The 288,358-nt window shown below is 36.8% G+C and overlaps 1 protein-coding gene across 1 annotated transcript; it reads right to left on the reverse strand.

Annotated features, from left to right (window-relative positions):
- Positions 1-7,180: 7,180 nt before the first annotated feature.
- On the reverse strand, positions 7,181-238,749 carry LOC115413427 (leucine-rich repeat and fibronectin type-III domain-containing protein 2). The gene is made up of 7 exons (XM_030126256.1): positions 238,118-238,749; positions 152,196-152,326; positions 107,800-107,912; positions 85,359-85,446; positions 14,781-16,177; positions 9,083-12,029; positions 7,181-7,698 (listed from the first exon to the last, which is right to left on the reverse strand). Exons 5-6 carry the CDS (start codon positions 16,154-16,156, stop codon positions 11,045-11,047), a joined length of 2,361 nt encoding a protein of 786 aa, XP_029982116.1. The 5' UTR covers positions 16,157-16,177; positions 85,359-85,446; positions 107,800-107,912; positions 152,196-152,326; positions 238,118-238,749; the 3' UTR covers positions 7,181-7,698; positions 9,083-11,044.
- Positions 238,750-288,358: the final 49,609 nt, after the last annotated feature.

Consider the following 288,358-nt stretch of genomic DNA (forward strand, 5'->3'; position numbering starts at 1 on the left):
TTTTTCTGCTTTTTTTTTAGCATTAAATCATTGTGAAAACAGCATGATGCAACATTTCAGATGCACTGTTTAGCATTTATTTTTATGGAATGTTCTTTGCAGTGAAACAACATCTCTTTAAAAAAAATCTTTCAAAAAAAACTTAGAAAAAAATCTTTGAAACTCTTGTCCACAACAGAAGGGGCATTGCTGGGTCTTAGGAGGATAAGGTACACTACCAGGCAAAAGTTTGAACTCACCTTCTTATTTAAATGACATGAGATGGACCACAGATGGCCAACAAGTGCTCAGCATCATTTGGAATTCCTTCCAGACTTTTGGAAAACATTTCAGGTGATTACCTCATGAAGCTCATCAAGAGAACGCCTAAAATGCACAAAGCAGTAGTAAAAGCAAAATGTGGCTATTTTGAAGAATCTAAAATATAAAACATGCTTTGATTTTTGTCCCACCTTTTTAAACTACATAATTCCATATGTGTTCATTCATAGTTCTGATGCCTTCAGTAAGAATCTATAATGGAAATAGTCATAAAAATAAAGAAAAACCAGGTGAGTCCAAACTTTTGCCTGGTAGTGTACATGAGCCTATATATAAGCATTTAATATTTATATCTAAATATTGAGTGAATAAGCTTAGGTTGTTCTTCTTTCACAGTAAACGCAAAACCAGATTGACTTTAAAGGTGCCCTACCACACATTTGTGTGTATGGTTGTTGTTTTTAAGTGGCAGATATTTTCCTTTAATTATTTTTGTGAATTGGGAGCTGCTTCTGACCTCCCACTGAAGTTTTCTGTTCTCATGAGTACACCATTCATAAGTATTACACTGGGTTACAAAAAAAATGTTTTTTGCAAGTTGTCTAGGTTTTTTCAACTGAATTAGGACCATTTTGCACCACTAAATCAAAAAATGACATCTGTTTTTCTCAATCAGATCAGGTTTTTTTTTGCTAATTTGATTTTGAAAAATTTGATGTTCTCACAAAATATAATAATTAATACCAAAATAAGATTGGTAAGCACACTTTATGAAACTTGTGACTTGATTCCTGTTAGGTACAATGGTATATTCACCGCAGATGTAGCAGAATATGTCAGGCTTATTTTTGCAAGATCCTCTAGTCGAAGCCATTTCATTTACCTGTAATATTAAAAAAAACATTAATCATAAATTGGCAAAAGTAAAATCTTCAGAACTTGTTTATTGCAAGAAATATGAAAGAATTTTGTATCATATGATGTGAAAATGCCCATAAATGTAAGCAAAAATGTTAAAAAAGCCAATATGTAGCATAGTTCAGAAAGTTAACCTGATTGAGCAAAATTAACGTGATTTTTGGATTCAGCACACCAAAATTATCCTAAATCAGCTCAAAAAACTTAAACAATAAATTTGTTGTTGACCAGTGTTATTGAATATTTTTTCAAAGAATGTTCTTTGACACTTAGGATCACTGCCACTCAGAATGTTTTTCATTTACCCATCAGTGATAAGTTATTTTTGTTCTTAGTAAACCACTGGAAGAAGTTTGAGTGTTAGCACATAAACAATACATTTATATGGAGGCATATTCTATGGTGTGGTCTCAGTTTTTACTTCTTTAATCTTACTGTTGTCTTCCTGTTACAAAAGCACTCCTTGCCTTTGACATTAAATAATTAATTCTGTGGTATAGTTAGAGAAGTTGTAGACATTTCTATTTGTAGTAGACAAATGAGGGTCCTTTGTTTCCAAATGAGAGAGCCCTGCCATGAACGCTCTGCAAGTACAACCATCCCCAGTCTCCCCTATTTCATTCCTTTTGTGGTAATGTTTGAAGTTCTACCATGGACTCTGTAACATGTGTAGTGGAAAAAATGCCTTGATTACTAGGTTTAAAGCCATTCTAACGTGGTATAGAAAGCCTGCTGGAAGACTCAGCTGGATTTGTACCAGTTCTCATGAATATTCAACATGCTAATCTGCTTGACTCTGATTGGCTAACAGCTAGCCAATGAGAGCCTGGTTTTTCAGTAGACTGCCACGATGGTACTGCTCCAGGCTTCAACAGCAACCTTATAGTGAAGGCTCTGCTGAACTCGCCAAAGGTGATGAAGTCACTCTCTTCAAAATGTGCGGAACAGAGAGTTAATTTCAAATTCTAGTGTTGTGTTATTGTTCCATAAATAAACTGAAGCCATTTGATCCTCAACTCTGGGTTCTTGGGCAACATGTGTATTGCTGAAGTTCTGTTGACATTCAGCCATTTTTGCTGTATACGAAAACTGTCACTGAGTTAAACATATTCTGTGGGTGTGGTCTCACCTGGGTGGGCTCATGGATAGAGATGAGCTCAGGCATGAACATGTCACACTGACCTGCTTTTCTAATTGACCTGATTTCTCTGCTTATTTCTTGTCACTGGCAGACAGAGGAGGCAGCGGTTCATTTTCACATTCACTAAATAACACAAACACCTATGGACCGAACATATTTTTAAAAAATACAAGTAAAAACCATTTTGTGTGGCAGATGATGTTAGCTAAAATGTGTAATTCATTAACCCTTCTGTGCATAGTGGTCACTACAGTGGACAGCTATTCTACAGCTGTTCTCTTGTATATTCATGGATTTTGTTGTTCTTTTCGCTGTTTTTTTGTTTTTGTTTTTTCTTTACACATATCTTTATTAAAGTTTTAAGACACTACATGTCTTCTCTGACATGAATTGGTAACATTATGTAGATCTCTCCTCAGGATAAACCCCCAGAATCACAAGCCTTCCCCACAGTTTTCACACAATTTATCAGTAAATACATGTTTCTGTGTCAAAAATTAAACATTTGGTGTCCAGCTGAGTGAATATTTTTGCAACTTCATGAAAAATAGATTCATAAGAATTTTTTTGTCATTATTACTTTTTTTAAAATGCATTTTTATTTTTTTTTATTTTTAATTTTTAAAAAAAAATTATTTATGTATTTTTTTAAATTTATTTTTCAGAAGAAAATTTTCTATCACATTGTTTTTTTCATGCCTAAAGAGGAATAAAAACACTCAGGAAAAAATTTTGATTAAGGTTCTCATAATTCGTGCATGAAAGGGTTAATGTTAACAACACAACGCTGGACTCAGAGATGAAAATCTATCTAATAATTTGATATATTATGATAGTGCACAGGTAAGAGAGGTCAGGCTTATCTTGGTTGTTGGTTAGTGGTATTATGGGATGTTGTAGCTTCCGACTTGTTGTTTATTATCTGACGGTGATGCTGTGGGAGGCAGAAAAACACCTCCTGTCTTTTTGTTGGAGGTAGTACAGATCATGTTTACATCATAGACTGTATATAACAGTGGACCTTGGGAGAGTCCCTGAATTATGAAGCTGAAGTCTGTCAGTCTTCTGCTGCTGACTGGGTTCTGTGTCAAGAAATGCTGATCTGAAATCCTTCCTCTTCTAGTGTTCCTCGAGGGATAAAAAGGGAAAAATGTGAATGGAGGGCAAACATGTTATGTTTGTCAATGTACAAGAACATTTTGAGTCAGCACTGTAAGATAGTAAACATAGTAAGATAACATTTAATTTTGTGTAACACTAAAATGGATGGTATGAATGGAATAATTCACCATGTTCTTTGAGGTTTTGGTGAAAGAAAAAAAAAAAAAAAAAAAAAAAAAAGGTAAATGTCAGTAAAAGTCTGACAGTGTTTCTTGACTTGTAAAATTATCTAACCATCTGGACGGGGCAGAACTTTACCTCTGTCTCACTCATGAATCTGCTTTTTTGGTAGATTTCATTTTCTATTTTCAGCCTAAAAAGTTCTTTGATGTGACTGAGTCATAAGGAACAGTGACAGTCCAGAATTTTGGCGACAATTTATACAGTGGGAGAAAACAGTGCTGACTCCTATTGGAGTCCATAGTTAAACTATAGTAGTGGGAGATCCAGAACAAATGGGGGGGGGGTCCAGGATTGGAGCCCTGGTGGGGGTTTCAAGGGAGCGAAGTGCAGCACAATGAACATTATAAATGTTTCAAATCACTTAAAACTGTTTTTTTTTTAATTATCATACACATAAAATAACTACTATTGAACCTCATGAATGTGGCCACGTTTGGAACCAAAGCAAAGACTTGGCTTTATACGGTTGTCCTCAGTTATGACATTGAAATCCATTGTGTTAAAACAACAGGATACAGTAGCTGTATAGTATAGGCCTATTTCTGACGATTTTGTGTGATTCACTCAATCACTGGCTGTGTTCAAACATACTTAATATTAAGTCCATGCAGTTCTATAGTTCCCACTGTATAATAATACAGTACATACTTCCTGTGGCTGCCTGTTTGTTTTTCATGCAGACCCGAATGCTGCTTGAACAGACCATTGTCTTTTCATGATTAGACTTTAGTCTAGTTTAGATTTTTATGATTTTTTAAAAAATAATCTTTTTATTAGGACACATTTTCAGCATACATATCCTCTCAGCACAGGTAGAAGCATGTCCAATTTTCCAGTTTTAGTCTAGCTTAGATTTAAGTCCCTTTACAATATAGACTCTCGTCATAAATAGCACATGCACTGCCCCCCCCCACACCACTGGGATGCATAAATGTGAGTCCAGACATACATGTGGACTCCTAGCTCAGTAAGTGATGCTACTAAAATGTAAGAGACCAGGGTTCAAATCCCTCCAACAGCAGTTATGTTATTTTCAACATTTTATATGTTCAAACAGGGAGGAGCAGCATCAAGGGCGCCGGTGGGTAAATCCACCATTGATATAAACAAACTCATGTTGGCTGTGCTACAGTTCCTAGTGCCTGAAGGTTAGTGCTTATAACTCTAGTTCTATGAGTATATGCATTTCCTGTTATGGACCTCATGATCTGAAACACTAGATAATACAAGTAAATTCCTCAAATACTGTTAAGGAAAACTCTGTCTTTACAAAATATTGTCAGTGGCATGCCCTCGTTTTATATTATATTATTACATTTGACCGGTTATTCAACTATTTACTGTTTATCTCTTTAGAACATGCCCTCGACACATTGTGCAGTTGTTATGGTTAACAGACAGAAACCAATATTAACACTGTGACTTCCTGCTTCACTGGAAACAAGGTAAGGTTTCAGTTGTGAAACTGAAATAACAGGCTGTAAAATGTCAGGTTAGATTTTTGATGCTTACCTGATGGATAATTTTATACATTTTTTTTTTTATGTTGGAGTATGCCTTACACCTGGGATTCACACTCTAATACACCTTCTTCACCACCTAATTCTACCGCAATATGAAGTAGTCACAATCACAGATATATATGTATCAGATTTTAATTATATTATCTGTTAAAATAAGTGGCACCCTTATGAGGAAATACCACAAATGGCAGTTAATGCAATAATGTGGTGATGTGATTGCATTTTCTAGCCATCCAGAGCAGCATTTTATTGCATTCTGACACATTATTACACTACCCAGCAGGTATCACTTAATGGCTTGTTACAGGGAGAGAAGAGTGACAGCGGATGAGATACTTATTAAGGCTGAGTGAGAGGATTCCAACTCTGAGACAAGAAAAGAAATCACCTTTGGCAGGCTCAAATTACACCCCTGAATTCTGCAGTAAAAGTTTTCTCCATCTAGACAACTTTGTCTATGAAATAAACAAACCCCACACTCAGCTGGCCTTTCCCACAGGCGTTATTAATAATGAGGTTATTTATATCTGTATCTGGGAATAAAAAATCCCATTGAAAGTAGTGATGAGACTGCAGAATCAGACGATAAGGTTTGCTTTCAGATCGCTGTCTGTAATGGACACCCACTTTTATTGAGAATATGAGACTCCCTTTATGCAAACCTTTTGCTGTGACCTCCAATATAGTTGGTTTGCAATCTACAAAAGAAAAAAAAAAAAAAAAACACCAAACACAGTGCTGCAGGCCCTGTTTAAGCATTAAAGATGATGAATAGATGCACTGCGGGGTTGCTAGTGTGCACAAGAAGCGTAAAAGTAAAGGCAGGAAAAAAAAAAAAAAATTCACAAATCCTAAAAGGGGTTAGTGACCTGCAAAAACAAAAACTTTGTTGTAGTTTTTAGAATAAAATACTATCAGCGAAGGTCAGAGATAAGAGAAGAATGAGATAATTGTTGAGAACGCTCCCAGTAGGCAGCTCAATCAAATTAACAATGATAGTCAACAAACCTGCACCTCTTTTTCTGAGAGCATCAAACACCTATTGTTCACAAAGCGGTATTTATTGTTGATTTGTCTATCAAACTTATAATTTCACTCAGAGGTCTGACGTGTAAGTTGCTTCTTGTCAAAAAAAAAAAAGAAAAAAAAAAAAAAAGAGAGGAAGCTCAGGGAATGTTTGTATGTCCACACTGTGTTTAACTTTGATTTGAAAATGGTAGCAGATACGCTGGCTTGCTTTTAAAGCAGAACCTGCAGTAAAAAGCAGATATTATGAGGAAATGCAATTTAGAATGTAATTTTACCACCCTGAAAAGGCTCTCCACATCACCTGCTGACACAAATAACACACTACTGTCATAGTTACCCATGCTGAACACAGTTTACAAACATTTTTTTTTTTTGTTTTTTTTTTTGTGAGAAACAGGTTTTGCCGTTGCTATAATTTTTCCTGGACACCTTTCATTTATTTGTGCTTTCAACACATACTTGCTTTAATGTGAAACATCTGCACAAACCCTGATAATTGTACCCAACCTGTATTCAGCATCCACCGGTCATGTTCCTCTTGAACCTGCAGCAGGTGTGGATATCGCTATCTTATCATGCAACGCTTGGCCCTTGTGGAGATTATATTTACTCTGTGCTGCCGTAAGCACCTTTCCTGACAGATTATATGAATTAAGGCCTTATTATGGGCTCTGGCCAGGAGCTGCATGTACTGGCGATTTGTAATAAGGGCATCGCTGAGGTGAGTCAGCAGTGACTGGCCTTATTACAGGAGCTGGATCTCAGGAGGAAAACCCTTGGCTCATCCATGGTAAACAAAGACCGAGGGAAGAGGGAAGAACACTCCATCATCGACTTGTACTTTTTGGGCAGTCACTCTAAGGTAAACATTGTTTGGAAGGGCGATTAGCAACGCAATCCCTCGCTCTCAACAGTGGATTTATGACAAATTATAAGAAGTAAAAACACACAAGACTCAGTTTGGTTCATAGGAATTAATCAATATTTTATATTCTTTTGTAGCAAAACGTTTTCACACAGAAACTGTATTTTATTTTATTTTTTTCATCATTTTTGTCCTAGAACTTCAGGTGAGAATCATGACTATGTCAATTCAAGTACACACTTATTGTATTCTTAGTTAGCAGAGTGAAACGAGATAATACATGATGTCACAAGTAGATAAAACAAGTTCCATGTTTGTTTCGCCCAAAGTTTCAAAAACACATTTTCCCAGCCTTTATGTATTGATAGTCTTGTAGTTTGTCACCCATGACTTTAAGCTATCCACTTCAACATTTTTCTCAGACACGTTAATGATGCTTTCTTTGTTTTGTTTTTGAGTCTGCACATTCTAATACAAGTCAGAAAAATATGCTGTTATTCTAGTTTCAAAAGTCACACATAAAAGCCTGATGTGTGCACATGATATATGCATGCATCTTATGAAACTAGAACAATGACAAACAAAAGTCAGTCTTTCCTTGGAAACCTACTGACATACTACAGGGTTCCTACACATTTGAAATTTCAAAATTCCATACTTTTTCCAGACCCTAATTTCCAGATGTCTTGCTAAAAAAATTCCAACCAGTCTTTATATTTGGGATTTATGAGAGAATTTACATCTACGCATTACGAGTTCTGCCAACAATCATACAAGGCATGTTGAATAGCTCGCTCACAAACAGTGGGCCAGATCAACTAAGGTCCCAATTCGCATGTACTAATTTGTGCAATCTACAAAGTTAGACTGACTGTCAGGCACGCATAATTTTGTGTGTGTATTTTTAATCACAATGTCAAATCAAGTGGAAAAGAGTCCTGTAAAGTGTGTGTGTGGGTGGGGCATACGTCTCTATAATTTTTTCTTCTGTCACTCCAAAAATGTTCACACAAGGGTGAAAAATGCGTTCTCTGCATCTTGTTTTATCGTTTCAAACCTTTCGTAGATCCGGCCCACTGTGTGGACATCACCTGTCCGTCAAAGCAGCAGTGAAACTTGACAACGCTTGGGCGGGCCTTAAAATGGGTTGGAGGGGGATAAGAGCAGAAGACTGGACATTCAACTTGTCAATCTGCACAAATGTTTTCTGGGACGCGTAGCCTACTGTATGTGCTCTCATACAAACATTTTAGCTGCACTAGCAAGCGCCTTAAAAAAAACAGATCGATCCATTTCTTTATTTACTGGGTGGGGAAGCAAAATTTACAATGAACATTTAGTTGTTTTTTCTCAGCAGGCACTACGTCAATTGTTTTGAAACCAAACATATATTGATGTCATAATCATACCTAACACTATTATCCATACCTTTTCAGAAACTTTTGCCCATATGAGTAATCAGGAAAGCAAACGTCAAAGAGTGTGTGATTTGCTGAATGCACTCGTCACACCAAAGGAGATTTCAAAAATAGTTGGAGTGTCCATAAAGACTGTTTATAATGGAAAGAAGGGAATGACTATGAGCAAAACTATTACCAGAAAGTCTGGAAGATACTATTAAAGAAGAATGGGAGAAGTTGTCACCCCAATATTTGAGGAACACTTGCGCAAGTTTCAGGAAGCGTGTGAAGACAGTTATTGAGAAAGAAGGAGGACACATAGAATAAAAACATTTTCTATGTTGTACATTTTCTTGTGGCAAATAAATTCTCATGACTTTCAATAAACTAATTGGTCATACACTTTCTTTCAATCCCTGCCTCAAAATATTGTAAATTTTGCTTCCCCACCCTGTAGATATTCATAATTGTATGTGGTAACAGTCTTAGAAACATAAATGTTTTTCTATAAATTTGTTTCCGTTTTCCATACTTTTCCAGACTTGGAAATTTCTAAAATCAAATTCCATACTTTTCCAGACTTGCGTAGGAACCCTGATACTAGCTGCATTTGGGAGGGGAACTTTGGGATTTGTGAAATAATGCATTCGAGAGATTGTGATTGATTATTATTCGTGGTGTTTTATACAGACACCTCAGTAAGCGTAGTGGTATGATATAAACCAACCCTGACAGACGGGCTTCAACTTCCTTTTCTCTATTTGTAACACCATGTAAAATCCCATTTCAGTGAGCCGACTAACAACGACCAAGTTGGTACACCACAGTAAAGCACCTTCTCACTGTTTGCTTCACATGAAAATAAAAGTACTACTGCACAATTTTTTACCCCCCTTTACATTCTCACCCAGTTATTGTACAAAAATGTCAATATACAGAACGGTACATCTAGGGGAAAAAAAGAAAAAAAATACGAAAGAAAGAAAAAAAAAAAAAAAAAAAAAAAAAAAGATGAACACCCCCACATCTTGAAATGCAGCAGAAACTCACAGGATATTAAGAAAGGCATCAAAATGTGCTGGGATGTCTCGGTTGATTGGAGGCAGTCATCTGGATAGCAACTAATTCAAAGTGTTTCGCTGCAATGTACAGCTCTGTATGAAGGAGGACCAAAGATAAACGGTTGCTCTGATCAGTCAATTCAAATAATGAATCCACCAACGAATGCTGTGTATCATACAATCTGGTGATTCAGGGTTTTCAGCTGTTTGCCTGTAATATGTTCTCTCTCTCTCTCTTTCCTTGTTTTCTCTTAACCTCCTCTCCTAAGCAACATAATGGTCTTTATCGGGCTGATTAATGTCTGCCCGGACTCATTTCGGCGTTTAACCTGTTTGAACGACTAACTGCCATACACTTGTGTTTGTGTTGCCTAAAGAGAATTACACATCCAGCTGTGGCTTAAGCAAATGGGCCTGATGGATTTCAAAGACTTTTCATGTCTGGATACTGTAATGTGTGGTGATAGAATTTGAACCTGTAGCCTGTGGCAAACACTCTGTTTACATCAATGGCCTTTTAGCCTTCAGGGACCGATGTCACCGACGGAGGGAGTGAAACAAAGCATTCGGAAATACATTTTGTCACAGCAGGATTTCAACCTATGCAGAAAACACGCTGAATTTAATGAGTTGGAGATTAAATAATTCTTTATAGCACTTGCAAACAAGTAAAGAACGCTGCTTTTAGTGATTTGTCATTCTTGGGCCGTTTGGCTTGTATTTTCCATCACTGTTCATGTACAAATAACCTCATATGATCAATAACCTGAGGTAGAAATACAAGCCTGGATTGTTGTGGTTCACTGTCAGAATAGATGTGATATGGTTCATGCTGTTATTTCAATGAGTCCTGCTGTCAATTTGTCACTGATGTTTGAAACACCACTGAATTATTTAAGTGACTGTGAGTGGGGATAGCTATGCCAGTGCCTGCTGATGAATGACCCCAAATAATAAATAGTAAAAATAATAGAAAACCCAAATGAAAATAAAAATGACTGTTTTAATTTCCTGTTCACTTGTCAAGTCCTCTTCTCTACTATAGTAGTAGTCCAATTTCAGGCTGAGGGTCCAAGACACTGTGATGCACATCCACTTCACCACAGTCGAGGCAAATCCTCTTAGCATTCAGTTTCTTTGATAAAGATGTAGTAAATCCACTTTGAATTTCTAATCTTTTTTCTCTGAGATACTCTCATGTGCCTGTGGACTGGGAATAATTCCACACAGGCCATATCAATATGATTCCATGTTGTCTCAAAATACAAACATTTTTTTCAGATATGGTTCGATACTGTCAGAAATATGAGATCATGGCCAGGAAATCTATAAATGTGAATGTCATCTCTCACATAGTTACTCGAACAGTATTCACACGGAGAACTTCATGCAATACCCAAGGCAGATTCCATCAGGAATATTCCTCCTTCTGCACTTAAGTACTTTTAGGTCCTGATATAGATTTGTTGTTTGGCCATGGACCACAGTTAGACTGACTGTGCTCAAACTGTGCTTTCCATCACCCACTCAGAGCTCTCAAAAGTGGGTTTTTCTTCCTCATTGTCATCATACTGCAGCAGCATGCCGTTAACAGACAGACTGCGTTTAGTCCAGATGTTACTGATCCTACGGGGGTAGTTGCTGCGACACTGTGTGGCCCCCACATGACCCATGTCAAACGAGTGGCTCCTTTTGGGCTTGCCCTCCTGGGGAAGCCCTAGGAGACGTCCCAGCATGGTGGTGGATTCAGCTCGTCCAAGCAGAGGTTCTTTATCAGATGGGGGAGCCACAGCTACCGTCATCATAGCATTGGCATTGGTGGAGGGACCAGAGGTCCCTTGTTGGTCCCTGGATACCCCTCGTAGTTCCAGTGAGGTGAAGGCCCCTATAAGGTGGTCCAGGTTTGGCCGTGCTTTGGCGCCGTGCCTCCTGAACTTGCTGCTTGGCAGGGTGCTGCATTCGCTTCCCTGCATACTGTAGCGGTCACCAGCCCCTCTCCCTGTTTGGCTGTCTAATGAGTTAGAGGAGGAAGAAGAAGAAGAGAGGCTGCTCTGGAGCGATCCACACTTGAATTCAACCATTTCCTCTCGCATGACAACCACAGTGGATTTGACCTGTGGCGGCGCACCGTTAAATCTATTTAACCCCCCATTTGTCTGTGAGTATGTGTTACTCATAACGGGTAGCTTGTTGGTCTGGATGCCACTGGTCACCTTGTAGCGCACCATGAGGATGATGATGAACACCAGCAGAGTAGCCACGATGATGCCACCAATGACCAGAATCATAGTACCCCCCAGGAAACCACTGTGAAGCGACTGGCACTGCGGATAGTCGTCCCTGGTCATGAATTGCACACATCCAACAATGTTGGTGGCCGTGAGGGTGGTGGCAGAGTCATCCCAGATGGCGAGAACACACAGGTCATATTGCATCCCTGGGACAAGATTTGTAACTGAGAATGCTCTGTTAGTCATGGGAATCATCCTACAAAGACAGAGAAAGAAACAGCGTTCAGAACCAGAGTTAAGGGAGTTCAATACAAGGGGAGAAAACTTTTGTGTCGGAAAGTGCATTGCATTGTGCGTCAGGCGGGGGCAGATCAAAGAAACGGCCAAAATGAAGCATGCTAAGTAGCTATTTATATGCATAGAGTAATTCAGACAAATTACTTCATTGGTCCCAGTGTATCCAATTGGATATGCATGAAGCAATAGTAATGAGATAAGTGTTCAATGGCCATTTTTGAATATTGTTTTGAGTAAATGTAATATGTTGTACATTTCATTTAACATGCATTAAGCTGTTTCAGCTCCATCTGTTACTATTCTAAATGTTTAAATATGACTGATTAAGTCAGCCTCACTGCTTATGACTGATATTTTATGTTAATGCAGTGGAAAACACTCAAAACTGAACCTCAACCTCCAAAAAATGTAGGTGTGTAAAGACAGTCTGTTACTGTGTCAGCATAGAGATGCTGTACTAAGGCTGACTATTTACAAGCATACTCAACCTCTTTTAAATGATTCTTTTTTTTATTTCTGTAGGTTGGTAGGCATTTTAGACAACCTTCAGACTGCCAAGTGATGTGTTATTGCTTAAGCCATAAAAACTGAAGCTATAAAACCTCAAGTAACAATCAAAGGCTATTACTGTACATAAACTATATAGATAGAAAAGAGCCCTTGAAGACTCGTAACCATATTGGTGTGGCTGTCTATAAATAGATTCCTCAGTTATCCATCCATTGTTGGCCTGCTGTTCTCCGACAGCACAAGCATCCATAGCTTTGATCCCTATGAAGCACCACTACCACAGAGTCCAGACACCAGTGGGGCTGCAGTTCATTATTCATCCTTAATTGCCTTTTTCCATAACCAGGAAGAAGCTGCTTTGCCTCACGTGTTCCAGAGAACTCATGCAATCTCTCTCCTCCCCCACGTGGCTTTGATTGATTTTTAATCATGCCATTGCTTGAGTGTGGGCAGTGCCCTAGGAAACTATGTCGGCCAACTAAAGGAGCACAGTAGGTGTGCATGTGCAAGCAATGAAGTCATATCAATATTCATTCAAAAACAGTAGTTGGCCTCTCTCTTTTCTTTCAGCCTCTAATTTGTTTCCTGACATGCAAAGACACTGCACAGGCTGTGTTATATAACAGAACATATACATCAATGGATTTTTTTCCCAATTAAATATAAATGTCAAATGAACAGACTGTGAAGTGGAAACAATTTAAAGCATCACATTATGTAAAAAGCATAAAGCGAAAGCAGTTGAAAAGGATGATGAGATTGAACAATTCAAGTTCATTATTCTATATTGCTAAATTAAGGGTATTAACCACATGCATAAAAGAGTGTATATCACAAAGTACTATTCAAAGCAAATACAGCATTAGTAAAAAACAAAGCAATAGGAAACGAATATTCAAATGAATGAATATAGCAGTAGTTTATAAAGAACATTAGTATTTTTTTTTTTGCAGTTATAAGAACTAAGGACGAGTCATCCAATGTTTTGAAAAAGTACTGAAAATTCATATTGTTCCCTTTTTTTCTGGCATGACAAACTGGCACCGAGTGTGCAAGGAAGGATATCAGATAAACACCTTATTATTGAATTCACAGGGACAGTGAGCTACATTCACAGTATTGGAACAAAGTAATGTTTATCTGCAATAATGTGTACAATTTTAATCTCATATTCTCCGCTAATAAGCAGCTTTTTGCGTTCACACATTCTGTCAGTTATATTTCATTAAAAGGCTCTTTGAATGTGCAGTGCAGGCTAATTGTGTAGGACTATGAGAAATAATACATTGCAGGGTGCTACTCAAGAGACCGTTCCTTATGAGAATACATGCAGCTGACCCAGATTATTAGGCCGCTTTATCTGTTTCCACACTACTCTGGTGCAGTAAATACCATCTTTAGTATACTAAGAGTGGTCAGTCTCTGAAGGGATTTGCAATTGTGTCTATATTCATTAAGTCACTGGAGCCCAAGGGGATACCGCAATGTTAGATATTTTCTGCTACCGAGCCCCAAACAAAATAATGCATATAGCAAATGACAACACTATCTCAGCGCTGTCGCCTTTGCATTTACGTACAGATCACATAAAAATGATCAGTTTGTTTGTTCTCATAGCACACTCCATATTGAGCTCCTTTGAATGTCCTCCCCAAATTGATTTAATGTTTAAATGGCCAGTCTGTTTTCTGTATTTCCAGCTCAATTATCTTGGCTGAATGTCATGGCTTTCAATGTCTCATTTGACATAAGAAATTGATTTCACAGAGCCAAGGATCTCCGGCTGCAGTCTCCAAGCTTATGCTTTATGGACTTGAGCAGCTTAAGAAGGATACATTAAAATGAAGGTCTATAATCCTTTTTCTTGTTGGATTTTTAATTAATGGTTCAGGGCAAGGATTTCACTTTGGGTTTTACTTTTTTTTATGAATGTGTGCTCACTCTTCATCCTTATTCTTTTGGTGAAAAGCAGCATCCCCGCTGATTGTCAATTTAGGAAAAAAAAATCTCTTGAAGGATTAAGAAAAATGAATGGTTGATGTCTGAGGAACACTTCAAAAGGAACTGCCTGTTTCTGAAGTAGGCACCGAGCAAACAATTAACTCCTGACTTGAAAAGCTGAACAGTTAAGGTCAAAGATTTTATCTGTGGCTAGATGTCTAATTTGACCACAAGAGACTCTCCCAAGAGGCATCCTTACCTGTAAATGAGGACTTCATCATCAGAACAATTGTACTGAAGCTGATACATTTTGACCTTTGGAGTTGATTTGCTAACAGTCCACTGGACTAAAGCAGAGACAGCCGTCACATCTGATATGGACACCACCTTCTCCGGCAGAGGTTTAGGCTCCCCTTTACTGACCTTGGTAGAACTAGTTATGTCAGAAAGCCCTGACTTGGCCTGTGTAGTGCGGTTTGTCCCATTGCTTCGGTGGGGAATTTGGATGATTGACAGCTCTATGGATGCAGTAGACTCTCCGGCTGCATTGGCAGCAATGCAAGTGAAGGTACCATAATCCTTGGATGTGGTGATTGTGATGTCCAGAGTGCCATTTTCATAAACTGTTGCTCGGGAGGAGTTGCTGATCAAACGATCATCGGGAGCAACCCAGTGCACAGTTGGCATTGGGTCACCAACAGCTTTACAGCGAAGGCTAGCTGTTTGGCCCTCCAGCACCAGCAGCCGGTGGGTATGCTGTGTGATTAGAGGAGGCTCGCAAACAAACTCCTCCTCGCGAACAGACCAGAAGTAACGTCCTTTGAGACTGGCAGGAGAAGCGCAGGTTTCCATATCATCCTCACGTTCAAGCCTACGAAGCCAAAGCACTTCACAGTTGCAGTGCAGCGGGTTTCCACCAAAGCTCAGAGAGAGCGGAGGTGCATAGGGAGTACTCATCACAACATTGCTCTGGGAGCGAGCAAAGATGGGGTCAGGGGGAAGCTTCTGCAGGCGGTTAGAAGTCAGGTCCAGACGAGCCAGTTTATCCAGATCTGTAAAAGTTCCCTCTGAAATGAAGGAGATGAGGTTATGATCCAGACTCATTTGATGAAGATTGACCATCTTGCGGATGGCTTCCCAAGGCACACTGCGCAAATTATTATATGACAAATCCAGGTCCTCCAGTGTCAGTAACAGGTCGTCAAAGGATGCTTTGGAGATCCGACTAAGTTGATTGTTGTTGAGAATCAGATGTTGGAGGTTGATCAATCCACGAAGGTCGTCAGGTCCCAGCTCGGTCAACCGGTTACTGTCAAGGTGCAGGGATCTCAGGGTCTCCAGATCAATGAATGAGAAAGGCTGGATGGCGCTGATTGTGTTGCGGGACAAGGTGAGATCCACCAGACCTGTCATGTTGGCAAAGTCTTGTGTGGTGACCTTGAGGATGAAGTTGCCACCAAGCCGGAGCTCTACAGTTCGCCGGTCGATGTCTGGGGGAACGAAGAGCAGGCCTTTGGAGGGGCATAGAGTCCCAAGTGATTCTGACAGGTTCTGGCAGACACAATACTTGGGACATGCATGGACCATTGTAACTGCGGTTCCCAGAAGCAGGAGACTGATGACCACTTTGTCCATGTTAGTTCACAGAAAGGGGACCTGCAGAAACAAAAAAAACAAAACACAAATCCATTTAAAAACTGCAAAAGCAATGCAAGTGATATAGTGTACCACAAAACAACAATTAATAACAACACACAGGAGAGCAGCACTCATTTTTCTGTGAAATCATACACATATTCCATGATTTATAGCATTATTTTTAAGAGTTAGACATTAATCAAACACGTTTCAAGCTTGCCTGAATTACATTAAGTGCTGGTTCCTGTTTTGATGGAAATTTCTGTATTTTTTTTTATCGACTCAAAATACAACAGAAGCATGAAAGTTGGTAGCAGTTTTCATAATGGACTAATCTATGTGCTGAAATGCAAAAAACACACAAAACACTAGAAAGTCTGTCACATAACATGGGCAAATTGCACTCAGGTGCCCTCATTAGCACAAAATTGTTTGTGAATAGGTCCTTAAAGCAGAGCAGATTGCAGAACCACATGTTGCACAGTTCACTACACTGTAGGCACTACCCATTCTTTGTGGATTTGGCCCCATGTTTATTGTTTGATATTTTATGATGAGTTTCAGATATAAACATTCCAGCCAGAGCAAGTTGTGTGGCTTTCTCCTTCCAACAAAACAGTTGCGTTGCCCCCATTATCGCAGGTCAGATGAAATTGCACTAGTGTTGTCAGACTGTGTGAGCAATAACTGCTGTGTTGGTAAACTGGTCTGGTCATCCTTGAAGATTTTGCACATTAATATTCAACACTGTAATATTCTTCTGAATACATTTTGAAGCGCAAAAAAAGGATGCATGAGAAATCACGTGAGGATTGTCTGCATGAGGCCCAGGATTAAACAGCACTAAGAAGCTATTTTTAATGACGCACATACTTATAATCTGTCATTACAAATATACAGACATGCATGCAGCGGAAAGTAGGTGAAGTGTAAGGTGCATGCATGTACATCTGATGTGAGCTTCTCAGGGGTTTACTACTTTAAGGGGATACTTTAACAGTTTAAAAGAGACCTGTTGTTGTCCACTTATTAACACTGGCTTCTATTTCTATATCACTGTGTGCATCTTTAGTCTTTTATTTAATTTTGTGCCTTTCCTCTGCCGTGTCAACACTGTTTTGGCAAAAGACAATGCAATATGGAAAAATATTCCACAAGCCGCAGGTGTTGGGATTGGCAGACTTGGCTGACGAAGGCAGCACGCTCCTGTGAATGTCTTAACAGGCCTCACACCTGGCTGCCTCTGTCGAATGGATGGCCACACTTGGCTTCATCCAACGAGCTTTTAATTCCCCCAGACATTTGTATCATTAATTCCTAATACACTGAAAACCTGAAAATCAATTTTAATCTTCTTTTTTTTTCTGTTTTTTTTTTTTTTTTTTTAAGACCAGCAGTGGTTATTAAAGCAAAGTGCCTCCTTCCCTGCATGGTTTTCTCCAGAACCACAGGGAGGGATAGTTGTAATGCTTTAATGTTAACTATGTAAGTGCTATTTTCATTCATTACTATTCATGAGTGTGCGATGCTGGTCGCAGCAGGATTGCTTATCTCAGGCTACCTTGGAACGCTCCATCATGTGTAAATTCTGCCACTCTATGACTGAAAACTACAAGGTGCAGTATGTTCAAATGAATCCTTTTCTCACACTTCTAATTATAACATGATGTGCTGTCATATCTGGAGAGTGTGTTATACCCAGATAATTAGAAAGCAATGTAGGTAAGAAAAAATGGGATTGAGGGTGGCTGTAGAGGAATTATTAAAGATGATTAAAATAATAAGAGGTTGTGGAAAAAATGTACACATTTAATCCTATGTTGATAAAATGAAATAAATCTGGCGGTATGGATAAAATTCGAATGGAAAAATATAGAAAATAACCAAACATAACTCTAAGCTATCATTAAAAGGAAAAGGTATCCATTAAAGTATCTAAGGAAATCACTGATTATTCTTATGAATCACCTAGAGGAGTGTTGCTAAACAGTAAGTACCACACATTTACATAACAACTTACAATTTACAAAAAGATAATGGTAAATAATGAAAATATTACATGGTAATGGTTTACAGTAGATGCATAAATTACTGAACATAACATTAAACAATAACACCTTAAACAACACACACCATAATTGGTCATACAAGGGCGGAGCATTAAAAAAATGTACAAATTAGGTAAAGTGAGTTGATTCAAAACTGAAATTATAGACAGACTCATATTATGTGTAACAAGATATAGAACTACACTTCCATCATTTACTGGTAGAAGTTAATGTTAAAATAAAAGCTTTAAACTTGTCATAACACCCAGGCACAAGTAGTAATTGATAAAAAATTAAAAATAAAAACTTACTAATAAAAATATATGAGAGACAGTCAGATTCCATAAAAGACACGACAAACTGTGAAGCTGAAACTAAAGCACTGTGGTTCTGTTTATCTTTCAAATGTTCATTGTGGTCGGTTTCAGATGCTGCAGCTCTTTCATAATTCATAATTTGAGTTCTTGTTTGTTCAGTATTAATTGTCAGCCTTGTAAATCCAAGCTGGACTGACTGTACATATCCTGACCAAGGAAAATCAAATTCCCACTTTGTGCAGTAATCTACACCTGGCTTTTCTGCCTTCGTCCATAATAATATACATTATATAGAACAAATGTCATCTAAATTAATATTTATTTGCCACATAGTATAGCAAACTATTACAAGATGAAAAGCAAATTAATTTTAGCAAAAAAAAAAAAAGTCTCAGTTTGGAATGTCTGGGGTCGCCGCAAATTTGTGACGTTAAAATGGGGTCACAAGCCAAAAAACGTTGGGAACCACTGCTTTAAGGTAATGGTCAAATGATAGTACAGATAAAGTTGGTACCAAGAATTCACACCCTTTAGAGATAATACTAATGGAGAGGATGCAGGTACCGACACTGCACAAACATCAATTTGTAAACACAACATTTTTACTGAAAATATTTTAACTTAATGAAAGGCCTTTTCCTCTCAACTATGACATATTTGCGAACTACCTATTTGAAATCAATCACCACTGCATGGAAAAAGGTGTTTGTTTTTTTTTTGCTAAATAAACTTAATGCATATAGCCTATACCCTGTCAGCACCCTGGAGCTAATCCCAACAAGACCTCATGGTGAGAGCTGTCAGTGATGATACAGTTTCCCTCATGGATTCACTTCAGTGGATGACTAATAAAATAAAATAAAATAAAATAAATAAATAAATAAATGAGCAAAAAAACAACTAGAATGCCACCTCATCCCATCGACACTGCCTGTTTTTCTTTTCAGGTTCCATTTTGCTGAAAAGGAACAAATGTGTTGACAAAGCATTTTCCAAAACTGTGTAAAATCCACATATTTGCAGGAATGCAGTGGTGGTTGGCTGCAGCTGAAAAGTTCAGTACAATTCCCCTCCTCACAACAGCTTCCCATTAATGCGTATGTCATTTGCAGAGGGTACTGTGGTAGCGAACCAGACTGAGGGGAGTGACCTTTCAAGGAAAGACGGAGGTTCAGTTACAAAGACATGAGAAGCATGGACGATGTCTGAGGCCCACATCCATTTAGACATGGCCTTTACTAAACCTGCACTCCAATCTCCAATTCAACATGAGGGACAACGACACTGCTGAAATACCACCAGGCAAACATGCACAGATCCACTATATTAATGGTGCTGACATATGGTATAGAGCAGTGGAATTCATTATCGTTTAAATGAATATGACCCTCTGGTTTCATTAGTGAACTCCTCTGTGCAAAACAGCAAGGTTACTTAATTTTACATTTCATTTACAGCATTTTATGTTGCCCATGTAACTTAATTGTGTAATGTAATGCATGCATATTTAAATAAGGTCACGCTATTTACTTTGAAATCCTTTATTTAATTCATTAATCTATAATTTATTACTAATGCATGACAGTAGTTAAGGGGTAATATCTGTATTAATTTGCATATAAACCCGTTATCTTTGTGTGCACGTTCATATTTCAGTTTATTTCCTCTGTACTCTTTTGTACTGAAAGAAAATCAAATCATTCATCAACAGTCTTGATTTTGTTGAATTTTAGTTAAACATATGATTCCTATACTATGTCTAATAAAGAAACTTGAGAAAAATATCTCATTTAGCAATTAGGGAGATTTGTTATACTACATGTTTATGCACTCAGGAAGTGCCCACAATGCAAACACTGTATTAAATCCATCAAGAATGACACACAATTCATTATGAATCACTTCATGGATTAAGGGTCAAGTGCTTTTTTCTTTTCCAGTTTTGTAATTAGGCTCATAATTGCATTCATGTCTCATCCATATAATCTATACTTAATGTAATAACCTCTATGCATACATTAAAAGATGCCTGTAGTCATTTTACATATTTCACACATAATTACTGAATATTAGTCATGGGTGCTAAGTGGAAAAAATAAAAATCAAAAGTAAAAAATAATTAGGTATTTCAAAGCTTCATCATGTGACTGATATCAGCTCATTAAAAAAAAAAGAAGAAAAAAACCTTTGATATTAAACTTTATTTAAACACCGATTTGACACATTTCATCCCTGTATGTTAAGTTAACATTACATGCTACGATAGAGGACACCATAGACAAAAAGGATCAATGCGTAACTGTTCATTTCCTGACAAGTGTATTTATAGAACTGATTTCCTGTCAAATGGAGAAAAAGAAACATCTGATTGGTTACTGATGGTCATTAGCTGTTGGGAGTCGACAGGAGCTTTTATTTATTTATTTGTTTATTTATTTTTATTGAGTTTGCCTGTACATTAAATTAGAACCAGTGAGTGGAACTGAATCAAAATTAAAAATATAATAATTAACCCATAAAGACCCAAACATCCACCATCGACCAAAAGCATCTACTGATCTAAACTGTTGATCCACTAATGCTATCAATACATGCAAATAATTACTGTAAAATGCAGTTTGTTGTCTTTTCATGGTCATCAGATATGACCCATTTGGACATTCAGAGGCTCCGTAGTTACCATGTGAGCACTGGAATCTTCTACATTATTGATTCACCAGTAAAACCCACGGAGTTGGATCAATCACAGTGGATGGAGACACTAGATTTATGTACAGTTAATGATATTTTACTGAAAACGTCACCTTTTCTGAATTTGTTTCTGTTTTGATACAATAACCTTTGACTTTAGTCTGAGCTTTAATGAACATCTACATCACAGGTGTCAAACATGCGGCCCGGGGGCCAAAGGTTCCAATCCGGCCCACAGGATTAATTTGCAAAGTGCAAGTTAGGATATCGAACTCGAAAATAATATCATAATAACCTATAAATAATGACAACACCAATTTTTTCTCTTTGATTTAGTGCAAAAAACATTTAATTATGAAAATGTTTACAGGAACGAACTATCCTTTAACAATAAAATGTGAATAACCTGAACAAATATGAACAACCTGAAATGTCCAAAGAAACTTAAGTGGAATTTTAACAATATTCTGCCTGACATTAAATGTTTTGTGCCTTTGTAGATTTGATCTGTAATGCATATGTATAAATGATAAGTTGAAGCATAATATTGATGAAATTTTACTTATATTTCTTAACAAAATCCATTTTTTTCAGGTTATTCACATCCTTTTTGTTTGGATAGTTTGTAAATGTAAATATTGGCATAACTGAATGTTATTTTTTGCACTAAAACAATTTGGAGTTGTCGTTATTTATTGGCTATCATGCTATTATTGTTCTGGTCCGGCCCATCTCAGATTAAATTGGGCTGAATGTGGCCCCTGGAAGAAAATGAGTTTGACACCCCTGATCTACATGATCAGTCAGTTACACATAGGAAAATAGATGATTTTCAATGGGAAAAAATGCAAAATTCAGAGGATAAAATGATAATAAATGGTGATAAATCCCATAGGAAAGATTAAATAGAGAGAAAAATTCAGATGGGAACTGCCACAAAAGTTGCACTGGGTTAAACCTGAAAATAACTTTCTTTGAAGGTTTACCCAAGCTGTATTTCTACAGTAAACCATTCTTTTCTGAACGTGTTCATTGTCATATGTTCTTTTAGACAGACGTCTGCATAAAGACAACAGCAGGTACTGTAGAAAGAACATGTGGGTTGTGTTTTTTTCATTTCTATTTTTTTCACCTGGGTATGCGAGAACACTAAAACTTTCTTTCTGCTCATTTAATTAGTAATCTTGGTAATTCAACAAATTCTATAAAATAACTCGCATATGTGCTTTAGGGAGACATCTGTTCTTACATCATTCATAAACAACACATACAGTATAGAGGGTATTGAGTGTTTACTGTACATATTTAACCTTGGGATGAACATGAATGCACAGCTGTATTGCCATCTGTTACATACAAAAACAAAGTGCACTATGGGTATCCTGTGATGTCTCTTGAGGGACAACAGGACGCTATGTGATGTCTTCTTCCCAGTGTTACCATTAAAGTGCACATGCACCTTTGTGTATCATTAGGTCTGACTCTGTATTTTCCAGATATCCTTTCACTTCTGTCAGTGTTCAGAATCATGAAGCGTCACAAACTGACTGTCATCCTGTTCGTCTCAGTTATACTTGCAGTTGTCACCAACGGTCATCATGTTATCACATCACTTTGTGACTAGGAAAAAGACTAGAGTGAAGTACGCAACTGCAGTCTCCTTCAAATCAAGTTGTAAGTTAAACCTGAGCATAGGAAGACCCCCTCGACCTGAAAAAATGTGGAAATTACAGTGCAGATCCTTTCTCTGACCGTTATAGTTTTACAGTACCTTTTGTTGACATACAAGCATTAATGGTGGGAATTTCAGCTTTCAGAGTCAGGTCTTTTTTTTTTTTTTAACACTTTATTTTTCCATTTTCAAATAATATCTACATCAGCATAGGACATATGAACTAGTCCTAGGCAGAACAACACACTAACATCCAACCACTTCTACCCACCCACTCAAAGGCTCAGAGAGAGGGAAAAATAAATAAATTAATTAAAATAAAATAAAATAAAAAAAAGAGAAAAGGGGGCATGCAGTTAGACTGTCTTTTATCATTAAAAATAAATAAATAAATAAAGATTAGAGCCGGTTCCTTTGGCTCAGACACACAAACGTCACTACACATCTTGACTAACCACATGCTGCTTCAACAGAAAAAAAAGCTGGCTCCCGTCATTTGCTCTTGGAGCCAGATTATTCATGAGCGACCCATCACTAAAAACCAGACTCCTCCTTCTCTGCTTTTCCTGTGGTTTCAGGTGAAGAGTCCCAAACCCACTTACTGACAGGGTCTTGTCTTGTCTCAGTCCGATTTGCTAGGACTATGGCTACGGGGCAGCCGTGGCTTAGCCTTATGACATAAGGGTCGCCAGTTCGATTCCATGGACGGGCAAAAAAAGTTGTTATGTGATGTGCCCTTGAGCAAGGCACTTAACCCTCCCATTTACTCCCCTGCTATGGCAAGCCCTCTGCTCCTAGTTTGCAGTGTGTGGTGTGTTCCTGCATGTTCTAGAGATGGGTTAAAAGCAGAGGTTGAATTTCAGTGTGTGGTAAAAATGCACTGTATACTGACAGGAAAGGATCTGAATCTGAATCTTAAAACTATGTGAATGCCAGGAGACAAGATTCTTTTATTTCTGTTTTGAATTTGGCCCATGCCTCCAGTTCATCTCATTAAACAATAGAACCATAGGGAACGAAGGGAGAGAAGGAACCCCAGCTGAGAGGCACGTCCCTCCCCTCCATGACAGGTGGAAACACCAACGACTAGCATTGTAACATAAGAAAGTCAAGAAAGTAAAGTATTACTCTCACTCACCACCACGTTAAGACACAAGTTAACCCTTACAGACCCAGTGCTACTTTTGTGTCAGTTCCCAAATGAAGTTTTGTCTTTATTTAACTTTTTTTTAAGTGATTTCTCACCATTTTGTATAATATTGTCCTCTGTATTTTGCATTTTTCAGTGTAAATCATAAATTTTCATATATTCACTGATATTCATTAAAGCTCAGAGTAAATTCAAAGTTTATTATATCAGAAACAGAAAAAACTAAAGAAACTGGAAAAGCACTCGGAGAGCACAGACCTCTGCAAAGGCAGATCAGTGCCCACCCCCCCTCCACCAATCACCACCAAAATGTAATCATTTGTTCCTTGTGCCCGTATCAACATTTCCTGAAATTTTTATCCAAACCCGTCCATAACTTTTTCAGTTATCTTGCACAAAGACAGACAGACAGACAGACAGACAGACAAACCAACGCTGGCAAAAACATAACCTCCTCAGCGGAGGTAAAAAGTGACTTTTTCTGCAAAATATATCATTAACTGAACATAAAGCCAGTGTGTCCATCCACTGTCATTGATCCAACTCCATGGGTTTTACTGGTGAATCAATATTATAGATGATGGTGTTTCCACAGTGACTACAGAGCCTCTGAACATCCAAATAGGTCATATCTGATGACCATGAAAAGGTGAAAAACTGCATTTTACAACAATTATTTACATGTATTGATACGATTAGTGGATCAAACAGGTATTCAATGTTTTACATCAGTAGATGGTTTCGGCTGATGGTGGATGTTTGGGTCTTTATGGGTTAAAATGGATGAAGACATGTTAAATCCACACCTAACCACTGGATATACTACTGGGTCACACACAGTGGAGCGCCCCCTTTTGTACAAATGCACAAGGTTCCTTCTGTAGAGGATTAGAGCAGGAGTTATAGTGTTTTCAGACCTTGGAAAAGTATATCACAAAATAGGTCAAGGTCACCCATGTCAGAACGTGTCCAAGTGACGTGTCTCTACACATTACACTGGGTTACAAAAAATGTTTTTTGCAAGTTGTCTAGGGTTTTTTCAACTGAATTAGGACCATTTTGCACCGCTAAATCCAAAAATGACATCTGTTTTTGTCAATCAGGTCAGGTTTTTTTTGCTAATTTGATTTTGAAAAATTTGATCTTCTCACAAAATTGATTACATTTAATTACATTAATACCAAAATAAGATTGGTAAGCACACTTTATGAAACTTGTGACTTGATTCCTGTTAGGTACAATGGTGTATTCACCGCAGATGTATCAGAATACGTCAGGCTTATTTTTGCAAGATCTTCTAGTCGAAGCCATTTCATTCACCTGTAATATTAAAAAAACCATGAATCATAAATTGGCAAAAGTAAAATCTTCAGAACTCATTTATTGCAAGAAATATGAAAGAATTTTGTATCATATGATGTGAAAATGCCCATAAATGTTAGCAAAAATGTTAAAAAGTCAATATGTAGCATAGTTCAGAAAGTTGACCTGATTGAGAAAAATTAATGTGATTTTTGGATTCAGCACACCAAAATTATCCTAAATCAGCTCAAAAAACTTAAACAATAAATTTGTTGTTGACCAGTGTTATGTATGTATGGTACAAATGATAAAATTCCAACTGTTTTTTTTTTCAGAGTTAGACTGTTTACAAGATGGACAGACATACTGATGACAATACCCCCTTCGGTAAAAAATCTCCCTACATTACACTGTTTTCCTCTGTTTTCTTTCCTCTCTCTTTCTCCTGCTTTTCTTTGATTAAACATATCATGGGATGCCAGTTTGGTCTACACTGCTGAAATCATTTTGCATCATTTGTTGGTACTGAAGCTCAATGTTGTGTGAATTGTGGATTTAACTTTTTATTTATATATGTACAGGGTAGGGAAGCAAAATTTACAATATTTTGAGGCAGGGATTGAAAGAAAGTGTATGACCAATTAGTTTATTGAAAGTCATGAGAATTTATTTGCCACAAGAAAATGTACATCATAGAAAATGTTTTTATTCTATGTGTCCTCCTTCTTTCTCAATAACTGCCTTCACACGCTTCCTGAAACTTGCGCAAGTGTTCCTCAAATATTCAGGTGACAACTTCTCCCATTCTTCTTTAATAGTATCTTCCAGACTTTCTCGTAATAGTTTTGCTCATAGTCATTCTCTTCTTTACATTATAAACAGTCTTTATGGACACTCCAACTATTTGTGAAATCTCCTTTAGTGTGACGAGTGCATTCAGCAAATCACACACTCTTTGACGTTTGCTTTCCTGATTACTCATATGGGCAAAAGTTTCTGAAAAGGTATGGATAATAGTGTTAGGTATGATTATGACATCAATATATATTTGGTTTCAAAACAACTGACGTAGTGCCTGCTGAGAAAAAACAACTAAATGTTCATTGTAAATTTTGCTTCCCCACCCTGTATACCCTCAGTAATATGATTGTGCCACACTCTGGCAACTTGCACCTTTAGGAAATCATGACTGAAAATGAACACAAATGGAAAAAAAAAAAAAAGGCTCAGGATTTAACAGCTAAACCTTGCAAACATGGAAAATCATGACAAAGGATGGAGACGAGCAGACTGGAAAATGGAAGCAGCACATTGTAGCTAAAACCTGACACTTTTCTGGATGATCGCCAAAGTAATATCTGTGTTCAATCAAATACACCCCCACACACATTGTACAAAACTACCTCTGTCTGCTGGATAAGAACCCACTACATGAATGGATCTACCTTCAGAGAACAGCGGATGCCAACTATTGAAAGTTACATCAACCAGACATGAGCTCACCTTTTTCTGGTATCTTTTCTGACATTTCTTTAAAAAGGAACAAAACACTGTAGATAGGTTACTGCACATGCAATATGAGGCTTGAACTGCCATAATAAGATAGATTATATTAGTATTCTGGTAAAACTTCTATTCTCAAAGGGCTTGTTATTTTAACACTGGAGTCGCATTGTTAATAACTATATAAAACTGAATGATTTTGATTGATATGTAGATCATACTGTGTTCAGGTTTGGTTTATAATATACTGTGGATATGTGGGAGTCAATAAAGTCAAAAGAATTTCATTTTTTGACAGCCACTTAATGCTTATGCGAGGACGTTGAATTTACAGCCACTTAAAAGTGTTTGCAAGCGCCATAGTTAATCAGCATAATAATAAAAACGCCACGTTTAACACGAGTTGATTTCCGAGGAGAAAAGAGAATAAGAAAATAAAGTTGAATAGGTATGAATGCACCAGTGGCTGTGCACCCCGTAACATTAGTAAGGACCAGTGGTGGATAAAGTACTCACTTTTTTTGACCAAAAAAAAAAAAAAAAATTACCAAAACAATGGTTATGCAATCAAATACTAACTATCATGTGACTTATGCTGTGTTCCAGGCAACCCGTAACTCATATTTTTCCAACCTTCCACCGGTAAAAATGCACTGGAATGAAAGTCAAACCTGTGTCTTCCCACTCGTGAACTCGTACTAGATCCATGTACTCCCAGTTCTGAGCTCTGACATCACCCATGAAACAACAATGGCGGCCCCCATGGATGCGGTGTAAATGCAAATTGTTTATTAAAACAAGGTAATGCTCTGACATTATTTATCTGCAAATGTTCTGCATAATCCGCAGCTACTCTATCGTTAGCTAGTTTTCAGTCCATTGAGTGCAAGAATAAATTAATACCAAATACACATCCAAATATACAAATAACATAAAAGGTAGAATAGCTTCTCTTGCCTTATGCGTCATTTTTACTCCTCTGTTTCCCTCAAATAAGCAAAGAGCAAACACCTTTGGCGATAGAAATGATTGTAAATGAGAATAATGGACAGTCCACCATGCTGGTTTGTTTACATCTAAGCTACCACAATTCCTTGTGCTCAAACAGTTTGGCATGACTTGCCTGGAATGTTACAAAGTTGTGAGTCATTGTTTGAAGTCGTGACTTACAAGCTCAAAAACTGGCCTGGAACGCAGCATAAAACAAACAGAAAAGAAAACATGGAATGCCGAAAAGCATTGTTTTTGTCAGTACAATGCCACAGATACTGATGTAAGAACTGAAGTGATTTTAATTATTACCAAGAAAACCATATAAGCTCTTAAATTAAACTCTTATGAGCTATTTTTGTTGTTATTATTATATTTGTCCAAACAAATGTACCTCTAGTTGTACTAGGCATTAAAATGACCAAGAAGTTGAAGAAAACAAGGGGTAGTCTAATCCTTTTTTCCATGTCTGTATTTTGTTGAAAAATAAGTCACTTTTTGATATAATAACTTTCAAATTCACTTTGAGAGTTTAATGAGCATTTTCATCTGAGTGCATATTTTGAACCTGGAAACAGTTTTTTGACATTGGAAGGTAAAAAGCAGATCAGATGGGATAGGTTTCTGCCAGCGTACGTACCTACTGCACTGTACAATTTGTTGTATTTGTATTTCAATCAAACACAACAAAGCAAAAAAGTTAAACACTAATTTAACGTGCCTGAAGTAAATCCTTCTTGTAGTGCCAGGGATGGTCATGGATCGTCACGCATGTCAGAAACGGACATTTTTAATAGATAGTAATCTCACATTGCATCATACAATGTGTTATCAACTTAAATAAATAGGGTACAGTTTATATGAGACAAAGAAAACAGCCTGCTTTGACAACAGACTTCCTTCATCCACATTTCTCTAAAGCAAACCCATGAGATGTGGATTATATTTATATTAATACTATCTGTAACATAAGGGCTGGCACTGACAGGAAGCACATGACTGACTTTACTTTTGTTTGCACAATAGACCGTTCTCATTACGTAGCACTTTATTTAATTTAGGTTTAAAAACTATTCTGATATTGGCAATTTATTTGGTTAATATGGTACCTGTGTTCCACCTTTACTTTCTTTTTATGACTTGGCAACTTTATCACTGTAAGGGCAATATTATCTTTAGAAAAACAGGTAGAAGGTTGCCATGTGCATTGCTGAGAGGTTTATTTTATTTTAAACATTAAACATTTACATTTGTCCTTACCAATTATTAATTTAACACAGCGAAGGCTAAGAAGCATACATTTTTTATCATTTGACCTCCTAAGGAACTTTAAAAATGCAATTTAATAATTAATAATAACACATAAAATGTGATCTTTTGCATCTCATCCTAATGTTTAGACACGCTAGCCCTTCACGATGCAGTTACTGTAAATGTATCTTTCAGTTTTTAGCAGGAAAACTGATGGAGCAGAGGCTGCAGATGTAAAGTTTACAGAAGTTGTGTGATGGACCTTTCTATGAACAGAATGTGGAGAAAAATGGACCTGAGTTGGTCATTGTGGCCCTCAATATGCAAATGAAGTCATATTGTGTTTCTATCTATCTATCTATCTATCTATCTATCTATCTATCTATCTATCTATCTATCTATCTATCTATCTATCTATCTATCTATCTATCTATCTATCTATCTATCTATCTGTTTTTCATGTATTCTGACAATTTGTTTTATTTTTAAGGACTAAAGTTGGCTTACTTTTTTTTGTTGCATATTCAAAATAAACTGAAACCAAAATAAACAAGTAGTTCCAGGCACAACATATCCCGCCCCTCGCACATATTTTACCCATTATAAGTAAATGGGAAGATTTTTAAAATTCAGAAAAGATTTGAACTTTGACCAACTGTTCCCAAAATGTAATGAGATCTATTCTGGGTCACTGGCAATCCATGAAGTCAGTTTGGTATGAATTCAACCAATAGTTTTGCTGCTACAGACCTGTGAAATTTTACCCATTATAAGTAAATGAAAAAAAAAAAGATAAAAAAAAAATCATAAAAAATTGAAACTTTGACCTACTGTTCCCAAAATGTAATGACATCTATTCTGGGTCACTGGCAATGTATAGACCAAATTTGGTATGAATTGAACCAATAGTGTTGCTGCTACAGTGTTAACAATCAAACAAACAAACTGAACCAAAAACAACATCCGTTGCCTGCCCTTCGGGGGGGCGGGGTAATAATAACAGGAAATGGGACCTCAGGTTCACTATAGATCAACTAAAGAAGTTTTATAACACTTTCAGATAAACTTGTAGAATGACAGCAGATATTATCAGTTTTCAAGGCTTCCAGGTACAAAGTCACAGTGCACAAACATTGGATTTCCCATATGACAAGGCTGTGAATGCATCACCTTTGAGCAAACACACCTTTCCTGTGCTTTCATTCTGCCTGTATTTGCATTTTTGCGATGCCTGTGCAGGCTGCTAGTCCAAATATCTTTTCTAATATGATAATGTTAGCTGGGTGGCAGAATGAATAGGCTATGTAAGCATTGTGAGTGAACCAGTGATTAATGCTTTGTTTTATCATCGGTTCCAGATGTTTTCATGCATTAAATCAGACAGCTGCCTCTTTACCAAACTGGTGGGAAAGGTCACTCATATTAAGACGGTGTACTGTCTTCAGTGCTCTAGTTTACCAAGTGCTAATTACATACATGGCTTTAACAACTCGCAGCAAATACAAATCATACACACACACAGATGCTGATTAATCAAGCCCCACATCACAACCCTGCCTGGTATTTGATAAAAGCCCCCCTTCCTTTGCACTGTAATGAATGCCAGCACAGGAGGGTGGTCTAAACCACCCAAACAGGATGAAATTAATTGATGCTGCTTGAGGGCAGCAGATAAAAATGAGATTGTTCTTTTTTAATATTATTATTTTTATCACCGGTGACCTAATTAACCTTTATTGGATTAGACTGTCTATTCATATCAGCTGGGGGGGGGGGGGGGTATTTTGTCTGGTGTCATGTTTAAAAAATGCTTCTCATTGCTGTTATCTCCCTGAATGCACCTCATTTAACCCATAAAGACCAAAAGCACCTACTGATCTGAAATGTTTAATACCTGTTGACTGACTAACCCTATCAATACATGTCAATAATTGGTGTTAAGTGCAGTTTGTCATTGTTTCATTGATTAACCAGTTAAACCCATGTAGTCTGATTAATGACAGTGGATGAAGACACTTGTTTTATGTTCAGTTAACTCTTTAAAACCTGACATGCAGTTTGGATGGCTGTAACTCTTTCACTGTTTGTGAAATTGGAAAAATTCCAACAATTTGTGAAACCTGAGATGTTACGCTTTGTAGGTTTTATTGGATCACTTTGGTAAATTCACTCATGTCTGTACTAGAAGTTGGAGAAGAAGCCATTTTAGCAGTAAATTGTAAATGACTGCAAGATTTTGAAAGATCTGGAAAAAATAAGTGCTTTGGTAAAATGGGTAAATGGACTCACTCACAGCATATTTTCTACTCTTTTTATAGTCAAAAAAAGAAAAAAAAAAGTCCAGGCAAACCATTTTAGGCTTAGGGTTTAAAGGGTTAATGATACATTTTCTGAAAAAGTCACTTTTTCTTCAGTTTTCTCTGTTTCTGATACGATAACTCTCAACTTCAATCTGCACTTTTATGAACATCTACATGATCAGTCAACTAAATATAGAAAAACACTTGATTTTTACTGGAAAAACAAAATACAGAAGATAATATAACAATAAATGGTGATAAATCACTTAATAAAGGTTAAATATAGAGAAAAATTGGGACCTGACATGAAAGTAAAAAATATTGCTGATGCTTTTTATGGATGGATGGATGGATGGATATTTTTTGGGTTCAGTTTATTTTGAATATGCAACAAAACCAAATAAGCCAACTTTAGTCCTTAAAAATAAAACAAATTACAAGAAAATAGATGGATGGATGGATGGATGGATGGATGGATGGATGGATGGATGGATGGATGGATGGATGGATGGATGGATGGATGGATGGATAGATAGATAGATAGATAGATAGATAGATAGATAGATAGATAGATAGATAGATAGATAGATAGATAGATAGATAGATAGATAGATAGATAGATAGATAGATAGATAGATAGATAGATAGATAGATAGATAGATAGATAGATGGATGGATGGATGGATGGATGGATGGATGGATGGATGGATGGATGGATGGATGGATGGATGGATGGATGGATGGATGGATGGATGGATGGATGGATATTTTTTGGGTTCAGTTTATTTTGAATATGCAACAAAACCAAATAAGCCAACTTCAGTCCTTAAAAATAAAACAAATTAGAAGAAAACATGAAAAACATACAGATAGATAGATAGATAGATAGATAGATAGATAGATAGATCATTTATGAAGCAAATTCAAATACAAACACTATCTGAAGTTAATTCCAAACTAATAACAAGCCCCATCATGACAATACAACAGTGTGCACTGACAGTCTGGAGTTGTAGATATGGGCATAATTCATATTCATCAGCATGTGCCTGTGGAGGTAAGCTGAATCATCTGAGCAGAGCAGGTTGCACTGAATTGTCAGGATTATGCTGCAGTGAAGATGTGTCAGAAGTCTGATTCGACATGGATCCTGCAGATGTAGAATCCCATTTTTCCTTTCAGAAAACATAATGTTTTAAGCTGCTCTAGCCGCGTGAAGTTTATGGCACCTTGAGTCACTCCGTGTTACTTTACTTTGGTGTCATAATTAGCTGTGACTACATTTTCAGTACCTGTTTGCCACTGCCATTTTTATATATATTCACAAGTCAGCAGTACAAAAGCCAGACTGGTAGCAAGTGTTAACATCTGCTGAAATCAAATGACAACATGCTTGTCACTTTTTATAACAAACAAGGTGTCAACACTTAACTAACAGCTGACATATAAAAAGAAAGAAGGAAAAAAGAAGAGAAGAGCAAGGTACTTTGAAACATCTACAAATACTGAATTATGAATAGCTGCTTCTTTACATTGCTACTAATACGCATTAAACATTAAAAATCAGACTAAAATGCAGAAATCAAACCTAAGATTATGACGACAGTTATCATAGACAGATAACAAAGGATTTATTATTATTATTATTATTATTATTATTATTATCAATAATAATAATAATAATAATAATAATAAACCATCTTAACAGATCTAAAATCACAATTGAAGCAGTTTGTCTTTGTCTTTGCCCAGTACTGTGTGTATTACCATTGGCTAAAATACAAAGAATGCATTTCCCAACAGGAAGAATACAATGAGTTAACCTTTCACCTTAACCTTTGGCCCATGTTTTGACATAAATTCTGCTAATAGATACATGCACACACAAATATAAATGGTAACATAACCGTCTGGGCAGAGGTCATAAGACAGAATAGTGAACAATGGAGCTACTTTTAACCCATAAAGGCCCAAACATCCACCGTCGACTAAAACCATCTACTGATCTAAACTGTTTAATACCTGTTGATCCACTAATCCTATCAATACATGCAAATAATTGGTGTAAAATACAGTTTGTCGTCTTTTCATGGTCATCAGATATGACCCATTTGGACGTTCAGAGGCTCCGTAGTTACCGTGGAAACACCGTCATCTTCTATAGCATTGATTCACCAGTAAAAGCCATGGAGTTGGATCAATGACAGTGGATGGACACACTGGGTTTATGTTCGGTTAATGATATATTTGCTGAAAAGGTTACTTTTTCTTCAGTTTTCTCTGTTTTTGATATAATAAGCATCACCTTTAATCTGAGCTTTTATGAGGTTTCTGCAGGTATCAGCAAATTTAATTGAATGCTTTTTAATGCCACTTTAAACACATTTAATGCCCATGTCCAACTGCAGATACAGTTTTATTTATAGATTTACAACAGTTTACCGTCGACATGCTTTAACCAGGTTCTGAATAGTTCCTCCTCCAATCACTTCTGCTGAAACTTCCATTTTCCCATTTTTCTGACATTTGCTAATATTCCCTCCACTCTTTCGCATGAGCACGCTCACAGTATGTTGCATTCTTAGCATCTGGTGCTGTGACTTTGTGTATTGGACATAAACAATTGCTAATTAAAGGGTTCAGCCTGTCAATCATCACACTATACTGGCGATCAAAATTATTAAATGTTTATATAATCAAAATAAATCATGAATAACAATGCTTTTTTTCCATCAAGTGTATTTATTTTTTTAAAGCCTCTGGACATCGAATTTAATGCTTTTTAATGCCATTTAAGGCCTTAATTTTCATAAAATCCATTTAATGACTTTTAATGCTTTTTAATGATCTGCAAAAACCCTGATTAATGAACATCTACACGATCAGTAAATTAAATATAGGAAAATACTTGATTTTCACAGAAAAAATGCAAAATAAAGGAGATAATATTATAGTAAATAGTAATAAATCACTTCAGAAAGGTTAAAAAGAAAGAAACATTAATTTGGGAAGTGCCACAAAAGTAGGCTGGGTCTTCATGGGTTAAGGCTCAGAAGGAAACCAGAGCAGCCTGGATTTGAAGAATTTACTATTTCACTAATCGTTTATATCACTTCATCTCAAATCTTTTGTGTGTGTGTGTACGAATTCTGGAAGGATGGTTGCAGAGGTTCAAATATAGCCTGCTTGCAATATAAAACTGTGGAGAGATGAGTCAGTTGACTGTGCTGTTTCAGACAGTTCCCACACAAGTGCAGTTCAAAGCTGGACATACGGTCTACAGTTCCAGCTCCTGTATCCATCACATAACACCCCCCCCACACACACACATACACACACACACAACCCCAGGCAAGTCACAGGTTGGTCTCTGTATCAGACATAAACGGGTAATTGACAGGCCATTGCCTACACCTTGTCCTTTTCACTCCCTGTATCCAGTGAAACCATCTCTTATTCATTTAATATTTGCTTGGCTCTGAGCCCGGCACATCACATCGGTACTGACTGCTGAACTTTCCGGCCAAAGCCTCTGAACCTTTCAAGCGTGAGCTGAACAGAGGGTTAGACACTCAGGGCCAGATTGGTGTGTGGTGTGTTTGCGTGTGTTTCCACTCAGTGTATAGTTGTATGCTCTGTGATGTGTTTAATGACATGTCTAGTCAGAGAGTGAAGATTTAGAGGAGCTGTGAATATAAGGCATGGATCCTGGAAGTGTGGACGGAAAGCAATTCTTCTTCTTCTTCTTCTTTATATTATTATTACTTTTCATTACTGTTCTTATTCTTATTATTTTCATTCTTGTTCTTATTCTTCTTATTCTTAATCTCGTTCTTATTCTTATTTTTTTTTATTGTTGTTCTTGTTGTTATTATTATAATAGTGTTTTAATAGAGTGTTTTAATATGTATATTTAGAGCTAAATGCATGTATGTATGTATGTATGTATGTATGTATGTATGTATGTATGTATGTATGTATCTATCTATCTATCTATCTATCTATCTATCTATCTATCTATCTATCTATCTATCTATCTATCTATCTATCTATCTATCTATCTATCTATCTATCTATCTATCTATCTATCTATCTATCTATCTATCTATCTATCTATCTATCTATCTATCTATCTATCTATCTATCTATCTCTATTTCTATTTCTATATATGTGTGTGTGTATGTATGTATGCATGTATGTATGTATGTATGTATGCATGCATGTATGTATATGTATGTATGTATGTATGTATCTATCTATCTATCTATCTATCTATCTATCTATCTATCTATCTATCTATCTATCTATCTATCTATCTATCTATCTATCTATCTATCTATCTATCTATCTATCTATCTATCTATCTATCTATCTATCTATCTATCTATCTCTATTTCTATTTCTATATATGTGTGTGTGTATGTATGTATGCATGTATGTATGTATGTATGTATGCATGCATGTATGTATATATGTATGTATGTATATATGTATGTATATCTATGCACGTATATATGTATGTATGTATGTATGTATGTATGTATGTATGTATGTATGTATGTATATGTATGCACGTATATATGTATGTATGTATGTATGTATGTATGTATGTATGTATGTATGTATGTATATGTATGCACGTATATATGTATGTATGTATGTATGTATGTATGTATGTATGTATGTATGTATGTATATGTATGCACGTATATATGTATGTATGTATGTATGTATGCATGCATGTATATATGTATGTATGTATGTATGTATGTATGTATGTATATGTATGTATGCATGTTTATGTTTATGTTTATGTATTTGGCAGACGCTTTTTTCCAAAGCGACTTACAGGGGAAAACCAATTAAATCACTCAGTCAATCAAATTTTATTTATATAATGCCAGATCACAAAAAAAGTTATCTCATGACACTTTATATATAGAGTTGGTCAAAAACCAGACACTAAGCCAATTACAAAAACCCAACAGAATCCATGTATGTATGTATGTATGTATGTATGTATGTATGATGTATATATGTATGTTAAACCCCTCCCCCCTGGGCCTGATCTTGTGACAAAATCTTCTAAAAAATGCCAGATCGGTAGCCAATACCGATCGAGACATCCCTAGTATGATCTACATTTGATGTCTCAGGCTCATGTTCATGACCAAAAACAACAATAAACTTGCCTGAATTGGGATTTGTCACCTAGTTTTGCTAGTCTGTCTGTTTTCCCTGTCCACATGTATACAAACAACAACACAATTTACATGTGGACAGGACACCCACACACAGAGACTCATATTTATCTGGGGAAATACCCATCATTCCTCATAAATTAAAAGTGTGAAAAAGTAGCATTCAGCGGGAATAAAACATAACAGATATTTTGTATTTGCAGATTATTGCATTTCAGGACATAATCAGTTGGAGTATTGGTGTGCACAAGAACGACTGCATTTGTTTGCTTAATGTTAATGTCATGTTAGGTCTGTAGCTTTTATATTTTTGGTGGATAGTCTGGAATTGACTGAAATTAGAGAAGAAACACATCTGAACTCCCCTGCTGAAAACAAATTTGAGACGGGAATACAAGCACAGCATCTCATAGCCCTAAGCCAACATAAAGATACAGAAATAGATTTAAAGTGAGGTTTTATTGTTTTAAAATCTTCTTCTTGCAAACACAGATGAGGCAGAAAGTGACTTCAGGCATGTATAGGCAGCTCTGTGAATATTCTCACACAACTGATGGTGGTTCATGTGGTTTTAGCAGTTTTTCCCACAGTATAAGAGTCAATATAACCAAGAAAAACGGCAATAAGAGATTATCTCACAGGCTAAGCTAAAGTAATACAATGACTCTGACTGTCATGGGGAGTTTAAGGGACCTTCAGCTACACAAGATTGCTTTATTTTGTTACATTTAGCTATAATTATATTTTAAATCATTTTTTTGTCATTGCCTTTTTTTTGCAAATTGAACAAATCAGCAGAATTAAAAGCAAACTGGTTGCAGGGGTTCATGTACACAAAACTGGTGTAATTTTCCTTTAGCAAACTGGGTGTCGACATTTAACGACAACAGCTGATATGAAAAGACAATTAGAAAAGTACTTCGAGTAACTTCGAGTACTGTGAAACTTCTACAAACACTGAATAATGAGGAATAGCAGTTTAAATCAAACCTAATGTGCAACTACATTAAAATTCATCTGAGTCAATTTGCGTGAGACAAGTAGGAGTCAACTGAGACTGTAAAAGTGCAGATACAAAAACCAAAACGAAAAAGAAAAGACTTTTCGACTCTTCAAATCCAGGCTGCTCTGGTTTCCTTCTGAGCTTTACCCCATAAAGACCCAGCCTACTTTTGTGGCACTTCCCAAATTATTTTTTCTCTCTATTTAACCTTTCTTAAGTGATTTATCACCATTTACTACAATATTACCTCCTTTATTTTGCATTCTTTCAGTGAAAATCAAGTTTTTTCCTATATTTAATTTACTGATCGTGTAGATGTTCATTAATCGGGGTTTATGTGGGTCATGAAAAAGCATTAAAAGTCATTAAATAGATTTTGTGAAAATTAAGGCCTTAAATGGCATTAAAAAGCATTAAATTCAATGTCCAGAGGCTTTAAAACAATTAAATACACTTGATGGAAAAAAAAAAACATTCTTATTCATGATTTATTTTAATTATACAGGGTGGGGAAGCAAAATTTACAATGAACATTTAGTTGTTTTTTCTCAGCAGGCACTACGTCAATTGTTTTGAAACCAAACATATATTGATATCATAATCATACCTAACACTATTATCCATACCTTTTCAGAAACTTTTGCCCATATGAGTAATCAGGAAAGCAAACGTCAAAGAGTGTGTGATTTGCTGAATGCACTCGTCACACCAAAGGAGATTTCAAAAATAGTTGGAGTGTCCATAAAGACTGTTTATAATGGAAAGAAGAGAATGACTATGAGCAAAACTATTACGAGAAAGTCTGGAAGATACTATTAAAGAAGAATGGGAGAAGTTGTCACGCCAATATTTGAGGAACACTTGCGCAAGTTTCAGGAAGCGTGTGAAGGCAGTTATTGAGAAAGAAGGAGGACACATAGAATAAAAACATTTTCTATTATGTACATTTTCTTGTGGCAAATAAATTCTCATGACTTTCAATAAACTAATTGGTCATACACTGTCTTTCAATCCCTGCCTCAAAATATTGTAAATTGTGCTTCCCCACCCTGTATAAACAATTAATAATTTTGATCGGCAGTATAGTGTGATTATTGACAGGCCGAACCCTTTAATTGGCTATTGTTTATGGCCGATGCACAAAGTCACAACACCGGATGCTTGGAATGCAACATGCTGTGAGCGTGCTCATGCCATGGCGAAAGAGTGGAGGGAATATTAGCAAATGTCGGAAAAAAATGGGAAAATGCAAGTTTCAGCAGAAGTGATTGGAGGAGGAACTCTTCAGAACCTGGTTAAAGCCTGACGACGGTATAAAACTATATATAAAACTGTGGACCGGGTCTACTAAGATCCCAATTTGCGTGTTCTAATTTATGTGCGCAATCTAGAATTTTGCAAAGGGGGGTTGAACCATGGTTTGCGGGTGATTTACTAAGCAAAGTCTTGGAGACTGCCCTATTTAAATGAATGAATTACTGGAGACAATACACTGTAAAAACTGCTCTGGGATACACCAGCACTACTAGGAACAGTGATCCAGACGCACGGAAATGTAATGTTGGAGGAGTTATAGAAGGTATTGCATGACTCATTCATTTATTTTTCATTTTATACATGGGGGGGGGGGGGGTTGGGTTGACTGTCAGGAGCACATAATTTTGTCACACTGTAGCCCAGTGGTTCTCAATCTTTTTCTGTCGGGCCCCCCTTTGGAGCACGAAAAATCTCTAAGCCCCCCTCAACCCCAACAACATTGTACCTGTGGTGCAATTACAACTTTTATTGAAAGAAACATCAATATTGTTAGAATACTTTTTGCTTTTCCTTGAATAATTTGTTGTGCAAATTAAAAATAAGTTCGATTTTTGATTGAAAAATATAAATGACCTCAACAAAACTGCTCCCTGAGACATTATTTTTCCAATTAAAAATAGGAAATGTGTAATTATCTTACAACTATGACAATAAGGTAATTTTTTTTTATAGTACAACAAACAAATGTTGGTAACAAAGATGAACATTTTAACAATATCAGTGGCTGCAATGAGCCTGTTTCCGTTGCACATCTCAGAATATTAAAGTGCAATCTGTACAAACTGTGCAAAACCAGAAACATTGCACATTTTTCTTTTCCAGTCCAATCCTTGTCCATTGTCCAAACCTAAACTCTTGGTCTAGTCTAGTGACAGATCACTATGGCAGTAGATTTGTTTGTTGTATGTCCCTAAAATGAGTCCAGGGTGCTCCAATGCTAAAACATTAGCCCCACCTGATACATGTTCTAACCTGAAGAAAAAAAACAAAACACCTAGGAATGATTCTATGCCCCCCCGGAAAGTCTTTGCGCCCCCCCCCCGCACCCCACAGTTTGAGAAACACTGCTGTAGCCTAATGTCGGTGCGTATTTTTAATCACAATCGTCAGATCAAATGGAAAAGAATCATTCATAAAATTTTCACACGAGGGGGAAAAATGCGTTCTCTGCATCTCGTTTCATCCTTTCGATGTCTCCTTTTTGTGACAATAACCACTTCCGTGTGTGCGCAATTACGCATAGCCTACAAACTGTCTGCACCTCCTTTTGTGACATGTTAAATATAGATGCAGTTTCTATCAGCAAAATTGCTTTTGGGTTTGATAAATCACTTTGCGTGTGCTAAATTCATATATTTAGTTATTTTCTCCTCCCAGCACATGCACAACTGCGTGTAAACTCCCCATATTACATATTCATTGTGGCAAATGTACTAACTGGATGCAGACAAGCTATTTTGCACCTTTGAAAGACGCAACCCTTAGTGCGCACTGTTAGTACAACAGTTTGGACATTATTTTTTTGCTTGTGCAATGAGTTTGCACACATTTTAATACATGCAAACCTTCAGTAGATCTGGCCCTGTATCTGCAGTTGGACATGGGTATTAAATTTGTTGGAAGTGGCATTAAAAAGCATTAAATTAGATTTGCTGATACCTGTAGAAACCCTGAAAACAAAGCTCAAACTGTGAGGTATACTGACATTTACCATAATAAAGTTTGTGTTTCAATTTGTGGTTGGATCGTTTTTTAACTGTTCCCATTCTCCAGAGTCCATCCTTTTTATGTTAGATGATCCTTAGCAGAAGACAAAAAAATAAAATAAAAAAACACACTGACTCCAACCACAGACTCCATTAATGATAGGAAATGCTATAAGGTTTTCTGAATAGGGATTTTGGGACATATTTGTGCAGCTGATGGAGCCATGAAGTGGAAGTCACGTCGGCACCAGTCTGGCAGTCACCGCTGCAAGAAAAACCACAATCAATCTCAAGTTCCCATGTGAGGCTTAACATACAGATAATAATAGCAATTAGATATGTCTGTTTCCCCGAGAGTCACGTTTAGGATTAATTGCGGAAGGACAAATTGTGGTAGTTCCTATTTCCTGCCCCGCTACCCTCAGGTCAAACACAAAATTAAGCGGGTGACGGTAATGAAATAGGGGGTATTCCTATTAAGAATGAGCATGTGTGCTATTTAACAAAGCAGGCAGAGGAGTGAGAGTAGCATAGATGTGCATTTACCCAACGAGGTAACCGATTAATTCCAAAGCTTCCTAGAAAGAGATTTCCAGTGTGATAAACTGCAGCCCGTGGCTCAGATTATCTATTAACAATCTGGAAAAAAAAGAGGGAAAGAGACTCGGCTTTGCCTCCAGATTGTTATAGCGAGACATGGGCTGCCAGGAGCTGAGGCGCTATCGAGGTGATCTCAACTCGACTCTCCAAGGGCGCCGTCAAAACTCCAAATGGAACGTTTAGTAATGTTTCTGCACGTTTACTTCCATTTCCTGTAGATTTGAACAAACACAAAACTTGTATTTTTTCTGCTTTATTAGTGTATTGTATTTATATTATTTATTTCTTTTATTTCTTTACCTTTTTTTGCTTTCTTGCTGGTAATTATTATTAGGTAATTTCCCTTGTGGTTCATCTAAAGCACTACTCAGACTGGATTAGTTTTACATGGGCATGTGGGGTAATGTCACTTTACCTGGACAATAAACTGGACCGGTCACATAACACAGACAGCTTCTACAGGGTGGGGAAGCAAAATTTACAATGAACATTTGGTTGTTTTTTCTCAGCAGGCACTACGTCAATTGTTTTGAAACCAAACATATATTGATGTCATAATCATACCTAACACTATTATCCATATCTTTTCAGAAACTTTTGCCCATATGAGTAATCAGGAAAGCAAACGTCAAAGAGTGTGTGATTTGCTGAATGCACTCGTCACACCAAAGGAGATTTCAAAAATAGTTGGAGTGTCCATAAAGACTGTTTATAATGTAAAGAAGAGAATGACTATGAGCAAAACTATTACGAGAAAGTCTGGAAGATACTATTAAAGAAGAATGGGAGAAGTTGTCACCCGAATATTTGAGGAACACTTGCGCAAGTTTCAGGAAGCGTGTGAAGGCAGTTATTGAGAAAGAAGGAGGACACATAGAATAAAAACATTTTCTATTATGTACATTTTCTTGTGGCAAATAAATTCTCATGACTTTCAATAAACTAATTGGTCATACACTGTCTTTCAATCCCTGCCTCAAAATATTGTAAATTTTGCTTCCCCACCCTGTACAGGAAAGGACAGAGTCGTCTGTACTTCCTGAGGAGACTGGGGTCCTTCAACATCTGCAAGAAACTGCTGCTGATGTTTTACCGGTCTGTCGTGTCTGGTGTTCTCTTTTATGCTGTTGTCAGTTGGGGAGGCAGCATTAAAAAAAAGGACTGGACAGACTGGTGAGGACAGCTGGCTCAGTGGTGGGAACAGAACTGGACTCCCTGGTGTCAGCTGCAGAGAGAAGGACCCTGGAGCAGACTGTGTCCATCCTGGACAACCCCCAGCATCCTCTGCACAGGACAGTGATCAGGCAGAGGAGTGTGTTCAGCTCCAGGCTGCTGTGTCTGACCTGCTCCACTAACAGGCTCAGGAACTCTGTCATCCCCCTGGCCATCACACTGTACAACTCATCACTGAGTGGTCGGGGGGGGGAGGGGTTGGTCTCTGTCTCGGTCATGACCACATTAGGACTGATCCAATGAGACTTTAACCCTTTCATGCACGAATTATGAGAACCTTAATCAAGATTTTTTTCCTGAGTATTTTTATTCCTCTTTAGGCACGAAAAAAACAATTTGATTGAATTTTTTTAAAAAATTTTTTATGAACCTATTTTTCATGGAGTTACAAAAATGTCCACTCAGCTGGACACCATGTGTTTAATTTTTGAAGCAAAGAAACATGCATTTACTGTCATACTGTGTGAAAACTATGAAATAAATGTTTTTTTTAATGTTGCTAATCTGATGTTTTCTCACATTTTAACATACTATAATCACTCAAATAATATGCAAAAAACAACAAAACACAACAACTTAAAAAAACAAACAAACAAACAAACTGTTAATTACAGTCTAATAACAACTAACAATTGATTTACACTCAAATATGTTTCTGTGGATCAGGTTTATCAAGAACAGGAATGTTACAGTAACGGTATGAATTGCAGTGTATTATGGGATGGTGCATAAGTATCCACTGTGTTGGTTGATATGCAAGTAAAACAACAAAACCCATGAATATACAAGAGAACAGCTGTAGAATAACTGTCCACTGGAGTGACCACTGTGCATGAAAGGGTTAAAGTATCCAAGCAGCTTATGCAGTTGGACTACACCTACTTTTCAAAACACCGTAGATCACTTAAATAACTGGTACACTTAAATCACTGTTTCACTTTATATCACTGCCCTGAAATGTGTAAATACAATCATTCATTCATTTTCTGAACCTGCTTTATCCTCACTAGGGTCACGGGGGTCGCTTGGAGCCTATCCCAGCTACATAGGGGCGAAGGCGGGGTACACCCTGGACAAGTGGCCAGTTCATCGCAGGGCTGAACATATAGAGACAAACAATCACTCTCACATTCACACCTATGGGCAATTTAGATGAACCAATTAACCTATCAGTGCATGACTTTGGATGGTGGGAGGAAGCCGGAGTACCCGGAGAGAACCCACGCAGACACGGGAGAACATGCAAACTCCACACAGAAAGGTCCCACCCCATCGACTGGTGTTGGAATCGAACCCAGGACCTTCTTGCTGTGAGGCACGAGTGCTAACCACTGCACCACCGTGTCACCTGTAAATACAGTCAGAAGTCTTTATTTACAGTACGGTACAGGAAGCTCTTTTAATAATGCTGCGTTTCTACTACGTGGAACCGGCTCGACCCGGCTCGACTCCGGTACCAGGTCCTATTCCTGGAGACCGTTTCCATTACAGGATACTACCAACTTTAGAGTACCTGGACGTCATAGCGATGCGGCGCGTTACTTCCATGAATGTTTTAATTCCTCTTGAGGCATGAAAAAAACAATGCAATTGATTTATTTTTTTCATGAAGTTACAAAAATGTCCACTCAGCTGTACACCATGGGTTTAATTTTAGAAGCAAAGAAATATGTATTTACTGATATACTGTGTGAAAACTGTGAAATAAATTTTTTTTAATGCTGCTGATCTCATGTTTTCTCATATTTTAACATACTCTAATACTAGTTATTACACACTTCATGGAGATAATATGCAAAAAAACCCCAACTTTTTGTTTAGAAAAACAAACAAAAGAAACTGTTATTTACAGTCTAATAACAATTAGCAATTTTTTTAAATTTTTTTTTTTACACTCAAACATGTTACTGCAGATCAGGTTTATCTAGAACAGTAAAGTTACAGTACTGGTGTGAATTGCAGTATATAAGATGATGCATAAATGTCCACTGTGTTGGCTGATATGGAACTAAAACAACAAAATCCATGAATATACAAGAGAACAGCTTTGAACAGATGTCCACTGTAATGACCACTATGCATGAAAGGGTTAAGCTAATTTTTTTTATTAGCCACATAGCTTAGCGTACCTAAAGCAATCTGAAGTCCTGTGCCTCTAACAAGCGCTTTCGACCTTCTTTTGCTGAATCATGTTTGTCGTACACCAATTCCGACAACACAAGAGGTTTCACATGCACTTGTCCGACTGAGTGCTTCTTCAAGAGCCTCTGTGCTTGAAACAGGATATAACTGAATATCTACACACATATTAACTACTGGTCTACTCACATGGGATTAGTATTACCTAGGCTCATTTTCCTGGACCTTTTTACAGAAGGTAAAAGTTGTGGTAATCTTTACCGACATAGAACATTCAGATGGGACTAAAATCTCTGGCAATTATTACTTTACCCCACGTACCTATGTAAAACTCATCCCGTCCAAATAAGGCTTTTGTCTAAGTCTAAAGTTTTCCCATGTTTGAAAAAAAAAAAGGTGAATAATTAGCCACCTTAACCCTTTCATGCATGAATTATAAGAGCCTTAATCAAGATTTTTATTCATGAGTGTTTTTATTCCTCGAGGCATTAAAAAAAACAAGGTGACTGAAATAGTTTATATGAACCCATTTTTCATGGAGTTGCAAAAATATCCACTCAGCTGGACACCATGCATTAAATTTTTGAAGCAAAGAAATGTATTTACTGATAAACTGTGTGAAAACTATGAAATGAAAACATTTTTAATGCAACTAATCTGATGTTTTCTCAAATTTTAACATACACTAATGCTTGTCATTACTCACTTCATGGAGGTAATATGCAAAAAAACCCCACAAAAACCTGTTAATTACAGTTTAATAACAATGACAAGCAATTGATTTACTCTCAAACATGCTAGTGCACATCAGGTTTATCAAGAACAGTAAAGTTACAGTAACAGTATGAATTGCAGTGTATGGGATGGTACATGCACTGCAAAAATCTAAATCTGACCAAGTGTATTTTTCTCATTTCTAGTTAAAATATCTCATCACACTTAAAATAAGACAGAATCACCTATAGAGTAACTTTTTATTTTTTGCTTAATTCAAGCAAAAAAAAAAAAAAAAAAAAAAAATCTACCAATGGAACAAGTGAAAATTATCTTGGTAAGATTTTTTAAAATAAGAATTTGCAGATCTATTGTCTATAAATCAGTTATTATTTCTCGCTGAAAAGTTCCTCTTTAGGTGATTCTGTCTAATTTTAAGCATGATGAGATATGTGAGTGTCCACTGTGTTGGCTGATATGGAACTAAAACAACAAAATCCATGAATATACAAGAGAACAACTGTCCACTGTAGTGACCACTATGCATGAAAGGGTTAAAGCTGGAGCCATCACTCATTTATAGATTAAAACTGGGGAAATATGTGATTGTGATGACACATTTATGGAGAAGCTCCAGTTGTTTTGATTTCCTGTTTCCATCCATCTGCTGCTGTTATCAGAAAGTAACTGCTGTTGGTAATCAGCCTAGCAGGCTAGTCGAGTTACGTAACATATGTCAGCCAATCCACCTTCAGATGGAGATGGATTATCAACAAGAGATTCAGGGTCAGTTCACTATATACATCCATAACATCAGTAACACAGGCCCACTCATCCACCTGTGGCTGCTTTGGCTGACTGTTAAAATATATTCTGCTCATTCTGACTCATTGTTATTGTATTCAAGTTATCTGTAAACTGGGTATGGATTGTATATTCTGTAAATGTGTAATTTTATCTGTATTATGTGATTGTATGTTTGGTTCAACATTGACATAAGTGAGTTTTAGGTTATTTTCTTTTTCTTCTTTTTTTTGTTGGTTAATCTAATTGTTTTCTCTATCTATCTATCTATCTATCTATCTATCTATCTATCTATCTATCTATCTATCTATCTATCTATCTATCTATCTATCTATCTATCTATCTATCTATCTATCTATCTATCTATCTATCTATCTATCTGTTTTTCATGTTTTCTTGTAATTTGTTTTATTTTTAAGGACTGAAGTTGGCTTATTTGGTTTTGTTGCGTATTCAAAATAAACTGAACCCAAAAAATATCCATCCATCCATCCATCCATCCATCCATCCATCCATCCATCCATCCATCCATCCATCCATCCATCCATCCATCCATCCATCCATCCATCCATCCATCCATCCATCCATCCATCCATCCATCCATCCATCCATCCATAAAAAGCATCAGCAATATTTTTTACTTTCATGTCAGGTCCCAATTTTTCTCTATATTTAACCTTTATTAAGTGATTTATCACCATTTATTGTTATATTATCTTCTGTATTTTGTTTTTCCAGTAAAAATCAAGTGTTTTTCTATATTTGATTCACTGATCATGTAGATGTTCATAAAAGGTCAGATTGAAGTTGAGAGTTATCGTATCAGAAACAGAGAAAACTGAAGAAAAAGTGACTTTTTCAGTAAAATATATCATTAACCCTTTAAACCCTAAGCCTAAAATGGTTTGCCTGGACTTTTTTTTTTCGTTTTTTTGACTATAAAAAGAGTAGAAAATATGCTGTGAGTGAGTCCGTTTGCCCATTTCACCAAAGCACTTATTTTTTCCAGATCTTTCAAAATCTTGCAGTCATTTACAATTTACTTGTGTCCTGATTATTTTGTCTTTTTTTAAAGTAATGATCACTACATTTAGCTGACATATCTCTTGCAAAAGAATTTATAATTTCCTGGTTACATATAGATTTAAAAAAAATAAAAAATAAAAAATAGGAATAATGTACACCAAACCAAACAAGTAGAGCAAAAATAAATAAATAAATAAACAAACTAGTGATGCAGGACCCATGATGCTGATCATCCTGAAGTGGTTTATTTTGTTATAGAGTTGTTCGTTGTATGTTAATTCACTTGTTACGTAGATATGTGAAAGAAGGAGTATGTTATTAACCCTTTCATGCATAGTGGTCACTCCAGTGGACAGTTATTCTCCAGCTGTTCTTTTGTATATTCATGGGTTTTGTTGTTTTAGTTCCATATCAGCCAACACAGTGGACACTTATGCAACATGCCATACACTGACATTCATGCTGTTACTGTAACTTTGCTGTTCATGATCAGCAGTGACATGTTTTAGTGTAAATCAATTGCTAATTGTTATTAGACTGTAATTGACAGGTATTTTTTAAAACTTTTTTTTTCTTTTTTTTTTTGCATATTATCTCCATGCAGTGTATAATAAACATTTGATTAGCACCATTAAAAATGTTTTTATTGCAAAGTTTTCCACATCACTTTCTAATATTAGATTTTTAATACTTGTTTCTTTGCTTCAAAAATTAAATACATGGTGTCCAGCTGAGTGGAAATTTTTGTAACTTAAAAAAAAAAAAGATTGTATTGTTTTTTTTATGTCTAAAGATAAATAAAAACACTGCGGAAAAATATCTTGACTAAGGTTCACATAATTCATGCATGAAAGGGTTAATAATGTAATAATAATGTTGACAATGATCTTTTTGTGTGTATGATCAAAACCACTGCCAACAGTTACTCAGAAATACCACTGACCAATCAGAATCAAGTATCAATCTAAGTAGTGTAATAATCTAAGATAAACCAGTTAAATACCATTTATTTTATATGACAGTCTTACAGTGATCCTGCAAAAATCATAGACTTAGTAGACTTGACACTTTAAGATGATTTGATAATTACTGTCCACATTGTAACCCTCTACTGGACATTTACAAAATGAAAAAAGCTAAAAGTGAAGTCTATTATCACGCATAATATTTTCTTTTTTTCTTTTTTTTTTTTAGTCACGTCCCAATTGTTAAAACAGTGCAGTTCATTAATCATAAATTGAACTTTGCCCAGTATAAGAAAGTGAAAAAAGCACCAAAAAAATGTGAATTCTTCCATTAAGAGAACTTTCATTATGCCTTTGTGTGATCAAGTTCATATCTTTATCTTTAGTAAAAAGAAGAAGACATCATTGCAACATTCACGACCTTCGACTGTCACAACCTCTAAAAGACGGAGGTTATGATGAAAGAGGAGCCGAATCAAGTGGTTCATCTATCATTATATACAGTCTATCGTCAGGCATTCCTGGAACAAAAAGGAAAATAAAAGAACAAGAATTAAATGTGCTTGAAGGTTTGGAGAAGTGTCTACGGAAACATCATCATCGCACAAATCATGACATATAAGTGGTATGTTTTTGTTTTTTTACTGGAGGTCAACGTGTAAAGTTTGTACCTATTGTACAGTATTACAGTATTTTTACAAGGTCCTTCAAACCCAGTAAAAACCTTGCCCGATGGTCTCCCTGGACAACCGAAAAGAAAAAAAAAATTAAAAACATCTCAGAAGGAATAGCACCAGCTCACTCACTCTCTTATCAGAGGCTGCCAGATGCCAGCCCACAACACCATCCCACACACAGCCTGAAGGTGCACCGCAACATGAAGCCATCGCACTGGGGAGGGAGAGCTGGGAGAGAGTGAGATACAGTACTGACTGAGAGGAAAAAGGAAAAGAGACGTATAGCCTGGGAACATTCGGAAGGAAAAGTGGATCACCGTGCGGAGGAGGGTCGATCGGAGCAGAGGGAGGCAGGGGAAAAAGTGGATCGGTAGCGTCAAAGAGCAATCTCTTTTTCCCCACCATGCCTGAGAGGCTTGAGACCAAAGAAAGGAGAAACAACTTTAGATGGGTTCTGACAGAGTGTGATCTGTTACCGTGTTAAAAAAAAAAAAAAAAAAAAAAAAAAAAAAAAAGAAGAAGAGAAAAATGCAGTCTATGATGGTTCCCACGGCAGCTTTGTGGCAACAGTAAAGATGATGCAAATCACTTGTGAGTAACAAGCTCCATCCATCACCCTTGTTACAGCTCCAACATACCGCACAGGCCCAGCGGCGAAGCCACTCATGCACACATTGTATGCAAAAGCCTACAGGCTGTCTTTCACTGTGGGTGGAAGCTTTCTAAATTTTACATGTGGAAGGCAGAAAACCTTTTACCAGAGCGAGATACACCGTCTGATCAAGCCATCTGTGATTAGATTTTGACAGGCTGCTGAAAGTGCGGTGGTTGACAGCCCCAAAATTCAATTTTGTTTCACTTTCTCATGTGCCGGGCTCAAAGACAACTATCTGTGATGACATTCAGATGTACACACACTTGACAGACGCAGCCGCGTACACAGCCATGCACACACGACGGCTGGCAGATGCTCACTGCCTTAACTTCTTTTTCGGGCTGCCACTGAAAGCTGATTACCAGCACCACTCGTCCTCCAAACAAACAGCAGAGAGCTAGCAGGATATGTGATTGTGAGAAAGAGGGAACATATGAGTAGCAATCATGAAAGCACTGAACCTTGTGTGATGACTTAATTCTTATGTCGATGGTGAAAGAAAGGAGACGTATTTGTGTTTGAGGGAATGAGGACTGTGTCTCGTGTGTGTAGGTTTTGAGAGGTCAGAGCGATATCTACAAACTGATAAACTTGTCTGACCAAGAGTAAGACGATTTGTTTATCATCAACAGCTGGACATCAGGAATGAACTCCACTTCTTTATGAACCTCAGCAGAAATACCCCTAATATTCAGTATGACAAAAAAATAAAGTAAGCGCCTACCAGTCCTGTGTGATTTGTCTTAACCCATAAAAACCCAATACTACACAGAAAATGAGTAAAATGAAAAAAAAGAAATTGAAGAAAATTTGACTCTGCTCAGATAATATTTGGTCCTTCTCTAAAAAGAGTAAAAGTTACTGTTTGGGCAGAGCTCTCCAAACTCAAAATAGAGCCAACTTTACTCTTTTTGAGGAAAATACTTTTGACTTTGGAAAATATGTTCAGTAATTTTTCCTGTGTACTTTTGTGTCAGTTCCCATATGATTTTTTCCTCAGAATTTAAGGTTTTCTGAAATGATTTATAACCATTCATTACAATATTATCCTCTGTTTGGCATTATTTCAGTAAAAATCCTATTTTTCAATATTTAATCCTCTGATCATGGAAATGCTCATGAAAGCTCAGATTAAAGATGAGGGTTATATTATAGGAAAGAGTGATTTTTTCAGCAAAATAGATCAATAACTGAACATAAACCAAGTGTGTCCATCCACTGTCATTGATCCAACTTCATGGGTTTTACTGGTGAATCAATGTTGAAGAAGATGACGGTGTTTCCATGGTAACTACGGAGCCTCTGAATGTCCAAATAGGTCAAATCTGATGATCATGAAAAGATGACAAACTGCATTTTACACCAATTATTTACATGTACTGATAGGATTATTGGATGAGTAGATACTTGTCCTTTCCGGTGGATGTTTGGGTCTTTGTGGGTTAAAGTCAACTATCTGTTAATAAATCCATCACATACTGATACCTACTACTACTACCTACAGTGGAGGTCTGCTTACACTTAAAGCAAAGAACATCTTAGACTAGCAATACAAGGTCAAAGGACAGATGAGGAGGAGGTGTTAATGTGCTATAGGGATGTCAAAATGAGGTGTGAGATATGTGAGAAGATGTAGACGCATGTTCGTCTACATGTTACTCCAGTTTACGAATATACTGATCTGAAAAATGAGAGAAGGAGGAACAATAACAATACAAGGATGTTAGATTTAACACGCTCAAAGGTCGTAGGTCAGACCTGGGCATTGTACGGATAGCTGACCCTCACTGGCCCGCATGAGGTCATCGGCAAATTAAAAGTCAATGCAAATACAGGGTGGGGAAGCAAAATTTACAATGAACATTTAGTTGTTTTTTCTCAGCAGGTACTACGTCAGTTGTTTTGAAACCAAACATATATTGATGTCATAATCATACCTAACCCTATTATTCATACCTTTTCAGAAACTTTTGCCCATATGAGTAATCAGGAAAGCAAACGTCAAAGAGTGTGTGATTTGCTGAATGCACTCGTCACACCAAAGGAGATTTTGCGATAAATCTGTCATTTCTGCGGTTCAGAACAGCATCGACAGTGAAGATCTTTTCATCTGAAAAGATCGTTACAATGGAGGACTTTTTCTTGAACCATGTAATAATTTTCTTGCACCTTTCCAACCTCTTTTCCTTCATAGCTGTTGTCAAAAAGTGTTTCGGTGTTCTTGTGTAAGATTTTAACTTCAAATCATATTTTACTGCATTTCTAACGGTCTTGTTGTCTACCTCAAGCTCAATTGCCATTTTTCTCATGGATTTGGTTGGATCCTTTAGGATTTTGGATTTGAGAGCTTTAATAAAAGCTTTGGTATGTTTTTCGTCACTTCCTCCACTTCCAGACTTTCTCGTAATAGTTTTGCTCATAGTCATTCTCTTCTTTCCATTATAAACAGTCTTTATGGACACTCCAACTATTTTTGAAATCTCCTTTGGTGTGACGAGTGCATTCAGCAAATCACACACTCTTTGATGTTTGCTTTCCTGATTACTCATATGGGCAAAAGTTTCTGAAAAGGTATGGATAATAGTGTTAGGTATGATTATGACATCAATATATGTTTGGTTTCAAAACAACTGACGTAGTACCTGCTGAGAAAAAACAACTAAATGTTCACTGTAATTTTTGCTTCCCCACCCTGTATATATCATTGTAATAGATACAACCAATACAATGGCACTGCTTTTATTTTGAAGGATCTGCTAAATTAACGTTATTTCACTTTTGTACTTAGCATAAGTCTTATGTACTGATTGGTTTGTCAGTTTCAGCCCCTGAAGATGTCAGCTAATGCCAAAAAAAGAAAGAGTCATTCAGAATGCAGAGTTTCTAACAAGACATAGACTTCTAAATATTTCTTCACTGAAGTTAGAAAGAAAAGGAAGTGAGATATACAAACAAACAAACAAACAAACAAACAAACAAACAAACAAACAAAGCTGGATGCATTTATAGTTTTTCATGTAAAGTTAATGTGGAGCTGGTTTTGCTCATTTTCGAAAGTGTTTTGGTCAATATTCATTAAATAGTTGTATTCTATGCTCCACATTTTCATTTTATCATTGTATTGTTGTGTAAGGTAGTGTATATGTTACACCAATAGATGGCGCTATTACACCACGATTTCATCTTAAACTCCTGTTTCGGTTGCGCTTTTTTGGTTCTTCTGCTACCCCGTAGGTTTGGTAATTTAGGGCGCCATGTTTTCTTTAGTACGCTGTATCACCCTACAGGTAAGCTACATTATTTGCAAAGATTGTTTAAAACATAAAATTATCAAAGATTTTGGCACTGTAGTGTACATTTTGTGAGTTATTTTGTAATTTGAAGTCCAAGAGAATTTAAAATTTCATTCAGAGATATGTTTTGGTCTTAAGATGTTTTAGCTTTTACTTATGGTGCTGAACTTGTGTTTTTGTTACATAAAACACTGATTAAGTACGCTGTATCACCCTACAGATGACTATTGGGCAAAATAAATGGTCCCGCCACGATTCTGAACGCCTCTCCGTCTCGTTTCCTACGGGCTGCACCCATAAACCAGTGTTTTTCAACCTTGGGGTCGAGACCCTACGTGGGGTCACCTGGAATTCAAATGGGGTCACCTGAAATTTCTAGTAATTGATAAAAAATTAAAACTTACTAATAAAAATTTACATTATATAGCCTAGATGTTGCCTAAAATGAACGTTTATTTGCAACATATTATAGCAAACTATTACGCGATCAAAAACAAATTAATTTTAGCAAATAAAATGTCTCCATTTTGAATATCTGGGGTTGCCTGAAATTTCTAATAATTTATAAAAAAAAAAAAAAAATTAAATTAAAACTTACCAATAAAATTTTACATCATATAGTCTAAATGTTGTCTAAAATTTATATTTTTTGCAACATAGTATAGCAAACTATTGCATGATCAAAAACAAATTAATTTTAACCAAAAAAAAAGTTTCTGTTTTGAATGTCTGGGGTCGCCAGAAATTTGTGATGTTAAAATGGGGTCACGAGCCAAAAAAGGTTGGGAACCACTGCCAAAAACATACACATAATGCAGAGCTACATAGCTGAGGCGGTGTATGAAACCGAGGCTGTGGGACAGGGAGAGAAATAGGGCTACAGTTGCATTTACTGCTTTTATATTATTGTAAATTATATATAGAGAGATATATATTGAGCAGAGCTGTATTGATTCAGCCTTTAACATGTGTCAGAATTTCTCATGTTGCCCCTTAGGAAAATTAATTGCCCACCCCTGTCGTAGGTGAACAGACTGACACTCCACTATTACTGTGGAGTTATACATTAGTTATATTTGACATTTAGAAAAACTGGAGAGGTCAAATACTTCAAAAACTAGTCAACTGTGTTTTTACAGCCAGGACAATATTACGTGATTTGAGCTAAATCAAGCATACTGGTTCTAAATCTGCATCTGAGTTATACACAAGTACATATAAAGCCATTATCAGTATATGATGCCATGGTTTTAGGTCTATAAATACTAAGTTAATAAGGTTGATATGCTTTCAATACCTGAAAAAAGGGAAAATTCATTGCAGAACAACGTCATACAAAGCTGAAAGCTGTAATTTTTACAGGATCCCAGACTGGAGAACTGACTGGTGATCCTGTAATCCCCTTAAAGGTCAGTTCTGTAGAATTAACAGCCGCAAAGTGGTGCAAACTGTTCCTGCTGCCCATAGAGCTCATTATCAATAATAATTAGATGAGGACGTGCTAAAAGCTAATGAACACATAGATCGGAGAATGTCGCTCCAAATTAATTACCGCCACTTAATTTCCTTGATCTTTCTTCCACTCAGTTTGGGTGATGGAAATGATGAGTATAGGGAATTATTTCATTTATATATTTCTGAAATGGAAACCACATACCAGAGGTGCTTTAACCCAAAAGAACAGGAGACAATTTTGGATAAATGTAGCACTCAAAATCCTGACTTGGTGAATAAATTCTGGTTTCAGATGAGGAATCAGCATGTATGATTTAAGAAAAGTCAGATGTTTTCCTCCAGTAAAATCATTTCCTTTCTCTCTTCTTTTTTTTTTTTTTTTTTTTTTACCCAGTGATATTCACACATAACATGAGGTAAAAACGGCTTTGCATTTAATCCTAAGGTGCTATTCTCACCTGTCCAACAGCGCAATTGGGATTCTCATGTGGCAACAGAACACTGTACATGCAAAAGCAAATAGCAGAAATACCTAAAGCTTTATGTAAATGTACCGTGTGACATAAAAAATAAACAGAAATCTTCTTTAAAACCTGTACGGCATTGCAATGTGATCCTTAAAACGAACAGTAACCTGAAATTATTTGCATGTAAAAGTTGCAGTTAGGTTAGCATCGCCATATAAACAAAATAAATCTGAAATGTCTGGATGGTTGCACTGAAATGTTTGCATGTGGAATTAAACACAGCCATCTGTAGAGCAAAAAAAAACTCTGAAGTGGGAAACCACACCCATCTGCCGCTTCAGGAGGACTAAAACAAACACCAAGAACTGTTAGCAAATAGAAACTAAACCAAGGTCTGTCCACAGACTGAGGAAAAGCTAACAGATTTGGTGTCAGATATGATACCTAGTGATTAGTGTCATTTACACAGCGTACGCTCGTGTGTGTGTTTGTCCAGAAGACTGTCCATGTGGGAGACGGTTAGGAAAGTCATACGGTGGCTGATACAGAGATTAAGCTTCCTGAATGAGTTAACATTGGGGTCTTCATAAACTACATGCCTCCATGCCTGTTCAGAAAACAGTGTTGAGAGTAACATTTTACAAAAGTAATGTATTACAGTAACTGATTACTTTTTACTGTAACGCAGTAGTGTAAGGCATTACTAATTACTTTTCAGTAATATTTTACTCAGTACATGTTAAATAGTGCTTGCGTTACAACACACTTTTCGCCCATAATTTAATTGCCCAAAAAAAAACCAAACAAAAAAAATTAAAAATGAATAAATAAATAAACTAGAAGCACTCGGAGAGCGCAGACCTCCGCCAAGGCTGATCAGTGGCCCCCCCCGTGGGCCCCCCCACCCCCGATCACCACCAAAATTTAATCATTTCTTCCTTATCCCATTTCCAACAAACCCTGAAAATTTCATCCAAATCTGTCCATAACTTTTTGAGTTATGTTGCAAACTAACGGACAGACAAACAAACAAACAAACAAACAAACAAACAGACAAACAAACAAACAAACAAACCCTGGCAAAAACATAACCTCCTTGGCGGAGGTAATAAACAAAAAGCAAGACCTTGAGACCTTTAGAAATTAAAAAGTACCACAAGAGGCTGAGCCTTCAGCCGCTCTGCTCCCCAGCTCTGGAACTCCCTCCCACCATTCATCCATAACGATAGTCGCTTTTCCATTGGACATCTTTGCAACATTTTACTAATATTTACTAAATGTTGAAAAAACAGAAGTGTGTAATGTCGGTTTTTCCATTAAATCTCAAATGCAATGATTTGTTTAGTTATTATTGTGAGATGACACAAGAAGTCATGCCATAAACATGGCGACGAATGTAAATATGGTGTTGATTCACAGATATATTCATTATTATTATATATTACCCCTCTATCTCGTACTAAATTTAAAAAAAATGATTGGGTTTCCTGGTGTGTCCACACATACCGTGACATGTTTCTTCTTCTTCTTTGCTTGTTGTAACGAACATCAACATCCATTTTTAATTCACCTGACTCTAGTTGCTAAAAAAGGTCTTTCCATTGCAGTTTTGTGTGATATATCATTTGCGCAACGCCCGAAAAACCACCTCTTGCCAGCGTAAAAACTTTTAATCGAAAAATGAGACTTTTGGTGAAATTGTCATTTTTCCATTTGGTAAATTTTTATGCGCAAGTTATATTTGTACAATTTAAGGGTCAATGGAAAAACAACTAATGACTCTCTCCCCATATTCAAATCCAGATTCAAAACTCACCTCTTCAGAATAGCTAACCCACCATAAGTTTTATTCTCCATTTTACATTTTCATTTTTATGTATTGTAATTACTCTTTTATCTATTTGTTTACTTCTTTGTATTTTATGCATTGTCTGTTTTATCCTCTGCTGTACAGTGTCCTTGGGTGTCCTGAAAGGCACTTATGAATAAAATATATTATCATTAATAAAAAAGCAGCAGGAAAGTTCTATTTCCAGTTGGTGTTCAGCCAATGGGTGAAGACGGCAGAAGACAGTCCATTGTCCACATGGACGTATGCTCATTATTAACCCTAACCCTGCTTTACAGAAGCTAGTTAGCATGATCCCTGTGATCAGCAATGACAAGGTAAGCTAACGTTTCTATGACTAGTTAGAATCCTTTATCGACTGTGGATTTATCTACTGGGGTCCCCTGTTCGAACATGTAAAATGTTGAAAACCATGCAAGCCTTCCTGCTGGAATGCGAACATTGTAGACCAGGGGTGTCAAACTCATTTTAGTTCAAGGGCCACATACAGCCTAATATGACATAAAGTGGGCCGGACCAGTAAAATAATATAATAATAGGATAAGAACTGATAAATAATGTCAACTCCAAAGTTTTTTCTCTGTTTTTGAGTGAAAAAAGTCAAATTCCATAATGAAAATGTTTACATCTACGAACCGTACTTGAACATAACATGAACAAATATGAACCTGAAAATTCTTAAGAAAAATCAGTGCAATTTTAACAATATTACACCTTAATTTATCATTTATGCATGTGCATCACAACTTAAAGATTTAGTAACAGGCAGACTATTGTGAAAATTCCACATACTTCTCTTAAGACATTTCAGATTGTTCATATTTGGTCAGGTTATTTATATATTTTTTTTTTTATAAAAGGATAGTCTGTAAGTGTAAGTTTTTTTTCTAATTTTACTTTTTCGTACTAAAAGGGGAACATTTGCAGTTTTCATTATTTATAGGTTATTATGATAATATTTTACTAGTCTGATCCACTTTAGATTGAATTGACCTAGTTTTTTTTCTTTGTTTTTGAGTGAAAAAAGTCAAATTCCATAATGAAAATGTTTACATCTACGAACCGTACTTGAACATAACATGAACAAATATGAACCTGAAAATTCTTAACAAAAATAAGTGCAATTTGAAGAATATTACGCCTTAGTTTGTTATTTATACATATGCATCGCAACTTACAGATCACAGTGGATCTACAAATACACACAACATTTAGTAACAGGCAGAATATTGGCATAATTCCACATATTTTTCTTAAGAAATTTCAGGTTGCTCACATTTTTTGTAAAAGGCTAGTCTGTAAATGTAAACATTTTTGTGTAATTTTACTTTTTTTTTTACACTATAACAAAGAGAAAAATTTGTAGTTTTCATCATTTATCAGTTATTATGATAATATTTTACTAGTTTGATCCACTTTAGATTGAATTGACCTAAAATGATTCTAACATCCTTGATTGTTAATATCGTCAGTGTAATTTCTGCATTTCACAGATTCATCCTAGGGGCCAAATTGAACCCTCTGGCGGGCCGGATTTGGACTCCGGGCCGCATGTTTGACACCTGTGCTGTAGACCATAGCGCTACTTCCTGAGCTATCCATCCACATATACTCCGGGCCGCAAATGTACGTCCCAAGACTCTCCTAGACTCTCCAAGATTTGAAATGTACTACAGTTCGGAATTAACTTGCACAACACTGTCAGGAAATGAAAATATGTGTGTGTGCAAGACAGGGACACACAAAGAGGAAAGAACATGAACATGAAGGGCACAAAAGCAGTCAGCAGTCAGGTTGTCAGATGGCTTTTTGTCAAACAGGATCATGTCTGATTCGAAGCTTCCCTCGTGGACAGAATGCACGATGGTTCCAATTTGTTTTGAGTGAAGAACCAAATCAGATCAGAAATAATCTGCATGTGGTTCAGTCAGCAATATCACAGCAACAATAATAGGATTAACTTTTGTTTCCTTGTCAATACACGATTTGCTTTCAAAGCCTGATAAGGGTCTCTTTTAATTAGTTTCAGAAATTTGGTTAATAAAGGAACTCAGAGTGATGGTTGATGAAAGCAGGCAGTGACTGGGAGATACTGAGTGTTCCCTTTGATGTGAGATGCACTTCGCTGTATTTTGCGCGCCGTAAACATTCCTGTCACAGACCAGATGCTTAAGTAGCTCTGCTGCCTTTGCGGCTGCCTGTGTTTTTGTCAAACAACTGGCCCAAAGACAAGAAAAGATTTCCCATCAGCAGTGGCTTGTACAACAAAGGCGGATAGTAATTTATAGTGCTTAGTGAACCTTTGGTGCATGTTAGTGCAACAGAAGCCCTACACTCCACTTCCACGTAGAGTCATGTCTGCCTCTGATCTCTGTGGGTTTCGATCGCCCACTGGTGAACACAGAAAACATGAGCAGGAAGCTTCTTTTAAACAATACATGAAAAAGTCTGTGGTTTTCTATTCTTCCTGTGCGGTTGTTATCCTTCAAAACCTTCATACAGAGATGAATATTAGTAAAGAACCACTAGAAAATTAGAAGGTGGTGTAAAATGTAAAGTGGAAACACTTTTCTAAATAATATATGTATTCTGGAAGAAAAAGCGCATAAATAACATGAGGATAAAAACACAGGAAGGAAACCTGTAGGAAATTGAAACTGTTTCCTATATGGTACTTTCAAGTTCTCAATTAAAAGTAATAGTGTCTTGAAGAACATTGGCTTTAGCCCTTTCATGCATGAATTATGATATTCTTACCCAATATATTTTTCCTGAGTGTTTTTATTCCTTTTTAGGCATGAAAAAACAATGCAATTGAGTTTTTTTTTTGTTTTTTTTTGTTTTTTTTTTGTTTTGTTAAGAAGTTAGAAAAATGGCCACTCCATGTATTTAATTTTTGAAGCAAAGAAACATGTATTTGAAACCTAATATCAGAAAGTGATACGGAAAACTATGCAATAAAAACATTTTTAATGCTGCTAATCAGATGTTTTCTCACAATTTAACACACTCTAATACTAGTTATTATTCATTTCATGGAGATAATACGCCAAAAAAACAAACAAACAAACAACTGTCACAATCTAATAACAATTAGCAATTGATTTACAGTAAAAAAAAACAAAACAAAAAAAAAACGTCACTGCAGATCAGATTTATCAAGAACAGCAAAGTTACAGTAATGGTATGAATGTCAGTGTATGAGATGATGCGTAATTGTCCACTGTGTTGGCTGAGATGCAAATAAACCAACAAAACTCATGAATATACAAGAGAACAGCTGTAGAATAACTGTCCACTGTAGTGACCACTGTGCATGAAAGGGTTAATATCCTAAAATTAGACATGTAACAACAACAAAAACAAAGCACTTTACACCTACTTCCACTTCAAGTTGAATACAAGTTTAAAATATATATATATATATATTTAGCTGCTTCAACAAATACAGATACTGTTGCCACCACATGTCCATATGGTTTATAGACATAGGGTGATAGTTAGAGATGCTTTATATTTGTCTTTTAATAAACAGTACAATGTCTTCATACACACTACGGGGCATTAGAAACGCAACAAAGTACAATACAGAGTAAAATTGCATGCAACTACTTTGTACACAAAACATAATTTGTTGGCAATCACTGGTGAGTATTGAAACAATGGAACCACATTTTTCAGCTCAGGCACTAAAATCACGTGGTGGACGGTGCCAATCCCTGATTTTTCAGGAGTGGTTCGATCTGACATTGTTTGAAAACTTTTAATGAGTTCTTTTGATGAATATTGCACAACTGGCCAAGGCTATAAAAACCCAGAGGAAAAATGCAAGCTGTCACAGACGGTCACCATGCCACACTTAGCAGCAAACATGAGGGAGCAAGCCATTGGTATGCTGAGATCCGGAATGTCCGAAGCAAGGGTAGCAAGGCATTTTGGTGTTCACAGATCCACCATCTCACGCCTGCAGACGCTCTATGCACAGACAGGTGCAACGGCGGACAGACCACAACCCGCCCAACCACGTGTTACTACCCGTGCACAGGATGGGCACCTACGAGTCATGCACCTGCGTGACCGTTTTCTGCCAGCGACTCGTAGTGCTGCAGAGACAATAGGACGTCACCAAAGGCCTATCAGCTCCAGGACAGTGCGACGTTGGCTACAAGAGGATGGCATCCGGTCATACCGTGCCAATGTGGGTTTGGTGCTGACGGACGTCCATAGGGAAAATAGGCGCACATGGGGTTGGCGTTATTCCAACAGAAATTGGCCAAATAATTGGCTCAATAAATTATGAAAAATTCAAATTAATATCACACAAACACAATATTGCATTTCTATTGCCTCTTAGTGTAGATAAGTATATGCACCAAACTACAGGGTGACCCAAAAAAACGGGAATTTTTGAAGTGCATATTGGCAGACATGAGCAAGTGGCAGCACTGCGAGACAGTGACCTTGAGCAAGTAAACACACCCCCATTTTAGTAACCAATGGTGGCTGTGCGAGAATTGTTCGGTAACCGTGTGATCTCAAGATTCGGTAACGTTCCCTGGCCCCCTACAGGGTGAGTCAGAAAAAACGCTCTTATCATTTAAAGAAATTGTACCACTGAAATGGAAATGCTTATTTTTATTTTGATTATACAGTCATATTGATGTGGTTATTGAGCATGTCTGGCGATTGAATCATTGATTTATGGCATAGCATAACAGAGGGAATGTCCATTGTTTATTGTGCACCGAAATATCTGCCAACACAGTTTATGCCACCGTGAATGAAATTGAAATTGTCAACCATTACAGCATGTTTACTCACCATCAAAATGTTTTGTCTCAACGAAGTCGTCCGGCACGACCTTCAACCTGGCTACCATTCAGATTGATGCAAATCTGTGCTCGTTGTCGCATCTCTAACACAGCTCTTCTCGCCATTCGTGTTTGTCGTAGGGCTTGGATTTCAGCCGTGATGCGATTTCGGAGTTCCTGAAGAGTTTGTGGAACAGTCTGATACACACGGTTTTTAAGATACCCCCACAAGAAAAAGGGAAGCGGTCTTGAAACTGCCAGATGGTTTCTTGGACGCTACCAGTTTCGCAGAATTTTGTCACCATGAAAGCTCTCTGCACATCCGTAAACTGTGGTCTTGCCATGATGAAAACTCCCTGGGAACTGTCATGTAGGCCTATGTCCTGAGTGTGAAAGCAAAGCCCCGACTCCTGTAATTGTTGTCAATTTCAAGTTTGTTCACTGTGGCATACATTGTGTTGGCAGGTATTTCAGTGCCCAATAAACAATGGACCTTCTCTCTCTTATGCAATGCAATAAATCTATGACTACATCACCAGACATGCTCAATAACCACATCAGTATGACTGTATGGTCAAAAGAAAAATCAGTGTTTCCGTTTTAGCAGTACAATTTCTTTAAATGGAAAGAGCGTTTTTTCTGACTCACCCTGTAGATCGCCAGATTTGTCCGTTTGTGATTTTTTCTTGTAGGGCTATCTCAAGAGTAACGTGTACACGACTCGACCAAGAACTCTGGATGAGTTAAAACAGAGAATTCAGGATGAAATTCACAGTATCCCAGCTGAGATGTTGCAGCGGTCAATGAGGAATCTCAACAGCAGATTTCAAGAATGCATTCGTACAGGAGGACGCCATCTACAGGAAGTAATTTTTAAAAAGTGAAAATTCCATCACTGTTTCTTAAATGGCATGTTTTAAGGTTTCAATCACTCTGACTACAATATTTTTCTTCCATCACTCTTGGTTTTATTGGATTGTTAAAAAGTTCCCGTTTTTTTGTGTCACCCTGTATAAGGTCTATAGATGTTACAGTATCAGATCTGTTAAAACAGCAGTAGTGACGCTACATGGTGCAGCACAACACCCAAAAAACATATAGAACATCTAGCTATAGACAACCTGAGTAATAAAACTCTCTGTGCACAATATAAATGCAAACACACTGAACTAATATGAAAATGGAATGTAATAAACGTATATAAATAAATTCACGTGGGATAAGTATGGGATGAGGTCTGCATTATTTCCCCTTAGATCACTAGAGCTAAAACAGTTTCTGTTTGAGGTTCGTCGGTGCAGACTGTGTCGCGCTGACAGCAACTTGATAGGCTCTGTGGTCATCGGGACAGCTGTACTGACCAGAGATATGCAGTCATTGGAGTACATTGATTGAAACATTACAGTCAAGAGCAGTGTGAGAGAGGCGTGTATGTACTGTCAAACTGAGCCCAGTGGGGCTGCAAGCTCCTGCGATCCATTTATCGATCCTCGTTGGCTACTCGCTGCTTCCTTTGACAAGGTAAGAGCCTCAGAAGGACATTTCTGATGCACCAGACTTCAAACATCCTATACCTTCACACACAGTGCATTGGATGAAAATAAATCAGTGCAAGCTCTAGTGTTGTTTCCTTTTTTCCCATCTTTGAAAGAGACCCAGAGGTGTTGTAATGTATTAAGAGCAAATGTCATCTTCAACCACAGATTAATTTTTGAGGTGGTTTCAGTTCTATGTCACTCTGTAGTCAAGCAGGATTTTTAACCATCTTCTGTTATTCCATGGAACTGTTGTCCCACTATGTTTCCAAATGCATCACATGTCCAAAAGTGATAAATCTCTTTTGTTTATTTCCCATTTGTTTAGGCTCTTTGCCCCCTAAACTACATACAACCCTGGTAGATTTTACTTGAAGGACCCAGTGTGACTTTTGTGCCAGTTACCAAATGAATTTTTCTCTATATTTAACCTTTCCTAAGTGATTTATCACCATTTATTATACTATCCTCTGAATTTTGCATTTTTTCCCAGTGGAAATCATGTATTTTTCTATATTTAATTGACTGATCATGTAAATGTTCATAAAAGCTCAGAGTAAAGTCAAAGGTTATTATATCAAAAGAGAAAAATTGAAGTAGTGACTTTTTCAGTAAAACATATCATTAACTGAACATAAACCAAGTGTCTGCTTCCACTGTCATTGATCCAACTCCATGGGTTTTACTGGTGAATCAATGTTGTAGAAGATGACAGTGTTTCCACATTCACTACGGAGCCTCTGAACGTCCAAATGGGTCATATCTGATGACCGTGAAAAGATGACAAACTGTATTTTACACCAATTATTTACATGCATTGATAGGATAAGTGGATCAACAGTTTAGAGCAATAGATGTTTTTGGGCGACAGTGGATGTTTGGGTCTTTATGGGTTAAGATAATTATGCAGCATCTACTAGTACCAAAAAGCAGTTGCTATAACATACCACAGTAGTAAAAGTATAGCGATGACTCAAGAAGTATTTTCCCCACTGTTACACAAACTGTTGCTCCCAGTGTTTAAAATGGAGGCGTGGTGGAGCATATAGCAAGAGCTACACAGAGCACAGCAGCAATAAAATGCAGGAGGTGGCAAGAAAAATATGGATCTGGTTAAAGGTTTTTGTTTTTAGCCAACATACCTACTGTGAGCTGATAAACCCTGAGAAAGAGAAAGTGTGAGTTTTCGGTTTCAGAGCAGCTGATCAGAATTAGTTGAGTTGACTTTGAGTGAAGCACATGCCTGATGAATGAAAAGAGAGCTATGAATGGAGCTGAGAGATAACAATTCACCATGGAAACGGTTCATCAAAAGGCAGAGCTGCCATGTGAATTCATCAGAGATAAAAAGGAACATGCATATGCATGCGTTTTCAGCCTATAGCTATTTGCATTTGTCTATAACTATCACCACCATAGAGAATAAAGACAGAGTACTGTTAAAATATCCATATAGGCCTCCTGATATTAGTAACTTATTGAGCGCTCATCATTTACTGTTTACTTCTTTGATGGATTATATTTACTTAGCTCTGAGGAAACCTGACAGGAAAAAACACAGGACGCATCAAAAGGTTAAGTGATAGGTATTTAACCTGGAATTCACTGAAAGTTTTCATGCAGGCAATAAGATGTAGGTCCTTAACTGTGTCGTCTGCCTCAGTGTGTATAGTTTCAATTCATTAACCGACAAAAAATCTATTTACATAAAAAGAAAGAAAATGCACACATTCCATTCTGAGCCGAGAGGGAATCACAGATGTGTAATTTACAAAAGTAAGGGCAGAGATCGCAGTTTATATTAATCGCTGCCGTATCAGAATGATAACACTTGCACTAACTTGGATAAAAATTTGAAAAAAAAAAAAAAAAAAAAGCAAATCTGATCTCTCTCACTTAATCTATAATGAATGTGTGGATCACGGATGTATCTGTGGATCAGATGTGCTGTCATAGCGACTGTATGAATGAGGAAGTTAAACGGCCAATCACAAAGCTCCAGATACAGTCAAGACATAGTTGGATGTGAGTCACTTCCTCAGAACTGAGAACCCCAGAGTTTCAGTCATGGTTCATGGTTAACAGACTCAGAGTTTACACTAAACCTACTTTCTGGAACAGGACCCTGCAGAGACATGTACAACAGCAGCCATTGTCAAGTGGACGCCTAAGAATCTGTCCATTTTATTTGGCCACATGTTACATGGATAAGCAAAACACAATTGTACTTTGTGTAAATACCATCTTTCTCACAATATGTTGCCTGAGTGCTGTGTTTTATTTTATTATGAATATAACTGAGCTATTTAGCCAGGAAAGTCCCATGGAGACAGGGGATTCTTTCCTTCAGGGCATCCTGGACAAAATGGCTGCAATGAACATTAACCCATAAAGACCCAAACATCCACTGGTAAAAAAAAATAATTCACTTGTATAAAATGTTTAATACCTGCTGATCCACTAATCCTATCAATACATGTAAGTAATTGGTGTAAAATACAGTTTGTCATCTTTTCTTGGTCATCAGATATGACCCATTTGGACATTCAGAGGCTTCGTAGTTACCATGGAAACGCCGTCATCTTCTACAACATTGATTCACCAGTAAAACCCAGGGGCGCCGCTACCAATTATGGGCCCCATGAAAGGTAAATTCAGTATCTTGTCGATCTGTCGGAGTGGGGTGGGGGTCCATACATAATGTCACGTATGCTAGTGTGAAAACAACACTGAAACTTAATATGCTTTCAACGTCCGATTCCTGGCTTCTATTCCTCTCTTATACAACGGATCTTTCACAAAATTTTCACAACTTCTAATCTGTATCCACTGGACCCCCTCCACTGCTCCATGGGCCCCCTACAAATGCTGGGCCGCACGAATTTGTCATGTTCACCCCCCCCTTATCGGCGCCCCAGGTGAAACTCATGGAGTTTGATAACTGATAGTGAATGGACACACTTGTTTTATGTTCAGTTAACAATATATTTTGCAGATAAAATAATCTTTTTCTCCAGTTTTCTCTGTTTTGGATATAATAACCTTCAACTTCAATGTGAGTATTTTTTTATTTATTTATTTGTTTGTTTGTTTGTTTATTTTCACATAATAAAAACAGCAATAGAAAAAAACAACAACATTCAAACAAGTAACAAAATTGTGCAGGAGAGGTTAGAAGCCAAAAAAAAGGCTTATATGTATATTATAGTTTTAATGGACACCTACATAATCAGTACATTAAATATAGGAAAATACCAGATTTTCACTTATAAATGCAAAATACAGAGCATAATTTTAGAGTAAATAGAGATAAATCACTTAAGAAAGGTTAAAAATAAGGGAAAATTCATTTGGGAACTGCCACAAAAACAGCACTGGGTCTTTATGGGTTAAAACACATTGAATACATACACACATAAGCTAAAATAAGAAGTAAAAAGGTAGAAAGTAAAACTAAGCAAATAGTATGTGGTCTTCTTTGCTAGCGTATATGAATAACTTAAATGTGCAAATGCCTTGAACTGGACAAGGACTGCTGAAATCACCTTTATGACCTCAAAATAGCTTATTATTAGTTCCATGGCTGCAGTATTAGTATTGTGAAATAGAAATAGAAATAGAAATAGAAATAGAAATGAAGAGGATGACCGACTTATGATGCATTAGATATATGTGTCTGTATGCATATTAATGTTCACTGAAATGTGGTATGATCAATATGTAATGCACATACTGATATTATTATCAATATTTTATTTTATTCACTGGTGATCTTATTGAGGGCGGGAGGAGGGGGGGTTAGAGGGGTTTTTGTTTGATTGGAGTGTGATATTGTTGTGTTTATGATCATATGTTCATTATAATGTAAAATCAATAAAATATATATATTAAAAAAAAAAAAAAAAAAAAAAAAAGCAAGTAGAACCAATACTCGTAACTCTCTCTTCTGTGGTTTATGTAAAGCAGCATCATGTTTCTTCCATGTTAGTATGTAAAATACTTCTAAACATATTTAAAGATGGGGGTGCTTTAAGTGAAATAATGTTTTGCAATTCATTCCACGGCCATGATGTATAAATAGAAAAAGCAATTTTACCAAGCTCTAAGCTAATCCCAGGAACATTTAGAGGAATGTGAGCAGTCGATTTAGTACTATAGTTAAAAGTGCAATGGGATAAGCGGGTGCAGATAGGAGTGGGTAGGTTCCCTAAGAATAGCTGAGCAGTGAAAATCAACATGTGCATTTTTCTCCTGATTTAGTGACCATCATTGTGTGTGTGTGAACTAGCATTACTGTTTAAAACTGTTCAAAAAGACAAGAATGAAGTAAACGTCTGTGCAGAATGTCCCTTACGTGTGTGTGTGTGTTCAGGTACATCATACACACCTACGCTGGACAAACACACACAGCTGTAAAGCACTGTTTTACTGCAGCTGACGGATCTGGACTGAACTCACCATTATGTTCCTTAGTCCAGTCTAAGATACAGGGTGGGGAAGCAAAATTTACAATGAACATTTAGTTGTTTTTTCTCAGCAGGCACTACGTCAGTTGTTTTGAAACCAAACATATATTGATGTCATAATCATACCTAACACTATTATCCATACCTTTTCAGAAACTTTTGCCCATATGAGTAATCAGGAAAGCAAACGTCAAAGAGTGTGTGATTTGCTGAATGCACTCGTCACACCAAAGGAGATTTCAAAAATAGTTGGAGTGTCCATAAAGACTGTTTATAATGTAAAGAAGAGAATGACTATGAGCAAAACTATTACGAGAACGTCTGGAAGATACTATTAAAGAAGAATGGGAGAAGTTGTCACCTGAATATTTGAGGAACACTTGCGCAAGTTTCAGGAAGCGTGTGAAGGCAATTATTGAGAAAGAAGGAGGACACATAGAATAAAAACATTTTCTATTATGTCAATTTTCTTGTGGCAAATAAATTCTCATGACTTTCAATAAACTAGTTGATCATACACTGTCTTTCAATCCCTGCCTCAAAATATTGTACATTTTGCTTCCCCACCTTGAATGTATTATATATATGAGACTAACATCCCAGACAAAACAAAACAAGTCAGGGTTACAGATCTGACACACATATTTGGAGTAGCATTCTGTCACTAACACACACATACATGTTAATTCAATAAAAATAAAACCCTTGCGGTTTACATAGATAGATAGATAGATAGATAGATAGATAGATAGATAGATAGATAGATAGATAGATAGATAGATAGATAGATAGATAGATAGATAGATAGATAGATAGATAGATAGATAGATAGATAGATAGATAGATAGATAGATAGATAGAAATCCAATGTTTGTGCACTGTGACTTTGTACCTGGAAGCCTTGAAAACTGATAATATCTGCTGTCTACAACTCTATTCTACAACTTTATCTGAAAGTGTTATAAAACTTCCTTAGTTGATCTATAGTGAACCAGAGGTCCCATTTCCTGTTATTATTACCCCACCCCTCCAAAAGGGAGGCAAGGGGTATTGTTTTTTTAGGCTCGGTTTGTTTGTTCGTCTTTTAACACTCTAGCAGCAAAACTATTGGTCCAATTCACACCAAATTGGGTTATAGATTGCCAGTACAGAATTTATGTCATTACATTTTGGGAACAGTAGGTCAAAGTTTCAATATTTTATGATTTTTTTTTTTTTTTAATCTTTTTTTTTTTCCATTTACTTAATAATGGGCAAAATTTCACAGGTCTGTAGCAGCAAAACTATTGGTTGAATTCATACCAAATTGACTTTATGGATTGCCAGTGACCCAGAATAGATCTTACATTTTGGGAACAGTTGGTCAAAGTTCAAATCTTTTCTGAATTTTAAAAATCTTCCCATTTACTTATAATGGGTGAAATATGAGCAAGGGGCGGGATATGTTGTGCCTGGAACTACTTGTTTATTTTGGTTTCAGTTTATTTTGAATACGCAACAAAACTAAGTAAGCCAACTTTAGTCCTCAAAAATAAAACAAATCGCAAGAAAACATGAAAACAGATAGATAGATAGATAGATAGATAGATAGATAGATAGATAGATAGATAGATAGATAGATAGATAGATAGATAGATAGATAGATAGATAGATAGATAGATAGATAGATAGATAGATAGATAGATAGATAGATAGATAGATAGATAGATAGATAGATAGATACTTTATTCATCCCATAGGGAAATTTACAGGTTCCAGCAGTATCCACAAACTAAAAAAAACAAAACAAACAGTAGTGAAAACACAATCGTAAAAAACACTTTAACTTTCTACAGGGAGTCAGTGCAAAGGAGACTGTTGTGCTTAGAGTCAGTGCAATGAATGAGTCTGTGCAGAGGATAAAGTGCAATGTGAACAAGGTAAGGCAAGGCAGGTTTGTTTATACAGCACATTTCACGTACAAGACAATTCAAAGTGCTTTACATTAAAAGCATTACAGCAGAAGCAATAAAAAGTATAGGCAAACAAAAAATCAGATAAATAGATAACCAGATAAAACAGATAAAAACTTTTAGCTTCAAAGGAACAGTGCAGATCTGAACTGATGAATACAAACGCTATTCAAATGCAGCTGAGAACAGGTGGGTCTTTAACCTGGATTTAAATAAACTGAGTGTTTCAGCTGATCTGAGGTTATCTGGGAGTTTGTTCCACACATGTGGAGCATAGAAGCTGAACGCAGCTTCTCCACAGCGTGTGAGTCCTACAGTCCAGGAGCATATCGAACCATTACTGCTCCCTTAATGTTAGCTTTAAAACAACATGTGACCCCCAAAATAATGATGGAGGTCAAGGACATATGGACAAATGGACAGAGAAGAACTTGAGACAGGTCAGAGGTCAGATTTCCTCCCACAGTTTGTACCATACTGAGGACAGCATCTGTCTGTAACCTTCCAAGAGTTAATCAATAAGTATTAAAAGTGTTTCTGTCTTTTCCAGTCGATCCCCTCATTCACAGGATCTCAAAGTGTGTGGTTGACACCCAACATGCTATGTGTTTTTATATTTTTGAATTTTCAAACCCTGTAATTTACTGAGTGTTTTTGAACGCCTCGCAGTATTCCCTGAGGTGCTGTGAACGTGACTTCACAGTAACACCGCAGCAGAAGGAGAAGAGGAGCAGGTTCACTTGATTTTGCCAACTTGAGTTAAAATATAAAATCCTTTTTTGCTATAAAGGAACCCATGGACTCTTTTGTGCCACAAAGCTGCAACAAACCAAAAACTGAAAGTGAAACTGAACATGCTTCAAATGTCCAACCCACAGGTGTCAAACATGTGGCCCGGGGGCCAAATCTGGCCCGCCAAAGGTTCCATTCTGGCCCGCAGGATGAATTTCTAAAAATGCAAAAATTACACTGAAGATATTAACAATCAATGGTGCAATAATCATTTTAATTGAGGTTTTACATACAGACCAATTCGATTTCAAGTGGGTCAGACCAGTAAAATATTATCATAATAACCTATAAATAATGACACCCCCAAATTCTTTGTGTTTTTTTGGTGTAAAAAAGTAAAATTACATGAAAATGTTTACATTACCAAACTATACTTTAACAAAAAACATGAATAACATGAACAAATATGAACAAACGTAAATATCTTAAGAAAAGCAACTGCAATTTTACCAATATTCTGCCTGTTACTAAATGTTTTGTGCGATTGTAACGCACATGTGTAAATGATAAACTGATAAACCGAGGCAGAATATTGTTAAACTTGCACTTGTTTTTCTTAAGACAATTCAAGCTGTTCATGTTATTCAGATTTTTAAGGAAACTTTGTAGATGTAAACCTGATCATAATCTAACTTTACTTTTTTCGCTGTTATTATTTTACTGGTCCAGCCCACTTGAGATCAAATTGGGCTGAATGTGGCCCCTGAACCAAAATGAGTTCGACACTCCTGGTCCAACCCAACGTCTGTGCCTCTGTTATACTCTTTCTTGTCATGTTTTGGGTTTTTTTTGTTTTTTTTTTGCAGCCGTGCTGAGAATTCGCTGAATCTATATAGAGGAAACCCTGCACATAGGTTCTGCTTGCATCCACCCTGCTTCTATTGTGTTTGCGTTCTTCACATAGGCTACATGTATTTGTTCAGTACACCTCTGTATTGAATCGAACGCCCCAAACTGACATGGTTCAGTACAAACGAGTGCACCTTTACATCCCTAATATAGATATATAAAATAGCTCAATATATGTACATTGTGTGGAGTGTTATTACATTTAATGCATATTCTAAGAAAACTGGAAATAAATGTCATGCAAATGTATCATGACATGACAGAAGTTGAGGGGCACAAATCCAATAAGACATGTCAGTTCTGTAAAAGCAAACTGACAGACAAACTTCAGGCCCCTTTCATGCCTTTGTATCTGTTATAAAAGTGTTGTTCTTCCACTAAATTTCATTAAAATCAGTGCAGTAGGTTTTACTTAGGCTTGCTGACGGATGAACAAATAAGCAAACAAATGAAAACATAACCTCCTCAGCAGAGGTGGTTCTGAGATGAAAAGGAACATCATTGAATAAAAGTATCCTATCTTCTTGCATGGCCACAAAAGCTTCTGTATTCATGCAGTGATAAAAATGAAACAGCTCACGTTGTAAGGTGAAAAACACGAGGAAAAGAAGCAAGAGTTCACAGCTCGAAACCACAAATAGACTTCCTCCAACAGGTTAGGTTTTAAAAATGGAATCATGAAAGATACAGACAGGCTCTTTTTTCTGCTTCTTGACTCAGCTCTGCAACTTCCTCTTCTCTCCACAGTGGAATTCAGCAGGTAAAAAAATAAATAAATACAAATGTCAAACAAAAGCACGTGGCAGCTGGCGCAGCATCTTAACAGCATTAGTTCGACTCCAGTGGTTTTGTCACACCGAATTGGGTGGGGATGGAAAACTCTCACAGATTTAGAGTAGATCAATGCACTCATTTCTCAGGAATTGTGCATCGTGTGCAACACAGCAAAGCGTCAGAAGTGGCCGAGTTTACAACGCTGCGTATAATCTTGTTTAGCTGATGTGCTCTGTTGGGGAGGAAGACTCTTTTGGGCTTGCATTAAACTGATTAATTATCATTTAAACAAAAACACAAAGTAATCCCAAGTCAATACACAATTAGATGAGACAAATAAAAAACACATTTTGTTGTTTGTTCATGATGAGTCCTACACTGCAGTGGCTCCTCTGAGCTGACTGAAACATCCTTTCTCTACTAAGCAGACTGTACACCCCACTGTGGGTTTGTGATTTTATGTACAGTGGGCTGAATGATTCCTGCTGGACTCAAAGAAAAATAAATCACAGTGGGAGTTTTTTTTTTTTTTTTTTATTCACACTAATAAAATGCATTGTGTTGCTTTGTTCATATAGTGATGTCAGCTTAAATCACAAAATGTCAAAGAACCATGGTGTGGGTGTATTTACTAAACACGTTCTTAGCACCTCCACAGACTTAATGATTTTGAAATGTGTGGGCATGACTGCAGCCGCAACTATGTTACACGTCTATAGTTTTGCTATACCTACTAACTACCATGAAGTTCTCAGGTTATTAGACAAAATTTTGCCAAATAATAGCCAAATAAATCAAATAACTGCATGCATTGGTACATGTAATAGAGATAAACCATTGCAAATAGAGGAATCTCTCACCCTCGAAGACGAAGACCACTATCTGTAATTAGTATTCCAAAGTTGTTGTTTTTTTCAAGGTTATTTTTTTAATTGCCTGCGATGAACTGGCGAAATGTCCAGGGTGTACCCCACCTTCTCCCGTAAGTAGCTGGGATAGGCTCCAAGCGACCCCCGTGACCCTAGTGAGGATAAAGTGGGTTCAGAAAATGAATGAATGAAAAATGATTTTTTTTTAAATTGAATTTTTTACAGCGATAGTGCAAAAAAAATGTCTAAATAGGAATTGTTTTTTATACTATTCCAGTGTTTTAAAGGGAGTTCAAATGGAGTTCCTCAGATTCAAGTGGAACCACATCTGTCTTGGGTTGCATTCACTGTCCAGGTCTGAATTCTCAATTCACATTATTTACAGAAAACCATTTTTTTCCCCCCATAGTCATCAGATATGACCCATTTGGACGTTCAGAGGCTCCGTAGTGAACATAGAAACACTGTCATCTTCTACAACAGTGATTCACCATTAAAACCCATGGAGTTGGATCAATGACAGTGGATGGAGACAGTTATTTATATCTTTGCTGAAAAAAAATAACTTTTTCATCAGTTTTCTCTGTTTTTGATATAATAAACCTCAACTTTAAACTGAACTCTTATGAACTTACATGATCAGTAGCTTAGGAAAATACCTGATTTTCACTGAAAAAGCACAAAGTACAGAGGATAATACTACAATAAATGATGAGAAATCATTTAAGAAAGGTTACATATGGAGAAAAATTCGTGTGGGAAGTGCCACAAAAGTAACTCTGGATCTTTATGGGTTAATTAGTACAGATCATATGCGACCAAACAGTTCTATAGGTACCATATCTCCAACTAAGTGTTGCCATGTATGCACAGATGTTGCTTTTGATTCTGCTGGTGACACATGACAAAATTTCAGCAACAAAAATAATATTGATACAGATATAGATCAAGGTTATAATGGTTAACGAAAAGTAATGAAAAGGCAAAAACTAGAATTCCTCACCCTCATCTGACTGGATGGACCCCCTCATGTGCCCCCACCCTACTGCATCTTTACAAATGGACATCCATCAGTGCTGGCGCATCTGTAGCCTGTCTGTTCATGGGAGTGGATCTCTCCTTCACTGTGGTTCTCCCTGAGGTTTCTCTTTTCCCACTGGGTTTTTGGAGTTTTTACTTGCCGAGAAGGAGGGTCTAAGGATGGGGGATGCCCGAAACATTAACCCATTTCCTTCATCCACTGTTTATTTGACTGTTGTTTAGTTTCATATTCAACTAACTCTGTAAAGCCCTGTGAGGCAAATTTGTTGTGATATAGGGCTCTACAAATAAAATGGAATTGAATTGAAAAAACGTTTTTGTTAACTGAAGGAAATAAAAACTACAATTAAAAGAAAAAAACATAACTAACCGAAACTGTATTACAAAACTAACTAAAACATATAAAAATTATGGATAAAATTCCCTTTGTTTTCGTCTTTGTCAATGTCGTATTGATATGAAATTGATTTATTTTGCTCCAGCAATTTTAGCTAGCGGCACCATACGACACTTCATTCCGTCACTTCTCATCACTTATCATTTAGAGTTGTCTTCTCATTCCAACTCTACCTGGAAACATGGAGACTACAGGTTGGGGAAGCAAAATTCACAATGAACATTTAGTTGTTTTTTCTCAGCAGGCACTACGTCAATTGTTTTGAAACCAAACATATATTGATGTCATAATCATACCTAACACTATTATCCATACCTTTTCAGAAACTTTTGCCCATATGAGTAATCAGGAAAGCAAATGTCAAAGAGTGTGTGATTTGTTGAATGCACTCGTCACACCGAAGGAGATTTCAAAAATAGTTGGAGTGTCCATAAAGACTGTTTATAATGTAAAGAAGAGATTGACTATGAACAAAACTATTACGAGAAAGTCTGGAAGATACTATTAAAGAAGAATGGGAGAAGTTGTCACCTGAATATTTGAGGAACACTTGCGCAAGTTTCAGGAAGCGTGTGAAGGCAGTTATTGAGAAAGAAGGAGGACACATAGAATAAAAACATTTTCTATTATGTCAATTTTCTTGTGGCAAATAAATTTTCATGACTTTCAATAAACTAATTAGTCATACACTGTCTTTCAATCCCTGCCTCAAAATATTGTACATTTTGCTTCCCCACCCTGTAAAGTTGGCAGAAAGCAGCAGAGTCCTGTATGGGATTTATTTGAATACAACGGCGGGGAAGATAAAAGATATGAAAAAACTAAAACTAAGCATTTGGTAAAAAAAAATAAAAAATAAAAACTATCAAACCTGCTCTAAAAACTAATCAAAACTAACTGAATTAGAGAAAATAAAAGTCCAAACTAAACAAAACTAATAATGAAAAATCCAAAACTATTATAACCTTGATACAGATCCACATGTACTTTATTGATTCCCATTGTGAAATTCAGTCATTGGTGGTAACATATAAGAATATTGACCAAAACCTTCTTCCATTCTTCTTACTTTTTCACAGCCTCAGAGACGTTTGCTTTGCAGCAGAGGCGTATTAATGTCTACTGTATAGAGAGGCTCAAAATAACAAACTGAGTGAGAAGAAAAAAACAAGTGTTACACCCACCCAGTCCTCACCAATTTAGTTTGTATTCATCTTCATAAAGCGACGACAAGTGCTGTGTGGGTTTTCTGAGTGGTGTATGTTGATAATTAGATCTACAATTTAACGTGCACTAAAAAGGAAAAAAACAACAACATCCCAGTAAGTCATTTAATCTAGTAATGAGAATTATATGTTACTTGTTTGTATCGGTTTTGGCACTTTTTATTTTTATTTTTTTTCATTTTCGTTCTCAATGCAAATCATCTTTTCTTGTTTAAAGATAATCATACTCACCCACTAGCAGATTCCATAAAGCAGATATACAGCTCAATACTCAAAATGAAATTGTCTGTTGGAGAGGATATTTTTAGTGAATGTGGTGGAAGTCTCCATAACTCAGCAGCTTGTGTTGAAATCATAACCCAGAACACGGTACAGATCAGAACATTTTCCATGGTGCCAGTGAAGTAGAAAGAGCTTCTAAGCCTGATATAGATACTATAATTGGCTGATCTTTGGTGTGTAACAAGGCACTGGAAATTCTCAGACCTTATATCAGAAAAACGGCGAGGTTGGAGAGAGGCCGTGTTGATGCAGCCAATCAATGAAAGCCTGAGAGAACGAAGGAATAAATCAAACAGTAATTGAAGAGGGAAACTCTGACCTGTTCTATATATTAATATGGATGATGCTTTGTCTTTAAAGTACTGATATATTTTGTTTGAGCTGAGGGTATACACAGTGAAGGGAGAATAAACTGAGGAAAGTGAAGAAGCCTCACGCTGTAATGGATCTGAGACTAGATATGATTGTTTTTAAAGAGTGCTTTTATGGGAAGTCGAAAAAAAAAAAATGTGGTAAAACAATTGAAACACACTAGGGAGGCATAAAAACTCTGATGCCTGTCTATTAACATTCAGAGCCAACTCCATAATATGTTTATGGCTCTGAAAGCTTCTAGTGAAATCTCAAAAGCATCTATGGCTTAATGACCAATATAAAAACAACAACTGACACAACAAATACTATCTAAGAGGTGGTTGGATCAGTGATGGAGAGCATTTACATGGATGATGGAGCACAAGTGAGGTAGAAAATGCTTCTTTTGGAAAGTCTGTCTTTGTTTTAATCGCTAGCCATTTTTCCATCAGTATTAGAAGTAACTTTTCGGAAAACAGAACAGAAAATAATTACAAGAAGTCTGTTTCAGCATTATCTTCTGATGCTTATTTCAAAAAAATGACAGCTCTTTTAACCCATCGACCAAAAACCATCTACTGATCTAAACTGTTGAATACCTGTTGATCCACTAATCCTATCAATACATGTATGAGATATTATTTTAATTTGGATGGTTGAATTCTTGGGTTTAACCCTTTCATGCATAAATTGTGAGAACCTTAGTCAAGATTTTTGTCTTCAGTGTTTTTATTCCTCCTTAGGCATGAGAAAAACAATGCGATCGAGTTTTTTTTTCTTTGTCTTTGGAGTTACAAAAATATCCATGCATTTAATTTTTAAAGTAAAGAATTGTGTTTAAAACCCAATATCAGAAAATAATATGAAAACAATGAAAAAAACAACAACATTTTAATGCTGCTAATCTGATGTCTTCTCACATTTGAACATGTTCTAATGCTAGTAATTACTCACTTCATGGAGATAATATGCAAAAAAAAAAAAAACCCTTCTTGTCCAACAAATAACAACTGATTTACACTTAAACATGTTACTGCAGATCAGGTTTATCAAGAACAGCAAAGTTACAGTAATGGTCTGAATGTCAGTGTATGGGATGGTGCATAAGTGTCCACTGTGTTGGCTGATATGGAACTAAAACATCAAAACCCATGAATATACAAGAGAACAGCTGGAGAAGAACTGTCCACTGGAGTGACCTATGCATGAAAGGGTTAATCACGTTAGTCAGTATTGGTCAGGATTCTTTTGTGTCACTAGATTTTCTTTGTTTCACTGGTCAGTCATAAATTTCTTAGGATAGGTCACATCTTGGTCACATATTAAACTGACCGATATATGATCACAGGACTTTACCTTAGGCACACTTTTACATACACATGCCCACAGATGATCGTAAACAACAAGAGATAAGAGGTAAACACGGTCATTATGGGGTTTTGCATTGAGTTGAGGAATTTCATCTGCTGGACTTTAGAGGAAGATGACACCGGTCCATTTTCTGTGATCCAACCCACAAGGGGTTCAGCCCATAGTTTGAAGAGCAGTTTACAAGGATTATAAAAGTAATGTGCATTGCAACGTTCAGGGTTCATTTCCCTGTTTGGGGTGTGGATCCTCAGCTGAGTTACATTTTGCTTGTGATCAGATCAAGTAAATAATAAATTTATAAAAATGTGACCAAAAAGAATCCGGACTTATTCTTGGAGCTTCCAAGAAAAGAACATGCTAACATGTAAATAATTGGTGTAAAATGCAGTTTGTCATCTTTTCATGGTCATCAGATGACCCATTTGGATGTTCAGGGGCTCCGTAGTGAATGTAGAAACACCATCATCTTCTACAACATTGATTCATCAGTAAAATGATGATGCCATGGCTCAGGAGGTAGAGCTAGTCATCCAGTAACCAAAGGGTTGGCGGTTCAAATTCCGCTCTTTCCTAGTCTTGTGTCGTTGTGTCCATGGGCAAGACACTTCACCCGCCTTGCTTCCAGTGTCATTTGCACTGGTTTGGCGCGAATTGGCAGCCACGCTTCTGTCAGCCTGCCCAAAGGCAGCTGTGGATACAAACACAGTTTACCACCACCAGAGTGTGAATGAATAATGGATCAATAATGTAAAGCACTTTGGGTGCCTTGAAAAGCACTATAGAAATATAATCCATTATTATTATTAAAACCCATGGAGTTGGATCAATGACAGTGGATGGAGATGCTTGGTTTATGTTCAGTTAATAATAGATTTTGTTGAAAAAGTCATTCTTTCTTCATATCTGATATCATGACAATCAACCTTAATGTACATCTACATGATCAGTAAATTTCATTTGGGAAAATACTTGATTTTCATTGAAAATATACAATAAGATACAGAGGATAATATTATAATAAATGGTGATAAATCACTTAAGAAAGGTTAAATAGAGAGAAAAATTAATTTGGGAACTGCCAAAAAAGTCTATATGGGTTAAATAGAACTATGACTTCAATCTAATATGGATGTTATGTCTATGTCTCTGAATAACAATTTAGACAATGTGTCCCAAAGTGTACGATGTTTTCTAAGACAATAAATGTGCAATCAAGTAACATCATAGGCTTCATTAAAATAGAAAAAAAACACAAACTATTGTCAAATAGTTCGTAACTTATGTGAAGACATTTTTGCAATATTTTACAGTTTATGTGTAGCACCTGCACAAAAAGCATGTTTTCATTCATCACATTAGATCATGAGTCAGGATATTTATCCAAGTAAATGAACCCTTGAAAACTATATCATAAATCTGGAGTAAGAGTTGGAATTTTTCATCCAATGCAGTGAGTACCTTCTCATTTCTCAGACAACCATCAGTTTGATGGCGCATAAAGACGGAACTGTGTTTCAGTGGACAAAGGTCACGTGGTCTGATGAGTCCAGATCAACCCTGTTCCAGAGTGATGGACACATCAGCGTGAGAAAAGAAAAATGATTCAAGTGATTACCCATCATGCCTAGTGCCTACAGTACAAGCCTTTTCAAAATTCCATACTTTTTAAGACTTTCAAAACCTGCACAAGTAGGGATGGGAATCGAGAACCAGTTCTTTTTGAGAACCGGGTCCCAGTAGCTTGATTCCTTGGAATCGCTTGCCTGCCTACTTAACGATTCTGCTCATTGATTCCGCCTTCATTGCACATGCGCGATGACGTTATGCGTACGCTGCATTGTTTTGGTCAGAACGTAGCCAACATGGTGTTGAGGCAGATACGGTCTAAAAAGGCGACACCAGGTCCACTGGAACACTGTCAAAGCTTCCATTTCTTCAAAGGGGTGGAATCCCTCCAATATGCTCAAGCATTTGTCCACAGCATGTGGCTGATTTACAGGAATGTCACGTATTTGATACGCTACTTAGCGATGCTTGTGAATGTAGCGGCAAAGTGAACGCTGGGCCCAGTTCTAGTTCCGGTGTGGGCAACAAACGTCGTACCCCCTCAAATACAAGTTCCCAAAGGTAGGGGAAAGGAAATGAGGTGCACAACAATGGGAGCCGAGCCAAGCCAAGCCGAGTCGAATGGGTTCCACATAGTGGACATGTGGCAACAGAGGAATTAGTAAAGTGTCTTAAGTTTCACTTTCACTGCTGCACCCCCCCACCCTGCATCATCTGTTATTATTATTTGTACATACTGTATATGTTATATTTTCTGTGCAGAGATGGAAATATAAAAGACAGTTAATGCAAACACACCCGTTTGTACTCTTTTATTCCCTCACCCAATGAGAATCGATAAGGAATCAGATCAATAAGCAAAATCGATTATGGAATCGGAATCGTTAAATTCTTATTGATTCCCATCCCTATGCGCAAGCACCCTACTTCTATTGTGACATCACATAAGCTTATCGTAACAATGCCACTGCAAATGATTCCCAATAATCCCAGCTAAGTGTGGAACTTTTTATCCAGGCAGAGTATTGCTTGTTTCTACAACTGAAAATTTTATGGTAATTTTTGTGGAAAATTGTATTTATTAATCAAGCCGATGAAGTTTACTGAACAGAAAATTGTTTTGCTCAAAACAGTTATTAGAAGAGAAAGAAAACTGTCTCTGAAAATGTGTAAAGTATGAAGTGGAGTAGATTTACTACTATCTACTGCATTTTATTCTACTGCACCTTAATGTGGAATAAAGCTTTAATGACTTTGGGGGTTTTAATCACTTTATGGCATTTTCCTGCAAATCATCAGTAAGTCAGCTTGTCAACTGTGAGCGTGTAGTCTTGACAAAAGGAGAAAAATACAATAAGGCTTAGACTAGATCATTCATCTTGTGTCAGATGTTTGAAATGAGCTGTCCTACACAGAAAACCACCAGTGACAGTATACTCAATGACTGTTTCAACACAGTTTATATTGTTCTCAGTGGAAGTGGCTCCTGTACCGACTCCACCAGCTGACTTCACTCTCTGTATCTTTGATCACTATTCTTTTATCTTTTGTGAGCCTCAGTCTGGCACAAAATTGCTGCATAGCATGATATATGACATTCCATCTCGGCAGCGTATGAAAAATAAATTAGATTTCCCTACACTATTTCCTGATCAGCCCTCCTTCCTCTCATAACACCTGCCTCTCTCATTCTCCATGTGGAAGTGACAGCCGAGCTGCAAAATACGCTGAGGGTGTGTTCACACCAAGCATTGTAGAAAGTTTATTTTATTTCCGGACTACATTTATGCACATTTTTTTTCTCTTTTCTTTTCTTTGCATGCTTGAAATGTTTTCAATGGGATTTTACAAAATGTACCATAACAATGTGGTGATGGTACATATTGACCTGCACATATTTTTATAGAGTAGATAGAACCAGCTTCTGTGTTATATCTGAGTTGATCCCCATATGTCAGTGGTTCTCAATCTTTTTCTGTTGGGCCCCCCTTTGGAGGAGGCAAAATCTCCCTCTCAACCCCAACAACACTGCAACAGTGGTGCAATTATAACTTTTATTGAAAGAAACATCAATATCGTAACAATACTTTTTGATTTTCCTTGAATAATTTGTTATGCAAATTACACATAACTTCGATGTTTGCTTGAACAATACAAATAAACTCAACTAGACTTCTTCCTGAGACAATATTTTCCAAATAAAAATAGGAAATGCGCAATTATCTTAAACTATGACAATATCATTACTTTTTTTTTTTTTTTTTTTTTTTTTTTTAGAACAACAAACCAATTTTGGTAACAAAGATGAAGATTTTAACAATATTCGTGGCTGCATTGAGCACATCTCAGAACATTAAAGTGCAAACTGTACAAACTGTGCAAAAACAGAAACATTGCACATTTATCTTTCCCAGTCCAATCCTTGTCTATTCTCCAAACCTAAACTCTTTGTCTTGTCTAGTGACAGATCATCATGGCAGTAGATTGGTTTAAATGAGTCCAGGGTGCTCCAATGCTAAAACATTAGTTCCACCTGCTACGTGTTTTAACCTGGAAAAAAAACAAAAAACAACCACCCAGGAGAGATCCCATGCCCCCCCTGCAAGCCTTCCCGCCCCACAGTTTGAGAAACACTGCCATAGGCGAACATATAGTCCTGAATGTTCACTATATGGCCACTTTATTAGGCATACTTTGGTAGTACCAGGTACACCTAATAAAGTGGCCGGTCAGTGTATACGCTGAACCCCATCACCTTCACCGTTCAATGTGTCGTGCAGTCAGAGATGCTCTTGTAACTGGTTATTTGTTGCTGCTGCCTTTCTATCAGCTCCAACCAGTTTGGCCATTCTCCTCTGACCTCTGGCATCGACAAGGTTTTTTTCACCCTCACTGGATATTTCTTCTTTTTCGGAGCATTTTCTATAAACTCTAGAAACCGTTGTGTGTGGAAATCATCTTTATTCCCCATTCTGATGCTCATTTTTAAGTCCAGCCAACTGTCTTGACCATGTCTATAAGCCTAAATGCAGTAGACTGCTGCCATGTGATTGGCCTATTGGGCATATCTATTAATGTACAATAGAACTTAAGTACCTAATAAAGTGGCCAGTAAGTGTCCATCAATATTTATCTTCCATGAGTAAAAAATCATGAAAGTGTTCAGCCTGTATTAATTGGCCTCTTGCTGTAGAATTAAGCTGTAGACAACACAGATATTATCACTTTCATCACTTACAGAGTAGCTTTTTTTTTTTTTTTTACAGTTCTTTAGGTATCATTATGAGTAATTCCTTTTATATTCACACAGTCATCATATCTCTGGTAGGTATTAAACTCCTTGTTACAGAAGCTTTAAGGCTAATATTTAAGTATCACAGTGACAATTAAAGAGCAGGATCTGCAAAAGGATTATGCAGCCTTTTATAGCCACACAACTGGTGCAAATGGAACAAAAATACGCAGTATAATTCTGGGCAAAGGATGAAATTCACCATGAACAAAGCCATTTACCACCTGCACATATGTAAGAGAATATATCAGAGAATATTCATACAGATGGATCAAAATTAACCCCTTTCATGCAAATAAACCTTGTTACAAAACCGTCTTATTCACTAAAGGCATTTTAGGGTGGTGCAATTAACGTCTACAGTCTCACTCTGTATTCTCTGTGAGTTTGTGAGGCTTAAATAACATTGCATTAATATTTAATGATATCAAGGGTGAAATCTTCTGGGTTTTAGCTACTTAAGAAAATAATTAGCAGATGAAATCCAGCCTTTGTGCATTTAGTCCAGATCAATAAAGGTTAAATAGTCATAATATGCTATTTTTTTATATTGAAAATTCAACATGTAACTTGTGTATATTTTACATTTGTTTATGTTGTTAATAATATTAATTGTGATCGTGTGCTTCAAACATAAAACGGTAACATAATAATAAAATAAAGGGAAAAATGTAAATGATATGTTCCTTAGAGAGTACATTGTCACATAATGGCATAATCTAAAAGTTAACATCTATGGTAAAGTGTTTTCATTAAGATATCAGACTTGCAGAACCATGAGTTGAAGGGGAGAACTAATTGAAATAATGCATGATGGATTTCCCAAGACATTCCTAGGAGGAAACTAACTTTTTTTTTTTTTTATTAAGTCTGAGCTTGTCCGCTTTTCAAGTATAGGTCAAAAATGATTTATCAAGCTTTCACTCACAGTGGTCTGAAACTATGTCTTTATCTAACTCACCCTGAAGTTTAGCCTTTCATGAATATGTTAATCTAGAAACAGAATCTGACACATTATAATGTTGTTAGGGCTATAAATGATAGAATATGAAGCAATCCCATAGTAAAGAGTGTTAAATGAATCCAAAGGTTGGTTCAGGACATAGATACGCTGTAAAAAAATAACATGTTGTTTCAACTTCAAAATATGACTGAAAGTGCTGCCTTCAATTTTTATATCAAATAAACAAACACAGCTGGTTCTCTTAACATACATCATGTTGTCTCTTGGGGTAGCTGTTTGAACTTAAAAATTAAAGTCAGCTGACTTAAAAAGTTTAAATGTATTGACTGTACTGGTCTGGTTGATGCTGGACTCAATTCTGGGATCTTCTTAATATGGATTAACTATACTTACTATTGCACTTACCACTACACCACCATGTTTGGACTGCAATACAGAATCTTCTCCCTTTACGTCTAGCTGTGTGATTTTTTCACAAATCACTATCTCTAGCTAAACCAAGATATTGCTGAAAATGTAGTAATAATTATAATAAGTGGTTCCAGGCACCACAAACCCCGCCCCTTGCACGTACTGTAGCTTATTTTGGCATCGATCCAGCTGATGTCATCATGTCTATGCATGTGGTGATATATATGTGCCAAGTTTGAAGTAAATTGAAACAAAATTGATGTTTTTATAGACATTTAAATTTTCGCCCCCATTATAAGTAAATGGGAGAAAGAAAAAATATTTTAAAAATCCATTAAAAAATTTGAACTTTGACCTACTTTTCCCAAAATGTAACCACATCTATTTTGCATCACTGGCAATCTATAAACCCAATTTGGTATGAATTCAACCAACAGATTTGCTAATACAGACATATGAAATTTCACCCATTATAAGTAAATGGGGGAGAAAAAAAAAAGATTAAAAACTTCATTAAAAAATATTTTGAAATTATCATTATTATTATTACTACAATTATTATTATTATTATTATTATTATTATTATTATTATTATTATTATTATTATTATTATTTCAAAAAATGCTAACTTCCAAATCTTTTTTGCTTCCATAATTTCAAACATTGGAAGTTCAAACAGTTGAGACACTTTCTTAGAAAATAAATGCGTAATGTGCGTTATAAAATATATTCCTAGTTTCAAAACGAGGTGTAAAAGAGCGATGACAAGTTCTGGAAGACTGGAAAAGACACCTGCCAATTGTTCGTGATGCATTTGGATACATACGGTCACCAAAACGAGATGATGCAGGGCTTAACTCCGCCCACTTTCCTAAACTGTCACTGCAGTTAAGTCAACAGAATTTATTAAGTTAAACAAGGAGTCTCAAGTTAAGACTTGAGACACTTTTGACTTGAATTTTTTTAAGTCAAGTAATAATATGTTAACACAACAATTCTATTTTACAGTGTAGTAGTACGGAGAAAGTACGAAGAGTCCCGTCAGGTTAAAGGAAAATGAATGGGTTGTAATAATAACCAAAAGAGATGAAACAACACATTTAGTCTCCACGTACTTGATATTTTCACAAGTTTCTGTGTATTTGACCCTCACAGACCATCTGAGTGAAATTGCAGAAAGCTGTGAAAGTGCTTTGATCACCTTGCAAATCTCTCCGATGCTGGAGTGTCACAGCGTGCGTCAACACCACTGACGGCGAGAGCCTCATTCTGAGACAGTTAACAGCTCAGCGTTGTACTTTGAAGACCATTTCAAACTCCACGCTACATCATCATCATCATCATCATCATCATCATCAGTGCTGTCATCCTCACAAAATGCGGCACTTTCCACCTCCTCAGATGATCACAGTGTTTATATTGTTTTTATCATTACATCCGTACTGAATAAGTTTAACGTCATAAAAATGTACTAAGAAATAACCGCGTCCCTGTCGGAGAACGACGTCTGTGCTGAGTTCAACGCCATCACCTCCATCTGCTGAAGTGAGAAGTCTTATTCCTGTGAGTGGTATCGAATATTTTGCAGCCAATCATAATCTTACACCACTTTCACAAGCATGATGGAACTTTTATATCTTTCCAGAACTACTAATTCATGATAAGAGTACACAGTGCATCAATTTTCAATACTACCTATCATTCTGGGTTGAAGATTGGGAGAGTGTGAGAGGCAGCTCCACAAATCTGGTCTTAAAGGTCCCGTTTATCACCTTCCCCTGAGGTTTTTGTCACTTATATCTTGTTCAGTGCCTGCTGTAGGTGAGTATCCTAGCACGGCCTGAAGGTTAGTTTTTAAGGAAGAGAAAGATTAAAGATTCTTATTGGTAACATAAGCGCTGGAATAGGGAAATCTTACCTATATCTCGTGGTACTGTGCCATATGGTCCCTTGGAAACACCTCAAGGCCACACATTCACACTCAAAGAGCGGGATGAGCAAAGAGCCTAGAGAAAGTAAACAGAAGAAAACGCTATGTTAGAAAAGACCGCATTCAGTATGAGTAAAACATACGTAAGGTCACATTATTTTCTTAGCATTACCACGGGGTATGAATGAAACACCTACGAGAAGAATAACAACAGAATGCATAGATTCGTCCTCCGTAACAACATGAATGACATGTTAACCTTTACCTTTAACGTCACTACATCTGCTGTGGGTCAACTGTGCTTCTGAGGTAGGAAACCTTTTGTGATTCAGGCAGCTTTTTTATTACTTCTACAGAATTATGTGCTTCTCAAACAAAAGCCTATAAAAAAATCTCCTTAAAGCACAGTGTAGGAGGAGAAGGGGAGATTAGACTGCTTTATAGAAAATTATTGAAATAGAGCACAGCAGGGTGTTTCTGCATGGCCCCAGCTCCCAAATGACAGTATAATCTTAGTGATGACTGACTGAAGGTACAATATTTGTCTTCTTTCTCTTATTTTTGTGGCCGGTAGTCCCTTCAAGCTGTTTACATTTATTAACAGCAATTCAGAGCTGTAGTGTTTGTTTTCTTTCTGCAAATAATTGCAGCAGTTCCTCTTAGGACCTGCATTCGTGAATGACCGTGAATATGGTATGCTGTGTGATGCTGTATGCCACGCTTCATCTGTTCACAAAAGGAATAGAAACATATGTATACAATTTGTAAGGCTGAACGTGGGAGACAAGTTCCCCTCCCAGCAAAGGAGAGTGAAAAGTTCACCCTCAGAGGGAAGACGCTCACACCTGTCTAAATTTAACAAGCGTTTGGATTTGGAAATGTTTGTGCAGACCGGCTGTACTGCGTCGTAAATATGCATGCAGAAACAGAGCTCCGCTGATGTATGTATAGCAGAGGGCATTTTGTGACCTTTGAGATTTGCACAAGGTATGAGAACTCTCCGAATTGAACAAGTTCGACAATGTATGCTGTCACTCCTGATGTACTTGTACTGCTTCCTGGGCTGTGAGTGCAGGATGCATTCAGACAGTTCTTAAATCTTTCAACACTGAAGATTTATAGGTTTTACAAAATATGTCCTTGGTATTTAATAGGGGTGCAATGGTACACGTTGTACTGTTTTGTACGCCCCTAGTGGTTCGATACGAGCATGTATTTCGGTACAGCTCATTTGTCAAATGACATTTCCGGACAACTCACATTTACATTAGAGCTTTGCAAGACTAATGACGGACTGAATTCTACTGTCATTGGTTGGAGCCGCATGTGAAGACTTAAGCAGAACTTAGATCCGGTTCTGAGTAGGGGCTCATTTCTACTCTACGTTAAAGATGCAGACAGATATGGACGGAGCCTTCTGTCTGTCCCCTGCGTACATTACATTATGTACGTAAGTCTGTCCATTTCCTAGGAGCTTGTGGACCAGTCAGTGATTACGGAGCAGTATCACCGGGAACCATGGAGGTGGTGTTGAGATTTGAACAGAATAATTTCAGAAAAAAGCCGAACTTTTCAAAGACCGACTGTGTGAGTCAGTGAAAAACTACTGACATATTTATGACAACTACTCTTCTGAATATTAACATTAATATCCACATTAGTAAATCCCCCTCTGTCGTCGCCATGTTTGTCATTACCTCCGCCAAGGAACAGTGGAGGTTATGTTTTCATCCGGGTTTGTCTGTCTGTCTGTTTGTTTGTTTGTTTGTCTGTTAGCAAGATAACTCTAAAAGTTATGGACAGATTTGGAAGAATTTTCGGGAAATGTTGATACTGGCACAAGGAACAAATGATTACTTTATGGTGGTGATTGGGGGGGAGGGGGTGCTGATCTGCCTTGGTGGAGGTCTGCGCTCTCCGAGTGCTTTTGTAGTTATTGACTATCTTCTTCTTCTCAAAAAAGTTTAGTCTTCTTTGTGGTATTTGGCCAGTATGGTTATTGAGCAAAACAATCCTCTGGTGGATTGATTGAGAAATGCTCATTCCAACGCATTGGAGGCATTTAAGTATGAAGGCAGTGACGCATGAAAACACAGGGTAAACAGGCATACTGACAGAGTATCGGCATCTGAATACCAGTTGCATATGGCGGCAGGTGTTTTTTATGGTTTCTTCAGAGTTGTTACACGTATATGTTACATAAGTTGCAGCTAAGTCCATGGTTTGGTTGGCAACACTGTATCCCAAAAGGGCTTCGACCCAATTTACTTGCTACAGGGTGTTATGTAGATTAGCTTGTATGCAGAGCTCACAGCTTGTATGAACTTTATACAGAGTATGAGTGTGTCCAAAGCAAGGTTATTATCGTGAACGAAAACTAACGAAATGACGAAAACTAGAATTGTAAAAACATTTTCGTTAACTCAAATAAATAAAAACTATAATTAGAGAAAAAAAACGATAACTAACTGAAACTGTATTGTGTGCTTATAAAACTAACTAAAACATAAAAAAATTATGGATAAAATTCCCTTCGTTTTCGTCTTTGTCAATGTCGGACTGATATGAAAATCGATTTGTTTCGCTCTAGCAATTTTAGCTAGCGGCACCATACGGCACTTCACCGTCCGTCACCTGTGTTCACTTGTGGTTTCCAGTCGTCTTCTGGTCCCCACTCTACCTGGAAACATGGAGACTAAAGTTGGGAGAACGCAACAGAGTCCTGCCTAGGATTTATATGAATACAACAGCAAGGAAGATAAAAGATATGACAAAACTAAAATTAATACTAAAACTTAGCATTTAGAAAAAAATCAAAACTAATAAAAACTATGTTCTCCCCGTGTCTGCGTGGGTTCTCTTCGGGTACTCCGGCTTCCTCCCACCATCCAAAGACATGCACTAGTAGGTTAATTGGTTAATCTAAATTGCCCATAGGTGTTAATGTGAGAGTGATTGTTTGTCTCTACATGTTCAGCCCTGCGATGAACTGGCGACTTGTCCAGGGTGTACCCCGCCTTCGCCCTATGTAGCTGGGATAGGCTCCAAGCGACCCCCGTGACCCTAGTGAGGATAAAGCGGGTTCAGAAAATGAATAATAAAAACTAGCAAACCTGCTCTAAAAACTAATTAAAACTAACTGAATTAGAGAAAAAAAAGTCAAAACTAAATAAAACTAAACTATAATGAAAAATCCAAAACTATTAAAACCTTGGTCCAAAAAAGGTCACATGTAGTATAATATAACTAATAATGACATAATAAAAGTATAGCTCCACAGAACCGCGATATGTACCAAACCGTGGATAACCTGTACCGTTGCATCCTTAGTATTTACAGTGTTAAGGGAATGAATAAAATCAAAGTCCTCTTTTCTTCCTCCATTGATGGTAAGCATCTTTATCTTCCACTCAGTGATCTCATTTGTTGTGTTTATTTGCTGCTTTTCATGCATTGCAGCCTCCCACGCCAGAATGACATGATCTGGCCTTTCTAGTCAACAGTGCTGTAAACCCACACCCTTATACACACATTTACACACTCTCCATGCATCCTCCTCTCTTTCTCTGTCGCTGGGGACTGATGACACACCTCATTCTCTCGGTTCAGATTCACTGCCATGTCTCTCTACCCACCCTGCTTCCCCCGTGTCCTCGTAATGTTGCAGAGGATGTCAATGTAATGAGTAGAAGACTCCGGGAGCGCACCCCACCCCGGTGGTGGTGCTTTGATTTCTGGGGCAGATCTTGCCCATCAACAGTTTTTCTGTCAACCAGGGGATCCTACAAAAAACACAATCTATGCTTTCATTTTCATCACCCCTCCCCACCTCTACCTCCACACGCACCAGCTGGGCTTAGCCTGTCAATCGCAGAGTTAACAATGCTAACACTGAATGCACTGTGTTCCCACCTAAGGGACCTCAAAACTACTCCAGCCTTTCCTGACCAGAATATTTAAATGTTGAACTGATTTGATAAGGTGGATGGTGAGTTGTGTTTTAGATCGCTTGAGATTTCCTCCTTAATTAAGTCATGATTTGCTTTAAAATTGTGGCGGGCAGAGAATCCAAATAAATGATTACCTAAAAGTGTCCACAAGGTTTGTTTGGTAACATTTAACCCATAAACACCCAAAAAAAAAAACACCGGCAACCAAAACCATCTACCAATATTACATGTTTTATAACTTCTGATCCATTAATCCTATCAATCCATTTAAATAATTAGTGTAAAATGCAGTTTGTCATCATTTCATGGTCATCGGATATAACACATTTGGATGTTCAGAGGCTACATAGTTACCGTGGGAACACCATCACCTTCTACAACATTAACCCTTCGAGGTCTGAGCCTATTTTGGCCATTTTTGAGTACTTTTGATTTTGCCTTTATATACTATTTAAAGAAATGTTTACTATACCCATGTTTGGTATGTTTTTTTTTTTTCAGCACAACTTCATATGTATCATCTGTCTATTATTATTTCACTTTAACCTACAATATCAACACAAAAGGACAAAAAACATACAAAAAATATAAAATCTGATTCGAAAAATTTATATAATTTATTGCCTAAATAACACGAAGATGCTTAACAAACCTTTTCAAAGACTTTAAAAGTGAATAATGGTTCCAAAAATTAGGTATATAAAATGAAAATTGCAATAAATTAAAACAATATCTATCTAATATCTATAGCATATCTTTACGTAGGTGTTTTGTCACGCCGCCCCCCCCCCCCGGTCCTCCTGGTTTCCACATCCAGTTCAGTTGGGGGTCATGCTCACCCTTACCTGTAATGCTAATGCACTACAGAATCCACAGATTCAGCCAATTTTTTCCATTTTGAAAAATGACAAAAAACGCTTGCTATAAGCGCTATAATAACGCCATATCACTTGTTTGCTCCAGTTTCAATCGTCATATCTCCGGTTGTATTTACTCTGTCAACATCAAATACAAAGTGTGAGAGTGTTTCAAGTCCGCACTTTCAAATCCAGTTGTCCCCAGTGGTCTACGTGATCGACTTCCGATGTTACGACGTGTTGAAAATGTCATGTGGTTCAGTCACAGAGTCATGACCGTGGACCCCTAAGAGTTAATTCACCAGTAAAACCCATGGAGTTGGATCAATGACAGTGGATGGAAACGCTTGTTTTATGTTCAGTTAATGATATATTTTGTTGAAAAAGGCACATTTTCTTAATTTTCCTCTGTTTCTTATATTATGACAATTAACTTTATTCTGAGCTTTTATGAGCATCTACATGATCAGTAAATTAAATATCGGAAAATGCCAGATTTGTACTGAAGAAATGCAAAATACAGCAGATAATATTACAAAAAAAAAAAAAAAAAATGGTGATGAATTGCTTAAGAAAGGTTAAATAGAGAGAAAAATTCATTTGGGAATTGCTGGAAAAGTAACACTGGGTCTTTATGGGTTAAAGAGCCTTGTTCCTGAAATAACCTACTAATCCAAAAGAACTGAATACAGAGACTCAACTGAATTATATTCTGTTGGCCATCTTTTAAATACCATAATAATTAATATTATCCATACTGCATTTCACATCTACTTGTTCCCATTTCTTGTGGCAAACAGCCTCAGTGCAGCCAAAAGGGTGATTTAGAATATGAATACAGAAATGCCAGTGAAATGGTAAATTTATATCACTGCATTACAACAAATGCTTCCATTGCATATATAGAATGAGCAGGAAACAGGAGGGTATGATCATTCCTTTTCAGCAGATCAAATGAAATCCAGTAAGCTCAGGGGCTTAAAGGTAGTCTGTACAAACAAGGACACAACATTAAGGTCACAGATGCTCGTGAAGTTAATGTCCTGCCATTAAAACAAACAAATGGACAGTTTACAAGGGATGTGTGCACGTTTATTAGAGGTAAAGCACTTGCCATCACCACAGGGTCAACATACCATGCCTTAACGACGGTATACCCAATAACCTACATGCATACTACAATATACCACTGCTAGAATTAGAAAATACTGTGTTTTGTTGTACTTTATAATGCATAAGTAACCATTACTTTTTATTGGTCAGGATGAGCTGGGGTGGGGCAGGGTTTGGGGTAGGGGGGTGCAATTAATTTATTTTATTATACATTTAGTTTTATTTAATTTCTTTGTTTTGTTTTGTTTTTTTGGCTACACTCTAATAAGAGTGCTGTTTTATTTGTTGTTTTGTATGCATGCGTATATATATAAATGTGACTGTGTCTCTATATGTATATATGTTTATACTTGAAAAAAAAGGGAAGGTAAATTGTAATTCTGTGACTGAAAGTGTTCTTCGATAAAAAATATATATATGTCGAGGCCCAAAACGGAATCTGGCCCGATTCAGAATCGGGCCGGCCCAGAATGGAATTCTATTCTAGGCCGGCCTAGAATGGAATCCTGCTGCTATAATGTTATTTTTATACCATGTTTAATGCAAATTATGTAAATTATTACAAAAATCAATACATGGAATTTGCAAATATGTGAAAAAAAAATGAAACAAACAACATTTTAATTGTAAACTATAATACATTTTATTTACAAATAGAACCTAGTGGTACTCCCCACCAATATATGGTACAGTGAAATCGACTGAAATTGACAATAGTTACTCAAGGTATGTAAGACTGAAAATGTAAAATTATGACAAATTATGGAATTATGGATAATGTGCATTAAACATGGTATAAAAATAACATTATAGCAGCAGGATTCCATTCTAGGCCGGCCTAGAATGGAATTCCATTCTGGGCTGGCCCGATTCTGAATCGGGCCAGATTCCGTTTTGGGCCTCGACATATATACATATATATATATATATATATATATATATATATATATATATATATAAACAACAACAAGAAAATACTGCATAACTATTGAATTTAGGTTTAGTCAAATTTCGGCACAAAAATACTTGGTTCAGGTTAGGAAAAGAAAATGGTAAGAACTAAAACGACACATTTTAAATGATGAATATAAAGAAATGAAGAACTTCTTTAATGTGTGCATTTATAAGACCATCAGAAACCACCAATCAACCACAAAAGGAATATACACAAGTTTTAATCAACTGTTCACGTAGTAAGCACATCGTCGATTAAATTGTCAAATGGGAATAGGAAATTATAGTTGTTTGAGGTGATGTAACAACATGAATTTACTCTGGGTGGACTTCAGGAAGGGAGACCAGGTTTTATGGAAGCAGTTGAGATTTTCTTTTATGCTAAATGCTACATACTCTTTGTGCAGAACATCTTTCCATGCTTACACACCTAAATCATTTCCCTCAGGGAGAACAGCGTCGAAGATGACTCCATCACAAACAGTCTGTTTGTTGACATAACCAACCGTTATGTCACTCGGGCCTTTTCGGAATTTTATCACAGGTGCATTGTGGGAATGGGAGTTCCATGTAGCCGCAGTGTCCCCTACCGGGTCTGAAGATGTGGAAGGAATCACTGTCATTGTCACAGGGTGTGTGATGGTGAAAAACAATAATTAGATGTCAGTTTCATGGCTTTTTGGGAATATGTCATTGTGTGGGTTTATCATTCACGCCTCATACAGGGTAAGGCTGGGCCCTCACCGCTCATTCGCTCCTTACAGTACATGTATGATAAGCCTACACAATGACATATTCTGAAAATGCTATGAAACTGATGTCTAAGTATTGTTTTTCACTATCACACACCCCATATTATAAGATGACGACTAACTTACAGTGATTCCTTCCATTTCTTCTGACCCAGTAGCGGACACGGTTTCATTGCTTGTTGTCTCCAATGTTTGTTGCTGCTGCAGCTGTGTAGAACTCCCATTCCCACAATGCACTTCATGACAAAATATCCGAAAAAGGCCTGAGCGATGTTTCGGTTTGGTATGTGAACAAACGGACTGCTTGTGATGGAGTCATCTTCAAAGTTGTTCACCGTGAAAGAAAGACTAATGGATTAGTGATCATTAGGCTATCACTGGGGTTTTACAAATTTGAAGAAAAATTAGTGATGAAAGTTACACACGGATGTAATAAACAAATGAGAAATACAGTAAATAAGTGGTTGCAGTGAGCTCCTCTATGTTTGTGGGGTCTGTTCACATATATTTTTAATATTAGTTTTATTATTTTCTTGGCTACACTTAATGCTATTCAGGTGAAGACTTGGAGATGGCAAGTGGAGAGAGGTCACCTAAAATAGTTATGTATTGGGAGAAAGGGATGGTGAGGATGAAGACTCTGGACACATCTACCATGAACTCTGACCAGGACCATCTGATTGGTGTGCAGAACCAGAACATATGTGTGTGCAGGGGTCGCAGGTGTGTGTTCTGTGCAGGAAATGCATTGAATTAGGTGAATTTTTGTATATTGTTTGTTATATGACATAAAAAAAAACATGTTATTGAATATAATCTGCCAAATAATGCCTGATCTGATGTGTATTTATGTATTGGTAGCGAAACAGCTTTGTCATGATAGGTTTGTGAATCTGTGAGAGACATTTTCCGGGTTGAAGTTAATTCAGCTTTATTAGCAAGGGAGAAATGGAAATGTCAAAATGTTTGGGTTTTGGTGCCAGTTTCACAGTGGAATGATAGTTCTTTCAGAATAATTGGCAATAATTTGACATCGTATGTTACTAACGATGCCACTGTTACCTTCCTGAAAACATCTTGACTTTCTAAGTTGGCATTAGACGCCTGAGACATGCATGCAGTTTGGATAGGCTTCTAACTCACAGCATGCACGGATGTAGATCTTATTATTTCCTCAAGGACGACTGGTCAAGACACACTTTGGATGCAGCATTTTAATGACGACTTCCTAAACAACAACTATTCTCCATGCAACAAATAATCTATGATAGACCTGACCAGCCGCAATCCCAATGTGAATAATAATAATCATGGAGATGGAAAGTGTTTTCAATTCAACTCACTTAAAAATGAATTACAGGTAATGATATAAATGCATATGGGAATCGTGTGTTGACATTGAGAGGTTCCACTGCAGGGCTCTGTGTGGGTTTATTTTTAGGGGCACTCATGCACAGTCATTAATCATTAAATTTGGAAAGATACATGGTACATGTATTCTGGCTTTATTTAAGGGCAGTGACCCAGTACCTCATTATGAATTACATTTCATGTTGCACAGGTGCTGCAGTCCAAGGAAATACTTCCTCCTGGGATGCTGCAGCTGAGAGGCAGACACCTTACACACTGCTCTATCGGGGCAGCTGCTGACCGTGGCTTTTTCTTTTTCCATTAGGCCTTCGTTGTAAATGAAACAAAGGTCCGTGAGAGTTAATGTAGTGGAACTGCTCAGTAAAATGAGAAGCTCTGAAGTAAAGCACACATGATGGTCAGTTCCTGGGGCATCATAAAGGGGGGGGTAAACATGACAAATTCATGGGGCCCAGCATTTGTGGGGGGCCCATAGAGCAGTGGAGGGGGTCCAGTGGATACAGGTTAAAAGTTGTGAAAATTTGGTGTAAAATCCGCTGTATAACAGAGGCACAGAAGTCAGGAGTCGGATGCTGAATGCATGTTAAGTTTCAGTTTTGTTTCACGCCAGTGCAATTTACATTAGTTATGGAATGGACCGCACCCCCACGTATCTAACCCCCCCCTCGCCCCTATTCATGATATTGAATTTTATGAAGGGTCCACAATGTTTACCTTTCATGGGGCCCACAATTGCTAGTGACACCCTTGGTCAGTTCACAGAAAACAGGATAACCTTATTTTCTTGCCTCAAAAGTTCCCAAAAAATGTGAAATTATGTGAGGCAGAAAGAAAGAATTTTCTTGGCCAAGTAGTTGGACTTTGGAAAAAGAAACTTTCAGTACGGTTGGAGTCGTGTCATTAAATCAGGGAACTTTGGCATTTATAGGGCATTTAATATGATTAATATGCATTTCATATATTCTGCACTGAATAAAAATGACTAAAATCTGAGAAATTTGGTCTTCAGACTTAAGCCTTCAATGAAAAAAAAAAAAAAAAGTAAAATATCAGCGTGGTTTACAGAGAAGGGGAACAATGAATGAAAGAAAAGCCTGACTCATCTAGTCTGTGTTAGCAAAGTGGCAATACTACAACCTCTGAAATCTGTTTGAGAATCCTAGAAAAAAACATTGCATTATTTGAGTCATTAGCACTAAAAGGGCCAGAACTCTGAGATCTGTGTTGTTGTTTTTTTTTTCTTTTTTTTTTCTATTCAGTTTCAAAGATCACTTGTAATACCAGCTTAAAAATTGTGCACATTGTATCTGAGAAATCCAACTTTTTTTTTTTTTTTCCTGTAGTAATTCACGATGTAAAACAGCCTCAGGCAACTGGCAAGCATTTTGCATTCTGGCTCAAACTGAAAAACCATCTCCTCTGCGTCGTGTTTTACTCAGACTGTGTTTCAGTTCCTTCAACCCAACAGTGAGTTTTACACCAACGTCGCTACAACACATGTTGTCATCCACATTACACATCGTTGACTCATTAGTAACTGGCTCACACTCTGCTTCAAAGCAGACACACAAACGCACACAAACGCCTCTTCCACAGCCCAGCGTGGACATCACATGCATGTCTAAAATGTCAGTGGGTTTAAAACGACAGAAAAAGACAGGGGTCTCAATGACAAGCCAAGCCCCCCCCCCATGCACCTCCTGTGGAAAAGTGTAATCACATTTTCCGCAAGGGTGGTTCTAGTGCCCGTGAGAAAAGGGTTTATTGAATTCACACACATTGTCATTACGCAGATGGTGTGGTTTCCCTTCATATCTGCAGCCACTTATCCAACCCATGGAGTTTAAACAGCATCCAAGTCTCAGAAACACAAACATACTTGTCATTCACGCAGGGCTGTGGATTAAAGGACATTTTCAAGTCAGTAGGGAATTGATGTATAGCATTCACTTGTGCATTTATAATCTACCGGTTTCATTTGTCATACGGATTAATATCCACTTTTGTGTTGTGTGATTCTTATGGTCTAAATCAAAAGAACATAGAACAGACTCATATGTATAAGCCCCAGGTATATGTAAAGATAAAAAAAAATAAAAATAAAAACAGAGCACTTTCCAACTTTGAAGACTCTTTATTCCTGATTCCAAATCATTTAACTGCTAAGTACCAGCCTCACTGGTTTATACCATAACCAGTGGGGGCTGGTACTAAAGACTGACACAGCAGTTGAATGAATTTGCCAAGTTTTAATGTTTCTATCAGCTTATAATGCTCAACTTGAATATTTCAGTCTTTTGGTTTAATGTTTGACTGCAGTGGCTCAAACTCACAAACAATAAACAATGTAAATATGCATGTAATATTTAAATTTAAATCTGAATTTATATAAATACTTATACAGTCACGGAAAAAAATATTAGATCATAAAAAACAATGGTTATGCAATCAAGTACTAACTCCTGTGTGCATCATGTGACTAAAACAGACAGAAAAGAAAACATGGAATGCCTAAAAGCACTGTTTTTGTCAGTACAATGCCATAGATATTGATGTAAGAACTGAAGTGATTTTGGTTATTATCAAGAAAACATGGAAAATTTCTACAGGGTGGGGAAGCAAAATTTACAATGAACATTTAGTTGTTTTTTCTCAGCAGGCACTACGTCAATTGTTTTGAAACCAAACATATATTGATGTCATAATCATACCTAACACTATTATCCATACCTTTTCAGAAACTTTTGCCCATATGAGTAATCAGGAAAGCAAACGTCAAAGAGTGTGTGATTTGTTGAATGCACTCGTCACACCAAAGGAGATTTCAAAAATAGTTGGAGTGTCCATAAAGACTGTTAATAATGGAAAGAAGAGAATGACTATGAGCAAAACTATTACGAGAAAGTCTGGAAGATACTATTAAAGAAGAATGGGAGAAGTTGTCACCCCGAATATTTGAGGAACACTTGCGCAAGTTTCAGGAAGCGTGTGAAGGCAGTTATTGAGAAAGAAGGAGGACACATAGAATAAAAACACTTTCTATTATGTCAATTTTCTTGTGGCAAATAAATTCTCATGACTTTCAATAAACTAACTGGTCATACACTGTCTTTCAATCCCTGCCTCAAAATATTGTAAATTTTGCTTCCCCACCCTGCAGATATCAGCCCTGAAATTAAACTCTTACAGGCTATTTTTGTTGTTATCATTATATTTGTCCAAACAAATTTACCTTTAGTTGTACCAGGCATTAAAATGAACAAGAAATTGAAGAAAACAAGGGTGATCTAATATTTTTTCCACAACTGTACAGGCTAAAAAGCAGATTTTTGTCTTTCTTCTCTTTATATTTTATGTTTCACATGTGCATATATGTTTCTGTTGTTCTATCTTCCATGCACTTTATTTGTATTTGCTGCTGTCAACTGTGCAAAATCTTATCTGATCTTATCTTCATTTATGCACTTGACCACCAGTCGTCTTCTGTGCTTAGGTCCTACGTTATCTGTAGCTGAATAGTCAAGTGGCGTTCGGTCTCATACTCAGTTAAATTGAGGTCCCTGTGTAAAACCCAGAGGTGGAGGAGACTAAATGGAGGTGTAATGGACTGAACAGGACTAAACCTGTGACATCTGGAGCAGGTTAATCATCTGCTTCTCATTCATTGTGGAATCCTACAAGTGTCTGTATCTCACTTGAAGCGACTTGATAACCCAGTGAAAGTCATCCCATCACATATGGACAAGGAAATTAAACCCATTCTGAACAGACACAGGCACCAGAAGATGTGACCCTGGAGTGAATCTTTAATCCTATATTGAGAGTACAGCCTTATGTCATCTACTCTGCAAAGGTTTTCAGAGCCACATACACTCCTTTTACCCATACTCTAAAAACAGGAAGTTAATATAGTCATTAAGAAATTAACTTAATACAAATAAAAAAAATATCTTCAATAAATGTTGACATGAACCCCATGACACCGGATGAGTATTATATCATAATATACTGTCGCCCATAAAGTTGGAGTAAAATATCTTTACCTTTTGTGATAAAATGATTGTGACACTGTGATTTATTATTGATAAAGTTTAACTGGGACTCAACATGTAATCATTACATCCGTTCAAAGATGATGCCCCTTGCACATATTGCAGCTTATTTTGGCATCGATACAGCTTATGTCATCATGTCTATATGTGTGGTGATGTCAGCATATCAATTGCCTCTATATATGTGCCGAGTTTGAAGGAAATTGAAACAAAATTGATGTTTTTATAGACATTTGAAATTTCACTCATTGTAAGTAAATGGGGGAAAAATAGATTTTAAAAAATTCATTAAAAATTTCACCTTTGACCTACTTTTCCCAAAATGTCACCACATCTATTCTGGGTCACTGGCAATCTATAAACCTAATTTTGTATGAATTCAACCAATCGTTTTGCTGCTATAGACATTTGAAATTTCGCCCATTATAAGTGAATGGGAAAAAAAAAAGATTTTAAAAATTCATAAAAAATTTAAACTTTAACCTACTCTTCCCAAAATGTAATGAGATCTATTCTGGGTCACTGGCAATTCATAAACCAAATTTGGTATGAATTCAACCAATACTGCTAGAGTGTTAGCAAACAAACAAACAAACTGAACCAAAAACAGGGAAGCAAAGGGTAAAAATATCTTCAGTAAATGTTGACATAAACCCCATGACACTGGACAAGTATTATATCATAATATACTGTTGCCCATAAAGTTGGAGTAAAATATCTTTACCTCTTCTAATAAAATGATTGTAACAATGTGATTCATTATCGATAAAGTGTAACTGGGACTCAACATGTAATCATTACATCTGTTCAAAGATGATTACCGATGCGTACAGATTAAAAGAAAAAGAAAAATGTGTCAACTTTATGGGCAACAGTGTAATTAAAACATTATTTATTTATTTATTTATTTTTATAATTATTTTGAGAGACAGTTTTACTTAAATTCATGTGTTGAAACAACTCTTCTACAGTAATTTTAAGTGGGTCTTCCAATATTCAACAGAACACAGATATTCCATAAAAATGTGTACTAACTTGATCTCTAGTTGAACAACAAATGTAGATGAACAGATTTTAGTGATGTATCTCCAACCTCCATAACTCCTCCATCACAGTTCTAGTAGAAGTGGGTTAAGATGTTCTTTGGCCTGTTTAGAGCATAAACTATGTCATCCATGACGTTAAGGTGTGGAGGAGTATAACTACATTTACTCCTCTTTGAATGAGACAGGCGGATCGGCCATCTGGAGTCTGTCTTCACTGGGAGGTTGGTAGATGTGTGGGCCAGCACTGAAGTTTCAAAAATGTCCCACGGTGGTTTTGGCGAAGCACTGAAATGAGTACTGTATCCCTGATTTCATCTTTCTACCCCGAGGTAAAGTTAACTCTGTGAACAGTGTGTTTTATACACTGAGCACACACAATAATAATGTCTAAATGTAAAATGAAATGTAGTGTAAAATTGAAAAAAATAAGGGGGGCTAGGGTTGAGAATTTCAGGGAAAAAGTCCCAGAGGTAAAACTGGCCTGGTTCCATGGATTGATTCATCCATTTGGCAGGACACATGCTACTGTACTATCAGTGCAACGCTTTTTCTTACATCCATGTGCAGCTGGGTATTGTCCAAGTCCAAATGGTCTGTTCATTTACTTTCAAGTGCCTCCAGATTGATATCCTCTTGATGAAAACGAAGCTGACAACGATTAGAACTTTACCCTTCTAGCCTACAGGCATTTTGGATAATCAGACATCACTTTATTACAGTCAAGGTCACTGACTGTAAATGTAGCTTGAATAAAAGGCTCCTGTTAGCTTTACTCTGCAGTGACCTGATATATTTTAATGTGCTCAGTGCTGTAGCGATGGGCGATTTACGAATGCATCAGTCAAAATAATCGATTCATTAAACTGAACGAGTTGAATCGATTCACAAATGCAACTGTATCAATTCAGCATCACTTTGCAAACATTTTGTTTATTATCACATAAAGTAGTCGCAATAACTCATTAAGTCAGAGGTGGAAGTGCTGTGTGATGCACTGTGCGGCAGCCGGTAGTCTCCATGGTAAGATCTCTGATTGTATCGCGAGACTAGTTGCTGGCGATGAACGGACCGAGCCAAGGTAGTGAACCGCTGGTCGAGAGTGGCCAAGCAGGGCTGAGTCAGTGAATCGATTACACTGGGTTACGAAAAAATATTTTTTGCAAGTTGTCTAGGTTTTTTCAACTGAATTAGGACCATTTTGCACCGCTAAATCCAAAAATGACATCTGTTTTCTCAATCAGGTCAGGTTTTTTTGCTAATTTGATTTTGAAAAAATTGATCTTCTCACAAAATTGATTACATTTTTGTAAAATTTATCTTGGTCACCAAGTTTAATACAAAATAAGACTGGTAAGCACACTTTATGAAACTTGTGACTTGATTCCTGTTAGGTACAATGGTGTATTCACCGCAGATGTAGCAGAATACGTCAGGCTTATTTTTGCAAGATCTTCTAGTCGAAGCCATTTCATTCACCTGTAATATTAAAAAAATCATTAATCATAAATTGGCAAAAGTAAAATCTCCAGAACTCATTTATTGCAAGAAATATGAAAGAATTTTATATCATATGATGTGAAAATACCCATAAATGTAAGCAAAAATGTTAAAAAGCCAATATGTAGCATAGTTCAGAAAGTTGACCTGATTGAGCAAAATTAATGTGATTTTTGGATTCAGCACACCAAAATTATCCTAAATCAGCTCAAAAAACTTAAACAATAAATTTGTTGTTGATCAGTGTTATGAATCATTCACAAATCGCTGACTCACTGAATCATTCAAGAAAAGATGGACAGGAAAGAGATATTAAGATAAGAAAAGATAAGACATGCCTTTATTAGTCCCACAAGGGGAAATTCCAGGTTTACAGCAGCAAAGTACAAAAGCACACAAGACCGAAAAAAGTGCAAAATCCAAAATAAAGACAAATCAAAAAAGCTGTATATACAATTTACAGCTGTGCACATGCTGATCATGCCACAAGTTGAATTAAGGATACAGTTTATTGCACAGAATTATTTGGAGCAGTTTCTATTGTGGAGCCTGACAGCTGCAGGAAGGAAAGACCTGCGCTACCTCTCCTTCACACACTTTGGGTGTTTCATCCTGGGTTAGATTTATTACCACCTCTGCTTGTCAAGTGGGATAGTGGATTAAGCATATGATGGCAATTTGGCATCGCCGGTTTGCGACCAACGCCCAATAGATTGTTTTATTTAATTTTTTTAACCCTTTCATGCATAGTTGTTACTACAGCAGACAGTTATTCTACAGCTGTTCTCTTGTATATGCATGGATTTTGTTGTTTTAGTTTCATATCAGCCAACACATTGGACACTTTTGCATCATCCCATACACTGCAACTGATAACATTACTGTAACTTTGCTGTTCTTGATAAACTTGATCTAACATGTTTGAGTGCAAATCAATTCCTTGTTACTGTTAGGGTTAGGGTTAGGTTTTGCATATTATCTCCATGAAATGAGGAATGACTAGTATTAGAGTATGTTAAAATGTAAGAAAACATCAAATTAGCAGTAAAATGTTTTTACTTCATAGTTTTCTCACAGTATACAGGGTGGGGAAGCAAAATTTACAATGAACATTTAGTTGTTTTTTCTCAGCAGGCACTACGTCAATTGTTTTGAAACCAAACATATATTGATGTCATAATCATACCTAACACTATATCCATACCTTTTCAGAAACTTTTGCTCATATGAGTAATCAGGAAAGCAAACGTCAAAGAGTGTGTGATTTGCTGAATGCACTCGTCACACCAAAGGAGATTTCAAAAATAGTTGGAGTGTCCATAAAGACTGTTTATAATGGAAAGAAGAGAATGACTATGAGCAAAACTATTACGAGAAAGTCTGGAAGATATTATTAAAGAAGAATGGGAGAAGTTGTCACCTGAATATTTGAGGAACACTTGCGCAAGTTTCAGGAAGCGTGTGAAGGCAGTTATTGAGAAAGAAGGAGGACACATAGAATAAAAACACTTTCTATTATGTACATTTTCTTGTGGCAAATAAATTCTCATGACTTTCAATAAACTAATTGGTCATACACTGTCTTTCAATCCCTGCCTCAAAATATTGTAAATTTTGCTTCCCCACCCTCTACCTGTAAATGCATGTTTCTTTGCTTCCTCAAAAATTAAACACACGGTGTCTGGCTTAGTGGACATTTTCTCAACTCCATGAAAAATAGCTTCATAAAAAATGTATTTGCATTGTTTTTTTAATGCCTAAAGAGGAATAAAATCACTTAAGAAAAAAATCTTGATTGGTTCTCATAATTCATCCATGAAAGGGTTAAATTGATGAATCAAATGAATCGATTCGGAATCAATTCACAACAGATGAATGAACCGAAAGAATCGAGTTAGTAAAAAGAATCGGACTTCCTATCACTACAGTGCTAGTGTTACAAGTTTTTGGTTTTTTTTTTTCCAAAGTTTGCAACTCAGTATCAACTTGTTTTGAGTTAATGTTGAGTTGAAAGCCTTGTTTCTTTACTTTCTTACCTACTCAAAGTCATTTTCATTGCCCATTCCATTTTCTGTCCTGGATGTATAGAAAGTGGCACTCCTTTCAAGTTGCTTCTCAATGGAAAATCCTTTCACTTGTACCATATTTTTGACAGAATTTCAAAGCTCTTCAACTTCATGTATTCAGCATCACAATGGATGATTTAAATCCTTCAAAGCCATCTCATGCTGCCTGTCAGCGCCAGTTTTGCACCATTGTCAGAGGAAGTTATATGACTGAAGCGTGCTGCCACTGCTTTTGCTGACATCGCTTTCCAAGTAGTTTCAGTTGTTTCCAAGATGAATCAGAAGGCTTTTAATAAGGACATCTGTGTGGCCCATGGCTGTAACAGGAACTTTAAAGGGAGGTTAATATGGATCCCCTAAGCATTTGATGCCTTGCCACAACATTTACACAAGCTGAAGAGGCAAACGAATTTCTCTGACAGGAAGCTTACTTTTTCAGGCTGCAGAGAATTTGTTTTCTTTCAGAACCTCGGGTATGTTTGGTATGAGAGTAAAAAAACAAAGAATAACAACAATAAATGCAGGAAATCTGCTGCCCTGAGGCTTGACCTGCAGTATTAGACACTGCATGCACATATCACAACTATTCCCACAAGTCGTACTGATCCTAAAAAGTATGAAAGAAGCACTCCTACCCCAGAGTAGATGAACACACCTTTATGCCAGCTGAAGGTTTTAGCTCTACTGTCAAAGGTAACGGCATAAATAGAGGGTCTGTGAACATCTATCACAAGCAGCGTGAGTGCAATCCATGTAATTTTCCGTCTCATGATGGAGAGGGAACATCTCTCACTTCATGCTTTCTGGTACCACAGCTAACAGAGACATCAAAATCCTGACACACATACTATATTGCACATGGCAAATTCATGACATCTGCACATGCTGCCAAAGATGAAAGCCATGAGTTTGGTACAAGGCATGAGGGAATAGATGTACGGTAATGAGAGCCTTGGGGCCCAACTTAATGAGGGAGGATTAGTGAACCATGTTAGGGCTCTCAGGCACAACTGAAAGAGGATGGCGAGCTTCGTACTCTAGCTGTGACGACTGGATAAGAGAGGGTACGACGCTTTGTCAGGTAGAGGACGGGCTCACCTCAGCTCCCAAGAAACTCATAAATGAGACAGAGGAGTGCAGAGCAATAGATGAGGCCAGATTGTAAAAGCAGACAAGTGCAATCAATATATCTCACTGTGGTATTAACTTCTTATCATCTTTTTCGATATCCTGCTGAGCCGGGATGAGGAGGGAAGGTAATTCCCCAAGTTCAACAAATGCGATGCCTTCTCACTACAAATGTTTCAAATTAATTTTTCTGCACAAATGCTTTGTGACCTTAAAGCACTTTATGAATCTATCTTCAAGTTAATTGCTCAAACTGGCAATAATATTATGAAGCGGCATAATGCTACTTGACTGTTCCCATAATAGCAGCTGGGACAGATGGGAACGGGCACTCTGCTGTATTAAAAATCACCAATGATATTTTTATGTGTGCACTGCTTTCGAATGCTGTTTGTCACTTGAAGAATGTTTTCTCCTATCCAGTGGAGGTGATGATTTTTACTGCCACCTTTACAGACTCAAATTAAATTTGAGGCCGACCATGATCCTGACAAGTGTCCTCAACTCTGAAATTGTCGCATTTCTGCCAATATATCTTATGTGTGAATCCTGTGTGAAAGTACTTCTGTGTCGTTTGTGGATCAATGTATGAGAAAGATGAATTCAATGTACATTTCTGAATTAATTGTCAGACAGTATGACTTAATTTGCTTTGATTTGCACATTCATTTTTGTTTTTTTTTTTGAGAAATGAACTGAATTCTGTTGTAGTGACCAAGCCTCACGACCAGCCTTACCCCAGGTATTGTTGTCCAAGACTCTAATAACTGATATTATTCACTTTAAGAAAGGATTTTTAAATGACAAAAACAGCTGTTATACTCTAGTTCAGCTATATCAGTAAGTAAAAACAAACATTTTGGAATGGGCAGACTTTAAAAACTAACTTGGCAGACATATTTGGATTGACTTTCCTTCCCCCTCATCTAATTCTACTTTCTGTATGAATTCTGTGGATGTAATTAAGGAGGCTTACTCTAGGTTTACAGTGCAGCATATGATTTGTACGAGCTATAATTAGCACCCTGAAAGAGCTTTATCTTCAGTAAGACAGTGAGCCTCTACAGATAAAACTTTCACTTTTTACTCAAAGAGTTGGCCAGAACATTTGATCTGCAAATGAACAGAACTCCTTCCAGAAGGTTTTTGCAAATTAACTTCGTATAGGCTCATATATTGTTATAGGCACGTCCTAACATCTCTAATGAAATCGGCCCAATTTGCCAAACAGTGTGCATTTTATCTTTTTTGTTATTTCACTAGAAGTATTGCCCTTCCTTGCCATCACTTACCTGAACTCCTTATATTTTTTCCCCCTGAGCAAAATTGAAACAAGCAGGGATTAACTCAATGTCATGGGAGCTTTGTCCCCGGGATAATAGGGGACAATGAGCTCTGCAGTGACAGCAGTAAATGATGCCAATTTCCTGAGAAAGACAACTGATAGAGAGTGAGGAGATAGCTCAAGACCCTAATCCAACTTTGTAAACCGGTGTACTTGAGATTTTGCAGAATGTTTGTGCTGCTGAAGTCATTTATGTCATCCAATCAGGAGCCGGCAGAACAGAAACTGTATGGCTGAGTGGTTTGACTAGGATCGAATGTTGCCTTACTATGAAAATCATTGCAACGTTGAAGCACTTACTTACATTCACTGAATTCTACATAAGATTTAACACTGTGAGAAAGGTGGTGTTGGTAAGTCAAATGTCAAAGCTGCTTGGAAAGCTGGTTTGTGCCTATTGAATGCGCCCTAATATACAGGGTGTCCCATAAGTCTCCATACATAGGAGACATAATACATTCCATACATATATGGTTCTAACATGTATTTCTTTATATTTCAGATAACCCAAAGAATGCATTTGAATAAAGAGCAACGAATTGAAATCATCCTGATGGCCGGTTCAGCAAGCAGTCGTATGGTTGCAAGCGCATTTAACAGAAAACATGGGACGAGTATCACACACGACACTGTGGCAAAACTTATTGTCAAGTTAAAAAAAACAGGAAATGTTTTGGATCAATTTGTTCCCGACAAAATGGCAGTCATACAGGGTGGGGAAGCAAAATTTACAATGAACATTTAGTTGTTTTTTCTCAACGTCAAAGAGTGTGTGATTTGCTGAATGCACTCGTCACACCAAAGGAGATTTCAAAAATAGTTGGAGTGTCCATAAAGACTGTTTACAATGGAAAGAAGAGAATGACTATGAGCAAAACTATTACGAGAAAGTCTGGAAGTGGAGGAAGCAACAAAAAACATATCAAAGCTTTTATTAAAGCTCTCAAATCCAAAATCCTAAAGGATCCAACCAAATCCATGAGAAAAATGGCAATTGAGCTTGAGGTAGACAACAAGACCGTTAGAAAGGCAGTAAAATATGATTTGAAGATTTAAATTCTCATGACTTTCAATAAACTAATTGGTCATACAGTCTTTCAATCCCTGCCTCAAAATATTGTAAATTTTGCTTCCCCACCCTGTAAAGAGCATATTATAGAAATAAAAATGGTTTATGTCAAGAAACGTTTATTTTTCCTATGTATGGAGACTTATGGGACACCCTGTATAAGTAAGTAAATTTTTGTTATATAGCACTTTTCACAGATAAAAATCACAAAGTGCTTTACAGGTTAGAATAAAAGTTTAGAATAAAATAACTACAATGTCATACATACACCAGGATAAAAACAAAACAGTTGTATAGAGAAACAGACAATAACACGAGCCCAAAAAACATCAACCCGGGCTAAACGCCTGCCTAAAAAGATACGTTTTGAGCTCCTTCTTAAAGGACTATATATTAGGGGTGTAACGGTACACTTGGCACAGAAGCCGGATCGGATGTTCTAAGCATGTTAAGTTTCACTTTCAGTTTTCAGTAGTTGCAGAGCACACACCCCTATGGTCTCCTTCACTGTACTGAGAACATATAGAAAATGTATTGAACCAAAGAGCCCTGTACTGAAAATGTACCGAACTGAAATTTTTCTGTACCATTACACCCTTACTATATATACAGGTTGGCTATAAATAAATAAATAAATAAATAAATAAATAAATAAATAAATCCCACACCCTCAATATTTTGCTGAACCAGCTTTAGCTTTAATTTCAGCAAACATTTACTGTGGCAATGCAATGCCATACCATTTATTTACATATATTTTTGGACACACAACATTGCTGAACCTAGACCTAAGCACTATATAAATCTAATCCATTATTATTATTATTATTATTATTATTTTTTTTTTTTTTATTATTATTATACACAAGCTGCCTTGTGTCACGTTGACACTGTATATAACAGGTAATATTCCTTTCATTAACGTTACAATTATGCATTCCTTTTTATTTTATGTTTATCTTTATTTGACTTCAAATGAATATTGTAGAAAGTATGTCTTTAAAACTGTACATTTGGCATAAAATCTAATATATTCACACCTTGCAGGACTGTGTAAAAAGGCATGAAATGCAGTAACAGTTGTAGAAGGTTGTATCAGTAGGAGTATTTGATGCCAATGACATCAGACTATGAAATGTGAAACTTCTAAATGCACTGTGGTAGGCGCATGTTGTGGTAATATTCCGTGTGTGAGTGTGAGTGTGTGTGTACGGTGGTTTGGTACTCACAATAATAAGATCTGTTGTTCAGTCAGGTCTCCAAACATTGATTCATGTCAGTTTCATACAGCCTTCTTGATAGTCACATTGATCTCCGTTTGGGTTTTTCAGGTCACCTAAAACTGACATGAGGACAAGAAGACAGAAGGATGTTGGTGATTAATTCAGGATTATAGAGCTCTGAATGTGTCTTGTTGTGGTGAACTGAACTGGGTGTCTATTTGCATTTTGACTCTTCATTTATAAAACTTAACACGTGCAAAAACATGTACCTGATGTTATAAGTGCATGGTTGTTCCTGAGCACAGATGAATTACAATTAAAAATATTCAGTCCCCAGTTTAGAGCCAGAGGAGCAGAAAAACAATATTTTGGATTTATGTTTAGTAATTACATCCTTGTGGGACTGGATTTAACTTTAACCTGTAAAACATGAGACAAAGATAAAGATCCCAGTTAGACTGAGACAGCATCAAGCCCATGAGGATTTTAGTAGTGTTATAGTCAAGACCGGCTAGACAGGAACCAAGACACTGCCGAGACCAGAAAGTATCAAGACCAAGACACTGCCGAGACCAGAAAGTATCAAGACCGAGACAAGACTGAGACTGAAGGGTATCAAGACCAAGACAAGACCAAGGGATATCGAGACCCAGACAAGACCAAGGGGTATCGAGACCCAGACAAGACCAAGGGGTATCGAGACCCAGATAAGACCAAGGGGTATCGAGACTCAGACACTGCTGAGACTGGAGGGTATCAAGACCAAGACAAGACTGAGGGGTATCGAGACCTAGACACTGCTGAGACCAGAGGGTATCAAGACCAAGACACTGCCAAGACCAGAAAGTATCAAGACCGAGACAAGACTGAGACTGAAGGGTGTCAAGACCAAGACAAGACCGAGACCAAAGGGTATCGAGACCAAGACACTGCCGAGACCGGAGGGTATCAAGACCAAGACAAGACCAAGGGGTATCGAGACTTAGATACTGCTGAGACTGGAGGGTATCAAGACCAAGACAAGACCAAGGGGTATCGAGACTTAGACACTGCCGAAACCAGAAAGTATCAAGACCGAGACAAGACTGAGACTGAAGGGTGTCAAGACCAAGACAAGACCAAGGGGTATTGAGACCCAGACAAGACCAAGGGGTATCGAGACCCAGACACTGCTGAGACTGGAGGGTATCAAGACCAAGACAAGACCGAGGGGTATCGAGACCTAGACACTGCCGAGACCGGAGGGTATGGAGACCAAGATACTGCCGAGACCAAATGAGTCAGGTCCGTGATAAGACCCAGACCCCAAAAAAGACCTGTCTCGCGGACTACATCACTAGTGGACTGTGGAGGACTGGCATTGTCCGTTGAGAAAATTAGAAAATAGACACATCTGACTGGTTATATTTGAAGGGGGCATGTAATAAATAATGATACTATTCTGTGATGATAAGGTTTTTGTACAAATGCCATCAAGACCACTATGTCTGAGACCAAAAAAAGACCGAGATCAAAGACAATCAGGACCAAGACAAGACCAAGACCAAATAAGTTGAGTCCATGACAAGACTGAAACCACAAAAAATTGGTCTCGCGACAAAGACCGGTCTTGGTCTTGAGACTACATCACTAGATTTCGGAGCTGAATTCAGTCCGCGTCAGTGTTTTATAAAAAAGAGCAATAGTCAGTCCCTAATAACACACTATAAATACTTCTCAATACCTTGTCAGAGCATATGTCCTCCCTTTAGCTACTTGTCACCCTAATGAAACAAGATAAAAACACATGGAGACAAAGGTAGATGCAGCAAGGTTCCAAAATGGTTATTACAGAAACAAATAAGTAAACAAAAACTCGGGCTCTGGTTCCCAGCTGTGATGAAGTGAGTGAAGAAACAACAGCAATTTTGATGTCACATTGCAATTACAGACCTCTTCACAGAACAAAACATCTTTCTACTAAAACAAGGCACCTCTTAAGACCTACATGTGCCAGATGTCTGTTTCTGTCAAATCAGTGACAGAGAATCACATTGGCTGAAGGAAGACGCTGCAGTCACTGGACAAAACACACCAAATTAAATGGTGTCAGCGTGATATTGGATGATAAGCATTGTGTCACAGTGATCCTAATAATATAGTATAATGAAAAAGCGGAGTGATTGATCTTCAATAGTGACCATTTTCTGAACTTCCTAAAACAGTTTCTTCCACAGTCACTGTAGGGCTATAAGTATAAGTGTGCTTTGTGTTGATAAATGCCTTAGTTTTGACCTGGACCTCTAATAATAATCTATACAATATGATTCAACCTGTATCTACAGAAATTCTGTTCATAAATTTCATTTCATTTCATTTATTTCGTTCATGGATGTGCATTTCATCAGCAGACATTCAATAACACTGGTCAGCAACAAATTTATTAACTTTTTTGAGCCGATTTAGGATAATTTTGGTGTGCTGAATAAAAAAAAAATCACATTAATTTTGCTCAATCAGGTCAGCTTTCTGAACTATGCTACACATTGGCTTTTTAACATTTTTGCTTACATTTATGGGCATTTTCACATCATATGATACAAAATGCTTTCATATTTCTTGCAATAAACGAGTTCTGAAGATTTTACTTTTGCCAATTTATGATTGTTTTTTTTAATATTACAGGTGAATGAAATGGCTTCGACTAGAAGATCTTGCAAAAATAAGCCTGACGTATTCTGCTACATCTGTGGTAAAATACATAATAAATAATAAATAAATCCTGTTAGAAAATTATTTTTTTTTTCTCTCTTAAAACCTATTTTGGGTGAGAACTATATAAAAAATCAACTGATAAAGTCACAAAAATGTAATCAATTTTGTGAGAAGATCAAATTTTTCAAAATCAAATTAGCAAAAAAACCTGACCTGATTGAGGACAACAGATGTCATTTTTGGATTTAGTGGTGCAAAATGGTCCTAATTCGGTTGAAAAAACCTAGACAACTTGCAAAAAACATTTTTTTGTAACCCAGCGTAATCATCAGGTGAACAAACATGTACACACCCATGCTCAAAAAGGAGCAGGATGAAGAAAATCTTATATTTCCTGCCCCCTTCCAAATAATCATAGCCTTAATGGTTAGCAATACAACACTAGCTATAAAGTCATACTGTATAAAGTCAGACAAATTAAACAAAATACAGCCAAAGATAATACACAATGAATACAAAACCAAATGCAAAACTACATATCTAGGAAGTACAAAACAAACAAAACATAGGTAAATATATACCTGAAAAAATAATGCAAAACAATTACCATACCGAACCAAAATAAGAAAATAAATATATCACAAGATGCAAAACAAATATGAAGCAAAATGTAAAAACTTATAACTGTTAATAATCTCATATAATAGATAGCAAAGTTGTAAACTCTGTTAGTTTAGTAATACACCTGCACCTACATTAAACTGAACGAAATGTACAACTGATTCCAGCCTATTTTTTTCAGTGTTAATATTTTTGTTTTTTTATATATATATTTTCTATGTTCTATTGTGAATAAAATATGGATGTTTGAGATTTGCAATTCATTGTATTCTGTTTTTTTATATACATATATAATTTAAACAGTGTTGCTTTGTATGTCTGTTCATTATTACAGTATTTGAAGTAAAAACATCTGAGCCGCAAACACGTTGTGAAAATAGCAGGTTTTTACATAGAAACACTTGTTTTGCAGGGATTTATTCATATACCTCCTCATTTACATGTTCCATTAAACACTCACTAAGTACTCCTCTGCTAATGGGTCCGATTAAGTGGTAACACGTAGACACATTTGGAGTTCAACAGTCTGTCATGTAAGCAGAGTAACTTATACGCATGTATTATACATATTTGAGTAGGTGTTTATAAGCACTTTAACATTATGTATAACGAAATTTGGGGAGATGAAATTTGTAGGTGAAAAATGTCAAATTACTGCTCGGTAACACGTGGACTTGAAACGGACCTCAATTTTTTAAGCTTTACGTAAACATTCAAAACATGGAGTTCATGCCAGCAATTGATACAAAGTAGGACAAAACCTTTTAGATATTACGTTCAGTTATTTAGAAAATACATTTTGGTGTAAAATATTGAAAAGTCTCATTTTTATTGACATGAGAATGTGGTAACATGTGGACAGGTTGCCATAGTAACATGTGGACGACTCTGCCATTGTATGCTTATTTTTCAAAACAACAAGCCAGATATAATCACAATGCTTTATTTAATGTATTTAATACTAACAGTGTTATTTACAACTCGTGGTGGTCCATACTGATATAGGTAAATTATAAATAAAAGTAATTTCTTGTTAACAGTTCACAGATAGTCTTTTAAATGTGACCTGTGTATGAATTCACAAACTTCATCATTCAGAATTTCAACTTCTCAAAGTAATAGACAGTCATTTGCATGTCGTTTTGTTAATTTAATGCAGCCTAGCAGACGGTTTGGAACTTCTCCTATACTGTGTAAGTGGTATTTTAAAAAGGATCTTTAGCTAAAAAAAAATTAGACCGCTTGATAAATGATGTGTGCAAATTTCCTTTTTTATTGTTGATGTTCACTTTCGCTTGATCGTTTCAACATCCTGTGCTCAGCGCTGCCCAAGAACCATCCCAGCAACCCAGATAACTTTTACCACCATTTCAATGATAGAATGATAGTACTAGGGATGTCCCGATCTGATCTAGAGATTGGCATTGGCTGCTGATCTGGCATTTTTTAGAAGATCAGATCGGATTTAGTCATTTTTGATAATGGCTGATTTGGGCCCGCTTTTGGGTTGGGGGGGGGGGGGGTTAACAAACATCCTACACCCTCAAATTTAAGTTTCCGAAGGCAGGGAAAAGGAAAATTAGGTTCACAACAGTGGGTCTAAAAGCGTCTATAAGTTTCACTTTGTCTTTATGGTCCGGTAGTGATGCGCGAGTTGGGTTATTTTCAAACCAGGGAGCTTTTGTGGAATTATCTGACCCGACCCAACCCACCCCACAAATAAACCGACATTCGTTTGAGCCGACCTGTGAGTAACCTGCTGATCTGTGCATCACTAACGCATCCCCTAATAATCCCTGGACAGACCTGTCCATAGACCAGCTAAAGCAGTGGCAAACATACGGCCCACGTTCCAAAACTGGCCCACCAAAGGTTCTAATGGCCCACAGTATTAATTTGGAAAGTGCAAAAATTATACTAAAGTTATTAAGAATCAAAGGTGTCAAACTTGTTTTAGTTCAGGTTCCACATTCAGCCCAATTGGGATCTCATGTAAAATAATAACATAATAACCCATAAATAATGACTCCAAATCTAAATCAAAATTTCATTGTAAAAAGTTGGTGTCGGATCAGTTTCAGATTGGTATCAGCACAACTAATCCTGAAAAAATTGGATCGGATGCAAAAAAAATCCAGATCAGGACATCACTAGATAGTACCAGACTAATCTACAGCTCTGACACAGCGCTTACAAAGTGTAGAGACAGATCTGGCAAGACTACGGTTAATGTATTAACTAAACCCTGGTATCTGGTAAATGCTTTCAGAACCTAAACAGAACCATCAAAGTCTTAACAATGCTGACATAATATACACTTTTCTCAATGCAAAATACATTGTTGATTTACCAAATTTCAGGACATTCTGGCTTTCAGATTTATACTCAGTGCCAATGAAAACGCAACACTTGAAGATTCTTATGTTTTTTTTAAATCGATGAGGATTTTTATTCCATAAGCTCTTTGGAATTAATCATAGGCCATTTCTATACAGTAAAAATAAAAAATCACATCCAAATTTGTTGACAAAAAATAAGGATAAAGAAAGAAACTCAAGGACCCCCAAAACCAAAAGTCACAAAGCGGTCCCGGAGGTGCTGCAGCTCAATGTAGCGATCCTGCTGTGGCGTGGTCACACGTGCTCGTCCAGGGCGAGGTCCGTCTGCAGTTGAGCCAGTTTCTTCATGCCTCTGTTGCATCCTGACTATGGTGGACACATTGCATCCAAAACGGCGCGCCACCTGCCGAGCAGACATTCCGGCCTCCAGGAGCCCCATAGCATGGCATCTTTGGTCACGTGTCAGTCTAGGCATCGCTGAGTTATTGCAAATGATTTTTGTGCTTTTCAGCTTGCCTTTATATACAGAACATGACCACTCCTTAACTGACCACAGTTCCTTAAGTTAAGCAGTTCGTTGCTGAGCAATGAGAAAAACAAGTCTTATGAATGCAGACAAGTTCATTCAAGCGTGACAATAGCTCAACCCGTCTCAGGTTGTTAAGAAATTGTCTGGGATTATCTTATACAAGTGAAACTGAAACATATTGATGCAGCTCAGGAACAATAAAATACAGGGTGGGGAAGCAAAATTTACAATATTTTGAGGCAGGGATTGAAAGACAGTGTATGACCAATTAGTTTATTGAAAGTCATGAGAATTTATTTGCCACAAGAAAATTGACATAATAGAAAATGTTTTTCTTCTATGTGTCCTCCTTCTTTCTCAATAACTGCCTTCACACGCTTCCTGAAACTTGCGCAAGTGTTCCTCAAATATTGGGGTGACAACTTCTCCCATTCTTCTTTAATAGTATCTTCCAGACTTTCTCGTAATAGTTTTGCTCATAGTCATTCTCTTCTTTCCATTATAAACAGTCTTTATGGACACTCCAACTGTTTTTGAAATCTCCTTTGGTGTGACGAGTGCATTCAGCAAATCACACACTCTTTGACATTTGCTTTCCTGATTACTCATATGAGCAAAAGTTTCTGAAAAGGTATGGATAATAGTGTTAGGTATGATTATGACATCAATATATGTTTGGTTTCAAAACCATTGACATAGTGCCTGCTGAGAAAAAACAACTAAATGTTCATTGTAAATTTTGCTTCCCCACCCTGTACATTCAAGTGTTGCGTTTTCATTGGCACTGAGTATAATTATTTCTACAGAATGACAGACAGCTCGTGTTGCTTTGGAGCATCTTTACAATCATGACACAGACGGTGCTGGAAATCATAAAATTCCCCCGAGGAGATCCTGGGATCACAAGTTTAATTCAATAACCAAGTATATATGGGCAACGCACCCATACACATGAGCATTTCTTACTGATTTAGCTTAATTCAAGAGGAGGATGGGGAGGTGGAAGGGGTGATTTTCTTTTCACAGATGTGTAGACTGAAGAGTATGATGGTATTTACGGCACAGCGTAGGCAGTATGAATGAACACAGCCTCGGGTGTAAACTGCGCTAATTGGCGTGGGACACACTGAAGACATGAACAATTGGTTGACCACTTCCTGACCTCTGTTTTTCCCTGAATTGCCAAGACACACAAAGTCTGTTGAACGTAATCCGCGAAGAACTGCTTACAATATGTGTATGTTTATATAATGTACAATGTCACCTACTTTTTCTACCATTAGATGTGTCTGAAAACAAACCGCAAATACGTTTTTTAATAGGCATGTCGCTCCCTAAAGTGCATTAGAGCTTTGGGAACTGTCATTTCTGCAGAAGAATGAGCTGAAAAAAGGTGTTTTCTTTGTAAAAACCATTTCAGATGTCATGTGATCGCTACCTTTTCCACAGTGACAAGCAGCAGAATATCCTCCCAAAATCCCATTGAGACGCTCTCTCTGCAGTGTGAGGTGTTACTAAGCCACAGAGATTTCCTGACTTCCTTGGTTGTAGCGTGTAGCTGTTGCCAAGTACACCTCTGCTTTGATTCTGGCAGCACAATATACTTAATGAGATTCCACAGCCTGCTTACAGTGTTCTCCATCTCTGCATACAGCCACCTACAGGAACCCAAATGCCCACGTTGCCTTGTGGTGGGCTTAACATTGTTCTAGTGCTAAAAGGCATGAAGCTGTAAAAGTTCAACCAGAATCCAGACAGTTACAATTTCACGCTGTGTAATTGAGACACTGCTGTTGGCACACGTGTCGCGTAGGTCATCAACAGCTGTCACTTTAGATTAGAGTTGACGTAACGGAGTGAAACATGGCAAGCTGGGAAAGTGTTTTTGTAACTGTAGGTGCACAGTGTTCTGGTGTGGGTTTCCTTTTCTTTTTTATTCATTTGCTTTTTTTTTTTTTTTTTGCAGTGGTACCCAAATACTCTTTGCATGCACAATCATAGCACAAGGGCAATAATAATAATGTATGAGGCACAAATTGTGACTGTCCCCTGTGCCTGTTTTCTTGACTCTACTGTCACTGACTGTTTTCCAGAGTTAAATGATGAGTCACATTCAGAAATATTAAATGAAGTATTTAACAACACTACCGGGTGTGTGCTAGGTTGATGAGTCATGACCTAATCTCACAGATATTGCGTTTATATGCAACTACACTGCAAATCCGATGCTTTGTTTTATGTTTATGTTTTAATAAAAGTGTTCTCACTGTCCAAAACTACCTGAAGTAATGCTGCGTTCCAGGCAACCCGTAACTCATGTTTTTCCAACCTTCTACTGGTGAAAATGCTCTGGAATGTCTGTCAAACCTGTGACTTCCCATCTGTGAACTCATACTAGATCGATGTACTCCCAGTTTCGAGCTCTGATGTCACATAGCCCGTGAAACAACAATGGCAGCCCCCATGGATGCAGTGTTTATGCAGACTGTTTATTAAAACAAGGTATTGCTCTGACATTGTTTGTAAAAACTGAGGCACTCAGAGTAGGGCTGAAATTAAAAAGCCTTTATTAAAGCATGGCCAATCAAATAAAAACTGAGCCGACATGTTGCAGCCTGTGGGCCTTCATCAGGGCTGATATAAGAAGGCCGCCCATATGGATCCTCCTATATATAGGGAGAAGTCACATGACTGGGCGGACCTTAACCCATAAAGACCCAGTGTTACTTTGGTGGCAGTTTCCAAATTATTTTTTTTCTCTCTATTTAACCTTTCGTAAGTGATTTACCATCATTTATTATAAAATTCTCCTCTGTATTTAGTTTTTTTTTGTGTGTAAATTAGGTTTTTTCCTATATTTTATCTATTGATCATGCTAATGTTCATGAAAACTCATAGTAAACTCAAAGGTTATTATATCAGAAACTGAGAAAACTGACAAAAGACTGACTTTTTCAACAAATATATCAATAACTGAGCATAAAACAAATGTATCCATCCACTGTCATTGATCCAACTCCATGGGCTTTACTGGTGAATCAATGTTGTAGAAGATGACGGTGTTACCACGGTAACTACGGCGCCTCGGAATGTCCAAATGGGTCATATTTGATGAACATGTAAACCATGACAAACTGTATTTATTACATGTATTGATAGGATTAGTGGATCAATAGGTTTTAAATGTTTTAGATCAGTAGATGGTTTTGGTCACTGGTGGATGTTTGGGTCTTTATGGGTTAAAGACAGAGATTAGAGAATTAAAAATTGAAACAGACAAAAAAAAACAGAGCAATACATAGTATATAAACAAACAACATAGACATTTCAAGCACTATGAGTCTTCACATAAAGTGAGTTATCAGAAATAAACAGATAAACAATAAGGGTTTTTAGTCAGGAAGCCGAGGGACATTATTGCTCTGACATTATTTATCGGCAAATGTTCTGCATAATCAGCTGCTACTCTATCGTTAGCTAGTTTTCAGTCCATGGAGTGCAAGAATAAATTAATACCAAACACGTATCCAAATATACAAATAATGTAACATAAAAGGTAGAGCAGCTTCTCTTGCCTGATGCGCCATTTTTACTCCTCTGTTTCCCTCCCTGACCATAAGCCCCATATGGTCCGCTATGCTGGTTTGTTTAAGTCTAACTACGACAATTCCTTGCGCTCAGGCAGTTTGGCGTGACTTGCCTGGAACGTTATAAAGTCGTGAGTTGTGATTTAAAGTCGTGATTTACGGGCTCAAAATCCAGCCTGGAACACAGCATAAGATTAAATTTAATAGTGCAGTTAGCAAAACTTATATGATGGCTGAGCAATTTACTTTTACACTGAGGATTAACATTTGTGCAACTTTTTTGGGTTTTTTGGGGAGGGGGTTCTTTCTTTTTTCAATCTCCAAAAGATTGATGCACATATTTAAACACATAATGCAGCACCAGTACCTTCATTAACACTAACATTAGTGTTATTTGTTTGTTGTTGTTTTATTGTTTTATTTCAGTGTGAAGTACAAACACAGACCACAGATCCATCCAATCCATAGATCCAACAATCACTCCATGAAACAAAAATTTATAATACAAACTTTACTAATTAAATACTTAATTTATAGTCTGACTGAAAAGGAGTAGGCTGAAGCTTTCTACTTATTTTGCCTACCCTTTACACATTATCTTACAGCATGTCTTCAGTTTTAACAAACACAACATATTTACACCGACAATGAAAACAATATGAATGCTGAAATAAATATTAAATGTTGCATACAAACTTAAGACTGAACCATTTCATGCACGAATTATGAGAACCTTAATCAAATTTTTTCCTGAGTGTTTTTATTCCTCTTTAGGCAGGAAAAAAACAATGTGACTGAAAACTTTCTTCTGAAAAATAAATTTAAAAAATAATAATAAAATATATATATATATATTTTTTTAATTGAAAAATACATTGAAAAAATAATAATGAAAAAAAAAAATCTTATGAACCTATTTTTCATGAAGTTGCAAAAATGTCCACTCAACTGGACACCATGCGTTTAATTTTTGACACACAGAAACATGTATTTACCGATAAATTGTGTGAAAACTATGGGTAACGCTTGTGATTCTGGGGGTTTATGCTCAGGAGAGATGGACATAATGTTACCAATTCATGTCAGAAAAGATATGTAGTGTCTTAAAACTTTGATAAACAAATGTGTAAAAAAAAAAAAAAAAAAAAAAAACAACGAAAAGAACAACAAAATCCATGAATATACAAGAAAACAGCTGTAGAATAGCTGTCCACTGTAGTGACCAGTATGCATGAAAGGGTTAAAGTTCATATTTCTATTAAGAGTCATATTTATAAATGTTTTTTTTTTAAGGTGAGAGAGAGTTCTGTGTTCTTCAACTGTTACACTTTAGGATTGCAGGATAATATTATAGATTTCGCATTGAATGTATACATTAGGGCTGGGTGATAGAATGATAGATTCCTCGATAGAAATATGAGACATGCTCGATACAGTTTTGATAGAATTCATTCGTCCATGTTTTGACAGACATAAGAACAGCCAATCATAATTAAGTAGCGCCGCACCCAACCAATCCCGCTTGAGCTACGGAAAGTTAGGTTGACACACAGAGCACAGGTGTAAGAGCAGCCGCAGCACATACGCTAATGTTTGAGCTGCAGCGAGAGATAATGAGTGTTTCCTCTGGAGAAAATGTGACCGAGAACTGGGGCGACTGGGTTACTGAAAAGTAGGGTGCGAACCATTTCAATTCGGGGCATTCAATACAATATGGAGGTGTAATGAACGAACACATGTAGCCCATGTAAAGAACGCAAACACTCATTTTCTGTAAGTTTCATTTTCAGTTTACGTCAGTTACAGAAAACACACCCCCACGTATACACCCCCGGTATTGTTTGGTGAAGATGGTCTATTTTGTTTGTGTTCTCTTTTAAAACTTGAAAGCTTTTGCCTGCTGGTCGGACTTTTATTTTAGTTTTAAATACAGGGTGGGGAAGCAAAATTTACAATGAACATTTAGTTGTTTTTTCTCAGCAGGCACTACGTCAATTGTTTTGAAACCAAACATATATTGATGTCATAATCATACCTAACACTATTATCCATACCTTTTCAGAAACTTTTGCCCATATGAGTAATCAGGAAAGCAAACGTCAAAGAGTGTGTGATTTGCTGAATGCACTCGTCACACCAAAGGAGATTTCAAAAATAGTTGGAGTGTCCATAAAGACTGTTTATAATGGAAAGAAGAGAATGACTATGAGCAAAACTATTACCAGAAAGTCTGGAAGATACTATTAAAGAAGAATGGGAGAAGTTGTCACCTGAATATTTGAGGAACACTTGCGCAAGTTTCAGGAAGCGTGTGAAGGCAGTTATTAAGAAAGAAGGAGGACACATAGAATAAAAACATTTTCTATTATGCCAATTTTCTTGTGGCAAATAAATTCTCATGACTTTCAATAAACTAATTGGTCATACACTGTCTTTCAATCCCTGCCTCAAAATATTGTAAATTTTGCTTCCCCACCCTGTATATGTACCTGTTTTATTTACCTGAAACAGTTCTATAATGTTCTTCAGCACATCTGTCATGTTCAACCTCTGACAGAAAATATGTCATATTTAAATCAAAAATAACCCTCTGATGTCTTCACAACTAACTTATGAGTAACAGAAAATTTAAGCTTGACAAAATAGTGATTTGATTTGATAGTGATTCCTCGTACATATTGACATTGTCTAATATGAAACAAATTAGCATGATATGATTTTTTTCCACATCGCCCAGCCGCAGTATGAATATTCATTCATTTACATCCGTCTGCATGTAATGAATTCAATGATTCACACTGGTTAGATTAGTTTTTAATGAATCCCAGCCTATTTGTTTCACACTGGTTTTGCACCTGCTAAAGCTGCACTATCCTTTTAAGGCCCTAAATGTTGTCTGTATATAATTTGTGTAGGACAGGGTTGTTAGGTGTGCATTATAAGCTCTTTAAGAGGTAAATCAGGGCAGATTCTGTACACCAAATATCCATATACATGCTGAATGTTTACGCATTTCTCAATAGAGTTAATTTAGTATTTATATTAACCCTTTCATGCATTGTGGTCACTACAGTGGACAGTTATTCTCCAGCTGTTCCCTTGTATATTCATAGGTTTTGTTGTTTTAGTTCCATATGAGCCAACACAGTGGACACTTATGCAACATCCCATAATACACTGCAATTCATACCATTACTATAACTTTGCTGTTCTTGATAAACCTAATCTGCAGTAATATGTTTAAGCGTAAATCAGTTGTTTTTTGTTAGACAAAAATAGTTGTTTTTTGCATATTATATGAGGTAATAACTAGCATTGGAGTATGGTAAAATATGAGAAAACATCAAATTAGGAGTCTTAAAAATGTTTTTATTTCATTGTTTTCATTTTACTTTCTGATATTGGGTTTTAAATACATATTTCTTTACTTTAAAAAATTAAATGCATGGACATTTTTGTAACTCCATAAAAAAAAAATTCAATCGCAATTTTTTTTTTTATGCCAAAGGAGGTATAAAAACGCTCCAGAAAAAAAAATCTTGACTAAGATTCTCATAATTCATGCATGAAAGGGTTAAATTACCTCATATTGTGAATACAGTATCAGCTCTATTACGTGGCCATCTTATACTGTTCCCATCAATTTAAACAATTTAATAAATTATTACATTAATCAGGCTCAGTCATGTGATCTCACTAAACGCTGAGGATCTCAAACCTAAGCTACTACTGGACCCCCACAAGCAGAGAGAAGGCAGCTCTTTTCCTCTGGAATTAGATTTGGTTTAAATATTTGCATATTATTTACTGTGTGCAACATGCATTTATAATAATCGAGGGAACAGCTGATTAGTGGAACCCAGATCCACACGAAAACTCTGTGGTTTCAGGGGGGAAATGTCTGTTCTGAGGAAGCGCTATTTAAATCTAACAAACATGTCGCTGGTGGGAAAATCTGTACCCAGACACTGGTACAGAGACATTTGTGCCCTTTCACTTCTTGACAAAAACATAATAGCGTGTATTATGTCAAGGTGTTGGCCTGTCTTATATGAAAAAAGTCAAAGTTATCTTTCAGTTTAATCACATCTGTAAGAACACGAGAGACAACAGGCATGTTTTTCATATTCAGATGACATATCAGTGTGGCACGACCTTACTTTTCTAAATAAAACCAAATGATAAGATCAATCTCTAGCATGTGCCTTAGACAGGGGCGCCACTACCAATTGTGGGCCCCATGAAAGGGGGGTAAATCTGTTGGAGTGGGGGGTGGGTGATGGGTTTTGGTGGTGCATGTGGGGCTGGGGTCCATACATAATGTCATTTACGCTAGCATAAAATGAAACTGAAACTTAACATGCTTTCAACTACTAACTTGTGAGCGTTTCTTATACAACATTTTCACAACTTCTAGCCTGTATCCACTGGACCCCCTCCACTGCTCTATGGGCCCCCCTCAAATGCTGGGCCCCATGAATTTGTCATGTTTACCCCCCCTTATTGGTGCCCCCGACCTGGGATGCAAAAATACATTAGCACTGTCAAACAAACAGCTGATAAACGAAGTGAATATGTCAAATTCCATGGTCATTTCTTGCTTTTATTACATGAATGACCTCTACATGTAAAAGAAAGGTTTAATACTTAGTCAGAATCAATGCAGCAGTGGATTATACAGGGTGACCCAAAAAAACGGGAATTTTTGAAGTTCGTATTGACAGACATGAGCAAGTGGCAGCACTGCGAGACAGTGACCTTGAGCAAGTAAACACACCCCATTTTAGTAACCACTGGCGGCTGTGCGAGAATTGTTCGGTAACCGTGTGATCTCAAGATTCGGTAACGTTCCCTGGCCCCCTAGATCGCCAGATTTGTCCGTTTGTGATTTTTTCTTGTGGGGCTGTCTCATGAGTAAAGTGTACACGACTCAACCAAGAACTCTGGATGAGTTAAAACAGAGAATTCAGGATGAAATTCACAGTATCCCAGCTGAGATGTTGCAGCGGTCAATGAGGAATCTCAACAGCAGATTTCAAGAATGCATTCGTACAGGAGGACGCCATCTACAGGAAGTAATTTTAAAAAATGAAAATTCCATCATTGTTTCTTAAATGGCATGTTTTAAGGTTTCAATTATTATGAATAAAATATTTTTCTTCCATCACTCTTGGTTTTATTGGATTGTTAAAAAGTTCCCATTTTTTTGTGTCACCCTGTACAAGTACATCTTTGTCAGACTTGACAAATCTAAGTGGAGGTCACAGAAGATGTTACACAACCCTTCACTCTGTGTGTGTGTGTGTGTGTGTGTTTATATATGTACTTTGATGTCTGAAATCCGTGTAGTGTCTTTCTATCTTGTTGCCCATCACTGACAGAAAGTTCACACAATGACTCCTGAATCTCTCATTACTCAGAGGCATGCTCGTACAAAACATTTAGCAAGGAGTGAGAAAATCCATAAGTCCTTAGAGTTGCCATTGACTTTGTCTCGTCTTTTTCCACTGACTGTAAACTCTACATCCACACACTTTCTTCCAACAATTACCACCTGGATGAGGATCATCAAAGAGCCTCTATACTGTCCTTCCTAATCACATCCAATCTCTCTCTGCAAACACACCTGTCATAATAACATGACAGGTTGCTGAGTTTACCGTGACGCTATGTATCAGAAGGGATTTGTACATGACACCCAGGCTGCAAATGAGGTGTCTCAAAGACTCCAGGTCAGAAAGAATGCTGTGCACGTCCCTCTGCCTCACTGTTAGCAATGTTTTGATCCGAGCACTGGGCGGTACGACTGGGCCTGTCCCTTTGAATGCTAATGAATGATGTCTTCAAAGAAAAAGTGCTCCCTAAAGTCACCTTATGCTATTAGGCCTAATGTTACAGGCAACTTTGCACCAACAGTATGGTACGGGAGGACATCAAAGTACTGGACTTATGCAAGACCACCTTACACAACAACAATGTGTTTTCATATGGTGCACTGTGTCTCGGTTTGAACTAAACAACTGTCTTTGGTCCGTTGGTTCAAACATGATAAAATGTGTCTGCAAGAGGATGAGTTTGCAGGTAAGTAAAGCATTTTAAAGCAAACTTTGAAAAAGTTGCCAAAGCGCTGTGAAACAAAAGAGCTCTGTTTCCTATCCTTGTACTCAACTTTAATCATATACTCACACACCATCGCACAAGCTAACACATTTCCTCACCCACTCAAACTGCTATTTTCTCTGTGTCAATGATCCAACAGTGCCATACATTTTTAATAATATACTTCAGTTCCCCTTCTACTTCAGGATGCATATGCATTTTTTTCAAGGTTATAAGTGTAATTACATTCTCTGACACAATTGGCAGTAGAGCAAGCCACTGAATGGGCACCCCAGCATTGAACCTATTGTATTTTTGCAATGTTAACCTTGCACAAAACACCAGACAATTAATCTTTATCATGCTGTGTAATATGTGCAACTAGTCTGCCATCCCTAGACAGTAGTGGTGATGTGTAAAGAGACAGGGATGTGCTGTGAAGGGTCTAGTATGGTGTTTTTCGGGCGCTTGTGGTTCAGTTGGTAAAGCAGGTCGTCCAATAGCCGAAGGATCAATGGTTTGAATCCTGGCTCCGATTGTCTACATGTCAAAGTGTCCTTGGGCAAGACACTGTACGCTAAATTGCTCCCAGTAGGGCCTGGCAGCACTTTGGGCATCATGAAGGTGTATAAAATGCACTATATAAGTGCAGTTCATTTACCATTTTTTCAACCTTGGGGTCATGATCTCTCACGGGGTTGCCTGGAATTCAAAAGGGGTCGCCTGAAATTTCTAGCAATTGAAAAAAAAAAAAAAAAAAATACTAATAAAAAATATTTTGTATTGATTCAATATTTCATTAAAATGAAAACACCACACACTTTTCCTAATAAAAATCAAGGTCCAATAAAATATAGGATATAATATCTGAGAGCGCATATCTTGATTGACCCGATCATGTGACCACATTACTATGCTTCAACCTGCTCGGACACAGTCGCAGTCAGAAAACTGGACTGAACAGATAATGGAAAGATTTCTTCATCTGCCTGGCCCCACTAAGACATCTCCAAAAGAAAAATGTCTCTGTTTTGAATATCTGGGGTCGCCAGAAATGTGTGATGTTAAAATGGGGTCACAAGCCAAATAAGGTTGGGAACCACTCATGATTATGTTGGAATATGTTGAGATCATTTATGTGAAATATACACCAAAAATTGCTTGGCTCATATTCCTATTCATATAACGTTTATGTGCAGCTCTGTTGTTTGCAGTATATTATAACGTCCAGGTTTGCCCTTTGCTAAAATACACAGACTTTGGTTACACTTTGCGCTTCTTATAACATTAGACAGAGACACACTCAAAGAATTGCAAGACAGTGAAAGCCCTATAGAGTTTCACATCTAAGAGATGAGTGGGTGTATTTATAGGCTCATTTGCATGCAAGATATATGATGAGGCTGCATACAGTAATTGACTGAGTAAGTCAAGCCCTCCAGTACAGTACACAAGATGGAATATTTTAGCTCATGACAAGTACGCAAGGGGGTATGCATAATGTATGCAAGGGTAATAACACATTTTAAATTCCAAAATTCTTTGTTGTTGTAAAATCTGTTTTGGGATAATATTGAGATGAGGCTTACATAAAGAGCTTGGGCCTGAAGCTTGTGTTTGTCTTCTGTCAGGTTGTAACACACTCACTTGTGTATGCAGGATGTAAATGGTAAACTGGATTACATGCAAACGAGACTTTAGAAGAAGAAGAGGCTTAATATGACATCATTTTTATCACATCACAAACTCATGCAAAGCTGCTGCGCCGTATACCCTCTGTCTTGGTAAAGTAACTGAAGGAGTTGCACTACTTCAGCTCACTGCATTCAGATTTACTTGGCCTCATTTCTATTTAAGCGCATCAAGAAGTTCTCAGTAAACTTTCAATGCCTTTGTCCAAGCCGAGGGACAATTCATGTAGGTGGAGACACTGCTCTCCTGTGTGGAAGGTCAGTTCCTGACAACAAAGGATGACATTTTAAAAGGTCAGGCCATAGCGTATGAATACGTGGTAACCTGTCTTCTTCATTGCACACGTCTTTTTTTGTTCTCTTTTCTTCATGTAAATATCTACAGGGTCAAAGCTGCATGCACATTTGAAAATCATATGAAAAAGTTCGCATTATCCTTTTGCTATTTTTCAGTTTGCATATCGCGTATATGGAAATGGCATTTGGCACACTGGCAGAAGAACAAAACACAAATCTATTATAGTATCACGCAAGTTCAATGCAGGGGTTGAACTATGACACAAACACAAACTCTTTACTGCTGCACACGATTACGAAATCTATTTGAAAATACTAGACCTTGAGATATAGTTATTTTGTTGACTTTGGTCTGTGTAGTTCATGTTCTGGAACATTAGCATCAACAAAATAAAGCAACAACATCAAAGATAGAATAAACTGGATCACAGGACACAAAACTCCACCTGAATAGACTTTAGGTCATCCCAGAGTTCAAGGTGGGTGTGTATGTATGTGTACAGGGGTTGGACAAAATAATGGAAACACCTTAAAAAAATCAACAAAATATAATTTAATATGGTGTAGGTCCGCCTTTTGCAGCAATTACAGCCTCAATTCTCAGAGGTGTTGATTCATACAACTTGTGAATTGTTTCCAAAGGAATTTTAAGCCATTCTTCAGTTAGAATACCCTCCAACTCTTTTAGAGACGATGGCGGTGGAAATCGACGTCTTACTTGAATCTCTAAAACTGACCATAAATGCTCAATAATGTTGAGGTCTGGGGACTGTGCCGGCCATACGAGATGCTCAACTTCATTGGAATGTTCCTCATGCCATTCTTTAACAATTCTAGCTGTATGGATTGGGGCATTATCATCTTGAAAGATGGCGTCCCCCTCCGGAAACAGTGCTTGAGCCATACAGTATGAATCAATACCTCGGAGAATTGAGGCTGTAATTGCTGCAAAAGGCGGACCTACACCATATTAAATTATATTTTGTTGATTTTTTAAGGTGTTTCCATTATTTTGTCCAACCCCTGTATGTGAGGATAAGTGAGGTTAACTACTAATAAAAGATCCAACGGACTTGATTTTTCATACATTATGCTGATAGGATGCTAAAAGATAGATTGTTGTGTGGAGAAGGGGTGGGATTTAATAAGTTATACTTCCTCCCACTCCTTTTCAAATGTGCAAATGAAGTCATACTTTGTTTTCATGTTTATGTATACGTTTTGTTTTTTTTCCATGATTTTTTATAATCTGTTTTGTTTCTAAGGACTAAGTAGGAGTACTTTTGTTCTGTTGCATATTCGAAATAAACTAAACTAAAAAAAGGGACAAAATTTAGGCATCAAAAATAGACCCTATATTTTATCATTTTCTGTCATGTAATGGATGGATGGATGGATGGATGGATGGATGGATGGATGGATGGATGGATGGATGGATGGATGGATGGATGGATGGATGGATGGATGGATGGATGGATGGATGGATGGATGGATGGATGGATGGATGGATGGATGGATGGATGGATGGATGGATAGATAGATAGATAGATAGATAGATAGATAGATAGATAGATAGATAGATAGATAGATAGATAGATAGATAGATAGATAGATAGATAGATAGATAGATAGATAGATAGATAGATATCAAATGTACACGTTATATGAGAGGTTTTATTTATAGTTTTTGAAACCCTGTTATGAATACTCAGGATCCTGAAAAAGTATATTAAAAAAAAAAAAAAAAAAGTTAAATGAATCCTTTACCCTGAAGTAAAGAAAGTCATATTCACACTGAACAATCATTTCAGATAAGATTTTAGAGTCAAATGTTTACACAAAGTGACAGAGTTGAATTACATTTCACTTTTGATTGAATATCATGACATAAATGTGGTAAATACACACTCAGGACCACAGGACCGATACATAAACATGTCAACAAGACCAAAAACTGGATCTGATAACACTATTACTCTAATTACATTAAGTGAGTTATAGCAGAGTTGCGAGCAGCGGAATGTAATGTGACTGTTAACATCAGTGACAGGCTTAGTTATATTAATAAATAAAGAAAACTTTTAATCATTTTGTCATTTTCTGATGACAATATGATAAATATAGTTGTGTTGGCTACAGTGACACACTCCATCGAGGCTGAAAAGATTGGAAAAATATGAGAAATAGAACGGTGGTAGCATATGGCTTGATGATGTTTTTTAATCTATGTCATGTGACTCAGTGTTTTTTTTTCTTCTTTTGCTTTGCTAAATAGGTTTCACTATCGGGGTTGAAGGCATCATGACTATTATTAAAAATATACAAAAAAGTACATTTAAAACTTAACTTATTGGTTATATTTGACATGCACGTTTGTCATCAAATAGTTGGGACAAGAGAAAAGTGAATAGAATAGAATAGAATAGAATAGAATAGAATAGAATAGAATAGAATAGAATAGAATAGAATAGAACTTTATTGTCATTGTACAACGAAATTAAAAAGTGCGATCCTAAAAGGTACAATCCCTGACATAAAAAAACACATACACCATCACACTTGCATAATAAATAAAGAAAGAAAGTAAAAACACACAGACACAATCACAGTACCATAAAACAGATTACAAAAAAAAATAATTTAAATAAATAAATAAATAAATAAAAACACACAGACACAGTCACATCCTATTGCACTATCTTTTAGCAGCATTCAGTAAATTAACTGCAGTGGGGTAGAAGCTATTTTTCAGTCTGTTTGTTCTGGCTTTAATGTCATTTTAGGGAGAGCTTGAGATCTATTCGGCATTTTGAATAATATTTTGACACATATTAATAGAACTATATTTACGCTTTGTTTCAGGACAAGAGAGCATGTTAGTATTTTGTGCATGGATTATTTGAAAGTTTATGTGTGGGGCAGAAAATATCCTCCAATTCTGGAATGTCCCCTTTATTATGGTACTTTTTTGCTATTTACATGCAACTCATTGATTTGTCTGAACTTATTACAAGACAAATCAGTTTAATGCTGTGTATAGAGGGCTATTCATTATCTAATCACCAAGGTCATAAAGATGTACTTGCTTTTCAGATTCAATTAACCCCTTTTAAGACTTTGACAAATGATGTGTCTGCACAGTACTGACGCCATAACATCATTCAAATCACTGATTGTTCCGTTGCCATAAAACTAGGTACGTCACACACATTAGACTGTTTAATGCCTTTCACACAGAAGGCCAGTGCATTTGTCATCAAGACAGATTTTAATTAACATCACATTGAAAATCACAGGCTTATTAACTTGAAGTCTGTGTATTACCTTACTAAATACAGGGTATAATTAAGGTTAAAGTTACCTGTCACTTTCAAGGATTAGGTAAAAGTACAGCAATGAATGTTTTATATTTCCAACCGACTTGAGTCCAAAGGCGTTTGATTCTTAGTCACAGTGCCAACCTGTGACTAAAGTTGCCAAGTGCTTTAGTGTGACAGCCAGGCACCCGAGTCTGCTTCTTGTCAGGATTAATCATAGATGATGAGGGAAGTTGTCACATTTTGATGCTGACATCTGCGAAACATTAAAATGCCCTACAATACAGTATTGAAGAGGGAAAAAGTATTCCCACATCCATCCTCTTTATCCGAGGCGTTCTTTCTAGCACTGAAAGGAAATTGTCAAGAGTTACTCATCACCAAATGGGCATGTTGTTCTTGTTGACTGGTATGCGGGGTTTGTTGCAAGTGTAATTACGTTTGACAATGATCGAATGCTTGCAGCCAAAAAAAGATCAGGCTCTCAGGGTTGATGTAAAGGTACATTTCTTATTTTTCCTGTTTTTTGTGCAGTCATTGACTCCAGACTTGTGATAAACTGACATACAACAACACAGCAGCTGTAAATACTAGGCCTGTAACAGTACACGTACACACCTGTTCGGTTCAGTACACAGCTGTACCGAAACGGCACAATATGATGAGAAAAAGGAACGAAAGGCGTCGTTCAATGCGGAACTTTAAATCCGCACAAGTTTCACACAGACTTAATAAAGGAGCACACATTGACTTGAAATATGAAATAGCAACTGATATAAGGTTAAAAAAAAAAAACAACAAATATGATGTGAACCTGGAAGGAAGAGACTGAAGACCCTCCACCATCAGTCCAGTCCAGTTTGGATCAGTTCAGGTTCAGGTGAAAGACAACAACGAGGAAAGAGATGTTAATAAGACGGACGTTGTTTGGCCCCTAGGAACTACAGTAGTTCTAAAACACTTACACTAGCTCTGTCTGTCTGTTTGTCTGTCTGTCACACACGCTGTATAATAGAAGAATAAATAGAATGTTGAAAGTATGTAAACTTTCCCTTTCATTTCACGACAGCGTTCGTTGTGTTAGTTATGGACCGCACCCCCAGGTATATAACTGCGCGCCCACCCTACCCCCCAGCTCTGACAAAAAAAAAAAAAAAAAAAAATCCCCCGTGCACACAGGCACACACAAATACACACAGTGTCCTAAACAGTTTGTTCTCTGTCCTAAAATAAATAATTTGGTTCATTGTGTTGTCAGTGTTTCTCTTCAGTTTGTTTAAACAGAATACCAGTTTACCCTCTTGTTAATGTTGTACTTCATGTGGAATTTTTTTGTTATTTTTATGCATAATGTGAACTGACAGAACTGTGGTTAGATTTTTCTTGTTTGTTCAAAACTACCTGTCAGATAAAAGTGCAATACTAATGTTTAAAATACATTTAGTAATATTAATAATTTATTTTATTTTCTATTTGATTTGTAGCAGCAGAATTATATTATTTCTGTTTTTCTATATTCTATTGTCTCCAAAAATTGGGGGGAAAATGTTCAAAAATTCATAAATGCATTAATAGACATTTTGAGGGGTTTTCTTTCTTCCCGTACCGAACTGAAAAAAAACGAACCGTGGCTTTGAAAACCGAAAACGTACTGAACCGAAAATGTTGTGTACCGTTACAGGCCTAGTAAATACATTAAGTCTTAACCCATAAAGACCCAGTGCTTCTTCTGTGGCAGTTCCCAAATGAATTTTTCTTACTATTCAGCCTTTCTTAAAGGGGTCATATTTTGCTAAACCCATTTCTATTAGTCTTTGGTACATTTATTTGTGTATTTTTGCACTTTATGTATTCATCATATTTTAAACTGTTTTCAATGGTATTTTATTGTGCTTTATGGGTATTCTAATTGTATTTTATTTGTACTGTTTTATTCGTTTTTTGCAGTGTAAAGTTGCTTCTCTACAGTGTTACATGTACTCCATGTGTCTCCCCCTACCTCCCCCCTCTCCCCCAGTCTCCCTATGTTTCTATCGCTCTCTCTTTTCTCCTCCTTTACCCTCACTCTTTAACCCCAACTGGTCAAGGCAGACGGCCATCCTTCAGGAGTCTGGGTCTGCTCCAGGTTTCTGCTGTTAAAGGGAAGTTTTTCCTCACCACTGTCACCAATCACAAGTGTTTGCTCCTGGAGGATTCTGTTGGGTTTCTGTAAATTTGATTTGATTTTGATTTGATTTGATAAAGCACGTTGTGACTCTGTCTGTGAAAAGTGCTCTACAAATAAAATGTACTTACTTACTTACTATTTGGACCCTAATAGTTCATAAAGTTATATGTATCTTTATATTCATTGTGGCAAAAATCAAGTGGATTTCTACAACCTGTTTTAATTCCTTCTTAGTTTGTTACATTTTTTAACTAGTTACATCATGACATTTGCACTTATAAGGTCAGGACTTCTGATGTTCTGAATACAACATAATTGTTTGTCAGCGGTGGTTGTAGTCCATACACACATTAAATCCAAATTAACACTAACACCACAACCTCGCTGAACCCCTGCACATAAAAAAAAAACACATTTTCAACAACATAACCAAAACCCACAATGCAATGTGGAGATAAAAAAAAAAAAAGTGTGGTCATGACTAAAACTTAGTGATTTAAATCCATTCAACTTAAACTGTTTTTGTACTTTTGACTATGTCTATAAAGTAGTAGAATATACTTAACATTTTATAGTAACGTAATAAAACTTAAATCATTTTAGTACATTGTAATTAAAGCATTTTAGTGAATATAAAGTCTGGGCTTACAGTGTACTGAAAATATGTCTGAACTTTGAGCCGATTACCTAAAAAGTTCAGTTGTTGGTTGAATGGGACAGAGCAGCGCAGTCAACAACCTGGTGCGGGTGGAGTGTGAAGTGGCTCATTTGCATTTAAAGGGCCAGTGCTCAAAATACCTTTCTGGCATAATTACTCATTAATAGGGTTGAAGATGGACCTGTGGAGTTGAATTAATGAAGATTTCAGACCCAAGCAGAGCATTTACAGTTTATGCAGACCACAGGGAAATGTTTTAAAATGTATAATTCCATTTAAAAAAGCAAAAATCACTCCTTTAAGTGATTTATCACCATTTCTTACAACATTATACTCTGTATTTTGTGTTTTTTCAGTTAAAAGGAGCTATTTTCCTATATTTAATATACTGATCATGTAGATGCTCATAAAAGCTCAGATTAACCCATAAAGACCCAAACAGCGACTGGCCACTAAAAACATCTATTGATCTAAAAGATTTAATAACTTCTGATCCACTAACCTTATCAATCCATGTAAATAATTGGTGAAAATGGAGTTTTTCATCTTTTCATGGTCATCAGATATGACCCATTTGGACGTTCAGAGGCTCAGAAGTGAACGTGGAAACACAGTCATCTTCTACAACATTGATTCACCAGTAAAACCCACAGAGTTGGATCAATGACAGTGGATGGAGACACTGGGTTTATGTTCAGTTCATAATAGATTTTACTAAAAAAGTCATGTTTTCTTTAGTTTTCTCTGTTTTTGATATAATAACCCTCAACTTTATCTCTGAGGTTTTATGGACATCTACAGGGTGTCCCATAAGTCTCCATACATAGGAAAAATAAACGTTTCTTGATATAAACCATTTTTATTCATATAATATGCTCTATATGACTGCCATTTGGTCGGGAACACATTTCAATGCGTGTCTGCTGAAGAACTATAAAGAAGAAATATAAAGAAATACATGTTAGGACCATATACAGTACGTATGGAATGTATTATGTCTCCTATGTATGGAGACTTATGGGACACCCTGTACATGTTCAGTAAATTAAATACAGGAAAAAACCTGATTTATACTTAAAAATGCAACATACAGAAGATAATATTAGAATAAATAGAGATAAATCAGTTGAGAAAGGTTAAAAATAGAGAGAAATTAATTCGGGAACAGACACAAAAGTAACACTGGGTCTTTATGGGTTAGAGTTGAAGGTTATTTTATCAGAAATAGAGGAAACAGAAGAAAAAATGACTTTTTTCAGCAAAATGTATCATTTTCTGAACATAAAATCAAGTGTGTCCATCCACTGTCATTTATCAATGTTGTAGAAGATGACGGTGTTTCCACGGTAACTACAGAGCCTCTGATCATCCAAATGGGTCATATCTGATGACCATGAAAAGATGACAAACTGTATTTTACACCAATTATTGATAGAATTAGTGGATCAACAGGTATTAAACAGTTTAGATCAGTAGATAGTTTTGGTCACTGGGTCTTTATGGGTTAAAGTTTGTATCACATATAAAGTACATAAATTACAGAAGTACACTCCAGAGGAGAACTGATCCATGCAGAGTGCATCCAGTTACACTAATACATAGTTGAGGAGAAACAATTAAAGGTTTCAGGCTGTTAGTTATAATGGCTCTACCTCTTATTGTAATACCTGGTAATTATGTCGTCTTTGTTGAGCTCAGTGCATGACACACAGTATTTTTTTTTTTTTTTTCTTCATTTTTTGCCAGTAAACACCAGACTGTATTATGTATCCGTTGTTGCCAGCTTGCATTGTCAGACATATTGCTATACATAACCAAGCTCACAATGAAGTAGCATTAGTCCCAAAGCCTCTATTACACCTGCTGGCTCACAGAGAATGGACAAAGGCTTATTGTAACTATTCATGGAGGCATAATGTATAGTTTTTCATCTCTATACAGCATCCCATGGAATTTCAAAGCTAAACCTTTTATCTCCATTTGTATTTCTTCCCCTTCGCCTTTGTCTTTCATACCCTACACCTTTACATAACTAATGTAGCGTGCATTTGGCACATTTAACACATTTTGCAGAAAAGCAGCAGTGACAAAATGGCTAAAATCTAAATGAAAGAAATGACTGAAGAAGATTTTCTTTATTCTGAAACATTAACCCATAAAGACCCAGTGCTACTTTTATGTTGGTTTCTCTATATCTAACCTTGCTTAAGAGATTCATCACCATTTATTAGAAATATTGTCCTCTGTCTTTTGCATTTTATCACTAAAATCAAGTATTTTCCTATTTTTAATTTACTGATCATAAAAATGTTCATGAAAACTGAGATTAAAGTTGAAGGGTTTTATATCAAAAACTGAGAAAACTGCAACAAAAAGTGACTTTTTCAGTAAAACCTATCATTAATTGAACATAAACCAAGTGTGTCCATCCACTGTCATTAGTCAAACTCCATGGGTTTTACTGGTGAATCAGTGTTGTAATAGATGACAGTAGTCACTTTTCATTGGACATATGCGCAAAACTTTACCGATATTTAGTAAATATCGAAAAAAACAGAAGTGTGTAATGTCAGTTTTTCCATTAAATCACAAATGCAATGATTTGTTTATTTATTATTGTGAGATGACATGAGAAGTCATTCCATAAACATGGCAACAAACATAAATATCACATTGTTTTACAGATGTATTCATTATTATTATATATTACCTCTCTATCCCTTACTAAATTAAAAAATGATTTGGTTTTCTTGTGTGTCCAGACATATCACGCCATGTTTCTTTTAAAACGCTTCTTCGCTTGTTGTAACGTCTGTCAACATCCTGTTTTTTTATTCACGTGACTCTAGTAGCAGAAAAAGGTCTTTCCATTGCAGTTTTGTGTGATATACTAATTGCACTACGCTGGAAAAACCATCCCTTGCCAGCGCAAAAACTTTTAATTGAAAAACAAGAGTTTGGGAGAAATTGTCATTTTTTCGTTAAGTAAATTTTTATGAGCACGTTTTTGAGAGTCAATGGAAACGCGACTAGTGTTTACACGTTCACTACAGAGTCTCTGAACATCCAAATGGGTCATATCTGATGACCATGAAAAGATGACAAACTACATTTTACACCAATTATTTACATGGATTGACAGGATTAATGGATCAACAGGTATTAAACAGTTTATATCAGTCGATGGTTTTGATTGGTGATGGATGTTTGGGTCTGCATGGTTTCAAAAGGGTCATAGTATCTGCCTGCCAATTATTTTGGAGTGCTGCTGACAGTGAAAACACAGTTTGTAAATTAGAAAATCAAATTCTGTTAGTGCACAATTAAGTAAGAAATTTGATGAGCAATGTGCCATCATATGGGATCCTAACTAGAACTCAATTATTTGGAGATGTACATTCTTCAAAATGATTGAAAATTGAATTGTGTCGAGCATAGAGCCGACTGAAATAAATCCCTAATCAGCGCCTTTTAAAAATCGGTATGCATATTGCACTGTGAGGTGCTGTTCTGTCTATGTCACATCTGATTATCTTCTAGAAAACACACATACACATGTAAAAATATTCCTGGCATCCCGGAATCAATTAAACATTCACAATGCTGTCAGCTTGTGAAATATGACTGAATTGCTTCTGCTCTTTGATGAAAGTGATGTTTCTCAACACCGTTCTGTTTGCAGAATGCTGCAAACCAGCTGCTGATGGCAATAACAAGACGCTGAGCAACAGAAAAAAAAAAAAAAGAAAGAAAAGAAATACCAGAAACACCCCAGAGAGGAAAGAAAAAGCAGGGCGGGCTCTATATTTAGTAGTCGCATCATGGAGTCGGTTCCTCTGATGAAGCAAGTGAAAAGTTGCTCCACATTTGCATGATGTGGGACTTTGTTTTCTGTCAGCACAATATATGTCATCAGTTAATTAGACGGAGAGAAATACACATCTGCCCATCCATAGATACTTTGATCAATTAAACATAACTAGCTTTGTCAGCAGTCGAGCAGCCACATTTTGATATGAGATCAGTGGTTTTTATTTGATTACTGCAACAGAGACAGGATTTTATTGGGTTTTAATTTTCTACATTTCTGTATTTTGATGCAGAAATGATTAAATTACCAGATAATAAGTTCCATGAAATAAAAGTATGAATAAACACATCAATATGGAAGATATTTGAGAATTATAATGAAAGAGAAGGTCTTCCTAAACATAAGGCAGCTATAGTTTATGACAGACAGACAGACAGACAGACAGACAGATAGATCTGTAAAAATTCTGTTTAATCTGAGAAAATAACCCAGACGTTTCCATCACACACTATAGAGACAAAAATATTGGAAAACATCACACATACAGTTTGTAGGATGTCCCATTCTAGTGTGTGATGAATATTGGTATGATATAAATGTTTATGTTGCTACCACTAATTATCCTAATACATATCAAATCAGTGATTCTCTTAAGTTGAAAGGTTAGTTGAAGAAACCAGACAGTTACTAGTGTTCTGTAATGATATAATTTATTATTAATTTTTATTATAGTCATTAATTTCAGAAACCTACAGGTAGAACACCTGAAAAGTCAATGTCTGGTAAAATAATGTAAAATAAAATTCTGAATAATTTCATAAGTATTTTAGTTGACAGTGTAAATGAATTTAACCCAAAAGACAAAGTAAAATGTTTATTCCAATGATATTTGTCAGTATAAAGGACAAGGGGCTTGACAGATGAGGAGAGGGAGGGAATGAGCAAGATGCTACTTGGTGCATTATGGGAAATGTAGGGTTATTATTTTTTCAAAAATGTATTTATTTATAGACAGACAGACAGACAGACAGACAGAAATTTGCCACGTTTCAATACTTTTTGCTGTGATGGTGACTAGTGATGTGTTCATGAAGGTAAAATGGCTTCAATGTTATGAGTCAACAGCCTGGAAAATTATGAGTTCATTTGCAGACAGGCTTTTGTCATTGTTTAGTGCTATTTTTTTTTTTTTTTTTAGCTATGTCAGTAAAACCATGTCTAGTTTACAGAATTTACAAATTGTATTTATATTTATAATATCCATCATTTATGCTTCTCATTTTGCCTAAACCTATCCAAACCTGAGCTATAATGTTGTTACAGTATAAATGTTACAGCTATGTAGTATCTTCAGACGCTATCAACAGTATTTTGTATCTGCAAAGTCTGTGCCTCCATTACTTATAAAATGAATCCACCACTTTGGATGATTTCCCTTTTTATTGTTTTTTATAAGTGGAATCATTGTCAATATTATTTGACTTTTTAAAAAATAATTTACAAAATTAAACTCTTACTTAAATATGCAAGGGAAATTCCTACAAATCAATGTCAACAAATGGTGCAGGCCACAACAAACCACGCCCCTCACACATATTGTAGCTTATTTTTGGCACTGATCCAGCTGATGTCATCATGTCTATGCATGTGCTGATGTCAGCATATCAATTGCCTCTATATATGTGCCAAGTTTAAAGTAAAATGAAACAAAATTGATGTTTTTTGTAGACATTTGAAATTTTGCCCATTATAAGTAAATGGGAGAAAAAAAAAAGATTTAAAAAATTTGTTAAATATTTGAACTTTGACCTACTTTTCTCAAAATGTAATGACATGTATTCTGTGTCACTGGCAATCTATAAACCTAATTTAGTATGAATTTGCTGCTACAGACATGTGAAATTTCACCCAGTATAAGTAAATGGGGGGAAAATGAAAAAATAAATAAATAAAAAATTATAAAAAATGTGGACTTTGACCTACTATTCCCAAAATGTAATCAGATCTGTTCTGGGTCACTGGCAATCTATAAACCCAATTTAGTATGAATTCAAAGAATAGTTTTTGCTGCTACAGTGTTAACAACAAACAAACAAAAAAACCAAACCTAACCAAAAACAATACCCCTTGCCTCCCCTTTGGGGGCGGGGTAATTAATTCAGAATATATAATGTAAAATAAATGATTTCCTAAATATTCACCCCCTTAGAAATGACTGAGCCAAGTCAACAGAGTTTGTGAATCGAAGATCACATGAGTGCAGTGAATGTGTCTCAAATGTAGCATAAAAATAACCAGTGTGTGGACGGTCCAGTCACTCCGAGCAGCTCTGTGAAGAGGTTATTGAAAAATATAAGTCAGAAATGCAGAGGAAAACACTTTATATCACATTTGGGAGTGATAAGAAATTGAGCTTATTTGTCATTTGTGAGCAATTCAACACATCCTGTGGCTTTTTCCTTATTTTACCTCCATACTTTTCTGTAACTCTAACAACTCAAATGTTATCAGTGCAAGATACTATGAGAAATGTAAAAACCCTGTCAATAACAGGCTTTGTCAAAAGGAAAACACATTCGATATAAACCTCTATAAGTCGCTAAGGCCTGTATATACACATGACGTAGATAATAAATGACGCTCTATGAAAGCAGATATCAGTCTCAGCCCATCAGAAGTATTTAACGCATTAGGTAAAGCCCTGAGTCATATCAGCGCAGACAGAATAGCGGTTCAGTCAACACTGTCTCAGCTGAAAAGCGGCTGCAGAATGTATTGTCCTTGTCCTATTCCTATTGTACGCACCCCTCTGGAGTATAACGTGATTACTCATGATATTATGTTTTTTTATTTGTGCCAAAGAAAAGTGGGAAAAACTGTCCCACACTCTGGTGTAACAATCACACAATCAATAGTGTTAATCAAATTTCTATTCATGCTCTGTCGCTGTGAGTATCTCTGAGGCCTTGGGCTTCGGAATAGAGGGAGATGCGGAGACGACGGGTTATAAAACTATAGAAAGTTGAGGGTTATGGAACCCAGCTGAGTTGTTTTTCTCTGTGATTTACAGAAAATAGCCTGGCTGCCCTTCCTTTTGAATCAATACTTTTTTAATCACGGCAGGGTATTTTTTTTTATTTATTTATTTTTATTTATTTATTTGCAGACAGTTGTCTTTCTGATAACTATATACTCACAGCCTTTGTCTTTCTCTAGGGGTTAAAGCTAGGATTTTTAATGTCCAATTTCACATTCTCTTAGACATAAGGTGAAATTGCTTTTAGAATAAAAAACCAGGACATAAAAAGGAGAAAGCTGAAAGTTTTGAACACTACTGTGCGTGGTTTTGACAACTGCATTTGCATATTCTGTCTGAAATAAACCCACCTCATAACTTGGTGTCAACAATCACAAATTCTGGATTTCAGCATCATTAATTTTTCATCCAGGTATTTCTGCTTTAACAGAGAAAGTATCTTTAAATCTGCATATGACTTTCATCACCGATTTTTCATTAAATCTATAAAACCCGAGTCGCAGCCTAAGTATCACGAATCTGTAAGTCCTTCCGTGAGTATGTGCCTGAATCTCTTCCCTCACGGTGAACAATTTCAAAGTGTACTCCACCATAAACAATCCATTCCTTTGTTTGTTTGGTTATTTTTTTTTAGATTTCTTATGTTGTTTTTACCAGATTTGAATTTGTCTTTGCCTATATAGTTGTATTTTATTGTTCTGAGCCCACTTTGCATCTTATTTTATCACTGTTTTACTTATTTATTCCCTTGTTTTATGATTTGTGTACGGCACTTAGTCCAACTGTAAGGTTTTCAAAGTGCTTTATAAATGAAGTTGGTATGGTACAAGGTTATTATCGTTAACGAAAACTAAAGAAATGACAAAAACTAGAATTGAAAAAACATTTTCGTTAACTGAAATAAATAAAAACTCTAAAAAAAAAAAAAAAACGATAACTAACTGGAACTGCATTGTGTGCTTACAAAACTAACTAAAACGAATAAAAATTTTGGATAAAATTCCCTTCGGTTTCATCTTTGTCATTGTCGGATTGAAATCGATTTATTTCGCTCAAGCAATTTTAGCTAGCGGCACCATACGGCACTTCACGGTGCGTCACTTCTAGTTACTTGTCGTTTAGAGTCGGCCTCTTGTCCCCACTCTACCTGGAAACATGGAGACTGAAGTTGGGAGAAAGCAGCAAAGTCCTGTACGGGATTTCTTTGAATATATATGATGGCGAGGAAGATAAAAGATGAAAAAACTAAAACTAATCCTAAAACTAAGCATTTAGAAAAAAACGGAAACTAATAAAAACTAGCAAACCTGCTCTTAAAACTAATCAAAATTAACTGAATTAGAGAAAAAAAAGTCAAAACTAAATAAAACTAAACTTTAATGAAAAATCTAAAACTATTATAACCTTGATATGGTATGGTATGGTATGGTTTATAAATAGAGCTGGTAGGTCAGTCGGGCATTTTTGGAAATTTGTCGCAGTACGCATTGTGGGAACCAGAGCTCCACGCAGCTGTAGTAGCAAGAGGCAATGAAGCCGTTTCCATGTTTGTTGCCGCTGTGGCCATAATGCAGCTGCATGGAGCTCCACTTGCTTTAACTTAGGTTCTATAGTACTGTACATTACATTGGAAGACGAAGCACAAACATAGACTATTAGTGGATGGAGGAACCGTAGCATCACCTATTAGTCTCTAAAATTCTCTTTTGAAGCCAGCAGTTTACGATTTAACCATCACCATTTTGGGTTTTTGGAGCCAGAAGTGACCATATTTGGCCAAATGAGGCAGAGCTTCAGGAACACAAGGGGTCAGGGGTGAGCTAATGCTAAATGCTAACCTTCAGAATCGGTAAAATGATCGACTCCAGTATGTAATCTTACAGTCTTGTTAGTGGAATCTATTAACCACAAGTTCAGTGGAGCTGTCAGTCAGGAGAAAATATGTTTTATCAAGTAAATGGAAATTCTGAAAGTGCGACTCTGCAGGTGAGTAAGCTGTCATACAGACCTGTCAATCAAAGTCCAACACAGTAGACAAATGAGTTTCTATCTGACCTGAGATCTGATTAATGGAAGAAAAAATGTACAAACTAACTACCAGATCACTTAAAGGATGAGATCAGACCAACTCTTGGAAAGACATTATTATCATAGTATTTCAATGTAAGTGAGCCACTGCTTTTTGGTGCTGCCCCCAGTGGCTGTCGGTGGTATTACAACTTTGAGATACACTATATCCCAGGTGTCAAACATGCGGCCCGGGGGCCAAATCTGGCCCGCCAAATGGTCCAGTCCGGCCCTTGGGATGAATTTGTGAAATGCAAAAGTTTCACTAAAATATTAACAATCCTTTTAGTTCAGGTTCCACATTCAGACCAATTCAATTTCCAGTGGGCAGGACCAGTCAAATACTATCATAATAACATATAAATAATGACAACTTCAAATGTTTCTCTTTGTAAATGTATATATTTTTCATGTATTTACACTAAAAGCAAAGTATAATTTTGCAAAAAATGTGAATAACCTGAAATGTCTTAAGAGAAGTAAGTACAATTTTAACAATATTCTGCCTGTTACTAAATGTTTTGTGTGTATTTGTAGATCCACTGTGATCTTTAAGTTATAATGTACATGTGTAAATGATAAACTGAGGCAGAATATTGTTAAAATTACACTATTTTTTCAGTTTGTTCATGTTATTCACATCTTTTGAAAGGATAGTTTGGAGATGTAAACCTTTTCATAATGTAAATTCATTTTTTTCGCTCTAAAACATAGAGAAAAGTTCGGAGTTGGCATTATTTATATATTACTATGTTATTATTTTACTGCTTCGACCCACTTCAGGTCAAATTTGGCTGAATCTGGCCCCTGAACTAAAATGACTACAATGACTGCACTATATGGACAAAAATATTGGGACAAATTGAATTCAGGTGTTTCTTTTCTAACAAGTGTCTGGGCTCCAAAACAATAACGATAAATGTCAAAATATAGTTTTACATTGTGATAAATATTATTGCATTGCATTGGTTATTTTTGTTTAAATTGTTATCTTTGCCTCCAAAATGCCTCAGACATGGTTTTTAATTAATTTCTCTCAACATTGACAATGATTTTAAATGTTCTACCTCTAAATTAAAATATTTTTTTGTGCACTGACTGTAAATAATAAAAATCATCTACTTTCTTAACATCTCACCTATGAACAAAAACCTCCCATTCAACTTAAAGGAAATATTGATTGCTATACATATATTGTTGTGTTATTATACTTTTGTCTATATAGTGTACTTCTACATTGGCTTCATTTTATAACAGAACACACCAAAATTGTCCCTGATATGGACGACTTCTCCTGCTCTACACTGTAAGCCCAGATAAGTAGAGTTTACTAAGTGACTGCACTTAAATGATTTGAGTAATGATCGAGTAATCAATTGGTTTAAGTAGGTTCAACTTTAATGCTAAAAGTATTGAACTTAAACTATTAAGTAGAAAGCACTAAAAGACAAGTTATTTGTACTTTAAATCTGTTGTAAAATCAACCCCACTATCCAACCATTCACCTCAGCACTTTAGGTTACACTGACTAATGTTCTCAATTGCAGGCAGATTAATATATAATTGATTAAACAACTTTTTTTTAAGATAATCAAACTCAAAATCCTATTCCTGACCAAAATAGTTATGAAGTCATTCAAGGCAATATAGTGAAGCATGAATGGAAGTTAGCTCAATGTCATTTGTCAGTACAGGAAAAGCTTTTAATTTGACAAGATATTAAGATTTCTATTGTTCAATAGCAGTCGAAGATGAACAGGAAAGCCATTGTTCTTCCTATGGCTCTGACTCATGGTGCAGCTCTACAAAAATACTAAAACAAACACAAAAAGGCTAATAAACACTGCCATACACACATTAAATCCAAATTAACACTAACATCACAACCCCGCTGAACCCCTGCACATAAAAATAACACATTTTCAACAACATGCCCAATACCCCCAATGCAATGCGAAGATAAAAAGGTGCACTGTAAGCCCGGAATTTGTATTTACTAAAATGCTTTAATTACAATGCACTTAAATGATTTAAGTTTTATGATGGTCATGACTAAAACTCAGTGATTTAATTCCATTCAACTTAAACTTTTTCGTACTTTCAACTATATCTACAAATTAGTAGAATATACTTAACACTTTATGATGTTACTACATCATAAAACTTAAATCATTAAGTGCATTGTAATTAAAGCATTTTAGTAAATACAAATTCTGGGCTTACAGTGTACCTTTCCAAACACACTGTCTGTGCATATTCTGTCAGACCACTGGAAACATGTGAGCATCACATCCTGGATTTCAGTTTCAGATGACGTCTTAAATTAAAACCTGAGACTAATCAGACGAGGGAGCGCTAAACGTCTGAAATAAATGTGCCTGTCTCAAACCTTTGAAGACACATTCAAAGCAATGAAATATTAAACTGTGAACATTAAATGGGTGAAAGTGATTCACTTCACATCAGACTATCCTCTTTCAGTTTTAAAGTCTTACTTGACTTTCAACCTTTCAAATTCCTACTAATTTCTGAAACCAGTTTCACCTCAGTCTTTGATGCCCTGATGTTGTTTCAGACAGTAATGACTATATCAGTTATTATTCGAGTTATTTTTGTCTTTTCTATGCTCTGAAGTGAACATGACTGGTTTGATCCACTTTCTCCCATCGTACATGTTCAGCTGTACAGTTTGTACACAAAAATAAAAATCTCCAAATTCTAAAAAAAAAACCCAAAAAAAACCATGCAGGCTAATTATACTAATGCGATGTTAGATGTTATTGTCATACAGTGAAACTCCACACAGATTTTTTTCCATTAAACACATACAGTAGCATCCACAGCTTTTATATGGGAGCAGTTTCTTTGACTCAGAGTCTAATTATGAAACCATTGTAATATTTTCAGTACATCAGTGTGAAATGACTTGGCTGTTCATTCAAGTTTGAAATACATCGGCACTAAACATTTTGGCAGCCTGCACCCATGTCTGCTGAAGTTTTATGATGTGACAAAATGAATATTTGATGACAATTGCTGTTCATAAGTGTGATGTGTAATTATGGCAGAGTAATTGTTTGCATTTCTTTCATCATGTTGCTGCTCCTCTTCACTAATATGTTGCGTTATTTATCATCAGAATGCATGGATATGAATCGATTTTAATGGACTGACAGTAAACAAGGGCACTTTTTAATTACATGCAATGGGATTTTTCTAATCCATCCTTGTGCTGGGTCATAATACTGCAAGGACCGGCCAGTAGCCAAACTTATTAATGTGTTTTTGTTGTGGGCTTCAGTGTCCCATTATGAACCTTGACATGAATTATACAGAACCCACATCCAGCTAATTAGTTGTAGCTGGTTATCCGCTCAAAAAGAGACAAAGATGTGCATTTCATCGCACAAGTATACATCAATACTTCATTAAATTAGAGCTTACAGTATCAAAAGTAAGCATATTTCTAGGTAACAGCATATGGTAAGTCCCCAGACACTATCAAACCGCCCAACAGTTCACAATTATAATGACATAAAGAGGTGAAACAACACCCCTGATAACAGTTTTATCCACTCATGTGGTAAAACAGGTGACTAGGGCACATCATCAAGCAGCTTTAGGGGCTGAATAGCTAATGTACAGAGGTACGTAGGGACGTTTCAAGATTGCCAAGGATGATGCGATCCCGCTCTCAAGCCTTCATATCCCTGGGGCTTGTGTTACTGTTCATCAAGCAGGGTGACAGTTTTGGGACAAGTTCATAAACAGCTGCTGTAGGAGGCTGAGCTATTCAGGGATCTCACCATCCAGACATTTTCTGATCAAAGCTCAGTCAGCAAAGGAAAAAAGAAAAAAAAAAAAAAAAAACATTTTTGCGGCACAGAAGATTCTGCGCTACAGTTTCATCAGCCAGTTTTTTTATATAATCTGCACGACTGTGGGATGTAGCAGATTTTGTTTGACTGTCAAGTTTGGTTTAGTTCCTTGGACTCAATTTGTTTGGGTAAAATATAAAGCATTTCAGATTGCTCCATATTCCTGTCACAGATCTCTTAGAAATGGCTGCTGAGCATACCCACTCGAAAAGATAGCTGCAGAGGAAACAATGCATCTGTGCATCGTTCAAAAAAGTGATGGAACTTCACTCTCAATGCAGTATCACTTGGTCATGTGCCAACAGTTGTATTTTTTGTCCTGACACCAAAAAAAAAAAAAAAGCATTTTTCCTCCACACAACACAGAATTAGACTATATTCAGTTTCAGCAGAGCACGCGGTACATTTCCACTGTAGGTGTTCTATGAGATGACTCAGGTGACATTGAATTGTTCTATAATGAACGTATCATGGGACCAATGGACACAGTCACTGAGTACCATTACACTGGGAAGTCACATCCATATACTGTAACGTTATTCTAAAAACCAAAGCAAAACTCAACTAAACTCATTTAAAAGAGCAAAAACTGAATGGCTTTCCATGTCATAAAGGTAATATTATTGCTACTGCAAGTGGTTTTAGTATGGTGTTTATTGTGTCAAAGCCTGAAGTGCTTATTTGAGGGTGCAACTGACATTAAATCTGAAGATGTCCCTGATGTTAGTGGGGTTGCCTTTGAGCAACATTTAACGACCCATGCTCAGCTGTTGCAAGGGAAAGATTCAGCAATATTGAGCATAAGTTAAGCAAGTTGAATAGCCTTGTTAAAAATGTTTAAATGACATTTTCTCCTCTTGACTAAGGGAAAAGTCCAATATCTCTGCAAATACTGAACCATCTACAGCAGGGGTCACCAACCCTGGTCCTCGAGAGCTACTATCCTGCATGTTTTAGATGTATCCCTCTCCCAGTACACCTGATTCAAATGATAAGTCTATCATCAAACTCTGCAGAAGCCTGATAACAACCATCAGGTGTGCTGGAAGAACATCTAAAACATGCAGGATAGTAGCTCTCAAGGACCAGGGTTGGTGACCCCTGGAATACACTATATCAAGAGCACTAGTCAACAGGATTTTGCCACTAGGAGAAAATTACTCCATTTTATCCCAATGCTAACAAACATTGGTTCTAAATCTGAATTTCTCCAGCATGTCAGGATTTAGAGTTATACACAAGTCAGTATCATTAGTAGTTTGTTATGTCTGTGTTTTTTTTTTTTAGTTCTAAGTGAAAAATCTGGTGCAGTCCAAAGTGATGGGAAGCTGATTTTTTTAATTGAAGCCCTGGTTGGAGAATTCATTGATGATCCCACTGTGATTCCAATCAAAGCTCCGCTCTCAAGAATTAACAGCTTGGAATTAATTTGTGGAAATGGTGCAACATTTTCTGGGCAACCACAGAGCCCCAAAATCTAATCAACTAGTTGAGAACATGTAAAAGCATATGAACAGATGGGCTGCAGAATGTTGACTTGCACAATTTCTTCCTCTTGCGCCTTTATTTATTTATTTACTTTTTTTTTTTTTTTTTAACCAAGTTTAGGTAATGTAAGTGGTGAACATGGAGAGCAGTCTAATAAAGATATTTCTGAATTGGAAACTAGTTATCAAGGACAGGATTTCTGCAGGTATAAGCAAATCTCATTTCATGCTTTTAAATGCCCTTTTTAATGCCACTTCAAACACATTTAATGCCCATGTCCAACTGCAGGTACAGTTTTATTTATAGTTTTATGACCGTTTACCATCGACAGGCTTTAACCAGGTTCTGAATAGTTACTCCTCCAATCATTTTTGATGAAACTTGCATTTTCCCATTTTTCCAACATTTGCTAATATTCCCTCCACTCTTTCGCCACAACATGAGCACACTCACAGCATGTTGCATTCCAAGCATCCGGTGTTGTGACTTCATGCATCAGCCATAAACAATAGCCAATTAAAGGGTTCCACCTCTCATATTTCTGATCAAAATTATTAAATGCTTATATAATCAAAACAATTTGTGAATAACAATGTTTTTTTCCATCAAGTGAATGAAAATTTTTAATGCCTCTGCACGTTGAATTTAATGCTTTTTAATGCCATTTAACCCTTTCATGCATGAATTACAAGAACCTTAATCAAGATTTTTTTTTTTCTTGAGTGATTTTATTCCTCTTTAGGCATTAAAAAAAACAATGCGATATATTTTTTTTATTAAGCTATTTTTCATGGAGATGCAAAAATGTCCACTCACCTGGACTCCATGCATTTAATTTTTGAAGCAAAAAAACTGTTTTCTCACATTTTAACATACTCTAATACTAGTCATTACTTGCTTCATGGAGATAGCATGCAAAAAAAAAAAACCTTTTGTCGTTAATGACAATCTAATAACAATAACAAGGGATTGATTTACACTCAAATATGTTAGATCAAGTTTATCCAGAACAGCAAAGTTACAGTAATGCTATCAATTGCAGTGTACGGGATGATGCATAAGTGTCCACTGTGATGGCTGATATGACACCAAAATAACAAAGTCCATGGATATATGAGAGACCAGCTGTAGAATAGCTGTCCACTGTAGTGACCACTATGCATGAAAGGGTTAAGGCCTTAATTTTCACAAAATCTGTTTAATGACTTTTAATGCTTTTTAGTGACCCGCAGAAACCCTGAAGAAGCTTCAACTCAAACATGATGGTGTTTACTGTTGGTTCCTACAGGAGAAAACTGCCACAACCCACAAGAACATGAAACAGTGAATGAAACATGTTAGGGCCAATCTGATGAATCTGCTGCTCAGGTTTAGTCTTCATTCATATCTATAAGTACATGTGACCAAATTAGCACATGCTGTCTTCAGAAGCCGCCATTTTTTAAAAACATGATGACATCACGTAAAATCCTGACATCCTGGACAAATTCTGATTGAAGTTTGGAATCAACTTGTCTGATCAGATCAGATGCCTTTCTTCTAGTATCAGAGGAAAGCTTTTTTTGTTTGTTTGTTTGTATTCATTGCAAAGTTTGAACAGCTTCATAATATATCACAACTTGTGCAGTGCACCTCATGGGTATAATAATAATAATAATAATAATAATAATAATGATGGATTGGATTTATATTGCGCTTTTCTGGACACCCAAAGCGCTTTACATTACTGACCCATTATTCATTCGCTCTCACATTCACACTCTGGTGGTGGTAAACTACATTTGTAGCCACAGCTGCCCTGGGACAGGCTGACAGAAGCGTGGCTGCCAATTTGCGCCTACGGCCCCTCAGACCACCAACAAACATTCATACACCGGTGTGGGTGACACTGGAGGCAGGGAGGGTGAAGTGTCTTGCCCAAGGACACAAAGGACTGACTAGGACAGAGCAAGATTCGAACCGCCAACCCTTTGGTTATTGGACGACCCACTCTACCACCTGAGCCATGGCTGCCCTGTATAAGACTTAATAAATGAATATGTGTATCAGTCTGCATGTCTTTAAATGGAGGGTGGGTGTTATAATATGTCTTCAATGTAAACCAGTGTACTTGCATCAATGATACACACATTTATAGGCAGTGAAATTAATATTTTAAGCTTTATTCCCTAAATTATAGCCTGTCATTCAAGCCACGTATCATAGTGGAAACTTTAAGTGAGCTGAAAAGTCCAAACAAGCCTCTAATCAAATATCCCCATCCTATTACGCTGTAATACAATCAATCCACAGAGAGCTGCATTTCACTCACTCCAAATGTTGGGCACTGACATATTGAGATCACATCAATATTCCATTGGCTATTATTAAAATTCATATTATGGGTGATGGTGTGTGTGTGTGTGTGTGTGTGTGTGTGTGTCTGTGTGTGTGTGTGTGTGTGTCTGTGTGTGAGCGTGTGCTGTGGAAGGATCTTTATTTGGCATATCAATTAGTCTGTGTTTAATGTGACAGACAAAGGGGTTTGTCCTCTTTTAAGGATTTCTCTTCCTTAAAAGTAGTAAAAATATATCAGAATAATCCTGAATAGCTCAACTGTTTTGGTGGTTTTATTGAGAGTCAGTGACGGTTTAAAACAGGGGTGTCAAACTCATTTTCTTCCGGGGGCCACATTTCAGCCCAATTTAATCTGAAGTGGGCCGGACCAGTAAAATAATAGAACAATAGCCGATAAATAATGACAACTCCAAATTGTTTTAATACAAAAAATAACATTCAATTATGCCAATATTTACATTTACAAACTATTCAAACAAAAAGGATGTGAATAACCTGAAAAAAAGGAAATTTGTTAAGAAACGTAAGTACAATTTTATCAGTGTTATGCCTCGACTTATCATTTATATTTATATACATGTGCATTACAGATCAGATCTACAAAGGCACAAAACATTTAGTAACAGGCAGAATCTTGTTAAAATTGCATTTAATTTTCTTTAGACATTTCAGGTTGTTCATATTTGTTCAGGTTATTCGCATTTTATTGTTAAAGGATGGTTTGTTAATGTAAATATTTTCATAATTTAATGTTTTTTGTACTAAATCAAAGAGGAAAAAATTGGTGTTGTCATTATTTATAGGTTATTATGATATTATTTTGGAGGTTGAGGCCCTAACTTGCACTTTGCAAATTCATCCCGCGGCCCGGATTGGAACCTTTAGCGGGCAGGTTTTGGCCCCCGGGCCACATGTTTGACAACTGTAATTTAAAAGATGTAATAAAATGAGTATGTTTGCACACGGGGTTTCCAGTATGGATAGTGACACTGAGTTTGGGTGAGATATGAAGGCTTTTTGCATATAGTTCACATCATTTTCATATTTATCAAACTATTCACTGGGCCATAATGTCCTGTGGTGCACTGTCATCACGGAGGCGATAACTCCCATCAGGATATTCCTTTCCCTCACTTGTCTGTAAATTACAATAGCATTAGAGGTCTATGTTTATAAGTCTTTTGTTTTGCATCTTGGTGTCCTTTCAAACACGCCGGAGACTTATACTCACAAGGATTTCTATCCATAAACAAGCCTGTCAGCTCTGAATAAACCAAAAAGATCTGCAAATTACTGAGACCATTCACCGAGATGAAAACATAAAAAGGAAAAACAAATCCACTCATTTCACAGAGTGAATTAGAATGAACACAGCTACTCCCTGCCATTGAAATACAATTTACAGCTTGTCTGCGGTTTCAGCTGACCTGCCTGTCCTTCACAGTGCCCTGGGATTCTCAACCTATAAAACAGGTATTATTACTGGAGAAATATTCTGCGTCGGTCCTAAGGGGAATGTCATTGCCCTAACCTCATCTGTGGCTATATCATTGGTAGTGTGTGAGCAAGTTACAGTCACCGAGAAACAAAGTAGAATTGTCTTCAAGAGGAAATGAGAATGCCAGAGCCTGAGAAGGAGCAAGGAACCAGCCACAGATAGAAGGAAAGAAGGAAGGAAGGAAGGAAGGAAGGAAGGATGAAAGGGAAGGAAAGTACTGAAGAAAGGTCAGGAGGGACAAAAAGTACTGGAGGAAAGACTGAAAAGAGGGGAATGAAATGGAAAAATAGTTAGAAGGAAGGAAGGAAGGAAGATCAACACTAAAAGGAAAGGAAAAGCTAAGGAATGGAGAGGAATGGAAAGGATAAGGAAAGGAAAAAGAAAAGAATGGATAAGGAAAGGAAAACACAAAAAGGTAGAGATAAAGAAAGGAAAGGAAAGGAAAGAAAGGGAAAAGAAAAGATAAGGAAAGAAAGGGAAAAGAAAAGATAAGGAAAGGAAAGGAAAGGAATGGAAAGGAAAGGAAATGAAAGGAAATGAAAAGATAAGGAAAGAAAGGGAAAAGGAAAGGAAAGGAAAACAAAAGATAAGGAAAGGAAATTAAAGGTAAGGAAAGAAAGGAAAGAAAGGAAAGGCAAGATAAAGAAAGGAAAGGAAAGAAAGAAAAGGAAAGGAGAAGAGAAAGAAAGGAAGGAAAGGAAAGAAAATAAAAGAAAAGGGAAGGAAAAGAAAAGATAAGGAAAGGAAATTAAAAGGTAAGGAAAGAAAGGAAAGATAAAGAATGGAAAGGAAAGAAAGAAAAGGAAAGGAGAAGAAAAGGAAAGGAAAGAAAAGGAAAGGAAAGAAAGAAAAGGAATGGCGAAAGAAAGGAAAGAAAAGAAAAGATAGGGAAAGAAAAGGAAAAGAACAGATAAGGAAAGGAAAAGATAAGGAAAGGAAAGGAAAGGAAAAGATAAGGAAAGGAAATTAAAGGTAAGGAAAGAAAGGAAAGATAAGGAAAGGAAAGAAAGAAAAGGAAAGAAGAAGAGAAAGAAAGGAAAGGAAAGGAAAGGAAAGGAAAGGAAAGGAAAGGAAAGGAAAGGAAAGGAAAGGAAAGGAAAGGAAAGGAAAGGAAAGGGGGGTTATTGGAATGAGGACAGAAGGGAGAAATAAACAAAACAAGAACAGGAAGGGAAATAAAGAATGGTAAGGGGAGAGGTAAGAAAATGATGGAAAGAAAAGGGCAGGAAAACAGGAGGAAGGTAAGACGAGGGGGGAACAGTAGGAAGGACAGAAGGGCAGAAAGGAGTAGAAAGAAAAAAAAAAACAACAAGGAGAAAAGGAGATCAGGTCTTATAGGTCTGATTCCTGTGAGAATTGTTTGTCCTGACTCCCTCCTTTAGAATAAACATCCATCTGTCTTTAAAAATAAGAGAAAATGAAAGTGTCCACTTAAGGGGAGAAGTACTGATGGATTTTTCATCTACAAAAGTGGCTGTTTCGTTGGATTCACATTCTTCTCACCTCAAATACATGTGCAGACGTCTAATCACTCTGCGGCGCAATCACAACATCTCTGTATGTCTGATGACATGTAGGCTGAGGAATTACACAGTAAACCTGATCCTGTCAGGACGACTCTGCAGGACTGACACTTTAAAAGCTTTTTGAAACTGATGTAGACGTTCATATAAATGGGCAAACATCTGAGTTATCATCTTTTTTTATTTATTTTTTTATTTGGAATAGCATTGGATAATAATCTGCAAAGAGAAAGCTGCAGTGTACATGCTGCAGTTACTGTATTTGGCAGCGTTCAATGAAGGTCAGTAGTGGCTCAGTCTTTTTTATGCAATTAACCCAGTTTCGGAGTGAGACAGCAATCTATGGGGAAGCAATTAAAATCCGAATCCTCCCTGTGTGTGGACCTCATACTGAAAAAAAAGGAAAAAAAAAAAAAAAAAACAACCTTGAACATCTCTGCATTTGTTTTGAGACTGATTAGTGGTTTTCTTTGTGTATCATGTTTGAAATAAAAGGAGAAAGGACAAGAGGAAAGATGACGGAAGTATAGTGTAAGAGAGAACAGAAAAAGAAAGAAAGGACTGAGGATGGAAAATGCCATTTGAATATCTCTGTCTATCATCATCCAAGGTGACACGCTTTGCCTAAAATCTTATCTCACTTATTCGTTTCTTCCTTTCTTTTTTACACAAACAGAGCTGCCAGTAAAGAAGATGTCCTGCTCTGTATCTGTTTTCAAGGCTCCACTATGTGCATGTCGTGGATGAACATACTGTGTACTGACCTTGAATTCCTGCTGCGGGCAACAAACAATCCCAAGTCTTGCTCCCCCTCCCACGGATGGTCGTTGGAAGGTGATGTCTGTGTGTGTGTACTGAAGAAGAAGTCCAACACCTCATCCGTTCACTCTTCCACCTGCAGGAAAATATGGAAGAGAGTAGAACTGAATAGGACTGGTTTTAGACATTTGTGAATCTATGAATCTGTATCTGTATGTATGTATGTGTATATATGTATGTATGTATGTATATATGTATATGTATGTATGTATGTATGTATGTATGTACAGGGTGGGGAAGCAAAATTTACAATATTTTGAGGCAGGGATTGAAAGACAGTGTATGACCAGTTAGTTTATTGAAAGTCATGAGAATTTATTTGCCACAAGAAAATTGACATAATAGAAAATGTTTTTATTCTATGTGTCCTTCTTTCTCAATAACTGCCTTCACACGCTTCCTGAAACTTGCGCAAGTGTTCCTCAAATATTCGGGTGACAACTTCTCCCATTCTTCTTTAATAGTATCTTCCAGACTTTCTCGTAATAGTTTTGCTCATAGTCATTCTCTTCTTTCCATTATAAACAGTCTTTATGGACACTCCAACTATTTTTGAAATCTCATTTGGTGTGACGAGTGCATTCAGCAAATCACACACTCTTTGACGTTTGCTTTCCTGATTACTCATATGGGCAAAAGTTTCTGAAAAGGTATGGATAATAGTGTTAGGTATGATTATGACATCAATATATGTTTGGTTTCAAAACAATTGACGTAGTGCCTGCTGAGAAAAAACAACTAAATGTTCATTGTAAATTTTGCTTCCCCACCCTGTATGTGTATATATATATATATATATATATATATATATATATATATATATATACACACACACACACACACACATATATATATTTGTATGTACTGTATATGTATGTATGTGTGTACGTATGTGTTTGTATACATATTTGTATCTATATATGCTTGTATGTATGTATGTATGTATAATTACATTTACATTTATGCATTTGGCAGATACTTTTTTCCAAAGTGACTCACAGGGAAAAACCAATCAAATCACTCAATCAATCAAATTGTATTTATATAGTGCCAGATCACAACAAAAAGTTATCTCATGACACTTTATTTATAGAGTTGGTCAAAACCAGACTCTAAGCCAATTTACAGAAACCCAACAGAATCCTCTGAGAGCAAACACTTGTGACTGGTGACAGTGGCGAGGAAAAACTTCCCTTTAACAGGCAGAAACCTCGAGCAATAATGTATGTATGTATGTATGTATGTGTATATGTATGTATGTCTATATATGATGTATGTATGTATGTATGTATGTATGCATATAATGTATGTATGTATGTACGTATGTATGTCTATATATAATGTATGTGTGTGTGTATGTATGTATGTCTATATATAATGTATGTGTGTGTGTATGTATGTATGTATGCATATAATGTATGTATGTATGTATGTCTATATATAATGTGTGTGTGTGTGCGTGTATATATATATATATATATATATATATATATATATATATATATATATGTATATATATGTATATGTATATATATGTATATATATGTGTGTGTGTGTGTTTCTATGTATGCATGCATGTATGTTTGTATTATATCTATCTATCTATCTATCTATCTATCTATCTATCTATCTATCTATCTATCTATCTATCTATCTATCTGTCTACTGCAATTAAAGCTGCAGTATGTAGGATTGTGGCCAAAACTGGTACTGCAATTACATTCAAAATACTGTAGAACGTGGTATCCTCTCCTCCTCCGCCCAGGCTAGGGGTTGCCAGATCCCGCATGAGCATCCACTACTAGCGTTTCCTCTAATCCTTGCCACCACACCATAAGTTTCATACAAAAAAATCATCACCAGACTTACTCTACATAAGTCTAATATATAACAGGCCAGAACAAACGTCCTGCACAGTCAAATGAAAATTTGCGAAGATTCAGGAGCTCTAACCCCCCCCCCCCCACCACCACCACCACCGAACCACGGACGCCGAACTACTGACACCCCCACCACCGAACCACAGACACCGGACTACCCCCCCCCCCCCCCCCCGACCGAACCACGGACGCCGAACTACCGAACCCCCCCCCCCACACACACACACTTTCCGGACTACTGATCCTCCACACACACACCGAACCACAGACGCCGAACTACCAACCAAACCCCCCGGACTGAACCACGGACCGAACACCCCCCCCCCCCCCCCGTTCGGATTACACACCGCTAAATGAACAGGTCACTTCCACAGAAAACACTGAACTACAAGGAGCTACCATGGCAAGAGACAAGTCCTACACCGGTACCTGGTCTGTTCACCAGTCCCGGACCGGCAGTCTCTTCACCGGGGCCAGGAGAAGAGACTGCTGCCCGGCCCCGGAAGAAGGGACCAGGTGAAGAGTCCGCGACCCCAGCTCTGAGTGGCTCTTACCGGTGGTCAGACTAAGGCAGGGCCGGCGTCGGTCTTCAAATCCTTCTCCTCTTTCAGCCGTCTCCATGTTTCTAAATCATCTCCTATACATCTCCTTGTTTTATTTCTCACTTTGTCACGATGTATTTGGGAATAATAAGAGTCCTTTTAGGTTTAATAACGTCAGACATTTGTGATCAGAAATGTTCCAGCTGCAGCCCATGGGGATCTGGCAACCTGGATGCTGAAAGGCTTCTGACTCTGTGATTAGCAGACAGGTGATGGGCGGGGCATCAGACCAAAACACACAATGTCAACATAAACATCATTTCAGGGCTGACACTGAGCTTTTCAACTGCACATATTCTGGCTGGACTACTACTGTCAGTGAGATCAGTATTTGAAATGAACATGATTCCTTAATGTCTGGTGACAGTCAAGGCAATTTTACAATTACTTAGAACATAATTCCTACATACTGCAGCTTTAAGATACATTTTCATTGCATGGATCTGAAAAGTTAACAAAATGTCTCTCTTTCATTATAATCTCATCTTGAATCCCATTTGATAATAAAGATGTATTTCTCACTATTCTGCCTCTGGCATGTGTTACAACATTGTATCACATCATCTTGTTACGGTCGTCTAGTCAATTCAACATTTCTGAATTCAGTTATCACAGAAAGCGCCATTGCATTCAAGAGTAGTACAAAGTGCATCTTGGGATATTTGCCAGCCAAGTCTACACATGGAAACACCATCATCTTCTACAACATTGATTCATCACTTGGTTTATGTTCAGTTAATGATAGATATTTTACTGAAAAAGTCACCTTTTCTGCAGTTTTCTCTGTTTTTGTTATAATAACCCTCAACTTTAACCTGAGTTTGTATGAACATCTTCATGATCAGCAAATTAAATATAGGAAAATACCTGATTTATACTGATAAAATGCAAAATACAGAGGATAATATTATAATAAATGGTGGTTAATCACTAATGAAAGGTTAGATGTAGAGAAAATGTTATTAGGGAACTGACACAAAAGTAGCACTGGATCGTTATGGGTTAAATAATCATTTTTTAATAAAACAAACCTATAAAGTGCGTTTAAAAGTACCAGCATTGCTTTAGCCTTGGAAAGTGTTTGCACTTCATGCTTTGTTTGCTTGTTTGTTTTATAAAACCCATCATGAGTAAAAGTCCGGTGCTAAAATGATTGACATCTGTGATGAAGACATGAATGAACAAAATAAGCAGTGGATGTGAACCTTTTGGTCAAACTGTGTGAAATAACTTGTAATTGTAAAACCATCAAAGAATGGAACCAGCTGCCGGACAGTCTGAAGTTGTCTATTGATCTGAATAGTTATTCACAAATTTTTAAAAAACACATCCTCAATTCCCAACTGTGCCAACATGAGATGCATATATATATATATATATATATATATATATATATATATATATATATATATATATGTATATATATATATATTCACTGGTAAATATTTTAATGTATGTTTAAGGGTTGATGAATTCGAACACATTGATTTTTTTATGCATGATTTTAAAACTTGTGTTTTAGGAATGAAGTATGATGGAACTGCATTTTTAGGAAACATTATGACATTGAAATAAATACACAAGTTTGTAACTAGTGTAATTATGAGCTAAGATTAGTTTTGTATTGCATGTAATGTAAATGTTCCATATTGTGTGCACACCTACCCAGGGACAGCGGATGGAAAGTAGCTTGTAGTTAACTCTGGTGCAAAGCACCTCTTCTCTTTGAGATTAATGTATTTGTACACTGTCTCTGACAAATAAACAATAAACTAAACTAAACTAAATGAGTCAGTTGATGCTGAACCCCAGTTTGCAGGTTTATTCAGTGAAATCGGCCATCCTTTAAAAAAGCCTCCACAACCTTGAACCCAGTGTTCCTCCTAACGTGTTGTCCTGCAGGTCATGAAATGGGGTTGCCACACCTCACAGCCTTGGGTCAACATGATAATTGGGGGCATATCTTTGTGACTTTGCAAATCCACTTCAACGTGTTTTCAAGGCAGGTGCCTGCGGCGTACATCACTCAGCTACCAGCCAGCTTCACTTGGAGCTAAGTGCTGTGCCAATTATTGCATGACACCACCATCCATATCTGTTCTCATGGAAATTCATAATTTATGACACATCCGCGTTTCTGCCTCTGGGGACCTGAATGCTATTATCCTGCTAAAGTGAGATCTGATTGGACAGCTGCTATCTCACTTGCTTCTTTGAAGTTTTACTTCTTCAAGTGCCCTTCTATAGTCGCCATAATGTATCATCATCCAGCAGAAGAGACATTATGTGAGAAGAACAACACCAGCTCCTTCATTCAAATTGGAAACTGTAAAGCTCGGGCTGAGAATAATTTCAGATGTAGGTCTGAGATTCATACGATGATACAGTCACTGTATCTGTGGACTGCAAAACTATTCCTCTATAACCCTTCAAATTTAAAATATGCTTCAGTTTACCTTAGAATTAGCATAACTTCTGCAAACCGTCTTAATTCAACGAAAACCATCTAGTAAGTGTTAGAATGACTATATGATGTATACTGCTGATTGAAAACACATTACACTATGTGTCATCATGCTTCAGTCTTTCTTGGATAAAAAGGCTGAAACGCTAACAAGCATGGGTGGATTTTTCACTGCATCAGTGATTAACATAATTATGTGGAATGCACCATGTTGGAAAGGCTTAAAGAGTGTATGGGTTATATATAAGCAATCTGTTATCTTTGTTGAACAAAGGAGTTTAACTAGTTTCAACATTGCAGTGTCTTTGAGTTTGTGCAGTGAATGTAATACAGCATCCTTCCTGTCTTTGAATAAAGTAGCAAAAAAAAAAAAAAAAAACATTGTGTTTTGTTGACAGATAACCTTGACTGATGAATCAAGCATTGATTGTGTTGTTGACTGACACAAGACAAGGATGCAAGAATGGCACTCATAGATGTTCTTGTCTTTTGTGTTAATTCCTGTTAAAACCTGTTTTCTTTGTTTTCTTAAGTCAAATGCATTTGATAACTTTTCACAATCATCTTAATCCTGTAAAGCCTGAACCATTAAATCACTGACAGAAAATTCCAGTTCTTTAAAACTGGAGCCTTAATCGGGCTGTCTGAACAACGCAAAAAATGTTTTATCAAATATCAGTTTCCATGTATGAGTTTCAGTTTTGTATCATATTTGATACATCGGGTCACAATGCTCAAATATTATTCTTTTTGACCACACAAAAACATAATAAAACACAAACATGTCAAACAAATTGGTAATTCCTTTTCAAAACTGGCAAAGTTCTGCCTCCTTCCTCATTAATGACAATCTTGTTGTGTCATTGGAAATCCTCTGGTGAAGAGTCAAAACACGGTGAAGTCCCGTCAGAGAGCGAAATTTAATTGATTGCCATTCCAACATTTATTTCAACATAAAGTAGTTCCTTGTTTTGGATAATCCCTTATGGTCCAACTACAGTAAAAATGAATTTAAAAATAAAAATGTGGGTCATTTAGCAACACTAATCTGTCAAATTGTTTCTAAAATGTCCCTCAGAGAGATTTCGAATACTGTGTTTTGACTCTGAATGAATTCCTCCCCCTGGTGGATTATCTATATATTGCATGTATCTAATTGTATACATCAGGTTTTTCAAGAAAAACAATATCACACTGATCATGTAGAGGGCTTCAAAACTCATGTATCAAATGTGATACGTTTGCCATTATAAGGTTAACTATTAAAGCTGAGTTTTTTACATTTACCCGACACCTAATAGAAAATGAGGGTTGACAGTGGATCGTTAGTCCTCGTGGATCTAACAGCGTGACTGTTTACAGAGATGGGTATCAAATTAAATGTGACTGTCTGAGAAGTCAAACCAAAGCTTTTGTGAGCGAAGGGATCTGAACCTTCCTCTAAAGCCCTGTATAAACATCATAAACTGAGAAACACCATAGTCACAATAACTGAGGGTGTGTTTGATCTTTCAAGATTTTTATGCTAGAAGACAGGCTGTGTCTGCTTTTTTTATGCCGAGGGGACTTAAAATGCATTCGCCCACTAAGGTTTGTGCTGGGTACCCACAGCGGTGAATAAACACATCAGCTTGAGTCCAGCCCCCTCTTTCTTTCTCATATTTTCCAGTCTATTGCCTATCATTCCACTGCCTCATTTGAGCATCTGTCCCTACTTTGCAGAAAAAAAAAAAAAAGTTCTGCATGTCCATTACTAAAAATGCTGGCTGAGAAATCTTAAGGACTATGCCAGCATTAAAGAACATCCTAGTTGCTGTGAATACTAGTAAATCATCTCAAACATTAATGAAAAACTTTCCTGTCAGATACATTAATTATTTGTTCAACTAATTCTTATACAAACTCCAAATTACACAGTGTCAACAACACCAGAAATAAAATATTGTCTGAACCTGTTTGTTCGTTGTGCAGAGTGTTTTTGCATCCTCATGGAAATAACTAAACTTCGTACTATACTATAAGGCTCAGATCTAGAGCTGCAGCTATGGATTATTTTGTTATCAATTATTTTCCTTGAGTCATTTAGAAAAAAGTAGTAAAAATGCGAGAGAGAAAAAAAAACATCTGAAAATTAAAAATAACTTGTCCTTCATTCCAGAACCAGTTGAACAAACAACCACAAAAGCTTTAAAGTAAAAGGCTATATAGAAATAATAACAATATCAAGAGTATAAAAGTATAAATATATGACATCAAATCAAATTACATCAACAAACGATGTGCACTGCAGTCGTCAACAAATGTGTATTCAACTTACTAACAATTTAACATGGAACTAACATAACTTTGTCATGTGCGTAACAATGAGCGTCCATGTGAAACACAACAGCAGGATCAGTGTTTAGAAGCAGCAAAATGAAGGAAACTAAGCTTCGATTCAGGAAAACTATAATCAAATATCTATATTATATAAGCCAAATGGCCTCTGTGTGTGTGTGTCCTGGAATCCACAAAAAATCTGGAATGAGCTGACAACTGCTGTTTGGCATACTTATGTATTTTTGGTCAAGGAACAGACTAGCAAGAAAAAACAAAAAAACAGCAAGTTGATAGGACCAATATTTTGGGAGATTGTAATTTTGGAATACAATAGCCTTACAATAGCGTTGCTATGGCCAGAACTCTATGGTGGCGACTGTTGGACAAATGCGGTACAGCATGCACCAATACACAACAGCATAAACTAGGGGTCACCAATCCTGGTCCTCGAGGGCCGGTATCCTGCATGTTTTAGATGTTTCCCTCTTCCAGCACAGGTGACGGTCATTATCAGGCTTCTGCAGAGCTTGATGATAGGCTTAGCATTTGAATCAGGTGTGTTGGAAGAGGGATACATCGAAAACATGCAGGATTCCGGCCCTCGAGGACTAGGATTGGTGACCCCTGGCATAAACACTACCACATCTAGCACCTGTGGATCCCTGTGCGGACTACTACAACAAATAATGGGGTATGAGATTCCAATGTGGTGTAATGTACTGTATTTGTGTGACTTGTCTTATGGAAATATAGTGGGAAATGACATATGCTTGGTTAAGGTATTTTTACTGGCTTGCCAAAAAACTATTATAATGAAGTGGGGAAAGACAGAACCACCAACGAAGGACCAATGGATCATAATTATTGAAGGAATATACAGGGTGCATTAAAAAAAAAAAAAAATTATACATTTTGAACAATTACCCTTAGTTCTGCATTTGATAATTTTTGGAATTTTCTTTCATGGACGTTGGTAGGTAGGAGATTGGTGGATATTTGGCCAAATTTACAGACCCAGGTTTTCATGAAAGGCACTGAAAGGTCGGAACAGCTGCCATGGGTAAAGAAATTAAATTGACATGGTGGCCAAAGTGTTAATGCTGTAACCTGGCAATTTTGTGGAAAACAAGATGGATGCCCATTGTCCCCTCCCATGACCTTTGATTGGAATTAAATCCCACCACTACTTCACACAAAACCAGTTTTAACTTGGATTGTGCAGTTTGCCCCTGTTCACTCATGCATGAAAACCTGGGTATGTAAATTTGGACAAATATCCACCAGTCCCCTACCTACTGACGTCCATGAAAGAAAATTCCAAAAATTATCAAATGCGGAACTGGGGGTAATTTTTCAAAATGTATATATATATATATATATATATATATATACATATATATATATATATATATATATATATATATTTTTTTTTTTTTTTTTTTTTTTTTTTTTTAATACACCCTGTACACCATGGAAAAAATAACTCACAAACTGTGACTACAAGAAACACAAATGGACAAAAAAATAGAATAAATGGACTGATTACAGAACCCAGAATGGAAGAAGGACTGAATATTGTGAATGTAAAGTCGTGTAGTGTACCCAAGCAAGGTTTGTTTGTTTGCTTTTTGTTATTTTTGCTGATTATTTATAAAATTTCAAATAAAAACTTAAGTGAAAAAAAGAACATGTAGATCCCCATGGGTCAACTTGCTAGTTTTTTTTTTTTTTTTTTTTTTTTTTTTTTTGTTGTTTTTTAATCAATTTAAGTTCAGCCCTACTCAGATCAGCCATGATTGATCAGACTTTCCTCAAAGACCTGGTCCTGCACCGGTCAGGATTTCCCATCACATCATCATAATATCATGAAAGTGATTTTTTTTGTTTACTAAAAAGTGACCCATGTTAGCAGACAAAAGACAAGAACAGGCTCAATAAAACAAGAACAAAACATTTTCATAAAACGGTGTCAACGTTAAAACGAAGTGAAGTTTTCAATAAAAAATACATGCACTCATGTCTTTTCTCACAGCATCAACCTGGGACTCAAAGCACAGTTTGTGGTCCATCTCAGTATTTGTAGTGATCCACCAGTTCAACTGCCTGACTCTTGATCATATCCTCCTGAGACTCAGCAATACATTTTTGTCCTCTGTAGGGGACAATAGTTTGACAGTTTTACTTAAAATTGCTGTCTATTGCAAAGGACAGTCCATTAAAAAATAAAATAATGATAAATAATAATAAGAGTAAACAAAATTAAAAATGTATCTGAAAAAACTGTTACATTATGCAGTTTCCAATCAAGACAATTGTTTAATGTAAAAAGGCTAAAATGTTCACTTTCCTAGGTTCTCAGGAGGACATTAGAGTAGATGGCCAAACAAGGACATATAATATCTTCCAAACTACATGCTACAGTTGGGAACTCTTCAAGCTGAAACCAAGAGCCTGTCATCACAGCCTCTTCCTCCTTGGTCTGTCTTCAAGTTTCATCTTGGACCTGTCTTTGTCTCAATAAGGTTCACCCTCTTGAATAGTCTCCCACTTAAAGGAATTCCACACCTTCACTTGCCCACTATACTGTTAAAGTGGGTTTGATTGATTGTCTATTAGATCCTCAAATTGCCACTTCAAACCCACCCCTCCAACCTTGACACAGAAAGGGATCATCTCACCTCATCTTCAGTGTGTTTCTTAGAGAACATGTCCCCAAACGCCAACCAAATACTGTGTTCACCTAGAAGATGACAAGAAAAAACTCCAAGAGACAAGCCAGGCTTTGGTCTCTAAGCTTATTTCTTGCATGTGTTGTTGCCTCATAGTATAGAGACACAGCAACTTTTTTTTTTTGTTTTTTCTGCAAAAAAACTTTAAACAAATGGTTCCAGGAACAACAAACCCTGCCCCTCACACATATTGTAGGTGATTTTGGCATCGATCCAGCTGATGTCATCATGTCTATGCACGTGGTGATGTCAGCATATCAATTGTCTCTATATATGTGCCAAGTTTAAAGTAAATTGAAATAAAATTGATGTTTGTATAGGCATTTGAAATTCTGCCCATTATAAGTAAATGGGAGAGAAAAAAAAGATTTCAAAAATTCATAAAAAAAATTTTAACTTTGACCTATTTTTCCCAAAATGTAACCAAATCTATTCTGGGCCACTGGCAATCTACAAACCCAATTTGGTATGAATTCAACTAATAGTTTTGCTGCTACAGACATGTGAAATTTTGGCAAATATAAGTACATGGGAAACAAAACAAAACAAACAAAAAAATTAAAAAAAAAATTCATAAAAAATTGAAACATTGACCTAGGTTTCCCAAAATGCAACCAAATCTATTCTGGGTCACTGGCAATCTATAAACCCAATTTGGTATGAATTCAACCAATTGTTTTGCTGCTAGAGTATTAACAAACAAACAAAGAAACAAAGAAACAAACAAAGGGGGCGGGGTAACAAATGCCACATTTCCACTACGTGGTACCCACTCGGCTTGACTCAATTTGACTCAGCCTTTTTGCATGTCTATTACAAAAAAGGACCTGGAATTTGGTACCCGGAACTAGTTTTTTGGTATCACCTCCGCCGAGGTTCCAAGATTGGGGAACAGATACTAAAACGTGACGTGTAAACACTGCAGACCACTGATTGGTCAGACAGTTTTCTCTGTGACCCGCCGTCTTACAAAGAACAGATGTGGAAGTTAACAGTAACTAGAAGCACTTGGAGAGCGCAGACCTCCGCCAAGGCTGATCAGAGGCCCCCCCCGTGGGCCCCCCCACCCCCGATCACCACCAAAATTTAATCATTTCTTCCTTATCCCATTTCCAACAAACCCTGAAAATTTCACCCAAATCTGTCCATAACTTTTTGAGTTATGTTGCACACTAACGGACAGACAAACAAACAAACAGACAAACAAACAAACAAACAAACCCTGGCAAAAACATAACCTCCTTGGCGGAGGTAAATATAGCGGTAGGTTAATCCACATGATAACAGCCTGCAAAACATCCCCAATAAAGATGGGGTCTGAGATCTTAGAAAAATGGTTCAAGCAAGCTACATTTTGAAAATACTCAGTTCAAACGTCCAAACCCCTTTCTTCAGACGTCCCTCCGAAGCCACGCCTCCAGAGTAGTGGCATGCACAATGCTTGTTCCCGAGGGTTCACGAGCGCTACACAGCAACAATTCACCGGCTGAGGCTCTGCTCTGTTCTGTACCCGGGTTGGGCTCCGACGCCGTCTACGGTCCGGTCCAGCCCAGCTGAACCACCTCCAACACCGGCTGAGGCTCCGTTCCCTGCTTTGCTCCCATACGCCTTGGGCTCCTACCCCGACTATGGCCCCTGCTGAGCCTCCGGCTGACGTTTCCATGCATAGCTCATTCAGTTTCCTCTAACCCCCCCACTCCTCCAGAACAGCCCCAGTTCAGACCTATGTGACTAATGTTACATTTCCTAGTGGTTTATGTTAGTGACAAAACAGTTTGCAGGTGAACTTTCCATCCTAATAGAACTAAAATAGCCAAGCTCTGGCTACGCTTCCTGTACAAGCGCTCCAGCCTCTGGGAATGCGAAGAGGGGTACGCGCAGAGGGGGAAAGGGGGGAGGGGTGAATGGTAGTTGAGTTTGATAGACATATCACTGTTTAATCATTTCGAGTGGGCACTCAAAATGATTGGATGGTGTTTTTTCAGTCCTGCCCGTTCCACAGGTGACTGATTTTTCTAATTTTTGTGTTAGAGCATTTAATTAATTAGTTGTAACCGGGGTGTAAAGGGGATTTTAAAGAATATAATAAAAAATGCTCCAGAAAAACATCTCAGACCCCACCTTTAAGTCAGGAGATTCAGTCTTTGGTGGCCAATGTAAAAATTCAGCATGAGCTTGACGACACAACACACAACGGGCGAGTTTATCAGCGACTCTCTGAGCAGACGACATAGAAGCAACGCGCCGCATTGCTATGACGTCCAGGTACTCTAAAGTCGGTAGTATCCTGTAATGGAAACAGTCTCCAGGAATAATATCTGGTACCTGAGTCGAGTCGAGCTGAGTCGAGTCGGTTCCACATAGTGGAAACGTGGCAAAAGTGTCCTTTAGCAACTGATTTTGCACCAAGAATTTACTATTGTTACTATTGTTATTGTTGCATCGAAAAATCTTTACTGAGAATCCATTTCATGACAGAAATTTTTCTGTTATAAGAATTTCTTCACGCAGCATATTGTCTCTTTCTCCCCACATTGGTGTTACAACAAAAAAAAACAAAAAAAACTGTGATGTACCGACATAACACCCCTCATGTGTCAAGGAACATGTGCACACCTAGCTTCATGCTACACAGCAGGATACAGGCTGTTCCTAGAGCTTTTCCAAATAGCTACACCCACTTATGACTTATTACATCCCTGCATATTTCTAGATCACATCCTAGACATAACACCTGGAAATATACTTTAATACATGTCTCACACACCCAGCCATGTACATCTGTAAAGACACGTGCAGCCTTTAATGTGATTTCCGTGTTCTGCTTGTCAGTGTTACCTGACAAAAAGCCCACGGACTCATTTAGATCATGCATATCCAAGATCTGTGGAGAGGATGCCAAGGCAACACACAGATCACAAGGCTTTAAGCATTAAATCGTGAGTTACTGGGGGGGCTGTTCTTTTTTTTTTTTTCACCCTCCTCCTGCACAACTGTGAGCTGTACGGTTTTGGCAGGTCATGTCAAGAGTGCAAAGCTAAAGGCCATAGAGAATTAGACGCACAACTCTTGATTTATGAGGCAATAACCGAATCTTTGCTTTTAGCCATTGAAGCCTGTTGTGTATTAAGGAGGTGGTGCTAAGAAATACAGTACTTGAGGACTACTTCACGTCCTCATCTGCCATCCTGGGAAACTCTTATCACAGTCAAGGACATTTTGTCATATTTTCTGTCTGTTTCTATTCAGCTCTGTTATGTCTAAAGTATGACCATCTTGTCATGTTTGGGTTTGTTTTCCTTCTTCGTACGCGGTCACAACAATGCCACTCATCTCACACAGTGACATGACACGTCCGCCAGCAGGATGAAAACACGAGGCGACGCAAAAATATGGTGCACATTGTTTTCTAGCTGTTGCTCAGTGACTGCAATGAACTGTCAAGCCACGGGGAACTGTAACCTCTCGGTGCTGTCTCGGTGTCCCGGCTCACAGTCAGACAATGCACAGAGGGAACAGCAGGAGAATAATGAGCAGGGAAGGAGAGAAAACAGGTTTTCCCGTTTGATCAAGAGCTCAGGTCGAAGAATTCATTTAAATGGATTCACCGCAAAGACACACACATACACACACACACACCTTCCCGCTGATCACTGCCCTGACTGTTTGTGAAAAACATATTTATTCAGGCCTGTTTTTGTTTAAAACTGTCATTCACACCAGTGATATAACCACGCTTCGCCTTTTTACGGAATCAAGAAACTTCCTGCCAGAGCGCTTCCTGTACACGAACAATAAACAATATGCAAACAACACTATGTGTGATTAGGAAGCCTACTCTAATTGCACCGTGCCATCCTGCATTCATGCGACAGAGAAAGACAGTCAAATCTGAACAACACACTTTTCTCTGCACATCAGCGTGACACTGTGTCTCTACTAATAAAAACCTCGGCTACTATGAATTTACCGCCTCTTCGTTTCATTTTATTGAATACAGACATGAGTGAAAACAGGAAACACGCTGTCGTCTTTACATAAATCACTTTATGATTGTCAACTCTGTAGGATGGAGGGCGAACAAGCTGCTTTATATACAATTTTGTGAGTCACACACAAACGGGTGACTAAATATTCTAGAATTTACATCGTTCAAGTACAGGAGGTCATTTTAGCACAGACGATGGCCTTTAAATCAATAATAATCAATGTCTTTTAGCAAGAAGACAGCCTTGGATTTTCTGCCTAATAGTTATTTACCTTGAAGTCAAAATAAAGTTATGAACTGAATATTTACAAATGGAAAACTTTTGGGTGTAATTTAACTTGAAGAAACACAAATCCCTTTCAGAGGAGAAAACAGAAACACTATCAAAGAGTCGGCAATGGTAAAACAAAAAATCTGTTTCCCTTTCAAGTGTTTGAATAGAGAAGTTTGGAAACATGCATATTTGTGTAGAGAAGCCTATTTATGGATGAAAGTATAATATAGAGCTGCACGATATATTGTCTGAGTATTGTCATTGCAATGTACATGTGCGCAATAGTCACATCGAAGGTCCTGCAATGTAGGAGGCAACATGTTCTGATATAATTTCACACACTGCACGCAGCGATCCACCAATCACAACTATTCTTAATCACTTTGCCAAAGCAGACCACGCCCCTGCAAATGGAGTGAGTCGCTGGTAACAACATTGAAAAAAAGCAACAAACAATAGAAAATCACCAAAAAGGAAGAAATTGGTGTGAAAAAGAAAAGCAACATCAGTTATCTGGAATTATTTTGGTTACAAGAAGGATGATATTAAAGTACGTGTTCTGTCGACACAGCGAGAGGAAACACAACTAATTTGTTTGACCATTTACGTCATTGAGTAGTTTTTCATATCGCAATATATATCGCAGGGTTAAAAAAATTTCAGTGTCAGTTCCTCCCAATATCATGCAGCACTAGTATAATATATATTGCTATATTGAGATATTTTGCTATGTGAAATGGGAGCTATTGTTGATGGATTTATAAGTAGTTTGGGGCTTACATATTATCCCCTGTATAGTTTAGTCTCTATTTGTTTATGTTTATTTCAGGCAGAATGGTTGCACAATGGTGATACAACCAGTACAAAGGTGCTATGACTAGTTATTAGTTGTTCTCTAATTTAATGTGATAAACAGCCAATGAAGGAAATTTATTTGGTTATGAATCTGACACTGAAAGTAAGGAAGGGGCAGGACTAGATAAGCATTTGCTTCTTTCTGTCCCTTCTCAAACAGTGTTAAAGAGTTGATTCATATGTACATTTATGTTAAATTTATTGTATTCCGTTACTTTTTCTGTGATTAATGACCATTGCTGGGTGCATATGTAATTGACTTCTTGCTTTTGTTGTTTTGTTTGGTTCCCTCCACTCCAACATCACACCCACTGTTAAAAACCTTGGTATCATCTTTGACCAACATCTGTCTTTCAAACACCATGTGACTAAACTTGTCCAGTCTTGTTTCCTCCAACTCAGAAATATTGCCAAAATCAGACACATCCTCTCCCCTTCTGACCTCGAGCTCCTCATCCACACCTTCATTTTCTCCCGTCTAGACTATTGCAACTCACTCCTCACCTGCCTCAACCAGTCCTCCCTTAATTGTCTACAGTTAGTTCAAAATTCAGCCGCCAAGTTGTTAACACGCACCAGCCGTCGGTCCCACATCACTCCAGCACTCGCATCCCTACGTTGGCTACCAATAAAATTCTGCATCCACTTCAAAATACTCCTAATTACTTTTAAAGCCCTGCACAACCTCGCCCAAGTTACATTTCTGACCTCCTAGTTCCCTACTCACCGTCACGACCACTCCGTTTATCAAACCTTAACCTCCTATCCATCCCCCGCTCCAACTTCTCAACAAAAGGTGACCGTGCTTTTGCAATTCTGGCCCCAACCCTCTGGAATAGTCTTCCCCATTACATCAGATCATCAGATTCTATAGACACCTTCAAGCGACTCTTAAAAACTCACTTTTATAAACAAGCATTTCATTAAATCTCTTCTCTTTACGCCCCAGTGAATTCATGTTACTGACTTGACTTCTTCCCTGGAGTCTCTGTGCTTTATCACCGCACAGGTCTTCCCAGGATCATCACAGGTTTTCCTAAGATCATCTCTGGACCTCCTGCGGTGGTCCTGCTTCTCTCCACCTTCATCGTCATCACTCACTTATCCATATAGTTACGATAGTGTTTATTATACTGTTCTATACATGTTCTAGTTCAGTTACCTGTGCATGCATCTCCCCCTACCTCCCCCCTCTCCACCAGTCTCTCTCTATCTCTATCGCTCTCTCTTTTCTCCTCCTTTACTTTCTCTCTTTAACCCCAACTGGTCAAGGCATACAGCCATCCTTGAGGAGTCTGGGTCTGCTCCAGGTTTCTGTTGTTAAAGGGAAGTTTTTCCTCACCACTATCACCAGTCATAAGTGTTTGCTCCTGGAAGATTCTGTTGGGTTTTTGTACATTGGCTTAAAATTTGATATGATTTGATCTTTCTCTCCTTTATGTGAAGCACTTTGTAACGTGTTGTTTTAAAAAGTGCTATATAAATAAAGCTTTACTTAAATATAGTTTTTTCTTTTGTTCAGACAAGGAATAGTTTTTAGTTTTTAGATGTTACCTGCTTGACAGTTTTGACTGTGACTCCAGTCTTCCTCAGAAGCGTCATCCGATGTGTTGCTGACGTGTCATTTATCAGCTGGTCGGCTCGACGGACCAATCAGAGCCCGTCGAGCCTCCTCCTCCACCTTGGGTGGTCTCTGGAGGAGGGAATCCCAGGTGTGATAGAGGGTGTATGCCCCCTCGTCCCGGTTGATGGTGTCACATCAGCAACACATCGGATGATGCTTCTGAGGAAGACTGGAGTCACAGTCGAAACTGTCAAGCAGGTAACATCTAAAAACTAAAAACTATTCCTTGTCTGAACAAAAGAAAAAACTATATTTACATAAACAGAAGACAAAATGAACGTCTTTAGCCTTAAAGCTTTACTTACTTACTTCTTTTTTTTTCTTTTTTGTTTCAAAGTTTGAGACAAATAAACAAACAAACAAACAAAAAAGATTTGACATGTTCAATGTTATGATCAATAAGGTCAGATAAATTACATATATTTCCGAAAAATGCAAATGTAAAATCAGTATTTTGCTTTTTTCTGGGATTATTATAGGAAAATCAGGTATTTTAATCCCTTCGGTGACATGTTTACAGTAGTACGGGAGTGTTTTCAGAACACATATTTAACTCCATGTACACCCACTGAGACTGAACAGAGCCGATAATGTACAACTAAGACGTACCTTTTATGGTTGTGTGCCTTTCTCTGCCCTCATTACTGCTCAACTAAGCAACCATATGCTGCAGTCCCAATTATATTCGCATTAAAACTCAAGATACATTACGTGCATGGGTATGTGCATGTCAGTATTGTTTCTGTTCATACATGTAGTCACCCTACTATTATAACTACGCACACAACTAAAGCCCCACCCTGGGTAAATCCAGCAAACAGACACAATAATCATATTGGCTTTAAGTGCCTGTTTGTGATTTTCCCTCCACGTGAGGTTTAAGTCATGTGCCTGGCTCTACTCATTAAGCTAATTCAAGGCTTTACTCAGTGGCCATCTTTAAATCCCCGGCTTAAGAACACTATGTAGCACAAAGAGGTAATGAGGGGTGAATCTACTTTGTGATGCTACGAAAATGCCGCTGACATCTTAATAAGAAGCGCCTTTGCTCACCTAGTATGACCAGTAAATGGTGCCAGGTCCTCACATCCACCTGTTTAAACCCAAAGGTGGTTGTGGATAAGAGCAAGTCCGCCTTCTGCTCGCTCTGGTTGAAAGTCAACAACCTCCCATCACACACATAATCCGTCCTAGGGAAAGTTCTCATAAATCCACGAGTTGACTTTCTACAAGGAGGCTTAGCCATCATAGGACGGCCTCTTCTTCTCAAGTGTGAGTTTCTCCCCAAATGCTGCAGGTGAATAACTACTGCTCTTTCTTGCCTTTTTCTTTTCCTGTGTTTTCACTCCACTCTTCCCTCAGGCAACCCGATTTGAGCCAAGCTTGGCAGTCGGAGAAGCAATTTGTTAAAGGACTGTGGAGTGCTCTCGTCTAATGTTTCATTAAATTATCCCTATTCATACGCCTCTAGTCTGTAGTAAAGCCTCTTATGGCGGCACTGGGATTTCAAGTAGTGGGTCTGAGGTCAGTTGCAATCTGATATTTCTTTTTTGGTGGGATGGAGAATGTTAGAGATCCACTCCAGCTGGGGTTGCAAAGGTCAGGGCTTTGTTTGTTCCATCATATGTGACATTGTGTACTGCTGGCTGCCCAGCAAAGGCGAACATAGACAATTAGGAGACTGATAACAACAAAAGCTCAACAGCATGTGTGCCTTTGTTATTTTGAGCACCGATGTTTTGCTGCACATAATTATTTTATCAGTTGTTAGACTGTGCAAAGAACCTCATTAATTTCCATGCACTTGCTATAATGTTCTTACACACACTAAAAAACAGTACACACAAACATAATAAGGACCTTCAATGTTTTACCTCCCTTGGATATGCACATTAACTTGGGTCTTTTCATATTCAACTGACAACATAATCAAGCCTACTGTAGCCCTGTGCTTAGCAAATAATACGCGAGTCTAGTCTGTTTTATCAAAGGCAGCGTAAATGTAAACATATGGTTAAAAGTTGGAAGACCTGCCCTGGATACTGCACAGCTGTCACCAACTTGGCCTTTTTTCATAGCGGTGCTGCTCGCATCAATAGCTGGTGTTGCAAATGTAACTGCTTTGTATCCTCAGGCAGTGACTGGTGTTTCCATTTACTTATTTCAGTTTACTTTATGCTTCAAAAAAGCCCGAGGCGTTCTCGTACCACCGAGCGCGAAAACACATACTGTACAAACACGCCTGGATCATATTTACTCTATAAACCTCTGCATGGCTAAGCACCCGTGTAATTTTCCCATACCTTGGACACATGTGAATAGATAGAAATGATGTTACATTATAGACGTTTATACCTTATTGAGCGACAAAGTATTTTTCCTCACAGTTTTCCTTCTTTGGGATGCTTTGCAACACCGCCAACCTTAATGCAGTACATTTACGATGATGCCGCTAATGGATTGTCTCATGTTAAATAAATGCATTTCCATCAAAGAGTAATTTTTTCTGCGCATTGTCCAACTGAATCAAGTTCACGGCCTCTATCTCGTGTCTTTGCTTCTTGGAAACTACATTATACATAGACTCTGGAGGTAAAAAGACAGGGGTAAATCCATCATTCTGTTCTTTTGCACAATGCTCACAGCCTTCGTCCTAAGCAGCTAATGCACCACCACACTTTCTAAGCCGCTCATGCAGGTCTCTCACCATCCTATGAGGGTAGGTGTAGTGGCAAGTCTGCAGTGATAGTGGTTGCATTCTCTACGTGACAGTGTTTTCCCTTTGTGTTAGTGCGGTATGTGTAGTGTGCTAACAGCCAACTTACTACAAGAGGCTTAATTGAAGTACAACAGTAGGCGCATACTGCCTGAACCACAATGCCACTACGTCCTGTCTGTTTCTATTCACAGTACACTTACTCTGTGCTCTTTATACATGCAAACAAGATGAGAAAAAGTGATTTACAGAAGGGTTTGACATGAACACGACTCACGTAACATATGACAGTACATATGGGGCTGGCATGACCTGAATAAAGCTGCTACCCTGCTGGTCTTCTACATATGTTAACAAGGTGGCAGCTTTTTTCACCTCAGCCCGTTGAGAGAAATGAAAATTAAAAATGCAGTGTGATATTTTGCACAAAGTTTATATCACAGAGACACCTTTTTTTTTTTTTTTTTTTTTTTTTTATGAGATCCTTCATTGTACTAATTAACGACTATTATGGATTATGTTTAATAAATGGTCTCAATTAACACTTTATCAGGCAACTAACACATTTTGGTAATTTCTGTGTACATTACAAAACAGTAACAGCAACAGTGAGTCAACAATCTCAGGTCCAATGGGGTCTACAGGGTCTGTAAGGTCCGCCTCTGTATGAACAGTGAGTGTACCTGCTTTGTTAGGTACCATGAAGTAATGGTACTAATGTAATTCTTCTTGGTAGTTCTTCTCGGTTCAACTGGACTGAATTAGCTCTTTTGAAAATGTTTCATCTGTCATCCAAGAGACTTCATCAGTTCTAATAACTGATGGGGGAGTGGTATGTGTAGGTGTTAATCCCAATTTAAGCATTAGGGTTGTAAAGGGGGGGGTGAGGTCAGGTGAGTCCAGGCGTGGAAGGTTTTGGGTTGAACACCGTTTAGGAATGTTATGTAAAATGGTGTTATAGGTTTGAACCGAGGGTTGAGGGTTGAACCAGGAAGAACTACCAAGAGCAATGATGATATGGACAAATGAGAACCTACACAGGTACTAATGGAAGGAGGGGTGTTCAAAGGGATAATGTATACGTTGACAGGTGTCTGGATCAGCACTTATGTTGGTCTAATGCTTTAAAAGTGATGTTCTAATGTTCTTAAGTGCATGTTCCTTTCACCTTACACAAGTTTTTCTTGTATTTTTTAAATTTACTTCATGTATTTATTTTATTAAATTTTTTTGCAACATATGGGTAAGGAACAATATATGGTAATTTCATTGACCTTGATTTTCTACATGACAATAAAAAATGTTGAAACATTTCACAAAAGTAATAAAGTCTTGTTAATTCCTCCAATAACACACTAAGGTTGAAGTTTTGAATTTCAGAATATTTCTATGAGTGAACTATAAAGGGTGAAGAACAGGATTTTGTCATATTGTCTATGGACATATACACTTGTACTTGGATAGATTACAGAAGACTATTATATTGTTGATTAATCGTACATGCACAACTATTTCATTCAACTCACTATGTGAAAAACAACCCCTAAGCAGCAGTAACTACGTGCTGAAAATGGCATTCTTCTTTTTATTTGATATTTTCTTTTATGGGAATCTAACCGTTATCATACCACAGCACGCTTTGTCATGCACACAAATCTGACCAAAACAATGTTTCTCCAGACACTATTTTGTGAAGGCTCTGTCGCTGCATCCTATGCTCAGCGCTGCACAAGATGAGTGTGATTCATTTAAAGAACTAGCCAAACAACCTAGAGAGGTTTTGCCTCTTTTCCAGAATGGTAGTGGATGGTGCCAAGGCTATCTCCGGCACCGGCTCAATGCTAACAAAATCTAGCTATGTGAGGCTACACAAAAACTGATGTCTTCTTTCTGGAAAATTACAATGTTAAATTATCTTTCATTCCATAAAACGCTTATTACAGTTACGTTTAGTCTGATAATGATAAAAGGATGCCTCAAGACGTAACCTCAAATGTTTTGAACATCTAATGACGCTACCCTTTCTTCTCCTGTTTGCCTTTAGCTGTATTGTCTGTTTTCCCCTTTGACAGTTTTCTTTGAAATTCAGCCAAAGCCAGCTGAACCCAGCAGTGCCTGCCCTTCAAATCACACTCCTTCTGCAGACTGCTCCCTTGAATCTTCTGACCTTTTGTTAGTGCCAGATCCATTGCTTATGTATGTGCTTGGCAACAGTTGCTGTGCACTGAGAAGTGATTGACACTATAGAGTCGTATGGAATGCTATTAGCATCATCTATCATATAGATGTTTTTGACCAGTTTCCCTTTAAGAATAACCTCTTCTCACATGAGCCGCTCCAGTGCTGCTACATAAAACATTATCAACAGACGTGCTACACTGAGTAGCTTAGTCAAAATTTATGAGATCCAGCATCCAGGACATCCAAACATATTGGGTGTTTGTATCACAAATCATACACTAGATTTTTTTTTTTCTTTAATTAACCTAAATTCCACACCAATAGTGTCTTTTGAGAACTCCTCAATGTGTTGCTGCCTCTCACTTCTCACTCAGTGAAGTGTAAGATTATTTGGCAAACCATAAGTACACCTCCCCCATGAACAGCATCTGTTGTTACATTTCCCACAGTCACACTGTTTAGCCTCTACAGACATCCTGGGACAGAAAATATTAATTTAAATTATATCATTCTGACTCATTTAAAGAAAGTAATACATCAATTAGTGATTTTTTTCCTCTTTTGAAAGGAGCTGGATGTGTCTAAATGACTCTGTCAAGCTCAATTCAATAAAAAAAAAAACATATGAACAAGTGAAATCACTACATATTTTAATGCCTCCTACAAATCTACTTTGCAATTCCGAAGACAAACAGCCCAGTATGCCTGCACAAACTATGATATGCATGTAAAAAGAAAAACATCAAAACAAGCTTGGGGCAATTTGTACTGTTTAACAGTCACAGATCAAAATATTCAAGGTATCAAAACAAAGCTGTTGTGCAAAGAGATGCAGGTTTATTTGGCTCATCTTAAATGGAAGCTGCATTATCCAGGGGTGTCGTGTCAATGCCAAATCAAATGAATATGGATACGCAACGAGAAAAGTGTTGCTTATCATGAGGAAATCACAGAAGTGCGAACAGAATAAAGTGAACTGATGATTACCAGTAGGATACATCAGTCTCCAGATTGCTATCAGCCAAAACTGTGATTTTTTCCCCCCTTCTTTTATTCGTTTATATTTCCCATTCCTGCCAACTGATACCCTTGACATTTGTGGGTTTTTGTGGGATTACATTTGAGGAGAAGTGACCTTTACTCTCATATAATGGTATAACTGTAAATATGCATTAACTTTAGATACATCATAAGAAATCATTGTGTTTAATGGGTGTAAAATGTCCCCTTGTGGCAGTCCCTGGGGCTGTTACATACACAGCTCTGAGCATTACCCATGTGGTTTTGAGGCGTTTAACACTAAAATATAATATACTGTTTGTTATTCAGACCTACTCCATGTTTGAGTTTGTTCATTCCTGATGATTTGAGAGGAAGTGGATTCTTTTACACCAGCTTTAAAACTTTGCCTGTCTTTAAGATTTTAGAAGAAGGAGATGAAGCATGTAATGGTAATTTGAGTTTGGGGACCCCACAGATCTGACACTAGCTGCATTAAATGACTACTGCGGAGAAAAACTGAACAATCTTTATGATATGAGGGCACAGTTTGGTCCAGTTGAGCCACATTTTTTTTTTTTTGATCAAATTAGAAAATGCCACCGTTGTCACAGTTCCCATTGGATGCACTGATGCCCGTTTGGATTTGTTCTATAAAACACTGAAGACAATATCAGCAGAACCGACAGATGGGCCGATAGAGTCACACAGAATACTGACAATACTGAGTAAATATGACAAACAGGACAGAGTTTATTTTTGATAAGTATGGATATTTTATTCTGATTTGTTTATTATTGTTATGAAACAGAGTTTTTCTTGTTTGTTTTTTTTTATATGTCTGTGATTGTCATGAAATGGACAGTTTAATTTTGATTTTGATATTTGTATTATTGTTATGAAATGAACATAGTTTAATTTTGTCTTTAGTATATGTATTATTGCTATGAAATGGACAGAGTTTATTTTTGTTTTTTTAGTATGTCTATTATTGTTATGAAATGGACAGAGTTTACATTTATTTTTAATATGAGTATTATTGCGATGAAATGGACAGTTTATTTTGTGTTTTTAATGTGTATTATTGTTATAAACTGGACAGGGTTTAATTTTGTTTTTAATATGTGTATTATTGTTATGTAATGGACACAGTTTATTTTGTTTTTAATATGTGTATTGTTATGAAATGGACAGAGTTTATTTGTGTTTTTAATATGTGTATTATTGTAATGAAATAGACAGTTTATTTTTGTTTTTAATGTGTATTATTGTCATGAAATGGACATAGTTTAATTTTGTTTTTAATGTGTATTATTGTCATGAAATGGACAGAGTTTAATTTGCTTTTAATATGTGTATTATTATTATGAAATGGACAGAGTTTAATTTTGTTTTAAATATATGTACTATTGTTATGAAATGGGGAAAGTTTATTTTTGTTTTTAATATGGGTATTATTATTGCTATAAAAGGGACAGAGTTTACTTTAATGCAAAATGCTGTTGCAAAATGGACACTCTATCCTTGACATGTATGGCATTTTTGTGTTTTGAGCTTAGTCAGAATTTAGTCTGATATGTGTAGGATTTTTGAGTCACTCATGGAATCTGACATAGGAATTTATGGTAGGTAGAAGGATGGGGTAAGGGGGTGGGAGATTATAAATTAAACTTCATCCTGCTCCTTTTCAAATGTTTTCCTTTCTTTTTATACAAATCTTTTTGTGGTTTGGTTTTAATGTTATATTCAAAATAAATAAACAATCAAACAAACACTGAAATAAAACGTTTGTCTTTGTTTCTACTGGATGTTTCCTACAATATGGGCTCAACTTGATGCCCTTGAAACTGTATTTTCTTTTTTCACACTATTTTTTTTTACCAATCATCTATCAGTGCTGTACTACTGTTGTATATTTCTGACCTTGTGATCAAGCTTTAAATGCAGCCTGAAATCCTGAGGCGCAGCACAGTTTGTAAATTCCACCTGTCAATGAAGATGGATCAGGCTTCAGTATATCAGTGGAACAAGATGCCTGAGGATATTCTTCACTCTGTTGCTCTAAATTGCTCCTGAAAACATCCATTCATTATCTAAAGCTGCTCATCCTGTTCATGGTGGCAGGGGGTCGGAGTCCATCCTGGCGTACACATTCACACTAGTCTTTTATCTGTATGGCAACAAGGAGAACATACAGATGCTACACAGGAAAGACAAGTTGCTAATTCTACAGGTAATGTAAGGAGACAGAAGAAATTAGATGAAATATGTGCTTGGCCTGTCAACGCACTTTCGGTGCCTTCGGGTACAACCTTCACTGAGAAAGTTGAATCTAGTGCAGGGTCATTACAATCCAGCAACAACACCTGACAGCTACTTCAACACTGACTTTATCTGTCACTCTCTATTGTTAACCCTCTGGCATCCCACTCAGACAGACAGGACAGATGCACAGAAAACGACTAATCTGGGCAGTGTCACGGTATTGAGAGTTTGTTTTTTTCTTTTTTTTAAACATTTTTTTATTTCAACTTGAGCTGTAAACAAAAATATCAAATACTCAGTAAATGCCATATTTTTTAACCCTTTAAATGCCATATTTTTTATGTAAAATGCAAGTGTCAAACATGCGGCCCGGGGGCCAAAACCGGCCCGCCAAAGGGTCCAATCTGGCCGGTAGGATGAATTTGTGAAATGCAAAAATTACACTCAAAATATTAACAGTCAATCCTTTTACTTTAGGGGCCCTACCTTAGTCTCAAGTGGGTCAGATCAGTAAAATATAATCATAAAAACCTACAAATAATGACAATTCCAAATTTTTTGTCTTTGTTTTTGTGTAAAAAAAGGAAATTACATGAAAATGTGTTAATTTCCAACTAGCCTCTCACAAAAAAATATGACAAACCAGAAATGTCCTAAGAGAAGTAAGTGCAACTTGACTAATATTCTGCCAGTTACTGAAATATTTTGTGCATTTGCAGATCCATTGTGATCTGTAAATTGTAATGCACATTTACGAATGAAAAGCAGACGCATAATAGAGTTAAAAGAGCACTTATTTTTCCGAATACATTTCAGTTTTTTCCTGGTTGTTCATGTTATTCACATTTTTAAAAGGACAGTTTATAGATGTAAATGTTTCCATAATGTAATTTTACTTTTTTCTTTATAAAACACATTGAAATGTCTGCAGTTGGCATTATTTACGTATATACTATTATGTTATTATTTTACTGGTCCGGCCCACTTCAGATCATATTGGGAGGATATGGCCCCTGAACTAAAATAAGTTTGACACCCCTGATGTAAAGGAACATGTTTTCTTATGTAAAAAAAAATCTTTTCTTTTTTTTTTTTTTTACCAGTAGCTTCAGCCTCTGCACTGACCAAAGACACACAAAAAACTTTTTTTTTTCGTCAATGTGAAGATTGGATTATTTATTTTCAGATTTTTGCAGGCTGGAATACATCAGTGATTAACAGTAACATTGGTTAATATACATTATTATTTTTTTTGTGTAGGATCAAATGTTCTAAAGTGTGTCAATGCACATTTTTTTGCGCATTTTTTACTCACGTCGGAAAAGGGTGCTATTGTAGTAAATTTCTATTACCCCACCCCCCAAAAGGGAGGCAAGGGGTATTGTTTTTGGTTTGGTTTGTTTGTTTACACTCTAGCAGCAAAGCTATTGGTTGAATTCATACCAAATTTGGTTTATAGATTGCCAGTGACCCAGAATAGATGTCATTACATTTTGGGAAAAGTAGGTCAAAGTCACAATTTTTTATGAATTTTTTAAATCTTTTTTTTTTCCCCCATTTATTTATAATGGGCAAAATTTCAAATGTGTGCAGCAGCAAAACTATAGGGTGAATTCATACCAAATTTGGTTTATAGATTGTCAGTCACCTAGATTGGATCTCATTAGATTTTAGGAAAAGTAGGTCAAAGTTACATTTTTTAATAATTTTTTAAATATTTTTTTTTTCCCCGTTTACTTATAATGGGTGAAAATTCACATGTCTGTAGCAGCAAAGCTATCAGTTGAATTCATACCAAATTGACTTTGTAGCTTGCCAGTGACCCAGAATGGATCCAATTACATTTTGGGATCAGTAGGTCAAAGTTCAAATTTTTAATGAATTTTTAAAATCTTCCCATTTACTTATAATGGGCGAAATATATGTGAGGGGCGGGGTTTGTTGTGCCTGGTACCACTTGTTTAAAATGTGGTCTGATTTTAGTGGCTGGGGCGGACTTTTAAAAATCTTGCAAAAATAAACAACTTTCCATTTCTAACCTAATACAAAGAGTAAAAAATAATAAGACCTTTTACAACATGAAGTAGTGTAGATAATATACTCACCCAGATACTAGAAGATTAAACCACATACCTACATAAAAGCCTCTCAGCACCATAAACAGGATGAGCAGACTTCGACTGTATCCTTCTACAGAACAAATTGACTGAATAACTGATTTTCCTCATCGAGTTTCCATAACATCCCCACGCGCTAATGAAGTCTTTCTTCTGTCTTATTTCTTTGGTTCGGATTCATCCATTATTAAAAGGCAGATTTCATCTTGTTAGCTGAGCGCTGTGTTAGCATTCAGCGACACACGGCCACAGGAGGTGTGTTGTGGCTGGATAAAGGACAAACAGCTTACAGCAGGGTGAGTATTAAAGCACCTAACCTGACCCTAACCTTGAATGAGGCTGCTCCTTTCTGAGGTGTCTGGTTTGTATTTACTGGATGGAAAAAAAAAATCAACTGGGCTGGCTACATAAATAAATAAATAAATAAATAAATAAATGTTGAATTAAACACTTAGTCCCAAGCACTTTAACACTTAACCTCACAGACCTTGACAGTGGTGACCAAAAGCATCTACTGATCTAGAATGTTTAACAGTAATCCTATAAATATATTAAAATAATTCTGGTAAAATACAATTTCTGTGCTTTTCACCAACATCAGATATGACCCATGTGGACGATCTGAGGCTTCATAGTGAACGTGGAAACACTGTTGTCTTCTGCAAAAGTGTTTCACCAATAAAACACATGGAGTTTGACAATGATGGTGATTAAAAATACTTGTTTTAACATTCAATTAATTATATATTTTGGTTAAAAAAGTCCCTTTTTCTCTTGATTTTCACTGGAAAATGCAGAGGATACTATGATTAATTGCTATAAATCACTTTGGAAAGAAAAGACATTGAGGAAAAATTCATTTAGAAGTCATTACTAAGATATATGTAGGTCTTTAAAGGTTAAGCATTTACTTAATATGAATAAGAGAAACACAAACAACAAATTATTATTAAATTAACCAGTTCTTATATGAGAAAATATTACACTGTACATTTCCATTAATGTATATAATACACATTTTGCACTAGAAAATGTTTATGGAAACAGCAAAAACAACCTGAAATATGTGAAAATGTGGTGAAAGGGCTTGAGGTGTTTTTTTTCTTTTTTTTTTTTTTTGCCAAAAACTGCATCTGCATAGAGGAAATGGAAATGTAGTCATTCTGCGCATTTACCCTATGTGATCAGCTGACAGACTGTTGAGGAAAATGATCAATTTCTGTTACCCAGAGCCATGTGTAATGTCGTCCATAGCTGACAAGTGTATTCGCTTAAAACTAATTTATAGAAATCCTACTATATAATGCACGTTCTCTGTCCGTCTGCCCAGTGTCCCATCGATGTCCGGTCGATGTTGCAGCAGGAGGGCGTTTGTATGGGTTTTCCTCAGCCATCACAGGCCCGATCACCGCCAAACTCGCCAAATGAATACAAACATTACCTATCTACTAGGCACACTTTTATGTCTGTGTTCAAATGTTATGAGGTATGCTGGGCGCTTTTAGCCTCTCAAGCTATCATACAATGGCACCACGGGTACAATGCCGCTAGTGTACATAATATGCATTTTAGTTTTTGTGCATTCTAAAAAGGTCACTTCATATGTGCTTAGAATTGTATGGCTATGCAGCTACGGTATCAGAATTCTATATATTGTTTACTGATTTATTTGTTGATCCGTTATGTTTCAGTCAGTCAGTCCATCAATATTTCAAACCATGGACATTTGTAAAAATCGATGTAGACTATTAAGACCATCCTTGTTGGAAAACATATAATAGAAATTATATGTTTTTCCAAGAAAGATATCACTTTAAGGGAGCAACGCCATGGTGGCATCGTCTCTCTGTGGTTGTGTCACATGAACACGACAGGTGAAAACACTGAAAACACCACTTACTTCATGGAAGTCATAACAATGGAGGTGCTAAATACGCTCCATTATCGTATTATGAGTTTTTGAGTCTTCATTATGTACATGAATAACATTCTTACACACTCTGCATGTGTGTGTTTTACCCGCTGGGGGGCTGATGAAAAGGGGTGAGTATTTCATGGAAAACAGTTAATGTATGCACTTCAAGGACATAGATGACAGCGAATGAAGATGTCATTTCAGGAGCTAGTTTTACATGGTTTAAAAGTTGAGTAAAAGGAATCTAGGAACACTGCAAAAAAGGGGTGTGTAAAAACAAGATAAAAACACTAAATCTGAAGAAAAAGATATTCAAAGACAATTTCATTATACAAGATTTCTTGAATTAAGATTGTTAAATCTAGAAATTAGCATGTCTACAGATGAATGAATACTTAAAATATGAAATTAACTCTTAAAAGAAGATAAATTATCTAACACTTCTAAATCTACATTTTTATATGGGTGCTTCTATGAAACTGGGTACATTTTGGTACCTGGCACTTTGCCAGCTTTTTACACCCAGTAATAAAAAAGAAATTTAGACATATTTCCTCCAAGCATGTACCTAATGATGACCTCAGATAAATGCAGAAAAAAATTATACTCTTGCTCTGAGCCATCCCAAAATTAATGAATTTTTAATAAAATATTGTGGCAAAAATCAGACCCAAATTGGGACATGAAAAGCTACCTAGGTGTCAGTGCATTTGATCTGGAAAACATGGCTGTAAATAGTCTTATATACCACTATAAATAAAGACAATGTGTTAAATTTGTTGATCCTTGTGGTTTTTCTAATCCTGACATGTGGGTTTTTCATGAATCGGCAGTCTCATTGTAAGTTCGTGTGTAACCCATTGTGTCCACTTGTGTTACATACAGAACCTGCCCATTTAAACACATATAAATCACAAATGATTTTGCAACAGCGGTCATTTTTGTGAAACACTCTGCCTTGCATAATTAGGTCAATTAATAACCTGTGAGAGAATAAGAAGATGTGTGTGAAGATATATGTGTTTTATGTTGTTTGGACTTAGTATGGCTGCTACCTTGGCCAGGTTTCCCTTGAAAAAGAGATTCCTAATCTCAATGGGACTTCCTGGTTAAATAAAAGTAAAAAAAAAAAAAAAAAAGAGAGAGAGAAAGAGCGAGATTTGGAAAAAATAGTAGTGCGTCACTTTCATCTCTTTTTATCATGTTACATGGAGATTTTTTTATTAAATATAATGTAAAATAATATAAAAATGTGTTGTATCTGAAAAATAGTTTCTCTTTTATCTCAGTAAGTATTTATTTTAAAAATAGACCCAAAGTGCTTCCAAACTTGCATCGTAACATTAGTCTGTATCTGGCTTGAAGTTTTAGCCCCCATGTCCTGTTTATACAGACCAGTTTCATAAAAGCACCCATATCTTGATAAGAACCAAATAATTAGACGTGAAATCGTTTCAGGAACGCGGAGATGATGAATAATCCACTCCAGTTATGAACTCATGATGCTCACATATCATATAATTCAGCTACAAGGTTAGAGTATGAGCTCACTTCTTTGTTGCAAAAGCATTTCTAATCCTGTACTGCCTATTGTGAGACTCTGCATCCTTGACTTGACCTCCACAGAGGAGTAAACTGACAGAAGACAGCAAAAGCCTTCTCGGTTTCTTCTCACTTGCAGTCCACAAACACATGTAATCACTCTTGAATTAAACATCCACCAACAGGCTACGCCTAGCAGACAAATCCCAGTCCAGAGATGTGTGTGTGTTTTCCCTCAAGGCTTAGTTTATTCATCCATAATTCCTTTAACCTCAATTAGACATCTGCTGACTATAAGAGAGCACATAAACGACTCTAAATGAGCCAGATTGTCTGCGATAGTTGAATAAAATGCTGTGTATCTGCCCCTGAGGTCTCCCTTTCACTACGGAACAATGAAAATAAAACACTGCATGGTGCCGGTGCTCTGGACGGCCTGTAGAGGCTATGTGGCTACACCAAGCTTTTTCAAGAACAGTCTAGACAGATAGAGCTTATTTTTACTCTTCAGTGAAAGTGCGTAATGCAAACTGAAACCCTGGTATCTGTCTGCAGGCAAAATAATAACCAAACCAAATGTTTCCAACTGCTAACTGCTCACCTACTATATGTGGTAATCTGGTTTCAACCTAAGCCCAGAGGTTTTGCAGCAGTTAAGGCTCTAAATACCTTTGTTTCTTCTCTTTTTTCATCCTTCTTAAACTCTGTGATAAATGCCAGAATGGCCCCAACAGATATCAACCAAAAAAAGTGAATGTGAAAAGAGAAAAGCATTAACTCTTTCGGTGCCAGACAGTTAAGGGGCTAATAAGCCTTAAAAGTGCCACAGAATTTGGCCGTCTTTCAGTATTTCGCGTAGTTTTTATAATCGAAGTCTGAATCGTCATCAGAACTCATTTTCTAGCAGATGGGACTGTTTTGACAGATCGCTGTGTTTACGATATTACTACAAAATGGCCATCTAATTTGCATATGATTTCATTCATAAATTCATTCATAAAATTTCCCAAGCAGAAAACGAAACGCGAGCTCTTCCTTGGTCAAAAACCGCTCGGTAACATCCGACCGATTGCTACTTAGATTCAAAACGCACCGGACGCACCCGATTCATTACTGATCGTAATTTGCAAGAAGATTTGAAAGAACGTCATCGAAATGTGAGAAAGAAATGGGGGTGGATGGTTTGTTTGTACACAAATATGGCGTGTTCTCCAAAGCCGATCTGATCGGCCCGTGGCACTTTAAAGGTTGTATTCGTAAAGCCGATTTAATCGGCCTATGGCACTGAAAGGGTTAAACTAAATACAAAAATAATAGGTTAATACAGTGTTTTTCAACCTAGGGGTCGGGACCCTATATGGGGTTGCCTGGAATTTAACCCTTTCATGCATGAATTATGAGAACCTTAATCATGATCCCCCCCCCCGTTTTTATTCCTCCTTAGGCATGAAAAAAAAAAAAAACAAAAAAACAATGTGATTGACAGCTTTTTATGAACCTATTTTTCACGGAGTTGCAAAAATGTCCACTCAAATGGATACGATGCGTTTAATTTTTGAAGCCAAGAAACGTGTATTTACTGATATACTGTGAAAACTATGAAATAAAAACACTTTTAATGTAGCTAATCTGATGTTTTCTCATATTTAAACATACTCTAATGCTAGTTATTACTCACTTCATGGACATATACAAAAAAAAAAAAAAAACATTTTGTAAAAGAAAAAATTATAATTACAGTCTAATAACAATAGATTTATACCCAAACATGTTACTGCAGATCAAGTTTCTCAAAAACAGCAAAGTTACATGATGCATAAGTGTCCACTGTGTTGGCTGATATGGAACTAAAACAACAAAATCCATGAATATACAAGAGAACAGCTGTAGAATAACTGTCCACTGTAGTGACCAGTATGCATGAAAGGGTTAAATGGGATCTCCTGAAATTTCTAGTAATTGATAAAAATAAAAATAAAAACTTACCTTATAAAAAATACATGGTGAGTTGAAAGAGACAATCATAATATACTAGTCAACATTTGCTAGGGATCAGTTTTATATTTGCACAATAATTGATGTTGTGTAATTTTTTGGGTGACTTGATATATTATGTGTGTACTTTGGCTAGTCATGTAAAGAAAAATGGACCAAAAGGTAAAAAAAAACAAATTTTTATTGCACTTTCTGGCAAAAGGGTGATACAACCCTAGAAATTAGAGTTCACAACAATTACTCTTCCAATTTTGTTTTCACTGAAACCACTCAGAATGTTCTGAAACACATACGGTGTGATGTCAGTAATGTGTGTGGCCACCATCCGCATCCGCAGGCTGTACTCCACTGGGAAAGTAAATTTTCAAGTTTCCAGAATTACACCCCTGAATATAGCAAAGTTATAGTCCTGATCCCTAGCAAATGTTGACTAGTGTACATAAAAGACATGATAAATTGTGAAGCTGAAACTGAAGCACTGTGGTTCTGTTTGTCTGTCAAATGTTCATTGTGGTCAGTTTCAGATGCTGCAGCTCTTTCATAATTCATAGTTTGAGTTCTTGTTTGTTCAGTATTAATTGTCAGCCTTGTAAATCCAAGCTGGACTGACTGTACATATCCTGACCAAGGAAAATAAAATTCTCACTTTGTGCAGTAATCTACACCTGGCTTTTCTGCCTCCGTCCATAATATACATTATATAGACTAAATGTCGTCTAAAATTAACGTTTATTTGCAACATAGTATAGCAAACTATTACAAGATCAAAAACAAATTAATTTTAGCTCTCAGTTTTGAATGTCTGAGGTCACCAGAAATTTATGATGTTAAAATGGGGTCATGAGTCAAAAAAAGTTGGGAACCACTGGGTTAATACATGAATATTAAATAAATAATAAATGAATAACAATAGATGTACTTATCATATAGGATGAGATGCAGCTCAATAGTTACATATGTATTATAATAGTAGCAGATGGTGCATGAATATGTCTAATAAATATATATATATCTGTGAGAAGTAAGTATTTGTGTTGAAAAAAACAGTGAAAAGGGGGTTGGATAAACTACATTAATCTTCGTACACTTTTTTTGGGAGTGAAATCTTATCTTTTTGAGAATATATGTATGTTGTATAGCTTGCCTTCTCTTTTTTTTCCCCAAGTTTGTTACTTATAAACACATTTTTTGTCTTATTTTTAAAATGTTCCACATAAAAGACACCGGTTCCTTGCGTTTTAAACTGAAAAATGAACATGGACCAAAAATGTACATTGATACAGATTTAGATATTTATGAATCCACAGGGGGATATTCAATGTCCCTGTATTGAATGACGATATTGGCGGACATGTGAGCATTTTAACAACTTCCTCTTTTTGCCGCATCAAATTTCGGATCTTCTAAATATAGTGGTTTCACTGCTGCAGGTAGCGGATATCCTTTTCTTGCAATATTCTGTAATAATTTTGGTCCAAAATTGTGCAAAAATGCAAAGTTTCTTGTCAGATAAAAACAACAAAAAGCCTTAATGCACACACTAGACCTCCAGAAGCATAAATAATACTTGAGAAAAGCTTAGTTTGGTTGTAACTTGACTGTATTTTATAAGAGATGACTAAACTATGATTCAGATCATGTGTTGTTTTTATCTTGTCATATGGTCTTTTGGCCAGTTTCCTCCAGTTTGTCAGATGAGAACATAGCAGTCATACTACAGATGTAGACAACAGAGTGTGTGCAGAAACATTAGGAGGAAGTGTGCAGTGGTTTGTTTGCTGTGGTAACATTATCTAACCTCTTAGTTTGACTGACAAAACTACTGTCGGCACATGAGTGTGACTGACAGGAGTGGAACAATAAACCAATAAACCTGTGAACCAAGACCCAGATGAACTTTTGGACAAAATATATTTAGTTGTTGAGGTATTTGACTCCAAAGTAAAGCAGATCAAGTGCCATTCCATAACACAAAGACATTATAGCACGTGATAAAGGAGTCTACAGGAAACTATATGGGTGCTTCTATGAAACTGGTCCTTAAAAACAGGACATGGGGGCTAAAAATTCAAACTAGATGTAACTAATGTTATGAAGGAACTTTGGAAGCACTTTGGGTCTTTTTTAAAAATAAATATTAAGTGAAATAAAAGAGAAACTTTTTCAGATAAAACATATTTTTATGTTATTTTACACAAAAATCTACATGTAACAGGGTAAAAAGGACACGGAAATTACGTGCTACTATTTTTTTTTTTTATTATCTCTTTATTCTCTCACAGGTACATTTTGGGAATCAAACTAATTCTGCAAGGTAGTGTTTGACAAAAATGACCGCTGTTGCAAAATCACTCACGATTTATTTGTGCTTAAATGGGCAGGTTCTGCATGTAACACAAGTGGACACGATGGGTTACACACAAAACCTGGAATGAGACTGAGATTCATGAAAAACCCACATGTCTGGATTTGAAAAACCACTAGGATCGACACATTTAACATAGTGTCTTTATTTATAGCGGTATATAAGACCATTTCAAGCTATGTTTTCAAGATCAAATGTACTGACACCTTGGTAGTTTTTCCTGTCCCAATTTTGGTCCTATTTATGGCCCCAATATATTTATTAAAAACTCATTAATTTTGGGATGGCTCACAGCAACAGTATCTTTTTTTTTTTTTTTTTGCATTTATCTGAGGTCATCATTAGGTCCATCCTGGGGGGAAATATGTCTAAATTTCTCTTTTATTGTTGGGTCTAAAAAGCACCAGATACTAAAATGAACCCAGTTTCATAGAAGTACCCATATGTTAAATAATTGGTAAAATAATGGATAGCTTTACAAACATTTAATTGGGAAGAGAGGCTGTAACACAGAAATGGGAAAAAGAACTATGAATTGCTGTCTCAGAGGAGGAATGGGTAAGTATCTGGAGAATTCAACAGTCACTTCTTCAAGAATTTGGAAGGAACATTGCTGGGAAAAAATATAATTAGATTTTTCATAACTCCTAAAATTACAGCTAAATATGTGTCCAGAGTTCAACCTTGTTGGAGAGAATGTGGAGATGTCAGTGGAAATTATGCATATGTCTTTTAGTTATGTCCTAAACTTGCATCATTTTGGGATAATGTATAGTCAATTGTTAAGATACTGGCTTATGCAATCCCTAAAATATGTTTGGTGATGTATTTCAAATATATTATTGGTAATAATGTAATTAAAAATGATAGATATCTTAGCAGCCTGTAAAAAGGCTATTACCAAAAAATGGTCCAGATTAGAACCACCTACAGCTAGGGATGCACTGATCTGACTTTTTCAGTTCTGATGCCGATACTGATGCCAAGACCTTGTGTATCGGTCAATATCTGATACCGATCCGATATCATTGTTGATTTAGAGCAGAGGTTCTCAACCAGGGGACATACTTTCCCAGGGGGGCGTGAGTGACATTGTGTGCATAAAGCTTTCAGCAACCCCCGCCCCCCCCCCCCCATCAAAAATTTGTTTTTGGGGGGCAGCACATAGTCAGCTTTATCTACAGAGCTATATAACCCACCACGTTCTCCACATACAGGTCTGTTGCATTACTTTTAGAGGTAGAAGCACTCAGAGAGCACAGACCTCTGCTAAGGCAGATCAGTGAGCCCCCGTGGCCCCCCCACCCCCGATCACCACCAAAATTTAATCATTTGTTCCTTGTGCCAGTATCCACATTTCTTGAAATTTTCATCCAAATCCGTCCATAATTTTTTTAGTTATCTTACACACGGACAGACAAACAGACAAACCAACACCAGCAAAAACAAAACCTCCTTGGTGGAGGTAATTACGTTCGGGCATGCATCATGACATACAGGGGTTGGACAAAATAATGGAAACACCTTAAAAAATCAACAAAATATAATTTAACATGGTGTAGGTCCGCCTTTTGCGGCAATTACAGCCTCAATTCTTCAAGGTATTGATTCATACAACTTGTGAATTGTTTCCAAAGGAATTTTAAGCCATTCTTCAGTTAGAATACCCTCCAACTCTTTTAGAGACGATGGCGGTGGAAATCGACGTCTTACTTGAATCTCTAAAACTGACCATAAATGCTCAATAATGTTGAGGTCTGGGGACTGTGCCGGCCATACGAGATGCTCAACTTCATTAGAATGTTCCTCATGCCATTCTTTAACAATTCTAGCTGTATGGATTGGGGCATTATCATCTTGAGGTGAAGGTGTTTCCATTATTTTGTCCAACCCCTGTAGCCCGTGTCGCTAAAATTTAAAGGGGAAGGATAAGTCTCATGGACCAGCTGCTTTTACCGATCCCTGATCCAGCTAAAATGTTGATATCAGGGCCAATATCTGACCCAAATATCAGATCGGTACAAAATTACCTACAACTAATGACTGGCTACAGATTTGAGATGGAGATTCTGACCCATAGATTGAGGACTCAAAAAGAGCAATGTCAAGATAAAAGGGAAAGATTAACAATTTTTATTTCAACGTCACATTACTAAAACCAATTCTTAGTCACAAAGGCTTTTTATGGTTAATGTACCAAAGGTCCCTTATGTTTGTATTGTATAACATTCAAAATAACAATAAAAAGAAAGTAAAAAAAAAAAAAAATTGTTGGAAAAAAAGTACAAGTTCACTGAGAAAACCTCGCCTAAAAACACCAAATATTGATGGAATATAGATCAAAAATAAACAACCGCACATATCGTCAGAGGTTTCAGAAGAAAGGAACATAAAGAAAGGAAATGAAAAATGGGAGTTGTTTGTATGATCAAGACGAGCCCAGAGTAAACACCTGAGGCCTGAGTCTGGTAAGAGGGTGACGCATGGTACCTTCTCTGTCTGCTGACGTAAAGTCTGAGCTCTGTTGACAATCTTCTACTGCAAACAATCTGAATGAAAAAGAGAACTTAGCTACATCCAGGAAATGGAAGTACAGAATACTCATGGGATGACTTTAGTTAATAGCAGTGCATTATCATACTGTAAACGGTGACATCAAGAAATAATGAAAACGTTCACAGACCTACTTTCTTTTGTTGTTTCCTTTCTCTTTTTTTCTCTGCACAGGAGGCATTTATGTTTTGTTGTTTCCCTTGGGATTATTCTATCTCCCACTAAGTCTCAAACACAATAAGGAAATCAGCGTTACAGAGGCAGGAGATGGCCTCGTGTCACCTGTCAATCAATGTCAACTTAGCCGACATTCCACTGGAATATGAGGGAGAATTCCCCATTTATCTTCCTGATACGTAAGAACGTGAAGTAAAATGACTACGCTTTTCATTTCACTCTTGTACTTGTTTGGGTCAGTCCCAAAGTGCAAATTGTTCAAGATGTAGAAAAATAAGCATCTTCAGCAGAGTTAACAGAACACAAGTTACACTGTTATTTTGTTCAGTGTGGGTATGTGTACCAAAAAGACCAGATAAGTGATTTTTCCAGTGCGATAATAATGTAGCATAAGTGGAAGTTGGGCAGGTAAATAGCTCGGTGTCAAGTATGTTCACAAATTGTGCTTTTAATTTTGACAGGCAGGAAGATCAAAACTTCAACAGTTGCAACAGGATAGCCATTGCTCTGCCAATGGCTCTCACTCAGGGTGCAACTTTACAAATTACAAAAATACAGAAAAAATAAACAAAAAGTCCAATAAGCATTGCCATACACATATTAAGTCAAAACTAGTACTAACACAATAACCCCGCTGAATTTTTGAGCATAAAAATAACACATTTACAACATAGTACCCACTACCCATAATGCACTGCGGCAAACACGCCACAATAATGTCCAATGAAGGCAACTTAATCGATAAAGACCCAAACATCCATCAGCGACCAAAATCATTCACTGATCTAAAATGTTTAATACCCGCTGATCCATTAATTCTATCAGTCCATGTAAATACTTAGTGTAAAATGCAGTTTGTCATCTTTTCATGATGAAAAAATACAACTTTTGTAACAGGTCAAAGTGTTGTTGAAAGATGTTTAATTTGTTTGACTAATTGTTTTCGTATGTTTTTGTTCTGAGGTTTTTCACCTCAAGATTCTAAAGATCCTAAAGACACTAGAGATACCAAAGGAAATGCTAAAGATGTAAAATCCATCTCCTACTTCAATAAAAGTAAAAGGACTATTGATTGACTGTAGAGCCCGACTGATTAATTGGCTGGCCGATTAATCGGGCCGATTATAGCGTATCACCAATTAATCAACATCGGCCAATATGTAGCCGATATATTAAGTTTTTTTTGCTGTGCGGAGATTCTGTCGCTCGCTGCTCCTGTGTGTGTGTGTGTGTGTGTGTGTTGCCCGGAGAATAAGAGGAACTTTAAAGCGAGTTAGTTTCACTTTCACTCCTGCTCGGACAATGACGGTATCACCCCCCACACACAATCACATAATCACTCATCCCCGCTACAACCCCCCACCCCGCCGAAAATCACGGACTGCTACCACGCGCTCTGACAAGGATGGACCACTAGCCCCCCACCCCACCCCCGCTCCGAAAATCACAGACCCCCCCCCCCCCCCCCCCCCCCCCCCCCGTCTTGTGAAGTATTCACCCCCCCAACACACACCCATGTCTGTGCACTTCCTGTCTCCCTCACAGTTTCATTCTGCCGGCAGGCCTGGGTGTTAATAGTGTAGGGGAGACTGGGGACAGTTGTAACACAGGTCAGTTGTAACTCTTGCTATTGCTCCAATCAGGAACAACTTAGGACTCACCTAATTCACTCTGCACATGCTCAGTTTAGTCCTTAGTCCACATAAGAAGTTGTAGCGCCGTGAGGCAGACACATCAAAATTTATGAATGAAAACATAATTGTGTGGTAAGAAATATTTTGTGCTCTAATTATCTTTGTGATTGCAAAGTTTGCATTTGAAAGTTGTGTAAATTATCTTTGTGAGATAAACAAAGATTTATGCAACTGTTTATCCACCTGTCCACAATTATCTAATATAAGATTATTATATCCTGTGTAGATCAGTGTTCTTATTTCATATATCAGCCAATATATTGGTTATCGGCCAATATCGGATAGCGGCCGATATATCGGATAGCGGCTTTTTTAGCCCCCAATATCGGTATTGGCCCCAAAAATCCCATACTGGTCGGGCTCTAATTGACTGGTTCTTTGAGTGAAGTCCAGGGAAAACATCCAGTAAAGAGAAGTCCTTTCAAGTCGAGAACATCGGCAAAAATTAAAAGAGAATTGACAATTAGATATGACCAATTTGGACGACCCATTTACCGTGGAAACACCGTCATCTTCTACACCGCTGATTCACCAGTAAAACCCATGGAGTTGGATCAATGACAGTGGATGGAGATACTTGGTTTATATTTAGTCAGTAATATTTTTGATTAAAAAATAACTTTTCCTTAATTTTTTTCTGATTTGATATAATAACCTTTGAATTTACTCTGAGCTGTTATGAACATCTACATGATCAGTGAATTACATATAGGAAAATACATGATTTACACTAAAAAAAAAAAAAAAAAAAAATTAAATAAAGAGGATAATAAATTGCAATAAATCACTTAAGAAAGGTTATATATAGAGAAAAATCCATTTGGAAACTAACACAAAAGTATCACTGGGTCTTTATGAGTTAATAGTAATAATAGAGGTACACTTTAACAATAACGCATTTAAACACATAGGGAGAGGAGAACTGAAATAAGTCCATAACAGTGAACTCCGATCTGTTAATGCTATGAGTCATAGTTAAAGGGGTCATATTTTGCTAAACCCACTTTTATAAGTCTTTGGTACATTTATTTGTGTATTTGGACCATAATAGTTCACCCTAACAGTCAGAGCATGAAAAATATTTTAGGAATTTAGAGGTAGAACATTAAAATCCATAGTCATGGATGAAAAAAGAAAAACAAAATCAATGTTAAGAGAAATTAAATAAAAACCATCTCAGATCCAATTTAGAAGCAAAGATAACAATTTAAAGGGGTCATATTTTGCAAAACCCACTTTTATTAGTCTTTGGTTCATTTATTTGTGTATTTGGACCCTAATAGTTCAAAAAGGTTGAATTTGAACCCTCCAGGTGCTGCAAAGCTATCTTTATATTCATTTTGGAAAAAAGTTAAAGATTTCTACAACCTGTTTTAATTCCTTCTTAATTCGTTACATCTATAACTAGTTACGTCATGACATTTACACATATAAGGTCAAGAACATTTATCCGAGTACGCCAGAATTGTTTATTAGCAGCAGTGGTTGTAGTCTATACTGAAAATATGTCCAAACTTCGAGCCGATTACCTAAAATATTCAGTTGTTGGTTGAACAGGACAAAGCAACACAGTCAACAACCCGGAGGGGGCGGGGCATGAAGTAGCTTATTTGTATTTAAAGGGCCAGCGCTCAAAACGACCTTTCTGGTGTCATTACTCAGAAATAGGGTTGAAGATGGACCTGTGGAGTTGAATTAATGAAGAATTCAGACCCAAGCAGAGCATTTACAGTTTATATAGACCACAGGGAAATGTTTTAAAATTCATAATTTAATTTTAAAAAAGCTAAATATATCACTCCTTTAACCCTTTCATGCATAGGTCACTCCAGTGGACAGTTATTCTCCAGCTGATCTCTTGTATATTCATGGGTTTTGTTGTTTTAGTTCCATATCAGCCAACACAGTGGACACTTATGCATCATCCCATACACTGACATTCAGACCATTACTGTAACTTTGCTGTTCTTGATAAACATGATCTGCACCAACATGTTTGAGTGTAAATCAATTGTTATTTGTTAGACAAAAAGGTTTTTTTTTTGCATATTATCTCCATGAAGTGAGTAATTACTACCATTAGAATATGTTAAAAGGTGAGAAGACATCAGATTAGCAGCATTAAAAATGTTTTTATTTCATTGTTTTCATATCACTTTCTGATATTTGGTTTTAAATACGTTTCTTTACTTCAAAAATCAAATGCATGGATATTTTTGTAACTCCATAGAAAAAAAAAAAACTCACTCACATTGTTTTTTTTCATGGCTAAGGAGGAATAATAACACTCAAAAAATAAATCTTGACTCAGGTTCTCACAATTCATGCATGAAAGGGTTAACATCAGGATGGAGCAGACAAAGGCTGAAAAACACATCAACATCCTAAACTTGACACTGATTCACTTTTTATACAAAACGATTCGACTTAGAGAAGAAAATTAGACAGGACTCAGGGTCAATTATGAAAAACCAAATCAATCTCTGAAACCTTTGTCCTCTACAGCAGATCATTTAATAAGACTGAAAGACAATACCCCTCCATCAACCTGCCATTTCTCTGTGAACTCAAGGTGTACTGTATTTTCTATTCCGAAGCAGGCTCCAGGAATAAAAGTTGCATGCTTGTAAGTTGACCCTTTTATTGTGATACGAAGCACTTTCATGCTAAAGCTTCCAGTCAGCTCAGAACTTCAGAATAAATCTCCACTCAGACAGCAGATGTCAAAAATTGGAGGTCAGCGCTCATTAAAAAGTAAAAACGCTTTCAAAGAATAAGAAATGGTTATGAGCTCGGCTTCTCATTAAAGTGTAATGACACGATGTTAACTTTACCGCCCAAACAGTGTGGGTCCTCCATTGTTGTATTTTCTTTTTTTTTTTTTTTTTTTTTTTTGGTACATGTATTCCCAATGCACAGAGCTTTCTATTATTTATATCAGCCTACATCCAGGCTGCAGAAGCTGGCAGTGGGTTTCAGCGCTGGGCAGGCTGGGAAACAGACAGATGACACCACTCTGCTACTGTTGTCAACCAATCTGGTATATACTGTTGACATGCTTGGTTTGTCTCCAGGGGGACAATGAGTGCAGACAGACGTCAGCAATCTGGTTCATACACTATCTTTAGGTGTACTCTACTGTTTCATCCAAGCTCTTCCACGTCCCCTGTTCTTACATGGAAAATACACGGCATCGTCTTCATTATTTCAAGATAATTCCATTATATTTATGTGAAAATGTGGCACCACTACATATATTAGTTTAATGCTGGTCTACTTTTTTTATTTATTTATTTTTCAGAGGACAGTTTTATTTTTAATTACATCTTGTGCTTAACACGTAACAAGTAACAATTTTTATTTTTTATTTTTTTCACTCATATTGTCATCCATTCCTTCACTGTAAAAAAAAAATCCTTTTGTTATTACGGAAAAAAACTGGCAGCTGTAGTTACCAGAACAATACTGTAAAAAACACATCCAACTGTAAACATATTTACAGAGTAACATGTAGATTTAACATTTTAAACATGTATATTTAACTCTGGATTTAAATGGTAAATGGACGGCACTTATTTAACACATTTTATACACCTTCATGGTGTCCAAAGCACTTTTCAAAGCCACCAGGTCCAACTGGGAGCATTTTAGGGTTCAGTGTCTTTCATGAACACTTTGACACATGGACAGTCAGAGCCAGGACTGGAACCACCAACCCTTTGGTTATTGGACGAGCAGCTCTACCAACTCTACCAACCCATTAATTTACAAATTTAAAATGTTAAATTGTTAAATGTTTACTTTTTTAATAACTTTTTTATTTTAATAAAAAAGCAAATATGCCGTTATTTTAACAATAAAACAATAGAAATACATCATTTCTACATACAAACCTGGTTTTGTTAACATACTCTTCCTGTAAGAACTACAGCTATATTTGATTTAATTGTTTACACAATTTTTTTTTTCAAATAAACAACTTTGCATTGTATTGTCACTTACAGTTTTTTATGTTGCAATTTTACAACTTTTGGTGTTAATTCTACAGTCATTTTTTACAGTGTTGCTACTACATATACATAGAGGAAGGGTTTATACAGACAAAAGTGCACAGGGACAGGACGCACCAAAGTGACAGACTGACACAAGATAATGGGACAGAGCAGACATAAGACAAGACAGTGGGACAGACAAACTAAGTGGTTGCTGTTGGAGATACTGATGTTAATGCTGGTCTACTTTTTTAAAATTTTATTTATTTTTTTAATATCTGCCTCTGAGATTAAATGTGCTAAATCTTATATACTTTAAAAATGAATAAGAAAGCAAATGCAAAAACTGCTGGTTAGCTGATGTTTCCAATATATACACATATAAATTGGTTTAAATTGGTACATTTACACACACACACACACACACACACACACACACACACACACACATATATATATATATATATATATATATATATATATATGTATATGTCCCTGAATAAATCTGTAAAGTGAATGTATTATAATGTGCAGACAGTGTTTTGAAGTAGATCTGGTAGCTCTGAGACAAACATTCATTAGAAGTAAAACCCATTCTCTCGTTAATTCTCAATATTTCACATTTTGACCCAAGCTTGTGTCTGTGAAACTACAGCCAACCAGTAGTTATGACTTAGTTTTTCTTTATTAGTGACTCAAAGTTGGTAAAGTTTCACTATTTTTATTCTAGAGGCATTTTACTTGCAGACCAGTGGAACAAGGCGTTTAGTCTTTGTCATTTCTCTGTACTTTTGTTCAAATAAATGTTGAATTTGTGTTAAATACTTAACAAAATAGCTCTCGTGTTAATTTTCGGTTTTAATTTCTAAGACAGTCAAATAAATGGCAACCTTCTAGATATAACAGCATGTCACACAGGGCTGGTATTTTTCTTTTTGAGCTGTCGCTGCCTTTCTAAATGTGTAACCGTCAAAAAACTTGAAAAAACACAGTTAAGCTAGTTTGTATCTAATCAATCAGAGCTGGACCCTGATTGCATCTGAAATTTAGCCTCTAATTTTTTTCTCTGCCTAAGCGCCCTGATTGAGGATCTGCTTTGTCCTTGGACACTTTGTAATTAATCAGTCTGCCTGAAGACCTGTACCGAACAGTGCCGGTCAAAGGATGTTTGAGCGCCCTTGGTTTGAAAAAAAAAAAAAAAAAAAAAAATCCACAGCTGCGTGAGGACATTTAGAATTTTTGATGCGTAAGGCTGAGATCCGTATAGACAACCAGCAGAGAAAGGAAGCAATCGAACTCAGGCAAGCACCCAAGTCGGTCAAGGCTTGTTATCCAAGGGAAAAAATCAATGTTCTCCCTTCTGAGTGGGCATGCTGCTCTGCACAGCGCTCACACTCTCCAGCCGTCTCCGAAGCAGCGGGGCCCGAGATGACTGACGTTAAAAGAGTCCGCTTAGCAGGCCTTGGGTTTACCTTAACTCTTAATCGAGGGAGGAGATTTCTATTAGTGATGTGTGGATCGATACTGAAATATTAAAAGCTCCGATACCAATCTTTAAACTCTAGAATCGAATCCAAATATCGAAACTTTTGATACTTTGGTCATTTGAGTTAACGAATATCAGGAACACAGCGGGAAGTAGCTAAACTGTTGGGATCTTGGCCAAATGATACACAATTGGTGGGAACTACTTTTTCTTCCGCCTGGGTTATTGTGTACTGCATCATGTGACTGACTCAGTCTGTTCTGAGCACAAAACGGAACAGTCTAAAGGGGAAAAATGTAAATATGTTATTGTTCAATAACAAAAACTTGTGAATGAGGGAAAGTGTTGATGATGGATGCTTTTGTTGAAGTGTTACATGTTCAGTATTTTCATGTTTCATGTCAACACGTTCATGTAACGTGAATTAATGTGCAAGTTTTCATTTTTATAATAGTTCTTAATAATTAAACAATAATTACTCTCATGTCTTGCATTCCTTATGAAGTTACGATTTGAAATGCATTCTTTTTTTTTTTAGATTTTCCAGTCATTAAGTGTATTTGTACAAAGGATCGGTATCAGATCAGTATCTCCAATACCAGCCTGAATTTTACACGGTATCAGATCAGAAAGGAAATCTGTGGTATTGAACATCACATATTACCATGAATTCAGGCTGTTGGGACAGATTGTATAGTTTCATAAGTTTATCAGTCAGGTGACATTTATCAAGCAGCGAAAAAAAAAAAAAAAGATATTGTTGGTTATATTCTACCATAACCTAAACAAGATTTTTCTTTCCTCTGATTTTTTTTTATTTTTTAAATACTTTTTTTCATGTATCTGTCCTCACTACAGGGCAAAAACAATCATAAACTAATGCAAATGCTGAAACTTACTTTTACATGTGTGGACCAACACATAACAGACACAAGCAGCAACAAGTTACATTACAAATTTAACTTACATAACAAGTGCCTCTTGGGGTTGCAGATGTTCTTTACATTATATAGATATTTCCGCAATACCAGTGTGTGTGTTCATTCTGACTGTACAAATACTGACTTGTACAGTTATATAACCTATGTATCAGGTGTGTGTTCATTATATAAAATACGAGGCATGCACAAATTGAGGCGCATTCTCTAGTTGTTTTGTTTTCCCTGTCAACACAAATATGTATGAACTGCAATTATTAACAATCTTGTCTTTGGAAGGTTCTGTTTCAGTGACAAAAATCACCATTTACATATGGACGAGACCCTCAACATACACAAATGAATAAAATATCCTTATTAGTGCGGATGGGACATTAGTATTTAAAAAGACAGATCATGGCTCAAGAGGACATTTCAAAAAGATTATTTCTCAACGCAAAATTGCAAAGAATTTAGGTATTTCTTCTATATCAACAGTTTATTGTATTATAAAAATGATTCAGGGACTGTGTGGCTGTGGGGGCGCAAAAGAATATGAACACAACAGTCCCTGTCTCTCACTAAAGACAACTTGGCAACTCAGTAAAAATGATCCAGTCACACAAGGACAAAAATAAAAAAAAAAACAATTCCGGCTCTGCCAAGGAAAGTGGGAGACAATGTATGGACATCCGGCAGGGAGGAATCAGACCATGGTGACTCTGCACTGGTGAGCAGAGGGAGTCCAGTATGAACAGTGGGACAAGAATGGGAAACATCAGACCTACAAATGTACAACAAATAGTGGACGTTCAATACAGAATGGAATAAACTGGACACAGAATGTAACATAGTGATTAAATTGCCTCTGTGCAACCCTCTGTGAGTATGTTCTACTGCAGAGGAGTCAAACATACGACCTGTGGGCCAAAACCAACCCACCACAGATTCCAATCTGCCCCCGTAGGATGAATTTTCTAAGTGTAAAGTTTACACTGAAAGTATTAACAGTCAGTGGTGTCAAATGGAGTTTGGCACAATTTGATCACAGATGGGTCACACCAGTAAAATCGTAGCTGAACAAGTGGTTCCAGGCACAACAAGCCCCGCCCCTCACACGTATTGTATTTTTTTTTTTTTTATTAACAACATTTGAGTATACATTACAAAATTTTAAACATCAGAATGTCAAAAGAGAAAAAGCATTTGAACATATAAGTTTAAGAAAATAATGCATACATTTAAAAATATAGAGCATAAAATACAAATTATAATAATTAAAAAAAAAAGTAAATAAATAATAAATCTGATAAATATAAATAACTAAATGCAACAGAGAGTTCAGTCAGTATTGAAAAAAATGTTTATAAATAGCCAATGTGTTTGTGCTTCTTTTTTTTTTTTATTATATATGAATTCTAAAGATTTAATATAATTTTCAAATTCTAATAGGAAGATTTTAAAATTTGGGAGTGTTTTAGTATATTTGTTTTTATGTATATGAAATTTTCCAAATAATATAAATAAATTTAAAATAAATTCTAGATTGTTAGTATCATGTTTAAAATAAGTAATTACATTTTGGGATGTTATATTTATTTCATTGTTACTTTTAGATATGATATAATTTTCAATTTTGGACCAAAAATTAGAAGAATGTTCACCTAAAAAGAATAAGTGTAAAGTAGATTCAGATTCAGATTGACAAAAGTTACATGTTTCTTCCACATCATAAAATCAACACAAAATAGCGTTGGAGGAATATATGTTATGTAAAATTTTGAGATGTAAAATTCTAATTTTATTTGTCCTCACACGTATTGTAGCTTATTTTGGCATCGATCCAGCTGATGTCATCATGTCTATGCATGTGCTGATGTCAGCATATCAAATGCCTCTATATACTGTACGTGCCAAGTCTGAAGTTTGATGTTTTTATAGACATTTAAAATTTTGCCCATTATAAGTAAATGGGAGAAGAAAAAAATATTTTAAAAATTCATTAAAAATGTGAACTTTGACCTACTTTTCTCAAAATGTAATCACATCTATTCTAGGTCACTGGCAATCTATAAACCCAATTTGGTATGAATTCAACCAACTGTTTTGCTGCTACAGACATTTGAAATTTCACCCATTATAAGTAAATGGGAAAAAAAAAGATTTTAAAAATTCTGAAAAAATGTGAACTTTGACCTACTTTTCCCAAAATGTAGTGACGTTTATTCTGAGTCACTGCCAATCTATAAACCCAGTTTAGTATGAATGTTTTTGCTGCTAGAGTGTTAACAAACAAATAAACAAACCAAATCAAAAACAATACCCCTTGCCTCTCCTTCGGGGTGGGGTAATAACCTGTAAACAATGACAACTCCAAATTCCAAACTGCATAATTTAAACAATATTCTGCCTCTTACTAAATGTTTTGCACCTTTGTAGATCCACTGCCATCTGTAATGCACATATATAACAAATGATAAGGTGAGGCATAATATTGTTAAAACTGCATTTATGTTTCTTCAGGAATTTCAGGCTGTTCAGGTTATTCATCGTTGTGAAAAGGAATGTCTGCAAATGTAGACATGTTCATAATGTAATCTGACTTTTCTGCACTAAAACAGACAGAAAATTTTGGAATTGTCAATGTTTATAGACTATTTTTTTTTACTACTTTACTGGTCTGGCCCACTTGACGTCATATTGGACTGTATGTGTCCCCTGAACTAAAATGTATCTGCACATGTTTTTTCTTAGTACCTTTAATGGAAATGGGGTTTGTACATTATTTGTCTTTAAATCAATTTATGCAACACTGTGCTTAATCATCATACCTGTACGTTTGACCTGTATCTTTACTAGGAGTTTGCGTCACATATTGAATATTAATAGAAGAATATTTATTAATAGAACAGTACATTTACTGGCATTTAACAAACATTATTCACATTATCCCTGTGTGAAAGAATACAAGACAGTGGATGTGTTGGTTCACACACCTCTCACCTCTGACCTAAATCTGAAAGAGGCTTTAACGGAGGCTAACGTCACCGTGCATGAGTCCTGCTGCAGCCAAGTGGACGTCCACTCCAGCGCTGCATTTACACTACCTCTTACTACACAAGTGTGAATTCATCCAACAATGTTCATTTTGGGCTTTGGGGAAAGCAGCAATTTCCTGTCAACAAGTAAATGAGGATGTTGATGATATTGCCATGTAACCATATGCAGGTATCAGGCAGATTGTTTTCTTCAGTGAGGCAGATCAGCTACACCTGGGTGTCTCAGTCTGTGTGCTCATCAACTCCACCATGAGTCTTTTCCTTTTTTTGTCACTTGAATTAATTTGATGCGTAATTGAGATGATAAACAGTAGAAAATTGCATAGTAAATCAAACATGAGGGTCAGTGCACAGTGTGAAAGCTGTCCAACTTGGCCCCTGAGATCACAACTACTGTTTGGTTGGATGGAACGAATGCATCATAGTTTGGAAAATATAACTTTTGTTTTCTGTTTGTTAAATCTGATGTTGGATGTTGTTAAACTCATTTCCAGGTCTATTATTAACCCATAAAGGCCCAGTGCTAATTTTGTGGCAGCTCCCAAATGATTTTTTCTCTATATTTAACCTTTCTTAAGTGATTTATCACCATTTACTGCACAGGTGTCAAACATGCGGCCCGGGGGCCAAATCTGGCCCACCAAAGGATCCAATCTGGCCCGCGGGATGAATTTACAAAGTGCAAAATGCAAAAATTACCCTGAAGATATTAACAGTCAAGGGCTTCAAACTCAAAAATAACAGCATAAAAACCTAGAAGTAATGAGTCCCAAACGTTCTTCTTGGTTTAATGTGAGAAAAATCATGATATTTTGCCTTTAAATAATGGGAACACCATTTTTTTCTCTTTGATTTATTGCCAAGAACATTAAATTCTGATATTTATTTTTTAATAATAAAATGTCAATAACCTGAACGAATATGAACAACCTGAAATGTCTAAAGAAAAATAAGTGTAATTTTAACAATATTCTGCCTGTTTAGTGTCTTTGTAGATCTGATCTGTAACGCATATGTAGAAATCGTAAGTTGAGGCATAATATTGATCAAATTGTACTTACTTTTCTTCAGAAATTTCAGGGTTTTTTCAGTTATTCACATCTTTTTTTGTTTTGGATAGAAATAGTTTCATCATTTAATGTTATTTTTTGCACTAAAAAATTTGGAGTTGTCATTATTTATAGGCTTTTATGCTATTATTTTATTGGTAGAGATCAAATTTGGCTGAATGTGGCCCCTGAACTAAAATGAGTTTGACACCCCTGATTTACTGTATGCTATTTTGTATTCTTTTCCTATAAGTAATTGACTGTTTATGTAGCTGTTAATGAAAGCTCAGATTAAAGTTGAGGGTTATTATATTAGAAACAAAAAAATGAAGAAACAAGTGGTGCCAGGCACAACAAACCCCGCCCCTTGCACGTATTGTAGCTTATTTTGGCATCAATCCAGATGATGTCATCAGGTTTATGTTTATGATAATGTCAACATATCAATTGCCTCTATATATGTGCTGAATTTGAAGTAAATAGAAACAAAATTGAAGTTTTTATAGACAATTGAAATTCTGTCCATTATAAATAAATGGGGAAAAAAAGAATTTAAAAATTCATACAAATTTTTTACCTTGACCTACTGTTCCCAAAATATAATGAGATCTATTCTGGGTCACTGGCAATCTATAAACCCAATTTGGTATGAATTCAACCCATAGTTTTGCTGCTAGAGTGTTAACAACAAAGAAATAAACAAACAAACAAACTGAACCAAAAGCAATACCCCTTGCCTCCAATAAACAGCTGATAAAAAAGCTGATAAAAAAAAAAATAGTGAAGCTCCTCATAAAATCCTTATTCTGTATCATTGATGGTGGTGGTGGGGTCCATAAACATCCAGTTTGTGCTAACATTTCCTACCACCAAACTAATCCTCTTCAACCTCCTCTTCTGTTCTTTATCATCACATGGTAGAATGTGTTTTATGGCTGCAGTGCATTGAATAGCAACTAATGAACAGAAATGGACCGAGAAACAGGAAATGACCTTTTCAGATGTGTAACTCAGAGATATTGTTGACATTATTTAAGTTTGGAAACTGCAGGGATATATTAAAAAGTGGATGAACATTGGCTGCGACTTTTAGAGATAATGAATTGAACACCTATATTTTTTTTGCTTGGTTTTGTCTTCTCAGTAATGATTTGTCCTTACCATTTACAAACCTTTTTATCCTTGTTTTCTTTGCTCTAAGCTATTAAGTTTATTCCGTACATTGTAATTATCTATATATTTTTCTCATACTTATAAATCCATTCTAATTGATCTAAAAACGCATGACACTGATTTATCTCCTTTTTCAAGGACCACCTCTTAGATTATATTCCATCTTCAAAAAGCTGTATTTAAGTTCATCTGAAGAGCCTTATCTCACCTTGCTCTGTGAAATAAGTCACATTCTTTGCTTCGTCCATGTAAATATGAATTCAATCAAACGTACTTTCACGTTTAAAGTAAATTAACTGTAATATTGAGCCAGATTCCACTTCATTTGTGTAATTATAGCAGATTGTGTCTGCACTTGAAGAGATCTGACCTCACATTACTTCCATCTTTCTTTACCCATGTCTTCACAGACATCAGATGTGAGTCAAACACTTCAGTAATCAAAAGCAAAATACAGTCAAGTACATTCCTTCAATAAAACGCAGAAATTGAAAGAATTCGCTTTCTTTTTTTTTTTTTTTTTTTTTTTTTAACCAATGCCAGATAAAATAGCTGTGCGCACTTGTCAATACTAGAGAAAGAAAACAAAAATGAAATAAATAATTCAACAAAACAGGTCAGACATGCTTCCACCTCTTACCATTTAACCAAACAGTACAATGCTATCTATCCTGTTGCCCATGAAAGGAATCATTTGCTGTGCCCCCGCCAAAGGCCAACTTTAATCCATCTCCTTTTCATTTCCATCATCACCAGTAAGTCCCATTAATGCAGGTAATTGAGCTCATTCTGCCCATGTGAAAACTCATTTGACTTCTAATCATAATCTGACTCCTCATTTGATACAGCGGGAGATCTGTGGCTCCCCTTTGTTTCACTGGTCTTGTTCACTTGAATTACAGAGTATGTGACAAACGGCCTTTTCCACAGCCGTCATCAGCAACGGATCCGATATTAACACTCCATGAGACAATGTTTACACAAGCACTTAATGGTAACTGAGAGGCAAAATACTTTCTCTAACAATGTAGTATGTCATGACTGCGATATTAACCCACAAACTAAAAGCATCTACTCATCTCTAATGTTTAATACCTGTTGATCCACTAAACCTATCAATACATGTAAATAATTGATTACATTTATATAGCGCTTTTCTATGAACACATACTCAAAGTGCATACAGTGGATCCATTATTCATTCACTCACACATTCACACTCTGGTGGTGGTAAATTACATATGTAGCCACAGCTAGTCCTGGGGCAGACTAACGGAAGTGTGGCTGCCAATTCACGCCTACAGCCCCTCCGACCACCACCAAACATTCATATGCATTCATACACCAGTGTGAGTAGCGGCACTGGAGGCAAGGAGTGACCATGGTCCAACAGCACATGACTAAGACAGAGCTGGATTCAAACCGCCAACCCTGCAGTTATTGGACGACCCGCTCTACCTCCTGAGCCATGGCCACCATGTTTTAATTGAGGTAAAACACAGTTTGTCATCTTTTCATGGTCATCAGATATGACCCATTTGGACGTTCAGAGGCTCCGTAGTTACAGTGGAAACACCGTCATCTTCTACAACATTGATTCACCGGTAAAATCCATGATGTTTGATGTATGACAGTGGTTTTTGATGATTGTTTGTATGTTCAATTAATGATATATTTTGCTGAAAAAGTCACTTTTTCTTCCATTTTCTCTGTTTTTACTACACCGCCACCACCACCCCCGAAGGGGAGGAGAGGGGTATTGTTTTTGGTTCGGTTTGTTTGATTTTTTTTTATTGTTAATACTCTAGCAGCAAAACTATTGGTTGAATTCAAACCAAATTTGGTTTATAGATTGCCAGTGACCCAGAATAGATCTCATTACATTTTGGGAAAAGTAGGTCAAACTTAAAATCTTTTATGAATTTCTAAAATCTTTTTTTTTTTTCCATTTACTTATAATGGATAACATTTCAAATGTCTGTAGCAGCAAAACTATTGGTTGAATTCATACCAAACTGGGTGTATATATATTGCCAGTAACCCAGAATAGATGTGGTGACATTTTGGGAAAAGCAGGTCAAAGTTCAAAATTTTTATGAATTTTTAAAACCTTTTTTTTCCCTCCCATTTACTTATAATGTGCGAAATTTCACATGCAATTGATGTGCTGACATTACTACACACATAGACATGATGACATCCGCTGGATCGATGCTAAAATAAGATACAATACGTGCGAGCGGTGGGGTTTGTTGGGCCTGGCACCACTTGTAAAATAACCTTTGAATTTACCCTGAGTTTTCATGAACATCTACATCATCAGTGAATTAAATATAGGCAAAAATACATGATTTACAATGAATAATGCAAAATACATAAGATTGTATTGTAATAAATGGTGATAAATCACTTAAGAAACGTTGAAAAGAGAGGAAAAAATCATTTAGGAGCTGCCACAAAAAGCACTGGGTCTTTAAGGGTTGATAAAATAATAATATACTTTATCATCAAAGTTTAGGTAAAATATTTGTTTTCCCTATGAGAGATGTAATAACACCGAAGGCATTCTTTTGATCAGATCTGCCACCTTTAGCTTGTCTTTCAGGTTTTTTCTTCTGCATCAAATATTTTCTGCAACACTGTACTGAATAAACATTAGCAAACGCTGAAAGGTCATTGTACACATTCATAAATGCCAGGGGCATTAGGCACGTTAAAGTGTCTCAAAGCAGCCGCTGGGCTAAAGTCACTCAGAGAAAGGGACCATAGAGATAGCTCAACATCACCCTTGTCTGATGCCAAACTACCACAGCTATCAATTCAGGCCTGGGCACAAAGATGCTGTGTTTTTCCTGGCCTGGTCTGGGCACTACTGGCACTCTGTAATGTTTATTAGTCAGTAACAGCTCTCTTTGCAATCTTGTCAAGGTCCAGACGTGAAGGATGAAGCGGTTCGCCAAGCTAAGGCTGTCGCTGTCATAACCATGAAAGTAGGTCTACGCCTTTAAAGCTAGCAATCATCAACCATGTCCCTTCAGCCACGGTGCTGTTTGGGTTCTCTGAACATCACTTAGCGTACCATTTGGACTTATGGGTGCGTCGGAGCATCTGAAAAACACTGTTCTTTGAGAAATGCTCTTTATTGCTGCTATGAAACATTTCTGTAAAGTGCCTATAAATTCCCTCAGAAGTCACACTGTTATTGAACGTATGGGGCAAGTAATAGAGGAACATAACTACCTCTGCTTCAGCACAATAAAGACCTGAAGACCCCCCCGTCCCCCCTCAGGTTTCACCCCATAGGACCTTATTTCAGAAAACAAAAGTATTACAGTAAATGTTGAGAGACAGTTATTCATCATTTACACATATGATGTTTGTCAATTTAAAACATAATTTCACAAGACAAGAAAGTCGCAGTTTGTGGCAAAGCTGTTCAAGTGTCAGATTGTGAAAAAGACGTAAATAGAAACATTACACATCTGATAATGATGGAAGTGACACCACTATAACTGTCTCTCCGTGATTTGTTCAGACTCTACTGCTGAACAGATCTGCTTCAACGTGATGAAACTGTAGTGACTCTGACCTATTTTAACCTTTAAAGACCCAGAACCAGTTGTACGGTGACATACTGAACCTTTCCTACGTGATTTATCACCATTTATTAGAATATTATTCTCTGCATTTTGCATATTTCAGTGAGAATCAATTCAATATCATTGTCTGAATACAAAAACAAGCATCTACAACCACAGTCATTTGTTAAACTACATGGGTTTTTACTGGTGAATCCTTGTGGCAGAAGGTGACGGTGTTTCCATTTTCACTACAGTCTTGGGGGGGGGGGGGGGGGCACATGGCGGGGGTGCAAGTGACATCGTTGTGCGTGCATGTGGATGCGTTAGCAACTAGTGCTACATCACAATCAAAATAATAAATCGCTCATCCCCCTTTCACGGATCGGATTGAGGATTAGTGGTGTGTGTGTGTGTGTGTGTGAGGGGTGCATATCGTCTGGCACATCCCCCACCCCAGTCACAAATTTGTTTTCGGGGGGCAGCAGATAATCAACTTCCTCACAGCTTTATCTACACGTCCTCCACATACAGGTCCGTAACGTTACCTGTAGAATTACATATTGAGGTCCGGATTGAGGTCTGTGAGCAGAGGAGAGGGCATATCGTCCCCCCCTCCCCCTCTTGGTCGCAAATTGTTATTTGGGGGGCAGCACGTAGTCAATGATAAAGTGAGGGGAGCCCACTTTCACTTACACTTTCTCACAGCTTTATCTACAGAGCTATATACCCCCACCACGTCCTCCACATACAGGTCCGTCATGTTACTTGTACAATTACGTAACCCCCCACATCCCCGTCTCACAAATGTTTTCAGGTATTGGGGGGGGGGGGGGGGGTGCCAGTGGGTTCATGATGCCGTTAGTGGGGCTTGATTAAAAAAAGGTTGAGAAACCCTGTTCTACCAACTGATTTTTTCTCTCTATTTAACCATTCTTAAGTCTTTTTATTACCATGTATTACAATATTATCCTCTGTATTTTTCTTTTTTTTTTTAAGTGAATATCTGGTATTTTCCTATATTTAATTTACTGATCATATGGATGTTCATAAAAGCTCATTAAAATTGAGGGTTATTATACCAGAAATGGAGAAAACAGAAGAAAAAATGACTTTATCAGCAAATATATCAATAACTGAACACAAACAAAGTGTCTTAATCAACAATTATTTGTCAAACTCTATGGGTTTTACTGGTGAATAGATGTTGTGGAAGAGGATGGTGTTTCCACGGTAACTACGGAGCCTCTGAACGTCCAAATGGGTCATATCTGATGACCATGAAAAGACGACAAACTACATTTTACACCAAATATTTACATGTATTGATAGGATTAGTGGATCAACAGGTATTAAACATTTTAGATCGGTAGATGATTTTGGTTGCCAGTGGCTGTTTGGGTCTTTATGGGTTAAAAGGGGATCAAAAAATTGACCACCATTCATATTTTTTTCCCAAAGTTAGCTTCAATGGGCCACAGTGGAAAAGGAATATGCACGAAACTGTATATATGTATTCACCAGTACTTGTTACTTCTATGACTTTGTATTCCAGAGAGGAAAAATCCAGCCTTTTCTCTACTACAATTCACAGGCTCATAAAAATTTTATCCTAAAAACACCAGAGCTAAATGCAAGAATATTCCAATTTTGAGCATCAATAATGTAAAATCACTAATGCACCACATCAACATCCTTTGTTACCATCCCTGATTCACAGCGCTGTCTTTAAATCCACCCCTCCATTGTCAGAAACCTAACAGCTGCTGGATGCCGTGTCTTTGCTGACCTCTGTGGTGTGATTTCACCTCATTGCAGTAGAGTGTCAGTACGCTGTGATGCTTATAAGTGCAGCAAACACCGAATGAGCAGGAGGTACAAGTGACTTTTAACCACAGGTCAGTCAACCACTGTTTTCCTAAGTGATGTTAAGCACCGGTAATGTGGAGTATCTGTGAATAAGGTGGAAGTCCTTTTAAGATCCGGGTATTTGTTGACTCACAGCGTTTAAGAGCGATATCTGTGTCTGCTTCAGGTGTTTTTTCCTCTTTTTCGTGTGTAGATTGTTTGTTAAAGGGAGAGAATGAAGAGCTTTGACTGTTTTAGTGCTAGCATTCAAATTCATTTTCATGAATATTATCCTCTGCATTTTGCACGTATCAGTAAAAATCCTTTATTTTCCTATATTTAATTAAATGGTCAGGACTTATATAGTGCTTTTTCATACTTTTATGGTGCCCAAAGTGCTTTGCAAAGCCTCACATTCACCCATTCACACACACACTTATATACAAGTAGGCGGCTGCTACTATCGGGTGCAATTTAGGGTTTAGTGTCTTGCCCAAGGACACTTCGACATGTGCACAGTCGGAGGTAGGATTCAATCCAACCCGCTCTACTGACTGAGCCACAGCCCCCCCCAATTAACTGATCATGTATGTTCAGAAAAGATCAGAGTAAATTAAAACATATCAAAACAGAGAAAACTGAAAAAAAAGGGGAATTTTTCCACAAAACACATCATTAACTGAACATAAAAACAGCTGTCTATAACCATTAACAAACGACATCCGACATCCAAATGGTATATGTATATGAAGATGCTGAAAGGCTGAGAAAATCCATTTTACCTGAATTCTTTAAATTATTGATAGGGTTAGTGTTATTAAACATTTCAGATCAGTAGATGCTTGTAATCACCAGTGCATGGTTAGGTGTTTGAAGGTTGGTTTATTCTCTCCTTACTGCATTGCATGCACCGTAGACGCACATACACCAGACTAGTGTGTGAAAGACAAATTGGTGAATTTTTTTTTTTTCTGGTGAATCAGCTGGAGTTTTGATGCAAGGACGACTACACACCACAGGTCTGCACCAGATGCCCTGCCTTCAGAAAAGAACATGCAAGGGGAAAATGATGCCTCTAAAATGAGCTGCATGACAGATGAGACGCTGACGAACACCACTCCCCCCCCTCTTTTTTTTTTTTTTTTTTTTTTTTTTTGTTTGCCAGTGTGACAAGTCTCTGTCAATTAGACAGCTATTGTTGCTAGCAAGGGGAGAAGCAATTTACTCAAGCAGAAGAATGGAGTGACAGTTTCTGGCATAATTTGCCTTTCAGTGAGGCTGAATCATTTGGACAAAGCGATGCTCAGCTCGAGTCCAGAAGGGCACAGTTCACTGATTATCTACTGGTATATTCGCTGTTATTTCTCAGGGAAACCCTCAATACTATAGAGTGCAAGCTGCTAAAATATCACAACGACTGAATGATGGTGTTATTTCAACAGATGTTCCATATGAGCAGTATAGATGTCCTGGCCCACACAAAGCCCACCATACATACAAAAATCTATTGTGTACGCTGTCTGTAGAATATAAGTGTGTTTTGAATAGATTATATACTCAAAGAGTGGAATAAAATGTGGTAAAAACAAACAAACAAAAAAAACCTCCCTCACAAATCAAGGATAATGCAAATTAGCCAAAGTGAGTCTCAGTGGTTTTGTATTGGATACAAAACACAGTTTGACATCTGAAATGACATTTTACACTCATCATCTGAGCTGACAGATCATCTTGTTCTTTCCATCCTCATGTAGCGTCTGGTCCCTTTGTTTAAAAAGATCACAAAATGGTGTCTTCATCCACAGGAAAGAACTGGATCCAGAGGGTGGAACCATCTTATCCCACCAACTGTGCATCTCCAGCGACGGTTCAGTACAAATGTAATAATACAATAATACAACTAATAATACAAGTATGAGTCTGGGGGATGAGAAGCCACTGTCCGTCCATGAGGAGGAGGATTCTGGACGTCATTGTTCACTGAAATCTGTAGAAATTTGTTGGAATTCACAAGCAAAGTTAATTTGTTTGTGGAATTCATTCATTCATTTATTTGCTTGAGCAGTAGAAAAAAAATTTACATTTTTTGTGTACAAGGAACTAATATTCGAGTAAATACATTAATAAATAAAGATGATCAAGACAAAAATAGCAGTTGCCATGTACACTAATAAAATAAATTCAATATGTACTGCTCAAAAAGGAGTGGGAAGAAGAAAACTTATTAAATCCCACCCCCACCTCATATTTATATATCATAACATATTACTTTTTCTCCCTTAATGATATAGTAACATCTGTTTAGAGTCCTAATAATGTAAATAACAGATAGTAAACAGATTAGGAAAACTGATGAATATTACCCTTAGTAACTATGTAAATCAGGGGTGTCAAATATGCGGCCCGGGGCCAAAACCGGCCCGCCAAAGGGTCCAATTCGGCCCGCGGGATGAATTAGTGAAATACAAAAATTACACTGAAGATATTAACAATCAAGGTTTTTAAAATTAATTTAGTTCAGTTCCATCTAAAGTGGGTTAGACCAGTAAAATACTATCATAATAAAGTATAAATAACAAAAACCACGTATTTTTCTCTTTGTTTTAGTGTAAAAAAAAAAAAGTAAAATTACACAAAAATGTTAACATTTACAGTCTAGCCTTTTACAAAAAATGTGAAAAACCTGAACAAATATGAACAACCTGAAATGTCTTGAGAGATTTAAGAGTAATTTTACCAATATTCTGTCTGTTATTAAAAGTTTTGTGCATTTGTAGATCCACTGTGATCTGTACGTTGTAATGAACATGTAAAAATGAGAAGCTGAGGCCCAATAATGGCATAAATTGTTAAAATTGCACTTTTTTTCTTAATAAATTTCATTTTGGTCATGGTTCATGTTTTTCCATAATTTTTTAAAAGATAGTTTGTAGATGTAGAAATTTTGATAGTATCATCTTGCTTTTGTTACTCTAAAACATAGAAATTAGACATACAAATTTTGAAATTGATATCATTTATGTATTATTATGTTATTATTTTAATGATCCGGCCCAATGCAGGTCATATTGGACTTTATGCGGCCCCTGAACTAACATGAGTTTGACACCCCTGATCTAAATGATAGTCTGCATAACTTAATAATAATACAATATATTTCAACAACAATCACATACCAACAATGGTAATGGAAGCTGAACATACCAACATGGTAAACAACAAGCACGGTTAGAGAGAGCCAAGGATGGAATGGCTTAGCTATTAACAATAAGCCCCGCCCCCCCTGTACTGTGACCAGACCATCCGTTTGTAAAGTGCTTTAAAACTGTGGATATTTTGGCATTGCTTGCAGTAAAGATCCAGACTGTTCCACAGTTTCACCCCACATACAGACAGACAAAAGCTCGAACTTTAGGAAGTGCAAAATTTCCAAAGCTTCTTACGCTATAGCATGGGTGTCAAACTCATTTTAGTTCAGGGGCCAAATTCAGCCAAATTTGGTCTGCAGTGGGCCGGACCAGTCACATAATAACAGAATTCTATAGAAATAATGTCAACTCCAAACTCTACTTACATGATGAAAAAGTTTACATCTACAAACTGCCCTTTAAAACAATGTGAAGAACATGAACAACCTACAATTTAAGAAAAATCAGTGCAATTTGAACAATATTCTGTCTCAGTTTATCATTGACGTCATGTTCATTCCAACTTACGGATCACAGTGGATCTACAAATACACTAAATATTCAGTAACAGGCAGAATATTATTAAAAGTACACTTACATTTCTTCAGACATTTCAGGTTTTTCAGATTTGTTCAGAATATTTACGTTTTCTGTGAAATTATAGCGTTTATTTTAGTGTAAATACAGGAAAATTACATGAAAATATTGTCATTTACAAAAAGAAAAAATTGGAGTTTTAAGAATTTCTAGGTTATTATGATCTTATTTTTCCCGGTCTGTATGTGGAACCTGAACTCCAATTTTCTATGATCATCTTCAGTGTAATTTTTGCATTTTCACAAATTCATCCTGCGGGCTGGATTGGAACCTTTGGCGGGCCGCATTTGGCCCCCGGGCTGCATGTTTGACACCCCTGCGCTATAGGAATAAAATGTGCTAAGGCAACTTTCTTTTCTGACTCTATGTTCATAAACTTCTGCAGTAACACAGCACAGACTCACTATCTGCAGAAATTATAAATACTGGCACAGATCACACTGTATTTATCCTGAGGTGGAAATTTGGAAAGTATGTCCTAACTAAGCTGAGTGTGTTTTTCAACTCCATTAGCATATTGATATCTTCATCCACAGGAAATTTGCTGGATTTTTTATTCATTTATACAGTGAACTGATTCTCCTGTTAGGGGTTAACTGTGGTTGTTATCACACAACTTCTATATGTTTTATTTGCCACCAGAAATCTGAATTCCATTCCTACAGACTACATATCTGTGTTCCTGCATATTCAACTAGTGATGGGTTAATTTCGGTGTGTGTTGCATGTAAATGTGTAAAAATACAAACTGACAAATAAATATTCTTAATTCTTACTTCCCAGATGAATTTTTCTCTCTATTTAACCTCTCTTAAGCAATTTGTCACCATTTATTATAAAATTAACCTCTGTATTTTGCATTTCTTCAATACAAATCTGGTATTTTCCTATGTTTAATTCACTGATCATGTAGATGTTTATAAAAGCTCAGATTAAAGTTAATTGTCATAATATTAGAAACAGAAAAATAGAGAAAATGTGACTTTTTCAGCAAAATTTATCATTAACTGAACATAAACCAGGTGTGTCCATCCACTGTCATTGCTCATACCCCATGGGTTTTACTGGTGAATCAATGTTATAGAAGGTGATGGTTTTCCTACGATAACTATGTAGCCTCTGAATGTCCAAATGGGTCATATCTGATAATAATCTACCAATTATTTACATGGATTGATAGGATTAATAGATCAGAAGTTATTACACATTTTACACTGGTAGATGGTTTTGATCGCCAGTGGGTTTTTTGGGTCTTTATGGGTTAATATAAACATTCACGCCAATTAAATGTCCCATAGGCATGTAATTTATATTTTTTTTAAAATGAACTGAATGACTGCTTTATGCACATATCAAAATGCATAGAAACACAACACAACCCAAACTTTAACATATGCAGATGTAGAAAAAAAAGAGATAAAAAATCAGTTCTTCACAGTTCCTGAGACATACAAACAAACTAGGAAAGAAACAGTAGACTGAGATAAACAAATTTGTTTGACCAATAATGTTAAAAAAAATACTGTGTACAGACTATAGAATTCTACAACTTGGATGAATCCTACGCATCACTTTTAGGATGGAAAGTAACAACAAAATTACAATAAAACACAATTCTATTCTGTTTTTCTTTAAGAAAAAAAAAAAAAAAAAAAAAAAGCATGGTGGAAGTCCAAATAGACGATCATTATGAACTCAAACAACATGACTTCAGGCAAAACAGTAAACTGACAAGTTGTCTAACCTATTGGCTGATATTCACAGCAGGTTTAGAAAACACACATAGATTTATTAATAAATGATGCCAGGCCTTGAACACAGCACCCATTACATCCCATGAGAATTGCTCAGTGGGAAAAAAAAAAGAAAATATTTGGATGTCCCTTGACTTCCACAACCATCAGCTATTAAATCAAGGATTCTACTGACCCTGAGTAAAACTATCAGAAAATGTGAACAAATTGTGTATGTGTGCATGTGTGTGTGCGTGCGTGTGTGATCATTAAAGGAATAAGATGATGCATATAAGTCTCCAAGGATGTTCTGTGGTTGGCCTTTGTAAGAGCAGCACAAAAACAAAAATCAGTCTTTTTTTTTTTTTTGTCTGCACTAGACATGACCTTTAAGAGACATAAAACACTGCAATGATGAGCACTTTAAAACATAACAGCAGGCGTCTGATAACAGATATTGAATCTTATGGTCACAACATGTCAGTAGTTTAAACAGTGGTAATAACTCACACCGCTCAACTGTTCAATATTTATGAGGCGACTTTTGTCAAAACAATTTGTTTTCATTATCTTTTCCATCAGTGGGGGTGAGAAGCCTTGTCTGTCTCCTTATTCTTCTATTCTACACCCACTTCATACCAACACCAAACTGAGTCTTTGTTGCCACTGTTGACATCCAGAGGATAGCCTGCTGTGGGATTATATGGGCTGAGTGCCTGGGGCGCTGCAGCTTTTTTTCTCTGTTAGCTTCACTAGCTAAAAGGAAAACATAATACGAAAAGATTATGGTCTTTTTTTTTTTTTGTTTTTTGTTTTTTTTCCTGGCAGAGATTGTCTTTTGGGATCAAACTCCACATCTAGATTCACAACATTTCATTGTCATCACTGTACATCACAGGTGTCAAACATGCGACCCAGGGGCCAAATCCGGCCTGCCAAAGGGTCCAGTCCGGCCCTTGGGATGAATTTGTGAAATGTAAAAATTGTACTGAAGATATTAATCATTTTAGTTCAGGTTCCACATGCAGACCAATTTAATCTCAAGTGGGTCGGATCAATAAAATACTATCATAATAACCAATAAATACTCACAATTCCAAATGATTCTCTTCTAAATGTTAACATTTTTATGCCATTTTACTGTATTTACACTAAAACAATCATATCACAAAAAAGCACAAATAACCTGAACAAATATGAAAAATCTGAAATATCTGAAGTGTAAGTTTACCAATATTCTGCCTCTTTATTAAATGTTTTGTGTTTGTTGATCCACTGTGATCTGTAAGTTGTAATTTACATGTGTAAATGATAAACTGAGACATAATACTGTTGAAATTGCACTTAGTTTTCTTAAGAATTTCAGTTTGTTCATGTTATTCACATTGTTTTAAAGGATAGTTGGTAGATGCAATCATTGCCATTGCGTAATTTTACTTTTTTCACTCTAAAACATAGAAGAAAATTTGGAGGTGACATTATTTATATATTATTATGTTATTATTTCACTGGCCCGGCCCGTTTCAGATCAAATTTGGCTTAATGTGGCCCCTGAACTAAAAGGAGTTTGACACCCCTGCTGTACATTCAAAGCAGAGACAGATCATAACCACTAGTTCATCAGACATGACATTCAGTACCATCCAATGCGATTTTTGCTGAGCAGTCTTTTTTTTTTTTTTTTAGTGTCTGTGGAACGTACTGTTTTGTTTTGGAATATGCAGATGCACAAAGTGATAATCACTACTGTATTTTTAGCTCTTACCTAATTTGCCTATTTTTGGCAGTTTTCCCTACATCATGAGGCATGCTTGCCAGCAGCTTATTATAACTAATTACAGCTAAATTACACTACTTCAGGTAATCATGTGCACTGCAAGCCATGCAGCGTGATACACGGCAGTGCAGTGTATCTTTGTTACAGCTCAAGGAAGGGAAAAAGAAATTTAACAAAGAAAAAGAAATCGCTACGGAAGCAACAACAATATGGACTCTACCGGGTTTACATGAGCATAATGTTCAGACATCGATGTATTTTAAGTGAGTGCTGAACAGAACATATTCAGCTCTTAAATCTCAGTCATCCCCAAATAAATATGAATGAAACATATAAATTATTCAGCAATAGTATTTAGATTTATGAGCATTCACAATTATGCCTAGTTGAACCAAAACAATAGACATAACTCTAACAATAAGTATGTCATAAATAACAAAATCAAATTGCAATAAAAGTAAAGAATTGATAAGAATTAAAATTTAGGCCTAAGGCATTTTTATTCACTCAAATAAAGGGTGCATTCAGTTCTACCCTAATCCTGCTCTTTTCAGTCTGAACACCTGCTTTTTATAGAATAATACCCGTTCATTTTTCTTGTTTGTTTGTTGAGCCCATAGCTTATTCTGCCTTAAGGCTATCAAGCTGCTTATAATGTCTACATTAGCGCACCAATTAATGTAAAACAAGACTACTGAGCACACTAGTGAGTCTGGGAGGGGCCAGTGTTCATTCTACTGGAACAACTTAGAAGATGGAGAAAAGTCTAAGTTTAGTTTGTGCCATTGCACTAAGGCTATGTTCAGACAAATGTGACAAATGTGGCCCAAATCTGATTTTTTTGCCCATATGTGACCTGCACTGTAAGCCCGGAAGTTGTATTTACTAAAATGCTTTAATTACAATGCACTTAAATGATTTAAGTTTTATGATGTTACTATAAAATGTTAAGTATATTCTACTAATTTGTAGACATAGTTGAAAGTACGAAAAAGTTTAAGTTGAATGGAATTAAATCACTAAGTTTTATTCATGACCACACCCTTTTATCTTTGCATTGCATTGTGGGTATTGGGCATGTTGTTGAAAATGTGTTATTTTTCTGTGCAGGGGTTCAGCGGGGTTGTGGTGTTAGTGTTAATTTGGATTTAATGTGTGTATGGCAGTGTTTATTTTCCTTTTTGTGTTTGTTTTTGTATTTTTGTAGAGCTGCACCATGAGTCAGAGCCATAGGAAGAACAATGGCTTTACTGTTCATTTAAATCTATTATTGCATAATGGAAATCTTGATGTCTTATCGAATTAAAAGCACTTCCTGTACTGACATATGACATTTTGATAACTTCTGTTTCTGCTACAATATAGTAAGTTGAATAATTTCATAACTAGTTTGGTCAGGAATTGAACTGAATTTTGAGTTTGATTATCTTAAATAAAGATGTTTAATCAATGATAAATTAATCTGGCAGCAGTTGAGAAAATTAGTCAGTGTAACCTAAAATGCTGAGGTGAATGGTTGGATAGTGGGGTTGATTTTACAACAGATTTAAAGTACAAATAACTTGTCTTTTAGTGTTTTCTACTTAATAGTTTAAATTCAATACTTTTAGCATTAAAGTTGAACCTACTTAAACCAATTGATTAGTCGATCATTACTCAAATCATTTAAGTGCAATCACTTGCCTCAAATTTTTGGAGTAAACTCTATTTATCCGGGCTTACAGTGTGTATCCAATATGTTAAAGATAGTTTGAACAGCACAAATCAGATTTTATCAAATCTGACCCTTTCATATACGGTCCTAAATCCAATACGTATCTGATATTTTTCAATGCGCCTTCAGTCTGAACTAGAGCTGTACAATATATCATTTGAGTATCGTCATTGCAATGTACGTGTGCGCAATAGCCACATCACAGGACCTGCAATGTCGGAGGCAAATGAACTCAACATGTTCTCATCTAATTTCAAGGGTACCTCACACACACTGCACACAGTGTTCCACCAATCACAATTCTTCTTAATCAGTTTGGAGTGAGTCGCTGGTAACAACATTGAAAAATGAGCAACGAACAAGAGAAAATCACCGTAAACAAAGACTTGGTGCCAAAAAGAACAGAAACATCAGTTATCTGGAATTATTTCGGCTACAAGAAGGATGACACTGAAACTGGTGTTCTGTGTCGACAGTGCCTTGCAATTGTTGCCACAACGAGAGGAAACACAACTAATTTGTTTGACTATTTATGCCAGCATCACACAGCTATTATATACTCCTGAATATTTTTTCATATCGCAATATGTATCACAGGGTTAAAAAAAAATCGCAATGTCAGTTTTTTCCAGTATCGTGCAGCCCTAGCCTGAACTACCACGTTGCATTTATCTGACCTTTACGTCACCGAAATGCGACAAAAGTCACAATTCTGTGTCCCAGGAGGAGTAGCGGCAGGAAAAACATTTATTTCCGCAAACACAGTGCGTGCCTGCGTGGTCACATATTACATCAGGACCTCTTTTGGGAATGCGGGTCACTTCAGGGTCGCATTCAGTTCATACTCAAAACTGATAGAAGTCGCATTTAATGTGAAATATGAACGAGTGCACAAAAAAATCCTGATTGTGCATTCAGACCTGCTGTCTGAACGTAGCCTAATTTTCCAGAACCAGTGTTTTCAATGTTACAGTCTTTAATGACTAAAAAAAAAAATCAAATCAGTGACAAAATATTAGAGGATTGACATATAGGTAAAGTATTTTTTCTGTACAGTCAGTGAATGTAGACAGTGTAACATTACCGTCACAATATTATCACCTAAGTATAGTTATTATAGTAAATCATCCATTTAGTCTCATAAATGACACTTATGGAAAATAATGACTTAAATAGATGATGAGTACCTGTAGGTGTTCTGGCCAAAACATCGAGTTAAAATTAAAATTCCACTTTTTTTACGGTCATCTAGTCAATTAAACATTTCTAAATAAGTTATCACAGAAGCCGCTGTTGCATTTGAAAGTAGCACGAAGCAGCCAAGCCTACACAAGTCACCACCCAGCGCATCCATGGTTTAAGCCAGTGTTTCTCAAAGTGTGGGGCGGGGTGGGCCCCCCCGGGGGGGCGTGAAGGCTTTCCGGGGGGGCACAGAATCATTCCTAGGTGTTTTTTTTTTTTTTTTTTTTTAGGTTAGAACATGTATCAGGTGGAACTAATGTTTTAGCGTTGGAGCACCCTGGACTCATTTTAGGGACATAAAACAAACAAATCTACTGCCATGGTGATCTGTCACTAGACTAGACCAAGAGTTTAGGTTTGGACAATGGACAAGGACTGGACTGGAAAAGAAAAATGTGCAATGTTTCTGGTTTTGCACAGTTTGTACAGATTGCACTTTAATATTCTGAGATGGGCAACGGAAACAGGCTCATTGCAGCCACTGATATTGTTAAAATGTTCACCTTCGTTACCAAAATTTGTTTGTTGTTCTACAAAAAAATTACCTTATTGTCATAGCTTTAAGATAATTACACATTTCCTAGTTTTATTTGGAAAAATAATGTCTCAGGGAGCAGTTTTGTTGAGGTCATTCTTATTATTCAATCAAAAATCGAAGTTATTTTTAATTTGCACAACAAATTATTCAAGAAAAAGCAAAAAGTATTCTTATGATATTGATGTTTCTTTCAATAAAAGTTATAATTGCACCACAGGTACAATGTTGTTGGGGTTGAGGGGGGCTTGGAGATTTTTCGTGCTCCGAAAGGGGGGCCCGACAGAAAAAGATTGAGAACCACTGGTTTAAGCTAACAGACAAGAACGACATCTGGGTATTCCATGCAATCTTGGTTTGTGTGCAATTTCAAATGGAACAGTGATGACATTCCTGGTGATTGTGAGAACGGAAGAACAGACGAGAACGCAAATTGAGAAACGGCCACCAACTCAAGATTGTCATCATCACCGTGTTTTAAGTCACTGAGAATGAATCTATATGTATCTGTTTTAAATGGCATGGGGAACTGGAGAACCCAGAGGAAACCCAAATTTAACACAGAAAGGCTCCAAAACCTTACAGTGAGGTGAAAGTGGTAACCATGCCTGTTATAATACCTTACTCAATATTTGTTGTGATATTTAACCCTTTCATGCATAGGTCACTACAGTGGACAGTTCTTCTCCAGCTGCTCTCTAGTATATTCATGGGTTTTGTTGTTTCAGTTCCATATCAGCCAACACAGTGGACACGTATGCATCATCCCGTACACTGACATTCAGACCATTACTGTAACTGTGCAGTTCTTGATGAACCTGATCTGCAGTGACATGTTTGAATGTAAATCAATTGTTATTTGTTAGACAATTTTTTTTTTTTTTTTTTTTGCATATTATCTTCATGAAGTGAGTAATTACTAGCATTAGAATATGTTAAAATGTGAGAAGACATCAGATTAGCAGCATTAAAAATGTTTTTATTTCACTGTTTTCATATCACTTTCTGATATTGGGTTTTAAACACGTTTCTTTACTTCAAAAATTAAATGCATGGATATTTTTGTAACTCCTTAGAAAGAAAAGACTCGATCACATTGTTTTTTTCATGGCTAAGGAGGAATAAAAACACTCAAAAAATAAATTTTGACTCAAGTTCTCACAATTCATGCATGAAAGGGTTAACTGTTGGCTGCTTATGAACATTACCAAGAAAATTGTGTTTTTTTTTTACCAATCCTAGTGTTAAAAAATGATTATTGCATGTATTGGTGTAATAAATAGAAGGGTACTCTACTTAACTAATGTGAAAAAGTTGTACTTCGCATATAATATTTGCCAAGGACAAGACAGGAGTTTATAATTAAAACCAAATTTTATGTATATATCATCGAAACACCTTTGATGAGTGTGTATGTGTATATGTGTTGAACAACTGCACAGAGTTATACAGTGAAAAACATCCTCCGCCGCCTCTCCCTCAAACCAAATGCCTAATAAACAAGTGAAAGAAAAGTTTATGTTCAAAAGTAGCACCGAGGGATCTCTGTGTGTACACTGTGGGCTCATGCTGACAAAGAGATGTAAACTCAGCGCTGTGCGACAAGGACAGTGCTTTGCAAAGAACCCATCAACAGAGCAATCATCTGGGAGGACCCAAAAGGAGCACAGTGAGATTAAAAGACCTGCTATCAATTTATCAAAGACGCTGCTGAGGGGGAACTTCAACTTTAAAGCAGAACTGGGACATTTTTGTCTTAATGACTGCAATTTATAACAGAGCATGTACAACTCTGAAACTGAAAACTTGAGAGCCAATTATAATAAGCACTTTAAGATGAGCCCAAGTGAGATTTTACTCGATGGTTGTCGTAGCAGTTCTGCAAAAAAAAACACAAAACGCTAATATCTCTAGAGAATGAACGTCAGAAGAACCTCATAACTCTGTATTGTTTCAGTGTTCAAAGAAAAGGCGATGCATATGTTAACTAGGTTTTAACCCATGAGGACCCAAACAGCCACTGACGACCAAAAGCATCTACTGATCTAAAATGTTTAATGACTTCTGAACCATTAATCCTACCAATATATGTAAATAATTGGTGTAAAATACAGTTTGTTGTCTTTTCATGGTCATCAGATTTGACCCATTTGGACGTTCAGAGGCTCCGTAGTGAACGTGGAAACACTGTCATCTTCTACAACATTGATTCAACATGGAGCTGGATCAATGACAATGGATGGAGATGCTTGGTTTACATTGAGTTAATGTTATATTTTACTGAAAAAGGCACTTTTACTTGAGTTTTCTCTGTTTCTGATATAATATTCCTCAACTTTAATCTGAGCTTTTATGAACATCTACATGACCAGTCAGTGAAATATAGGAAAAATACCTGATTTTCACTGAAAGACCACAAAATGCAGAGGGTAGTATTATAACAAATGGTGAGCAATCCATTAACCTTCTCTTAGGCAAGTGACTATTTTTGGTTATTTCCAAACACATTACAAGACAGTGACAGCAACAGTTACAATGAGGACAGTGAGTCAACAATCTCAGGTTCAATGTGGTCTACAGGGTCTGTAAGGTCCACCTCTGCATGAACAGTGAGTGGACCTGCTTTGTTAGGTACCATGAAGTAATGGTACTCAGGGTGTGATTTGTCAAAAAACCAGGGGGGGGGGGGGGGGGGGGGGTGTTTCCTTTTTTTTTTTTTGTCGGAGCAGGAAGGGGGTGGGGGGGGCAGCAGTTTTATATGTGGGGGTGCTGTCCATAACTAACATAACTAATGCTGGCAGGAAACGAAAGTGAAAGTTTACATATTTTCAACATCCAACTCCCAGGTTCTATTCCTCTATTATACAGTGGATTTTACACAAAATTTTCTCAAATTCTAACCTGTATCCACTGGACACACAAATGTTGAGCCCCATGAATTTGTCACACCCCCCCCCCCCCCCACACACACACACGGCGACCCAGTGCATGGGGACGTTCGCAAATTCTGAGACTGCCAACAGTTCGGTTCAGGTGAACGTTAGTGTCAGTAATGTAGAATATAGGTGTAAGAAAAAAACTGTAGCAACCTGTCTGTTATTTCAATTGGTTGGTTGCCTCCCCGAGGACAAAACTCATTCAGCAGAAATAGGGATGTAAAAACCAGAGGGGGAGTTAACCCCCCCCCCCCCCCCCATAAAAAAAATCGCACCCTGATTGTACTAATGTAAGGAATGATGTTCAAAGGGATAATGTGCATGTTTACCAGTGTCTGGATCAGCACTTGTAATGGATTGGATTTATATAGTGCTTTTCTAGACACCCAGAGCGCTTTACATTATTGACCCATTATTCATTTGCTCTCACATTCACACTCTGGTGGTGGTAAACTACATTTGTATCCACAGCTGCCCTGGGACAGGCCACCACCAAACATTCATACACCAGTGTGGGTGGCACTGGAGGCAGGGAGGGTGAAGTGTCTTGCCCAAGGACACAATGGACTGACTAGGACAGAGCGGGATTCAAACTGCCAACACTTCGGTTATTGGACGACCTGTTCTACCACCTGAGCCACAGCCGCCCCAACTTGTGTTGGTCTAATGTTCTAAAATACATGTTCCCATGTGTTTTTCTTATTTTTTATATTTACTTCTTGGATTATTTTTTGCCACTTATGGGTAAGGAACCAAATATGGTAACTTCACTGACCTTAATTTTCTACATGACAACAAAAAAAACTGAACAAAAGTAATTATGTCTTGTTATGTCCTCCAATAACACACGAAGGTTGAAATTATGAATTTCAGAGTATTTTAACCCTTTCATGCATAGGTCACTACAGTGGACAGTTATTTTCCAGATGTTCTCTTGTATATTCATGGGTTTTGTTGTTTTAGTTCCATATCAGCCAACACAGTGGACACTTACGCACCATCTCATACACTGACATTCATACCATTACTGTAACTTTGCTGTTCTTGATAAACCTGATCTGCAGTAACATGTTTGAGTGTAAATCAATTGTTATTTGTTAGACAAGAAGGTTTTTTTTTTTTTTTTGCATATTATCTCCATGAAGTGAGTAATTGCTAGTATCAGAATATGTTAAAATGTGAGAAGACATCAGATTAGCAGCATTAAAAATGTTTTTATTTCATTGTTTTCATATCACTTTCTGATATTGGGTTTCAAACATGTTTCTTTTATCCAAAAATTAAATGCATGGATATTTTTGTAACTCCATAGAAAAAAAAAACCAAAAAACTTGATCACATTGTTTCTTTTCATGCCTAAGGAGGAATAAAAACACTGAAGAAAAAAAAAAGTCTTGACTAAGGTTCTCACAATTCATGCATGAAAGGGTTAATAAGTGCCCTGTAAATGGTTAAGAAATGTTAAATATAGAGAAAAAACTAATTTTGAACTGCCACAAAAGTAGCACTGGGTCATTACGGGTTAATGTAATTCTGAAAAGGATCAAATCAAACTGCATAGGGCGACCATAAAACCTAGATGTGCTGCAAATACAGTCAGGCTTTGCACCATCCAGTGACTTGTACAGCTTTGTCATAGCCAGACAGTCATTACTTGTCTACCTTTTCCATTTCCCACTGTGACAACTCCAAGGTAACCCCCGCATGAGCCGAATAAGGACGCCTCTGTGTAGTGGCAATTGACCTTTCGGACACAGATTGGGTGACTCTCACTGTCTTAACATCAAATTCTATGAATAATAAGTGAGCCTGTTTACTTTTTGACCACAGAACCTTCACCACACCGTGTTTTCTTCAGCCCTGTTTGCCAACTGTGATTCATTGCCACTGCCTTGTGTTTTTTTTTTCCTCCATGATTTCTTTATTTTGCTCAGGGGCTTAGGAAGATAAGCTTTTTCAACCCCTCTCTAAATTACAGCTTCTTCACAGTGACGACATCCTCAGCAGAGCCTGAATGTTATCACTCGGCAGCGGCACAAGGAGCTCTCCATTTTAGATCTCTGGAGCTAAACAGTTTTTGTTGCTAACCTTGAGGCCCACTGCACATCAGTGGGTAAAGGGATCCAGACTAACTGAGCTGCTGTCATGCGTTCACTTAGATAACTTCAGCAGTGGGCAATGCCTTTTTTTCCCTTTCAGCCCACAGTGGGTAAAAAGTGACGGAGGAGATATAAGCATGCTTACCTACAAGCTGTAATGTACTGTAAAAATCAGTTTAAAACAGGACTTTAAAATGCATTGTGTGGAATTCAATACTCCTGCAGTTGTGTGTGAGAGAGTGTATTGAAAGAGGTGATGAAACTACAGCATACATGGGTCTACAATTTTTCTTTTTGGTAACACTTTATTTGAAGGTCTAGTTTATAATACACTAAGCAAACATTCATAAGACAGTATAATGCATTTATACAGGGTGGGGAAGCAAAATGTACAATATTTTGAGGCAGGGATTGAAAGACAGTGTATGACTAATTAGTTTATTGAAAGTCATGAGAATTTATTTGCCACAAGAAAATTTACATAATAGAAAGTGTTTTTATTCTATGTGTCGTCCTTCTTTCTCAATAACTGCCTTCACACGCTTCCTGAAACTTGTGCAAGTGTTCCTCAAATATTCGGGTGACAACTTCTCCCATTCTTCTTTAATAGTATCTTCCAGACTTTCTCGTAATAGTTTTGCTCATAGTCATTCTCTTCTTTCCATTATAAACAGTCTTTATGGACACTCCAACTATTTTTGAAATCTCCTTTGGTGTGACGAGTGCATTCAGCAAATCACACACTCTTTGACGTTTGCTTTCCTGATTACTCATATGGGCAAAAGTTTCTGAAAAGGTATGGATAATAGTGTTAGGTATGATTATGACATCAATATATGTTTGGTTTTAAAGCAATTGACGTAGTGCCTGCTGAGAAAAAACAACTAAATGTTCATTGTAAATTTTGCTTCCCCACCCTGTAATGCATTATAAAAGTCATTACAACAGTTTATGATCATGTACAACAACTTATACCAAGGTTAATAAAGTATTATAAGTGTAGATATAATGTATTATAAATTCAGCTTTCATGATGTTTTATACATCCATACCAAAGTGACAACAGTGTTTGAAGGAAGAATCTCAAGTCCTCAGTTACATAACACATTATAACCATCATAACTCTAGCCAGTTATATAGACAGAGAACTTCTCTGACATGTAGTTTCTGAAACTGAATAATGCCTTATAAACATCAATAATAAGTTACAGGATGACTTTAGGAGCTTTTAGAAAAGTGACAACACTGTATAAGGTTATTAGAAATTGTATGATATTATAACACGAGTATGATGATGTATGAGCAGTATCTGCTGGCTCTAAGTAAAGTGTAAGTCAAAAATTATCCATCAAAGTGTTCTTAATAACTCTTTATTTTGCAAAAACAAAACATTAAAAGAACGGAGACACTAAATAGAAGTGTTACATGTTGCTTTGGACATAAATAAAAAATTATGTGGCAGCTCTAAATCTTTGTTAATTCAAAAACATACTTTTTTTTTTTAAAATAAAAATTAAATCCCTAAAATAGATGGATATATGGACCAGTGACAAAACCTAATAAAAGCTCCCCACCTAAAAAACTAAATTCCTTCTCACTGCTTCTGTGCCAGAATCCAAATCACCCAATGTTTGTCCAATAACTTTAAACTTAAAACCAAGCATCTGAGGAACTAAACAATGGACTTTCAAGAACAAACCATAAACTTAATTTACATTTAATGTGCAATGGGCAGTAAAAGTACCATTCTCCTTCATTTCACTTATGTGCTCTTTAATCTTCCCTCTACACTTATAATACTTTATTAACCTTGGTATAAATTGTTGTACATGATCATAAACTATTGTAATGACTTTTATAATGCATTATAAATGCAGTGTAATGTCTTATGAATGTGTGCTTAATGCATTATAAACTAGACCTTCAAATAAAGGTTTACTTTTTTTTTTTTTTTTTAAATGATCTGTTTCAGAGATTAAATGTGCTAAATGTTAAGCATTTTAATCAGATTAATTGGAAAACAAATGACAAAAGTGCTGGTTTGTTGATGTTTTCAGAGTGTGATAAAGTCTTATTCCACATATATATTGGTATATGTGCATTTATACATTATTTTTGGTTTGTATTTTTGGTGTCTTATAAGCCCATGTAAGGGCTGGGCATGTTTTTTTATGCAAGACACAATAATAAAAACATTCATTCATTCATTCATTCATATACAATAGATTTATAAATGTTCCATAGACAGAACCTGTAAAGTGAACGTACTGTAATGTGCAGACAGTGTTTTGAAGTTGGCCTGGTAGCTCTGAGACAAATATACCTTTTGAGTAAAACCCATTCTCTCATTAATTCTCGAATTTCACATTTTGACCCAAGACTCATTTTTGACTTTTCTTTATCAGTGACTCACACATGGGAAAATGTCACTACTTTTATTCTGGAAGTATTTTATGATTTAGTGATTTATTCCGAACATGCAATGAAATTTAACATATATGCAACAAGCAAAACATAAATAATAATAAAAATATCCACAATCATAACAATCTTAGACAAGATTTTAGATTTTACTTGTAGAACAGTGACATCAATACAAAAGAAGTACATTTGTGGACATGGGTTTATTGTGACCATGGGGCACATTAAGACAGTTTACAGTCATTTCAATCAAGTCACATCTTTCTTGTAAAATGTTAGATATCGTTGCTGTCAGACAGAAACCTCATAAATTAATATTTGCTCGGTTTTTTTTTTTGTCATGAAATGATTCTCTTGGTCAGTCTTTATGTTGGCCTGATGGTTTTGAAAATATTTAACCAATGAAAAGTGTTGAAATTGGCTTGTGACTACATCTCTTAGCTCCATTAATTTATTTAGAGTATACATTAGAGCCCAATTACAGCATATCACCGATTAATCAACATTGGTCAGTATGTAACCGATGACTTAACTTTTTTGCAGCGTGGAGATTCTGTCGCTCGCTGCTCCTGTGTGTCTGTGCTGCCCTGAGAGTTAGAGGAATAGTAAAGTGTGTCAGTTTCACTTTTACTTCCACTCCAACAATCAACTGCCACCTAATATAAGACTATTATATCCTGTCTATATCAATGTTCTTATTTCATATATCAGCTGATATATCGGCTATCGGCTGATATATTGGATATCTGATTTTTTTAGCCCCCAATATTGGTATCAGCCCCAAAAATCCCATATTGGTCGATATTGGTCGGGCTCTGATATACATACATACATATCCAGTTTCCTGAAAAATAACTGTTTTGGACATAAGAGGTTTGTGCCCGACAGTGACGATATGATAAAATTGAGCAGACATGTTGATCCACAGCCTGGTTCATTCAGTACATTTTTATATCAATAAAATGACTCAGTTCCATGGCTACAAAGCAGTGATACTTGGTATTCTGCCTTCCTTCTGCACCAGCATATATATTCAGAGCCTGTTGGTCCTATTTTTAGTTTCAGCTTCTTCACTTCTTCACTTCTTGTTTTGAATTGTTTGGATTTCATTAAATATGTTCCTTCTCGCCTACGTCTATTGTCTGTGACTTGGTTGCTGTAAAATTCCCTTTGGGAATACTAAAACTTAGCTTAACAGTCACCATAATGCTATTTTGGAAACAACCTAGCCAAAAAAACTTTACTCTTTCCAGGTTTAGTCTAGTATTAATCCTTACAGACTTCTTTTTTCCTCTACATTTTTCTTTATCACCATGTTCAATTATATCCCCTGCATTTTGCATTTTTCAGTAAAAATTTCAATCATAAACTGAATTAAAAGTAACATTTTCTGCCTGATACATAATTAACTGGATGTAATACGTTTCTACAACTGCTGTAATTTGTAAAACTGCACGGCTTTTATTGGTGAGTCAATGTTGCTGAAAATGCCAGTGTCTCTATGTTCACTACAGAAACACTGAACATCCAACAAAAGCCCATTTGAAGTCACCGAAAAGCTGAGAAACTGCATTTCACCTGAATTATACACTGCCTGGCCAAAACAAAAAGTCACCACCTGGATTTAACTAAGCAAATAGGTGTGAGCCTCCTATTGGATAATTACTGCACGGACGATTATCTTTCAGCTGGAAACAAGTTATTTATTGTTATTATTTATTTATTCATTGGTGAAAAATTAATGCAACACTGGATGGAAATAAATCTTGTGACTTTGCAGAAGATTATCGAAACAATTCCACAGGGAATGCATGTCGTAATCAAAACTAAAGGTGGTCCAATGAAATATCAGAGTGTGTGACCTTTTTTTTGGCCAGGCAGTGTATAAGTGTATTTACTGAATTAGTGGTTCAAATGTTATTAAACATATTAGATCAGTAATGCTTGTGTCTGTGGCTGTTTCAGTCAGGGTTATAGAACCTAAACCTAAAGGATGTATTTTGACCTGAAAATGCCTAAATCTGATGTGTAATATGGAGTCTAATATGTATGTGGAGTCTAGTGAAAGCAGCAGAAACAGACTTCAATGTAATCAGTGTTTTTCCAAAGGTGGTTATAGTGTGGTCATACAAATAAGGACATACTTAACTGGAAATGGATAAAAGAAGTTAAAAATGAATATGGATGGGACTGAGATAGATAATGATGACCGTGAAAACTTGAGCCGCTACTGAAGACAGTGAAATGCAATGGAAAATAGGTTTATTTGGAGTTGTGGTTGTTTTGCTCCTGTGAAACAGTATAAAAGCCAAGAATGACATAAACAGCACAAAGGAACAATGGGGATAAAAAATGAGCACAGGTAATTCTGTTGAAATGTGTGTTTTTTGTTTGTTTGTTTGTTTTGGGGTTTTTTTTACTAGTGTTGTAGTTAAGACCACCTAAATTGAGACTAAGGCTATGTACAGACAGGAGGTCTTAATGCACAATTCAGATTTTTTTTTGGTATAATCCAATTTTTTTGTGTGTGCTCGTTCATATTACACATTAAATGTATTGTGTAAATGTGGTGTAAACAAGCTTAGAGTGTGTGTGACTGACTGCAGTGGGATTAATAAGAGTGAATGGTTGGATGTGAATGAATATTTTATATAGATAGAGTCATAGAAATGCATTTTTTACTGGTTTTCAATGTTTTAGTTTTTATTAATATCTGTTTTTTCTTTTTTTTTTTTTTTTTTTTTAAATGATAACATCAGCCTGTCCAAGGACTACAGGTGGAAATTAGCACTAGTGCTACAACCTGGTATAATACATCTCTTCTTTTTAAGGTTAATGTATATTGTGCATTGTCCATGTTTAAAATGAATAAAATAAAATGAAATGAAATGCGACTTCTATCAATTTTGAGTATAAACTGAACGTGACCCTGAAATGCACAAAACAAATATGTCACCACACAGGCATGCACTGTGTTTACAGAAGCAAAATTGTGATATTTGTTGTATTTCAATGATGTGAAGGTCGGATAAATGTGACCTGGCCGTTCAGACTGAAGGCGCATACTGTACATATTAGGATTCTGTTGGGTTTATGTAAATTGGCTTAGAGTCTGGTTTTGACCAACTCTATATATAAGGTGTCATGAGAAAACTTTTTTTGTTGTGATCTGGCGCTATATAAATAAAATTTGATTGATTGAGTGATTTGATTGGTTTTCCCCTGTAAGTCGCTTTGGAAAAAAGCGTCTGCCAAATGCATAAACATAAACATATCAGATTTAGGACCACATATGAAAGTGGCCCGCATCTGATGCAAAAAAATCAGATTTGTGCTGTTCAAACTGTCTTTAACAGATTGGATACAGGTCACAAATGGGCAAAAAAATTGGATTTGGGGCTCATTTGCCTGCAGTCTGAACATAGCCTAAAATATGAGAAAAGGATATCGAGACTGAGATAAGACCAAAATTTTTGGATGTAGAGAACTATAGTGAAGAGCAGAATAGAAGCACATCAAGAGCATTACAGCTACTATGTTTTCCAAATATTACTAGTTTAACCCATAAAGACCCAGTGTTACTTTTGTGTCAGTTCCCAAATGATTTGTTTCTCTCTATTTAACCTTTCTTAAGTGATTTATCACCATTTATTATAATATTATCCTCTGTATTTTGCATGTTTTCAGTCAAAATTTGGTATTTTCTTTTATTTAATTCAATGATCAAGTAGATGTTCATAAAAACTCAGATTAAAGTTGAGGGATATTATATCAAAAACCGAGAAAACTGAAGAAAATGTGACTTTTCCAATCCACTGTCACTGATCCAACTCCATGGGTTTTACTAGTGAATCAATGTTGTAGAAGATGACAGTGTTTCCACGGTAACTACAGAGCCTCTGAACATTCAAATGGGTCATATCTGTTGACCATGAAAAGATGAAAAACTGAATTTTACACCAAGTATTCACATATACTGTTATGATTAGTGGATCGACAGATGTTACTAATTTAAGATCAGTGGATGGTTTTGGTCGCTGGTGGCTTTTGGATCTTTATGGGTTAAGACAGTGTTTTTCAACCTTGGGGTCGGGACCCCACGTGCAGTCGCCTGGAATTCAAATGGGGTCAGCTGAAATTTCTAGTAATTGATAAAAAATACATAAATAAATAAATAAATAAATAAATATGGTGAGTTGAGAGAGACAATCACAATCCATAAAAGACATGACAAACTGTGAAGCTGAAACTGAAGCACTGTGGTTCTGTTTATCTGTCAAATGTTCATTGTGGTCGGTTTCAGATGCTGCAGCTCTTCCATAATTCATAGTTTGAGTTATTGTTTGTTCAGTATTAATTGTCAGCCTTGCAAATCCAAGCTGGACTGACTGTACATATCCTGACCAAGGAAAATAAAATTCTCACTTTGTGCAGTAATCTACACCTGGCTTTTCTGCCTCTGTCCATAATAATATACATTATATAGACTAAGTGTTGTCTAAAATTAACATTTATTTGCAACATAGTATAGCAAACTATTACATGATCAACAAAAAAAAATAATTTTAGTAAAAAAAAAAAAGTCTCCATTTTGAATGTTTGGGATCGCCAGAAATTTGTGATGTTAAAATGGGATCACGAGCCAAAAAAGGTTGGGAACCACTGGGTTAAGAGGTGAAAATCAAGAACTGGCTAAAAGTTTTACAACTAAATCAAATGTTTGACTCTTCTTCAAATCACAGTAATAATGTTCGCACATAAATCACTGGTAATTATCATAGAGGGAGAAAACTGTGATCCATGAAGTCTGGAAACTGCAAATTACTTTAACAGGAAGGGTACATTACACCACATGTTTGGTGACAGAAATTCATTCACAGTCAACGAGGTTTGTGTGATCCAGAGATGGCGTGATTGTGTAGTGTGAAGTACAGGCTTTCACAACTTACAGCAAAAACCAAGAAATTGTCTTCATCAAATGAATCAAATGAATGTGACTTATTATAGCAAAAAAAAAAAAAACATGTGTTCATTGTTTCGTTTCCCGTACATAATCCACTTTATTTCCTCTCCGCTCACTGAACTTGTGTTACATTTGTACAGTCCATCCCCTCATAAGATATATTTTTGTTCTGAGAGACACTTAACATCACATGACTGCCCTCCTCCTCTCAGCCTATAAGAAGTAGTGAACGCTCCATGAGCAGTAAGAGCCTAATCTCATGGCTTTTAAAAGGTAAAAGTTTGTTGAAATACTGTAGCTTGAGTGGGCAGGAAGTGCTGACTGTGATGAATGAACTTGCCATTAAATGACGCCGTCTACTGTATTCAAAAGTGCAACAACAACAGCGACAGAGAATTCATGCGGGAGAGGAGAAAAGGGTCAAAGCAGCATTAGAACGCACAGTCCTACAGATGTAAAACAAACAAAAAGAGATAAAAAAGAAGGTCAATAAGATGCCGCATTCAAAGTACCCATTTGTGAAAAGCTCCAGACGTATTGTAGTTCGTACTTGTTCCATAATTATTGCAGCAAATGTTCTCCCCTTGACTTAAAGTGTGCTCAAGTTTCACATCCTGCCGTGGATCTGTGTCCCAGCGGTCATATTGGTCAGTCAGCAGTGACATCTTAATGCTCCGACTAGTGTTTCACAAAGCAAAGGAGCTGACGCCTATGTAGAGTCCCTGAGGTTCTTTCTGAGCTCTACAACGGATCTGCCCCTCAGTGTCTGCAGCTCACTTTGATGTACTCCACAGTCAAGTGCCATCTGCTGAAATGACCAGAACGTAGCGTGTCCACCAGGATATAACCCACTCAGGTGAATTAAAACCAGCTGCAGCGTGGAGAAAGACACCAAAAAGCACATGATCGCCATTTCTCTTATGTTACATTCACAGGCCCAATCCCAATTCATCCCTTAGCCTTCCTCCTTACCCCTCCCCCTTGGCCCTTGCACGTGGCATTACCTCTTACAATGGAGCTGCAAGGGTGAGGGGTTGAAACATTCCCCTATGAAAATGGGACAAACCTTCACGACCTGTTACGTCATCGGCAGTCATCGATGCCGCTATTAACCCTATAATGCCAAACGTATCACATTTGATGCATGAGTTTTGAAGCCCTTTATATGATCAGTGTGATGTTTTTTTTCTTGACAAACCTGATGTATACAATTAGATACACGCAATACACAGATAATCCACCAGGGGGGAGGAATTCATTCACCAGAGGCCTTTCCAGTGACACTACAAGATTGTCATTAATGAGGAAAGAGGCAGAGCTTTGCCAGTTTTGAAAAGGAATTACCAATTTGTTAGACATATTTGTTATATTATGTTTTTGTTAGTTCAAAAATAATAGTATTTGAGCACTTAGACCTGATGTATCAAATATGATACAAAATTGAAACTCATACATGGAAATTGATAACATTTTTGGTTGTTCAGAAGGACCAATAAAGACTCTGGTTTCAAAGAACTGGAATTTTCTCAGTGATTTAATGGTTCAGGCTTTACAGGGTTAACAGATGCAACAACTTTGTTTCTGAAAGTATTCATTATGCCGTCAGCGGCTGTAACCATTTCTGTTCCATGGGCTTTGGTCATCTTTTTGCAGCTATCAACTGTAAACTGCAGAAATGCGATCTATAACACATTGAGACTGCATTAAACAGTTGATCAAATGATTAAGTTTGTACATTTGTGTGTTTCTTTCATCACACTGCTGCACTTTTTGGCTGTGTTTACCTCCATCTTGCAAATGATTCAAACAGAATTATGGGAAATTTCTCCTACCCCTCTGTTTGTAGTGTGGTGCTGAAAAATCTCTGTTTCAAGGGCCAAATAACCTTCCAACTTAGCCCTTCCCCTCCGTCTAATCGAGAATCAGGGCAACACTACTCCTTCACATGTACGTGCAAAACAGAGGGGTAAGGGGGTGGGGGGAGTGGGGGGGTGAAATGGGATTCAGTCTTAGTCTATATTCCTATAACTGAAATGAGAGTAAAGTCTGTTTAGGCGTAGTGATTTAAAAAAAAAAAAAAAAAGAACTAAAAAATATGTAAAGTGCTCTCCAGAGTTACAACTGGATTATGTAACAAACCCATCCTTACCACAAAGTCTACTCCTGCAAATCTCAGGGCTCCACCCCAGCAACGGATTTCTGCAGACTCTGCATGAAGCGTCGGGTTCACTCCACACATATGCTGTTCTACAGCTGCTGAGCTGTGGTCACCGGGCTAGAATTCAAACAAAGCCCAACCTGATGACAACAGGAGTGATGTTTAATGTCATTAGGGAAAAATCTATCTCTAATACACAGCAATTTGAGGTGAAGACACATACAAAGCTACCCTACAGCTGTGCTTCATTCCCAAGAAGTGTTTTTATTGGACATTCATTATTTTACAGCAGATCAAACACATCTGAGTGCTTGTGCGTCTGCTCCTGCTAGCTGCTGTTTTCCATTTATTTACTATGTGTTTGTTGCTACCTGTTTATTGTGCCATTGTATTTGCACACCGCTCATTCTGACAGTGATGGGGACTGCATCAAGTCCTGTAGGAGAGCTCTGAAAAGAAGCTCCACTTTTCTTCTGCAGACTTTGGATGAGAATTGCTCAGAGACACCAAAGAGGATTTAAAGCTAAATCCCAAGTTATTTTCCACTTAATTTTTGAACTCCAAAATTGCCTCCATTGAGGCAATTCCATGTGAACTAGAACTGAACAGGAACTGATTCCTTCTCTATTATTACAGTGTGACAGAAAAATACAAGTCCTTCCAGTTCTCTCTCTCTCTCTCTCTCTCTCTCTCTCTCTCTCTCTCTCTCTCTCTCTCTCTCTCTCTCTCTCTCTCTCTCTCTCTCTCTCTCTCTCTCTCTCTCTCTCTCTCTCTCTCCTCTCTCTCTCTCTCTCTCTCTCTCTCTCTCTCTCTCTCTCTCATAATTTCCATTGCAAAACAACAACTTTCTAACATTCTCTGGGAGCCTTCTGTGCACGCCGAGCCTCTCCCCAAGGTAAAACTGGCCTACTTATGACTGCATCCTCAGCATCCATCTGCCGTACCCATAAATTGTGTTTGCCTGCAATCACAGGTTATCTCATCTGTCAAAGCAGACCTATCAATTTTACAGAGCAGTCTCGACAGAAGGCATTAACCCTCCTGCATCATTCTGGCATCAAACATTGACAGACAATATCTGCCAGTAATATCAACATATCAGATGACTGCTGTTGATGGTACTGTAGTGACTGTAATCAGAAGACCCAAACAGCACTAATAGTAAGCGTTCATGCTGATGTTATAACATAAAAAAAAACCTGCCTCAAGTGTTTAGGAAATACAATAAACCACATAACATATGCATATAGAACAATCCAAATGATCTGAGTGGATTTAGGTGGGTGGGATCAAACTTTGTTATATATGGAGAAAAGTATATGCTAGTATTAGGTGTCAATGATTGCAGAGGAACATTTAACATTTTGTATATACACATATTACGTTAAAATATGTTTCAGTTCAGAGTCACACTGTGGTGTTCTTCTGGAAATGGGTGCTTCTGTGACACTGGTCCCTAAAAACAGAACCGAGGGGCTAAAAATTCAAACCAGGTGTAACTAATGTTATGGAGCAAGTTTGGAAGCACTTTGGGTCTACTTTAAAAATAAATATTTAGTGAGGTAAAAGAGGAAGTATTTTTGAGATATAACGCATTTTTATTTGACGGTAACACGGTACAGAGGACAAGAAAATTATGCGCTACTATTTTTTTTTTATATCTCTATTCTCTCACAGGTACATTTTGGGAATCAAAGAAATTATGCAAGGCAGAGTGTTTCACAAAAATGACGCTGTTGCAAAATCAATGGCAATTTATATGTGTTTAAATGGGTAGGTTCTGCATGTAAGTGGACACGATGGGTTACGCACAAAACCTTGAATGAGACTGAGATTCATGAAAACCGCACTAGGATCGTCAAATTTAACTCGGTCTTTATTTATAGCGGTATATAAGACCATTTCAAGTGATGTTTTCAGATCAAATGCACTGACACCTAGGTAGATTTTCCTGTCCCACTTTTGTACCTATTTTTAGCCCCAATATTTTATTAAAAATTAAGTGTGGGATGGCTCAAAGCAACAGTATAATTGTTTTTTTTTTGCATTTATCTGAGGTCGTCATTAGGTACATCCTGGGGGGGAAATATGTCTAAATTTCTCTTTTATTTTTGGGTCTAAAAAGCTGCCAAAGTGCCAGATACTAAAATAAACCCAGTTTAATGGAAAGACCCAGATATGTCACAGGAATTTATTATTGCTTTTCCATAAAGTACAATAGGAATTTGCAAATACCTGTAATATCCACCACTGTGGTCACAAGTAAAGGTCAGATCCCAAAATACAAATCAGTAGCATCATTCACACAATGACCCCTGACAGGGTTTTTTCAGGCTGGAAAAAGCTCCAACAGGATCACTAAAACCAAAAATAACCCAATCTATCTAACTTTTTTTTTTATACAAGCTAAATAGCAGTCTTCATCCCAGATAAACTGATTTGATGTGTAAAATTAGTTTAATGCCCCTTTAAATACCCAACTATTAATTGCCTCAAGAAACTAAATGAAGATTAAACACTTTGAGAATATAGACTTTTAACTAATGACTTTTTTAAGGCTGTGCATTCATTATTGATTACTGGTAAAAGATCAAGTCATTACCCATTTGTATAATCATGATTTATGCAAACCTCTGTTATGAAACCATGAACAGATACAGACACACTGTAAATGACTATAAGAACAACGAATATTACCTTTCATTTTTTTCATATTAAATGAACTGTTTTGGTCTACACAAAGACTTGCATTGTAGATTTGGAAAGATAAGTTTGATGGAAGCAGGACTTGTCATTTATAACCCAGATAGGACATGTTCAGGGCACTTATGGGTGACTCATTTTGCGTCAGAATAATTCAGCGTGAATGAAGCTTCGTAAACTAACGCGTCTCTGGTAGCTTTGACAGACACATCCATACCATCTGAGTCTTACTGGGTGTAAACTGATTTTTTTTTTTTACACTTAAATGCGTATGTATTTTATTTATGAGTGTTTTTCCCGTCGTGTCATTCTGGTCCAAACGTTCCCTCTATAGCTGCAGTTTGACTCAACCTGCGCTGTCCATGGTGCTGAACACTTTTTTTTTTTTTTTTTTTAATACCGTTAGGCTCTTGTTACAGAACGGCGATCCGGCAAGTGCCACGCTACCACTTCTAATCCACAAGAGGGTGGTGATTACAGTGGGTGGTGGCGTAACACTGCTGCCCATGGTGCCTCATGGCGGCCATCGATCCCTTAACCAGACGCACGCTTTTACGCACACATACACATACACACAACAACAACAACAACAGCAACAAGCATGGAGCACAAACCAATATTTCCCCGGGATGTGAATGGACAGCCACTTTAATAACATAAAACACACGGGGGACACTGGACATAATCCCGTGTCCACTGCGCTTATGCACGCGCACAACATAGTCCCGCATTCGCACAATTTAAAGTGACCGCAAGTTAAGTAACCCCCTCATCCTACTATAATCACAAGGGAACATTTTGGAAAGAGTGGGCTAATCACTCCCTCCCTCCATCCCGTCCTCACTCTGCTTCTGTGTGTGTGTGTGTGTGTGTGTGTGTCTTTTTCTCAAACACACCCAAGAAAACACACACATTGGTGAACCCACCAAACGCGTGCGCTTACACACCCAGATTAGTATGCATCGGGCACAACTACACAACCTTCCAGCTTCTTCTTTTTTTTTTTTTTCCCAGTGCAAAGCAGACACCTTTACCACTAAAACAACTGCTAATTTAAGACTCATCCATCTCAGTCAGATCTAGATCCACCGCTTTTTTTTTTATGCGTCTCCACTGTGCTAAACACATTTCTACCGATTTCACTTTCTGTGCCTACCTGTAATTGCCCGAGAGTATGAGCCACTACTCTCCAACAGCCCATTAACACACCTTCTATTATAGGTAATACAAGTGATGCGTTTGCGGCAAACGCACAATTCAGGCTATAAAAATAATAATTAAAAAAAAAAAAAATGTTCCACAAACCTAGTTGAAGGTGAACTGAAACTGACAGATGCGCATGAAAAGAAGACAATACAGAAGGAGAAAGTACCAAATGAAAATGCATCCCTAACTCCCCCTTTATGTATGAGGCTGTTAAAGCTGTCGGTGAGGTTGATTCTTACCTTTACAGATGGACAAGTATCCATTGCGTGCAACCGCAGGCTCAGATTTCTGTTTCTCTGCTTTGGAGCTACAGCCGCTCCCTTCCCCTTCATCTACTAAATCCAGGAGACGAGCTGCAAACCCAGCTGCCTACCCAGCCGCACATCGTCTCTATCGCACTTCTCCTTGACAATTTTTCACCAGCAGATGCTCCAGAACCTGCAGTTGCCGGAGCCAAGCTGCGACAAAGCGCTTCACAGTATATTTGTAGTTTCCTCTCAGTAGTCTTAAAAATAACTACCTCGGTCGTGTGTGCGCGCGTTTGTGTATATGTGTGTTTGTATATGTGTGTTTGTATGTGTGTGTGTGTGTATGTGTGTGGGCTCGATTATATTTCCACTCGGGTTTTCAGAAAGTGTTGCAACATGGCACGGCGTTTTTCTATTTTCTCCCCGCGGTGCAGTTACTTGTCAGTGGAAACACAATGCGTCCTTGTAATTGTTTCGCTCCAAAATTTTTTTTTTCTTGAGTCCAACATGAAAATAGTACATCCAATGAAAGTTTTGAACCATTCAAGACTTGTTTAGTTTTCCAAGAGAAGAGCAGAAATATACGCGTGACCCCTTCGGTGTGTGATGTCTCTGCGCAGGAAAAAAAAAAAAAACAAAAAACAAAACAAAACACTGCAATGGAGAGGCGGATAACTCTAGATGGCACAAACACCGTGAGGTATCTGAGAGCCCACCTTAGAGGAGAAACACGGGGGCAGAGGCAGGCAGGTCAGCCAGAGCTGGAGTGCCTTTACACAAAAAACACAGGAGCACAGGAACTGGAGAGTCGCGATAAAGACTATGCGTAAAGAAGCACCTCGGCACCGTCCGCAGCTACAAGCGTGTTGTCAGCGGGAGATTAAGGACCGACCACGGATTAGTGTGTTCTTAAAGGTGTTTAGCCTCCACAGGAACAAAGTAGCCTATCAGGTTGTAGGTAATCTTCGTCTTGTTTGTCAAACCTGTACAAATGCACACTATAAGGTCGGCCTACTAATATGATCATTGTTTATTTTCTATTTCGTTTTTGAGATTTATTTATTTCATTAGACTCCTTTTCTTTTCCAATCCCAAACAATTACCTGCATCCTGTCTGACCTTCACATAAAAAAAAAAAAAAAGACTCCTGCAGAAATACATGTATTTGTGAAATGGGACAAAGAAGCAGCTGAATAACAGTGACTGTGTTTGACTATAGTTCACATGTATAATCTACTTACTGACGGTTTTAATGGTAGATTATGAGGTTACCTGAGAGCAGATTGTTGGATATTAATAATAAGACACTGCACTTTGGCTCAGATTCAAGTCTGGAGCTGCCATTGAGGACACTAGGGCAAGTCCTTGGAATTATCTCTGGGAATTTGGGGATGTGAATGACCTTAAGCTCTATAATTACCCATAAATTGCAACCTGGTGCAGCTCATTTACATTCAAAAAGCCTACATTTGGCCAAAATGCACACTAAGCATTTATAAGATTATTAATATTTACATTTATTTTGATTTAGATTCACTGGCGCTGGTGGGATCATGTTGAAAAGAGATGATCTTTAAATAAATGTGTCTAATAAACATAAAGAAGTAAAAGAACTCTGATTTTATCACCATTAGAAGTCCGCTGACATGGAGCTGCTGAATCAGGGGTACGCACACATTTTCATTTTGCAACTTAACCACGTGAAAATGATCAACCTACACTAAAAACGGAAAACTCATATCTTCCACTAGACATGGAATTCATATCTAAAATTTTTAGAATCAAGACCTGATATCTCATCATCATAACTTACCAAGTGAGACCATACCTTTTTTTTTTTGGTTAAATGATGTTTGATTATATATCAGATATACAAAAATGGATGTTGAGAAGTATTCAAGTCACTATTACTTATATTATTCTTATAATTATTATTTTGTTATGCTATTTACTTTCACAGGTGTTTAAAAATTCAGAGGTGGTCTTGGGGTGGGGGGGTTTGGGGAATTGTGTCCAGGGAAGACCCACACAATGTTGTCCATTCATGTCGGAAAATATATGTAATTTGTCAAAACCTTAATAAAGATATGTGTAAAAAAAAAAAAAAAACACTAAAAAATACCCAAATGTATATATATTTCTACATATAAATACATACACTGTCACCCATGAAGTTGCAATAATTTTATTTTCAGATATACTCTCCTTTTTATTCTCATTTATGTGCATCACTAATTACCTTTGACCAACTGAGTCCCAGTTGTATGTTATCTATCAACAATAAATCACTTTATCACAATCATTTTATCAGAAGAGATAACATATTTTATTCCAACTTCATGGCCAATGGTGTATGAACAGAGTATATTTTATATATACTATATAATAGGCATACTTTGTATAACCTTCCTCTTGTTACCCATTTTAGGTTTGAAATGCATAAATGAACCATGTAAAATTTGTTTATTGCATCAAGGCTTTTTGACTTTGTCAGGAAGTTCTATTTCAACAAAATAATACAAAACATTTTTTTTTACTAAATTATGAAATGCTCTGGTTGAAATTATGACCTGTGTGTTGTTAGGGTCTGTTTCAACCCAGTTATAAAAATAAGATTACAAAGCAATAATCAGAGCCAAAACTGAAATCATCAGTGCACTGTCAGCCAACACACTGACAGCCAGCTCCTCTAACAACCATGTGAGCTTTTGAGGATTCTCATTTTGCCTTGTTATCCAGTTTGCCTGCACAAAAACAAAACAAACAAAGACAGGCATGTCCACACATGTGAGGTCAATTCAGTGTAGAGTTGGTGACCTGCCAGCGTTGCCAGACATATGATAATTATTGTATTTGTACAATAATTTCACACTCTGTACAATCAATAATTCCCAAAATCCCAGAATGTACGATAATTTGACCCCTTCAGTGCATGGCTATTAGCAAACACAAACAGGATACATCCTGCACAGCGCCTGATGTTGTGCAAGTGTAGTACGAGTGACACACGATGTAGCACGGAAACATGAAACAGAAAAGTTTATTAAGGTTTCAGCAGCTCAGGTGAAATGTTATTTGAAGGGACACATGACTGTGATTGGAATTTTTTATTCTAAAAGTTTAAGGTTTCGGCAGCTCAAGTAAAGCGTTGTTTGAAGAGACTGAAGCAGATGATCCTGAGCAATGTCAAATCAGATATCTATGATAATTCTCCTCAAAATACGATCATTTTAAGCAATTTGTCAATTCCCTTCTGGCATCACTGTGACATGCAGAGTGCACATCAAGGGGTATACTGACAAAAAAAGGCCCAGAGACTCACACCAAAAATATTAAAACCAATATTTTCATGGATAAGGAAGCCTAACAAGGTAACCAAGAGATGAGAAACAAATCTGATAATGGATAATTGATTTTGTGTATTTTACAACCGATTTAAGACATGAGTCAAAACCGACCCGTTGTCATAAGAGATAGTATCAGAAAGCTAACACATGAGAACGCATAACTGCATGAATCCTAATGGTATAATATAATTCAATACATTTGTGTTCAGCACTGGACTGTGATGACCTGCACTGAATGGAATCAGCCAGAGTTTTACAGTCCAGACAGAAGCTGCTGCTACCAAGCAAGTACTCAAGCAGACTTGAACATGATCATCAGTCATGGTAGAACACGATTTGGACATAATAATCTCCATGTGTTAAAAATGACTATATATGAGTTTATTTCACTCATCCCTCTCTTTCTCAGCTTGCTTTTTGGAGGAAAGTTAGTGTTGTAGTTTTGGTGAACAGTTCCAAAGTGCCTCTCCACATTTCCCTCCAATCTGTCGAATAGCAACGATAGATTGACAGATCAGACAAACACACTTAGAATGTGATGTACTGAAAAAAGTCCCTCTCACATTCCGTTGGTTTCTTACTTGAACCAGATCTCCCATTTACACTATAGTACATACATTATATGGATAAAAGCATTGGGACATGTTGAATTCAGGTGTTTCTTTTCTAACGGGGTCTAGGATACAAAACAATAATGACAAATGTTATAATAGACATTGATGTTGTGATAAATATCCTCACATTGTACTGGTTAGTTTAGTCTTAAAGGAGTGATATTTTGCGTTTTTAAATGGAATTATGCATTTTTAAATATTTTCCTGTGGTCTGCATAAACTGTAAATGCTCTACTTGGGTCTGAATTCTTTATTAATTTAACTCCACAGGTCCATCTTCAACCCTATTCCTGAGTAATGACACCAGGACAGGTTGTTCTGAGCGCTGGCCCTTTAAATGTACATGAGCCACTTCATGCCCCGCCCCCTCCAGGTTGTTGGCTGTGCTGCTCTGTCCTGTTCAACCAACAACTGAACATTTTAGATAATTGGCTCGAAGTGTGGACATATTTTCAGGATGGACTACAACCGCTGCTGATAAACAATTATGTCATACTTGGAGAAATGTTCGTCGGAAGTCTTGACCTTATATGTGCAAATGTCGTGATGTAACTAGTTATAGACGTAACAAATTAAGCAGAAATTAAAACGGGTTGTAGAAATCCACTTGATTTTTGCCATTATGTATATAAAGATAGCTTTGCAGCACCTGGAGGGTTCAAATTCAAGTTCTTTTGAACTATTAGGGTCCAAATACACAAATAAATGTAGCAAAGACTAATGAAAGTGAGTTTAGCTAAATATGACCCCTTTAAATTGTTATCTTTGCCTCTAAATTGGATCAGAGATGGTTTTTATTTAATTTCTCTACTATGGATTTTAATGTTCTACCGCTAAATTTCTAAAATATTTTTCATGATCATTCTCTACCACAACTAACCATCTACTTTATTCACATTCCATTAAACATTAAGAAAATATTGATGTTTATATCTCAAATCAGCATGAACAGAACATCTTATCAGCTGTAGCCATGATGTGTCCCAATATTTTTTTTCCTTGTAGTTTATTAACATCAATGATATTTCTCACAATATAAAACTATATTTTGACATATGCCCTTATTATTTTGTAGCCCAGACCCCTGTTAGAAAAGAAACACCTGAATTCAATGTTTGCCTCTATAGCGTATGTATTGGTAGGTTAACTAGTTCACTTAGCTCGGGGGAGTTGTTGCCGCAGCTGTATGTTAATGTATGTTTGACCTTCTATGCACAGCGACCTTGTGTTAGAAAAGAAGATGTCAGAAGTGGCGAATGTCATTGGGAGAATAGATGATAGAACATCTTCAACATGGTTTATGAATGAAACATGTTCTACCTGCTTTAGCTTTAGTGTTGACATATTGTGCACCCCCTTTTTAACCCATAAAGATCCAAACAGCCACCAGTGACACAAACCATCCACAGATATAAAATGTTTAATACCTGTTGATCCACTAATCCTATCAATACATGTAAATAATTAGTGTAAAATCCAGTTTGTCATCTTTTCATGGTCATCAGATATGACCCATTTGGATGTTCAGAGGCTCCATGGTTACCATGGAAACACCATCATCTTCTACAACATTGATTCATCAGTAAAACTCATGGAGTTTAATGAATGACAGTGGATGGAGGCACTGGGTTTATGTTCAGTTAATGATAGATTTGACTGAAAAAGTCACTTTTTCTTCATTTTTGATATAATTAACTTTGAATTTACTCTGAGCTTTTATGAACATCTACATGATCAGTGAATTAAATACAAGAAAATACATGACTTACACCAAAAAGTGAAAAATACATATATATATATATATATATATTAGGGCTGGGCAAGTTAATGCGTTATGTTATTACCGCGTTAAAGCATTCATTAAATAAAGCCGACAGGTTTTTTTTTTTTTTTCATCTCCTGTTAATGCCATTTTATTCTAACCCACTTTATTCTGCCCCTGCTTGTGTGAGTGTAGCAATTAACTCGGCAGATAGACAACAGCTTTACCAAGAAAAGCTGGACGCCCAAAACTTCTCTCCAAATCTCTTACTTGAGACTCACTGTAAAACTGCAACATACATACAAAATATGTCTCAGTTCTGTTCATTGCCTTAGTACATTTACATGGCATTATACATTTAAATGAATGGGAAAAAGATCACTAGCTCGATGCTAACTTGAATAGGAAAATCCATAGACACGCTAACAATTAGCATTTACAGATTAATTTAAGCTTTACAATGTCTTTTTATCCAGCAACAAAGGTTCACATCACAGATATTTTATACTATTCATTCTTACAACAGCTGAACATAAAATACTCACAGGCAAACGTTTTTGGGGCCATACAAACAGAGTGAAAGAAACATGTCTGTTAGTTCCTTCTTATTTCCAAACTGGCTACGGGAACACCGCAAGGACAAAACATACGTTAGTGCAATTTATTCCGACCACTAGAGGGCCCCCTTTTTTTGCTTTTAACAACTGAACATCACATATTATTGGGCTTATTAGTATTAGTACTTATTAGTGGGCTTAAGACTCCTGTCAGTCATTCACAACCGGAAATAAACTGGTGGGGACATAAATATGGAGAAAAGTACCGGACTTTTACATGGACATTTTCATTTTAAATGTCTTCAGATGGTGGGGTTGAGAAGGACAAAGGTGTTTGTAAGCACTGCAGTGTGGAATTATTTTTTATCACCGGAGTACTTCGAGTCTTAAATATCACTTAAAGGCAATGCACACTGTTGATGCCGGCAACCCCCCCCCATATAACTATGCAATTAATCGTGATTAATCGCAGAAATCCACATGGTTAATTACGATTAAAAATTTTAATCACTGCTCAGCACTAAGATATATATATATATCCTCCTGAGACCCAGTAAGTAAACATTTTCACCATTTTATATTAAATAACTGCCTTAATTGGAAACAGCATGATGCAGCAGTTTTTTTCAGATACATTTTTAATTTTTTTTTAATATAATGTCTTTTTCAGTGGACTTTTTTCTATTTTTAAGTAAAGCTGTGAAACTCTTGTCCACTACAGATGACAAAAATGCATTGCTGAGTCTCAGACAGATATATGTTAAAAAAAAAGGTGATAAATCAGTTAAGAAAGGTAGAAGTAGAGGAAAAAATCATTTGGGTCTTTACGGGTTAAATGACGGTCCTATGGAAACCTCACCTTTCTTGTCTCATTTACCTCCTTTGTTTCCCTCCTTTGTTTGTTTTCGCCGCAGAAACACACTTCTCTTTCCCACTGTGACACTGATCTATGTTTAGGCTGATCCTCTCAGATCCACACTGAGGTCTACAAAGGTCAGTTTATTAAATGAACTGAAATATTCCTTGAGCGAGTCTTAAATAATCCCAGAATAAGGAAACCACAGCTGAGTTTTATAAGTTGTGCTGTCACATAATGTATCTGCTGGAGGAAACGCATCGTACTCACATAATTTTCATCTCAGCACATAGGTTGTATTTCAAAGCTCGTTCTCATTCCACAGTGTTTTATGAGACTTGCTGGACAGTGAATGAGCTAATAAACCACGCTGTCTGTTACTTCACCTAGAAACATTGCAGTCGCTGTCGTGACGCTTACATCAAGTATTTGAGTTATAGAAAAAGCTATAATAGTAATGAATCCAAACAAGGCTTTTAGCCAGAGTTAAATTACAGTAAACGTGCTGTAAGTAGGCTTTAAGTGTCCAGTGTAAATGGAGCCAAAGACGAGAGCTGTTGTGTTTGGATAAAGAACATTTCAGGTCAAAATCCAATTGACATAGACAGACAGTGGATGAAAACAAAAAAGACTTTGATGAGAAGAACATTAAAGGACATGAAAACCAGACAGTACACAAGACTAAATAAAATGTACTGTGCATATCCAACAAACAAGATGACAGAGGCATGACATTAACAGCATGGAAATAAAAGAGATAGTCAAATGCAATATCAGTAAGTGGGCAGCTGAGACGGTTGTGATTATGCTATTCAGGAACAAGAGAGAAGGATACAAATAGACAGAGGATGGAGGAGTCTAACAACAGCACTGGAAGTAGTTCTCAGACACTGCTGCACTTTCATACTCGGTTAAACATTGTCTGACCAAGGTCAAAGAGTGTGTTCTTTTGTACCATGGGAACATTTTTGTGAAGGCATTACAGACAACACTACGTTGTCTACCATTGCTCATGTCAAACGTTAAAGCTTAAGTGTTGCATCGTCCTTGTAAAAATGTCTGATAAAAAAAACCAAAAAAACCTTACAGATATTTACAGTATATATACACTAGGTACAGAGGAGTAGGGATGGGAATTGATAAGAATTTAAGGATTATGATTCCATTATCAGTTTGGATTATCGATCTGATTCCTTATCAATTCTCACTGGGTGAAGGAATAAGAGTACAAACGGGTCTGTTTGCATTAACTGCCTTTTATATTTCCATCTCTGCACTGAAAATATAACATATACAGTATGTACAAGTAGTAATAACAGATGACGCCAGGCCCGGTTCCAGGTGTGTGTGTGTGTGTGTGTGGGGGGGTCACACCATACGCTTTACTAATTCTTCTATGTCTCCTGCTGTTGTGCACCACATTTTCCTTTTCCCTACCTTCGGAAACTTTTATGTGAGGGGGCAGGATGTTTGTTGACCCCCCCCTAGAACCAGGCCCGAATGACGCCCTGGTGTTTACTCTCCCACTGGATTCACAAGTGTCGTTAAGTAGCGTATCAAACACGTGACATTCCTGCAAATGAATCACATGCTGTGTGGACAAATGTTTGAGCATATTGGGGACATTTCCCCCTGTGAAGAAATGGAAGCTTTGCAAGTGTTACAAGTGGACTTGGTGTCATCTGTACACCTGAAATATAGCCAGACTTTAGAGCATTTCTGCCTCAATGCCATGTTGGTTACGTTCTAAACCAAAACAGTGTATGTGTGATGTCATCACACATGTGCAACAAAGGCGGAATCAATAAACAGAATCGTTAAGCTAATAGTCACTTTTCCATTGACCCTAAAATTGTACCAATATTTCTTTTGCATAAAAATTTACCTAATGGAAAAACGACAATTTTACCAAAACTTGTTTTTTGATTAAAAGTTTTTGCAATGTAAGAGGTGGTTTTTCGGGTGTAGCACAAATGGTGTATCACGCAAAACTGCAATGGAAAGACCTTTTTCCGCAACTAAAATCATGTGACTAAAAAAAAAAAAAAAAAACGGATGTTGACAGATGTTGCAACAAGCGAAGACGAAGAGTTTTAAAAGAAACAAGGAGGCATGACATATGTATGGACACACCAGGAAACCAAATCATTTTTTAAGTTAAAACGGGATAGAGGGGTACTATATAATAATAATGAATATATCTATAAATCAACGTGATATTTATGTTCATCGCCATGTTTAGGAAATGAGATCTCATGTCATCTTGCAATAATAAATAAAAAAATCATCGAATTTGTGATTTAATGGAAAAACCAACATTACGCACTTCAGTTCACTTTCATGACATTTAGTAAATATCGGTAAAGTTTTGCGCATATGTCCAATGGAAAACCCTCTACTGCTGGGTCCAAAATTACCCCAAGGTATTTAAATTCTGCAACTACCTCCAGCTCTGCTTCATTCAGGAATATACCAGATCTAATTGGCCCAAGTTGGCATTTTGAACAGTACATACATACTGTTTTAATGGTGTTCAGAAGGAGACAGGAGTCCTTGAGCCAGATATGGACAGCTGTTAAAGCAGATGTGAGTTCAACCGCAGCTTCCTGAGTGTGTTTGGCTTGAGTGTAGATTACTGTGTCATCCACATACATCTGTGAGAAAACATTCTGACATGCATTTGTTAGGTTGTTTAAGATACGAGAAAATAGAACTGGCCCAAGGATAGACCCCTGCGGGACTCCGACATCATACTCTACACAGGGCAATTTGACACCATCCACTACCACATACTGTTTCCTGTGGGACAGATAAGATGTGAACCATAAAAGTGCTTGGTCAGAGATGTCAAACTGAGTCAACCTGGTCAGTGGTATCTAATGGTTAACAGAATCAAAGGCTTTTTTCAAGTCTAGGAAGACCGCACCAACACAGGGACTTCTGTCAAACAAACCTTTTATGTGTTCTGTTCACACATACAGTGCACCGTCTGTGGAGTGATGGGTCCGAAAGCCGAATTGTAATGGATGTAATGAGGGTTGAGTGTTTTCCAGGTGGACAGTCAGGAGCTTCACCACCCACTTCTCAGCTATTTTTGATATTGTAGGAAGAATACTTATGGGCCGGTAATTAGACATATCAGATTTAGAGCCAGGTTTGAAGACTGGCAGGACTGCAGCTATCCTCCAATCTGCTGCAACTATGGGATGTTTAAAATATGTACTGAGAAGGTTTACAGTAATGATAATTTTTGTGTTTGCTGCTGTCAACTCTGTAATTTTGACATGGTGGGATGAATAAAATCTTATCTTATCTTATCTTATCTTAATTCACAGGGGACATTTTTCTTCATTACAATAAACAGACTTGGTCCATTTGTTTAAGATTCATTATTTCACTAAAAAACAACTAACTTGAGCAGTATAGATTGTAAATTCACATTTCTATGATCACATATGTTAGCTCAAAAGGTAATATGTCATTCTACCTCACCCTGTCTGACTATGGGTTGAATGTATTGTAATTATACTACATCCAGTATGGGGCTGTGGGAGAAATCTGCAGAGTGTGTGGCAACATGAACAGACTAAGGCTATGTTTACATGTATTTATTTACAGGTATTTTTGAAAATGGAGATTTTCCCCTCTCTGGTTTAAAAAAAAACCTTGTGCAGATGTGATCGTTTTCATTTATACTGCCTGTATATCTATACCATCAAGAGCATGCCAGGCCTGTAGATGGCAGTGTAGTGGGATGATCAAGTACCATTAACCAATCAGAATCCTGGAAAGAATCACAACAAAACGTCACTTCCACTATAAACCTATGGAGATGTAGTTTAAAAATGTAGCATAAAAGCCTGACAGTTGTCCCTCACTGTAAAGCGGTTCACCTTTCGCGGCCTCACTATTTCGCAGATTTTTTTACAGCGCATGAACGCACATGGTTTTCTGCATCCTGATTGGCTAAGGGACTGTAGACCATTGTAAATCAATCTCCTCCGTGCTGTGTCTCCTGTACAGAACAGAATGCGTTCTTCTTGCCAAATTTACATAAATGTTCAGTCGCTAGCAGTGTGACTCTGAAGTGCTGTATGTTTGCAAGTTTTCTCCCCAACAAAACCCACAATGTCGACGAAACATTTTGCGCCGACAAAGGCACCTGCGGTCACACCCAAAAGGCAGAGGAAGATGCTAATCATTTCACAAAAAGTTGGACTTCTGGACATGCTGAAGGAAGGTAGAAGTTACACCTGAAAACAGGTTTTAATCTTTGGTTTCATTCTATAATACTGTACTTATTTTTTAAAATCTACAAAGGTTTGAACTTTGAGAGTGTTTAAACACGAGAGAAATGTGAGAAAATGTTAATGCCTGTTTGAGAAAAGTGTATAAAGTGGGTGGTGAGGGGTTTTACAGCCTTAAAACATGTAATAATTGTAAAAAATAAAGCTGACTACTTCGCAGATTTCGCCTATTGCAGGTTATTTTTGGATTGTAACACCCGCGATAAACGAGGGACCACTGTATTTTATATCAAGTAAATACATGAAGATCCTGTTAAGCAGATGAAGTGGGTGCTAATTAGCTAAGATGCTACCATTCACTACCAAACTTCCTTATTTTCTCATTTAATACTTGTAACTTCACTTATCAGCTCCATCATCTTCCCCTAAACCAGGGGTCTCAAACTCAGATCCTCGAGGGCCGGTATCCTGCATGTTTTAGTTGTTTCCCTCCTCCAGCACACCTGACGGTCGTTATCAGGCTCCTGCAGAGCTTGATAATAGGCTTATCATTTGAATCAGGTGTGTTGGAAGAGGGATACATCCAAAACATGCAGGATACCGGCCCTCGAGGATCTGAGTTTGAGACCCCTGCCCTGAACTGTATCATCACGTGAACTTGGTAGAATATTTCCTTCGAAAACTGCGATATCCATCCAAGAATCTCCATTTTCGCATTTCTCTCTGTTTATACACAAACGCAAAAACAGAGATTTGCAGAAATTTCCACTTTATCCAGAGTTTTTAGAAACCTTCATTTTCAGTGTGCATGCTCGTTGTTGTCGTGTAAACAATAGGCACAAACACAGAGAAAAATCTCGGTTTTCAAAAATCCTCAGCTACATGTAAATGGCCTCTTAGTATCAACAAATTCTTGCTGCCTACGACATTCCAAACCACAAAACAGGGAAAATTCTACAGCAGGATGGTGCTCCTTCTTGTACTGTACATTGAAGTTCCTGAAAGCGAAGAAGGTCCAGGTGCCCAAGAACTGGCCCGCCCAGTCATCCGACATAAACAGTATCAGTGTGTCTGAGGTCAGATGAAGGAGGAGGTATGGAAGATGAAACTGAAGATCTTGATGAACTCTGGGCGTCCTGTGAGGCTACTTTCTTTTCCATCCCATATGACTTCATCAAAAAGTTATATGAGTCATTGCTCAGATATATGGATTCAGCCCTCTAAACTCACCGGAGTCATACACTATAGTTATTATATTTACCACAGCACCATGACTTCATGTTCCTGTGTTATTGTCGCCTGTTTGTGTACTCAGAATAAAGGATATGTATAATTTTTACATTACTTTTTGTATGAGACAAGACTTGTGTCCTTTCTGTTTAAATTAAATGATAAAAACTCAATGAATGATGCTAAACTTCATTTTGGTGTAATAAGAATACTCTAGAGCAGTGGTCCCCAACCTTTTTTTGTACTGCGGATCAGTTTCATGCATGAAAATTTTCCATGGACCAGTAAGAGGTGCGGGGGTTCCAGTAACAAAAAATAACTTTGTCAGTTCAGAGCATGTGATCCGAAACACTTACATTGTATATCAGACAATTACAATGATTCTACAGTACAGGGTGAGTCAGAAAAAAACGCTCTTTCCATTTAAAGAAATTGTACTGCTAAAACGGAAACACTGATTTTCCTTTTGACCATACAGTCATATTGATGTGGTTATTGAGCATGTCTGGTGATGTAGTCATAGATTTATTGCATTGCATAAGAGAGAGAAGGTCCATTGTTTATTGGGCACTGAAATACCTGCCAACACAATGTATGCCACAGTGAACAAACTTGAAATTGACAACAATTACAGGAGTCGGGGCTTTGCTTTCACACTCAGGACATAGGCCTACATGACAGTGCCCAGGGAGTTTTCATCATGGCAAGACCACAGTTTACGGATGTGCAGAGAGCTTTCATGGTGACAAAATTCTGTGAAACTGTTAGCGTCCAAGAAACCATCCGGTAGTTTCAAGACCGCTTCCCTGATGTCCGTGCCCCAGCTGCCTCATCAGTGAGGAGAAATGTGATCAAGTATCGCCTAACTGGTACTCTTCAGGAACTCCGAAATCGCATCACGGCTGAAATCCAAGCCCTACGACGAACACGAATGGCGAGAAGAGCTGTGTTAGAGATGCGACAACGAGCACAGATTTGCATCAATCTGAATGGTAGCCAGGTTGAAGGTCGTGCCGGACGACTTCGTTGAGACAAAACATTTTGATGGCGAGTAAACATGCTGTAATGGTTGACAATTTCAATTTCATTCACGGTGGCATAAACTGTGTTGGCAGATATTTCGGTGCACAATAAACAATGGACATTCCCTCTGTTATGCTATGCCATAAATCAATGATTCAATCGCCAGACATGCTCAATAACCACATCAATATGACTGTATGGTCAAAAGAAAAATAAGCATTTCCATTTCAGTGGTACAATTTCTTTAAATGAAAAGAGCGTTTTTTCTGACTCACCCTGTAGAATATCAACTCACCCTAAAGCAGAATCAGTCGGAACCCTGGACTTGTTTCCCTGCAACTAGAAGGTCCCATCTGGGGCTGATGGGAGACACACAGTCCAGGTGTGTTCCGTAGATCCAGTCTACTACTGTGGAACTGCCATCGCAGAAAACCCAGCCACACAAAGATATGAGGTTGGAAACGGAAGAAGGACTTTCAGAGCTTTTGTAGCGATATCTGCATATTCTGCTTTGACTTGAATCCAGAATGCACAGAGGTTTGAAGTTGTCTCAAACATGGACTGATGTGCCGGAGCAGTTTTGAGGCGCTTATGTGTCACCTGTTGCGATGACCCTGTAACTCTGGCAGGAATCCTGATATTTCCTTCTAAATGCAGCTTTGTGTTTGCAGGCAGTTCTGTTTGCATACCCTTCTGCAGCCTCATCATTTCCTCATTTCTTCCCGAAAAAGTTCTCCAGTGAATTTTGTTTTTGGTTCATTTCTTTAGCTTGTGTTTCTACTGATTCAGGAAATGGCACCAGAGTCTAGCGGTTGTGAGGCGAGGGCGGAAACAGTCACTTTTCAAAATAAAATCTCTGGAAGACTAATGGAAAAAATTGCTTTAATATTGACCACAATTTTTTTTTCTTTGCGGCCCGGTACCAAATGATGGACCACTGCTCTAGAAGCATTTGACATTCATATAAGCCATTTCTGATTCCAACTGATTAACTACAAGTCTAGTAATTATTTGTTGTTCCAACAACTTAGATAAAGGACAGGACTTTTATCAGGGACTGCAGAGTAATGATGACATTTTAACACATAATATTCACCACCGTTGTCTTCACATTTTAGAACGATATTAAATACAACTAATGTTTATAGTTACCGTCCTTGGTTTGACTCTGTTCTTTTGAGCTGGATAAAGAAACTGATGAGAATTTGTGGTTCTCCCTGAGGGTTCTCTTTTCCCACATGGTAGTTGGAGTTTTTCCTTGCCAAGAAGGAGGGTTTAAGGACGGGGGCATGTCTGGGAAATTAATCCATTTGCTTCATCGTCTGTTTACCTAACTTATTATTTGACTGTTGCTTATTTTCATATTCAGCGTATTCTGTAATGCCCTGTGAGGCAACCTTGTTGTGATATTGGGCTCTACAAATAAAATAAAATTGAATTTAGCAGATCTGTTAAATCATAATTTCGATCATCCACCGATAGACAGTATTAAACCATTATGAAATGTCTGAACATTTGGTCGCCTCCTTTTCCAAATAGTACCATCCTTCTTACTCTGAGCATAGTAGTGTTTTACAGACAGACAGACAGACAGACAGACAGACAGACAGACAGACACTTTATTGATCCTTTGCAGGAAATTATTTGGTTATGACAACAGTAACAACAAAAAAACATATTGACCCATCCCAACAGACAACCAACATTAGAGACACAAGGTAAGAAGTAATAAAAGAGTAAAAGGTATATGAAATATATAATATGTCCAGTAAAAGTAAGGTAAAAAAAAAAAAGTTTTTCATCTGTAGCAACTGAACTCAGTGTTCAGTTTAGAAGTGCTCTATCTTTTACCTTCTTCCAGAACTGTACTACATGTGGATTTCTCAATGTACACCAGGGAATAATATTGGTGGAATAAAATATTTTCACCTTTTCTCATGAAATTATTATGACAATATGATATGAGAGTGTCCAACAAACAACACTTTTAAAACTCACTTAAAACAGTGGCTCCTAGAAAACCAGAGATACATTCATTTTTAATTGACATACTGTATATTTCATCACCCATACACTTTCTCTGTTTAGTTGTATGCAAGTATAGAGGCGAATGTATAGGCTAATGCCCCTGTGATCATACTATGTCTATTTGTTTTTTCTTAATTCGTTTGTTTGCTTCAATGATACCTATATTATCGTTAGTTGCATTTTTTTTTTTTTTTAATTTATAGTGAACAAGTGATGTACTAATATTGGCTGTTTTATGTTTTGTTTCTGACACCTGCTTAGGGACTGCAGATGAAAAGTAGTTATTTTTACTAATTCTGGCATATTTACATGAGTGTATTTTTTATACAACAATGTTCATAAATGTGCATAGTCTGTTTTAAATAAACCAATAAAATAAATAAATAATATTCTTGATAAAGTGTAACTGGAAATCAGTATGTAACCATTACAGCAGGTCCAAGGTGATTAATGATATGCATAAATGGGAATAAAAAGAGGAATGTGTCTGGAAACAAATATATATTCCAACTTTACGATTAACAAAGTGTCTCTATATAAAACTTAGCAGTGCCAAGAACATACAGGATGCTATGTTTACGTGTTGCTTTACTTTTGTGATATTCCAGATTAATGCAGTGGAAATAAAGTAATCTAAAGCACTATAAAGATCACTATTTTCTCTGTGCCAAATGTAACATATTCATTTTCTTTTTGCAAAGGATAAGTTGCAAAGTACTATATCTGAAGTGTTTTGTTTTTTTTTTGTTTTTGTTTTTTTCAGCGATCGTACAGCAGTATTATTTTTTATTTGTCTCAATTAGAATGAAACTTCCGTTATTAAAAATTGAAAAGCAAATAACCTTATGCATTCTAAGACTATAATGAAAAAAAAAAAAAATCTCACACACACACATAGGATTTCTGCTCCAGCTCATGCACTTGCATTCGTTTAAAACCCTTCAGCTTTCATCCACTCCCGCAGCCAATCCCACTATTATTCCTTATTCCCATGGACTGTCTGTGCAAAAATTTCAAAGGAATTCCCTGTTCCACTATGTGACAGTTACGGTCTCCGTGGTTTTTTTTTTACAGCTGCCTGACAATTTTATTGTGAAGATGCACGGTCATAATCCTGTGTAATTCTGTTGCAATCCATCAACGTTGAAGTAGACAGTAGAGTTTGTTTTGTCACTATGTTTCCATTGATGTCACGCCTGCAACATGTAGTCGATGGCCATCAGCGTATCAGTGTGTGTGACCTGCTGACATGGTGGCCTCTGTGGGGAAGACATAACTGAATAAACCTGTCACCAATCCCTTTATATTCCAGTTCCACCCCACAGCCCTCTCCATTATAGTCTCCCTCTCTGTCTCCTTCAGTATATTCACTCCTTCCCAGTTGCACCTTTGGCCTCCAGCGCTCTCACCGGTTCATCATTGAGAAACCAGCACAATAGAACTCACCCTCCCTTTGTCCTCGCTGAGATTGTGATGTGGCCTTCGTGTCATGAAACCAAAATCTGCTGTTTCTGTGCACTTTGGGCTCGTAGATTTCTATATACTCTTATGTTTTTTTTCATTGTTTTTTTTGTGTTTTTTTCAAGTTACAGACATTACTTGTTATGTTCAAGGCCAAAAGTAAAGCACTACCAGCTAAATTACAAGAACCGTTTGTCTTCACTTCAGAGAATGAAGAGCATAGAAGGAAAGGTCATTTCAAATACCAGTGTGCACGGACAACTTTGAAGCAGATGTGTGTATCAGCAGTTGGTGTTAAACTCTGGAATTCTCTTTATAATGAGTTGAAGGACTGTAAAAGCATATTCCGACTGAAAAAAGTGTATAAAGAAAGTACAATGAGATTACATGAACAGTCATAAGTTTTACATTTGACTTCGTATTTGTTTTGTATTTTGTGACATATTTATTTACTTGCTTTGGACTGGTGAAATGTTTTTGCATCATTTCATCAGGTTTATATTTACCTATGTTTTGTACTTTCTGGATATGTAGTTTTGCACTTGGTTTTGTATTCATTTGGTACTATCTTTGGATGTATTTAGTTGGTTTGTCTGACTTTATACAGTATGATTTTATAGCTAGTTGTGTATGGCTAACCATTAAGGTTATTATTATTTAGAAGTGGGGGGGGTGGCATGAAATATAAGATTTTCTTCATCCTGCTCCTTTTTGAGCATGGGTGTGTACATGTTTGTTTACTTGATGATTATTGAATGTTACTGATGAAATCCACAACCATGAAATAAACAAAAAAACAAATAAATAAATAAATAAATAAAACCTGCTGCCTTTTTCTTAAATTAGAAAAGATTAGACTCTCACCACAAGGTTCCTGAACTAAATTTCTTAATGTCAATGTCAAATGTCAATCTTTTTCAGATTACTTTCGATCTTCATGAACACTGCCTTCAGACTGATCTCTCACACCTCCACCCTATTCTCTGTTTTGTGATTGTTTAGGTGTTGTTTTTTTGTCTTAATTCATTCAGTCAACTAATTATTGTCACGTTTGATACACCTAATATTTTAAAGTAAGCACACACAGTACCAGTCAAAAGTCTGGACTCACCTGTTTATTCTTTATTTTCATGACTATTTACATTGTAGATTGTCACTGACGGTCTCAAAACTATGAATGAACACACATGGAATTATGTAGTTAAAAAAAGTGTGACATAACTCAAAGCTTGTTTTATATTTTAGATTCTTCAAAATAGCCACATTTTGCTTCTAATACTGCTTTGCACATTCTTGGCATTCTCTCAGTGAGCCTCATGAGGTAGTCACCTGAAATGTTTTCCAACAGTCTTGAAGGAGTTCCCAGTGATGCTGAGCACTTGTTGGTCATCTGCCGTCCATCTCATGCCATTTAAATGAGAAGGTGAGTCCAGACTTTTGACTGGTAGTGTACAGGGTGGGGAAGCAAAATTTACAATGAACATTTAGTTGTTTTTTCTCAGCAGGCACTACGTCAGTTGTTTTGAAACCAAACATATATTGATGTCATAATCATACCTAACACTATTATCCATACCTTTTCAGAAACTTTTGCCCATATGAGTAATCAGGAAAGCAAACGTCAAAGAGTGTGTGATTTGCTGAATGCACTCGTCACACCAAAGGAGATTTCAAAAATAGTTGGAGTATCCATAAAGACTGTTTATAAATAATGTTTACGAGAAAGTCTGGAAGATACTATTAAAGAAGAATGGGAGAAGTTGTCACCCGAATATTTGAGGAACACTTGCGCAAGTTTCAGGAAGCGTGTGAAGGCAGTTATTGAGAAAGGAGGACGACACATAGAATAAAAACATTTTCTATTATGTCAATTTTCTTGTGGCAAATAAATTGTCATGACTTTCAATAAACTAATTGGTCATACACTGTCTTTCAATCCCTGCCTCAAAATATTGTAAATTTTGCTTCCCCACCCTGTATATCTACAAGGTATGTTTTTTTTTTCTTTTCTGGTAATTATTTTTCTTTATTTATTTTTATTTATTTATTTATTTATTTTCATTCTCTTCTGTTTCTGTTGGCTCAGTTAATATTTTTGTACATCACAGATTTGTTACTGCTTGTACTTATTTGATTTTCTACTGCTCAGAGACTGTGGATACATCCAGACTGTAGCCAAATGTGGCCCAAATCTGATTTTTTGCCGCTCTTTGACCTGTATCTGACCTGTTAAAGACAGTTTGAACAGCGCAAATCTGACCTGGGCCACTTTCATATGTGATCCTAAATCCGATACATATTGGATATTTTATCAATGCGACGTCAGTCTCAATGGCCAGGTCGCATTTATCCGACCTTTACATCATTGAAATACTAGTACAGCCCGACTGCAACACGTTTGCAAACAGATATAGGTCGCCGGAGATGAGTGTCTTGTCGTGAGAGTGTTACGGAGAGGCGGTCAAAGATATGTTTAAACGTTCTTCTTGTCATTTGAAAATTATGAATGAAGTCTGTGTCAGTGAAGCCGCTAACATCACTATCCCACCACTCCTGACTCCGACTCCGCATCCAAATACTCCGTTGTACAGACGTAGCAGCCATTGTACCACAAACGGCCAGAGCAAAAACCTGGCTCTCCTCTTTTTAAATCTTCTTCTTAAAATTATTTGACTGTAATGGTGCTGACTTCGGTTGTGGAGAAACTTTATCAGTGCCACACACACACCTATACCAGATGCCTCCATATTTACTTCTGTATATACAGTGCGTACTGCATGGTCACGTATTACGTCAGGACCTCTTTTGCGCCTGCGGGTCACTTCAGGGTCGCATTCAGTGTAAATGGCTTTTGCACTAAATGATTTATATTGATGTGCAGTGATTACAACAGATTGTGATCCTATAGCGCCTTCTTTAGTGTACTATTTTATTTTGAAGGTCTCACATTTTCTTCTTCGTGTGTTTTTTGTTGACTTATACTTGCGGCTTTTACCTCATAGTGTGGAGCCGTGGATTTGAGAATGCGGTAAAAAATGTAAAATATAATTGATGATTTATATTGTTTATTTGTTTGAGACTTGTTTGAACCATTTTGTATGCCTTTTGTTTGCTTTGTTCTGTTTGTGTATCTCCGTGTTTGTCCGGCTTACCGTTGTAATGTGTAGACGGAGCTAAACGTTGGCTAGCAGAGACGGCTTCATTCGGGACATTAGATTGCGCCCTTGGAGAGCGGAGCGAGGTGCAGTGTTGTTAGTGTGTTAATTATTGTGAATGTTTAGTGTGAATTGTTTGTTAAACTGTATATTGTTTTGCTTTGTGTTTTTTGTATAGTTTTCACGGTGTTACAAACTGAGATTAAAGCACCTGTATGAAACGCTCTGGATCTGAGACTTTAATCCGAGGGACCGCTACATTCAGTTCATACCCAGGTTAGTTTTATTTAGTTTTGACTTTTTTTTCCTCTAATTCAGTTAGTTTTAATTCGTTTTTAGAGCAGGTTTGTTAATTTTTATTAGTTTTCATTTTTTTCTAAATGCTTAGTTTTAGTTTAGTTTTAGTATTAATTTTAGTTTTGTCGTATCTTTTCTTTTCTTCTCCGTCGTATTCAAATAAATCCCAGACAGGACTCTGCTGCTTTCTCCCAACTTTAGTCTCCGTGTTTCCAGGTAGAGTGTGGACCAGAAGACGACTGGAAACCACAAGTGACCACAAGTGACGGACCGTCAAGTGTCGTATGGTGACAGCAGAGAAAATTGCTAGAGCGAAAAAAATCGATTTCGTATCAATCCGACATTGAAAAAGACGAAAACGAAGGGAATTTTACTCATAATTTTCATCTGTTTTAGTTAGTTTTGTAAACACACAATACAGTTTCAGTTAGTTATCATTTTTTCTTTGAATTCTAGTTTTTATCTATTTCAGTTAACGAAAATGTTTTTACAATTCTAGTTTTTGTTAATGATAATAACCTTGGTTCATACTGAGAACTGATAGAAGTCGCATTTAATTTGTCATATGAACGAGCACACAAAAAAATCGGATTTCACAAAAAAATCTGAATTGTGCATCAAGACCTGCATTCTAAACGTAGCCTAAGTTATAATGTTCTTATTCCTGCTGTTGTCCCTTCTCAGAGGGTCTTGGGCATTGGGGGAAAATGATATAAAAGGCAATGTATAATGAATGCACAGTAATTCCGTTCCTTTGTATGTACTGTTACATTGCTCAAAAAAAGATAAGTCAAACCTGATGCCTGTCTAAGTCTGAATTTTGGTCCTTTTCTACTGTTTACCCACATTATGTTTTCCCTGCAGTAACAATAATTAAAGCTGCAGCGCTTGAGAGTTTTATGGCACCATTGGCAAGCATTCCATAATTACCCTCCATCAAACGGTATTTTAATTCAATTTGTCTCCCCTGACTCTTACAAATACATGATTGTGCAGAAGTCCTCGGGCAACTTTGGTAAAGTTATAATGACCATATATGCATTTCTCAGTCTCTGCATTAGGATATAATGTGAATATATGTGAAGTATGAACAGCAGTAAAAACAAAAGTTTCAGGGGGGACTTAGTATGACCCCCCCCCCCACACACACACTTTGCACTTAACATGTCTTTAACCCTTTATCAGTCACTCATACAAATACTCTGAAATTCAACATTTCAACCTTAGTGTGTTATTGGAGGACCTAACAAGATGTTATTACTATGTGAAATTTTTCCCAAAAAATGTATTGTCATGTAGAAAATAAAGGTCAACAAAGTTACTATATTTGGTTTCTTACCCATAAGTGGAAAAAAAAAGAAACTCAAGAAGTAAATATAAAAAAACACATGTAAGGTAAAGGAACATGACTTTTAGAACATTAGACCCACATAAGTGCTGATCCAGACCCCTGTCCACAGCCACATTATCCCTTTGAACATCATTCCTTACATTAGTACCATTACTTCATGGTACCTAACAAAGCAGGTACACTCACTGTTCATGCAGAGGTGGACCTTACAGACCCTGTAGACCACATTGGGCCTGAGATTGTTGACTCACTATAACTGTTGCTGTCACTGTCTTGCAATGTGTGTAAAAAATTACCAAAAAATAGACAACTGTCCAATAAAGGGTTAACCCTTTTGTTCAAACAATATGAAATTTATCGCATTAATTTTCTCATGTTTTACACCAGGTTTGATTCAACACGTCAGATGATTCTAATTGTGCTGCTTCTTGTCATGGGGTCAGGGGTCACACTAATAATGACTTTAACCTTTGCAACACACTGAGTTCAGTTTTTTGTGTGTCTTTTAAGGCTGTGCACATATTCCTTATATTTTCTTGATGCATCTGAGGACAAAAAAGAATGAAAAGTAAATATATATACTATAATATACACTATCAGTCAAAAGTTTGGACTCACCTGGTTTTTCTTTATTTTCATGACTATGTACATTGTAGATTCTCACTGAAGGCATCAAAACTATGAACGAACACAAATGGAATTATGTAGTTAAAAAAAGTGTGGCATACCTCAAAGCATGTTTTATATTTTAGAATCTTCAAAACAGCCACATTTTGCTTTTATTACTGCTTTGTGCATTCTTGGCATTCTCTCGATGAGCGTCAGGAGGTAGTCACCTGAAATGTTTCCAACAGTCTTGAAGGAGTTCCCAGTGATGCTGAGCACTTGTTGGCCATCTGCGGTCAATCTCATGCCATTTCAATGAGAAGGTGGGTCCAGACTTTTGACTGGGAGTGTATACTATGATATAATATGATATAATATAATATATGACCATGCATACAGGGTGGGGAAGCAAAATTTACAATGGACATTTAGTTGTTTTTTCTCAGCAGGCACTACGTCAATTGTTTTGAAACCAAACATATATTGATGTCATAATCATACCTAACACTATTATCCATACCTTTTCAGAAACTTTTGCCCATATGAGTAATCAGGAAAGCAAACGTCAAAGAGTGTGTGATTTACTGAATGCACTCGTCACACCAAAGGAGATTTCAAAAATAGTTGGAGTGTCCATAAAGACTGTTTATAATGGAAAGAAGAGAATGACTATGAGCAAAACTATTACAAGAAAGTCTGGAAGATACTATTAAAGAAGAATGGGAGAAGTTGTCACCCGAATATTTGAGGAACACTTGCGCAAGTTTCAGGAAGCGTGTGAAGGCAGTTATTGAGAAAGAAGGAGGACACATAGAATAAAAACATTTTCTATTATGTCAATTTCTTGTGGCAAATAAATTCTCATGACTTTCAATAAACTAATTGGTCATACACTGTCTTTCAATCCCTGCCTCAAAATATTGTAAATTTTGCTTCCCCACCCTGTATATATAATATGAATGGAGAGTAAATATGTATGCTATTGTATATATTCAGTCCAGTAAAAATAAGAAACCGAGAAGTGGCCTAAGACTTTTTCACAGTACTGTGTGATTGACAGCTTTATTTACCAATAGCTTTTCAGATTCCATCAAACAAACTTGTTACAGAAGGATGGGAAAGTAACAACATGACATGGCTTCAGGTCATCTGTCACTATATTTAGTCTTTGATGTGGACAGAGAAGAGAAATGTGCAGAACGCTTTATCTGCCCTGGTTTCCACTTGTACTATGAAGATTTGTGAGACTTCATCGGCTCTGGAAGTCCAGAAACAATAAAGGGGAAAGCTTGTTAACCAAAGACATGGAGGTAAGTTGAGACCCTGTCTCCTTATTTCTTTTCCCATTGGTTTTCTCCCTTAACCCTTCTTTTTGCCTCTGAAAAGTACAACGTGGCCTATATTTTGTCCCTTTTTGAGGTGCTGCAGTAAGCTGTGAAATAGTGGAACAGAAGCAACACTCTACCTGGACATCCTTACAAACTGTTACAGCTGACATAGAAGGTTTTGGATCATGCTCCCATTACATCTGATGCCACCTCAGACCTGTTCTGTCTCCACCAGTGATCCTGATGGGTGACCTGCTGAGAACAACTGGAATCAGTCCCTGTCTGCACTAAAGGTAATAGGACAGATGGACCTGTATCTGTTCTATCAACAACCAGTAAGTTGAATTTGTGAGTTTGTCAGGTTCTGCTGCTATATTAGAGTCCTGTGGTTTGGATAAAGGAGATGAAACTCCCAATAGAAGTGGGCGGTACTTTCACCGGAGGAGAGCTCAACTAATTCAGTGAAAGTCCATATATGACTTCCTATCAGTGCTCAGTAGCAACTTTATTGATATCTGTAACCATTTACATGTTATAAGCCATTAAAATATGGACCATTATAAGTAAAGGAAATGTTTTAATGTTTCACAAATTTGTGAAAAAATCAAAAATCTGAATTTCTCAAAACTGTGAAAATACTTTGTAGACATGGTCCCAAGGGTGGTACATTAAAAAAAATGAAATGAATCCGAGCAGATGATTGGAGAAATTACTAACAAAGACAACAAGGACCAAGACAAGGACAAAGATGACGACAAAGATGAAGAAGACATTAATGATGAAGATGGTGACGATGAAGTCGACAGTGATGAAGACAAAGACAACAATGATGAAGCTGATGACAATGAAGACAAAGATGACAACGATGAAGACAGTCAATGACGACAACAACGATGAAGACAGAGATGACGACGATGTAGACAACAACAAAGACGATGACGACGATGAAGATGACGATGTCAGACGCAGTGCCTTCACAATAGAATTAAAAATTCATTCATTAATACAAAGTGAAGACAAGCTCATTGCCTTAGTGATATGCACTGAGCGGCGTATGGAACCATTAGCTATCATCAGTCAGTCCTCTGTGGTGATGCGGTCCTAGTCTCTACTCCATGGGTCTCCAGTACTTAGACCGCCCACCTGATCCCATTCCTCTGTTCTCCTGACATATCAATTAATTTAACATAACACAGAAACAGAGGAACATGCAGTAAATGAGGTCCATGACTGAGTTAATAGTGACCGCAACCAATCATGTTACGCTAACAAGCAGTCAGATGACCTTTGATGATGTGTGTAAAACAAGCTTCAATGTGACTCATTTGTTCTCTGTAACCAATTATAATCAGAATGATGGAAAGATGAATGATGTCATATGATTCAGGTTCCAACTGCTGGTTAAATACTGTACTTTGTTTTCATACTGATCACTGAGTCAACTCAACATTTCATTTCCATCATTATTTTTTTGTATCTTATTTGCATGCCAACTAAATAATTCTCTCCATAGCCTGGCGGTCATATACTATTATAAGAGGTAAGATCTGGTTTAAAATATGCAGTATGCTTGCAGGAAGTACTGTCCAAACTCCAGAACCAGCCTGTGTGCTCCTGTTCTCTGTGCCAGATCTGATTTCAGCCTTTCTGCTGGTGTTAAGTTGAATGTTTTTGATTTTGTTTTTTTTGTTTCCCTCGACCTTTCCTTCTGCCCTCTCTTCATTAGATTGCGTTTGCCTCCATTCTGAATCCCTGTAAACACAAACTTCTGCTGTGTAAATACTACCTTGTGAACCTTTAGTCAGTCTTGAGAGTTGTTAGTTTGAGTCCATTGTTCTGGTAGTTACAGTGAAATTCAACAGGAGTATCCACTTTTACTGGTGATCACTTAAAGGTGGGGTAGGAGATCTTGGAAAAAACGGTTCGAGCAAGCTACATTTTGAAAATACACAATTCAAAAGTCCAAACCCCTTTCTTCAGACATCCCCCCCGAAGCCACGCCTCCAGAGTACTGGCTTGTGCAATGCTTGGCCCCAGCTCCGGCTCGTGGATCCATAATCCGTGTATCATTCGTTCATTCGTTTTTCAATTTAAAACCAAAAATCAAATTCATTTTCAAAACCAGAATGAAAAACGGATAACGGTTCATTTTTCCATTTCCCAATTTTGTGCTCAAATGAAAAATGGAAAAAACGGATAACAACCGTTTCATTCGATTTTGCTATTTTCAATATAGTTAGGGTGTCTGACCCAGAAGTAGTCATTACTAGAGAAAAAATAAACAAATGGAATCATGGCTGGACTGGAGGAATATTTGGCTATAATTAAGCAGCTGTTTGATACGTACGGAGGTGTATTGCATTCACACAAAAAAATAAATTCGGCTCTGTTTTTCTCAATTAACAAGATAATTTTCTTGTTAATTCAGAAAACAGAGCCGAATGTATATATTTTTTTTTTTTCAGAAAACAGTATCTCATTCATTCAGAAAAAGAGCCAAATTTATGTGTCGAGTCGTTTTGTTTTTTCATTTTTGGTTTTAAATCGAAAAATGAATGAACGAATGATGCACGGATTATCCATGCATACCTCATTCAGTCTCCTCCAACACCCCCCCCACCCTTACAGAACAGTCCCAGTTCATACCTATCAGGCCAACGTTACATTCTCAAGTGAATTATGTTAGTGACAAAACAGTTTGCCGGTGAAATTTCCATCCTAATTAGGGATGTAAATTATCAATTAATCCATTAATCATTAGTTGGTTGACCTCATCGATCGATTGATGATTAATTGATGAGCGCCAATTTTTCTGAGAACCTGAATTTCTCTTTCGATAGGGTCTATAACAGGGGTGTCCAAACTTTTTTTAAAGAGGGCCAGATCTGATAATGTGGACATTGCCAGGGGCCAGTGGTCCCTTCAGACCATTTTTTAAACAGTAAAAATTACATATAAATGCGCTGTTCTACAACAATTTTATTTTCATTGTCACAATATTATTTTTTTAAATGGCAGTGTAATCAAATCTGAGCCACTCAGGTGTGAACAAATTAAAAAAAAAAAAAAAAAAAATTCTGCCTTCCTTTCACATCTGGAGTCAGATAACATAGAACAAACTGTGTGGTGTATCTGAAACGTCCAAGAAGCTGATACAAATCTTAACCCCACATTCATTTTAAACATGACTTATATGAGTAATCATTACTCATATATTACTCAGTAATGCAAAGTCTGTTAACATTTAGGATGAAAACATATGATTCTTACTCTTGTCTTTCACAAAATCATTCAGAAAGTAATATTTTGTGTCACATCTACAAGTACACAACACCAGCAATTAGAGGCAACTAACCTGGCAACTTGGTAGCCTGCCTTGGTGGTGAATTCAGTGAACTCAGGTTCACACGAAGAGTCACTGTTGTGAGTTTGAAGCAGCTTGAATTTGCTTCACTTTTTCGGAGCGCTTACTCCCTGCTAGCTTGTCGTATGCGTTACCATGTTTTGTCTGCTAGCATCTCTTTACATTGAATTCCTTAAACAAGGCAACAGTCTGTTGACAAATTAGGCAAACACAATCGCCTCGATTTTCAGTGAAAAAAAATTGTACTTCCCATCTCTGCAGTAAGCGGCGGCCCTCACTGTCAACTTTCCTTTTTTTATTTACAGGCGCCGTGGTTAGAAATTAGGGAAAAGGGTTCATGGTAAGGTCACAGAGCTAGATAGAGTTAGAGTGGTGCTGCCACCTTGAGGTGAAAGGAGAAACTGCATTTTGAACCTTTTATGATTCATGTGCTCGGTTCAACAGTCCAAGCGGGCCATAAATAATACATTCTAAAACCAAAGCTGTGGGCCGTATAAAATCTGACCACGGGCCGTGGTTGGCCCCCGGGCCCGACTTTGGACATGCCTGGTCTATAAGAATAAAAGCTAAATATCGTTTATATACTTCATGAAAAAGCATGTCATATTCCTTAATGATTGATTTATTGTACCATTGGATACAATCCAGGCAATGACATTTATGGAGTAGAACTAAATCAATTCTGCAGAGAAATCACATAAAATAAATGGATCTAAAGTGGGGCAGTTTAGAAGAAATGGACATTTCTGACTTTGTGTCACTGACATGATGGAGCAAGATTTCAGCAGAGATGAAAATGATTCTAACTCATCAACGCTATCCCAGCCGCGGCGTCACAGCAATAAAGCCTAGTTTGGGCAGTAGCGCCGCCTACCGCCGACGCCACAAATCCCGCCGTGGAAAAGGGCAATTAACATTCATTCATTCATTCATTATCTGAACCCACTTTATCCTCATTAGGGTCACTGGGGTCGCTTGGAACCTATCCCAGCTACATAGGGGCGAAGGCGGGGTACACCCTGGACAAGTCGCCAGTTCATCACAGGGCTGAACATATAGAGACAATCACTCTCACATTCACATCTATGGGCAATTTAGATTAACCAATTAACCTATCAGTGCATGTCTTTGGATGGTGGGAGGAAGCCGGAGTACCCGGAGAGAACCCACGCAGACACGGGGAGAACATGCAAACTCCACACAGAAAGGTCCCACCCCCCGTCGACTGGTGTTGGAATCGAACCCAGGACCTTCTTGCTGTGAGGCACGAGTGCTAACCACTGCACCACCGTGTCACCCTAGGGCAATTAACAGACAATGAATAATTTAATCGAGCAAATGTTTACCGAAAATTAATTGATAGTCGATTAATTGTTTACATCAGTAATCCTAATATAGCTAATATAACTAATATAGCCAAGCTCTGGCTCTGGCTTTGTTTCCTGAACAAGTGCTCCAAGCCTCTGAGAACGCACGATTCATGCACGAAGAGGGGTACGCACAGAGGGGGAGGGGGGATGGACAAATGGCAGTTGAATTTGATAGACATATCACCGTTCAATCATTTCGATGGGCTGGTTAAAATGATTGGATGGTGTTTTTTCAGTCCTGTCCATTCCACAGATGACTAGATTTTCTTTTTATTTTGTGTTTAGAGCATTTAATTAATTGGTTGTAATCAAGGTGTGAAGGGGATTTTAAGCCATATATAAAAAATGCTCCAGGAAAACATCTCCTACCCCACCTTTAAAGTTCCTAATCATGTACACTGTAAAAAAAAAAAAAAAAAAAGAATCTTTTGAACTAACATGATAAAATCATTGAAAGTGGTTACACAAAATAAAGATAATAAAGTTAGTTCTGTTAACATAATAAAAATCACGTTTGTTTTAATGATCTGCAGGTTTTTTCTTTTTATATATTACATTTTTATTCAATATTTTTACATTCTTTATGTGACCTCAACAGAAATCTTTCATGTAATACAAGAAAACAAACAAACAAACAAAAAAAAAATAGAATTATAACTGGATTACATTTTTGAATGATTAAATAAAATAATTAATAATAATAATAATGGATTGGATTTATATAGCGCCTTTCTAGACACCCAAAGCGCTTTACATTATTGACCCATTATTCATTCGCTCTCACATTCTCCCTCTGGTGGTGGTAAACTACATCTGTAGCCACAGCTGCCCTGGGGCAGACTGACAGAAGCGTGGCTGCCATTTTGCGCCTACAATTATTTAATGTTCCTTTAAAAGTTACATATTTTTTGCTGATGGATAAAAAACTGAACATGCTTATGGACCTCACTGAGGCACAAGATTGGCCTCATATTTAACGTTTGAGGAAATGACCAAAAATAAAAATAGTCACTTGGTCGATAAAGGGTTAAACAGTATATGTGCAAATGATGACACATCTCTAATGGCATAACGTAAGACTGCCATTCATATGTATTCAGTAGTTAGGTTCCATTTTCTGAAACAATTCTGCTTAATAATGAGGAAAATATTTTATTTATTTAGTGACAATGAGGAATTAATGTCTTTTCACGGCTGATTCAAATCAAATTAATCTGAGCCTCATGAATGCTGATGAACGGTGATGGATAGGGGTGTAATTTTGTTGCTTCCCATCCTAACTGACGAGTTTCCAGTACAGAAACCGTACAGAATGAAATATATGGACATATCCAAATGATGTTACAGCTTTACGCCTACATTTAAAGACTATTTCTCGTTTGTGGTCAATAGATGTTGTAATTTTCTCTCTAAAAATGCAAACTCACCTTGATAAATGATTTACACATGTCCTTTCTTACATACAAGCAATTACTGGAGCCACGTATTCAGTGTCATTGATACAGAATGATGAATTAACCGACCAGGTGACAGTCGGCATCCAAATCAGTCAATCAGTCAATATGCCACCCTGGGGAGACACACAGATATCCGTCTCCTCATGACAGTTGATTTATTTACTGATCACTGACCGCTTCATCCCACGGGAGACTGTGTGCATTTGTCTGAGAGGGAGACACTCAATCCCACTGTGGAATGCAGAACAGACTATGAAGAAACAGCAAATGTCCCTGAAATTTTTCTGGAGCTTCATTTTTGCGTTAATGAAGAGGTGTCTTACCTGATATTATCTGTAACACAGTAAATCAGGGGTGTCCAAACTTTTTTTAAAGAGGGCCAGATCTGATAATGTGGACATTGCCAGGGGCCAGTGGTCCCTTCAGACGCTTTTTAAACAGTAAAAATTACATGTAAATGCGCTGTTCTACAACAATTTTATTTTCATTGTCACAATATTATTTTTTTAAATGGCAGTGTAACCAAAATCTGAGCCACTCAGGTGTGAACAAATTAAAAAAAAAAAAAAAAATTCTGCCTTCCTTTCACATCTGGAGTCAGATAACATAGAACAAACTGTGTGGCGTATCTGAAACGTCCAAGAAGCTGATACAAATCTTAACCCCACATTCATTTTAAACATGACTTATATGAGTAATCATTACTCATATATTACTCAGTAATGCAAAGTCTGTTAACATTTAAGATGAAAACATATGACTCTTACTCTTGTCTTTCACAAAATCATTGAGAAAGTAATATTTGTGTCACATCTACAAGTACACAACACCAGCAATTAGAGGCAACTAACCTGGCAACTTGGTAGCCTGCCCTGGTGGTGAATTCAGTGAACTCAGGTTCACACGAAGAGTCACTGTTGTGAGTTTAAAGCAGCCTGAATTTGCTTCACTTTTTCGGAGCGCTTACTCCTGCTAGCTTGTCGTATGCGTTAGCATGTTTTGTCTGCTAGCGTCTCTTTACATTGAATTCCTTAAACAAGGCAACAGTCTGTTGACAAATTAGGCAAACACAATCGCCTCGATTTTCAGTGAAAAAAAAATTGTACTTCCCATCTCTGCTGGAAGCGGCGGCCCTCACTGTCAACTGTCCTTTTTTTATTTACAGGCGCCGTGATTAGAAATTAGCGAAAAGGGTTCACGGTAAGGTCACAGAGCTAGATAGAGTTAGAGTGGTGCTGCCACCATGAGGTGAAAGGAGAAACTGCCATTTGAACCTTTTATGATTCATGTTCTCGGTTCAACAGTCCAAGCGGGCCATAAATAATACATTCTAAAACCAAAGCTGTGGGCCGTATAAAATCTGACCGCGGGCCGTGGTTGGCCCCGGGCCGGACTTTGGACATGCCTGCAGTAAATGAATGAGCGCTGTAGACCTAATAATGGATCTTACTTAAGGGTCGTTGTGTTAACCCTTTCATGCATAGTGGTTACTACAGTGGACAGCTGTTCAAAGGTGTTCTCTTGTATATTTATGGATTTTGTAGTTTTAGTTCCATATCAGCCAACACAGTGGACACTTATCCATCATCCCATACACTGCAATTCATACAATTACTGTAACTTTGCTGTTCTAGATAAACCTAATCTGCAGTAACATGTTTAAGTGTAAAAAAAAAACTGCTAATTGTTATTAGACTGTAATTAAAAGGGTTTTTTTGTTGCTTTTTTAAACAAAAAGTTGTTTTTTGCACAATATCGCCATGAAGTGAGTAATAACTTGTATTAGAGTGTGTTAAAATGTGAGAAAAAATCAGATTAGCAGCATTAAACATGTCTTTATTTCATAGTTTTCACACAGTATATCAGTAAATAACTTTTTATTTTTATTTTTTTTGCTTCTAAAAATTATACGCATGGCGTCCAGGTGAATGGACATTTTTGTAACTCCATGAAAAATAAGTTCATAAAACAAATTCAATCGCATTGTTTTTTTGTTTTTTGGGGGGGGTGGGGGGGGGGTCATGCCCTAAGAAGAATGAAAATCACTCAGGGAAACAAAATCTTGATTAAGGTTCTCATAATTCATGCATGAAAGGGTTAAACTGGTGGATTATTGTCATTTAACACCTTAAACCAAAGGTGTCAAACATGCGGCCCGGGGGCCAAATCCGGCCCGCCAAAGGGTCCAGTCCGGTCCTTGGGATGAATTTGTGAAATGCAAAAATACACTAAAATATGAACAATCCTTTTAGTTCAGGTTCCACATTCAGACCAATTCAATCTCAAGTGGGTGGGACCAATAAATACTATCATAATAACATAGAAATAATGCAACTCCAAATTTTTCCCTTTGTAAATGTAAACATTTTCATGTATTTACACAAAACAAAGTATAATTTTGCAAAAAAATGTGAATAACATGAGCAAATATGAACAACCTTGAAAGTCTTAAGAGAAGTAAGTACAATTTTAACAATATTCTGTCTGTATTAAATGTTTTGTGTCTTTGTAGATCCACTGTGATCTGTAAGTTACAATGTACATGTGTAAATGATAAACTGAGGCAGAATATTGTTAAAAATAACACTTATTTTTTCACTTTGTTCATGTTATTCACATCGTTTGAAAGGATAGTTTGTAGATGTAAACCTTTTCATAATGTAAATTTACTTTTTTCGTTTTAAAACATAGAGAAAAGTTTGGAGTTGACATTATTTATATATTATTATGTTATATTGTTATATATGTTATATTATTTTACTGGTTCGTCCCACTTCAGATCAAATTTAGCTGAATGTGGCCCCTGAACTAAATGAGTTTTACACCCCTGCCTTAAACCCTAAGCCTAAAATGGTCCACCTGGACTTTATATATATATTTTTACCATTTCTGTCATTGCTCCTCTGTACGAGTATGTTTTTGTTTTTTGTTTGTGTTTCTTTACATATAAAGAAGTTATATACATGATGTAAAATGCTGATAAAATAATGCTGACTGTAAAAAAAAAAAAAAGAAATAAAAAGATATTTACAAAAAAAAAAAAAGAAAGTTGGGTAAAAATGTGTGTTTTTTGGAAGAATATGATGAGCGTCAGAAAATGAAATTCTGTATTTGACAATCTACCGATACACTATATGTCCAAAAGTATTGGGACACGCTGAATTCTGGTGTTTCTTTTCTAACAGGGGTCTGAGATACAAAAAAATAATGACAAATGTTATAACACAGTTTTATATTGGAATAAATATTATTGCATTGGTTAGTTTTGTTTAAATTGTTATCTTGCTTCTAAAACATTGCTGTTTATAAAATATGGACACAGATTTTGGGGCAATCATGACTACAGCTGTAAGATGTCATGTTCATGTTGATTTGAGATATAAACATCAATATTTCCTAAAGTTTAATGGGAGATTCTTCTTCCTAAGTGACATGTGAAGAACGTAGATGGTTAGCTGTGGTAGAAAAGTATTATTTACAGTCAGAGCACGAAAAAATATTTTAGAAATTTAGAGGTAGAACATTTTAAAAAATCATAGTCATGGATAAAATAAATAAATAAATAAATAAAAATCAGAGAAATTAAGCAAAAACCCATCTCTGAGGCATTTTGGAAGCAAAGATAATAATTTTAAACAAAACTAACCAGTGAAAATGCAATGACACTAATCCCAATATAAAACTATATTATAACATTGTCATTATTGTTTTGTATCCCAGACCCCTGTTAGAAAAGAAAACACCAGAATTCAACACATCCCAATATTTTGGTCTATATAGTGTAGTCACAATTATCAGGGTGAGTTAAATGCACCAGTTGTTAAGCGGCAGTGCACAGAATGGGAGTTAAGTTGAAGGTAGACTCCAGCTGTTGTTCTTCACACATCTTACCACCAACGATGGGTGTTACTGAGCAGTAAACACAGGATGTTAGAGGACAGCTGCCAATTTTCTTTTTTTTTCTGCTCATGCTCAGTGAAGTAAAATGTGGGCATGACTTTTCCAGTACATTTCATCCGACTTACTGCTGTAGACCTCTTACCTGTCCTTAAAGTAAAAGAAAGAAGGATTATAAAGGCATCATATGGAACATTTATTACTTGTGTTTGTGAACGGAGCTGGTCCAACTTTGCCCCTCCTTTTCACTCAGGGAGGGGTGGTCGGGTGAGGAACATATACAGTCGCTGAAAAAATTATTAGACCATAAAAAGTCATTAAAAACAATGGTTATGCAATCAAGGACTAACTCCTGTGTGTGTCATGTGACCTAAAACAGACAGAAAAGAAAACATGGAATGGTCTAAAAAGCACTGTTTTTGTCAGTACAATGACATAGATATTGATGTAAGAACTCAAGTGATTTTCAAGAAAACATGGAAAATGGATAGATATCAGCTCTTAAATCAACTCTTATGATCTAATTTTGTTGTTATCATTATATTTGTCCCAAAAAAATGTACCATTAGTTGTACCAGGGATTAAAATGAACAAGAAACTGAAGAAAACAAGGGTGGTCTAATAATTTTTTCCGCGACTGTATATACAAAAAAAACAAAACAAAACATTATGCCAGAACGGAAGTAGATAGAACTGTGTAAGTGAAGCTACAGACCTTCTTTATTTCATGTTATTCCATCCACACATGCACAACAAAGCTGTTATCGATTAGCTTAACTATAATGTCACTGTCCAAAAGTTGAAATGTCCTGAGAAGAAAAAAAACTAAGGCAGAGGACAAGGTCTGATCCAGCACTGGAAAAAAATCTAAAATCTTACCAATGTATTTTTCTCATTTCTAGTCAAAGTATCTCATCACACTTAAAATAAGGCAAGGCAAGGCAAGTTTATTTGTATAGCACATTTCAGCAACAAGGCCAATTCAAGGTGCTTCACACAGGACATTGAAATAAAACAAACAAAAAGAAACACATTTAAAACATTATAAAAGAAACATGTAAAAGGTGATTAAAACAGCGAGTAATAAAACACACATAAAATAAAATAAAAAAATAATAGAATAAAATAAAATAAAACACACACATATTAAAGTAAGAGTTGCAGTGCAGAGTTTCAAAGAGAATATAAAGTTTAAAAAGTCAAAAGCCTTTTAGTCAAAGGCAGCAGTGAACAGGTGAGTCTTTAACCTTGACTTAAAAGAACTCAGACTCTCAGCAGACCTGATATTTTCTGGTAATAAGACCTAATCATCTAAAGAGTAACATTTCAGTGAGATATAAGAACCTGAGGCGATTTCTCATAGACTGCAAGGGAAGCTCGTCTTCCCCTAAATTACGAAAATTAAATAGTTAAATATGTACGGTTGTGTTGACATTTCATTGACTACAAATGTGTTAGAAACACGTTCATCTCACAGATGAGTTCGTTCAGAATCAGCTTCATCACAAATCAACAGACTCGCTGTAGTTCACTTCTCATACATTCCCGTTGCGCTGTTTTCTCATTCGATCTCTGCTCAGTGCATTTGCCCGTAGACGCTCAGCGTCCATGCACTTCAATGGGACTGAGTGGAAAAGTTTTTTTCATTGACCTCAAAATTGGACGGTAATTGGATAAATGCCCCGATGTTGTCCCGCCCCCGGACGCTCAGCGTCTCTGGGGGTGAATGGAGCTGTGGGCGGAGCTCGGCTGGGTGGATGCTGGCTTACACGTGCTGATTGGAGGATCATTTGAAAGGCTGATCCTATTTGATTGACAGCTATTTTGAGGATCTACTCCTTCACTGACAGAGTTCAGTTTAATACAGTCGTGCACTCTGCTGTGAGATCAATAGAGAAACCACTACGAAATACTTGTTCATTCTTGCACTGTAAATAAAACACACTCATTGTACTTCCTTGTTTCAATAACATACGAGGGCTGTTCAATAAGTTCATGGCCTCACCCAGAATACTGGTTGTTATAATACAGGATGTTACATCTTCATGATGGGATAGTGGATGCTGAACATCGAGGACCAAGTGCATTGCTGTAATGGAGATTATGTTGAAAAAATAAAATGTAAATTACAGTCCTGTGTTGTTCCTGTTCTGGGTGAGGCCATGGAACTTATGAACGGCCCTCGTAATTTCAACGTTTCTTGTTTAGCTGGTACGATTAAGGTCACTGACCGTTTCCTTAAAAAGGAACGGCGGGCCGAATTTAGGTTTAAATAACTTGACTTTTTTTTTTATGTAAGCCGACAATGAGCTTCCCCTGTCTGAAAGACGAGCAGCCGCCACTGATAAGAATTTGATTTTTAGACAATAGATCTTGAAAATCGTATTTCAAGAATCCTGCCTAGGTAATTTTCACTGTTCCAGTGGTAGAATTTTTTGCTTGAATTAAGCAAAAAAAGTGTTGAATTAAGCCAAAAAAAAAAATCTGCCAATGGTCTTGGTAAGATTTCTTGAAACAAAATTTTCTTATAAAATAAGTTCTTGTATCTCACTGAAAACTTACTCTTTAGGTGATTATGTCTTATTTAAGTGTGATGAGATATTTTGACTAGAAATGAGAAAAATACACTTGGTAAGATTTTGATTTTTTGCAGTGAGGTAATGTTGATTCGGGAACATTACTCCACAATATACAGTACATTGGCCATTCAGTATCTACAAAGAACAGTCTGACATTATTCCAGAGATGTCAATGGACTGAACTCCACTGAACCAAACCCACTCATCTCTGTCTCATTATCACTGTATGCCGAGTAATAAGCTCCTATAGCTGTCGATCTGCTGGTCTGGCCTCAAAGCCTCAGTCTGCCTGAGCCCTACAACAGAGCACAGCATCGGTGAAATAATAAGTATGTTACCAATGCAAAGCTTTTACAGAGAATTATATAAACATACAGGCAGTGAAGTGATGGCTGAAGCTTTCCATGAGGTGTTTTCACTAGAGCCACAACTATCAATTATTCTTGTAATCAGTTAAACTATTGATTATTTTTCTTCAATTCAATTTGATTAAACGATAATTTGAAAAGGCAAAAAAAAAAGTGTCAGAAAATGGGTGCTTCAATGAAACTAGTCCCTAAACACAGGAAATGGGGGCTAAAATTCAAACCAGATGTCGACTAATGTTATGGAGCAAGTTTGGAAGCACTTTGGGTCTATTTTTAAAAAAATAAATATTTACTGAGATAAAAGAGAAACTATTTTTCAGATAAAACACATTCTTATATTATTTTACATTATATTTATACAAAATTCTGCATGTAACACGGTGAAAAGGACACAAAAATTACACGCTACTTTTTTTGAATATCTTTTATTCTCTCACAGGTACATTTTGGGAATCGAACTAACTTTGCAAGTCAGAGTGTTTCACAAAAATGGGCACTGTTGCAAAATCACTTGCAATTTATTTGTGTTTAAATGGGCAGGTTCTGTATCTAACGCCAGTGGACACGATGGGTTACACACGAAACCTGGAATGAAACTGTAGATTCATGAAAAATCACACATGTCTGGATTGGAAAAACCACAAGGATTGACAAATTCAACACAGTGTCTTTATTTATAGCACTATATAAGACTATTTACAGCCGTGTTTTCCAGATCAAATGCACTGACACCTCGGTAGTTTTTCATGTCCCAATTTTCGTCCTATTTTTGGCCCCAATATTTAATTAAAAATTCATAAATTTTGGGATGGCTCAGAGCAAGAGTATAATTTTTTTTTTTTGCATTTATCTGAGGTCATCATTAGGTACATCCTGGGGGGAAATATGCCCACATTTCTCTTTTATTATTGGGTCTAAAAAGCACCAGATACCAAAATAAACCCAGTTTCATAGAAGCAGCCAAATGGCAAACAACTTGTATTTTATTCCAGAAACAGCTGAAACAACAACCATAAAAAGTATAAAAGTAAAAGGTTATATAAAAAATATCAATATAGAAATAATAACAATAACAACAGTATAAAAGGATATATAAAAATATCTATAGATACAAACAACAACAAACAAGTAAAATAACATCTATAAACAATACATACAACTGAAAAAAAAAAAAAAATGTTCGCGTGAAATCTTAGAAGTTTGGTTCCAATAAAGAAAAGGAGCATGTAGACGTTTTCTGCTTTTTGTCATCCTTGCTCTATGTTGTTTGTGTTAATCCTGGCGTTATGTGCGTCACAATAATAAGGAAATTAAGCTTCGATTCAGCAAAATTGAAATCAAATAATTCTCTTTTTTTAAACAATTCGAGTCGATTAATCAGATGTTTCAGCTCCAGTTTTCACCCCTAACCCATTGTTCTGGCAAAAACAATACTCAGCAAAAGAAAAGAAGTGATAAAAATAGAAACGAGAGTTGAGTGAGTTGATGCTGAAATAGCAACGTTTTTTCTTCAGTGGAAAATTGCCAATGCAGCAACACACATGAAAGAATAAAGCTAAAGTACTGTATTATGTTATTAATATATTATTTTCTGTTTATGAATATGTGGTTTAGGTTATTATCAAACTGTGAGAACTCGGATTATTCAAAGTGGAGGTTTTTTTTTTTTTTTTTATCTCAGTCCAAACGCAGGTAATTAATGGTTTTACTGTGGCTCTTTTCTTGCTGAAAACAGAGATAAGGGAGATTTAAGGTAAACTTTAAGCTGATGCATCATGGGAAAATTAGAACATAGCAGCATTTTTGGCTGAGAGTCAGTTTAACCCAATTTAACCGATACAGAGCATCTAAACTTTGAGTCTCGTATCTATTTTAAAAAGCCAGCACTGCAACCACATAATTAAAATAAATAAAAATAAATAAATAAAAATCTTGTTGCACATAAAACTGGATGAGTTATATATATATATATATATATATATATATATATATATATATATATATATATATATATATATACACATAATGCATTAAACATGTCCTACAGTGCTGTTTCCTTCTACTGATGTGTTCACAGATATCCAGCAAAAAGCACAGAGCTGGTTTATAGATCAGATCTGGTGTTCCTGACATTTCCTACACTGGAATTACATAACTATGTTCTGAACATGAACTATCACATGGTTTTCATTCACATGTCGACCCATGACAACAGGAAGTGATGTCATTTTCCTGGGACTTGCAGTTTTTTCTCTATAAACACTTCTCTTGGTGTACAGTTGTAGTTTTAATGGATGAACGCAGTCTTATACAAAGATATTTAAGCTAAGTACAAGTATCTGTCACACTTACAGATTTGAATTCACTATTATAATATAGTTCATATTGATGCACATGCTGTACTGCAAAATGGGCACAATGTGCATTTTTTGTTTTTGAGTTTATACATATGAGTCTCAAAATTAAGTTATGTAGTTGCTCAAAATAAGTTTTCTGTGGTTTGAAAGGATTTTATGCATCTTTTTTTACATTTACAATTATAAGAGGGATACAGGTATGACATTACTGTATTTAGAAAATTATGTGTAAAGAAAAAAAAAAAAATGTGGTTCATTGCCTTTTTTTTTTTTTTTAGCAATTTCTTCTGTACGTATGGGCATATTACATACATTTTATTAAAATTTGTGATATAAGAGTTGTATTTGATAAATAGCAAATTAACATGTTCCAAAAAATGCTATTACAACATGGAAAAATGTAAAGATATGCTCTGGCAGACTTGTTCTATAATAGGTCATAAAGGGTTAAAGCAGAAAACTTTGGTCTGTCCATGCTGTACACTGATGTTGGTATTATTCAGCCTACAGGTTTGACTAATGGTGTCACAGTAATAAAAAATAAAAAGGCCAATAAATGTTGTAAAACAGACACATTAATGTAAATAAACATTAACATACACTTTTTTCATGTTTCAGTCCCTTCGGGCATGGGGGGGGGACCAGTCTCTGCCAGTGTTATTTTGGGAGTCATGAGTTTAAAAGTTTGGGAACCTGTGCTCTATGGAATGTATGACTAGTGAGTTAATTTAATGGTGTTGATGGAAGTGGAACTGCTGCCTCATGCTATTGATATGTGACAATCATTTTTGAGTTTCAAAAACACAAATAACAGGAACACACTCGTACAGACTCACTCTATATCGAATAATAATCAAATAAGTTGGTGGCATTTCATCTACAAAAAGTTATTGAGAAATTCTTAAATGTCATCTCTTATCTCTTCTTTATGAAATGCATACTCGCAGAATGTGAAACTCATTTATATTTAGCCTGCTGTACACAAGATGTTCCCTGCTCCTAAAAGTCTATTTTCAGCTTATGTGCAACGATGGCACAAGCAGACATGATCACAGACATTTCTCTGCCCAGTACAGCTCAAATTTCACAGTGTGGGAACATAAACATTGGACTCTTTGAGCGCAAATGAGAGAGAAAATTTCTAGGATGCAAAGTGAGTTGAAATAGTTAGAGTTTATAGCTTTGCTTTTGGAGGTGGTGATCATTGCATTTCTATTGTCCCTTTTTTTCTTGTTACTTGAAAATAAAAACTTTTATAAATACAGTGTGTTTCATTGAAGATCACTGACTGAAACAATGTTGAAACTGAGTAACACATAACTGTTCCCCTGAGGCATACCTTAAAGAGATTATGTGAAAGAAACTGCAGAGTGGAATGCAAAGTTTCTATAATTATCTTCTTTTTATGCTGTCTCTATGAAAGCTACTTTTCAAGCCTCTGTCAGATTATCACTTAGACGTTAGTCCACATAAGCAGATTTTCATAGCACCGCTGATTTACTGGGAAGTAGAATAGAATGTTTTCAGCATCTTTTGGACAAATTTCATTTGCTTCTTGCGGTTGGCAATTACCTCCTCAGGTCTGAATGCTGACAGGGCATTGTGCAGTGGCTGTACTGTAAGTGGCAAATACTGTATATTCTTGTGTATGAAATATGGCATCCGAGCATGTGGAAAATGTAAAGGCTGATGAGCAGCTGTGGTACACAGGAGATAAACCTCATTATTTAAATGCATGTACTGTGGAAAAGCGCCACACCGTCTCATCAATATGCATGTACTCTGAAGATAAGGAAATCTAAGGGGCTGTGTCACAGTCTAAATACGTGACCCCCTGCAGTTCCACAGGCAGATGTAGTTTGTTGTGTCCGTTCATCCATCCATTCAGACGTTTCACTGTGGAAAACATCCATCATTTTCAAATGAACCAACTGTGTCACCTGACATTTTGGCTGTCCACTGACAAAAAGTGTTCTTTTGTTGAATGACTGAAAAATTCTAATGTAGATAGGATTCACAGGTCTGGACCACACACAAAAACTACTTTACTAAGGGAAATTCATAATGAAACTGACGACCGTTTCAAAAACCTTCAGACTGAATCAATCATTCAGATGTATGTGGCTTTGGTTGTAACTTTTTGAACATTTTGTTATATATTTGTTATATAATGATCATATTTGATTTTACTTTTTATTTGCTTTCAAGAGCCACCTTTTGTGGATTGGTTTGGAAGTTAGGGAAAAAACGTTTACAGTTCAAGATCATGGTATTATTAGAATAATACAGCTGAAGAACATATAAAAACCTACAGATTATATAATTAGAATGCAACATGTTGTAATTGTGAGAACTATGTTTTGTAATTGGAGTGTAATATAGAAGTTATATAATCATTATGATTCCTGCATTTTGCTGATTTGCTCTAAGTTGTGTGATTTATTGACATTAGAAGGTTACAGCAGTGTTTTTCAACCTTGGGGTCGGGACCCCATGTGGGGTCACCTGGAATTCAAATGGGGCTGCCTGAAATTTCTAGTCGTTGAAAAAACAAAACAAACAAAAAAAATTACAAATAAAAATATATGGTGAGTTGACAGAGACAATCCAATCCATAAAAGACATGACAAACTGTGAAGCTGAAACTGATGCACCGTGGTTCTGTTTATCTGACAAATGTTCATTGTGGTCGGTTTCAGATGCTGCAGCTCTTTCATAATTCATAGTTTGAGTTCTTGTTTGTTCAGTATTAATTGTCAGCCTTGTAAATCCAAGCTGGACTGACTGTACATATCCTGACCAAGGAAAATAAAATTCTTACTTTGTGCAGTAATCCACACCTGGCTTTTCTGCCTCCCGCCATAATAATATACATTATATAGACTAAATGTCATCTAAAATTAATGTTTATCTGCAACATAGTATAGCAAACTATTACATGATCGAAGACAAATTAATTTTAGCAAATAATGTCTCCGTTTTGAATGTCTGGGTTGCCAGAAATGTGTGATGTTAAAATGGGGTCATGAGCCAAAAAAGATTGGAAACTACTGGATTACAGGCTTCGAGGGGTAGAATGGAAAAACAGATGGGTTATCTTAGTTTTTAGGAGTGTGAAATGTTTATTGTTTTATTAGTCATAAAAAGAAGATGGTAAGGTCTGTGGGGCTAGGACAGCTGTGGTGTGGCTGATATGTGAAGGAATTGACTGAAGTTAGGACAAGAAGACAACACCCTATGGATGACTAAAAAGGATAAGGAGAAAGGTTCCTCTGGGCTCTTGAGGACAGAGAACCAGAGAGATGGGTTCTTTGTTTGGACACTTTATGTCTGTGGGCCTGGAAAACTGATTGACATATGACGTAAGTAGAATCCCAACAGTATGAACGATACAACGAAATTTGACATTAATTTTACAGATTTTTTATGTTTTTAATCTATTCTTGTATTTAGGTTTTATCTATTCTACTGTATTTTTATCTATTTTATTTATTTATTTATTTATTTATTTATTTATTTATTTTTTACAGTTCTATGTCTTTTAATCTATTCTTGTATTTTACTGTTATTTTGTTTTTTGTTTATTTCTCTGTACAGTACTTTAATCCACTGTGCTTTACAAATAAAGTTGGATTGGACTGGATTAAAAAAAACAAAAAAAAACAATGCGTTTTAAATTTTTTATCTTTTTTTTTAATCTATTTTTCATGGAATTGCAAAAAAGTCCACTCAGCTGAACACCATGCGTTCAATTTTTGAAGCAAAGAAACATGTATTTACTAATATGCTGTGTGAAAACTATGAAATAAAAACATTTTAATGCTGCTAATCTGATGTTTTCTCACATTTTAACATACCCTTATACTAGTCATTACTCACTTCATGGAGATAATATGAAAAAAAAAAACTTTTTTGTTGTTAATTACAGTCTAATAAAAATCATAAGCAATTACTTTACACTCAAACATGTTACTGCAGATCAATTTGATCAAGAATAGCAAAGTTACAATAATGGTATCAATTGCAGTGTATGGGATGATGCATGAGCGCCCAGTGTGTTGGCTGATATGGAACTAAAACAACAAAACTACAGAAGTTAGTAAATACGTCGTTCCTGTTTTTAACCCTTTCATGCATGAATTATGAGAACCATAATCAAGATTTATTTTTTTCTCCTGAGGGTTTTTATTCCTCTTTAGGCATGAAAAAAAACTGATAGAATTTATTATTAACTAATTTTTCATGGAGTTACAAAAATGTCCAATCAGCTGGACATCATGCATTTCATTTTAGAAGCAAAGAAACATGAAATTATTGATATACTGTGTGAGAACTATGAAATAAAAACATTTTAATGCTGCTAATCTGATGTTTTCTCACATTTTAACATATTCTAACTCATTTCATGCAGATGATGTACAAAAAAACCCCAAAAACTTAAAAAAAAAAACAAAACAAAAAAAAAAACAACAACTGTTAATTACAGTCTAATCACAATTACCAATTTCTTTTTTACACTCAAATATGTTAGTGCAGATCACGTTTATCAAGAACAGCAAAGTTACAGTAATGGTATGAATTGCAGTGTATGGGATGATGCATAGACGTCCACTGTATTCGCTGATTTGGAACTAAAACAACAAAATCTATGAAAATACAAGAGAACAGCTGGAGAATAGCTGTCCACTGTCGTGACCACTATGCATGAAAGGGTTAAATATAGTTTACTCTTGCTGTTTTATGATGTGCAAAAAAAAAAAAAAAATTGTTTGGGAAGTGCCATAAAAGTAGCACTGTTTTTATGGGTTAATTTGGAACTAAAACAATGAACTGAAACACACAGGAAAATAGAGCGATAAGAGTCAGTATGGGTAAAATTCTGTGGAAGCATTTTCAACACATTTATTTGATCAGTATATAAAAATATCGATTAGTGATTCTTTAAAATTTATGAGATGAGTTTGTAGAAATGAAAGGAAACTACAAAAAAAATATCTCCAATACCCAAGGCTTTACTGATTCATTAATAAACCCCAGACTGTATACATTTTCACAGCCCTGCATAGTCAATTTCCTGTTTGCTCGTTCCCGTCTGAGGTCATGGGGAGGTCTACGGTCGATGCTAGCGTCGGAGAGAAGCAGGAAAACATGAAGGATGGATAACACGTGTGACAGGTCAGCAGCTATGGGGCTAACAAACAGGCCCACCAAATGTATTCTGCCATGGTTTATTGAAAGCGTAGTTTACCTGACCTGCATGTGTCTGGATAGTTGGAGGAAAAGTGAGCACTGCGAGAAAAAAACTACAAAAATACGACAAAAAAAACCCAAAAAAAACAAAAAAAACACAAAAGGTTTCAAAGTTTAGGGAAAACAAGGGCAGTTCTGAAAATGAACATAGGAGGAAAAACGTGTGAAAAATGACATGATTAGAGCAGTTCCATGTCATTTCCTCCTCCTTTTTTTATCCTCGTTCTGTCTCTTTCCTTTTTATCAACATGGACAGTGAACGGCACTCCCTGACTATTAACCACCCAACCTTTGACAACATTTAAGCTCCGGATCAATACATAATTACCAACAATTTAATTACCTATTCACACTGTGGATAAACTGCTCCTTCTTTCATTCTCTTCTCTGTTTCTCTCTCTCTTTTATTTGCTAAGGCAGCCAATAGGAAGGCTTTATGTGCAGTGGCTGGAGAAAAACATTCAAAGCCAATTATGATCACATTAGTTTAGTCATGCAGGTGGGGACATGATGATGGCTCAGCAAGCTACCCTAAGAACCAGACCATTACTATGTTGGAAGTCTATTATTTAACGGCGATGTAATTTTATTTACAGCAAATATTCATTCTGTTTATACAATGCAATTGCTAACTCAACCTGAATCCACACAATGTATGCCTCAAACTATGACAGTTCATTACCTTCTGTGGGAAAGATTACAGAATTTTTGTCAGTCAAAGCACAAAGTGATGCTTAAATCCATTATTTGTTCAATGTATGTGGAACTTCAGCAGGTTTTTTGCAGACATTTAATACCGCCAACGAAAGGAAATGTCATTTTTACCTCCGCCAAGTGTAACGGCGGAGGTTGTGTTTTCATTGGGGTTTGTCTGTCTGTCTGTTAGCAAGATAACTCAAAAAGTTACGGACGGATTTTCATTAAATTTTCTGGAAATGTTGATACTGGCACAAGGAACAAATGATTACATTTTGGTGGTGATTGGGGGGGGGGGGGGGGTTGCTTGTTTGTCTGTCTGTTAACAAGATAATTACCTCCGCCAAGGAGGTTATGTTTTTGTCTGTCTGTGTGCAAGATAACTCAAAAAGTTATGGACAGATTTTCATGAAATTTTCAGGAAATGTTGATACTGGCACATGGAACAAATGATTACATTTTAGTGGTGATCGGGGGGGCAGATTTATATGACATTTTCAGGAAATGTTGATACTGGCACAAGGAATAAATGATTACATTTTGGCGGTGCTTGGGGGACAGGTGGGGGGTTGGTTTGTTCGTCTGTCTGTTAGTGAGATAATACAAAAAGTTATGAATGGGTTTGGCTGAAATTTTCAGGAAATGTTGATACTGGCACAAGGAACAAGGGATTGAATTTTGGTGGTGATCGGGAGGGTGGGTGGGGGGGCGATTTAGATGAAATTTTCAGGAAATGTTGATACTGGCACAAGGAACAAATGATTATATTTTGTTGGTGATTGTGGGGGTGTTGTTTGCTTGTCTGTCTGTTAACAAGATAACTCAAAATGTTATGGATGAATTTTCATGAAATTTTCAGGAAATGTTGATACTGGCACATGGAACAAGTGATTAAACTTCTGTGGTGATTGGTTGGACGGGGGGGACAATTTTGGTTTTGTTCGTTTGTCTGTTAGCAAGATAATTCAAAAATTTATGGATGGATTTGGGAAAAAAATTCAGTAAATGTTGATACTGGCACAAGGAACAAATGATAACATTTTTGTGGTGATTGGGGAACAGGGGGGCGGTGGATTTTTTGTTTGTTCGTCTGTCTGTTAGCAAGATCATTCAAAAAGTGATGGATGGGTTTGGAGTAAATTTTCAGGATATGCTGATAATGGCACAAGGAACAAATGATTGAATTTTGGTGGTGATCGGGAGGGTGGGGGGTGATTTAGATGAAATTTTCTCAAATGAAACTGGCACAAGGAACAATGATTATATTTGGTGGTGATCGGGGGACAGATTTAGATTAAACTTTCTGGAAATGTTGATACTGACACAAGGAACAAATGATTAAATTTTGGTGGTGATCGGGGTGGGGGGACTGATCTGCCTTGGCGGAGATCTGCGCTCTCTGAGTGCTTTTCTAGTATTGTATTTATTTACAGCAGTGTGGGGGGGTGGGGGGCAGATTAAGTTTTTTTTGGTTTATTTTCTGTTTTCTGCAGATTGTAAGGCTCCACTCTTCTGCTTAGCTCATGCATGCAGACAGTCATAGCACTGGTGGAAAGTAACATAATAATAAAATAATTTAAACCGGTCATGTCATGTTGTCCATCTGTTCGTTTTTTTCCATGTACAGCAGGATTGAAAAACGTGTCTGAGCATTGAAATTGGTTTGTGATGGTGCAATGGTGACAGCAAGAACAGACATCTGCACTGTGCTACAGGAACGCATTCCCACTCCCACGTCGTCATGTAATGCCACTTCATCGTGACCCCTTGGTGTTTTTATTTTTAACACCATTTTTCTACATGCACGGTACTTGATAAAAGCCATTCTAAATCCTTTGACAATGGATGTTGACAGCATAGGTTAGATGACATTAAGTAAAACTCTGAGTGGGCGGTGGTTGGCGAAATATTAATGTTTGTGGACTTACACATAGGAGACACGGGATTCCTGAAAATTTGTGCATTTCATCTCATTTTCATTCTTGTTTTAATAATAATAATATAATAATAATAATAAAATAATAATGGATTTGATTTATATAGTGCTTTTCTATTAATGCATATTCAAAGTGCGTACAGTGGATCCATTATTCATTCACTGTCACATTCACACTCTGGGGCAGGCTGACAGAAGCGTGGCTGCCAATTCACGTCTACTGCCCCTCCGACCACCACCACCATCATACACCAGAGTAGCAGCACTGGAGGCAAGGAGGGTGCAGTGTCTTGCCCAAGGACACAACAGCACATGACTAGGACAGAGATTCAAACGGCCAACCCCTCAGTTATTGGATGACCCGCCCTATCTCCTGAGCCACAGCCGCCCTGTTTTCCCTCATCAAGTGTTTTTTTAAGCCTAAACCTAATGAAACAGTAACCTCAGACCATAAAATAGATGCCTCTGCCATGCCTTGAAAACTGACACTCATCATGTACCTGAGAATAAATGCTGCAAATACTGACGTCATTAACGCTTTTAATAAGACAATGTGACAAAATTAACCCTTTATAGGGCACTGAGAAATACTCCGGAATTCAAAATTTCAACCTTAGTGTCTTATTGGAGAACAGAGTCCAAATTATACATAAAGTCAAGGTCTTGGGGAAGAATTGCAGTTTTGAAACAGTCTGGAATTTATGTTTTTTTGGATGAAGAGCAAGCACTCAATAATGACAAGTGTCCCCATAAATCAGTGTTTTTCAACCTTGGGGTAGGGACCCCACATGGGGTCGCCTGGAATTTAAATGGGGTCACCTGAAATTTCTAGTAATTGATAAAAATAAAAACTTACCAATGAAAAATATATGGTGAGTTGACAGAGACAATCCATAAAAGACATGACAAACTGTGAAGCTGAAACTGAAGCACTGTGGTTCTGTTTATCTGTCAAATGTTCATTGTGGTCGGTTTCAGATGCTGCAGCTCTTTCATAATTCATAGTTTAAGTTCTTGTTTGTTCAGTATTAATTCACAGCCTTGTAAATCCAAGCTGGACTGACTACATATCCTGACCAAGGAAAATAAAATTCTCACTTTGGGCAGTAATCTACACCTGGCTTTTCTGCCTCCGTCCATAATAATATACATTATACAGTAAATCACTGGTGTCAAACATGCGGCCTGGGGGCCAAATCCGGCCCGCCAACGGGTTCAATCCAGCCCTGGGAAGAATTTGTGAAAAGCAAAAATTACACTGAAGATATTAACAATCAAGGATGTTAAAATCATTTTCGGTCATTTCAGTCTAAAGTGGATCAGACCAGTAAAATACTATCATAATAACCTATAAATGATGAAAACTGTAAATTTATCTCATTGTTTTAGTGTAAAAAGAAGTAAAATTACACAAAAATATTCACATTTACAGACTATCCTTTTACAGAAAATGTGAATATCTGAAATGCCTTAAGAGATGTACAGGGGTTGGACAAAAATGGAAACACCTTCACCTCAAGATGATAATGCCCCAATCCATACAGCTAGAATTGTTAAAGAATGGCATGAGGAACATTCTAATGAAGTTGAGCATCTTGTATGGCCGGCACAGTCCCCAGACCTCAACATTATTGAGCATTTAGGTCAGTTTTAGAGATCAAGTAAGACGTCGATTTCCACCGCCATCGTCTCTAAAAGAGTTGGAGGGTATTCTAACTGAGAATGGCTTTAAAAATTCCTTTGGAAACAATTCACAAGTTGGTATGAACAATACCTCGGAGAATTGAGGCTGTAATTGCCGCAAAAGGCGGACCTACGCCATATTAAATATATTTTTTGGATTTTTTAAGGTGTTTCCATTATTTTGTCCAACCCTGTATGTGGAATTTTAATAATATTCTACCTGTTATTAATATTTTGTGATCTCCAAAGTTGTGATGCACATGTCCAAATGATAAACCAAGGCGTAATATTGTAACATTGCACTTATTTTACTGATGAATTCTCAGGTTGTTCATATTTGTTCATGTTATGTTCAAGTACAATTCATAGATGTAAACATTTTCATTATGGAATTTACTTTTTTCACTCAAAAGTTCTTATCCTATTATTTATATTATTTCACTGGTCCGGCCCACTTTATATCATTTTAGGCTGTATGTGTTCATTCGCAAAAATAACCAGGATTCAGTCTAGAAAAAATATTATCTTAACATTCCAAGAAAATAATAAACTTCTGCATAGTAATCCATTTCCATTTCCATATTATTCTTGACGTTATGTGGAAACACAATGGAAACTCTTGTACTTTGCTTTTGTTAATAAGAATACTCGCACGAAGATGCAATTACCACATGAACTCACAGCATTTGAAAACAATACAGACTGAAACAAAGTTATCGTAGCTTGCCAAGGTTCACTAGTGCTGCGTTGTTCCTCATAACAATCCTCCAGACGTCTCCTGCCAAACTCAGGCACAGTCTTGTTAAACAGGCATGTGCATGCTCTCGCTGCTCCGTGACACCCAAAATGTAAAAAGACACGAGGACACGATTGAAAACTACATCTGGAGTCGTGTCAGGTGAGAAAGAAGCACACTTACAACAGCACTCTCTGTTCGTAATTGCTGTAAAAGCACATCTGAGTAGGAAAAAAAAAATGGACTAGAATCTGTTACAAATAAGTGCAGTAATATCAGTTTTCCCACTGAAGAAAATAGCAGCTGTCATTTGGTAATTACTTAATGGAAAAACACGAAGCAGAAAGAACTAGTGTTTAAATGAGAGACAGAAGGATGTATACATTGTTTTTTTTTTTATTATTTAATTGCAAGATGGGTGATAATTGTGCACAGAAAAAATAAAATGGATAATTATACCATTCTCATGATTATGTCATTGTTTCCATAATTTTATCATATCATTCCTGGAATCATTTACCCATAATCGCATTTAGCTTCTTGTCAAAACATTCTCAGCAGATCTGGGACTAAAAATAATGAGTTCTCTGAGGCAGAAGGCTGCACAGCTAAGGCCTCTAATCACTGGTATACAGAGAATATCTCATCGATAGAATAATGTAATCAATAAAATCCTG

Source organism: Sphaeramia orbicularis, chromosome 22, assembly GCF_902148855.1.
Source record: "Sphaeramia orbicularis chromosome 22, fSphaOr1.1, whole genome shotgun sequence".
Lineage (NCBI taxonomy): Eukaryota > Metazoa > Chordata > Actinopteri > Kurtiformes > Apogonidae > Sphaeramia > Sphaeramia orbicularis.

Coding starts and splice junctions, on each gene's coding strand:
- LOC115413427 (XM_030126256.1), bottom strand. CDS start 16,156: ATGGACAAAGTGGTCATCAGTCTCCTGCTTCTGGGAACCGCAGTTACA. Junction 12,030..14,780: donor GATGAAGTCCTCATTTACAG/GTAAGGATGCCT, acceptor CTGTCTTTGTAG/GATGATTCCCATGACTAACA.